At 43.3% G+C, this 288,358-nt stretch overlaps 2 protein-coding genes and 1 pseudogene across 4 annotated transcripts; 2 read left to right on the top strand and 1 right to left on the bottom strand.

Annotated features, from left to right (window-relative positions):
- Positions 1-56,330: 56,330 nt before the first annotated feature.
- Positions 56,331-189,601, bottom strand: ARAP2 (ArfGAP with RhoGAP domain, ankyrin repeat and PH domain 2). 3 transcript variants are annotated; one of them, XM_077934397.1, is made up of 34 exons: positions 189,323-189,599; positions 187,255-187,425; positions 175,546-176,599; positions 167,026-167,096; positions 161,263-161,339; positions 158,617-158,705; positions 154,744-155,082; positions 153,222-153,291; positions 150,443-150,563; positions 145,512-145,690; positions 130,684-130,799; positions 128,497-128,696; positions 126,353-126,438; positions 124,975-125,157; positions 121,144-121,318; positions 119,787-119,915; positions 110,895-111,039; positions 108,963-109,065; positions 106,954-107,152; positions 105,286-105,349; positions 98,724-98,887; positions 95,605-95,817; positions 94,655-94,760; positions 91,909-92,056; positions 84,586-84,654; positions 81,082-81,156; positions 80,020-80,137; positions 75,950-76,078; positions 72,159-72,298; positions 66,607-66,689; positions 63,502-63,537; positions 63,033-63,096; positions 60,589-60,723; positions 56,331-57,662 (listed from the first exon to the last, which is right to left on the bottom strand). In XM_077934397.1, exons 3-34 carry the CDS (start codon positions 176,433-176,435, stop codon positions 57,333-57,335), a joined length of 5,046 nt encoding a protein of 1,681 aa, XP_077790523.1. In that variant the 5' UTR covers positions 176,436-176,599; positions 187,255-187,425; positions 189,323-189,599; the 3' UTR covers positions 56,331-57,332. The 3 variants fall into 3 exon arrangements, with proteins under 3 accessions (XP_077790523.1, XP_077790526.1, XP_028599635.2); XM_077934400.1 differs by lacking the exon at positions 60,589-60,723 and having other exon boundaries at positions 189,323-189,601; XM_028743802.2 differs by lacking the exon at positions 187,255-187,425.
- Positions 189,602-196,371: 6,770 nt separating this feature from the next.
- Positions 196,372-231,304, top strand: DTHD1 (death domain containing 1). The gene is made up of 11 exons (XM_077934606.1): positions 196,372-196,390; positions 200,979-201,251; positions 206,169-206,961; positions 207,437-207,761; positions 210,167-210,346; positions 218,245-218,489; positions 222,287-222,451; positions 223,734-224,023; positions 224,630-224,874; positions 227,571-227,628; positions 229,710-231,304. The coding sequence occupies exons 1-11, from the start codon at positions 196,372-196,374 to the stop codon at positions 230,057-230,059; spliced, it is 2,943 nt and encodes a 980-aa protein (XP_077790732.1). The 3' UTR covers positions 230,060-231,304.
- Positions 231,305-255,058: 23,754 nt separating this feature from the next.
- Positions 255,059-255,500, top strand: LOC114604426 (cytochrome b5 pseudogene; annotated as a pseudogene).
- Positions 255,501-288,358: the final 32,858 nt, after the last annotated feature.

The raw sequence follows: 288,358 nt of genomic DNA, 5'->3' as shown, positions 1-288,358 counted from the left end.
TTAAAAAATCATTAAATTTTAAATAAACTGCAGCATTAGCTCGTGAGAAAATTGTTTATTTCAAGACATTTCTGCACCCATCAAAGGGCAAGTGGTACTATTTGTTATTCCTGGTGGAAGAAATGTTGAATCACCAGGAAGGCAGTGCTTAATTGCAGAACTTTGGGTTAAAAGTTTGGGTAACGGGAAGGTGACACTAATTGCTACATTGAAACCTGACCTAGGGAGTCAGTGACAAAATGCAGCTGAATAAAAAATCTGGCTCCCAGGTAGGAGGCTTTCAGGGTCTAGCTGGGTGAGGAGGAGAAGTGGAAACTGCCTGACCATAAGCCCGACAAGGAAAGCACAGAGAGAGAGAATTTGGATCCTGGATCTGGTGGTGGGAAACCGGCCACACCCCAGAGGAGGGGAAGAACTGGGAAGTTCTGAAAGTGTCAGGAATGTGGCTCCCCAGGACCCAACAGAAGAGTCAGTATTGGGAAGTGAACAAGAGGTTATGTTAGAATTCCTGCTCTGTGATTGCAGTCATGGGATTGTTGTCTATCACATGATGGTATATGTTTTGACTCCACAAAGTGGGAATGACGGAGACAGGATGTTTGTGTTACTGTGTTCCATGAAGTAGGACTATTGTCCTTTGTTCTTTTTCCTCTTTGTTGCCTGATGCTAGAGAGAGAGGGAGCCATGTTGCAGTGCTCCGTGTGTGTTTATATGTAAATAAGGTAGATTAGCCAAAATGCTGAGTTGCTGAGGTCTGTCACGCGAACTCCTCAAACTCTGCAGATCCCTAAGCGTGCCGATGTCTGTTGGCATTGGTCGCTGTGATGTTCGGGCTGAAGAAAGCTTTTGAAGCTCCTGAACAATAGACCAGGAGGGAGGGAATGTGCCAGTCGGGCATGTGTCTCTGCCAGGGTCCTACTTGAGTGTAGGAAGAGATCCTGACAGCCCACAGCCTTCCCTTCCCATGCCGGATGCTCCTAGCTCAGATAAAGAGGAAGAGTAGGAAGGTGGCCAAGGCGAGGCCAGGCTGCAAACAGATAAGATAGGCTTGGGAACATGTCCACTGACAGTGGGGAAGGGCCATTCCAGACTCTCAGTCCTCAATCTCAGCGTTGGGAATGTCTCAAGAAGGAGCGGAAGGGAAGGGAGAGAAATACGAGGTTCTGGCGTCGTTCCTGTTGGAGGTGGAGCTCTGATTCAGATAAGAGCATCTATCATTGCTAAGAGGGAGTGCGAAGCTCCGCTCTGGATGTTTATTTCTGTAAATAAAACTATCTTAAAATTACGGGAGTCTTCTTACTGCTGGTCAGCCAGCTTGTTACCAGGGATTGTTATAGAAAGCTGGGAGCTTGGAGGAGAGAAAAGGCAGGTGCCCAGCCCAGGACAGAGACAGGAATCAGATTTGGCAGCTCCAACCCAGAGCCACCCTGACAGCTTCTCTGTTGACAGCCTACAAGCACCCCCACCGCTCTCAGAACAAGGTGTCTATTGCATGTGACTGAGGAGAGAACCAGGGAGAAATAGAGAGGGTCCCTGGGGGCTCACCGTAGACAGAGAGAAGGGCCTGACACAGAGGGACAGGGAGTGGAGGGGGAGTTACAAGCCAGTAACTTCATCTAGACAGGAGCATCTCTTAGAAGTCTCTGTGTGTTCTATGTTCTGCTTCCTTAGTAAAGACGCTAATTGTAAGCAGTGGCGAAGCTGCATGCACCAGTACCCGGGGCAGAGAGTAGGCAGGGGCATTGCTGGTGCACGTCCCGGGGTGGTGGTGCATGTCCCGGGGGTGTGGCGCATGTCCTGGGGTGTGGCACACGTCCTGGGAGCATGGCACATCGCCTGCGGGGACGTGGCGTGCGTCCTGGGGGCATAGCGCCTGGCACGGTTGGGGTGTGTGCGGCACATGTCTGGGGGGCGGTTGCAATGGTACCCCCCTCCCTGATGGTGCCGGGGGCGATGCACTCCCCCGCTCCCCGTTCCTCTGCCAGTGACTGCAAGTTATCCAGTGTTTCACTGTTTTTCTCCGATCTGCAGGTGACCAGTTCTCCTTGTTAGCTCCCTGACAGAGGCTCACATATGCAAACTCCACACAATTAAATGTAACTTCTGGTACAGAGGTAGTCAATGTGGTGCCTTCAAGATGTTGTGGACTCCCAACTCTAAGCAGACCCAAGCAACATGGCCAAAGATCAGGGATGATGGGAGTTGTAGTCCACAAAATCTGGAAGGCACCATGTTGGCAACCCCTAATCTAGTTTGTCTTGAGGTATATGGGGTGCTCTGTTTTGAATTAACTAGAGGCGGGTATGAAAGGGTACTGTTGCCCTTCGACATTGTTAAGTAGAATGCCTGAAGATGTATCTGGGCTTCTCAATTTTTTTCTGAGCAGATCCACCAATGGTAGCATTATTATCTAGGCAGGCAACCTCATTCATGTACAGTACATATTTTTTTCCCATATACTACTTGTGCCTCAGAAATTGACACTGTTTTGTAAATCCATTCAAAGCAATGCAATCTTATTTCCCCAATAAGATGACCCTGCCACCACACACAAAAATCATACTCATTTGGAAACAGGAATGTTTGAGGATTTTGATTTGTCTCATTCTGATGCAAACTGACCTGATCTGCAACTTCCAGGCTCAGAATGTAATGATCATTTGGATTTTGTACTTCTCTGAGTTTTTCAAAATATTTCTTGGTTCAGAAAATGTACCAAAAGGCATTTTAAATGCCTTTTAAAATCTCAAATACTATTAGAAATAAAATAGTATTTAAATACATATGTCGTGATAAAATCTGCAATTAAGCAAATGCATATTTAAATATGAATTTTATGCAGAGTATTTTTCCCCAAGTTACAGATAAATGCAGAAACAGACAGAACAGACTTACGACTGAACACATGTAAAATTGAAATGTACCGGAAATAGAATGATCCATCTATCCCTAATTGGAACTCCCAAGTAAGGCTTGTTAAAACAAATGGAGGCTGTGCAGTAATAGCTCTTATTGGATTACATACTAGGACTGAACTGTGTCTTCCCAGCAGTCAAGAGACTAAGTATCTACACAGCTTTCATCACAATCATTTTTAAAAAAAATTGGGCAGATAGATTCAAGACTAGAGAATGCAATGCTGAATCGCAGGGTGGCAGAATATTGTCTCAGAAGTTATACTCCCCTCATCAAACTACATTTACTCCTGATCCATACATGTGGACATGATTTCAGCTATGGATGGGTGAATCATTTTTCCACACTTAAGTTCAGTTCCCCATCAGTTTGCAAATTTAAAAAGAAAAAAAACAAATCCTCATGGAAATCCAGTGGAGTTTTAGTCTGAATTTCTCCTAATGTAAACCTCTTTGTAGACAATTTTGTCTATTTTCCACAAAGCAATTTAACCTTTTACAACACATTTGTGTGTGCTACTTTCACTAATACTGATGCAATTTACTCTGATGTTTGTGTGTATGAATATGTACGCAGTTCTTGCCAATGCAAAATTCAGAGAAGCATGAATTTCAAAGGACAGTTGTGTTTTGGTCCTCATTATTTCAGTTACATTTGCTTGTAAATCTGAACCAAAATGAATGTCTCACCCACCCCTAATCATCTTCTTCCCATGATGGCAGTCTCAGTGCACTGACTTCCAGCCGGTTACCATACAAGTTTATTTGGGGGAGGCAGGGAAAGTAAGTGGGCAGGTAGAAGAGCAGACAGGGATGGGTAGGCATACCAATGGAGCCAATTCAGTGGTCCTGCATCAGCGCAGCTCTGACCCCACCACTGCCCTGCCCCAACTTGTCCCGGTACAATCCAGTAAACAGCAGCAAAACTGCTATCAGGAAGGCAGTGGCGCAGCAGCACCTCACTGCCCCAGCTGCTCCTCTCTCTGTGTATTGATTGACCAAGTTATGAGGGAAAAGGCTTTGGAAAACTAGATCTCTCCTCCCTTCAAGATAGGATGGTCCTTAGGTAGCCCTGAGGTGACACTTGGAGTGGGATGAGAGACCTTGTAAAAATTTCCTCTTCTATCCCCTGTTGAAGACCCAGGAGCCTAGTCTTCTTTTTCACCTGGCCACCTGAATTCCTGGGCTGACCTCAAAGCCAATGGGAGAATGCTTTCTCTAGGGCAGTGATGGCCAAATTGGCCCTCCAGCTGTTTCGGACTACAATTCCCATCATCCCTGACCACCGGTCCTGTTAGCTAGGGATGATGGGAGTTGTAGTCCAAAAACAGCTGGAGGGCCAGGTTTGGCCATCACTGCTCTAGGGTATGCATGGTTGGAAAGAGAACTCTGAGTAGCCCCACATGCTATGTGTGGCAATACAATATTGTGAATTGGTGTTACACACACACACACACACACACTGCTTTTAGTGAAAATATCCTTTAATTCAGCAAAGGAAAACATATTGAAGTAGGTTTTGAGAGAGGAGGGGGGAGAGAGAGAGAGAGAGGGGTATTAGAATAGCTAAGCCTACCTCGTGGAATAGGGGAATTAAATCTAATTTTCAGTATGACCAAGCAGTGCTCTCACCAGCTACATTTTCTATATTCATAATATGCATGGTGTTGCCTTGAAATGCTGTGGGGATTAAAAAGAAATATATATATTTGAGAGAGTCAGCAATCTGCAGGCAAGACCACTATTGTCTAGTTAATAGGTTTAAAAATCAGGAGACATGCAAAATACCAATTTAATGTGCCCACATTTAACCATCTCCTATTCTTCTACTTACGGAAAGGTTACTTTGGAAGAACAATGATTCCTAAATCCTTAACTGTGAGTGATGTACCATCCTGAAGCAGCATAGCTGGTGATTATAAAGAGGACTTATTATTTCTGAGTCCATCAAGATTCAGATAAAACCCCATGACCTTGAAAGACAGACTTTTGCTATGAGCCACAACTCACTTGAGCAGTAGAACATCAGAAATTCAGCTCTGATTTCAGACATGAGGATGGTGTCATTTCTTTCTCACTGTAGCTCTGTCCCATCCCAGTAGCAAATAACCATTTCTACTACAGTTACCTACTCATCAGAGCATCAGCAGCTCCCATGGATATTCCTAGGGAGCTAAAAGAATGTCTAAAAATTATGTTTATGTGGGTTGCTTTAATGATGTAGATGGTAAGCATAAAGGTGAGGCATCACCAGGAAGACTGGGTACCACCTTCATAGTTGCTGACTGTTAAATGATAACTAATCAGAGGCAGCTACAGTTGTAAATGGCCCCCCCCAAAAAAAAAAAATCTGTGAAAGGAAAAGGAAGAGGAGCAGGTTTGCTCAATTGTGTAGAAGGTAGAAATACTCTTTGTAATGAAGTGAGAGCAGTAGTTTATTTGTTCGAATTAACAAATAAGAAAGTTTTGATAATTTAAATTCTAGATTAAAATTGATTACTTAATTGAGAAGGGGATTGTAACAAAAACACTTAGGCCTAATTTGAATAGTAGAGTGCCTGGTATCTGGTGGGCAATCTCATCCTTTATTTCCACACTGTGGCTGCAGACCAAATCACCTGTCAGGAGAGTTTTGAGATTCAGGTGAGGGTCAGCTGCCTTTTCAACCTAAGGAGATATATAAGAGGCCTTCACCCTCCAGGGCCTGCAGGGGCCAAACATCTGTTGTGAATACATGTATTCCTCCTTCACTCCATAGCCCACTTCTAAGAATCTAGCTAAATGGTCCAGTACTGTGTCAACTCTTCCATGTGCAAAGAGGGTGATGGATCTCCCTGAAAGCTGCTTTGTTTGGACAGGAAAGTAGCTCGGATGAAAATATCTGATAGTTCTTAAAATGAACAGCATCTGAGTTAGATGATCCAAAGCCTTCTAACCACACTGAAAGCAATCTCTCTCCCTCCAGGTGTCCGTTTATTGCCAAGTGTTGTCTTTATTATCTCTGTTTACAGCCATAAGTGGAAGAGTAAATAAACTCTTAAATAACACCATGTTGAGGGAACAGAAACAAATATTGACTGAATTAGAGTCAGCCTTTGCAGCACTTTGCTGCAAGAGATAGGACTCGGTGGGCAAATGTAATTAATGAATCTTTTCCCAGGGTGTGTTGGTAGCCTGCGCCTTTAAGCAGGGCCATGCAAGAGCTAGATGTTTTTTATTTCACAGAAAGTAAACTCCACTAAGAGACTACATAGTAAGGCATTCCGGGATTCAAGCAACCAAATCCTAGCACTCTAGTCTCACTCACATGTGTCACCCTGACACCTTACCAGAAAAGGGAACTGTCGACCTTCTCATTGCAGTACTTAAGTAGCCTAAACCACTGAGCATCTTGGGCTTGCCAATCAGAAGGTCGGCGGTTCAAATCCCCACGACGGGGTGAGCTCCAGTTGCTTTGTCCCAGCTCCTGCCAACCTAGCAGTTCGAAAGCACACCAGTGTAAGTAGATAAATAGGTACCGCTGTGGCGGGAAGGTAAATGGCGTTTCTGTGCACTCTGGTTTCTGTCATGGTGTCCTATTGCACCAGAAGCGGTTTAGTCATGCTGGCCACATGACCAGGAAAGCTGTTTGTGGACAAATGCCAGCTCCCTTGGCCTGAAGCGAGATGAGCACTGCAACCCCATAGTCACCTTTGACTGGACTTAACTGTCCAGGGGTCTTTTCCTTTTTCCTTTTTTTTTCTTTTTTACTTCAGTACTGTAGGTACTACCAATCCTGCAACTGGACAGAATGCAGCTGTAGGATATATACAACACAGTCAAACCAAGAATGCATGTTTACTAGATAGACACATGAATGGTGCTGAAGCTCACAGAGTTTTCCTGTAAAATTGCTAGAGAGAAGTCTTGAGAGACACTCCCTGCACTCTGAAAGGGAGAGAGTGTGGCCATATATAATCTATTCACCTGGCAAGGCACTTTTTTGCTCTTTTGCCTCTTTCCAGCAATGTGAGAACATGTGCTAATAATGTCTTTGTTATTGGATTACCATTTTAAGACTGCCTGAAAAAAGCTGCTGTATCTGTTACTCTTCAACGAGTAAGTGTCATTTTTACAAGAGTGTTTGTGTGATTATTGTTTTCAGTTGGAGAAAGGGGGGAAATACCAGTAAAATCCAGTCTGCCTTAAAGCTTCCTGGATTACTTTAACTAAAAGACAAAACTAGCCTATCTAAGCTTTCCTTTTTAAGCTGCAAAGAGATGCACTGGAAAGAGATCTCACAAATGTAAGGAAGGGATGATAATATCTAATAAATATAGCCTCTCCTAGCATCTATTCGGCTCCCTTGGCCAATAAAGCGAGATGAGCGCCGCAACCCCAGAGTCGGTCATGACTGGACCTAATGGTCAGGGGCCCCTTTACCTTTAGCATCTATTCACATTCCTACAACAGCTACGCCATCCACAATGTCAAGTGACACAATAATGTTCCACGTGGACCTAGAAACACGTTTCAGCCTGGCTCTTCTCCTTAATTCAGTCATAATCTAAGGGGGTCTTCAGACTGTTAACATTTGGTGGAATAAAGTGGAACAGAGCTGTAAGTTTGTGCATTAAAGGCGGGTTGAAGTGCTCTGTCACCCTTGCACAACCAGCTTTTTTGGGGGGGGGGGTTAAGGACTTTTGCGGTTTGGAACATGTTAGGGAAGTGCATGCAAATTTTGGGGGTGAATGGATTATTTCTGGCAGTACCAGCCCAGCCATAAGGCAGAAACCCCACCGGGCAGCACACCAGTGGGTGCCCTGCCTACCCCACCAACTCCACCAGAGCCACTGACATCAGCACCGATTTGGGGTAAGAACGCTGCTAAAATTGGTGTGATGTTGCCCGAAATCAGGACTGATTGTGTTGCTGCTTCTCCACCAGCAGCAGATGGGGCAGAGCAGACTATGGCAGGATGTAATGGACTGATGGGATGCAGAGAAATGCTGGGAGGAACCAGCTGGGGAACTCCCAAAGGAAGAAGGCTCAGAGCCTGGGGATTGGTGGTGGGACAATGATGAGTGACCAGAAGGAAAAAGAGGGAGAAGACTGAAGGGGTTGTGCCAGAAACTGGAGAGGCAACAGGGCTTAGTGAGTGGGAGAATCTGTGGCAGAATGCAAATATTAACTGGCATACACAGACCAATTGGAAATGTAATATTTACAAAATGGCCTGGCACTACTTCCATTCCCTTGCTTTATTTTCGTTAAAAAGCAGGCACACGTTCCAACAATTAATAACGATCAGATTATCAAGATAAGATGTGTCCACTACCATACAAAAATATAAGAACTAAATGTAAGAGTTTATTTCTTGTAGGGGGGAATGTTGGGGTGTCATTTGTATGCGAGGTTAGTTAAAAGAATAAGTGTTCCCTTTTTGAAGTGCCTTCAATCACAATTGGACATTTTCCCTACAGGAATTCTGAGTCAAGAAAATATCTCCTGTTTTTCCAAAAGAAACATTTCTGCTGCCAAAGAACCTGTGCTTGGTTACTAGGCTTTGTGAGCCAACAGTGGCATCCAGTGGAGAATCCATTTATCAAAGAAACATATTTACTATTGCTGTGTTTCTTCGCATTTCTCTGTGCTATTGTGCTTTGGGCCTGAAAGGGACAGCTCTCAAGTCTGCTACAGGCATATAGCATTAGCATCTCCCCGTTACCGTTTTATAATGCGGTGTGAACAGTATAACAATGCAGTCTATTGAATAATGGATATCATAAAATTGCAAGAGGATTTTATGCTATATCAGAGCGAGAGCTATTTTGTGCGTGCAGCAAAGTCATTGGAAACATATTGAGAATTGCTGAGTAGATGCTCTAAACCGAGTCCAGTGCATGCCCCCTAAAATTTCAAGAACATTCTTCTGTACCCCAAACATCTTCTGTACCCTCTCACAGATAAAAATTACTGTCTGTGTCCCTCCATCTGAAATGCATTTTAGCCCTATCCAAGTGTTATTGCAAGTACATGAAAATCTATATGTGAGGGTGAGATGGCATTACAAGAATCACAGAATCATACAATCTTAGAGTTGGAAGGGTCCATGAGGGTCATCTAGTCCAACCCCCTGAAATGCAGGAATCTCAGCAAAAGCATCCTCCAAGGAAGGTCAGTCCTCCACCTCTCGTGGAAGTCTGTTCCACTGCCGAACAGCTCAGAAAGTTTTTCTGAATGTTTAGTGGGAATGTCCTTTCTAGTAACTTAAAGCCACTGCCTTGAGTCCTACCCTCCAGAGCAGGAGAAAGCAAGCATGTTCCCTCTTCCATGTGACAGTCCTTAAGATATTTGAAGATGGTTATCATATCTCCCCTCTCAGTCTCCTCTTTTCCAGGCTAAACATATCCAGCACCTTCAAGTGTTCCTCATAGGACTTAGTTTCCAGACCCTTGATCATCTTGATCGCCCACCTCTGTACACGTTCCAGCTTGTCAACATACTTCTTCAATTGTGGTGTCCAGAATTGGACACAGTATTCAAGGTGTGGTCTGACCAAGGCAAAATGGAGTGGTACTATTACTTCCCTTGATCTGGACACCATACTTCTGTTGACTAGACAAATCCTTGGAGGATAAGTCTCTCGGCAGGTGCTAGCCATCAGGGGTGCCAACTTGAAGGTAAGCCCCGCCCCACATAATCAATCACACGACATGGTGCTTTCACACCATTTGTATGGCTATGCCCATCAACTTTGGGGGGACCTGGCCCCCTCAAAGATTTTATTAGGGAGTGCTGAAGCCCCTGCAGCCCCTAGGAGTTGGCTCTTATGCTAGCCTAGATAGCTGTTCTACCTCCACTATCCAAGGCTGTATGCCCCTCAATATCAGTTGCTGGGAATGAAAATTGGGTAGACTGCTGGTGTACTCAGGTCATGCTGATGGGCTTCCCATATGCATCTGGTTGGGCACTGTGGCAACAGGGTTTTGGGCTAGAAGGTCCATTGCCCTAATCCAGTTCTTATGAGACATTTGTATGAGCACATTTTTGCTGCTGCCCTCCTCTCCATCCCTGTTGCTCTGCCCAAGTTATGGGATGGCTTTCTGAAGCAAGGGAGCCTCTCACACTCAAGGCAGTTTCTGTGCGATGTAGAACACTAGAACAACTGGGTTCCACAGTGTACGAGGAAAAGTCAGCTCCCTTCTGCAAACCATTATCCCATGGAGGGTGACGTGGGTAGAAATAATGCCAAGGCTCTGGCAAGGCTTCCGGTTGAGGCAAGAGCAGAAAAAACAAGGTAATGAGTTTTATTCGATCCTAATAGCAAGAGACAAAAGAACGCAACAAACCTTAACAATGGCGTTGCTGCAAACTGGGCTCCTTCTTCCTCCTTTCTAGCATCTTCTCTTACGGTGGCCTTCCATGGTCTAATGTCTCTGATTATATTGTTCCTGCACTCTTAACGAATGCCAAGTCCTCAGAGAAGGGGAATCAGAAACACTTTCCAGTGACAATGTGTCACCTGGCTGCCCTGCCACAGTTTCCCTCCTTCTTCTTCTAACGCTGCCCAACTTCTCTGTCCATTTATCTCTGAGTTATGAGTTTCCTCAAACCGCTGCTGTAAATCAAGGCTTCCTCACTCTTCTCCTGCAGCATCAGGAGAAGAGTGGGGGGTGATCTCCACCATTCCTCCTCCTCCATCTCGCCTTCTTGAGTCCAATCTCTGACAAATAAGGAACAGAGCTCGTGTGAGAGTAGCTGCCCCTCACCTTGTATAGAATTTCTGTGTTACATATTAGCCTCTTGTTGGAGGCTATCCATCTAAAGTAAAAGGTAGAAGGTAAAGGACCCCTGGACGGTTAAGTCAAGTCAAAGGCAACTATGGGGTTATGGTGCTCATCTTGCTTTCAGGCCAAGGGAGCCTGGTTTGTCTACAGCTTTCCAGGTCATGTGGCCAGCATGACTAAACTGCTTCTGGTCCAACGGAACACCTTGACGGAAACCAGAGCGCATGGAAATGCCATTTACCTTCCCGCCACAGTGGTACCTATTTATCTACTTGCACTGGTGTGCTTTCAAACTGCTAGGCTGGCAGGAGCTGGGACAGAGCAGTGGTATCCATCCACACTGCAAGAGCATGTCCTAACCAGCATCACAAGTTCCCTGTTAGCACAGCAGGTGAAATATCTTTTTCCATTTGCTCCTCCTGAAATCCCACACCCCTTCTATGTTGTCCAAACCATATAAAGAAAGGCCCCTGCTCCTACTGGAAACAATTGGTTATTGTTTTGTGCTTTGGGGATTATGTGTATTTCAACTTGCATTTTAATCTGAGAACTGCCCTGAGAAATTTTGATGCAGGGTGTTTTATAAATAAATAAGTAAGTAAAATAAAATTGAAGCCGAAGGGCCAAACTACATGGGATATGAAATGTGCCTTGGCATCGGAGCACACCTTGGTTGTTGGCTTTTAATTGATCAGTCAGAACTGGTATGGGGAGAAGGGGCAGGCAGAGGGCAGGGCTGCCCTGGGTGGGAAGATAGGGGGAGCAGAGAGGAGAGGAGCACAAGGAGTCTTGATTATATATATATATATATATATATATATATATATATATATAATGCTTTGTGCCCCTTTCTAAAATTTATTTATTGGTGTGTGTTTTTCTTTTTGTAAATACAACAAAGCAAAAATTAATTTGAGATTAATTTGTTTTCTCAGGAAGGTGGAGGGTTTGTGTGCTGTGTCCCATTGGTGGAGTGGTGGCGGCACTCACCTCTGGTAAAAAATGCTCTGGGGGTGGGGCAAGGGTTGTTAGAAAAAGTGAGGGTCAATGAGGGTCATTTGTGTGGGAGTGATAACTCCTGGTGGGGTGGCAGAAGCATGGATGCCAAAGGGGTAGCATACCCTCCCTCCAACATTCCTCAGCTGAAAAGGTCCTTACTTTTATCCGAGGAATGTTGGAGGGCATTCCACTCGGGAATTGTAAAAGTGCTTTAAATGTGCATTGTGTACACCGCCCAAGTCACATTGTCTCTCACAATGGCCTATTCTGCCTGCAGAAGCCACTTCAGTCGAGCACTCATACACAGACACTGGGAAAGGCAGCTTGAACTTTTGAAGGCTGACTAGCTCCAGCACACTGTCAGCATTAGATAGGACAAGTTGTCAAGCTGAAAGAAATTCAAATCACAAGGTAAGAGTTTTTCAAGCTAAGTAGTTCTATTCCTGTCCCCCCTCCATCCCCACACACACCAAGTTTCTGAAATGCAACTGATGTTTCTGTGGGGACGAGTCAAGATAGAATAATAGATTTGTGAAGGGAAGATGTATTTAAGAAACAAAAGATTGCAGCTGACTGCACAATTTCTCTCCAAATGACATGGAATACCTTTCCTTATAATGTGATCCCCATAAAAACAGAATGCCCTGCAGCAGGGAAGATGAACGGTGGTCACCATTATGGCACATCTGCCCTGGGAGGAGTCCAAGATAACGACATGGTGTCACTCTAGCGTAAAATTATGGTGCATATATTTATTTTATATAGAGCATTTGTACCCTGCTTTTTAGCCAAAAATCTTCCCAAGGTGGTTGTCATTACAATCAATTTAAACTAGACAACCCCTGCCCACAGGCTCACAATTTTTAAAGAAAATGACTCACAAGGAAATATGAACAGGGAGGGAAGAGGAAAAAATAATCTCAGGCACCAATTCTTATATAGGAGTTATAACAACCAGCTGGTATAGAAATGGTTCAAGAGCAGGAAGTGCCTAATGGAGCTGTTCTTTCAGCACAGCTGATGGAACAATGCGACTATCCATGGCCCTGGTCTACCGAGCTGAGAAGTTTGCACCACTGTGCATTGGATAGTTATGCCACCACAAGGACCATGAGTGCTTGGGTTCTTCCCACATCTTGCCACAATTCCTGATGCCTTTAGGGTGGCATCAGGAACTGTTTTACGGGGAGAATTTGAAGGGTTGTCATGAGTCCTCTACATGAAGCGCTATCTGGTACAATTCCAGTTTGTTAATTTCTTTATTATAGCTGATGAGAATTCTAGGTTAAAGATAAGGAACAATCAAAAGGGAGAGTCGGAGCCTTAAAGTTGCCCATCAACCATTAGCTGCCCTCCCAACACCAGGGTCACTGCTGAGAACCTGGACGAGACTGGGGTGGGGTGGTGGCCAAGTCAGGGCTGTGCAATTTGATGCTCCCATGGGTGCTGCTCTGTAGCTGAGGTCTCCCCATCACTGCACTCCAGCTGTGTTGATGTAAGGAGCAGCAGTGCTGAGGTAATAGGGCAATTCTGTTCCACCCCATGAACTGCTACTGTATACAGGTATACAGGGCCAAGGCTGTTTAGGGCTTTAAAGGTCAGCACCAACACTTCGAATTGTGCTCAGAAACGGGAGCCAATATAGGTCTTTTAGGACTGGTGTTATATGGTCTCGGCAGCCACCCCCAGTCAGGGAGACAAAGCAGCATCTTCTCTTTTTCGATGCAGCAGAAGTGGCAAGATCTCTAAGTCCCTGCTATTTTTTTGTCATAGTTAATGTATCTCAGCACAAATAGGATTTGATTGTATTTGATTATTTTTAAGGCTGTTTAATTCTTGAGGAAAGGTTAGTTGATTCTTAATTAAAATGAGAGGAGATGCACTGGAACAGGAATAAGGAACCATTTCTCTGTAACTTTACATACTTTTAAAGTTACAAATCAGGTCCACACATGGCAACATATATATGTTGTATATGAACAGGCCATGGTAGAACACCTTTCCCAACCAGGTATGAAAACCTGAAGGTGAAACGGAGTCTACCTTACTAAATTCCTTTATAATGAATCTCCTGCTTGTGATCCTTTTCTTTCTCCCTTTCTTTTTCACAATTGTCAGATCACATGAGCAGGGCTTGCTAACAAAAGTTACATCAATAGGCTCTGGTTGACACTCAAAGCTCTGGGCACAGTAGGACAGGTAGGATGAGTGTTCCCATCATGTGTAAAGAAGGCACAGAGTAGACCAATCGTCTCCAACTCTTGGGTCTCTGGGTGTCATCGGAATATAACCACATGAATCTCAGTCAGACTGGCGGTGAATGGGGTCAGGAATAATGGTGGTCGAACTGCAACAGCGTCTATAGAGTCACAGCTGGGGAAGGCTGCTCTACAGCTATGCATGGACCACATTTTTTAAAAAAAACCAACTCACTTATGTCTCACAATTTCCCAGGCACAGATATGGTTGCTACAAAGCTTTGCCTCACTCTAGCCCCTTCTGCAGAAGGTGAAGGTCAGTTTCACCTTTGTCTGCCTGCTTTCTGTTTTCTGTCTGAGGACAGGCCAAACCTATTTCAGAGTTTCCGTCAAATGCCTCAAGTCAGTTGTCAATGATATTTCTTTCACAGCCTCCAAGTCTTCCTTAAATGCTAAGCAACCCATTCTCAGCAGCACGAGGGACACCCAACACATCTCATCTGTCTACGATATGCAAACGCTGACCTTACGAGGGGTGTCAACGCTTCTACTGAACTCTCAATAAACCATTTCTCAATTTGCACATGCCTTGTCTTTGCCACCACTCATCTGGCATGCTTAATTACCTCCCCTGCATGGCAGCAGGAATCTCGCAGCTAATATTAAACATCTCTTAATATTTTCAAAAATGAGATCCACTTAACCATGTCATTCTGACAGAATGTGGTTAACGTAAGAGGGAGGTACACTGATTTAGAACCAAGGGCAGTCAGACAAGGAGCTTAACTTCAAAATATGTTTCTTGAGCTGTAAGAGCCACTTCATACGTTGGAGTAGGTGGAGAAATCATCTTCTGGTACTGGTATGTTCATGGGGTGGGGGGGGGGGAAACAAAACCAAAGCTGGTTTCTCTCGTTTATGGGATGAGGCCCAAACTCTCAAACAACTTCTAGGCTAGTCATGCTGCCTGATCTAAGGGGGAAAGGGAGACTTTTATTGCCACTCTGCCCTACTGTTCCCTCATCATCTCCTCAGCCTCAGTAAAGGTGAAGGTAAAGGACCCCTGGACGGTTAAGTCCAGTCAAAGGCGACTATGGGGTGCGGCGCTCATCTTGCTTCAGGCCAAATGACCCGGCGTTTGTCCACAGACAGCTTTCTGGGTCATGTGGCCAGCATGACTAAACCGCTTCTGGCACAACAGAACACCGTGATGGAAACTAGAGCGCACGGAAACGCTGTTTACCTTCCCGCCACAGTGGTACCTATTTATCTACTTGCACTGGGCATGCTTTCGAACTGCTAGGTTGGTAGAAGCTGGGAGAAAAAAATGGGAGCTCACCCCATTGTGGGGATTCTTTACTTTTTTATTTTACCTTGTGGATCTGGATGGCTACTTGTGGTTGCCTTCTGTAGCCAGAGTTGGGTGGTGGTGCATGGACTGAAAGTGACACCCCTAATTTCACCAATTAAAAGATTTGCAATGGGCTTGAGCTCTGACACCTGCTTATCCAGGACATATCAGTGTGATTCATAACAGTCCATAATTTTAATGACAAATAGATCTCTCTCTCTCCCTCTCTCCCTCTCTCTCTCTGAAATCAAAGGATACATTTCATACAAGTTGAAGTCATATACACAGCTGGCTAGAAGGAAGGTATGTTCCAGGAGAAGGTGCCAGAGAAGTGTTCAGTGTGTGAATGAATGATAAGATCTGTTTATCACATTGCAGGGTGCTGCAACATAATCATTCACAGAAATTATGCGGAGGACTACCCAGCACAGCAGACTGAATATTGAAGAACTTCAGCCACAAAACTGCAGTCTTTTGCCTCGTTAATTGGTAAAAAAAACCCACCAACTTTAAGCTAGCTGCTGATGCCCAAGGATTAGAAGCAATTCACTATCACCCTGTTGACCTGACATAATGTTAGCAAGCAGCGGACAAGGAATGCTCTATGGAGAAATACAGGAGTCCCATGGTGCAAGAATCTGACAACTTTTTTTATTCCCTGCAGAGAAAATATGAGAGCAGCAGGACCTGACATGCAGCAAGGCTCAGTATCAACACTGTATCATCTGGTGTTCCCGTAACAGCCCTAATATAGATAATGACAACAAAGAAACTGCCTAAATGGGAGGTTTTTTCCATAAAGAAACACGTCCATTTCTTGAAGCATTTTTGACAATCTCAGGAGAAGCAGAATTTTCTTTTTGACAGTTGCAGGAACTTTCCTGAGTTTGGATTTCAGGAGATTGCTATACTGCTCACCATGAGTAGGGCTTCAGGACAAAATCCAGCAAAAACAAGTTTTAAGGTTTACATAATTCACCCTTGTGAGTATAGAGTTATGCACAACAAAGTCATTACATCAATGGAATGAATTCTATTCGTGCAATGGGACTTTCCTCTCAACGTGGCATGTCACCCCATGCCCCCAATTTGTTCTGGTGGTTCCCTTGTATTTTAGTGTTTTGTTGGAAGCCGCCCAGAGTGGCTGGGGAAACCCAGCCAGATGGGCAGGGTATTATTATTATTATTATTATTATTATTATTATTATTATTATTATCTGTCCTTCACTCATGCTAGCGTAGCAGAGCAAATTCCCCTCAAAAGCTAGCTTGCAGATTTGTTTGAATCTCCTAGTTAAGCTTATTTCCTGGTGTCCCCTTTAATCCCTCTTAAAATAATAAAGACACAAGAGTCTTTCTGAGTAAAGTAACAAAAAGTTTACTCACATTTCAGTTCACGATATGATCCCCAAAAGACAGGCCTTACTTAGTGGTTACACAAAGAAACTGTGAGTTCATCTCATATGGAGACTGAATTCATGTGCTGCTGGCTGAGAGCCGGCAGACAGCAAAATTACAATAAAAGAACAAAATGGCTGCAGGAGAGCAGCATGGCAGCAAGAGATAGAACAAGACAACACTGGAGCAAGACAACTTCAAGATGAACAAAACTAGACTGAGAAAATGGCTGCATGACTCGGCTCTTTTATAGAGTCAGCCAGAGCCACGCCCATCTCCCAGGTCACATGCAGGGAGAAGAACAGGAAGTTACACTGACTGGATGTTCCCCTGCCTGTGCCCACTCTAGGGAAATAAGGAATGTTGCATTTGACGGCACCAATGGATTACATCCCACAGATTCAACAACTCATTCTGCCCTCATAGGACCTTTCCTGAGTTTGACTCTTAGGAGGTTGCTGTACTGCACCCCATTTACAAGGCTCTGCACCCAGGAAAACATCTAACATAAAGTATCAATGTACATCATTGGTGTATCTATTTTTCTGGTTGGGAGGTCCCTAGGAGTCCAATAAAAGTGGCGTGCTCATGACAATTCTGTTCAGTCCTGTTTAAAAAGCCCTTTTGTTCTTTATGCTGGTAAATAGGGGTGTCAGTAGTCTTTGCGGTTCATCTGTCGCAGCTGCTGTGGTTCGAGGGTCTCTCCTGCCACAATGCAACAGCCAATTCAGGAAGATGGTGAAGGAGACAAGCAGGATAAAAGGAAAATGAAGAGGCTACTGTCTGGATCTACTGAAGTCATGTGAGGCTGTATAGCTAGCTGGGATATGAACAAGTTTTATAAATGCATGCTGCTTTGTATTTTGTTGTTGTTGTTAGCTTTTCCATGCTATCAGTCCTCCCACTACCAGAGAAGATGGAAATATGCAACACCATTATGTACTGCAGAGAGATGTCTTGTAGTACGCAAAAGACTAGCTCTAGGTTTCTGTAGCACCCAGGCAAGAGACCTTCGCTGGCCTTCCTGCAGCCCTGTGCAATTACTACCACCACCAGTCTGGATCATGTCTGTGGGATTACTTTCCCTCTCTTTGTGGGAATGTTGTGGATAGTAGGAGGGGATATATTGATTAAATATTATCCTTCCGCACTCATGCTAGTGAGTCAAGTAGCAGAGCACATTCCCCTTATACAGCTGGAAGGTAGTTTGGCTTGCCCAGATTGGATTATTCCTGGGAAGTCCCCTTTTGATCCCTCTCAAAAGAATAAAGACACAACAGTCTTTCCTTAAAAGTAACAAGAAGTTTACTTACATTCAGTTCACAGTTCCCTGAAGGCTGGCTTTGGTGTAGCCTTATTGGAGTTCACCGATTGGGTCTGTGTTGCTCCCGGACAGGAGGAAGGAAGTCAAATGACACCGAGGGTTGGTTCAGAGAAAGAGTTCTTTACTTCTGCTCTCCGGAACAGCAGAAAGGAACCTGTGTGGTGTGTCCACAGCAAGTCCAAAGAAATGAGAAATTTCATGCAGTATATATATCCTCCAGGCACCCTCTCCCTCCTTCCCCAGGAATCCAACCACATCAGCCTATACACGCAGGTTGACATCACATATGTTCCTGCTCCGGTATTCTTAACCATAAAAGGGTATTTCTTCCTGTACTTCTGACCATAAAAGGATATTCCAGTTCCTACTCTTATCTTAGAGCAAGAGGCCACCATCTCCAAGAACACACTCTGGCGCTGTTCCCAGACTAGGTCTGTGTGTCAGAGTGTGTCCAGGACATAAGATAAGACCTAGACCTGTCATCCCTGTTCTACTGGAACAGTCAAGGCCATCCTTGCCATCATGAACTGATAAAGGAGAGGGCTCTGAGCACTTGTTTATTCAGCCGGGTTTTTGTTTATACGTTGACTCAGAGCTCAAGTTAATGGATTTTAGCTAAGGAAAAATAGGGATTTTTGTGCCTGTTTCAAACTGCCTGCGCAGTCAGTTTTGGGTTTGGGAAACCCATTCCTTCATTGGCTTGTAGTTACAGTTACAGAGATAGCTGTGGATTCATCCCATATGAGAGCCAGCAGTGCAGTCCAAGAGAGTCAACATGAAGAAAAGAACAAAAGAGAAAGATGGCTGCGTGACTGGACCTTTTGTTGGGTCTGCCTGGGTTACGCCCACCTACCTGGTCACATGCAGGGAGAGGATGCTCCTGACCAGGTGTAACAGGAAGTTATACTGGCTGGAGTAACATCCCCCTGTCTGTGTCCACTCTAGGGACACAAGGAATGTTGTATTTGACTGCTCCAATGCATTAAATCCCACGCTCTTCTGCTTCAGCATTCCTAGAACCAGCTTCCACTTCCTCTCAGGGACCTGCCTAGTCCAGTACCAGAGACCCAGGAATGCAGCATAGCTCCTTCCTTCCCCCTCTTTGCCACTGTTTACTATTTGAATGCTGCAGAGCTCGTCTGACTTCTGGTGACTCCTCTACTGTTGACCAGAGGCACCAGGCTCTGGGCTGACTGGAAACCAACCTCTGGGCTATCCTAAACGTTGTTCTGTCTACCATGGTAGGCATCTTCAGTTTGAATCACATTGGATGCCTCTGTATCAGCCACCCCTACCTGGTGCCCTTGCTGGGCTGATGGGAGTCCAAAACACATGGGGGGGTGCCAGATTGGGAGGGGCTGCTCTCTAGCAATGTTGAACAAAGCCACCATCAGCACCTATCACAACTAGGCACCTAGTATGTGTGTGTGTGTGTGTAGATAGACAGATAGATAGATATAGATAGATAGATAGATAGATAGATAGATAGATAGGCAGGCAGGCAGATAGATGATAGATAGAGATTATAGATAGATATAGATATAAATGATAGATAGATGATAGATAGATGATAGATAGATGATAGATGATAGATAGATAGATAGATAGATAGATAGATAGATAGATAGATAGATATAGATAGATGATAGACTAATCAGAATTTTCTGTCTCATCTCTACTGACTACTTATCTGTTTTCCACACTGACATTGTGTGGAAAATATATGCCTTTTGTCCAATTCCATACAGCTTTAATGTTTCCCAGTTTTATTTTCCAATATAGGTGGTATTAAATATTTAGCTGGGACGAGTGAAGGTAGCAGGTAGAATCGAGTATAACTTTAAGCTTGATGAACACCAACATTAGCAAAAGAAGAAAGTTCAAAGAGAGCATTGTGGGTGGGAAAAAGTCAAATAAAACAATCAGAATAATTCTGACTCTGAAGCTGTGTGTTGAGTGGTTGCTGCTTACCAAAATAGGACCCAGTCTGGGGAAAGGTAATCTTGTTTATGTCCTACTCAAATAAATAGACTTCAGTTGGGACTAACTTATCTCGTTGATTTCAGTGAGACTGAAATGTACAACTTTTGATTTGGACTATGGTCTTTAAAGCAGTATTCACCAAAACACATCCAATATATTTTTTCCCCCGCTCTGCAACTGTTCTTATTAAACATTTATGTATTCAGACAATGAAAAAGGTTCTGGAAACCAAGTGTGAATTAGAGGACTCTTCCTGAGCCCTGCTTCTAAAGGACAATGAAATGGCTACATGTTTAGGGAATGCAAATCCAAAGAGAGATTTTGATAACTTTCAAGTTCAAGTCAAAGTCATATCCTTTGCTATCTTTCATAGTAACCCAAAGGCAAAACGGGGGAGGGGATTAAAAAAAAATCATGTGCTGATGTAAAAAAGAGCAACTAAATCCAGCTGTGACCTTCAGGTATATTCCTGCATAAGCTGACAGCAAGATGTCCCACAAAAGATGTCCCAATGGGTACCAATATCAAATAGATTGTCCTTTTCATCTGCGAACTCAGAATTCTTCCACGTGTTTGAGTCTTCTTGCCGCCAGAGTCCCTAATCTTTTGACAGAGTCATTGACAACCTTTTATCTGTTCAAACACGCTTCCCTGATGATCTGAACAGTTAAGGACTATCTTATCTTCTGCAAGAACACATGCAAGAATAACTAATGCTGTAGTCTGTGAGCTGGTTTACACATTACTTTTTGAAAATAGAAGCACATTTACCCAGGCAGGAACAATCTGGGACACTGTGAGGTTGATGAAATAATGGATATAGGACATAGGCATTGGGTGAAATCAGGCAATTATTGATTATGGTGGGAGGGTGGTTGGCATGGCCATGGGGCAAGGATCATTTCCTTTGCCTGCTCAGCCCCTCCTGGTGGAATAGCACTCTATCGGGATTGTCATAATAATAATTTTTTATTTATACCCTGCCCTTCCCAACCAGAGCTGGGCTCAGGGCAGCTAACACCAATAAAATTACAACAAAACATAATAGGGGAAAACAAATAAACAAACAAACAAAAAACCAGTTTATTAAAATACGGGTTAAAATACAATTTAAAATGCAGCCTCATTTTAATAGTAGCCCATAAATCAAAACCATAAGGGGAAGGAAACATAAGGGTCAGACTGAGTCCAAACCAAAGGCCAGGCAGAACAGCTCTGTCTTGCAGGCCCTGCAGAAAGATGTCAAGTCCCGCAGGCCCCTAGTCTCTTGTGACAGAGCATCCCACCAAGTCGGGTACTGAAAAGGCCCTGGCCCTAGTTGAGACCAATCTAACCACCTTGTGACTTGGGACCTCCAAAGTGTTGTTATTTGTGGACCTCAAGGTCCTCCGTGGGGCATACCAGGAGAGGCGGTCCCGTAGGTACCTAACCCCACCTGCATACAAATCAGCCAGCACTGGACCCTGGCATGGTGCAAGCCAAGCACCCAGAATATCACTGGGTGACTGGAGGAGAGATTCTAGCCAAGCAGAGGCACTAACCAGAGCTCAGGGAAGCTCCACCCCACCCTCTACCCATGTCCACAATAACTCTTGCTCTCACTCTTGTCTCTCCTCATGGAACCACCTGCTGCCCACAAAAACTCCCACTCCTGCTCTCGCTCTCTTCCTCCCACCGGACAAATCCTCTTCCTTAAACAGGTTTGAGGAGAGGAATGAGCTTGAACACATGAAAAGGGCATCCCGTTTTTCCAAATAGGATGGGAAGCACTTTTCTCCCAAAAAACCAAACAAACACAGGATGGTTACATTTTTCTAGGGACGGGTGGCAACCCTACTGTTCACACCTGTATTCTACGGTTGTGCCCCAAATTTTTTTATCCTGCTTTGTTTTTATTTTTTATTATTCCACATCAATGAATGAGAAAAGGTTTGGGTTCAAAAATCATCCAAAGAGAGAGATTTCATTGAAATTCTCACGGGTGGGGTGAAGATTTTGATGCAATTACCTTATTTTTAACGGGTCCAAGGGGTGTTTGTGAGTATCCTTTCTTTCTACAAATCACCTTAACAGTGGTCTGTGCCCCGCAACCTTCCAAGGTGCCCTCATTCCAATCATAGCCCAGGGGGAGGCATCACAAGATAACTCGCCCCATGGTGCTTCTTCAGAGCAGTAAATGGAAGCACCCAGGGAGGCTGCAGAGCACTGGGAAGGAAAAATACAATACATACAACACCCTATGACATCTCAGAAAGATAAGATAAGTTTACACTCACTGAAATTCTAAAGAATTTTTTCCCCTTACATTTTTTTATTTGGTTTTTCAGATTACAACTTTACATCCACATAGCAAATGTACAACATAGAAACAAGACTCCAAAGAATATCTAGGTCCTCCCCTTTGGGGATCCTATTGTTAATCATTTCTTCCTGCATCTTTTATGATAATCCACATCTTTTACATCTTCACTGTGTCCAAAATTCACCATTAAACGGCAAGTGATACTCCAATCCTACTAACGATTTTAAGTGTTTAAAATGGTTTTTTAAGATAGGTTATAAATTTTCCCCATTCCTTATTAAAATTTTGGTCTTCCTGTTTTCTGATTCTTCCAGTCATTTTAGTCATTTTGGCATGGTCCATCAACTTGAATGAAATTCTTAAGTGTCTTGAAAATGGGGCAGAAATAATGGAAGCCTCTTTCACAGATAAAGAAAACCTTTTGAGAAGCAGAAGAATGGGTTTCAGCACAGAAATAATCTGTAATCGTCATTCAAATGCCATTTCAAACCATCAGCCACAGGTAGAATTTTAATGCCGTCTGAATACTTTCCACAGGAGTCCGTTCACACATTCAAGGAGTGATCAGGTGTTGAATACATGAATGAGCAAAGCAACTTCATGTTGCAAATTCTTCTCCTGCAATAAGTTGTTTCTGTTTACTTTCCAATATTCGCAGAGGATTGTGAGAACCACAAATAGCAAGACAGCTTCTCTTGATGCAATCTGTGTTTTCACATAATGGCTTTCTCAAATTAAACTGAAATTAGGCACTAATTCTGTCAATTGCCAGAAACTGCAAATACCTAAGAAGTGGGACAGAATAGATGTCCTTACCAATAGGACTGTTAATGTGCCCCAATTCTAATGCAAAGGCCTTTGGATTATAGAATTGTAATTTAAAATGAAATCCAAAATTTCCCAAGTGATTTGATCAGTATTCCATGGCAGCAAATAGGAATCTGTTCCATTTTTAATAAGCAAGTGTCCCCAAAAGGGGGGGGGGAGGCATTGCCTATTAAAAAATAAATAGAATCAAAATTGTCGTGGTTTCTTCATACCGTTATTAGAAGGCAAAACTGTTTTTAATTCATGGGGATAATACTAAGTTTAATGTCCTACCATTTCAACATTTCCCTGCATTTATTATGAGTTTAACAGATTGCTTTTGCTTATCACTACTCTGTATGCATTAGAACTTTCACTTGTAACTTTTGCTAAAGTATTTTAATTAAAATGAGACTGTTTACATTTGTTTATGGCACATTAATATTCCAGTGTGCATAAAATTTTTACTAAATAATATTAAATAATTAAGAAGTCATGCATTATTTATTGGTCCCGAAGAGTTTCCTATAACAATGTAAACCATGGTGCTATTCAGTTATTGCAAAGTCAAGTTGGTGACAGAAAATGAATTTGCCTCATATATGCAGAGCAAATGTAAAATGACTAGGATAAAATAAGATAAAAATGACTAGGTTACATTAGTGTTAAAATCTTCCCTAAAGGTAGCATGGCTTTGAATTCCAGAAAAATAAACGTGGAGTACGGCAAAAAGAAGGAAAGAAAAACTGCACCTGTAAAACACCTGGTTTCTTGTCAGCATTTTATTTCAGAAAGCTGAGAAGTGTTTATTGAAAAGTACCATACCTTCGAGAAGCACCAATCATGCTCACAACTTTCCGCAAGAGCATTTTGATGAGAAACCAGTTTTTGATGGAATCACAATTAGTGGTCATTACGCCATTTTGTTCCAAAGACCTAGTTCATATGTTCAGCTGGAAAACTTGCAAAATCCCATACTGCATAGGGAGGGAGATGTGAGGAATAAAGGGAAGAGTTTGGGGAGGAGCCAGCTAATAAAACCTAGTTTTCTCTCCCCCCTCCCAATGATTGGCTCTTCCATCCACATGGTTTTCTCCAACTCCTTCCTTGGGAAAAAGCCATGCAAAGTCTTCTTCCCAGGGGAGTCGGGGTGCGGCAAAGATTCCCCCAATAAAAGGCGGAAGCAGCAATCTCTAAACCAACGTTACAAACTGTACTGTGCATGTGTGTGTCTATTGGTCAGTTGGACAATCTGTGTGTATTTTGCAATATATATATATATATATATATATATATATATATATATATATATACCACTTAATTGTAAACAATAAACACGTCATTAAGTGAAAGGAAATTGTACCGAGCTTTAAGCAAACGATGCTGGCTTTAAAACTACAATCAATTCAATTCAAGATGTTCCATAGAGTTGATTAGACATTTCTATTACAGTGGTATCTCGGGTTAAGAACTTAATTCGTTCTGGAGGTCTGTTCTTAACCTGAAACTGCTCTTAACCTGAGGTACCACTTTAGCTAATGGGGCCTCCCACTGCCGCTGTGCCACCGCCATGCGATTTCTGTTCTAATCCTGAAGCAAAGTTCTTAACCCAAGGTACTATTTCTGGGTTAGCGGAGTCTGTAACCTGAAGCGTCTGTAACCCGAGGTACCACTGTACTTGCAGATAGAAGCCCAACTTCCCCATCTTTCCATCTGTTGGGCACACTCATTTCATGCTGTGGTCATGAAAATTTGTTTTTTTTTTTTCTTTTCTGGATAGAGGTCACAAGACATGGATTTAATCTGGTAAAGTGATGCCACTTGTTTTCTAGCCCAAATTCTGGAGCATGGAAACATCGAGACAGGGACGGGCAAGAGACAAAATGCTGAATATACACCCTCAACAGAGACATAACTCTTGCAGTTGATAGGCTTCAAATGGGTGAAAGGGTAACTTTTGAAAAAGGGGATACATTTTGAGACTCTGAGGTTCATTTATGGAGGGTTGTGGAGGGAATAAAAGGGTTCTTTTTCTACTTCCATAATTAAGAATATTCTATTTTTATCCATGAAGGTTTTAAAAAGCACATAATTACCAAGTTTTTAACCTTTAAGTGTTTTTATATAACTCTATATGTTTTATTTAAAGGAAGTGTTATTTACTTAGCAAGAGAATATATTTTTTTAAAATAGTTCACTGGGATTAATGGAAAGCAAAACCACACAAACCACTTGTATTAATGTGTATGAAGGGTTATCTTATTTTGGATTACTGTGGGTAAAAGGTTTCTAAACCTCCAATGAAACTTTGAACCATAAAGCCCATTGTATAACTGGCAAGCCATGCACTACATTGCACACACAGCTAGCCCATAGAATAGAGAGCTGTGGCGCTGTGGGTTAAACCTCTGAGCCTAGGGCTTGCCGATCAGAAGATCGGCGGTTCGAATCCCTGTGACAGGATGAGCTCCCATTGCTCGGTCCCTGCTCCTGGCAACCTAGCAGTTCAAAAGCACATCAAAGTGCAAGTAGATAAATAGGTACCACTCCAGCAGGAAGGTAAACGGTGCTTCCGTGTGCTGCTCTGGTTCGCCAGAAGCGGCTTAATCATGTTGGCCACACGACCCGGAAGCTGTACACCGGCTCCCTCGGCCAATAAAGCGAGATGAGTGCCGCAACCCCAGAGTCGGTCACAACTGGATTTAATGGCCAGGGGTCCCTTTACCTTTACTTACCAGCAAAGCAATTGCTGGTGCGATGCATTCTATATCTGCCAAGTAAAACTGCACTTCCTGCAGAAGTCAGTCCATTGATGTGAAGAGTTGTCAAACTCTACACAATAATGGGCTAACTCTCGTGGTCATTTGGGACTCTTACATGGGCAAACACATTACCTGTGGCTATTGTCATATCTGTTTTAGCCCTAGCATATTTATACAGTGGTACCTCGAGTTACAAACGCCTCAGGTTACAAACTCTTCAGGTTACAAACTCCGCTAACCTGGAGGAGTTATCTCGAGCTGAGAACTTTGCCCCAGGATGAGAATGGAAAACATGTGCTGGCGGCGCAGCAGCAGCAAGAGGCCCCATTAGCGAAAGCACGCCTCTAGTTAAGAACAGTTTCAGGTTAAGAATGGACATCCGGAATGAATTAAGTTCGCAACTAGAGGTACCACTGTACAAGGAAGAAACACATGCCACTCCTACAACAGGCTATTTTATAGTATCGGCCCCAGCTGAATATATGAACTTGGAGGGAGGTGTCACAGTAAAAAGTATCTGTGAGCAGATGACAGTGCTCTGGCAGGGCAGTGTGTATGGAGATCCTGGGCTGCCCAGGTGACAAGACCAACCCTCTCAGCCTCACTGATATGGTCTAAGGAAACAGAGTAATATGTTTGGCAGCAACTTGGCTGCAGGAGTTGCTGGAAGGAGGCGTACAAGGTGATACAACCATCTTAGGGACTCCCCTCCAGATTTGTGTAATACTTACTCCTTAGCCTTTTCTTCTCCCGAAGATATCCTGCAAGGCAGTGGAGCTTTGGGATCAGATTTTTCCATCTCCTATATGGACTACCTTCCCAGGTTGACGAGCCCCATTTGCTCCTCATTTCCAACTACAGCACATGCAGAAACCACTTTCTTGACCATTAGATGGGGACCATTAGCAGGGCTTTTTTTCAGTCGGAACTCACCAGAACTCAGGTGGGTGCCATTGTCATTACAGTGGTACCTCGGGTTAAGTACTTAATTCGTTCCGGAGGTCCGTTCTTAACCTGAAACTGTTCTTAACCTGAAGACCACTTTAGCTAATGGGGCCTCCTGCTGCTGCCGCACCGCCGGAGCACAATTTCTGTTCTCATCCTGAAGCAAAGTTCTTAACCCGAGGTACTATTTCTGGGTTAGTGGAGTCTGTAACCTGAAGAGTATGTAACCCGAGGTACCACTGTATAAGAGAACAAGGGAAGTGTTCATGGTGAGTTCCGGCACCTCTTTTTCTAGAAAAAAATAGCACTGCACTTATGGCAAAACTTGCTCTCTGTTCATAGCGAAGTGATGTATCTGTTTCATGGGTTTCTACTTTTTAAAAAAAAATCCACACGGAAATGTGACTCCATCCTTATGCAGCATGAAACACAGGAATGGGACAAAACTATTTTTGAGTTATACATTCATCTGTGTTCCAGACCTTTGACAGTTGCCCTGGATCTGTGCGTTGGCAAATCTGTCAGTTTTGGCTTTCCTCACTTTTTCATTTTATCAGTTCTGCATGCATTTCTCCATATTTTCATTATCAGTTTGTGGGTTGCTGTTGCTGTTGTGTTAAGTCCTTATGAAAATTCATCCAAATTTTAGGGTGAATTTCTCATAATACACATAATTTTGCAAATCAATTCCCCCGATGCAATTCCGTATGTTCTTTTCATTCACATATGCATTCTTATGCACACTTTACTTTAGTCTATGCATTTTTGCACATTCGACTTGCACGGAGAAGTAGATTGAAAAATTCGGAGAAGAGTGAATTTCAAAGGACGGCCCCGTTTCGGTTTGTCTATTCTTTCGGAAAGTGTAGATTTGATGAGCTCACCTTTAAATGTGAACGGAATTGAATTTATCTTGCATCTAAGGGTGCCCCTGCTTTCTTCTTCCCTCCTGGGAAGGGAGTCTTCTGCATATATTTTTTTAAAAAAATTCTTTTTTTAAGGGGGAGGAAATAATTGGAACATGCCTAAACAGCAATTTGTAGTTGCTGGAGATCTCATTATGAACTGCTCTGAAGCAAAATGAGCAAAGGGTTCTTTGCTATCAGATGGCAGAGTGCAAATGCAAGGCGGATGTTGGGGGTGTGACTTCTCTTCTGAAGCAACATTTGCACATTACAAACCTGGCAAGTTAGCTCATTAGGATTCATCTCTATATGAAATGAACATGTTTTGCATAAAGAGGGAAATGAATGAGTAAAAAGAGCTCATTACTGATTTCACAGGAATTGCTATGCAGGATTTCAATGCAACCCACAAAAGCTCTTTATATAGCCTATATGCCTTTGAAATTAATAAAGAGTCCATTCCTTTCATACTTAGGATTGTGAAGTAGTTTGAAGACAAAAGGCCCACTCTCCACCAGACGCCTAATTGAACTTGGGAATAATGTCTGAGTTTCAAAACTTGTGACACATGCAATATGCGTGGCAAGTCGTTATCATGAATAACCTCAAAACAAACATGGGTACCAGTATTAGAAGGGTGAGGTAAGCTTGTATTACTCTCCTTATACTGTAGATGGGTATAATAATTAGCAGTGTGTCTCAAGGATGAAGATTCAGTTTATACCCTATTTCCGTGCTTTGGAAAGTGGTCTGGTTTCGCTGAAATTGCTTCAGAGCAGGGCTGATGTATGCCATGTCAGAAACAGAATATTGCTTCACGAAACTTTGTGTATTCCCATTAAATATCATTAGGAAATGACAGGTGAGGTGGCTACCCACTACCACTGACATTTTGGGCAACTCCTTAAAGGGGGCTTAATCACACCCCAGTCATTTTGAGGGCTGAATGGATGTTTGTCCAACGCAAGCCAAGAATGTTCACATACAATGCATTCGAAAAGTACAGCAACTGTTTTGTGCCTGTGTGCACATGTAACTGAGCTGTAGACTTGCACAGTTATTCACATGCAACGTTTAATGTTTGTATGGTCTGTGTGCACCATAGTTGATCTGTATAAATCAATCAGTGTGCACTTTTTCACATAAACACTTGTACAAGTGTGGAGATAACTTGCGCCTGTCTTCAGTACAGTGTGTGAACAAGCCAACTGAGGTCTCTGGCTTGTTCGAATTGTGGGCAGGGGGCGGGAAAATGACTTAATGGGAGCACAGGACATTGCTTTCAAAATGTCACTCCTTGCACCAAGTGTAATGGCTAGAATTTCACTCCCTACCAGCCATTGCCTCTCCCCAGTAAGTCACTGAGGCATACCTGCCTCACTTGCTCTGGGTAGAAGAAAACCTTTGCATCCCTGAAAAACAGCTGGTGAGGAGAGAGAACGTGCTTCTTCAACAAAGACTGCAACACCAAGCTACTAAACTCTAACCACCATCACCCAGCTGCTATAGCAAGCAGTAAGAAGAACTTGGTGATATTATTTCTTTATTTGCTTAGATGTATATGTGGCTTAATAAATGAATAAATAATGCATCCAAGCAGTTTACATGAATTAGTAAAACTATATATATATTTGAAAATACTGGCGATATTGAAGATTGAGTAGACGCAATAAACATTCTGAAATACAGATAATATCAGCAGAGTTAAAGAACAAATATGCACAACGTAATTACAGGTCTGGATAGGCTTGCCTAAGGAAAAGAACGTTCTTAGCAGGCATCAAAAACAACAGCCTGAGAGAACAAGGGATACTTAAGGCCTGAAGGAAGGCAGAAACCCAGTCCAGCAATCTCAGGCCATCAGCTCCCAAAGGGATGCTCAGCCAGTCTGAGAAAACGGTTGTTCTGAATTTTGTTTGTTCGCTTTCGCAATTTCAAACTGCAAAGTGCCTTAATAGCAGAGGGGTGGTGAAGGCATGCAGTAGGCAAATAGATTTAATCCATTCTCACTGCAACAGAAGTCTCTGCTGGCATCCAATGGGAGCTTCCGTTGAAATGCAAATAGCAGCTTGAAAGTTGGGGTTTTTGTCAGGATTGTAGGCAGGAGGGAAAGGGAAACTTTGCCTCCTCACCCATCCCATGGTCACACAAGGTTTCTCAACTCCCATGGAGCTTCAACAAAAAAGTATGCATGAAATACGGTATTAATTGTGCAAATGCATTAAATCTGTCCCTCTCTGTGATTATTTATCATTGCTGGGATTAAACGTCATACATTATTCACTGCAGAGCTTTCCCGTTAGAATTTTCCTAAATGAAAAGGGAGACGGGCTAGTACCCTTGCAACACGCCTCATACTCACAAGGATCACAGTCTGAGCCCCAGTTCACACACACACACACACACACACACACACACACACACACACACATTGCAGGAGATTATTCTCTATTTTCTGTCTATTTACTGTGAAGAAGAGAAGAGTTTGGATTTGATATCCTGCTTTATCACTACCCTAAGGAGTCTCAAAGCGGCTAACATTCTCCTTTCCCTTCCTCCCCCACAACAAACACTCTGTGAGGTGAGTGGGGCTGAGAGACTTCAGAGAAGTGTGAGTAGCCCAAGGTCACCCAGCAGCTGCATGTGGAGAAGCGGAGACGCGAACCCGGTTCCTCAGATTACGAGACTACCGCTCTTGACCACTACACCACACTGCTGTACACCACACTGTGCTACACCACACTGTGCTAGAACCTGCCTACCTTAGGCTTGCCAAAAAAGGGTATGTTAGCAAACATTGCTCAGTTGTGTTTTTGAGTTGCAGCAGTTCTGTAAGTACATCCAGATCCATTGTAAGATTGAAATATTCTATTAAATATTCATAGTTGTAAGTAAACTGTTGCGATCAGTTTGCTATCTGGATATGCAGTTATGAAAGGATGTAAGAGAAGCAGTGTTCTAGCATCGAGCGTCCAAGTGCTTGCTGGCACATGCATGTATACTCATTCACAGCCATGCCATGCATTGAAAGAACACTTAATGCATGTTTAAAACACATGGTTTCTCCCAGAAAATCCTAAGAGCTCTAGTTTAACTTTCACACAGCTACAGTTCCTGACAGTCTCAATGATTATGGGATGGATGATATGAATGCCACCCTAGAGTCAAGATGTTCACCATTTTGGAAACCTGTGTGTGTGGGTTGGCAGTACAGTATGTGTTGCTAGAGATTCCATGGCCCTTGCTTTTCCTGAAGTTGATACATTGATATCAATGTATCAATGGTTAAGGTGAGGGAGCATGTCAATGGTGGATTGGGAGAAGTATTGGATCTGAAAGATCCCGCCAGACTGGAGAGGGGAATACTGTGGTACCTTGGGGTTAAGAACTTAATTCGTTCTGGAGGTCCGTTCTTAACCTGAAACCATTCTTAACCTGAGGTACCACTTTAGCTATGGGGTCTTCCGCTGCCGCTGCACCGCCGCCATGCGATTTCTGTTCTCATCCTGAAGCAATGTTCTTAACCCGAGGTACTATTTCTGGGTTAGCGGAGTCTGTAACCTGAAGTGCCTGTAACCTGAAGCGTCTGTAACCCGAGGTAACAACTCTGGAGTCTTTCCCAGACCATGACTTTTGAGAAGAGAAGAAGCAGCCGGGAATAGAGGAGCTCAGGGATATTCTTTTTTAAAAAAATTGTATAATCTGTGTGTTCTTGTTTCTCAATTTGATCCATTTATGTGGTTTTGTATGTTTTGTGGTATTTGATTCAATGTGATTTGCAAGGTCCCCTGGCTTTTGTAAACACTCAAAGAGAATGCATACACAACCTTAATCACATCAGTTTTGAGCCTGACATGGAAATGTTTGTGCCTCCTTATGTGTGTTGTTCTAAAAATGCTTCCCATTTTCACTTAAATTCCCAATGGAGTGCTTTGGCAACATTTATGGGATTTTTTTTTGGGGGGAGGGGGGATCAAAGCTCCTGTATCTGTAATTAAAAGTCTAGAACTTGATTTCAGCGGTGTGCTACTCTTCAATGAAACGTTCAGGCAGAATCAATAGGCTCATTATGACCCATCATTCCTCTAGGACTCTCATTTGCCCCTGAGCTTTATATTGCCTTTCACTTCCCTCGTGAGGTCAGCTCATTCGCCATCATACACTTTTGCTCTGCGTACGAGCTGGAAAAGAGCTGTTACTATATATACTGCATGTGCTGTCATTTGTTTGCTCCCAGACTGCCTGTAGTATCCAGGCACCACACAATGGAACCGAGCAAGAAAGTTAGAAGGGATGTTGGGAAGAGAAACGAAGAGACATAGATCACGATTCTGGCTTAAAGGTCAGGAATGATGAACAGAAAAGGTTTTCGCACAATAAGGGACACAGAAAAGTAGAAGAGGTGCAAAGCAGAGCAGTGTAAGCCATTCAGGTACATATCTGTGTGCATTTACACTCACGCGTGCAAAGGCTCATGTCTCGTTATTTAAGAGATGTGTCTACTGCCCTTTGTCAAAAAGACGGCAGGGCAGTTTACAGCATAATAAACATAAACAACATAGTATAAATCCATATTATGTACTAATCTCAGGTGTAACTATAAAACAGAATACATTTTTAACAACAGCAGTGCTATGAAAAATGGGGAGGGGGGAATCAGTGTCAACAATCATATACTTCTCTCCCTGCAAAAGTAGCCCTTAAACATTGTCTTCGGATAAATATTTGATATGTTTTGAAGATCACAGTGGATGCGGGTGGCACTGTGGGTTAAACCACAGAGCCTAGGACTTGCCGATCAGAAGGTTGGCGGTTCGAATCCCTGTGACAGGGTGAGCTCCCGTTGCTCGGTCCCTGCTCCTGCCAACCTAGCAGTTCAAAAGCACATCAAAGTGCAAGTAGATAAATAGGTACCGCTCCGGTGCGAAGGTAAACAGCATTTTCATGAGCTGCTCTGGTTCGCCAGAAGCAGCTTAGTCATGCTGGCCACATGACCCGGAAGCTGTACGCCGGCTCCCTTGGCCAATAAAGCAAGATGAGCGCCGCAACCCCAGAGTCAACCACGACTGGGCCTAATGGTCAGGGGTCCCTTTACCTTTACCTTAGATCGCAGTCTCTTGGAAGTTGGACGTGTCTGATATATTCTACCAAGAATAGGGACAATTAACGATAAGTCAAAAAATATGCAAATATGCAGTCAACAAAGTAATGATGGACCCATATTGAGGATGAGGGAAGTCCCAATATATGGAAGAGTTTTATTTTCTGTGTCAAAAATTCTCTGTATGTGAGGTATTTGTTTTCTTTTTTGTTCTTTTGTGGTGGAGGGATTTAATACCTAAAATCAATACAGATTAAATTTCAAAAAAGAAGAAGCAAAAGTAGCCCTTAATACATACACATACTGTACACTCATTGACAGACCCTCCCAGCACCCATCTGAGAATTTTCCATTCCTCTCCCAAACTCTCAACCTGGGAGATCTCCAGTTCCCTGTCACTCAGTCAAGGTATTTCCATCTCCTATGTGCCACTTTAAGTAGGGTGCTGTCTCTACTTTCCAATGGTGGAAAGAAGGGGAAACAGGAAAGGGATAATTTGTAAGCTGCCTTTTTTGATTGAAGAGTAGGATTAATATTAAGGGGGGAAAACCCAGTAGATAAATAAATAAAACCTTGCAGGTCTTTTGGGGGGGGGGGAGAAATTTATTTCTCACCCTGCTTTCCATGGGGAGTAGCAGAAGTGCAGATAAACAGGCAGTGCCAAATCTACTAGTTTTCCATCTCTGAATCTTTATACATACCTGCCAATTGCTAAGTTTTTAAAATATATATATATACTTTAGTTTGGCTTTAGTTATCGTGCACCCTTTATTCTTCTGAAATAGCCTTTGCTTTCCTCAACCCGGTCAATTCCCATGCCATCAGCTGCATTTTTTCCTGCTGATACAATGATTTTTGTTTAATGTTCCCTGCATTTGAGGGGAGTGATTCATCATACTGCTAGGTAGCCATTAAGCTGGTACACAAGGGGATTCCACTGATCCATGTTGCTCCATAAAAATTTTTTTTTTTAAAAAAAGGGTGTAAAATAGCCAAGGAATCCAGTACAAAAAGGAATTGTCCTGAAAGTATGCAGAGCAATTTGTAAACTATTCTGGGTTGTTATTTTTAAATATCTAAATTACATCCCCCCCCCCCAAGTCATTCAGGCAATATGCAACTTCCTCTGAATTCCACTGATCAAGCTACAGGCTGACTATTGAAAATGCTATTCTCCTTGTGAGTTTAGGCAATAACAGAAGCAATTTTTCTTTGGGTTTGCCTGCTGGTGATGCAATACATATTTCAGGAAATATGTGATTTCTCCCTTATTGAGGTTGTAGAGGTTTCAGAAGGAATTACCTCTGTTTTATTCCTTAGTCTATAAACTAAATGGAAATCTGTCAATTGCTGAATTTGGCTTTTTCCATCCATCATCAGAACAACAAAAGCTTCCCTCACACCCAAATGTATCTACCAAATCCTGTTACCAACAGCAACAGCTGAAAGCCATCATTACTTTTCATTTCAGAAGTGCACTGTTGTTTATTTTAAACAACAGAAAATTACAGCATCTATGACATACATAGAAGATACACAAATAATAGAAACGGATGAATGCAAAAGGTACATCACACCGTTTATGCCACTACCCAAAAATGTACGTGAAATTTCCGTCTCTACCGGCTGAGGGTGTGTTTTTTGGCTGCTAAACTGTCTTATTAAAATGCAAATTTTGACCTTCCACCTAGTATTAACCAGAAGCTTGTCTCCCCTGAAATCCTTTGGGAAAGATATATTTTGAAAGAGAGGAATGATTATCTTGCCGGATTGCAAGTGTTTATTTTAATTTTCTTTCCTCCTGGCCTTTTTGGCATTTGAAGGTACTTCAGCAAAATAAATTGGAGAAACTAGTTTGGAACTGTCATCATTTCAAGAAGGGACGCTTAAAAATAGAAGTCAGAAGTCTAATGAGAACAGAGCAGTGCCCCTTCTCAACTCAGGGAACACAAATCCTAAGGGACGACTCAAAATAGCAGCGAGGGCTTTTCCTCCCCAGGGGGTGGCAAGCTTATTTGAACTGGCTGAAATGCAAGGCAATGGGGGGAGGGACAATGAGAGTGCAGTCTTGTATGTGTGTCCATCATTTGGTGACCACAACATTCAAATATGCAATCACACACTGCTGAAGGAACTTTAGTTCTCACTTCATATTGCTTTGAAATGTAATAGTTTTCAGTTGCCATAGGAAACACCAACAAGGCAATCCGCTTCATGACTGCTCATCTCCACTGAGTTCAGTGGGACTTATTTCCAGGTAAGTCTTTATGGGACTGGACCCTTAAAGTTTTTCATTCTGCCTCTTTCCATAAGTCTGCTGTATGGACAGTGTTCTACTTACAGATGACACTGAAATTCAGCCCGGACACTGAGATCCAGCGCCGAGGGCCTTCTGGCGGTTCCCTCATTGCGAGAAGTGAGGCTACAGGGAACCAGACAGAGGGCCTTCTCGGTAGTGGCGCCCGCCCTGTGGAACGCCCTCCCATTAGATGTCAAAGAGATAAATAATTACCTGATATTCAGAAGACATCTTAAGGCAGCCTTGTTCAGGGAAGTTTTTAATATGTAACGCTGTACTGTTTTTAACACTGATTGGGAGCCGCCCAGAGTGGCTGGGGAAACTCAGCCAGATGGGCGGGGTGTAAATAATAAATTATTATTATTATGATTATTATTATTATGAAATGCTTCATTGTTCATGTCAGGGAACTGCCATCAGTGTCGGAGGGAGAGAGCAAGCTCCAGAGGGATCCCAGAGAGCGTCCCGGGATTGGGAGAAGCAGCCCATCTTCTGGGGAAGGGAATCAGCGTAGCTCCAGTGGAGAAGGGGGGGCAGATGGGGGAATCAGCAAGGGAGTCACATGACTCCTTGCCGGGGACCAGCGGGGAGAGGAAGGATCCTCCGCTGCCCACGTCCTCCTTGCGCAGAAGGCTTCCACGCAGGGAGAGTAGGAGGAGACTGGGCGTCAAAGAGCTTCTTTGCTGGAAGAAGTTTAAGAAACGCCCACTGAGGGATTCTGCCAACGATTGAGACAGCCATGGGCGAGTGGCTGTCCGGACAGGAAAGGTTCACTCAGGCAGCCCAGCACAGGCTTACGCACGAGCAACCCCTAGAACCATTACAGTTCAGTTCAGAGGCTGAATCAGGTCCTCTCGCCTGTGTTTCTCTCTGCCATCACTTTTCACAAGCCTTCAGCTCCACTCAAGCCATATACACAAACACACCTGACTACTGAGACTCTTGCTCTGTGCATCTGATGAAAGGAACTGTAGCTCATGAAATCTTGTGCCATTTAAAGTGCCACAAAGCTCTTGGTTGTATCTGCTGCTGTAGTGCACTAACATGGCTACCCTTCTGGTGGTAACCATTGCAGAGCCTGCAGGCAACAAAATAATTTATAATAATAATTTATTATTTATACCCCAGCCCAGACACTCTGGGCTGCTCCCAACAGAATACAGTGGTACCTTGGGTTACATACGCTTCAGGTTACATACGCTTCAGGTTACAGAATCTGCTAACCCAGAAATAGTACCTCGGGATATGAACTTTGCTTCAGGATGAGAACAGAAATCGTGTTCCGGCGGCACGGCAGCAGCAGGAGGCCCCATTAGCTAAAGTGGTGCTTAAGGTTAAGAACAGTTTCAGGTTAGGAATGGACCTCCGGAACAAATTAAGTACTTAACCTGAGGTACCATTGTATTAAAAATACAATAAAACATTAAGCATCAAAAACTTCCCTAAACAGGGTTGCCTTCAGATGTCTTCTAAAAGTAAGATAGCTGTTTATTTCCTTGACATTTTATGGGAGGGCGTTCCACAGGGTGGGTTCCACTACCGAGAAGGCTCTCTGCCTGGTTCTCTGTAACCTCAATTTTCACAGTGAGGGAACTGCCATTAGGTGGTGGACCTCAAGTGTCTTGGCTGAACAATGGGGGTGGAGACACTCCTTCAGGTATACTGGGCCGAGGCTGTTGAGGGCTTTAAAGGTTAGCACCAACACTTTGAATTGTGCTAGGAAACGTACCAGGAGCCAATGTAGGTCTTTCAGGACCAGTGTTATATGATCTCAACAGCCACTCCCAGTCACCAGTCTATCTGCCAAATTCTGGATTAGTTGCAGTTTCCAGGTCACCTTCAAAGGTACCCACACATAGAGTCCATTGCAGTAGTCCAAGTGGGAGATAACTAGAGCATGCACCACTCTAGTAAGACAAGATAAACACATTTTAATTTGAAATTATATTATATATTGTGACTCCATCTCTCCCTCCCTCCCTCCCTCCCTCCCTTTACATGTTTTTATCCTTTTAAAAACAGGGACAATTAACACCCAATTTCTGACTTATGTTGGCAATATAAGAAAATAGCTTAACTGGGCAGGGGAATGAGTCGTGAAATCAAATGTTGGCAGTACAGCCCCAAAGAAGTCTATGTTTTATGTTCTATAAAGAACTATGGGACATGGCCAAGTGTTTTGAACATTAGAAAAATGTCGACTTTATATGCACTGTTGCCAGTGTTTGGCATTCACAAATGCGTAATTCCAAGAGAAAGCAGAATTTCTTTTGTGCAAATGAAAACTCAACATGGTCATTACTTTAAATGCCATTGGCTATCTGTCAGAGAGTTCATGAGAAGGTCTTCACAGAAAACTATAAAAACAACAGGATGATGATTCATTCACTTATTTATTCATATGCTGCTCTTCTACTAAAAAGGAACTAGAGAGGCATGCAACATAAAAATAAAACCTTATATGGTAATCGATAAAAAGTACAACCATTTTTTAAAGCGACAACAAACTACAACCGACACAAGGAAGCCAAACGTGAATCTGATAGTAGCTGGAAGAAAAGATGTTGCATGTTAAAACTTGAAACCATAAGAAGAGCCTGCTGAATAATAATAATTTTAATATTTGTACCCCACCCATCTAACCGGGTTGCCTCAGCCATTCTTTGCTTCCAACATATACAGAAACATAAGAAAGCATTAAACATTTCCCTATACAGGGCTCCCTACAGATGTCTTCTAAAGGTTGTATAGTTACTTATCTCCTTGACATCTGATGGGAGGGCATTCCACAGAGTGGGCGCCACTACCGAGAAGGCCCTCTGCCTAGATCAGGCCAAATATATTCAGCGTACTTTTCTCACAGTCGTCAAATAGATGCCTCTAGGAAACCTGCAAGGAACACTGAGCACAACAGCACTCTCCCCAGTCTGTGATTCCCAGAAACCATTATTCAGAGGTGTACTGCCTCCGATTGTGGAGACAAACAATAAACTACGTGTTACACATTAAACGCCCATTGACATAAAAGCATCCTCAATTTCTGGTGGAAAACACACACAGAGAGCACTTTATTCTGACATTTCCTTACCTGATAATTTCTACCTTCTGCATGATCATTCACAGGACATGAAAGCCTTTTCTGGAAAAGTAGCACAATCTACCAGAAAGTTAGTGCACATTTCTGTTGTTATGCACTTCCAGTGAAATCTGTTAGCAACCTCCTTAACCTACAGATTACGGGCATTTTGTGTCGTAATTTGACATGGCGAAATTTGGGGTAGTGTTCCAGCGTTCAGTTCTTTCCCACTATTTAAAATGTAGCACAACTATATATATATATATACAGTGGTACCTTGGATTAAGTACTTAATTCATTCCAGAGGTCCGTTCTTAACCTGAAACTGTTCTTAACCTGAAGCACCACTTTAGCTAATGGGGCCTCCCGCTGCTGCCACGCCACCGGAGCACATTTTCTGTTCTCATCCTGAAGCAAAGTTCTTAACCCGAGGTACTATTTCTGGGTTAGCGGAGTCTGTAACCTGAAGCGTATGTAACCTGAAGTGTATGTAACCTGAGGTACCACTGTGTGTATACACACACACACACACACACACACACACACACACACACACATTATATATTATATAGGCATATAATAGGAAAACTTACACAATAATTCCCACATCTGAATGTACCCACAAAGAAGGAGAGGGCATTTTATAGTTGGGGCATTGCCACAGAAAAGGCTGCCCCTCTTATGCTAACCAGCTGAACCTCCCAGTACAGCACTAACATCAAGGCCTTCAACGTTGCTCTTAACTTCCATGCAGTTTTAGATAGGAGCACTCAATCTCTGAAGGGCTTTGAAGGCTGGAACCAGCACTTTGAACTGGGGAATTGACATAAGACTGGGGTTACATGCTCTGACCCACAAGCACCAAACAGAAGTCAGACTGCTGCATTTTGGACCAGCTGAAGTTTCCAGACTTCTCTTCAAAGGCAGCCCCATGTAGAGTACATTACAGTAAGGCGGGATGGATGACTGAAACCAAGTCTATCTTCTCCAGGTTAGGTTCCAAGCTGACACAAGCTGAAGCTGTTAAAAGGCACTGATAGGAACTCGCAATACCAAAGGGTTCACGGGAAGCCATGGATCAAGGCAAATGACACACCTGCTTCTTCATGGGGAGTGCAACCCTACCCAGAACTCCTCCATTTAGATAACCAGTGTTCTCAACTAATAGTATTTGAACAGTATACTGACCTGAACAGAACACTAAATCTTGTGTTAGCCCAGTTAAGTGCATCAGACCAGGTAACATCTGAGATCTGAACCATGAAGACCTGCGCTGCTTCCAACAAAGGACCTTGGCATATACCGTATGTTAAAGTACCCCAACTCCAACGACAGCAGCGCGGATATTATTGGCCCAGAGATGGAAAGAAGCCAAAGTCTCGACCAGAGACGAATGGCTGATAAAGATGGTGGACTACGCTGAAATGGCGAAAACGACTGGAAAGATTGGAAACCAAGAAGGTAGAAATGTTAACAAGGAATGGGAAAAATTTATAAGTTACCTAAGAGAACACTGTAAAGGTAAAGGAACCCCTGACCATTAAGTCCAGTCATGGCCGACTCTGGGGTTGCGGCACTCATCTCGTTTTATTGGCCAAGGGAGCCAGAATACAGCTTCCGGGTCATGTGGCCAGCATGGCTAAGCCACTTCTGGCGAACCAGAGCAGCACACGGAAACGCCGTTTACCTTCCCGCCAGAGCGATACCTATTTATCTACTTACACTTTGACGTGCTTTCGAACTGTTAGGTTGGCAGGAGCAGGGACCGAGCAACGGGAGCTCACCCCGTCGTGGGGATTTGAACTGCCGGCCTTCTGATTGGCAAGTCCTAGGCTCTGTGGTTTAACCTACAGCGCCACCTGCATCCCATAGAATGTTGTAAACAACTAAAAACTTTGGCAGGATTATAACAACATGTGTAATTTAACAAGAACCAAGGTAAAAATGGATTGTTAAGTAAAAATGAAGAAACTATGATGCAGTAGAAAGAGAGTGACAATGGAACCCATGGAGGGGTGGAGGGAAGTCTAAGGATTCAGGGAATCCTATATGTTTTTGTTTATGAATATCCTGGGCTGCTTCCTGATAGGGAACAGCACCGCTTTGCCAGCGGCCTCCCCCCCTTCCCCCTTCCTTACGGTGGCTTGAGGGAGGCTCGGGAGACGCGGTTAGAATGGGAGCCGTTGTCCCGCACCCCCGACGGCCCTTGTGGGCAGCTGATTCAGCAGCAACACCGTAAGGTCATGAATATAAGCCACACTTTAACTTTTCACAATTGGAATTTGGGGGGAGGGGAGTGTGGCTTATATTCGGGCCAATACAGTAATTACTACTGCTGCTGCTACTACTACTACTACTACTACTACTACTACTACAGTCCCACTCATGTTACAGACGGTTATGTCTTTTCAGGTTGCATCCCGTGGCGACCCAGAAGTACCGGAAAGAGTTACTTCCAGGTTTCACCACTCGAGCATGCACAGAAGTGCCAAATCGCGCCATGCACCTGTGCAGATATGGCGCTTCAGGTTGCGCTCTTTTCAGGTTGTGAATGGACCTCCGGAACGGATCCTGTTCGCAACCAGAGGTACCACTGTACTACTACCCAGGTAATAATAATTACCTAGGCCTAACCTAGAGGGACGCGGGTGGCGCTGTGGGTTAAAGCCTCAGCGCCTAGGACTTGCCGATCGAAAGGTCGGCGGTTCGAATCCCCGTGGCGGGGTGCACTCCCGTCGTTCGGTCCCAGCGCCTGCCAACCTAGCAGTTCGAAAGCACCTTCGGGTGCAAGTAGATAAATAGGGACCACTCACTAGCGGGAAGGTAAACGGCGTTTCCGTGTGCGGCTCTGGCTCGCCAGAGCAGCGATGTCACGCTGGCCACATGACCCGGAAGTGTCTGTGGACAGTGCTGGCCCCCGGCCTCTTAAGTGAGATGGGCGCACAACCCCAGAGTCTGTCAAGACTGGCCCGTACGGGCAGGGGTACCTTTACCTTTACCTTTAACCTAGAGGCATTTATAGTTGTTCAAGACCAGGAGGAACTCAATGGGCTCTCTGGGACTGAGATGAACTACAGCTATGAGCATTAAGTGGCTCATTTTGGAATGCACATACCAAGAGACACCTGGTTCAGGAACTATTTCCTCCTTGCACACATATCACTAGCTTTAGCCACACTGTATTCTCCCTGGATTTCTTGGCCTCAGATATTTATGAACCACAGTAAACTACAGGAAGCTTCTCTGTCTATAGTTCTGGGCCCAATAACTGTTGTCATATTCCAACTGCACTTGCCAGTGGAAATCACATGCCATTTATCACTGCTGAGCATCATATGCTATTTCTCAACCATGTCTGAGCTTCTTTCCACCACCAGAAATTCTTTCCCAAAAATGACTCTAGTGGAGTCTTCTCGTTGCCACATCTCTTTAACAGATCATGCACGATTTTAATTAGGTAACCAAGTGTCTAGATGCATAATTTCTACTTAAAGAGAAAATATTGCATTTCGGGTGGCGTCATTCCCTTTCACTCTGAAGTTTTGTGCTCTGTGTACAGTCATACCTTGGATTACAGACACTTCAGGTTGTGTGATTTCAGGTTGCACACCGCGCAGAAACCAGAAGTACCAGAATGGGTTACTTCCGGGTTTTGGTGCTTGCGCATGCGCAGAAACGCCAAATTGCACTTTGTGCATGTGCAGAAGTCCAAATCACAACCCGCGCATGCGCAGAAGCAACACTGTGGGTTGCCGACGCTGTGGGTTGCGAACGTGCTTCCCGCATGGATCACATTTGCAACCCGAGCACCCGCTATAATTTCTTTCATATCAGGGCAATTCTGGATATGTGCCTATTATGGTGCTGGTCAGCAAATAATTTTTAAAGGGGGATCAAGGGCTCCACTGTACCTCAGAAACAAATACTTCTATCTTGTCGGGATTAAACCTCAATCTGTTAACCACCATCCATCCTCCATCTTGGCTAGCAGCCACTGAGACATTGCTCTGAATTTGAAATGCAAGGGGTTGTTTTGTAGACCTCCCATCTGAAAGAGACATGCAAAAACAATTGGCTGGGTCACACATGATGATAAGCCAAACCATGACTTACTGGGACCACGTAAATGTGCATAATTTCAAGGGAAAGCTCCTAGCTGCTATGTCCCCCCCCCCCCGGTGTGCCAGTGTGGTGCAGTGGTTAAGAGCGGTAGTCTTGTAATCTGGGGAACCGGGTTCACTTCCCTGCTCCTCCACATGCAGCTGCTGGGTGACAATTCTCTGAAGTCTCTCAGCCCCACTCACCTCACAGAGTGTTTGTTGTGGGGGAGGAAGGGAAAGGAGAATGCTAGCCGCTTAGAGACTCCTTCGGGTAGTGATAAAGCAGGATATCAAATCCAGACTCTTCTTCTTCTTCTCCTGGTCTCTCTGTCTCTCCTTCTGCAGCACACCTTGTCTTCTGAATCTGGGCTTGTAATTAAGATATCTCCACACTAACCATAATCTGTAGTCCACATTCATACGGTCCTGGGAAGCCATGGCTTCGCTTTCTGTGACCTACAGACCAGATCAATGCGAAAGCCATTTGAGAGCTTGTACAAAATCCTAAAAATAGAGAATGCTGCTAGAGATCTCCAGCATTGTGCAAAAATGTCATGCCAATGTGATGTCAGATCATTGTAAGCGGCTCCAAAGGAAATCTTTTGCCAGATCCAGGAAAAGCAACACAATTTTGCAAAATAGTTACAAAAATATAACTTCTGCGCCAGCAACAGGAGGTGATTCAGCTCACTAGCTGGCAATAAAGGTTGTTTACCAGGTTCTGGACTCCTAATTGGGTTGTTGAGCTTGCTAAGTAGCAGCTGGTCTTTAATTAGTTGAAAAATTATTACCACTAAAAGTTGCCACCGAAAAAAAAGGAAAAGGAAAAGGAGGATATAATTAAAATGTTACAATCCATATGGTGAGACACTTATCTCCACTTGTCAATAGTTCTTGCTTTCCTTTCCCCTCCTCTTATTCAGCATTAACGACAGTTAAAAGAGGCGATTTCGGTTTCTCTCTCTCTCTACGATTTTTTGTCAGAGAAAATATGTAACATCCCCGAGTCCTCCAAAATATTAAATGCATTGAGAGACCAAAGCTCAAATATACTAACTCTCTGACTATGAAATTATCTGTGTTGCTAGCTTCTAAGTATGAAGTGGAATGATTGATGAGTAATCCCTGTTAGCGCATCAAACATAAAGTACTATAATGGAGCATCAGACCCCTTCTTTTCTCTTTTGGAGGGGGGCATTTAACAAAAGTTAAAGAAAAACATAATATAGCCTAGACATTTCTGACTTTGGACAGGAAGACGACATTGTGGATGAGCTGCTTTCAAGAATAAAATAAAACCATTTTTACAACAGCAACCCATGCCTACACTGTCATTAACAACATTAACAAATAAAATCCTATGTGAAACAATTTACAACCATAAACGAACCACGTGAGGACCCAGGTGAGGCTGCAGAATCAGACCTAGAGCAGTTTCTGTCAAACTGATGTCTTCCAAATATTGTTGGAATGCAACTGCCAACAGACAGCACATAGCTCAGTTAGTAGAGAATGAGACTCTTAATCCCTGGGTTGTGGGTTTGAGACCTGTGTTCTGCCAAAAATTCCTGCATTTCAGGGGGTTGGATTAGATCAGGGTTTGCCAAGCTTGGGACTCCAGCTGTTTTTGGACTACAATTCCCTTCATCCTTGACCAATGCTCTTACTAGCTAGGGATGATGGGAATTGCAGTCTGGAGACTCAAGTTTGGGAAACCCTGGACTAGATGGTCTTCATGTTCCCTTCCAACTACAATTCCATGATTCTATGATTCTTCAGACCTAGCCAGCATGGTGGAAGGTTGACCTAACATATGCACATTCTCTAACCCAGAGCCCATGAAGTTTGCTTCTCCAGCTGTAGGTGATAGTGCAGGGATGGGGAACCCTCAACCATCCAGATGTTGTTCTGGCCATATTGAGTGAGGCTAATGGGATCCAACAACTGAAGGGTCATAGGTTCCTAAGCCCTGTTATAGGGGAATCCTCAGCTACAGACATACATTACTTCTCTGTTGATCAGGCGAGGCTGAAGACCAGGCAACCATTATAACGAACAAGAGAGGAATGGAAGCAGCTGCAGAAGAAGGGCCAAACATGAAAAAGGCAAGAAAGAGAATTTCTTTTTCTAGAGAACTTAAAAATACTTGATTATGAAAGTGCATGCTCTAATTAAAATGCTTAATACAATGCTCAACCATTGCATGTGTGAACGCGCACACATACATTTTCACCCTATGAGACGTGGCCCTTATGAAAAGCAATATGGTAATATCACAAAGCCAGTTCTGAGTGAGAGCAGGAACTTAGTTAGAATTGGTGTCCAGGAGTGAGCTGAGTTCCAAATACAGCCCTCTAGACACTCGTTCCAAGTGAGGTCAGCGCTTCTTGCATTCACCCCAAATTGTGATTCCCAATTGGCTGGTATCTAAAATTCCTCAGACTGTCACATGCATTTATGGCACCATTTCATTAAATACTGCTTTGGGGGAAATTGTGAATACAAAACAATATGCAAAAGATGACCACATGAATATTAAGCTGACATTGATAAAATTAAGATTTGGGTGCAGTTAGTTTGTAATTCTTCATTCATTCCGGATCAGTGGCGTAGCGTGGGGGGTGCAGGGGGGGCCGGCCGCACCGGGCACAACATCTGGGGGTTAGGGTTAGGGGGCACAAACCCACAGGTTAGGGGGCGCAAATCCACGGGTTAGGGGGCACAAATTACTTGCCTTGCCCCGGGTGCTGACAACCCATGCTACGCCACTGTTCCGGATAGATGTCATGTGTTTCATCTGTTTCATCACACCCTGTTATGTGTGTTCATCAAAGCCAGTCTAGGAAAAGGGATTTTTCAGGCATTTTATGCCTGGAACCTGGAAGGGATAGAAGTACCGGTAAGTCATGTTTATTAGCATCTTTATTTTATCCAATGCACAGTATAGAATTGGAAAGCCTTTACATGGTTCATTTTTCATGCACATTAATTATGTGAAATTAGAGCCACAGAGAGTGGGCTATTAAGTGCTGATTAGACCATAATATCAAGAACTCTACCAGTGCTGGTAATGATGTACCTAATTTTACTTCCAAAGGGAACAGAGTTCATTACAATTTTAATTTGTTTCCCCACAGTTCAATTATAACATGCTTAATGTGCTACATATTAACCTTCAGGGGCCTGAACATAAGTATAGCCCCAACCAAAATTACCTTTCTCACTTGCTTTATGGGAACAAAACAGACCCGGCTAGAGCCAAATCTTTGTTTTCTATCTCAACCATCAGTCATTTGCCTACATTTTCCACATGGTTAAAGCCACTTACAATTCATAAGGTTAGAAGTTAGATAGAGGGACAAAGGCTTAGTTCTCACTGAGAAAATAAGCCCGTGTTTCACTTGAACCACTTCAGGCTGCAGCTGAGGTCTCTCATGGTGAAATGCTCTCCCGCCAGCCAAAATGATTCCTACACAGAGCAAGCAAAGCATGCCATGAAAAACAACACTAAAGAGAAATCTTGATGTGTTTTTTTATATATGGAGAGAAGTTTCATGGTAGAACAGCATTCAGTCATCTCTGCCACAAGAGACTAGGGCCCTGCGGGACTTGACATCTTTCTGCAGGGCCTGCAAGACAGAGCTGTTCCACCAGGCCTTTGGTCAGGGCACAGCCTGACTCCCTCCTTTGGCAATCTTCACAGAACTCTAGCCCAGTGGTTGCCATCAATTTGATTTGAATTAATTTTATAATTAAATGATTTTATAATGTTGCATTATTTTATTGTTGTTAGCCGCCCTGAGCCCGGCTTTGGCTGGGGAGGGCGGGATATAAATAAAAATCTATCTATCTATCTATCTATCTATCTATCTATCTATCTATCTATCTATCATCTATCTATCTATCATCTATCTATCTATCTATCTATCTATCTATCATCTATCTATCTATCTATCTATCTATCTATCTATCTATCTATCATCTATCTATCTATCTATCTATCTATCATCTATCTATCTATCTATCTGTCTGTCTATCTATCTATCTATCTATCTATCTATCTGATCTCCCACCTGCAGCCTGAAATGATACAGCCCCAAATTCAGGTTTCCTATTTCGATGAAGGATGTAGTACCTCGGGGGGGGGGGGGTGCGCACCGTGGTCCTTCTGGGGTAATAACAATAATAAGTTATTATTTATACCCCACCCATCTGGCTTGGTTTTCCCAGCCACTCTGGGAGGGTCCCAGCAGAATAATAATAACAATAAAAAAGAGATAAAACATCAAACATTAATCTCCTCAGAGGTTTTGAGAAAGGAGGCAGATTGGTGAAGTTTCATGACGCTAAGACTGTTTTGATGTATGGAAGTGATGTTATATGGAAAATGTCTGGATATGGCTACTGGATAAAAAATAATAATATCCACGCAGGATTACAAAATGTTCTAACCAGCTTGTGGAGACTATCAGAGGTCACAAAGAGAAAGGAAAAATATATGAAAATAACAACAAGAGATGTGGAAAAACAGTAAGAAAGGACTGGATAGTACTGTGAACATCATAAGGTTAGATTTGTGGACATTAAAACAGCAGTAAGAAGCAAGAAGTTGATGGGATCCCCTTCGGAACTTGAAATATGGGTACCCCCAACAAAAATTTAAAATTCGGCTGTATAATTTAGAATTTATGTAATTTGGTTTGATTTGATGTGATTGGTCGGTTAATAAAAAAATATTCTTAAAAAAAACATCAAACATTAAAAACTTCCCTAAACAGGGCTGCCTTCAGATGTCTTCTAAAAGTCAGATAGTTGTTTATTTCCTTGACACCTGATGAGAGGGCGTTCCACAGGGTGGGCACCAATGCCGAGAAGGCCCTGTGCCTGGTTCCCTGTAGCCTCACTTCTTGCAGTGAGGGAACCGCCAGAAGGTCCTCAGAGCTGGACCTCAGTGTCTGGGCTGAACAATGGGGGTGGAGACGCTCCTTCAGGTATACTGGGCCAAGGCCGTTTAGAGCTTTAAAGGTCAGCACCAACACTTTGAATTGTGCTCCGAAATGTACTGGGAGTCAGTGTAGGTCTTTTAGGACCTATATTGTCTCGGCGGCCACTCCCAGTCACCAGTGTAGCTGCCGCATTCTGGATTAGTTGTAGTTTCTGGGTCACCTTCAAAGGTAGCCTCACATAGAGCACATTCTAGTTGTCTCGGGGCTGGACCTCAGTGCCTGGGTTGAATGATGGGGGTGGAGATGCTCCTTCAGGTATATTGGGCCGAGGCCATTTAGGGGCCGTTTAAAGGTCAGCTTGGTTACATTAAAGGAGAGCTTGTCCCCTTTTGGTCCCCAGTCTGCACTCAGCTCTCACCTGTGGCTCCTAGAAAATGTCAGCATGTGACAAAAGCTACACCCTGGGAACAGCTTCAACTGGCTGGCTAAGCCAGGTGTGGGTAGCCCATGGGTCTCAAACCCTCAATGAGTTACGGACTTTCCCTACATGCAAAGCCAGGCTCCGGTGGATTGCGTGGATGAGGTCAATAGTGGGTCCAATAGTTAATAAGGCAGTTTCTGCATGTGCTGTAGAGCAGTGTTTCCCAACCGGTGTTCCGCAGCACACTAGTGTGCCGCGAGACGTTGCCTGGTGTGCCGCGGGAAAAATTAAAAAATTCGAAAGATATCCGGAGAGGCGGCCTTCAGGCGAGTTTTAATTTTAATTTTCCCTCTCCCACTTAATGCCCCACGCTCGCCCGAGCAGCTTGCAGTCCTCGGTAACCACGGCGACCCGAGGGAGGGGAGGGAACAGGGAAGTCGAGGGCAGCGGCGAGCCGCGATGACGTCAGTGGGCCGCGCCGCCTCGCCCTGGCACGGTGTGAGAGCCCCGGCTAGTGGCGCGAGCTTCGGAATAAGTGGGATCCGTGTGCGCGAGACCGAGATCGCGGGTAAGGAGCTCAGCCCTGGGCAGGAGGAAGCGGGGCCGCGCGTGCGGGCCACATCCTCACAGAGAGCGAGCCTCCCCCGGCCCACCACTCCGGGCAGGTCCACTCGCATGAGGGGGCGGCGATGGCGACGGCCGGCAGCTTGCCTGCAATGCCATCCCTCGAGCAGGCTACCAGATGCGAGTCCTCTTTCCCACCCTGCTCGGGAGTCCAGAGCACTTGGTCGCATTCAGGATCTAGAGTGGGGAAGCAGGGCTTGTGTCTGGGCTGGACACATTGGGCTGCCTGTGCCGCTCGACCTGCGGGGAGAAATCAGGGTGGGAGTCACGACCGTGAGGCAGGGCTGCCAAGTGTGGCAGAAAAGGACACGGCCGTCGCACCTGTCCTTAGGTAGGAGCTTCTTCCGTGTCGACCTGCTGCCCTAAAGTCTTGGCTTTTTTCTTGGCTTTTTGGTGGTTGGCACAGAAGGAAGGCAAGGGGGAGGGGAAAAAATTGAAACTTACACTTTCGTGCGTCCCTCCCGGCGTGACGCTGCGCACTGACGTCACGGGGCTGTAATGGTGGTGTGCCTCGAGATTTTTTTCATGAAACAAGTGTGCCTTTGCCCAAAAAAGGTTGGGAAACACTGCTGTAGAGGGAAGTGAGGGGCAGATGGGGCTCATCAGTCTGGGAAGGCTTGCACCCCAGGGTGGTCACTTTGGTGCTACTAACACAGCGGTTTAACTTCGCCCCATGGGGGCGCACTCTAGAGTCAGGCAGATGCCGACAACAAATTTCTGCGAGAATTAGACCAACGGTGGAAAGAAGAAAGAGCTAGACCAGTCTTCTAGCAAAACTGCACACAAAGGGCTTGGGTTGGGACGTCTCAGATTGCATCACAGCACAGGGACCCGATGCCACACAAGCTCAAGAGATTTCGGCCACACAGTCAGGCAGCCCCATTCACTTCCACTGGGTTGGTACCTTAGTTTTCGGGCGCCTAAAACCCGGAAGTAACTGCTTCGGTTTCCGGGTGCTTTTCAGAAGCCGAATGTGCCACGCTGCTTCCATATTGAGTTTTCCAGACATAAATGCTTCCGGGAATGCCTGCTTTGGTTTTTGAACATTTCGGAAGTCGACCTTCCAGAACAGATTACGTTTGAAAACCGAGGTTCCGCTGTACTAGTTGAATGGTGCATAAATGGGTAAACATGCACAGTGGCGCCATAAATGTCAGGACAATGACGTCAGCTATACAAAAGGCTCCCTAACACTCTCCAAGGCATGGGTCATAAAGGAAAGGGAATCACATATCCCTCAGCATGGTCAATGCCTAGGTGACTTTGTGAACATGTAATCATCACAGCACAAAGAGTTCAAACAAAGGTTATAGAGGTCAGATCACAACCACACAAGCCATGTCGAGCTATTTATGAAGAGATTTTATAGAGTGATGTGTCAGACCTCCTAGTGACACATTGTACACAGATTTGCATTTCTGATATACAAGTTCTTCTGATGAACATAGGCTGGGCTTGATGTGCTAGCAACCTCTCAAATTTAATGATTTTATGATCAACCCTCAGGCACATCAGTGGCATAGTATAGTTTGCCAAAATTGCTGCTGCACAGTGGGCCAGTCAGGGACTAAACATAGGATAGAACTATTTATTTACTTGGCCATTCATGTGCTGTTTTTATGCCCTCAAGGTAGCTCACAATGTGGATTCATATACTAAGCTCTGCCTCTTGCCTACTGAATCCCTTATTTGGCTTGGAGCATTCTAGATCTTGTGCAATTTGGTTTGAAATCAAATGTTCCTTCTTTAGTTTCATTCTGACAGTTCCGACATCCATTTTAAGCACCACAGAGCTTGACTTTATGTCAATGTCACTTTAACCCAAGACACAATGCACGCCAATTTCATGCCAGTTTTATTCAGAAGAACTCACTCCTTTAGAAAACTCCAGTATCAGTGAACTGAAATTGACATGAAACTGACACATCTAACCATTACAGAGTGACTTCAACAACCTTAGAAGAGTTCTCCCAAGATCCATGTGGACATGATGGAATGCCAGATGCAACACTAAGTGCAATAAATTCTATGCCCCAGTCAATCATGCTAGCTTTCTTTCAGTGGGATTTTCTGAAGGTCTGGAATGCTGTGCTTTCAGGATAAAACCTTCAATGCTGCTACCTAAATACATCCATGCACCTTGTGGATCAGAGGTTGGCAAAGTTGTTGTGGCTTGGGCTGGTTCATGGTTCCGTGGTAGGCCGGAGTGTACATGTGCAAACACTATTTCCGGTGCTCATTCCAGTGCAGAGGAGGCGTGCGCAACTTCCCACTGGCTGCAAGAGCTTCCTGCAGCCAATGAGGAAGCCAACCAGCATCGTAGAAGGCAATCCCCACTCTGCTCAGCGCCGGTTTAGCGTGGCACACGGGAGCCAACCGAGCGGGTGGCAGGGGTCCATGGGCTGGTTAAATGACCCCTATGGGCTGCTTGTGGGCCATGGGCCTTAAGTTGCTGACCCCTGTGTGTCTAAAAGTAATGGAATGCAATGCAAGTGTTTCTGTCTATGCATACTGGGATCTGTGGTCCTTTCCTTGATTTGTCTGGGATTCAGCTTTTCTTCATCAAAGAAATTAAACTGAATATTTCATCCAAAATTTAGCAACCACGGGTTATTGTCTATTCTGCACTTTTGTTCTAAGTTTTAGGAACTATTGTTCCCTTTTTTTGTAAAAAGCCTGAACTAATAGTTTTAAGTAGTTGAAACTACAACCCTGTGCATATTTAGATAGAAGTAAAACACAGGTTAATAATAATAATAATATATCGTACCTCGGAAGTCGAATGGAATCCATTCAGGAAGTCCATTCGACAATCAGCACCTTTGTTTTTCCCCAAACATATAAAAATCCATTTCACCTGTGTAGCCCTTCCAGCCCTCTGTTTCCAGACCTGGTGTGTAGAGATAATTTATTGCCATTGTCCTTTGTCCCACTCCTTTGAAAACATTCCTTCCGTTGTTCAAGGACTTGGTGGGCTATAAATAACTCCAAGATGCCCGCTGCACCATTAAAACTCTGGGGATTATTTTCCTCAGCCTGCACTTAAAGAACAAAGTCACCCCATGGGCATTTTTTGTGGTGGCTCCCCATTTGTGGAATGTTCTCCCCAGGGAGGATGACCTCACGCCTTCATTACATATATTTAGGCACTGGTGCTGGAGGAGACTCTTGAAAGTCTCATGGACTGCAAGAAGATCAAACCTCTCCATTCTGAAGAAAATCAGCCCTGAGTGCTCACTAGAAGGACAGATAGTGAAGCTGAGACTCCAATACTTTGGCCACCTCATGAGAAGAGAAGACTCCCTGGAAAAGACCCTGATGTTGGGAAAGATGGAGGGCACAAGGAGAAGGGGACAACAGAGGACGAGATGGTTGGACAGTGTTCTCAAAGCCACCAGCATGAGTTTGACCAAACTGCGGGAGGCAGTGGAAGACAGGAGTGCCTGGCGTGCTCTGGTCCATGGGGTCACGAAGAGTCGGACACGACTAAACGACTAAACAACAACAGGCGCCTTCAAATGAAGGGGTGCTCTACAAATTAATGATATTGATAATGATGATGATGATCATCATCTGTTTAGTCATTGTGAAAACAGAATGCTGGACTAGATGGACCCTTGGTCTGATCTAGCAGGCTATTTTTATGCTCTTATGAAGCCTGAGGTAGTCACCCATTACTCAGCACATCAGATCCTTATTCTTGACTTGTTCTTTCTTCTTTGTTCAATAAAGAAAAGCTCTGTGAAAATAGGGCCACCCTGTAACAGCCCTGTGACCACAGGGAAGGGGTGGGAGAACCGGCTTCTATTATGTCCACTGTAGCTCTCCCCATGCACAGGTGTCCATCATGGTTGAACTAGATGGAACTTCCAGCATTCAGTATAATTCTTAGTAAGTACATGTAGGAAAGAGTCCCAATAATATTGAGCCAAGCAAATAATAAATACCTAGATTAACAACTCCGAAATAGCTTTCTTACAATAATTGAAATATGTAAATAGAAATAGAAAATACTATTCAACCCTAGCACGATTAGCCCTTAATTGGCACATGTTGGAAATAAAGAAAACAGGTCATTAAAAGTATTCATACACGGAATGAACCAACCCCAATTTACTCCTAATGGGTAGTGTAAAAATTGCAGCTCTTGGTGAATTAATGCTAAGATTTAAAAGCAGGGGAAAGGAATTATATTCTATGTTGCAATTGGTAAAGTATTGTATTAACATAAACAATGCTCATTACCAAAGTCAGAATGACTTAAGGAAGAAGAAAAAAAGATAAATCTCACTTCAGAATAGAAATTGGAATAATTAACAACAGAAGCTCTTTTAAAAGGACGAAGCCTGCATCCAAAGCACTCCGCCACTCAATCTGCACATCAAGGGAGCTTTGGACTGATCACAGGAATCAGTTAAAAAGTGCTAACAAGTGTACTGGGAACACCCAAATCCTTGGCCATGTTGAAAGTAGTTCTTTGGAGTCTAGCCACTGTCTGCTAATAGCTAGGAGGGGGACTTGATCAGATTGTCAGTACTACTGAATTATTTACTTGGCAAGACACCACCATTGCCCTTTCTTCTTCATAGCAGCCACCTTTGCATAGCTACAGAACCCATATTTGAATAACTGGCTAAAAATAGCTAAAGGGTTACTGACATCTGACCAAGTGAGTCAAGGATGCGGGTGGCACTGTGGTCTAAACCACTGAGCCTCTTGGGCTTGCCAATCAGAAGGTCGGTGGTTCGAATCCCTGCAATGGGCTGAGCTCCTGTTGCTCTGTCTCACCTCCTGCCAACCTAGCAGTTTGAAAGTATGCCAGTGCAAGTAGATAAGTAGGTACCACTGCAGCGGGAAGGCAAACGGTGTTTTCATGCACTCTAGTTTCCGTCAAGTTGTTCTGTTGTGACAGAAGCGGTTTAGTCATGCTGGCCACATGAGCCAGAAAGCTGTCTGTGGGCAAACACCAGCTCCCTCAGCCTGAAAGTGAGATGAGTGCCATAACCTCATAGTCACCTTTGACTGGACTTTACCATTCAGGGGTCCTTTACCATTTCCCCTGAACTCAGCTCTCACCTGTGAGTCCTAGAAGCTGTCAGAAACTGCTTCTACTGGTCAGCTAAACCAAGTGAGGCTGGCTGATGTGTCTCAAAGCCTTGAGAAGTTAGAACCTTCCCCTGTGTGTGAAGATAGGCTCTGGTGGAATAAGTGGATGAGACCAATAGTGGGCCCAATGGTCAAGATGGTGGTTTCTGCATGTACTGTAGAGGGAAGTGGGGGAAGATGGGGCTCATTGACCTGGGAAGATAGCCTATCTGGAAGAAGGAAAACTGATCCCAAACCTCCACCACCTTGTGGAATATCTTCAGGAGAAGAAAAGACTAAGGCGCAAACCCTACACAAATTTGGAGTGGAGTCCTTAACCACATCAGCGACGCCATGGGGGGGGGTCTTGTTATCTAGGCAAATACACTGCCCAGGCACCTCCACCCTGGGGAGGTCACTTCAGTGTTGCTAATGCAACAGTTTGCCTTCACCCCTGGAGTCACACTCCATTGTCTCTCGAGACAGACGGATGCCAATAACCACATTATCATGTGATGTACAAAAGGACAAGTGCATCGTGACTATTAGTCCTATGTCACTCTTATCAGAGTTATCAATCCTGTTACCTCAGAGTAACACTCAAAACAGAGGTGTGGCACTAAAATTAGAAGTGTAACACTCAAAACGGAGCATGCTCGGCTTCCCAAAAAAGATGGCAAACCAGGGTTTGCAGTGTTTGGGTTCCAAGTTGTTTGAGTGCCAAGGTGTTTGAGAACCAAGGGACCACTGTAGAGAGGAAGAAGATTGTCTTCCCGGGCAGTTACTTGAATGTTTTTAAAAATATTATTGGTTAGGTCAGAATTAGATGATAAAAAAGATCTGTGGCTGCTGCATATTATTTTCAGCCCGACCCAAATTCTTGTCAGCAAAGCAAGTGGACTTTCAACAAAATGTTGCAGCATGATGAGCTCCTGTTTGAGAGATTCATTTGAAGCTTCCATTCAGTTTTCCATGCCCACTGAGCATCCATAGTAGTCATTGAGATTTATTTTTTTTGGGAAGGGGAATCTTCTTGGGACTTCTCTATCCTACACAATTTAACCTACACAATAAACATTAGGAACAGAAGGATGTGTAGACATTATTATTACAAAAGGCAATAAAAAGGATAAAAAGCATACAACCAAAATAAAACAGTATAAAATACAGGTCGAACTTCACAGTTGACCCATCAGATACAATAAAATACATGACAGCAGCTACTCCAGCAAGGCCAGGATGAAAAAGTGAGAGGAGTCTTTAGGGTGTGCTGAAAATATAAGATTGTCGGTGCATTCCTTTCTTTGAGGGGAAGAGTGTTCCACATGGCAGATGCCTTTATACTAAAGGCACAAAATAGTATTTGAGATTCAAATTCATCCTCTAAAATAAGTGGTATCAATGAATTTGCAACGGAATGGGAGCTATGAGGGCAATGGAATCACATCACTGCCTCGACAGCATGGTGGAGAAAGATGTGGCATTGCTTCTTTTTGGCACAGCCATGCATGTCTTGAAATGTCTATTTCTGCTCCAACAGACTGTGCAACTTTACTTCTGCAATTCAACAACCAGATAGGTTGATGGGTAAAATAGGGAGGAACAAGGAACTTTCTGAACTTTTTGCTCTTAAACTAGACAAAACCTTCCTGCAGACATTTTAAAAGCTAAAGATATTTTTAAATAAAATTTAAAAAATCCCTGGGGGAAAATAACTCACTCCCTCTCCCAAGAAACTCTACCATAATATGCAGATTTTGTTTATATAAATGCCAGCTTTCATTTTTCACAATGAATTGATTCAGTGCTAACCAGCATGAGAAACAAGTGGAATAATAGTGATGGTAGAACAGTTGGCTTATCAGAAATTAAATATAAGTACAGTAGATTGATTTTTATTTATTTTTACTCACTGAGCTATTGAAAAGAGAGAGAAAATGCAGCAGCAATTCACCATTGGCTGCAGTCTGAACCTCTGCAGGGATTGGATGTGCACGCAGAGCTCCTTTTGAGAATGTTTTTCACCAGCACTGGGGAGAGTGGGATCAAAATTTGTATGTGCGCCACAGATGCTGAATCACACCAATAATCCTATATGCCCTTAGCTGGCCCTGCACATGATATATATTTTTCCATGAAGATTGAGGCAATTTGGGGCATTGCTGCATTACTGAACAGGCCAGCAAGCCCTGGTCTGGGATCCATTACTGTTCTAAAGGTAAAGGTAAAGGGACCCCTGACCATTAAGTCCAGTCGTGACCGACTCTGGGGTTGTGGTGCTCATCTCGCTTTATTGGCTGAGGGAGCTGGCGTACAGCTTCCGGGTCATGTGGCCAGCATGACTAAGCTGCTTCTGGCGAACCAGAGCAGAGCAGTGCACGGAAATGCCGTTTACCTTCCTGCCGGAGCGGTACCTATTTATCTACTTGCACTTTGACGTGCTTTTGAACTGCTAGGTTGGCAGGAGCTGGGACCGAGCAACGGGAGCTCACCCCGTCGCGGGGATCGAACCGCCGACCTTCTGACCGGCAAGCCCTAGGCTCTGTGGTTTAACCCACAGCGCAACCCGTGTCCCTATTACTGTTCTAACAAAGTGCTAATACAGTCCACCATTTGGTTTTCATCCAAAATGTGTTTTGGATGAATTATTTGGTCTGAATGTGATGAATATGGTCTGTATTATTTTCTTAATACTATAATCTAATACAAGTTTGCCACGGCCTTTGTCTAGAACAATAAACTTATGAACTTGAACTAAAAAAAATCAGTTTAAGGTTCATGATACTTTAATGACAACAAAAAAGTTCATTAAATGGACTGTTGAGACACCCAAGAGTTTTCAGGTAGTCTAAGGTGCAGAAATATTTCAGAAGTGCTCCTCTGCTCTTATTATATTTACATCAGTTACATTTAGAACTAAGATGACCCCTTATTCACTGCCAAATCCCATTAATCTTTCCCTTCTTTTCCAATTGCCTATAAAATCTGTTACATGAAATGACACAGCTTGGATTCGCAAGTGAAAAATGATGGCCAGTATCACTTTATTCTTCAGTATCTTAGCAGCAGCAAGTTGTACATAAATAGGTATAAATCCACTTTTAAAAAAAACGACGACGCAGTATATTACATTCAAGAGTTTGGGTAAGGTGACTATAGTATCCTCGTCAAAATACTGGTCTGATCTGCACATACGGCAGAATGTGAGTTCAGAATGAGATTGTTGTAGCCAAATATGATGGACTGGACTGTTACAATTCAGACTGCAGGTGCGGGAGGATTTTAATGCTATTGTTTGTTTAAAAAGTAAAATAAAATAAATTCTCTGCTCCTGGAAAACTAGCACTAGCGGAAATAGTACAAAATCAATGACTTCTGCATTAGGGTCAAACTACATGGTTTGGCCCTCAGTGTATGATTTTTCTTTCAGAAACTGCCAATGTGTTGAGTGGCAAAATTCTGATTGGGAACTTGGTTCGCAATGATAGAGGAATTTAGCCATCTCTCCCTCCTGCTATCTAGATCAGTTCCTCACACACCTCCCAATGTGTAGATGGGAGGAAGCTCCCATTTCTCAAAGAAAGAAAACATGAACTCAGGGGAAAGCTTAATGCTTAAAGTCATGCGACTTGGCTCTTAGTGAAAATTCTGCACTCTGGTGTTCTCAGCCTTGCCTATGGGCAAGTATGCAACCTATGCCATTGATAGGTTTCTAGGTCATCATGTAGTTTCCTTGAATTGACAGATCACATTTCAAACTCCTCAAAGCTTTTTAAAAGAACGCTCTATGCTCTGGGAAGCTCTATACGACATACAACAAGGATAACCATGTAGTTGTGATCAGCGGATGAGTTGTTCATTCTTGTGACCACACAGTCAAGGCCCATGGATTGGTAGTCAACACCCACTTTCTCTTAGATCATCTATAAATACATTTCATAAGTCTGCACACTGTACACGGACAACATATTGTGTTTCCTAGAATATTTTAGTCTCTGATGTGCAAATCTGAAGAACTGATTCTAAGTGTTTTCATGGACAATTCTGTGCTTCTGCAGGACACTGTTGAGTTCCTGAATAACATTTGCTGGAAGCTGCTTATCAGATTCCTGATGGGTTTGGCCAGTCTTGATCTCATTTTTCTTTGGTGACTTGCATTCCTTGTAGGGTCTTTGGGGTAAGTCAAGAACATCTGCCCCCGTGTCATCCAAACAGATGAGGCTCCGGTGTTTTCTCGCACGGGTTCGGGCTTTTTCCTCCTTGCGCTCCAAACACTGAGCTACCAACGTCGCTTTTTGTTTTAAACCTTTCCTGTCTTCGGTTAAGTCGCTTTCAAATTCCAGTTTTGAATTCTGAAGAAAGAGGAGCACAAGTTGAAATGCATGCTCAATACACCCCCGAATAATTATCTGTAGCTCGTTTAGTTTGAAAGCAATTGTGGCCATTGTTTGTGAAGCAGACAAGAATTTTTATATAACTTTCCCTTACAAGCAAGGCTTTCTGCTGCTACCCTGGGATTGCTATATTTCCAAATGTGAAATTCTAGACAAAGTTGTTGACATTTTTTGGCTGAAGTTGTTGAATAAGCTTTTTTTTTTGGGGGGGGGGGTTAAAGCATTAAAAAAAACCCACAACTACCCTAGTTGCCATACGTCCAGGCCTTCCCAAGCATTTTGCTGATTCAGCAAAAATATGCCCGGACGCCATTTTGACAGCCCAATTCCAGGATATGTCTGGGAAAACCAGGATGTATGGCAGCCCTCCTTCTGAGAGAGACGTGGTTTGAGACAACACACAAGACTAATGTTGTCTCCCTCATGGTGCCCTCTCTCTGCAGCTCCCTGTCTCAAGAGGTTTGGTAATCTCTTTTCTGGGTTCCATGGGAATGGAAATCTTTCCTTTTTTTTAAAAAAAAAAGCCATTTTATTTTGTTGCTGCTTAATGTACTGAGTTCTTGACTTCTGTGTTTTTGCTGCTGCTACTGTATTACATTCACTTAATTCCATTTATATTTATTTATTTTACTTTATTTAGTACTGTTTTTTTTAAAAAAAATCATTCAATTCTAACCCACACTTCATAGGGTAATCAGTTTTAATATTTTGTTGGGCGCCGTCCAGAGTGGGTGGGGCAACCCAGTCAGAAGGACAGCATATAATAATAATAATAATAATAATAATAATAATAATAATAATAATATCTCAGGGTGGAGTCCAATACAAGCAAATATGTGTTTTGAGAGCTGGATCACATTATGATGGTTTGTAAGCCATTTTATGGAGAGGAGCAACAGGGTATACTTTAAAAAAAAATAAGCAAATAACTAAGTTCAATACTGAGATGAGCTCCATTGCATGTTACTTCCTATTCTGCCCTACTGAGGCAAAACAGAAACGGAGGTCATTGTATCGTTAGCATTCTGAATTTCTAAAGTGCTTAGAGACGGGATGTCCCTTCAGATGTGATCTAACGACAATTCCTATCATCCCTGACAATTGCCCCAATGTCGGCTAGGGCTGATGAGAGCTGGAGTACAACATCAGGGTTGTGGATTTGAGCTCCATGTTGGGCAAAAGATTCCTGCATTGCAGGAGATTGGACTAGATGATCCTCACAGCCCCTTCCAACTCCACAATTTTATGATTCTAAGATCATCTGTGGGGCCCCAGTATCCCCATCTCTGGAGAAAAAGAAACAAGAAACTACAGTGGTACCTCGGGTTAAGTACTTAATTCGTTCCGGAGGTCCGTTCTTAACCTGAAACTGTTCTTAACCTGAAGCACCACTTTAGCTAATGGGGCCTCCTGCTGCCGCTGCGCCGCCAGAGCACGATTTCTTTCCTTACCCTGAAGCAAAGTTCTTAACCTGAAGCACTATTTCTGGGTTAGCAGAGTCTGTAACCTGAAGCGTATGCAACCTGAAGCGTATGTAACCTGAGGTACTACTGTATAATGTGTACAAAAATAAGAAGAAGCCGCAGACCCTTCTCCCCAAGGCTTGTAACTTGAGAGACTGAACACATTTTTTTAAAAAAAAAAATGTTGAGAGAGAAAGGTCTGCCTGAAGATGCCAGAGTGAAAAATTAATTTTGAGAACAGTAGAATTTGAGCCAGATGAGCATCAGGAGCTCCTGAGTTCTAACGCAGTAAGTGAAACTGGATGCAGTTAAGGAACAGAAGATATAATTTAGGGTTCGTAAAGTAGAAGGACATAAGAACACTGAAGGATTTGAGGAGGGACATGGAGAAAGAAGAAGAGAAATCAGAACAATAAAGTCGTTAGAAAGCCAGTAGAAGATTATCATCATTATCATCCATTGTGTATGGAAAGTTTCTTTTGTATTCCCAAACTGATAACTCAAAAATGAATCATATCCACATAGGCAAATCATCTGTTATGCCCCCATGTGTATATGCAGTGATTTCTAGTCAAGTTGGACGGGTAAGTTAGAGCTATAAATTTTATTTTCTCCCTACCTCACCTAGAAACAGAACTAAACAGTCATACCCAAAAGACATGACTGCACTCCTTGTGGGAGCACACGATTCATCTTGCAAGGCACATATGTTGAAGAAACAAATCCCAACAGACCCTAAATGTCTGCTGCTATACGAGGAGGCCTCAGTTGCTATGGTTCCAGCCAATTTCTTCTTCAAGTTGAACAACATTATAATGGAAATATATGGCTGCTAAGTTCCAGATGAGGCTTAATTTACTATTTCAGCCGTTTAGTGCAATTCTAGATATACATTTTTGAGAACTTCCCTGCTTTGGGGAGAATAAGCCGTGATATGGCACAGGAAAAGAGTGAAATTATTCTTTGATGGATGCATTAGAGCTCTTGAAGTGCAATAATTTTTCATTTAATTCAAATGGATATTTTGTCCCCTAGATAAGACTTCTATTTAATGAAAAATTAATCTGACAGAAAATAAATAAATAGAATTATTTATGAGTGCCAATGCAGTTACATGAATCTCACAAAATGCGCCACAAATCTTTAACATCAACATGTTATTATGACATAAATTCAAATATTTAATATACAGAACTAATTCCATACAAAAGAGAGTGTGTATATTATCCTTTGCCTTCAGTTTATGGATGCCATTTTTTAAACTGTTATATTTCTTTCTTTAATATAGGCCGGAGTGTGCTATGTTTGTGCAACTGCAAAGGTATTAGGCATATCTACTGTTCTAATTATCACTGGACTAGAACACCTACACAAAGTGGAGTAATATAAATGCTAATAACCAGATATATCCAGCAACCCACCTCTGATGCGTTGACTTTGGTTTTGGGCACACTTCTTTCTTGTTGGATTGGTATTAAAGGCAAGCCACCAATTTTTGGATTTTTAGTAACAGACTGCTTTCTTGTCTTCCCATCTGGTGGCCAGATATCACTGTGCTGTGGAAAATTTGTCAAGTCAGAGACGTTATTACTGTGAAGTGCAATCTCTTTAGTATACAAAATTAAAGCAGTATATTTTAGAACTCAGTAGGGTTCTCAAATGTGAAAAAGAGCAATGTGGTGACCTTTGAAGCCTTTCTAAGGCAATTGGTGACCAATGCATTGAAGGACTATTGAGGGTAGGTCAGTCAGCACCCCAGCTACAAATCAGCCAAGCCCCCAGCAAATCTACGCTCATCGCCAGTCTGAAGAAGGCTGCACTCTCCATACAGTGGTACCTCAGGTTACATACGCTTCAGGTTACAGACTCCCCTAATCCAGAAATAGTGCTTCAACTTTGCTTCAGGATGAGAACAGAAATCATGCTCCGGCGGCGCAGCGGCAGCAGAAGGCCCCATTAGCTAAAGTGGTGCTTCAGGTTAAGAACAGTTTCAGGTTAAGAACAGACCTCTGGAACGAATTAAGTACTTAACCTGAGGTACCACTGTATTGCCTTCATGCATCCTCTACTGTTGGCTTGCACTTGATATAAAAAAGACTGCAGAACATCTTTTGAACTGACTCTTGTGGGAAAGTTGTCAGGAGCCGAGGAACATCTAGATCACCCCTGGAAGATGGAAGGCTTCATCTCCTCAGATCATCTAGATCATACCTAGAATGAGCTGAGGAACATCTAGATCATCCCTAAAAACCATCTGATAGTTGGCAGGCTTCATCCCTTCAGAAGGGGGAACCATGTCTGCAATTCACATCCAATTCTGGAAGACTATAAAGAAGTTACAGACTTAAAAATATGTAAACATTCCCAGCATGAAAACTCCTATATGTATTTGCCAAATCGGGGACTGGGGGGCAGGCAGCTTTGCCTGTAAATTCCATTCACCTTTGTAAAAAGGAGTGTGTGTGTGTGTAGATAGGTAAAGGTAAAGGACTCCTGGACAGTTAAGTCCAGTCAAAGGTGACTATGGAGTGCGGCACTCATCTCGCTTCTCAGGCTGAGGGAGCCGGCATTTGTCCACCGAGAGCTTTCCAGGTCACGGGGCCAGCATGACTAAACCACTACTGGCCCACGGAACACAGTGACGGAAGCCAGAGTGCACAGAAATGCCGTTTAACTTCCCACCGCAGAAGTACCTATTTATCTACTTGCACTGGCATGCTTTCGAACTGCTCGGTTGGCAGGAGCTCGAAGAGAGCAATGGGAACTCAACACTGCTGCAGGGAGTCGAACTGCTGACCTTCTGATCGACAAGCCCAAGAGGCTCAGATAGATAGATAAATGATAGATAGATGATAGATGATAGATGATAGATATAGATAGATAGATGATAGATAGATGATAGATAGATAGATAGATAGATAGATAGATAGATAGATAGATAGATGATAGATAGATAGATGATAGATGATAGATGATAGATGATAGATGATAGATGATAGAGATAGATATATAGATGTTAGATAGATGATAGATAGATGATAGATAGATAGATGATAGATAGATAGATAGATAGATAGATAGATAGATAGATAGATAGATGATAGATAGATAGATAGATGATAGATAGATAGATGATAGATATAGATGATAGATAGATGAATAGATGATAGATAGATAGATAGATAGATAGATGAATAGATGATAGATGATAGATAGATAGATAGATAGATAGATAGATAGATAGATAGATAGATGATAGATAGATAGATAGATAGATAGAGATAGAGACATTTTCAGATTGCCCATTAACTAATGGGAATGAAACAGATTTTAGGATAGAATAGATAAGATTTGAACCCGAATATTGATTTGAAGCAGAATGGTGCCAAATAGATCTGAAACAGACCAGACTGCTTCCAAAGGTACTGATTCTTGGGGTTTCTGTGCACCCCTAGGAGTGAGGTGGTGTTGCTCTGTATATCAAAGAGGCCATTAAATGTAATAAATTAGAAATCGCAAATGATGTGAACATCTCTACAGGGTAGCAATAGCAGGCCCTCAAAATAATTCAGTAGTGGGGAGATACACCCCTCCCCCATGACCAAAACGGTGAGAGCAGCCTTGAGATACAGAATGAAATCAGAGAGGTATCTAAAATAAGAAAGGTTTTATTGAGGAAAGATGTCATGTGTAGTTTACAATTTATGTTGATAAGGTAAATTTTTGTGTAATGAGTGTGTGGGTGTGTATGTATGCATATAGACAAATGCGTTAATACATACCTAACACATACATTAAAATGCAAAATTATTTTCAAGAACCCAGAGAGTTGTTCTTTTGAATAATGATATAAAAGAACTAATACCTGTGCAATAAAAATGCTGCTTAGCCAATCCAATTGGGAATCCTGTCCATCACAACACAAATGCCTAGAAGACACACATTAATTAGCGTGAATTCAGTTGCAGTGACATAATATATTACACAAGCAATGCCAGTCAGGTTGGCACTATAATTGTTTGCAATACTTCAGAAAAATCTAAGCAATAATGGAGAAGACATGGATCAAATCTGAAGATACATCACTATGCATACTTAGCGGACAGATTCTGGCATTGGTAGAACTCATACTTTCAGTCCTTTAGTGTCTAGGGAAGAGGCAGTCAGTGTGCTATAGTAAAACAAGTGTTGGTCTTGAATTTGGGGTATCTCGTCTCAAATTCAGGCAAGAATCTCTTTGGGTGAGTCATTCTCCTCATTTAATTAAAAAAAAATAGCCATACCTTTCCAGATGCAATGAAAAATGGGAAATTGTTTCCGTGCCAATTACTTACCACTGATGTTTTTCAGAATACAATGTAAGACCCCAACTGCAAAAAACAACAAAACAATTAACACATTCTTATTGTGTGTGTGTGTATAGAGGGGGGGGAAAGAAGAAGTACACATTGGAGTTTAGGTAAAGGTAAAGGGACCCCTGACCATTAGGTCCAGTTGTGGCCGACTCTGGGGTTGTGACAGTCATCTCGCTTTATTGGCTGAGGGAGCCGGCGTGCAGCTTCCGGGTCATGTGGCCAGCATGACTAAACCGCTTCTGGCAAACCAGAGCAGCACACGGAAACGCCGTTTACCTTCCTGCCAGAGTGGGACCTATTTATCTACTTGCACTTTGAGGTGCTTTCAAACTGCTAGGTGGGCAGGAGCAGGAACCAAGCTACGGGAGCTCACACTGTCACGGGGATTCGAACCATCGGCCTTCTGATCGGCAAGTCCTAGGCTCTGTGGTTTGACCCACAGCACCACCCGCGTCCCATTATGAAAGCGAAAACCCTTCAACTTTGGATACCAAGATGCTGTGGGACCACAATTCTCACCATCCCAGACTATTGGCTAAGAATAATGGGAATTGCAATCCAGCAACATCTGGGTCAGAGACATAGCTATTTGGGGGGCCTAGTTGGGTCCCCCCATGAAGCCTCCAAAAGGGCTCGATTGAGGATCCTGGCCTCTCTGTGTGTGTGTACACATATGCGCATGGGGAGGGTGCCAAACTGGGTCTTTGAGTCAGGTGAAATAAAGCCTAGTTCTGCCCTGAGGTTGACAAAGACTGCAGCATAAGCCATGGGTTGTATCAAACATTGTGGCCCTTCTCCCCTGTAGCCTGCTTTAAAATGCTTCTTCGCAGGGTCGGGAAGACCTACTGAATATTGTGGACACTGTGTAATGGGGCAGTGGGACTGCATGTTTCAGGCAACAAACCCAAGTGGATCATTGGTGGGCCTTGATTCCAGTGGTGCAAAATGCTGATCAATACCACTTCAGGGCAAGGTCCCTCAGAAAAGAATTTTCAGGCAATTTTTTGAGGATTTCTGTGCTGTCTGGCCCCATCCTATTGAATGTACTCTACTCAATGTATTTTAGAGGAATGATCTCACACAACATATACAAAACAACAACAAATGGGGAATCTGTATTTGCGTATCTGCTCTTATTGCTCATGAATGGAAGGGTTTTTGGAAAGATTGATGGGGGACAGTGGAAGACAGGGGCGCATTCTCACTGTATTCATTAGATAGGAGCTAAAGGTAAAGGTACCCCTGCCGGTACAGGCCAGTCTTGACAGACTCTAGGGTTATGCGCTCATCTCACTCTAGAGGCCAGGAGCCAGCGCTGTCCGAAGACACTTCTGGGTCACGTGGCCAGCGTGACAAAGCTGCATCTGGCGAGCCAGCGCAGCACACGGAAACACAGTTTACCTTCCCGCTAGTAAGCGGTCCCTATTTATCTACTTGCATCCGGGGGTGCTTTCGAACTGCTAGGTTGGCAGGCGCTGGGACCGAGCAACGGGAACGCACCCCGCCATGGGGATTCAAACCGCCGACCATGCGATCGGCAAGTCCTAGTCGCTGAGGTTTTACCCACAGCGCCACCCGCGCCCTAAGAGATAGGAGCTACCTTAAGGTAAAAAGGTAAAGGACTCCTGGACGGTTAAGTCCAGTCAAAGGCGATTATGGGGTTGAGGTGCTCATCTTGCTTTCAGGCTAAGGGAGCCAGCATTTGTCCACAGACAGCTGTGCAACGGGACACCGGGACATAAGTCAGAGTGCACAGAAATGCCGTTTACCTTGCCGCCACAGCGGTACCTATTTATCTACTTGCACTGGTGTGCTTTTGAACTGCTAGGTTGCCAGGAGCTGGGACCGAGCAATGGGAGCTCACCTCATTGCGAGGATTCGAACCACCGGCCTTCTGATCGGCAAGCCCAAGAGGCTTAGTGGTTTAGACCACAGCGCCACCCACATCCTAGCACATGCACAGAAGCATGCACCCAGTTCTGGCCAGTATTTATCCCAAGTATGTGGCCTACAGAAAGTTAGCAAAGGGTGATTGTCATCCCTGGGCCAACTATCCTTTAGTCACCCCCAGTTTAAGTTTTTCATCCAGTGCTTTGAAATTTCGTTGAGTTATATGCAATAAACCAATAAAGACAAAATAAGCTACCATTTGCCAGCCTGAGGGAAATTATGGTCAAACTGTGGTTTGATGCTAACTAAGGTTAGTAAAGGGATGCGGGTGGTGCTGTGTGTTAAACCACAAAGCCTAAGACTTGCTGATCAGAAGGTCAGCGGTTTGAATCCCTGCATCGGGGTGAGCTCCCGTTGTTCGGTCCCTGCTCCTGCCAACCTAGCAGTTCGAAAGCACATCAAAGTGCAAGTAGATAAATAGGTATCGCTCTGGCGGGAAGGTAAACGCGTTTCCGTGCACTGCTCTGGTTCGCCAGAAGCGGCTTAGTCATGCTGGCCACATGACCCGGAAGCTGTACGCCGGCTCACTCGGCCAATAAAGCGAGATGACCGTCACAACCCCAGAGTCGGCCACGACTGGACCTAATGGCCAGGGGTCCCTTTACCTTTACCTAAGGTTAGTAAAAATGCCAGTGCTGAGGTAACAATAGCTGTAGTAGTGGCGAGTCTGCAGGATTTGGCAATTGTGCAGTACAGTGCCTGTACTGAGTCAAAGTTGTACCCCAGGGAAGGCAAATGTTTCTTCTCTGGATCTGAGCTTGACACTGAGATGATCAAATTAGTGTGTTTTACTGCCTCCCACATTGAATATCTGCCTATCACTAGAATTCAGGTCAGAGGATCGGAGACAATTTAAGCACATAACCAATACAACCCACAAGAGACAGCATGCTGAGATAGAAAAGGGTGGTCAATAATGCAATTTCTTAGCACAGAAGCATTAGGACCACTTGGGTAAAAGAGCAACTAATATTATGGGGATGCAATTTAAGAGCAGGACAAAACGATGGATATAGATTAGCTTCCTTGTTTTCGTTGGTTGTTAAAAGTTTTGTGTTCCTGTCTTGTCAATAATGCAGCATGCCTGGCTAGAAAGAAACCAACACAGCCTTTTCTTTCATCTTCTTTTCTTACTTTGTTGGGGGCTTCAGTTTCTTCTTCACTCCAAGATACAGTTTCAGTGATTTCACCGGCAGCACTTTCTCAGGCTTGCTGCTCTGTTGAGATCAGAAATGTCTAAATCAATGGAATGGAAATGTACTAACTGGAATGCTGGAAAATAATTATATATCACACACAAAAAAAACAAAACAAAACCCATATATATATCGCCCATTATCAGCTTTTCTTCTGGCTATCCCTTCTTGCCATTTCATTACAGGCCAATTTATTCCAAATCATTCTCCCTTTCAATTAGCATGTAAATGGAAAGCATTCGTCCCTGGGGTGCATTTAAGACGTAATGCAGAAAACTGGTTAATTTTACTTATTTGACTATGCTGTTTATAGAAAGTAACGACCAAAGATAGTGGTGGAGGGGAATACAAAAGGAAAGAAGCGGAAACTCTTGAAATATGAAGAATACTACAGTCCTACCTCAGCTCCCAAACGCCTTGGGAGTCGAACGTTCTAGTTCCCAAACCACAGAAAACCAGAAGTGAGTGTTCCCGTTTTTGAACGTTCTCCGATTTGAGTGCCACACTTCCGTTTTGAGTGTTACGCTGAGGTCTGTCTTTTTTTGCTATTTATCTTGCGTTTCTGTTTTTGTGGCTCTTTTTTTTGCTTCAGTGACTGTGTGGAACCCATTTTAGCTACTGATTGACTGATTGTGTGACTGCAGTACATTGTTGATTGCTTTCATTTTATGGATCACTGGTCTCCTTAGATAGTAAAATTCATGTTAAACTGCTGTTTTAGGGGTTGTTTTTAAAAGTCTGGAACGGATTAATCCATTTTGCATTACTTTCTATGGGAAAGCGTGCTTTGGTTTTGGAATGCTTTGGTTTTGGTACGGACTTCTGGAACGGATTATGTTTGAGAACCAAGGTACCACTGTACTGGGAAAATACCGTTAGAAAAGGAGAAGAGACCTTCACTGACCTATTTCTAAGGATATGACAAGCTAAATCCCCACCATAAATCATTACACATCTCTCTTTTGGGGGATGGATCCACCAGGAATCCAGAAAAGCTGAACCCAGTTTCATGGGAGCCCCTCTACATCCTCTTAACTTCCTCAGGCTCAAGATGGCACACATGTACAGTAGCATCCCATGACTTTCAGGCAAATTCAACTCACTGCTGAGCTCTCTCTTTTCCTTCGTATTTTGTGGCTAATGGGCCTTGCAATGTTTCAAAAATAATTTTTAATCCAATTCTGCCACAGTAATAAAAGCAGCCATTCATGCAAAAGAAATGTACTTATTAATCTAGGTATGCACAAGTGAATAAGTTTTTAAATGATAGCTTAGCAGTGTAACATAACATTTTCAGGCAATTGATTGGTAATATTGCACATAATGAAATAAACATATCTGTGCTGACATCATCTGATTTAGAGGACTTGCAGTGGCATGTTTGAAAAAAGGCATTAATTACAGGGTAAATAAAGAAGCATTAAAACAAAGAAAGGCAGAGGAGGGGAAAGGCAGCAGAAGGGGAAAGGTGGGGCAAAATTGGAAATGGGATAGGGAATTTTTTTGCTGGAGCATTTTAGACACGCTTCTCGTCAATTAATGGTATGTAATATACCATATTTTTCGCTCTATAGGATGCACTTTTCCCCCTCCAAAAATGAAGGGGAAATGTGTGTGCGTCCTATGGAGTGAATGCAGGCTTTCGCTGAAGCCTGGAGAGCGAGAGGGGTCAGTGCGCACCGCTCTCCAGGCTTCAGGAAGTTATCCGCAAGCCTTTGGAGCGCGGCAGGAGTTCCCGCCGGGCTCAGAAGGCTTGCAGATAGCAGCCTGCAGCCCGAAGCCCAGGGAGCACAGAGCTGTGCACCCCGGGCTTCGGGCAGCTATCCGCAAGCCTTCAGAGCCCGGCGGGAGTTCCCGCTGGGCTCAGAAGGCTTACGGATAGCAGCAAGCTCCGGGAGCGAAGGGGAGGTTGCGCACAACCTCTCCGCCACTCCCGGACCTGTCCTGGGGGCTGGGGTCAGGGGAAGCTCGGGCTTCCCCCGCCCCAGCCCTGCGGCTAAAAACGAAGCCAAGACAGCGAGCGGGATCCATCCCACTCGTTGACTTGGCTTCTTTGCTCTTCAGGGCTGGGGGGGAGAAAATAATTTTTTTTTCTTTATCCCCCCCCCCCCTAAAATCTAGATGCACCTTATGGTCCGGTGCGCCCTATAGAGCAAAAAATACGGTACTTGAAATTAAAAACTGCAGAATGACATCCACATTAGACTTCTTAGTGCAGAATCACAAAGAAGTTTGTAATAATAATAATAATAATAATAATAATAATAATAATAATAATAAAAATTTATTTATATCCCGCCCTCCCCAGCCGAAGCCAGGCTCAGGGCAGCTAACAACAATCAAACAATCAAATAATCCAACATTCTAAAAACATTTCATTATAAAAATTAATTAAAATCAAATTGATGGCAACCGTTAAGCAAAGTTCTGTGCAGATTGCCAGAGGAGGGGGTCAGGCTGCGCCCTGACCAAAGGCCTGGTGGAACAGCTCTGTCTTGCAGGCCCTGCAGAAGGATGTCAGGTCCTGCAGGGCCCTGGTCTCTTGTGACAGAGCGTTCCACCAGATTGGAGCCGCAGCCGAGAAAGCCCTGGCTCTAGTTGAGGCCAGCCTAACCTCTCTGTGGCCTGGGACCTTCAGGATGTTTTTATTTGCAGACTGTAGGTTCCTCTGTGGGACATACCAGGAGAGGCGGTCCCGTAGGTAGTGCCAAATAATTCTTTCTTGCAAAGAATTTGGTAGTGACACCACACACAAAAGGTTGCCCAGGATTGAGATGGCTCACCTGTTCTATCAAGTTCAGAACAGACTACTCACTTATCCTGACATCACTACTATACAGCAGTAATGTTGATCAAGAGCACAGAATTATAAAGCAGACTCAACATAAGGACAATGGGGTAAGTTAAAGAAGAGGTGGGGTAGTTAGACACAAGTTCTTTGCAACGTTTTGTCCTGAAAATAAATGATTCAGACATTATATCAAGGGAATATTTTATGCTTCTATTTTTTTATAAAAAAATGTTTCCATTCTTTTATAACAAATAATATGCCTTTCTGCTTTTCTTTTTCTTATGTACACATCACCACGAGAAGTGAAATGTTAAGGGAAAAGTTATGAACGGGAGCAATTTAATGGTATGAAATGCAAAGTTTAAGGCAACTTATTAAATCAACCCAGTGATAAACACTTGCCAAGTGCTAATTAAGACTTCAGTCATGCCCAGTTACATGTGCACAAGTTTTAAAGGTGCCAATTTGTACTCACAAACGTGCCAATTTTAGATTGTAGCCCTAAATAATTAGACATCTTTTTTAAAACACAGCAGCCGTGCCAATTAAAGGACAGTTTAAGGTTTTTAGAAGAAAAAAATCTATGCTTAATACCATCATAATATTAACACATACTTTACTGGTCAGCTAAAAAGAAAAAAAAGTTCCATTTTTCCTTAGGAAGCTGAGAAAGGAATTTCACTTTCTCCCTTAACATTTTATGAAAGGACCATAAATCAAGATGTTCTGATGAAACATTGCTAACCAATTAATTAAAACACTTGAGAAAGCCAAGATAATACTAATAGTATAACTCTATACATATCTACTAAGATGTGGGCCCTTTCAAGTTCAATGGCACTTACTCTCAAGTAGGTGTGTTTAGGATTTCAGCTGTAAATACGTTAATCATCCTCTTGAACAATGGAATGTATAAGGATAAAAAAATGTGATTGGCTAGTAAAAGGAGGCCACAGACCATGTTTAAATACTTTGGAGTCTGCCTTGCCAAGTCAACAGAGCATCCTTAATGCACTCTGATTTGGAGACCAAGCCTAACTTCTAATTTCAGCTCTTGTTTCAACATTAACTATGGGAACCCTGGATTGGTGAGCACCCCATTCTAGGTTCTGACTCATAATTTATGGGAGCCGGTGTTCAATTCACACAATGGAACAGTTGTCCATTCAGGCAACATGTGGTGTTAACTGAAGCCACATTAACAGCCAAAAAACATGGTGACCATGTTCACATCTCCTTTTCTGAGAAGGAAGACACAGGCCTGATTTACCGTATTTTTTGCTCTATAGGTAAAGGTAAAGGTACCCCTGCCCGTACGGGCCAGTCGTGTCCGACTCTAGGGTTGTGCGCCCATCTCACTTAAGAGGCCGGGGGCCAGCGCTGTCCAGAGACACTTCCGGGTCACGTGGCCAGCGTGACGAAGCTGCTCTGGCGAGCCGGCACCAGCGCACCACACGGAAACGCCATTTACCATCCCGCTAGAACGCGGTACCTATTTATCTACTTGCACTTTTTTAAAGGGGTGCTTTCGAACTGCTAGGTGGGCAGGAGCTGGGACCGAAGACAGGAGCTCACCCCGTTGTGGGGATTTGAACCGCCGACCATGCGATCGGCAAGACCTAGGCGCTGAGGTTTTACCCACAGCGCCACCCGCGTCCCTTTTCGCTCTATAAGACTCACTTTTTCCCTCCTAAAAAGTAAGGGGAAATGTATGTGCATCTTATGGAGCGAATGCAGGCTGCGCAGCTATCCCAGAAGCCAGAACAGCAAGAGGGATTGCTGCTTTCACTGCACAGCGATCCCTTTTGCTGTTCTGGATTCTGAGATTCAGAATATTTTTTTTTGTTTTCCTCCTGCAAAAACTAGGTGCGTCTTGTGGTCTGGTGCATCTTATAGAGCGAAAAATACGGTATGTTAGACAGTTGGAAGCTTGTCCAAACCAAGCACCCATCACAATCGGCGCATGTCTGGTTCCGCCATGGCTTCTGCTTGGCCCTGAAAGGTACCAGTCTTAAGTCCATTAAATGGCATGAACAATGTGTGGATATGAAAGGTAAGGTACTTGTGCTTCCCTTTTGGATTTCAAGATTCCCTTTCACAAAAACATCCCATCTTCAAAGAAGAGCGGATCACTAAAGAAAATTTGTCCTTAGAGCCTGTTATTTTACAGCCTTGAACTTCCCCCCTCCTACATTATCCAAAGCACTCTTTCCCAATCTTGACATTCCTCCTGCTATCGTTTTTCCTCTTCACCATCACAATTTACTCAGATTAGGTCCTCTCGCCTGTCTCATGCTTTCGCCTGGACAGACTCACTGATGGTGAGAATACAGAGAGAAGGGAACAAAATAATTTTTCCTTGCCATATGATTCTTTTTTTAAACAGACTACCCAAGCTCCACAAATCAGTGAGGTGCCTATTAAAAGTGTTGGCAACACATTCGACATTCACTCAAGTGTGTTTGAATTAAATGTTACATTAATCTTCACTCTTGTGCAAAGCAGAATAAATTCCTTTTGAAACTCTGACTTTTTGTGTGTGTGTGTTATACTGTATTGTATTGGCAAAACCCAGAATGTTTTCCAACTTTTCACGTCAGCAAGCAGAACAAAAAGCGTCTAATGTCAGTTGTCAAACCCAACGTGAAAAGAAGGATTTTAAGCATAATTGCTCGTGATTTTAAAAGGACTCTTTATACCTTCATATCCTTGTAAAGGAAAAGATTTCCTTCCCGCAAAACAAAATAACGCTCCTGAAACTTATTTCCAGACAGTAATTTGGATGGTTCCTCTTTGTATTTCAGATAGCTGGCTTTTACGGTGCCTTCTGCCTTCTTTTCTGTCAAGATGATAAAAAGAGCACAGTATTTTATTTTATTTTTTAAATAAACACTCTGCAGAGTACCGAATTTCATAAATCCTTAACATTAATCTCCACAAACAGAATACAGAAAAAAATAAAGATCCTTTGACTGCCTCAATTTATTTTAAACACGGTTGCCCTTGGCAGACAGAAGGCTTATGCACAGTTTGATTACTTTAACTATGGTTACGTATTACACCCTGAATACCGGATTTAAAGTATTGGCCAACAAATCATTCAACCAGAGTTAACTGTTCTGCCTGGATCAAGCGAACAAAGGTGAAGATAATTTCCTCTTCAGAACTTGAAATGAGAAACAGGTGTCTTCTTATACCTTACATAACTTTTAAAGGAAACTGACGCATTCATTTTTCAAACAAAAGGCATGGATTAGTTTGACAAGTTAAACCATAGTTTTGCTGGATGCTTGGAATCTTAACCAGGGTAAGGCAACAAATGGTCATCAGCAGGGTTAAGGTAAAGGGACCTCTGACCATTAGGTCCAGTCGTGGCCGCCTCTGGGATTGCGGCGCTCATCTCGCTTTATTGGCCGAGGGAGCTGGCATACAGCTTCCGGGTCATGTGGCCAGAATGACTAAGCCGCTTCTGGTGAACCAGAGCAGCACACGGAAACGCCGTTTACCTTCCCGCCGAAGCGGTACCTATTTATCTACTTGCACTTTGACGTGCTTTCAAACTGCTAGGTTGGCAGGAGCAGGGACTGAGCAACGGGAGCTCACCCCCATTGCGGGGATTCGAACCGCTGACCTTTTGATCGGCAAGTCCTAGGCTCTGTGGTTTAACCCACAGCACCACCCACTACAGCTAATGACCAATATCTGAACACATCAGACCACTTTGCAATAGAAGGTCTAAAGGGAGGAGGCCTTTACAATGAGGTCTATGGGAAATGGGAGGGGTGTTGGAAGGTTTGGCAAGATCCAGGGGGTGGACCATTTGGTGAGGACAATTGCACTGTTCCCACCCACTACTCCCAGCGATTGGGAATTCTCGGTAGTGGGCCTTCTGGGTAATGGCACCCACCCTATGGAACGCCCTTCCATCAGATGTCAAGGAAATAAAAAACTTTCTGACTTTTAGAAGACATCTGAAGGCAACCCTGTTTAGGGATGCTTTTAATGTTTGATGTTTTTAATACAGTGGTGCCTCGCAAGACAAAATTAATTCGTTCCGTGAGTTTTTTTGTCTAGCGAATTTTTCGTCTTGCGAAGCACGGTTTCCCATAGGAATGCATTGAAAATCAATTAATGCGTTCCTATGGTCAAAAAAAGTCCAAACAAAGCCAAATTTGGTACAACAAGAGTTTATTAATTGCTCTTTAAAGTCACACATACTGTAAAGAGCATTTCAAAATTCAAACCCAGAAATTTTTTTAAAAAACAGCAGAGTGCCCCAATGGTCACAGAAAATCATAAAAATGCAGGAAAAAAACACACAAGGTTCCAGATTCTTGCAAACCCCTCCCCAACTGTTCCCCCAGTCACCCAGCACACAGAAATTCAAATCCAGAATTTTTTTAAAAAAAAACAGCAGAGTGGCCCAATGGTCACAGAAAATCATAAAAATGCAGGGGAAAAAACCACAAGCTTCCAGATTCTTGCAAACTCCTCCCCAACTGTTCCCCCAGCCACCCACCACACAGAAATTCAAACCCAGATTTTTTTTCGTCTTGCGAAGCAAGCCCATAGGGAAATTCGTCTTGCGAAGCAGCTCGAAAAACAGAAAACCCTTTTGTCTTGCGAGTTTTTTGTCTTGCGAGGCATTTGTTTTGCGGGGCACCACTGTATTCTGTTGGGAGCCGCCCAGAGTGGCTGGGGAAACCCAGCCAGATGGGCGGGGTATAAATACATCATCATCATCATCATTCAGAAGAATGGTGAAGGTAGAACTTAACCAGCAGAGTTAGCAGCCTTGCCCTCCATGAATGTGTCTAATTCTCTTTTAAAACCTTCCAACATTTCATTTCTGAAGTTTCCAAACCTCTCATTTTCATCAGCCCCTGACTGAAGGAATATAAATATGTCTATGTTAGATGGGAACCAGAATGAATTGGGGGGGAGGGGATGTGTTGAATGAGAAGGGTGAAATGACCTTCAAGGGTACACCCCCACCGAGTTCAGTCCTCCACTTCTTTGAGATTGGGAGTAGCCTCCCTATCTGGACATTGCTATGGATTATAACCAGTTGCTGTATTTGGAGTTGGGGAGAAAATTTTCCCCTCAAGTAAATTGACCAAACTGGAGTTTTTTGCCTGCCTCATGACAACTGTCACAGCTTTGGAGGGTAAGGCATTGGGTGACGCCTTAGTCGTGTTTGGAGGGGAAGCTGTAAGCCTCTGCCTGCACCTCCAAGGAAACGGGGCCTTCTGTTAAAGAGATCTTGGAGGAGCTGCTACTGTCTGAATGACCAGACAGGGGCTAGGGCCACAACTTTCTTCCAAAAGGTCAACCAAGTATGGTAGCACCTATTGGATGTACAGTGGTACCTCGGGTTACATACGCTTCAGGTTACAGACTCTGCTAACCCAGAAATAGTGCTTCAGGATGAGAACAGAAATCGTGCTCCGGCGGCGTAGCAGCAGCAGGAGGCCCCATTAGCTAAAGTGGTGCTTCAGGTTAAGAACAGTTTCAGGTTAAGAAAGGACCTCCGGAACGAATTAAGTACTTAACTTGAGGTACCACTGTACAGTCATAACTTAGAAGCCGAACGGAATCCGTTCCGAAAGTCCGTTCAACTTCCAAAATGTTCGAAAACCAAATCACGGATTCTGATTGGCTGCAGGAAGCTCTTGCAGCCAGTCGGAAGCCTCGGAAGCCCCGTCAGATGTTCGGGTTCCAAAAGAATGTTCGCAAACCAGAACAATCACTTCCAGGTTTGCGGCGTTTGGGAGCCAAAACATCCAAGTTCCAGGGCATTCAGGATCCAAGGTACTGTATGTCATAGGACATCCTGAATGTTGGTTCAACCTCTGGGCAGGCTGGTTTATATAAGTTACACCCAGGGCTTCTTTCTCAGGGGGAACTCACCAGAAGTCAGTTCCGGCACCTCTCAGGTGGGTAACATTGCCATTTTAAGTGAATGAGGGAGGTGTTCATCGGTAGTTCCAGCACCTCTCTTTCTAGAAAAGCAGCACTGGTTATTTCCAATGCCTAAGCCAAAACTCCTTATATCCGCAATCAATAAAGCCGTCGCCTAATTTGAACCAAAGGATTGTTGCCCATAGCAGCCATTCAACTGCACTGCACAGAGTGGGGTGGAAGGATCACATCGTCTGGGCACGCAGTTCCCTTGGTTTATTTTATTCCAATAACATTTGGCTCCTTCCAAGACTGAGACTTATTTTCCTGCTGCCTATGATAGCAAGATAAGTGGCTGCTCTCTTTTTCAAAAGAAACCTTCTGTAAGCACACGGAAGTTAATCTATCAGCCTTGGGAAATTATAGGGCAAGGTGATGGCTGCACTCCAATGGCCCCATACGACACTTATCTCACAGAAACCTCTTTGAAACCTGAAAGCTCAGCCAAGATTAACATATGAAAGTCTTTGTTGGGAAGTGACATGGAACATGACATTCTTTTTTAAAAATGAGTTTCTCTCATACATACCGTTGTATAGCTTCATTGTGTCTGCTGTCAGAAACTTCTTTACGACAAGATATGCACTGCTGGGGTTAGGCAAAGAACTCCAATGGAGAATTTGCTCTAGAACATTCTCAGTATAATGCAAAGGCCGTTCTGGGAGGGGCAGAAAAAAGCCGTAACTAAATAAGATTAAATTCTTATTTCCATTTACCATAGCTTCCGTTGTGGATGTTGCTATATCACGGAAGTCAAATTACGTATTCTGGCCAGCACAACTATGTCAACACAACTCTTACATCTGTCTATACATTGCACCTGAGCTATTTGTACATAAAATATACAGCCCTCTTCTCTGTTTAAATCAGGGGTCAGCAAGGTCTATCTTGCATGAAGTACATTCACTCCTGTCTTCATAGATTACGTAGACCAGCTGTGATAGAGAGAATCACACAGCTACAATGTTGACTTAATAGAGGAAGGGGCATAGGAACTATAGCCTAAAAATCAGGTGTTGACATAAGGGTTGAAGAAAGAAAGAAGGGGGCCATAATATAGCAATAATGTCTCCTTTCCTACTTGCTCCCCCTCCTAGAAATCACTTTTATTTCTTAGATGTGAGGACACGTATGCGTGCAGCTGCCCATGTAATCGAGGACCAGACCTGAAGATGGGATCCTGTTCTACATGCAAAGCCTGCCTGAGTAATTAAGAGGCCTTATTAGAATCAAGTGTTGAGCCTACACAGACTCTTCTCTTCAGGCCTTCTCTCTGTGTGCATGGACAGTGGGGAAGGACACTCGCTGGACCATCACCTTGTCGTGGTGAGAGGTCTTGCACATTCCTATGACCCATGTGAGCAAAGCCACAGGGAGTCTCGTACTCCCAGCAGGGTCACCCAAGGTGGTAAGGTCAAAGGGGAAGAACTAGACAAACAATGATCCAAGAAGTCCTCAACGGCAGAAGAGGCGGAGGATAATAAGTGCTATGTTGCAATGGCTGTGAAGGGGGATGAAGGCTGCAGCAGATAATAATCTACCTGTTGTCCTGATACTCATGCCTTACTGTGAAGACTGTGCGTTGGTCAGTGTGCACTGATCTCCACACATAAAACAAATTCACGCACAGGTGTCTTTGCCTTTACCAAGGGTGTCATGGGCTTTGAAGGTACTCAAACTCGGGAGAATCAATCAAAATGTTTATTCGGCTTTACGCCCATCATGAAACACAAACTCGGGAGAAACGTGCTAAGAGGAAGACACGCTTGGCAAACCCTCACCATTTTCAACTCCTGCCTGGAAACCTATGTCCCCACTGTGGAAGGACATGTGGATCCAGAATTGGCCTCCACAGTTACCTACGGACTCACTGTTAAAGCCGTGTTCATGGAAGACAATCTTACTTGGCTACAAGGGATCGCCAAAGAAGAAGACGACAGCGAATGAGGAGGAGGAGCAGGGGTGCCATCTCCTTTTGGTGCCCCCAATAACATTGGGCCTCCTCCCAATGTTCAAAAGTAGCAGAGAAAGCCAAGGATGGAGCTGAGCATGGCACAGCGTCAGTGGCTGGCTCCTTCTCCTCCTCCTTCTTCCACAGAGGGATAGGAGCAGCGCCTGGCAGGTGGCAGCAGCAGCAGCAGGAGCTATGGCCATTAAAGTCATGTGGCACCACATTCTGCTCCACCTTGAGCTCCTCTGACATCCTGACGTCTCATGTGTGACATCACATGCTGCATGATGTCATCCCCCCTCCCACCCAGCAATTCTCCTTCGGAAGCCAACACGAGGAGGAGTCAGTGGACACAGTCAGGGAATTGTGTGAGCTAAAACACCCCAATAGGCCTTGTGACAATGGCTTGGTTCAAATGCCATGCTAAGCCAAGCCATGGCTTGGCATAAATATGGAAAGAGATTGCAGCCACTCTCTGGTCATTTTGCTGCTACTCTGAGCTAAGCCATGGTTTGGTTTGTCTGATCCTGGGCAAATCACGACAAATCAGACAAATCACGAACTGCAAACCATAGGACAAATCTTGGTTACTTTCGTACCTTGGTTGTCGAACGCCCTGGTACTCGTCCATTTTGGTTCCCGAAAGCCGCGAACCCAGAAGTGAGTGTTCCGGTTTGCAAATGTTCTTTGGAAGCCAAACGTCTGATGTGGTTTCCCCAGCTTCCGACTGAGTGCAGGAAGCTCCTGCAGCCAATCGGAAGCTGTGTCTTGGTTTCCAAATGTTTTCAGAAGTCGTACAGACTTCCAAAATGGATTCCGTTCGACAACTAAGGTACGACTGTATTTGGAGAGAGCCAAACCACGAGTCCAGGTTGGGACAACATGCTAAGCCAAGTCATGCCTTAACTCAGCACAGAGCTCCAACCGGGAAGGAGCAAAGCAGTTGTGATTTTCTTTCCATGAGCCCCCACACTGTGCTAAACCATGGTCTGGCTTAGCATGAAATGTGAACCAGGCTACATCCCAGTCTTGAGCTGGGATGCCACCCAACATGGCAATTCTCCAGCGAGTTCTTCAGTGTTTACAGGTCTTTACAACATAAAACACACACTCCCTTGTTGGCAGGGCAGAAAACTGATTATAGAATGAATTGTTGCATGTTTACACAGTAAAAGCTTCTGAAAAATTATAGCAGTTTTTGGAGGGGGGGTATTGCCTTAGGAGGAGTAAAAAAAAGAAGAAAAGAAGATAAATAAAGGGTTTTGTTTAACCCTTACAGCAGCTGTCTTCCAAAACCAGTTAAACTTAATGACAATTAACCCTCACACAAATATAACATCTTATCTTCAGTTCCACCTTAAAGCAGAAGCTTCAGTAAAAAAAAGCAGCAAAACAAGACACATCCACTAAGAATGTGTGTGCTCCCAGAGCAAACACCTACTGCTTTATTTATAGTTGCGTTGAAGACCATCTGTCATGATGGATTATATGGTACATAAATCATCCTATTGAAATGCATTAGTTATTTTACTGGCAACACACCTCATTTGCAAACTATCCATCATATAGAAATTACTGCAGGAAAAAAATAAAAATAAATTATATACTAGAGATCCCATTTTTACAGCAATCCCTCTGTATAAGACCAGATAATTTTGCCAATTATTTCTGCTGGTATATATGTAAATAATCCAGTTTATCTTTAATATTTCAGTTCCAATATTTCAGACATCTAAGCTGTCAAACTTACATATACCATTATTTTGCTCCCAAGGTCATTATGTGTCTTCCGGTAAACAGCAAGAGAGCTATTTGTTCCAATCCAACAATAAATATCAGACGGAAATTGCTTTCTTGAAAATGTAAGGTTTTAATATACTTCTCTTCTCAGAATTTGGTTTCAGCCAGTTAAACAAATTCTAATTTGAACTGAGATTCTTTTCTATTTTCTGTTTTTAATATTTAACTCCCCACAGAGCTGAATTGCACCTGAAGGTCGTTATCCAAGGTTGGTCCAAGGTCCTACTGAGATGCCTCAAGGTGGTATCACTTCAGAATGCAGATACAGAGGTACCTCGGGTTACATACGCTTCAGGTTACATATGCTTCAGGTTACAGACTCCACTAACCCAGAAATATTACCTCAGGTTAAGAACTTTGCTTCAGGATGAGATCAGAAATTGTGCTCTGGCAGTGCGACAGCAGCGGGAGGCCCCATTAGCTAAAGTGGTGCTTCAGGTTAAGAACAGTTTCAGGTTAAGAACAGACCTCCGGAACGAATTAAGTACTTAGCCCAAGGTACCACTGTAGAGGAATGCTGAGGTCCAAGATTAAATGTATACAGTGGGGTTTTTCTGGACCTCAGCATTCCTCTATCTGCATTCTGAAGTGATACCCTTAAGTACCCCCTGAAAAAAAGCACTGCATGTATATCACAGAAGTCATAAAGAAGTCAAGATGATATGGCTAAGGTAGCCCTCAGCACTGTGCAACAGCTCTGGGCAATCCAATTAGATTTAATATTTGCATTTATTCCAAAAAAATAATGTTCAAAACAAACTACCACAGCCTTTTATACAATGAAAACATCACAGAACGAATAAATACAGATATACAAAGACAACACCAAAAAAAGAGAAGTCACAAACCTAGCTCTCCACTTTCAATCACTTCAAATGTAGCCCACATATCATCTTTATGGGGTGTGATGTTTTTTATTCCCAATATGTCATTTGTCAATTCTTCGGCTTCCATTATTGGCGACACCTGCATGGAAGACCACAAATAGTCCTGAAATCATTAAAATGGGCCCTAAGACCGTAAATTGTGCTGGAGGTTTATGCTCTCAGTCACAGGACAAAGACCTGCCCAACTTCTACAGCAAGGGCAACTGCAAAACAATGTTGATACATTTATCAATGTTTTTAGCCAATTCATCATTAACTGGGTAACAAAATATTGGAAAGGACTCATATTGTTTTAGAAAAACAGAGAGCATTCTTACCATAGCATTCTTACTTAATTAAACATTTCTCAAAGTCTAGAAGAAAAATTCTATCATAGGATTTCTGCTCATTTACTGCGTATTTCTCCTGGCTTTTAAAAGCAATTTCCCTCCTTTATTCTATATGCTTAAAGAATAATGGAAAGCGACAATATTTCATTTGATATAAATAAATGGTTGAATTTTTGTTTTTTAAAAAAATTCCTAGTTGTATGGCTTGGGGAAATGACGTTTGGTTCACCATATGAGAACAAACTGGTATGCTTTTGCTATGTGTGTACATCCACGCATAGAGCACACTAAAGTCAGAAAGGAATAAATTTATTTTGCTTTCCAAAAGAGTAACTGTATTATTATTATTATTATTATTATTATTATTATTATTATTATTATTATAAAAAACACCTCTGTGTTGGGGTTTGAGAGCAACACCAACAAACCCATGGGTCTTGCTTCTGAGTAGATATTAGTAGGCATGGTCATTTTAATTTGACGGTAGCCATGGCGAAAACTGAAGAACGTCAGTCTTTAATCCAGATTAGTCAATCCTGAACAGTTTTCTCTCTGCTCATCATTGGGTCTCACCTGTGCCACACACACACACACACACACACACACAACAGATTACCCATAGGTAAAGCAGTCCTTGGTAGAAAAAGGGTGCCACCCTGGGTTGAAAGAGTATAGAAAAATAAATGATCCAAACCCGTATTATAATGCTGCAGTCTGGCTCCTTTCTTTCCACATAAACTTCAATTAGCATGTCTCCTGCCTGGGAAACCTAGAATAATATGTAAAAAATGGAAATGTTAAAGAGATAATCCAGACTCATGCTTTCCTCTTGCATGCAAATCTGAGGGGGGCACAGGGTATTCCCATACAACCAAACTCCACACCAGTGTTCGAAACTCCCACTGTTCTAGGTGTGTTTTGCGATGGGTAATTTCATTCATGCAAGCAGTTTCTGAGCTCTGGGTGCAGTACTGCGCCTAAGATTTCAGATTAAAACTGCAGAGTGGAAGGAAAGGAGGACCTTTTTCTGCCTCCCCCACTTCCAGCTACTCTCTGAAGACTGGAGAAGAGACCCTCTTAAGAATATTAGGGGGTGGGCAGGGGAAGGACTAGACCATGTGAAAAATGAACATAATATTTTAGCCGCAGTTCATTCATTTTCAGCTTTGTATTGCGAGCCCATGCGCTAACCCCCCCAGCCCAGAATAAGGAGACACGACACAATGATGTATGGGGTAAATTAGACCACAACTTTATTGATTTCAGATGTAGGAAACCTTGGCTTAGGCACTAGAGGGCATCCCTCACATCCCCATTTGGGTCTGAGGATGTGCAGGATGTGAGGGACACTGCAAAACGAGAAATTTACACAGCATGCCTCCCACTTCACCGATATTGGGAGTTCGATCTTACAACACCACTCAGGGCCAGTGACTCCCACAATCACCCTTTAACGGGCCCTGCAAACACCGCCGCATGGGGGTGCATAATAATGCTACCCCCCCATTCCGAAGACAGACTATAGGATACCGCCCAAGGCCTAAAATTGCCACCCAAGACCGCGCATGAGGAGACGGTCGGCAGGAGCCTGCCCTTATCTGGCCCTCGCTCCGCCCCCCAGCCAGCCACCGATTGGTCAACCAGGTGGGGGGGGAGTGATGGACAGCCCAAAGGTGGGCGTATCACCCAAGCTTGGGGAAGCCCACACCAGGTCACAAACCCCGCCCACCACTTGATTGGTGAGCAGTAATTCTTGCTATAAAAAAGTGTGCCTAGACATTCCATTGTTGCACCCATTGCGTGGTGAGTTCCCGCCTCCCCCTGAGGAAATAAAGACACAGGACACAAGAATTCAGATTAATGGGTCGAATTAGGCCACAACTTTATTGATTACAGGAATTGAGCGGTATTGGCTTAGGCATTGGTCCTAGCTACTAACCGGCTTGAAGGCCGGGAGGGTTAATCACCAGTGAGAGGAGTCCTGCTAAGGCACGTCAACTAGGACCTCCCCCCGGTGTCACCGCGTGGTGGCGTGCCGTGGGCCCACACCTCCTTAGGCTTAGGACAAGGCCACGTCCCCCAGAATCCCTTACCGGACTACCTTTTTGTTTAGGGGAAGGTGATGGCACTCCTTCCCCCTTCATTTGCATAACAATAGGACAGTACCCCCACCAATGCCTAACCGCCACTCGAGCCAGGCTCGCTGCCAATACCCTCAAACCTGTAACCAATCCCTAATTCCTGAAATAATATCGCTCAGCCAAACATCATTTCCCGCATCGGAAAGATGCACGCCACCATCTCTGTAGAGCGCCACCTTGGGCAGCTGGAGCAAGGGAAAGAGAAGGAGCCTCAGCTGCAGCAGGTTTAAATAGCCAAGGCCCTGCCCCCGGAGCCAGCCGATTGGCTGGCCCGGGGTATGATGCGGCCGGGGATTCCCTCTGCTATTGCGGGGGCTGGAGCCAGCCCCCGCAAGAGTGGGGGAGGAGCGTGAAGCCCTCAACCCCACCTCCTATGTTATCGTGGAAGTGGCTTAACCTAGGTTTAAGGTGCTATTCAGCTCTGAGCTTTCATATCTCAGTTTCTAACACTGCTCCACACGCAATGTTCCTTTCTTATACATGGTAAACTGAGCACATGTGGCTACATCCGTTGCCACGTTTGGGGCACAGATTTGATATAGGTCTTGGGCACCCTTTCCCCATATGTGGTTTACCCTTAGATGCACTTCCAGAAGATGGGCTGGAGTGGAACAGGAATGGCTCTACCCAATGTCAACGCCAAACCGTTCTCTACTGTAACTAATGACGTTGTGGCCATATTCAAGGCCAGACCACCCAATATACAGTTGTCCTGTGTGGTTATTCAACTCCTTAGGGAACTGTGGGGTCACACAAGCCCCTCATCACCAAAAACCTGAAGGAGGAGGAAGTCTCTTCCTGACAGGATGTAGAATTTCAGGGAGGAAATCAAACTACACATGCAAAAGAATGGAGGAAGACAGGATTTCCTATTAACACCACTATTAGCTTTGACCAGTTCAGATTGCCAGGGGTGCTCCACACATGTAACAAATTGTGGGTGTTGCCCAACATGAGAGTGGGGGATTGTTACAGTGCATGAATTGGGGAGGGTAAATTTCCCATGGGATGGAGAAATATATCTGTGCTTCTAGGATTCTAACTGCATCTATTGGAAACAATGAGACTTTATTTAGAGGAATTTTCTGTAGAAATACTGCATTTTCTGCAGCTAAACCCACAACATCACTATGTTTGAAAGAGTCACATAATGGAGAAATTAGGACTTTAAGGTCACAGTGCCTTCTGAGAATTGAAACTAATGGAATCATTTGCGAGGGGGGGGGAAACATTACAAAGCGACTTTGAAGAAAGCTTCTTAATTATACTGGCAACAATTCAGAAAAAGCCTATTTCCTGGTGAAATTTGCTTTTTAGATGATATTACGGGGGAAAAGGTTGGAGGAAAGAATGAAGTTGACATTTGATTTCCACTGGGCGTATGTAAACAACTGAGCATTCGAGGAAGGGAAAAAATGTGTTGCAAATTACGGCAGCAAACAAAAACAGCTGGCAAAGTGTTTGGTGGGCAGGAAAAAAAATGAAGAACCGTTAACGAAGTGCCAACTGGAACGGAAAACAAGGTCATCATAAGTGACATGAGAAGTAGGAGATTTTTCTTTGAGTTGAAATAGAAGTTTGGGCTAAACGAGTTTTATTTTTAATTTGGCTTTCTATTTTTAATCACTCTGAAGATAGATTTACTGCTCCTACCAGACAAAAAACTGCTGTTAATTTTCGTATTGCCAGCTGCTTTTCACTTCTATACAGATAGGTGCTGTATAAAATGTACTGTAACATCTATATACTTTTATTTTTGACTTTTGAAGGTTAACAGAGAAGGTTGGCTCATGCAACCGACACACAGATGCATCACCTGAATAGTTTGCATAAAACAGCTGGATATTGGCTCCATTCTGACTTTCTTTTTAAAATAGATAATGCCACATACAGAGGCAGATCACTGCTCCATTTAGCTCAGTATTGTTGAAACTGACCATCAGGGTTTGAGGCAAAAGTCAGTCCCACCCCTACCTGCCTTTCCGCTTGCAAAATATTTGCCTTACTGCTGAGTGACCGCTCTTCCCCTGAACAAGGAAGGAAACATCATTACTCACCTGAGTATCCTTCCATTTGGTAATAAAGCTATTTTCAATATCCATTTGTTTCACCTGATCTTCATGCACCTGTTCATAAAAAAATGGCAATATTGGTGCCTCTATTATTTATTACTACTACTACTACTACAATTTGTATGCCAACTTTCAACCCGTGAATTCTGCAGCTAAACCCACAACATCACTATGTTTGAAAGAGTCACATAATGGAGAAATTAGGACTTTAAGGTCACAGTGCCCGTGACAGGGTGAGCTCCCGTTGCTCGGTTCCTGCTCCTGCCCACCTAGCAGTTCGAAAGCACCTCAAAGTGCAAGTAGATAAATAGGTCCCACTCTGGCAGGAAGGTAAACGGCATTTCCGTGTGCTGCTCTGGTTCGCCAGAAGCGGCTTAGTCATGCTGACCACATGACCCGGAAGCTGTACACCGGCTCCCTCAGCCAATAAAGCGAGATGAGCGCCACAACCCCAAAGTTGGCCACGACTGGACCTAATGGTCAGGGTTCCCTTTACCTTTTTATTATTTATTACTACTACTACTACTACTACTACAATTTGTATGCCACCTTTCATCTGTAGATCTCAGGACAGTTCACAACATAAAAATACAATTAAACAAACACACATAATAAAAAGAAGAGCAGAAACAAACCAATAATCCCCCCTCCCAAAACAAATTTAAGGGTATCGGATGCCAAGGCCTGGTTGAAGAAGAATGTTTTCACCTGGTGCCTAAAATTGTATAATGAAGACGCCAGCCAAACCTCGCTGAGGAGAGCATTTCAGAAATGGGGAGCCACTGCCGAAACGGGCTGTTCTCATGTTGCCACCTTCCTCTCCTGGAGGAAGCACACAAAGAAGGGCCTCGGATGGTGGTTGCAGGGTCTGGGTCAGTTCAGATGGGGAGAGGCAGTCCTTGGGGTATTGTGGTACCGAGGTGTTTAAGGTTTAATAGGTCAAAAACAGCACTTTGTATTTGGCTCAGAAACTAATGCGCAGTCAGGGCACTTGGGCCAGGATTGGTATCAGATACTCAGACTTTCTTGCCATAATTCTGCATCAGCTAAGCTTCCTGAACTGCCTTCAGAGGCAGCCTTATATATAATGCATTGCCCACAGACTGTCTCACCAGCGTGGTGCATGCTCTAGTTAACTCCCGCTTGGACTACTGCAATGTGCTCTATGTGGGGCTACCTGTTATGTACTGAAGTTCTCACCCTGGGCCAGCAGGGGGATACTGTAGATAGTTATGCAAATAAGGGATCGAAAGTGACGTTCAGTGATTGGATAGTTTTAGAAAATTGTTACAGTTACATTGTACTGGAGCTCTATATAACCAGGCTGACTGAAGCCTTCAGTTCAGTTCTGTTCTGGCCTGTGAATAAACAAGGGCTGTTTGAAGAATCGCTGTGTCGTCTGATATGTTCACCCAAAACTTAGCACTACCTTTGAAGGTGACCCGGAAACTATAATTGATCCAGAATTCGGCAGCTAGACTGATGACTAGGAGCGGCTGCCCAGACCATATAACACTGGTCCTGAAAGACCTGCATTGGCTCCCGGTACGTTTCCGAGCACAATTCAAAGTGTTGGTGTTGACCTTTAAAGCCCTAAACAGCCTCGGCCCAGTATACCTGAAGGAGCGACTCCACCCTCACTCTTCAGCCCGGACACTGAGGTCCAGCGCCGAAGGCCTTCTGGCGGTTCCCTCACTGTGAAAAGTGAGGTTACAGGGGACCAGGCAGAGGGTCTTTTGGGTAGTGGCGCCCGCCCTGTGGAACGCCCTCCCAACAGATGTCAAGGAAATAAACAACTATCTGACTTTTAGAAGACATCTGAAGGCAGCCTTGTTTAGTGAAGTTTTTAAATGTTTGATGTTTTATTCTGTTTTTAATCTGTTGAGAGCTGCCCAGAGTGGCTGGTGTATAAATAATATATTCTATTATTATTACTATTGTAATCTAACCTTGCACCATTCCTAATACAATAAAACAAAACAATCGAAGTGGCTGTGTCACTGCAAGGCACACCAACTTTAAAAGTGAGGAAGACAGTGCCCTGGCCTACACATAGTGGAGGAGACATAATCTGAAAATAATTCTTCAGGGATGCTTCTTCCATGTTGCTATTATCAGGTGGGGTTCAATCGCATACTGGCCAACCACATTGCACAATTACAGTTGCACAACAAGGCCACCTCTCCCACAGATTGGACATTTGGCAATAAGGAAAGTGATGAGGCCATGTACTGGAAAGTGTGGAATAACACTTGATGCAACTTTATCTAACCTCCCCACAAACAAATCAGAATGAATGCTTATTAATGGCTGACATCATCTAAACTCCCTGCAAAGAAATCAAGATAAATGTTCAATCAACAGGTTGTCTGGAAGTGCCCTTAGGCACAACCAGTGCTTTTTTTCTGGGGGGACACAGGGGTACGCATACCCCTAAACATTTTATGAATTAAGTTTGGCCTCATTGAGGGGCAATATTTCAATATGAGTAGGAAAATGAGAGTACCCCTAAACATTTTTTTAAGGAAAAAAAACACTGGGCACAACCAATGCCAGGGATTGGTCTCCTAATTTTGTCCCCACACCCATCCACTCTCCCTATACTTGGTGCCTTCTTAGTATCCTTTTTCTGTGAAAAGTAAACAACTGTGATAATGGTTGTAACTGAGACTATTCCCTATGCTAGTTTTCTATCTACAATGAGTTTTGATACAAAAATGTGGGTCTGCCACAGAGTTGGGGGAACTTTGGTCCTCCACCTGTTGCCTGAATACAGTCGTACCTTGGATCCCAAATAACTAGGTACTCGGGATGTTTTGGCGCCCGGACACCACAAATCCGAACGTTCGATGGGGCTTCCACGGTTTCTGATTGGCTGCAGGAGCTTCCTGCAGCCAATCAGAAGTCATGCTTAGGTTTCTGAACGTTTTGGAATTCAAACAGACTTCTAGAACAGATTCCATTCGACTTCTGAGGTACCACTGTACAGCTCACACCTTCCATCACATTTGACCACATTGCCTGGTGGGAGATAGCAGCCTTTCATCAGCTAGAGCAGTGTTTCCCAACCTTTTTTGGGCAAAGGCACACTTGATTGATGAAAAAAATCTCGAGGCACACCACCATTACAGCCCCGTGACGTCAGCGCGCAGCGTCACGCCGGGAGGGACACACGAAAGTGTAAGTTTCAATTTTTCCCCCTCCCCCTTGCCGGGGAACCTCCAAGCTTTGGGGGTGGGGGAGGAGGAGGCAGCAAAGCGAGGGACTGAGGGACTCCTCCAACTCCTCCTCCTGCTCGTCCACGGCCGGGTAGAGCCGCTTGAGGTGCCGCTTGAGCTCCTTCTCCTGCTCGTTCAGGGCCGGGTCGCCGCCGTGAGCGGAGGCGGCGTGGGGGACCCCGCAGGTCAGGGCGAGTCGGCTCGTCAGCTGCCACGACAGGAGCAGGGCGGGCGGCAAGGGGGTGGCTGGGTGGGGGAGATCCCCCTCGGATCTGCTCCCTCTCAGGCTCGGTCGGTGCTGTCACGAAGCGAGACGAGGCTGGAAGGCGCCGCTCTCCTCCTCCCTCCGCAGCAAGCGTGGCCTGGCGCGAATCAAATCACCGCTCCTGTCCCGTGCGCTCAGGTGGGCAGCTCCAAAGGGGCGCCCGCGTGCGCCGGCTTGGGGTGGCTGCCCAAGCGCCTTCTCTCTCTCGCCTCCTCCCACGAGTTCGGGGTCAGCCTCCCGCTCCTCCTCCGCTTCCTCCTGCCAGCCGCCGGGGTCTTTGGTCGCCGCAGCCTACCGTCCAAGAAGCACCTTCGCCCAGGCAAGGACGCGCGCGGAGCTGGCGAGCGCCGAGGGGTGGGGCTTTCGCGCCCGCCTCCCGAACCAGGAGGGCCGGGTCGCCGCCGTGAGGGAAGGGCGCCGGGGCGCTGCTGCTGCTGCCGCTCTCAGCAGGCATGGGCCCAGCTGAGGCGGCGGCGGCTGTTGTGGTGGTGGTGGCGATAGCGGGCGGAGGAGGGGGCGGCGGCGGGGCCGAGGTGGCCGGCGGCGGTGGGGGAGGCGGCGGCGGGTGGAGCAGGAGGGCGGCCGAGGCCAGTGAGGGAGTAGGGTTGCCCGGGGCTTGAGGAGCCGTCGCCGGGAGTTGCTGCTGCTGTTGTTGCTGCTGCTGCCCGGACATGCCGGCCTACTCCTCGTCCGCTGTCTCGCGCTCCTCCCTTTTGCGCGTGCTGCCCCGCCGCCGCCCCATTGGCCAGGTCCTGTCAGCTGATCCTGTGTTATTTCCTCTGTGTGTGTGTGTGTGTGAGAGGGGAGAATGGAGAGAGAAACCTCGGCACCACCACCGCGGAGCCGCCCCCGGCTCGACGCGGATCCTCGCCGCCGCCGCCCCGCCTCTCGCCGCCCGACTCGCCCGCCTCCCTCCCACGGCACACCAGGCAAGGTCTCGCGGCACATTAGTGTGCCGCGGAACACCGGTTGGGAAACACTGAGCTAGAGAGCTACCGATTATCCCTACAGCCTGAAGAACAGGCGCAGACCAGGACAACTTGAGGAAGCCAGAACTGAACTTTCTACTGAAACGTTTCACACAGTTTAAATATACATAATTCTAAAACGCACACCTGTGTGTATTCGATAAGTTTAACCACACCACATTAAAAAAATATAATAATGACAATACCTTTCAGGGAGTGAAGAGCCGATCCCAGGTGAGCTAAGGGTTTTCCCCCAGCTGTGAGTGTTTTTACACATTTTGAGCAGAATCTCTACCAGGAAATTTTCAAAAATAAGTCGCATGAAAACAAATGGCAGCTGTGCACGATCATAGCTAATGGTGCTCTTGTACAGCTCTCATTCATTTTCATAGGAATTGCACAAGCAAATATCCTGGTGAATTGCGTGCCCTGTTCTTATGCATTTGATTTTTATTGCTGCCTGTTTTACTGTGATCTTGCGTTCCAATGTTTATATTAGAACATTAATGTGGCCCATAGGTCATCTCGCTGGTGTAATTAAAGTGCAGAGGAAAATCTGCTTATCCCCCCTCCAGGCATTTCAAATTGACGTGCAGGTATTTTAGCTGTTGCCCTTTTTTTTGGTACGGTTTTATCGCTGCTGCTTTTATTGTTGTTTTATGGCATCTATAAGTTATATATCACTTTGAGTACCTTGCCCAGAGGCAGAAAGGGAATTAACAAATTTTCTAAATAATAGATTTTTATTCCTATTTCACAGTGAAACAATTTGAGGGCCCTGTCAGACCCAAATGCAGATGATGATGATTATGATTCGGAAAATAAACAGAGTAAAATTGCTGTTCACGCTAAAGGATTTACAGTGCAATTTTGACCCCCTCCTGAAGCACAGCTGAAGGGAATTCGGGTGGAACATACATGCAACTCCAGCACCTCCACTCCAAAGACTCTGGAAAGCTCTGCAGGTGTCAATCTGCCAACACTAATGTTCCCTTGTTCCCATAGCACATCCACGGACTGGGTCTCTAACCACCATAGGTATTTTAACTTCCTTTGGTGGTGTCAGTGGAAGGAACAGTATTAAAAATGAATTAGTAACTGCTGGGGGTGGGGAGAGTGGAATTAAAAAGCCACCACCCCAACTTCTGCCCTGGCCTATGTAATAAATAAATAGTAATAGTAATAGTATGGGACGCGGGTGGCGCTGTGGGTTAAACCACAGAGCCAAGGACTTGCCAATCAGAAGGTTGGTGGTTCGAATCCCCACGACAGGGTGAGCTCCCATTGCTCGGTCCCTGCTCCTGCCAACCTAGCAGTTTGAAAGCATGTCAAAGTGCAAGTAGATAAATAGGTACTGCTCCAGCGGGAAGGTAAACGGCATTTCCGTGTGCTGCTCTGGTTTGCCAGAAGCGGCTTAGTCATGCTGGCCACATGACCCGGAAGCTGTACGCCGGCTCCCTCAGCCAATAAAGCGAGATGAGCGCCACAACCCCAGAGTCAGTCACGACTGGACCTAATGGTCAGCAGTCCCTTTAACCTTTACCTTAATAGTAATAGTAATAATTGTACCTTGCCCATCTGACTGGCCTGCCCCAGCCACTCTGGGAGGCTTCCAACATACCGTATTGGCCTGAATATAAGCCTCACTTTCCCCCCAAATTCCGACAGTGAAAAGTGCAGCTTATATTCGCAACCTTATGGTATGCAGCCAGGAGCACGGCGAACTGTCGCCCACCCCATGCGTAATCCCCCATCCTCTCCCCCAAGGCCAGAAAGTAAGAGAGCGAGGAAAGGTAAAGGTCACTGGCAACACAACGTTGATTCCCCCCCCCCCCCAATATGCAGCCAGGAGCATCAAGGAATTTGTAATCAGGTATTTTTTTCTTTTCCCTCCACCAATCTTAAAGGTGCGGCTTATATTTGGGTGTGGCTTATATTCGGGCCAATACGGTGTATAAAAACATAATGAAGCATTACACATTCAAAAGCTTCCCTATACAGGTCTGCCTTCAGATGTCTTCCAAGGGTTGTTTATTTACTTATCTTCTTGACATCGGATGGGATGACATTCCACAGGGTGGGCGCCACTACCAAGAAAGCTCTCTGTCTGGTTCTCTGTAGCTTCCCTTCTTGCAGTGATGGAACCACAAGAAGGCCCTTGGAGGAGGACCTCAGTATCCGGGCTGAATGCTGGGAGTGGAGACGCTTCTTCAGGTATACAGGGCTGAGGCCGTTTAGGGCTTTAAAGGTCAGCACCAACACTTTGAATTGTGCTTGGAAACGTACTGGGAGCCACTGTAGGTCTTTCAGGACCGGTGTTATATGGTCCTGGCAGCTGCTCCCAGTCACCAGTCACTGCTGTGAATAATGAACTTTTTTAAAACAAAACAAAACCCTAACCCTCAGTTTTAAGCAGCTGTGGTTTGCTTCTGTCCATGTTCTTTAACTCTCTCTTTCCCTCCTTCTACTGTCTCCACTACTACTGCTTCTAATTTGTATACTCCTTGAGTGCAGGGACCTCTCAGTGTGCTAACTATATCATGGACAAGAAGATATACCTGCATATAGGTAATCTAAGATGACCATCAGATAGATTGCCCCCCTCAAGGTAGGACACTGGGTGCAACCCATAAGTTTAGGTTTAGCTGCTCTGAGTCAGTCTAACTTCAAAAAGAAAATGCTAAAGTCGAAATTCTTCAGATTGAAAATCAAAGAGAGAGATAACAGTGTTTTTCAGGCCTGCTGAAAGCATTTCTGAACAAGAGACAAAATGCTGTATAAGATGCCCCATTGCTGTTTTCAGCCATTTGCTAAATTATATTATTGGAGAAATCTGATAAATGTGCTGGTTACTTACATCAAAGAGATGCACATAATTTATAATCAGGTCTTCGATCACATCGACTTCTTCGCTGGTTTGCCCTTTGGTCTGAAACAAGCACGACGAAAACACCATGGCTAGATTGTGTGGATCCATGTGATTGATTTCCGAACACTTTTGTACCCTGCGCAAAGTTAATAAATCCATTTAGAAGGCTTCAGTAGGCATTGGCTTGTGTAAGGGAAGAATCCCACAACCCAAACCCACAACACAGCATGCATTTCCAACACAGCAGCTCAACTTAAAAGCAGGCATCCATTAAAATGAAATTATGCATCTCATTTTTTCCTAGATCATTAACTCACCATTCTCTTGCCACCTGTTTTTACACGAACAGATTGTTCTGCCTTTACACAAACAGATTGTTAGAGTATGGTGAAGTTGCTCCCTCCAGCTAGGCCAGGGTACAGGACTGTTTGAAACAGTGAACAAGCCAGCTGCCTTGGGAAGGTCAGAAGCAGAGCAATATTATGGAAAACACCAAAACTAGTTGCTTCTTCTCCCCATCTGGCAATCAGGGATATACTCTGGAGGGACGTAGAGTCCACCTTCTGACCACTGGCTATCTTATTCAGCAAAGGGGACACGGGTGGTTCTGTGGTCTAAACAACTGAGCCTCTTGGGCTTGCCAATCAGAAGGTCGGCGGTTCGCTTCCCTGCGACGGGGTGAGTTCCCATTGCTCTGTCCCAGCTCCTGCCAACCTAGCAGTTTGAAAGCACGCCAGTGCAAGTGGATAAATAGGTACCGCTGCGGCGGGTAGGAAAATGGCGTTTCTGTGTGCTCCAGCTTACATCACGGTGTCCCGCTGCACCAGAAGTAGTTTAGTCATGCTGGCCGCATGACCCAGAAAGCTGTCTGTGGACAAATGCCGACTCCCTCGGCCTGAAAGCTAGATGAGCGCCGCAACCCCATAGTCGCCTTTGACTAGACCTAACTGTCCAGGGGTCCTTCACCTTTACCTTTTTTTACCTTATTCAGCAAACAAACACTGCCACCACTAAGCTTGTGAGATTTCATACCTGCACAACTAGAAGGGCTAGGAATTTTTGTAAATAAAATCAATGTGGAAATCTCAGAAAGTGGACTTTCTCCCATTCAATAGTATATTTGTATGAAACTACTCCATACATAGTCCTGGACTTGTAGAATATTAATGGTGACACAGATTGAAATTCCCAATTCCCAGACAGCTAACTGATGTGACTCCAATGTCAGCTACCTCCAAATTTGAGAAGCAGTATATGTGGGGCTGCCACCGAAGACAGTTTGGGACATGGCAGTTAATTCAAAATACAGATGTTCAGGTTTTGTGAATAAATACACTTCTGGCAAGATCCATCACCAAGTGAAATGAACTAGCATCTGGAAGTTATCAGTTGCTATGGATTGGATTGTCATGGCTAGCAGTGACAGAGCATAGCGCCGAAGAGCTGCGAACCAGGAAGCCGCCAGGTTAAAATCTTGCCTCACCCATGAGTTCCCTAGATGGCCTTATGCAAAGTACTATTCTCAACCTTCAGGGGTGACTGCCATTGTTTACGTAGCCCAAACATCACCAGCTGTGCACAAGAGAAAGGTGTTGGCAGAAACTGAGGGCCTGACTGACAGAAGTACTGCAACAGCTTATTATTACTTATTACAGTTAATAAAATATTATATTTTATAATATAATAATATGTCATATAATACATTGTGCAATATATTCACACCATTGCCTAAGGGCTGTTATAAGAATTCTAAGGTCTCAAATAGAAATTAAACATTCATAAATGTACAAGGCAAGCACATACAAAAGTATATAAACCACGTGTCTGAAATAGTACAGGAGAACAATCCTGAAGCCATTTTGACTCTCTCTGCAAGGAGGAAGGAAATGCAAAAGCCTCCCCATTGTCCTTTGCTTACAAATCCTGTCTTGTGTATGAATAGAGTGAGCCTGTGACCTGGGTTCAGGAACTAAAGTATTTACCATCACAAAAGAATGACCACGCTGCCCAGGTAAAGCAATCAGTGACCATTTTCAGGTATGCTGGCAGACAGGATTTCTGCTGTAGACCGCCTCTTCCTGTGGTGTATGTATGATGTTTTGGGGTTGTGGTCTTGGGCTACAGGGTGGGCAGTTTCAAAAGTCTATATAAGGGCTTGCACACCTTTGTTCTCCTCCCTCCTGCATGTTTGTGAGTGGGGACCCTGTTGCAACAGTTCTTTGAGTAAAGATCATGCTTACTAGCTGCTTTGCTTCTCAATATACTCTGGTTGGCCTCTGTTATTTTCTCCTACCAAAAGGGAACCCACCTAAGGACTTTATATGGGCTCTTGGATACCCCATCAGAGAAGAGGAGCAGTTTTTTTCTTATAACAGGGCTATCAGCTGCCAACTGGCTTGTGCTGATCCTCATCTTTAGTTGTCATCTGGTGATCCTGATCGCTAGTAATGTTTTGAGATTGCTTCTTGTGATTTTATTAACATATTTTGATGTTACATGGAAGCCCACCTGGAAAGATTTGCGTTCTGCAAGGGAGGGGAAATGTCAACTATGATAATTCCCCCTTAGAGCATTCCAAGGATTCCTGAGATAGTATATAAATAAAATTTTGAACATGATCTGGTAGATCTAACATTCATCTCTCCCCACAGACCTTTGACAAAGTTAAAAGAAGATGTATAAAGAGCTTTCCGTTATAATACCTTCTTTTCAGTAGATTTACCAACACACTGACCTGTAAAGGTGCTCCATTAAAGCTGCCAACGTCGCCCTATTGACTGGTGGAAGTGTTCGAATAAAAGTGCTGTACTTTTTCACTCTCTTTTTCTCATCCAGTGTATCTGATAGAGAAGTGGGGGGGGGGGGATTAAATTACCCAGCATTAACAGCAGTGCAATCCAAAAGAGAAGGATATTGATCCGCCATCTCAGCAGCATCTAGTCATTTAAGATTATTATTCAGCCAATCCACCCCTACTTCACCGACACAATATTGGTAAATTCTCTTTTGACGTGCTATGTTTGAAGGAAAACAATTTTGAGAACAAGGAGGTTACGCCTTGCAACTTTTGTATTCTTGTACCGCCTGCAATGAGTTGCAGGCTAAGTATCCATAAAGCAGATTCTTCTGTTTGCTCATGGATGCACTTAATGGGCAGAGCTGATTAAAATACAAATGGGCAAGACATACAAATAGGTAGAATGGAAAACTGAGTCTTTCATTGCTGGGAGCAGGTTACTTGGAGGTCACAATATTGATTGGAATACATCCCTCTTGAATGACACCATTAACAACTCAGATGGTCTAGTCCACAGTCTGAAAAATATGTTTTTTCCTCCTCAGCTCGGTGTTTTCCCCCACTGTGCTTCTTTCAACAACCTGTTGTTCTAAAATGTGTTATACCCACTCGTCCCCATATTCTGTTTCCTGATAACCATATTTAATTAGAACCCATCCTTCTCCAGAGCTTAGAGAGGGGCAAAGGCACTTATAAACCCTGTGATGACTTGGAAATGAATGAGACATCTCATTGCTTTTTGAGTCTTGCTGAGGCTCAGCACAACATCAGAGAGAGCTCCAAAATAAAAAAAATAAAAAAAAATTCAGGCTTGGAAGGAGGGCAGGGAGGCTCAGAAAACAGATGCAATGTCTCTACAGCTTCATCGAAAACATGCAGCACATTACCTAATGCAGAAATCCAAAATGGATAGAGTTCTTTGGTAAGCAGTGCATCATCTATTTCGGACAGAAAGCATTTCAGCGCATCAGTGACATCTTCCAGCTGATTTGTCCCAGCCCTCAGCTTAACACTTCTCGCATCTTTTTTGAAGCACTCCAGAAGTTCATTCACACGAGAAGGATCCCCTCCTTTCAGGTAGATGTGTTTGCTACCCAGACCTTAGAGAAAGGAACACAAAATCACTTTCCAAAAAAATAATAATTATGCCTTAAATCAGGGGTTGTCCACCTGGTCCCTACTGCCCACTAGTGGGCGTTTCAGGATTCTAGGTGGGCGGTAGGAGGTTCTACAGCACAAGCTGAATCCTTCTTCCATCGAGAACTGGTGGGCGGTATGGAAATTTCACCATCAAGAAAGATGCATTAGTGGGCGGTAGGTATAAAAAGGTTGACTACCCCTGTCTTAAATAGACCAATACTTCAATATAAAAATATTGTACAGTTAGAGGGGGGAAACACAATTTGAACAAATGGCAATACTTCAGGTTGCTGTGTATAATCATGATTTTAACACTGTATCACAGATTCAGTTAAGAGGCAGCAACACAGAAGAACCAGCTTTGGCTGCATGTATAACCAGTGGTAAGAAAGGGGGGAAGCAGGAATCCTAGGCTAACTGAGAGATTCTCCTTGCACTAGTGGGGGGGGGGGAGTCTGTCACTTTCTGTCTCTCATTTTCCCACCACCTTGGATCCCGAACGCCTTGGCTCCCAAACAAATCGGCTCCCAAATAATCAAAACCCGCAAGTGAGCGTTCTGGATTTTTCAGGACGCTCCTGCAGCCAATCAGAAGCTGTGCCTTGGTTTTTGAACAGTTCCAGAAGTCAAATGGACTGCTGGAATGCATTCTGTTCAAGAACCAAGGTACGACTGTACATGGTATCTCAACTTTTCTCAGATGTTTTGCCATTCCAGCTCCATCCAGCACTGCTTGCAATCCTTTAAAGTTTCAGATTACTCTCTGTACATCTGCTTGTATGCCACAGTACCCTAATGGTACAGACATTTATTTGTTTCTTACATATCTTTTATGCAAAAACATTGCCAGGGTTTGGGCTAATTAAACAATCTATGATCTTTTGAATTGTATTGTTTTTTCTTTGCTTCTATGGTATGTAGTTTTTGTGTTTTTATATGGTAAACTGCCCTGTGATTCTTGGATGAAACCTGGTATAGAAATTTAAGTACCATATTTTTTGCTCTATAAGACGCACCAGACCACAAGACGCACCTAGTTTTTGGAGGAGGAAAACAAGAAAAAAAATATTCTGAATCTCAGAAGCCAGAACAAGAGGGATCGCTGCACAGTAAAAGCAGCAGCCCCTCTTGCTATGCTGGCTTCTGGGATAGCTGCGCTGCCTGCATTTGCTCCATAAGACGCACACACATTTCCCCTTACTTTTTAGGAGGGAAAAACTGAGTCTTATAGAGCAAAAAATATGGTAATCGATATTTCAAGGACCACTTCTCCCCACATAAACTGTCCCAGACACTGCGTTCAGCATCTGAAGGCCTTCTTTGTGTGCCTCCGCCATGTGAGGTGCAGAGGGTGGCTACACAAGAATGGGCCTTCTCTGTAGTAGCTCTCTGTTTGTGGAATGATCTCCCCAGAAAGGCTCGTCTGGTGTCATCGTTATACACCTTTAGGTGCCAGGTGAAATCATTCCTCTTCAGCCAGGCCTTTGGCTGATTAATAGTCTACAGCCTTCCCCTGTGGGAAGGGCGGGGGCTGTTTTGCTGTTCTTGCTTTAATTATTTACTTGTGTTTTTATCTTGTCTTTTGTTCTGTGACCCACCCCGAGATCTTGTGGTGAAGGGCAGTATTCAAATTTAATAAATAAAAATAAAATAAATAATTTCCATGGAAGCAACTCTTACACAGCTAGGAGACCGTTTAAATGATCCAACTTGAATGAGAGCCATTCAAGTGGGCGTGTCCCACACAACTGGAACTCCACCACCACTCATGCGTTTGGATCATTCAAATGTTCTTGCTGGAGCTGATCACAGACTAGCGGCTCGGAGACATGCATGGCGCAAAGGGTTCTGGGTGATAGCCTGGAGCACACCTTCAAACCTTGTAGAGCACTGGCAGAGCTTCTTAGGTCTCCCTGTTGTCCATAAGATCAGAGATTGTATATTACAACACATCCAATGTTATTTTGTGGCTGAACAGTGCAGTGGGAGATCAGCAGAGCAACCTTCCTCAACATGGCAGGTTCTAGCAGTCTTAGCCTTCTGGCTTTCAAACACCTTTTGAAAGCCACGGCCTGATAAGCTGTTGGCTTCACAGCATGGCAGCAGTTCTTAAACTAGGTACCAAAACAACATACGCTACTTTTTGGCCACATAGATCTTCATCTTTCAGTGAATAAGATCCTGCACCCAACAAAAATAAATGGACCTCGAATACTACTGGCCCAGAGATGGAAAGAAGACAGAGTTCCGACCAGAGACGAATGACTGATGAAGATGATGGACTATGCCGAAATGGCGAAATTGACCAGGAAAATCAGAAACCAGGAAGAGAAGAACTTTAAGACAGAATGGGAAAAATTTTCAATGTATTTAAGAGAACACTGTAAACAACTGGAAACTTTGGCAGGATTTGATTAATGCTTGTAATGTACAAAAAATATGGTAAAAATGGATGGTGATTATTTTTAAAAATAGAGAAAATAAGAGAAGCAGCTGGGAAAAAGATTGATAATGGCAACCATGGAAAGGTGGAGCGGTGTCAAAGGATTTAGAGAATCCTAAATGACGATGTTGAATGTTTGAATTCAAATTTGTTATGTAAAACTTTACACACACACACACAGGACCTCAAGAAGCTTCTTGTAAGGAGATGCTCTCTGCCTTCACTTGTACATTTTAGACACACACAGCCACACACAGCCATGCAAATAACACGGTGCAACAGTGTGAACCTGTGACAAAGTGTGGTCTTTGCAAATAGCAGTTCAAGCCCAGCTAATGTAATCTGATATAGATGCTTCTTAAGTACTCTATCCGGATGCATCTCCAATTTTCAGGAACTTGAACAAATGCTCTGCTCCACTTACCATACTGCGTAACAAATGCAATACAGCTGTTCACTATAATCGGGACGTCATTTCTGCTGAGCTGCTGATCTTCTAACACGTTGCCATCTGTACCTGCTGCTTTTTCAATTGCGCTGTGCCAGACTGTGAAATCCAACTTTGTGTGGCCGTGGATGTATAATGTTCTGCAAAAAAAAAAAGTTTTGGGAAAATATTTTGAAAGGAGCAATAAGAGGGTGAGTGGAGAAAGCAATTCTTATTTTAGTGAAAAAGAGCAAGATGGATATCGTATGGATAGGTGAACACAGACCAACTGAGCAGCTGGCAATAACCTAAGGCTGAAAACAGCCACAATGCTGCTTCTCTTGAAACACTCTCACTTTTGAGAGAATATTCAAAGAGAACATGAATATTTCTCCTCAGGGTTGAACTCAGATCATGGGGAGGGTGGAGTGAAACCACATATAGTTTGATCCTCTTCAAAATTTGTCAGCTTCTTTGTGCAAACTTCTCCCAATAAACACATAAGCAGTGTTGATTAATAGGCATATTGCTGTAAGCAGTTCCCCCTATTGTAATGCATTTTGGAAGGTTGTTTTCACAAACGTATGCATTTTTATGGAGATTTTCCTCTAATATATGCATTGTGTACATACTGTTTGGATTTTAAAGGTTAACAGTTTGGTTCACGTATCGGTTTGAGGATTGTGAAAAAGGTAGTCTCCAAAGTGCTGGAGGTGTGGAGATAAATCAGGCACATGTGGCTATGTAAAAAAAATCCAGGCATTTTGGGAGCGTATCCACTTAGAAATACAAAAAATAATAAAGACTTCCTTTAAGAGAAAACCAGAAGCTTATCTTCGGGGGATCACAGATTCGGATATCCCGCAAAAAATGAAGAGTATATTTTTATACGCCACAGTGGCAGCAAGAGTTCTTATCGCTACAAAGTGGAAGAGTGATGAAATCCCCTCTACCCATGAATGGATCCAAAAGTTAACAGATTATGCGGAGCTAGATAGTTTATCAGAAAAAATAAAGAACAAACCAAAACAGGAATTTATTTCAAAATGCTAAGTCTTCAAAGTTTATTTGAAAAACAACTACAGTAGTTTAAACTCGGTCGCAGCATTTGAATAACTTTAGTAGTAGATTTAAGAAAGATGTGAAATTTAAGATAAATCAATGATGAGTTAATTTAAGACAAAAATGTGTTTTGGCAACAAATAATAGATAATTGAAACAAAGAATGGGCGGAAGGTTGGGCCTATAGTCCAAGGACTGCTTTTTACTTTATTGATTTGTAATTAATATTGTCGTTATCACTGTTTTGTTTGTATTCTTGTCTTGATTTTCCTTTCTTGAGTATCAAGAAAAGAAAAGAAAAGAAAAGAAAAGAAAAGAAAAGAAAAGAAAAGAAAAGAAAAAGGTAGTCTCCCATGAAAAGACAAAATAATTTTGATTTTTCCCTCCAACCCTACTTGACACGGAATTTTGCATGAATGACAAAATGCAGTTTGGACAACAAAAGCTCTAAAAATCCATGCTTTTGATAAATTTACTCAATACTCCTCTTGGATATATAAGCTTTTAAAATGTATTATTTCCACATCATCTGCATTTGGGGGCTATTTTAAGCCTTTTGAATCATAGTACCCCTTGTAATCTTGCTGAATTTCACAATATCTACAGAGGCACAAAAATGAATCAACGGTTGAGAAGATTTAAGATGCTACATCCCATAAGATAGTATGACATTGTGCAGAATAGATACACTCAGGAATAACTAAGTGAGATCATGAGCAAAAGTAAAGTATAATAAATATCCATCAAACAACTGAGGAAGTGAACACATGAAATTTTCTTTTCTTTTTCTTTTTACTCTGCCAATGTGTTTTCTGAGGAAATTCACCACTTAGGGTCAGGAAATGGAATCAACAATGGATTTAGTCCTGTGAGAGGGTGGGTGGGTGTGTAAGAGAGAGGGGGTTATTCAAGATGTATGTGGTTATTTATAAAGCTCTTGTATCCAACTTACAATGTGATTCCAGCAACCGGTATAACTCTCTTCAACTGAACAATGCCTCAAGCTGCTTTGAATTCTGACAAGAAGTGTCAGGTGTCAGAAACAGTATAACCTCTGGAGAGCCTCTATCTGCTGTAACTCCAATCCCCTCTGTGAAGTCTCCCCTCAGATTCTCTACCCCAGTCAAACTGGTTCATTGAAAAAGTATTTCTCAGTACAACCAGCCAAGAGATGTGCTCAGTTCTAGATATGTGAGTCCTTTTCTCTACATGCACATCAATCTGGAAAGGGTACAGAAAACCTGTCCAAGCTACCACATGAACCCCAATGGGACTCTTTCCAAAGCACTCATGTGTTGTAGTCAAACAGCTTCTACAGTCAAACCTCAGTTCTCGAACGGCTCCGTTTTTGAACTTTTCGGTTCCTGAATGCCGAAAACCCGGAAGCAAAATGCTCCGGTTTTCGAACGTTCCTCAGAACTCGAATGTCCAATGAGGCTTCCACTTGAGTGCAATAAGCTCTTGCAACCAATCGGAAGCCGCGCCTCGGTTGCTGAACGTTTCAGAAGTCGAACGGTTTTCCGGAACGCATTATGTTCGACAACTGAGGTTTGACTATATAGAAGAAGAAGAGGAGTTTGGATTTGATATCCCGCTTTATCACTACCCGAAGGAGTCTCAAAGCGGCTAACATTCTCCTTTCCCTTCCTCCCCCACAACAAACACTCTGTGAGGTGAGTGGGGCTGAGAGACTTCAGAGAAGTGTGAGTAGCCCAAGGTCACCCAGCAGCTGCATGTGGAGGAGTGGAGACGCGAACCCGGTTCCCCAGATTACAAGTCTATCGCTCTTAACCACTATACCACACTACACCACACTAGCTCAGTGAATAGCACTCTTGAACTTTATGAGAAACTGTTAGGCTGGCTAGTCACACAGTGGACGTAGGGAAAGGGAAAGCTTTTCAGTGGGGGGGGGGAATACAGTTAGACTCCCAAGGCAGCCGCTGAAGTCAGATAGCACTGATTTCTTTGCAAGGCTTTCCTTGCAAAGGGTTTCAGAAGGTTACTGAAGTGATAGAGGAGCTTCTCTCTGATTTTCCGACATAATGCGCTGTTCCTCTCTTTCAAAGTCAAGCATATGCAGTGTGAAAAGAAAAAAATGCAGAAAAACAGGAGGATTTATCTTATGGGCTAAGAAAGAACTGAACAGAAACCTCAGATTACACTTTTCAGATGTCCAACATTCACAGGAAATGGAAGGTCAGAAGAATTTCATTTTCTGACCAGAAAACTGCTACGTATATGAAGAGAACAATGGAAGTTCACTTTTTGCAGTAAGAGATTTAGGCTGCATACATAATGTAGACTTCTATCACATATGCACCCAACAAATCCTAGGAGATGAGCTTTGCTAGGTTACTGGGAATTGTAGCTCTGTCAGGGATATGCTTCAGTTCCCAGGACAGGAAGATGTGCTTTAAATGTAGGATGTGCATTCAACCTTTTAGGTGTGGGAAGGATTTAAAGTGCTGAAGAAAGGATTATATTAATCTAATGTTTATATTCCACCTTTCCTTCAAGGAACTCAATATAGCATATATTTCTCTCCGTGCCACACACACACACACGACAGATATTCTCACAGCAACCTTGTGTTAGATTGAGAGATGTCAGCTAGTGAACTTCATGGATACTTGGGGATTTGAACCAGTTTCTCTACCAGACATATTAGCTACACATCAACAACGGCTCTCAAGAAGCCATTTCGTAGCAATAAAGCAATCTGGTCCGCCTTTTATTCAAAGTTATCCAAAATATAATTCAAAAGCAAAAGCTTTTGACTTATGGTGCTGGAGGAGACTCTTGAGAGTCCCATGGACTGTAAGAAGATCAAACCTATCCATTCTGAAGGAAATCAGCCCTGAGTGCTCACTGGAAGGACAGATCCTGAAGCTGAGGCTCTAATACTTTGGCCACCTCATGAGAAGAGAAGACTCCCTGGAAAAGACCCTGATGTTGGGAAGGATTGAGGGCACAAGGAGAAGGGGACGACAGAGGACGAGATTGTTGGATAGTGTTCTCGAAGCTACCAGCATGAGTTTGACCAAACTGCAGGAGGCAGTGGAAGACAGGTGTGACTGGCGTGCTCTGGTCCATGGGGTCACGAAGAGTCAGACACAACTAAACGACTAAACAACAACAACACCCAAAATATATACCTCAGCCAATACACGTTCAATGCATTATACCCACTGAGTTTAATACCCATTCCAGCAACACCTTCCTAGTTCCAAAACAAGAAGCTATAAAGCCTCCATATATAGATAGATACACACACCCCTCCTAATAATTAGACTGGCTGCAGCAGTGAGAAGGTGGTTTTCATTTTGCTAGGCTCACAAAAACAGACATTGCAATTTGCATAGCAAAAAAGTGCAGCTGAACACAAGGCAAATCTCAGCAATGTCTACCTCAGGGCAGCATTTTAGAACTTCTCTGTTGCCTGCCCCAATGGGACTCATTAACATCAGGCATGCTCCTGCTCTAGGTTTACCATGCTCTGTCCTTGAGCAGAAAATACCAGGACACCTGTAAAGTAGCTACATATGTTCACATGAAAGGGCTGCACGGGATATCTTCAAAAGAGGGATGGAGAACCTCTAGCCCTGCCTCCTTCAACATTGTTGGACTCCAGCTCTCATCATCTCCCACAATTGGTGAGGCTGGGTAGGCCTGGTGGGAGTTGAAGTCCAACCATTTCTGGATGGTCTCAGGTTCCCATTCCTACCTTAGAGGCCGAAAACCCAGAAGGAGAGCACCTAAGTTGGCATGCAAAAGGTCCAGACTTCAATCTCTGCCATTTCCGGTTCAATGGAGCTCGAGGAGCAAGGCTGAGACCTTGGAGAGTTGCTATCACACAGTTGGAGCAGACCATGCTGGCTAGATCAAGGGCCTGACTGCGCTTGATTATTTCTTTCTTAAAAAAAAAAGACTCTAGAAACTTGAAATCCAGAATGTTTATTTTGTTAAGCTGTATTTTAATGCAGTATTTACATAGTGTGGATAAGCATTACGGTATCTTTCTTTGTATTCCCAACACATTTACATAGTTGATTACTTCAGAACTGCCTGGCCAACAAGCAAGGCAAATCTAAGAAACTAGCTGCACCTCAAAGACTAACAAAATTATAATGAGATAAGCTTTTGTAGACTATCTCTACAATTTTGTGCACTTCATCAGAAGAAGGAAGTATTATTGTGAGTTGCAGGGCTCTCTCTCTCTCTCTCTCTCTCTCTCTCTGTGTGTGTGTGTGTGTGTGTGTGTGTGTGAGAGAGAGAGAGAGAGAGAGAGAGAGAGGTGATAGATAGATGATAGAAGATTAGATAGATAGATATAGATAGATGATAGATAGATAGATAGATAGATAGATAGATAGATAGATAGATAGATGATAGATGATAGATGATAGATAGATAGATGATAGATAGATGGTACATAGATGATACATAGATAGATAGATGACAGACATTGGTATCAGAAAGAAAGAGGGAGGATAGATGATAGATGATAGATAGATAGATAGATAGATAGATAGATAGATAGATAGATAGATATAGATAGATAGATAGATGATAGATGATAGATGATACATACATAGGTAGATGACAGACAGACATTGGTATGAGAAAGAGAGAGGAAGGATAGATGATAGATAGATAGATAGATAGATAGATAGATAGATAGATAGATAATAGATAGATAGATAGATGATAGATAGATGATAGATAGATGATAGATATAGATAGATAGATAGATAGATAGATAGATAGATATAGATAGATGATAGATATAGATAGATAGATGATAGATAGATGATAGATAGATAGATAGATAGATAGATAGATAGATAGATAGATATAGATAGATAGATGATAGATAGATGATAGATAGATAGATAGATGATAGATGATAGATGATAGATGATAGATGATAGATAGATAGATAGATAGATAGATGATAGATAGATAGATAGATAGATGATAGATAGATAGATAGATAGATAGATAGATAGATAGAGATAGATGATAGATGATAGATAGATAGATAGATAGATAGATGATAGATAGATAGATAGATAGATAGATAGATAGATAGATAGATAGATGATAGATAGTTATAGATATAGATGATAGACAGACAGACAGATGATAGATAATAGATGATATAGATAGATGATAGATAGATAGATGATAGATGATAGATGATAGATGATGATAGATAGATAGATAGATAGATATAGATAGATAGATAGATAGATAGATAGATAGATGATAGATAGATGATAGATAGATAGATAGATGATAGATAGATAGATAGATATCGATAGATATAGATGGATAAATAGATGATAGATGGTGATAGATAGATAGACATATAGATGATAGATAGATAGACAGACAGACAGACAGACAGACAGAGATGATAGAAAAGCAATTCTGAATCTGCAATAAGATTTTGGATATAGGAGATACGCATTTTTGCCTAACCATCCCTTACCTTCCTTTCTCAACCAAAAGCAGGACATCTATTTTTTCTCCGTTTTGGATTATGCTGCTGATTGCTGAAAAATGGACAAAGAAACCAAACCATTTACAATTGCCTAATGGAAGTTTAAAACAGACACATAGCATTTAAAAAAGCAGAATCAATCTTTTGGAAGTTATACTGCAAAACAGCAACTGCAGCTGAGCCTGGAAATCTACTTTAATAATCATTAGTCTCTGGGTAAGCATTAAATGGAAGCTGGCATCTAGTAAAGGTGAAACAGGCAGCCCTCTCTGTGAGTAATAATGAAGACAAGTAAAGCAATGAATATGTTTCCTATTAAGGACAGTCAAGTGAAGTCAACAGAAATATTTCAGCTCTTAGGTTGGGAACTATATACAAAGGGGAGAGGGGTACATAAAGGTTGGGGTTCTATGGCAGTGGAATTCAAAAAGTACCGTATTTTTTGCTCTATAAGACTCACTTTTTCCCTCCTAAAAAGTAAGGGGAAATGTGTGTATGTCTTATGGAGTGAATGCAGGCTACGCGGCTATCCCAGAAGCCAGAACAGCAAGAGGGATTGCTGCTTTCACTGCGCAGTGATCCCTCTTGCTGTTCTGACTTCTGAGATTCAAAATATTTTTTTTCTTGTTTTCCTCCTCCAAAAACTAGGTGCGTCTGGTGGTCTGGTGCGTCTTATAGAGCGAAAAATATGGTACACACTGCGGCAATTCAGTTGGATCCCAAATGTATGGAAACTTCCTTTTCCTAGCAGGAACAATTGGTGATAATGCAATCATTTAGACCAGCTGAATAAATTAACATTTCTATAGTGGGACAAGAAACCGTTAAGACCCTTGGAATTTGGTGAACTCTCCTTCGTTGGAGGTTTTTAAGCAGAGGTTTGTGGGTTATCTGTCACGGATGCTTTAGTTGAGATTTGTGCAGTGCAGGGAGTTGGACTAGATGAAATAATGCCTCTTCATTCATGATACCAAAATCTCTCTGTGTGTGTGTGTTTATCTATCTATTCATATACCGTATTTTTCGCTCTATAACACGCACCCGACCATAACACGCACGTAGTTTTTAGAGGAGGAAAATCCGTAGGCATGCCACCCGTATGCATTCCCTCCATAACACGCACAGACATTTCCCCTTACTTTTTAGGAGGAAAAAAGTGAGTGTTATGGTGCAAAAAATACGGTATCTACTATATCTATCTATCTATCTATCTATCTATCACCTATCTATCTATCATCATCATCTATCTATCATCTATCTATTTATCTATCTATCTATCTATCTATCTATCTATCTATCTATCTATCTATCTATCATCATCTATCTAATTAACTCACACAGTTCACCCATTACCATATCAGTGTGGGAGTCACTTTGTCATAGTTTGGAAATTTGGGTATTATTGTAATCAGTTCCTTCTCATGTGAATGAGAATGACATCATGCAGGAAGAAGCTATGTCATTGGCCTTGCCCACATTTCCTTTATCCATGCATTGCTCAAGAGAAGTGACTCCCATACCACTGGATACACAGTTATGGAAGTTTATTACGCCAACACACACAGAGACATACACAGCATCTCTGTGTGCCTTGCCCTTCAAGCAAGCAAAGTTCTATGAACTAGCTCTTAACCCATGATGTTTCCAAAGTCTTACTTAACTCCTGGAGCCTCCGTAGATACATGGAATCCTCCTGAGAGTTTTCCGGTTCCAGGCAAAAATACAGGCTTGACTTCTCTACGGCAAACCAGCCTTTCTTCCAGTTATCAAGGTTCTGGCAGTCTTTGTAGTACAGCTGGCCAATCAGATCGTAGTCCCTTTCCAAAAGACATTTGCCAACGATGGGTACAAAGTGCTATTCCAAATGAAAATAAAGAAAATAAGTGAACATAAAAATCAATACTAGAAACTAAATCAGTGCCGGATTTATGTATAAGCTAAACAAGCTATAGCTTAGGGCCCCACTCTCTTGCCGCACCCACCAAAAATATACTTCTTAATTGTATTTCAGTTCAACAATTACTTTGATAAAATACATACCGTATTTTGCGCCCCATAGGACGCTCTGGCCCATAGGACGCACCTAGTTTTTTTGGGGGGGGGGGAAATAAAGGGGGAAAAATTCTTTCCCCCCCAGGTGCGGGGCTGGAAGAACCAGGTTGGGGAACAGCGGGAAGGCGCGCTCTGCCTCCCCACTGTCCCCCGAGCTTGTGGGGCTGGCGATGGGGAGAGGTGCGCTGATCCCGGGACTGCAGGCAGCTCTGCGCGGCCATCGGGAGCGGGGCGGGACTTCGCGCCCGGCTCCCGGTGGCCGCGCAGAGCTGCGCTGAGCCCGGGACTGCAGGCAGCTCTGCGCGGCCATCCGGAGCGGGGCGGGACTTCACGCCCGGCTCCCAGTGGCCGCGCAGAGCTGCGCTGAGCCTGGGACTGCAGGCAGCTCTGCGCGGCCATCCGGAGCGGGGCGGGACTTCACGCCCGGCTCCCAGTGGCCGCGCAGAGCTGCGCTGAGCCCGGGACAGCAGGCAGGTCTGCGCAGCCATTGGGAGCGGGGCAGGACTTCGCGCCCGGCTCCCGGTGGCCGCGCAGAGCTGCGCTGAGCCCGAGACTGCAGGCAGCTCTGCGCAACCCTCGGAGCCGGTCTCCCGAGGGTTGCGCAGAGCTTCCTGAAGCCTGGAGAGCGAGAGGGGTCGGTGCGCACCGACCCCTCTCGCTCTCCAGGCTTCAGTGAAAGCCTGCATTCGCCCCATAGGACGCACACACATTTCCCCTTCATTTTTGGAGGGGAAAAAGTGTGTCCTATAGGGCAAAAAATACTGTATTTTGTTATGTGCAAATGGCTTCAGATACCTATTAGGTCCATAAATTACCATATAGCATATATTCAACACAAAAAACAGCGGCAATTTGTTGTTGACAAAGGACAGCTGGACGTATAAAGGGTGCCATTACCTTCAGTAGCTTAGGGCCTCATCAAACCTAAATCCGGCCCTGCACTAAATGCCGCATGACCTGTTGAGTTTTAAGTAAAATTCAGATTGACTTTACTTCCCAAATATTGAAATGGTCCATGGCCTGTTTCTTAACTTTAAAATAATTATAGCTTGACTTTACATCACATATATCAGAGGCTCAAGGTCGCTTAAAAATAAAAATGACACACAACAGAATTTTTTAACGCACAGTAAAAACCAGCATAGAAAAACAATTAGCAGAACTATAGTGATGATACTGCAACTCAGTCTTTAGATGACCTCGACCAGAGGACTTGGGCATTTGTTAAACAGCAGGGTTTGTTTGTTTTCAAGCAATGAGGCTTGGAGGAAATCAATATTTTGAGATATCAGAAATCAGTGCCTCCTCCACCTGATTCCCCTTAATGTGTTCAACCAGTGCTATTGAATACAGTTATTACCTTAAAATTCAAGATTGGTTTGGGTTTTTTTTAAAAAAAGCTTGAATTCTGATCTATGTTTTACGCCTGCTTCAGAAGCAATTGTAACAACAGATATTTTCCATTAAGAAGTTGTGGGCGGAAACACATTTCCACATTCTCAAAATCTAAATTCACTTGTATTGAAACCTGGTTTCTCCCAAGTTTCTAAGCTAATAGCGCCAACTTCACACGCGGTGCAAACGCTCTTGACTTATCTGGAATGGATAATTACCTTAGCAATTGCCCGAGTCCATTTTCTTTGAGTATGCGCAGCTTCAGCACAGAAGAGAAACACACGTTCTGACAGTAAGTAGATTTCAAAGGCAAATATAGCTCTAAAACCACCAAGGACAAGGAGAGTCAATGCTATTTAGTATAATCCTCATAAAAGCGAAGTAACAAACGTTTCAATTATTCCCCCAGATTTCCCTGCGTTGTTCTCATAATTGAAAAAGGGGGAAGGAGGTTGTAAAAGTGACACCAACGAAAAGGTTTTATTTATGGTTTATGTGTTTTCAAACAATATAAAATTAATCGCTCATCTGACTGTTTAACGAAGAGGGAATGGATGACAGGTAAGTGGTAGGAGGATATGCAAGTTTAAAAGAGAAGAAGATGGGACTAATGGGTTGTGGGTGGGTGAAGTTGAGTATTCAGTATATTCGCTAATTTTACTGCCACTCAGGTTATTTCAAGTTGAAGGTAGATCAAAAGTGATTGAATCCCCTGGGGTAGCTCAGTTGATAGAGCATGGGTAGAGCATGAGGCTCTCAGGGTTGCAGGATGAAGCCCCATGTTGGGCAAAAATATTCCTGCATTTGGAATATTGGACTAGGTGACCCTTCCAACTCTACATTTCTGATTCTGAATCGTAAAGGGGCATGTCAAGGCACTGCCAAGGCTTTGGGAAGCTATTCCTCCCCCAGTTGCAGCAAGAGCAGAGAAAACAAGGAGAGGCCTTTTTTTAATGAGTTTTATTCAGTCCTAATAAGGTAAAGGTAAAGGGACCCCTGACCATTGGGTCCAGTCGTGACCGACTCTGGGGTTGCGGTGCTCATCTCACTTTATTGGCCGAGGGAGCCAGCGTACAGCTTCCGGGTCATGTGGCCAGCATGACTAAACCGCTTCTGGCGAACCAGAGCAGCCCACAGAAACGCTGTTTGCCCTCCCGCCGGAGCGGTACCTATTTATCTACTTTGATGTGCTTTCAAACTGCTAGGTTGGCAGGAGCAGGGACCGAGCAACGGGAGCTCACCCCGCCAAGGGGATTCGAACCGCCGACCTTCTGATCGGCAAGTCCTAGGCTCTGTGGTTTAACCCACAGCGCCACCTGCCCAAACTGGGCTCCTCCTCCCTCTTTCCTAGCAACAGCACCTTCCCTGACGGTGGCTCCTCGTGGTCAAATGCCTTTGAGCCCTTTGTTTCTGTACTCTTAAACAAACGCCGCCTTCTGGGAGAAGGGGGATCAGAAATACTTTCCAGTGACAACGTGCCAGCTGGCTGCCCTACCACAGCTCCCTCCCCCCTTCTTCTAACACTGCCCAACTCCTTTGTTCGCCTATCTCTGAGCTGGGACTTCCCTCAGGCTCTTTAAACCCCTGCTATAAATCAAATCTGCATTCCTCTTCTCCTGCAGCATTATTCTGAGTATTATTCTGCTTGCCCCTTCTCTTCCGTAAACATTCCCCAGACCGCTTTATTTCTCCAGCTAAGTTCCGAAAGCTGAATTAAGCGAGAAAGGGTGGAGGGATTTTGCAGGTGGCAAATCAGTCAGTGCAGGAAGAGTTAAATAACCCTTGCCAATTCTTCTCTGTAACTGTCCCTCCATGCCGCCCCAACAAACACATTATCTTCTATGTTTTGGAATAGGTGTCTGCATCATAGCTCTGCATTCTGCTTCCCCATCTGGAGAGAGCAGCGTTAGGCTATCTCAGCTGCCAGTTCTGGTTTTAAAAGGCCTGGAGGGATCTCGGGAAAAGCAAAGGAGAATGTAGTCACAGCAGCTCTTGAAGCCAGCAGCTATAGATGGGAGAGGAGCAGCACATGCAACAAGAGCAAGGGATAAATATTTGTTTTCCAAGTCCCCAAACCGACCGTGCTTTGGGGAGAATATATTTCAAATAAGATTATTTAAGAGGGTTTTTGGGGATGATCCAGAACTTACCCCATGTGTGAAAAGGAGTTTGCTTTGTGAATGACCAGGCAGATGACTTCATTAAGGTCAATCATCCCATTGGGGGAGGCGGTCTTCTCATTTTCATAGTAGCTCAAATAGCGACTTTCCAAAGCACACCATCTCTTATTGCATTCTGCATTTATGTTAAAAAGGAAAAGGGGGAGATGCATGAGTCTACAGATCAAGGAAATAGTGCATAGCAAAGGTTCCATATTTTTCCGTTTATAACACTAGGTTATCGTCATGAAAAAATTATTCCAAAAACTGGGGCTCGTCTTATACATGGGAGAGGTGGGAATTGTGATTGTTTATCAGCAGAGTTTTTGTGGGTGAATGGTGGATGCGTCAAGGTCCGCCAGCTATTGGCTGCTGTGGCAATTGGGTGGGTGATTTGTGTTTGCTTTCTGTGATCGTGCAGATGATTGGCGGTTTGTTTGCTGTCCGTGTGATCGGCGTCTGTGGTTCTGCAGGTGAGCGATTTTCGGCACCTTCCTCCAAATAAAGCTCCACAAGTGTGGGCAATCTTCCCCCCAGAAAGCTCAAAACTCTTGGCAATCTCCCCCCATTTTCTCAATTTTGAGTCCCAAAAAGGAGGGGCATCTTATACATGGGGGTGTCTTATAGACGGAAAAGTACGGTAATACTGAAAAAAGACTCTTGCAAAACTTAAGGCTTTCATTTTCTTTTGCCAACTAATATCTGTGATATTAGTTCAATAAAAGGTAGTTTTCAAAGGAGGAGGAGACACACTTTAAGAAACACAATTTGGGAAACATAATTTGGTTTTCTTTGCAGAGAGTATCTCTCAAAGTAGAATTAAATAAAGCAACAGCAAATGTGCTGGCAGAGTTTTATCTTCTTAATAACAGGTAAAAGTACCATGTAGAGATACTCAAATGTTATTCAACGTATCTCCACTCTGGTATACATGCAGATAGTTCAATGTACACACAGGTCTAGTCCACATATGCAGCAGAATGATGTGAGAATGAGGTGGAAGAACAACCTCCCCTAATTAGTATCTGTCAGGGCTGCCTCAGGTCCCAGCTCACAAGAGACCAACGCCAAGTCCAGTTTATATACAAAGATGTTTATTGCAGTGTATTGTACGCTCCACAGCCGAGGCGCGCAGCCCCACGTCTGTTACGCTTAGACCGCTGAAGTCCCCTCTGAGTCAGTCCCGCCTCTGCACCACTTTAAGAGGCTTGTGCTGCTCCACCTCTTCCTTTCTTTCCTTTTCCGCAGGGTCTTCCTGCCCCCTGGGATTTCGCCTCTCCTGGATTCCCCTGACGCGGAATCCCCAGACAGCTCTTCCCCCCTCCTGCGTGCTTTGGGACCTGGCTCCTCCTCCGGGCTCCCTGTACTTCCGCGCGCCTCCACATTTGAACTTGGCGCACGTTCGCAACCTCTAACCTTCCTCTTGACAGTTATACTACTCCCTGCACTACTCTCCTCCCCTTCCGGGAGGATGTCTTGCTCCGATCTCCCCTCCCTCTCTGCTTTCGGACTTGCTTCCCCTGTCACTCTGGAATCTCCACCCCCTTCACTGCGCTCTGGCGGAGAAGCCGGTCCCGACTCCCAGCTCCCACTCTGGGTTCCCCCGCTGGTCCCCTGCTCCTGACGAGTCCCCCCTGTGACTCCCCTTGGCCTGACCACAGGCGCCCCCTTCTGGGAATCCTCCGACTCACTCGAAAGACTCATGGAATCCCTCAAGTCATTGTCATCCTCTTCCTCGCTGCCCTGGGATTCTTCCCCCTCGCTCTCCACCTCCTCCCTCACCTGTGCCTCTGTCCCTGAACCCCTGACAGTATCCTTCAGATTTTTTCAGACTACAACTCCCATCAGCCCCAGCCAACATGGCTAATGGTCAGGGATGCTGGGAATTGGAGTCCAATGACTTCTGGAAGGCCCCAGGTTGAAGAAGTCTGTGGAAGAGCTGGTAGATTTGACCAGGCCAATTCAGACACCAGAAGAGGACTACATTTTTTAATGCTCTGTGTCATAAGAGGATGTCTGCAAATACAAACTAGTACAAGACAGGGCTGGCTAGGCTGGAGCATTTCTACTGTATTTGTAGTTATTACTTGAAAAGTAGTTTATTTTTATGAGGAGTTTCAACCAGCTCCCATCGTCACTCCTGCACATCACAAAAGGGAGAGGAAAAACGCATCTGACGTGGTGTGTATTCAGTTCCACTCCGATATAATTCATATCAGCTCTCAGATAAATTCTGTCCATGTCAACTTTCAATATACTATAAAGGGCTTAAATTGTTTTCCTCTTACCAAAATGACAGTAAAATGTAAAGGGACCCCTGTCCATTAGGTCCAGTCGTGGCCGACTCTGGGGATGTGGCGCTCATCTCGCTTTATTGGCCGAGGAACCCGGCGTACAGCTTCCGGGTCATGTGGCCAGCATGACTAAGCCGCTTCTGGTGAACCAGAGAAGCGCACAGAAACGCCGTTTACCTTCCCGCTGGAGTGGTACCTATTTATCTACTTGCACTTTGACATGCTTTTGAACTACTAGGTTGGCAGGAGCAGGGATCGAGCAATGGGAGCTCACCCCGTCGTGGGGATTCGAGCCACCGAACTTTTAATCGGCAAGTCCTAGGCTCTGTGGTTTAACCCACAGCGCCACCCGCGTGACATTATGCTGCTACAAAATGACATTATGCTGCTACAAAATGACATTATGCTGCTACAAAATGACATTATGCTGCTACAAAATGACATTATGCTGCTACAAAAGAGGGGGTCTTTTCTATTGTGGCACCCATTTGGCTTGCCCTCCCAAGGAGACATGCCTGGTGCTAGCATTACAATTAAGACTTTCCTATATTTAATACAGGAGGGTTGTCGTGTGTCCTCTTTTTTTCCAGGACACGCCCTCTTTTTCATCATAGTGATCCATAGCTAAAAGTAGCAGTAGGCAAATGTGTCCTCTTTTTGGCTCTTCAAAATATGGCAACCCTACGTATAGTCCCAAGCATTTTATATATGGTTTTAGCCAGAACTGTGCTGTTCTTTAAGCTTTATGTTTTTAACTAGCTCTTTGTTTTATTGCTTGTTGTGTTTGCTAGTGAAGGGGTTCATTGTTTTGGTTTCTTACTATGTTAGGTATTTTTGTGTTTTTATATTGTAAACCGCCCTGTGCTCCTCAGATGCAAGACGGTATAGAAATTTAATAAATAAAATAATAAATAAATATGCAAAATACAGGTGGAAATCTTTGGAAAATAAGTTGTATTTTCTGCACTCTGCAGCCTTTGAGAAGGGTATGATTCAGACTTGGGATTTAAAAAATTACTGGGAATTGTGAGGGCTTCAATAGTACCAAAAGCTTGAAACAAAAGCAAAAATCCACAAAATGCATTAAATAAAACACTAATGTGGTTCCCATTTGCACAAGCACACACAGAGAGAAGTCAACAAAATGCAACTGAGCTTCCTAGACATGCATCCTTTTTTTTTAGTAAACCGCTTCAAAGTCTGGTCTTGCCACAATCTCGTTGCACATTAGAACTAAATAAGGATGTCTCGGCAAACAGACTTATGTAGACTGCTTGTTACATTTAGGCCTTTAGCAAATAAATATTACAGCTTTAAAGGACAAAGTAGCTGCACACAGTAGTAAAATGCCCTCGCAATTCTTCAAGAGAACATAAAAGTAACATTCATTTATGTTTGTGCCGCATGTAGTACACCATTTCTTGCTTTAACCATCACCCAGGTAACAAAACATTATGGTTTTTAAGGACTCATTTGAACTGCACCTCGTATTTAAAAAGTGTGTAGCTTCTCAAATAGCCATGAATAATTTCCAATAGGTGCTGGTTCGCTTGCTGAAAAGCTAATGGTCTTTATAGGAGTGCGATTTGGATAAGCCCCCGACACATGTATAAGAAATGGAAATTCCATTTCCCCCCCAGTCCTCTCTGCACCCCCCCCCCAAAATGGCACCCCTGGACCCCTGGTATTGTGGGTGCATGGGAGGCTGCACAGAGGAAAATAGGAACAGGAAGTCCCACCATGTGAGACATCCACCCAGTAAGTAAGCTGATATTATGATTGACATCCAACCATCCCTGCTGACTCCACCCCCAATGTCCATGCAATTCCCCAATCTACTTTATGGAACTGAATGTCAAGTGAAGAAGGGAGGCAGCTTAAACTTTTGTGGCCACAGGAGGGGGAAAGGCAAGCTGATGTTCAGATGATCTTGTGGCCACACCTTGCTGTTTTCCAATAAAAACAGTGGCGGATTCAAAAAGATGAATTCAAGTAATCATGAGCTAACCCTTTTCCAATTGAGGAATTTAAGTACACAGGCTGTCCTCCTGGTTCTGCGGCTTCTCCCATGATAGAACAAAAGTGTAGGCAACAAATGCACAGTGTTGGGAAAGGTCAGAGTTATGAAACAGGATTGGGGGAAAGCTAAGAGCAAAGTGTAGTGATGTATGGAAGTGAGAGCTGGGCCATAAAGAAGGCTGATCGCCGAAGAATTGATGCTTTTGAATTATGGTCTGGAGGAGACTCTTGAGAGTCCCATGGACTGCAAGAAGATCAAACCTATCCATTCCGATGGAAATCAGCCCTGAGTGCTCACTGGAAGGACAGATGGTGAAGCTGAGGCTCCAATACTTTGGCCACCTCATGAGAAGAGAAGACTCCATGGAAAAGACCCTGATGTTGGGAAAGATTGAGGGCACAAGGAGAAGGGGACGACAGAGGACGAGATGATTGGACAGTGTTCTCAAAGCTACCAGCATGAGTTTGACCAAACTGCGGGAGGCAGTGGAAGACAGGAGTGCCTGGCGTGCTCTGGTCCATGGAGTCACGAAGAGTCGGACACGACTAAACGACTAAACAACAACAACAAACATGGCTGCCTTCAGATGTCTTTATTATTCATTCATTCATTCATTCATTCATTCATTCATTCCTGCCCATCTGCCTGGGTTTCCCCAGACAATCTGGGCGGCTCCCAACAGAATATTAAAAAACACAACAAAACATCAACCATTCAAAAGTTCCTTCAGATGTCTTCTAAAGGTTGTTTAGTTACTTATCGGTTTGACATCTGATGGGAGAGTATTCCACAGGGCGGGCACCACTACCAAGAAGGCCCTCTGCCTGGTTCCCTGTAACCTCACTTCCCACAGGGAGGGAACCACCAGAAGGCTCTCAGCGCTGGACCTCAGTATCTGGGCTGAACAATGGGGGTGGAGACACTCCTTCAGGTATACTGGGCCGAGGCTGTTTAGGGCTTGAAAGGTCAGCACCAACACTTTGAATTGTGCTCGGAAACGTACTGGGAGCCAATGTAGGTCTTTCAGGACTGGTGTTATATGGTCTCAGCAGCCACTCCCAGTCATCAGTCTAGATCAATTGTAGTTTCCGGGTCACCTTCAAAGGTATCCCCATGTAGAGCGCATTGCAGTAGTCCATCATAGAAAGGACAGACGGCTCTGAAGTTCGTCTAAGTGGAACCAGCCTGACATCAGCCTCCATACGCTTCTATAAATAGTGGCTGCAGGAAGGCAGGCACTAAGGAAACACAGGTATTCCCAGGTGCACTGGCATTCCAAAGCAGGGAGATGCCTTATGGGAAATTCAAAGTTGCATCTTGTGAAAATGGCATAGGCTCCCGCAATGCTTTTGTTCCCATCTAGGGCTGTGGAAATATGTAGAAATATGTGCCTTGTCTTCAAATACAGACAGATGCAAGCCTCCACTCCCATCAGGGATCTACAGATTTGCAACAAATTGCCTTGCTCTCATCTCCCGGATCATCTGGATATTCAAGTCCAATCGGTGTCTATTTTGACCAAGGCTTCCGATAAATCGATGGGTTTACACAGCTTGTTTATAGATCAAAAGCAGACAGAGGAATGTTTTCTGAAACAGCCCCCTTTTAACACTTGCCACAACCTCGCTGGGTTTCCAAATAAGAAGATCTTTTTAAAGCAGAATATCATATTTTGACAATTTCAGGTTTACCAAAACTATACAGACACAGATAGAAGAAAGAAAAACCTAAGTGGCAAAGCAAAAAAACACCTCTGAACTTAGAAGAATTGAAAGCTGCAGGAAAAACATGTAGCCTGACAGGAGCTGATTGCAAAATGAACAGTTGAATCATAGCATGCAGTAGCTAAAAGGTGGTGCTCTTGTTTTCCATGAACATTGGAAATAGAGGCCAAGACAGAGTCAATCTATTTTACGCTGGCAGAGGTGATGGTAGAAAGCCGACTCAGTATTGTGGGGCTATAGCTTTCACAAAAACACAAACACACACACAAAATATCAGGCTTTACCTGAAGATATATGCGTAAAAGATTTGTAACAAATAGGAGAAAAAGCCAAGGAACACTATAATATTTTAAAGCTTACCAATGCTATTCTTCCAAGAAACCACTACATGTCAAGATTTGAGAGCCCATCCTATGAAAATATATACCTAGCATTGTCATGTACAACTATTATGGTGCCCGTTTTATATTAAGATGAGCAGTGGAGGAAAACAGAGGGCTCTTGATTCTTTCTTCCTTCACCCCACAACACCACAGGTCCTTCACCTCTTTTCCCTTGGCCTTCCAACCAACTCTTCCCTTTCCCCACTGTGAAATCCTTTGTCCAAGCCTCAGTCATCAACACTACAAAATGACTGAGAGGGTCATTTGCGTAACTCTCCTTGTCTCTTTGTTACAAGGGAATGTGACCAAGACATCATCTGTATTAATAGAAGGTACACAGAACTGTTTTGGTTTGGCATTTTAGTGACCAAGCACCTCCTTAAAGCAATGTGTTATGACCTTGCAACATCAAGAAGCAATTCTGTGGTAACTGTTGTCCTGTGGGATGATTAAATAGGACAATGGTTTCATATACAGTGGTGCCCCGCAAGACGAATGCCTCGCAAGACGAAAAACTCGCTAGACGAAAGGGTTTTCCGTTTTTCAAGCTGCTTCGCAAGACGAATTTCCCTATGGGCTTGCTTCGCAAGATGAAAAAAAATCTGGGTTTGAATTTCTGTGTGGTGGGTGGCTGGGGGAACAGTTGGGAAGGGGTTTGCAAGAATCTGGAAGCTTGTGTGGTTTTTTCCTGCATTTTTATGATTTTCTGTGACCATTGGGCCGCTCTGCTGTTTTTTTAAAAAAAAATCTGGGTTTGAATTTTGAAATGCTCTTTACAGTATGTGTGACTTTAAAGAGCACTTAATAAACTCTTGTTGTACCAAATTTGGCTTTGTTTGGACTTTGTTTGACCATAGGAACGCATTAATTGATTTTCAATGCATTCCTATGGGAAACCGTGCTTCGCAAGACGAAAAATTCGCTAGACGAAAAAACTCGCGGAACGAATTAATTTCATCTTGCGAGGCACCACTGTACAGTGGTACATCTACTTATGGATGCGATCTGTTCCAGGGTGCGGTTCGCACCCCAAAAAGTCCGTAAGTAGAGCACCGCTTCTGTGCATGCATGTGATGCGATAGAGCACTCCTGTGCATGCGCAAAGAAGCAAACCCAGAAGTAAACACTTTTGGGTTTGCCACGTTTGTAACCTGAAAAAATGCAACGTGAAGCAAACGCAACTCGAGGTATGACTGTAGTGGTGAATTACTCATCATTCCTGAATCAAGCTTTCATGTTAGCGGCACACATCCTAGGCAGTGTTTCGAAAGGGTGTGAGCTATCTCCACTCTATGGGGCAGAGAGAAGTAATCCTTGCAGCAGGGCAACACATTTCATTCTACCCCTGAAAACTGCAAGCCTCTATGTTGTGTAAAAGCAATGAAACTCCTCTCCATTTTGCCATGTGGTAATCTGCTGTTCAAGAACTACAAATCTCCTGTGGGCATATGAAATTAATCCCACAATATATTTAAACTCAGGCTCTAATAAAAGTCATAGGACCCAACTCCAAACGCTACCACTTTTTGTTACACTATTTGGTGCCCTTGCAATAGAGGTTCCCATAAAAGGCTTTCAGAAAAACATATCTTTACAACCCAATTTTCCTTCTCTAAGAACCACAAAGAAGTGAATAAGTACGACTGAATTATAAATACAGTGGTACCTCGGGTTACATACGCTTCAGGTTACATACGCTTCAGGTTACAGACTCCGCTAACCCAGAAATAGTGCTTCAGGTTAAGAACTTTGCTTCAGGATGAGAACAGAAATCGTGCTCCGGCGGTGCGGCAGCAGCAGGAGGCCCCATTAGCTAAAGTGGTGCTTCAGGTTAAGAACAGTTTCAGGTTAAGTACGGACCCCCGGAACGAATTAAGTACTTAACCCGAGGTACCACTGTACAAATGTTTGGAATTAAGTAATTTCAAGAGGGGTATACTTTGTTTTGACTTAACTGAACTGCATCTTTAATCCTAAGGAACTTTTTTTTTATTCCCAGAAAGCAAGCTTGAATATGATCCCTATTAACTATCAAACTAATTTGTCATAATTTAGGCATTTTTTTAAAATGGGGTGGGGAATCTTTTTATTTATTTATTCTCCTTTGGAACTATTGGACAACTAAAACCTAATGGATCTCTTATAATGCACACACGGAATTCATTAGGGCAAGCAATATTTTAAAAGAAATCAAGTGTGTAGGAACCATAATACCTGCTATACATATTACCGAATCATTCCCTCTCCTTCTATTCTTCGTTATGAACTTGTGATCAGAGAATCTTATTTCATTTAAGGGAACATTTCTGTCTCTTTGCATACACATCATTTCAGAAAAACATCCCCCCCTTGTATTACTTTTAACGTTCTAAAATAAAACGGGAAAGAGCTGCAATCTGACCAACGTTCTAAAAAGCAAGTCAAGCATTGGGGTGAGCAGGATGGGAAAGAGACTGTAATACCTTCTTTTAGTTTCTTCTCTGTAAACGGCTTTGTAGCATTGAAGGAAACCTTGTATAAATAGTCGCAAAGGAAGGAAGAAGAATCTCGACAGGAAACATTGTCTGAATGAACTTCATAGTTAGGGAAATCTGTAAAAGTCACAAAAAAGTATAATGAAAAGAGCCTGTTTCAGTGGCTATGAAACACGTAACGATAAAACAATAGAAAATTTATTAGCTATTGGAATTTTATGTGAAATTTGTGGGAATTTTAATAAAATATTAATAAAATATTTTAAAAGGTGTATACCTCAATTTATTTCTACATCCAGGCCCTCTGCCCCTTCCTTTTCTCTCTTTCTTCCTCTCTCCCTCCCCTCCTCTCTCTCTCACACACACAAACACACACACACACACACACACACAATGTCCCAAGGCAGCAAGGTGCCAAAACCAGGAAAGTACAGTCATACTTGGAAGTTGAATGGAATCTGTTCTGGAAGTCCTATCGACTTCCAAAATGTTTGAAAACCAAAGCAGGGCTTCTGTTTTTGCTTTGTTTTTCCAAATAATTTTTATTAACAGGCCAATCAAATCACATTAATTCCGAATCACATTGATTCCAAATTACACAGCCAAATTTTTAAATTTTTGTTGGGGGTACCCATGCTTCGAGCTCAGAAAGGGATCCAAACATCTCTCTTGCTGCTGCTGCTTTAATGTACACAGTTCTGTCCAAATAATATTCACAGTTCTGTTCAATTTTCTCTTTGTTATTTTCCTCATCTTCTTGTTGTTATCCAGTGGCGTAGCGTGGGGGGTGCAGGGGGGGGCCCGGCCGCACCGGGCGCAACATCTGGGGTTAGGGCAAATCCACAGGTTAGGGGGCGCAAATCCATGGGTTAGGGGGCACAAATTACTTGCCTTGCCCCGGGTGCTGACAATCCACGCTACGCCAGTGTTGTTATCATATACAAAGCAGGGCTTCTGATTGGCTGCAGGAAGCTCCTGCAGCCAATTGGAAGCAACAGAAGCCCCATCGGACGTTCGGCTTCCAAAAATAGTTCGCAAACTGGAACAGTCACTTCCGGGTTTGCGGCGTTCAGGAGCCAAAATGTTCAGGAACTAAACTGTTCGAAAACCAAGGTACGACTGTAAAAGGGAATTTACCTGCAAGCATACAGGATTCATGATTTTTATCTAGCTTACAAAAATCCAGTCGCAGCATCCAATATACATCAAAGAGTTTTGCAAGTGGGACTTTGGACTTAGTGCTGCCACATTCTCTCCGTTTTGTCTTTATTTGATCTTTTTAAATCCATATTAACTTAAAATACATTGCACCACGCAGTTACACACACACACTTCAAGTCTGTACCTGAAAACTTATTGTGGTGGAGGAATTCCATCTGCAGCCTTTGTCCGGATTTCTTGGCTAACAAGTATGGGGTACTGTAGACAGGATCTCCGGTAGCGCACATCACATCTGCTCCGCTAAACAACAACATCATTGTTTCCAATACGTCCTGCTTAACTACCGCAGCACACAGGGCCTGATCATAAAGATAAAAAGCATGAGCTACAAGTAGAACACCAAACAGGAAGGAATTAATGACTCTTAATGCAATGGGCATTAATGGTAGGGACGCGGGTGGCGCTGTGGGTAAAAGCCTCAGCGCCTAGGGCTTGCCGATCGAAAGGTCGGCGGTTCGAATCCCCGCGGCGGGGTGCACTCCCGCTGCTCAGTCCCAGCGCCTGCCAACCTAGCAGTTCGAAAGCACCCCCGGGTGCAAGTAGATAAATAGGGACCGCTTACCAGCGGGAAGGTAAACGGCGTCTCCGTGTGCTGCGCTGGCTCGCCAGATGCAGCTTTGTCACGCTGGCCACGTGACCCGGAAGTGTCTCCGGACAGCGCTGGCCCCCGGCCTCTTGAGTGAGATGGGCGCACAACCCCAGAGTCTGGCAAGACTGGCCCGTACGGGCAGGGGTACCTTTACCTTTACCTTTAATGCAATGGGCAATCTCAGCGGTCTCGTCACACTGTAGCCGATGCATTCAGCTGAAATTCACGCAGCAAGGTCAAAGCTCGCCACATTTCACAGGCAACTATCATAAGGCTATTAAATCACAATGTGCTACAATTATTGGGGGATTCGTAGGTCTGGACCAACATCCATTATTTAAGACAGCTTACCTTGTACAGGAACTATTACTAGCCCTGTTCAGTAGGAGAATGGGTTATAAAAGGTAAAGGTAAAGGACCCCTGGATGGTTAAGTCCAGTCAAAGCCGACTATGGGGTTGCAGCGCTCATCTCGCTTTCAGGCCAAGGGAGCTGGCATTTGTCCACAGACAGCTTTCCGGGTCATGTGGCCAGCATGACTAAACCACTTCTTGCACAGTGGAACACCGTGACGGAACCACAGTGCAGAGAGACGCCATTTACCTTCCCGCCGCAGTGGTACCTATTTATCTACTTGCACTTTGACGTGCTTTCGAACTGCTAGGTTGGCAGGAGCTGGGACAGAGCAACGGGAGCTCAACCCATTGCGGGGATTCAAACCGCCGACCTTCTGATCAGCAAACCCAAGAGGTTCAGTGGTTTAAACCACATCCATTATACTGAATGCATATGTACATGTACAAACCTAAATAATAATAATAATAATAATAATAATAATAATAATAATAATAATAATAATATTTTTATACTGCCCCATACCCGCAGGTCTCAGGGCGGTTCACAACATAACATCACAATATAAAACCACAAAATGTGTAATAAAAATGGAAACAAGAACCATCCAATAAACCACCCACTCCCCAACGTAATTTAAAAGGGCATTAGATGTCAATCAGCCAAAGGTACTTGTTTGCCTGGTGCCTAAACATGCATAATGAAGACTCCAGAATCAAACCACAATTTTCACACATTCAGCCAGACTGCTGAGCAGAGCACATGTTGTACAATTTGTATGTGCACAGGGTCTCTCTCTCTTTTTAAGTGTCCCTGATCATGCATGCAAGATGCACATGTGTAGGCATTCTACAGGGAATTTGAGCTAGTATGTGGATGACAACAAGGCATCATAATACCACCTCTTCTCTGTACAGGCATATATTTGCCATCTGAGCAGGGCTTCTATGTATGGAGGAAAATGCATGACACTTGGGTTTAGCCAGAAATTTCGTACACAAATTTATGGGGTTATGCAAATACAGATTTTTCTTTTTTCTCTTTTCGAGCAACATCAACCGGGCTCTGACTTCTCAAGGCAGACACAGTAAGAAAACCTTATAAGGCATTATTAAAAAATGCTACACAGGAAGCACAGTCATTTTACTATTTGTTTCAGCAATACTGGTGACACATCTATGCCTATAGAGGATACTCTAGCTCAACTGATTATTTTGCTGGTCCTTGTCTACCTCTGCAGATCAAAACAAAATCCTTTCTGAACACTTACATTTAGAAGTCACAGAACAGATGGAACAAACTGAAATATCTTCATTTAACCCTAGTAGTGTAACTACTGTCACTTGGCATTCCGGAATAAAATTGTAATAGGGCTGCATGCCCTACATATAAAATACAGAGCTCTCTTAGGTGAAGCCAAGGTCTTCCTTGAAGTTCTAACGTTCCTCCCCTCTTTGAACAACAGACCTTCATGCCATATAACAAGCTATCTTTAAATCGCTGCACCATTTCAAAAGCAATTTGTTATACAGAGCATGAAGACCACTGGAAAATTACAAGTTCAAAGCTCCCCTTGGAGGTATAGTACTAGCTATGTGATTCTCTAGATTCTGGCCTTCATAGATTGCATACAATAAAATTAATGATTAATTGAACTATTAATGTGAGTTCATCAACATATCTAACAAAAGTCAGAAATAATTGAGTGGGGGGGGGGGGAGTGATTGTATCTAATGTTAGTCCTGGTCTGATCCTCTGGCTCTGCAATGCTTCTGCCTGTGGGATTTGTTGGAGGGGGTGGGTTGGCCACTGGAATCATGACATGTTTAATCAGAGATGTTTCTTAGGATTTGGGGTCCACCCAGGGACAGCTGTGAGCCAAGGCTTCCTGCATTGCAGGGGTTGGACTAGATGACCCTTGGCATCCCTACCAACTCTAAAATTCTATGAGTCTATGAGCTGTGGTCTATATATGGGCTATACACCCAAACGCCATTTGGCATCAGTTGAAGTTTGGAAGGGCATGGTGTATCTATTTGCTCACTTTGGCAATAAAGCAAACTAGGTTTCGGCCAGTCCTTTTTATTGCACGTCTGTTTGGCTGTGCCTTTTTTTTTTTTTAAACACCTTCTTGTAATCTTTCTTCTCCTGGCTGTGTCAGTTGAGTTGTGACAGAGAGCGTCAACAGAGGACATCAACAGAGGACAGTCCAGTTGTGCGTTCAATTAGTTTGGGCTACTTATTCCTTTCTTTACATAGAAATGACCATTTAATAAAGTTGTGGCCTATTTAACCCCACAATTCCTCTAATCTTTTCGCAGACTGGGCTCTAATCTACAAAAGCACAATGTCATCCAGATGTTTTGAACTACAGGCAGCATGGCCAATAGTGACGGGTGATGGGAGTTATGGTCCAAAACAAAATTGGTGTTAGTCTTTAGTCTTTATTATGCCCAGATTCTTTGAGATAGATGATGATAGATAGATAGATAGATGATAGATAGATAGATAGATAGATAGATAGATAGATAGATGATAGATAGATGATATAGATATAGATATAGATATAGATATAGATAGATAGATAGATAGATAGATAGATAGACAGATAGATGATAGATAGATATATATATAGATAGATAGATAGATAGATGATAGATAGATAGATAGATAGATGATAGATAGATAGATAGATAGATAGATAGATGATAGATAGATAGATATAGATAGATAGATGATAGATAGATGATAGATGATAGATAGATAGATAGATAGATAGATAGATAGACAGATAGATGATAGATGATAGATAGATGATAGATAGATGATAGATGATATAGATAGATAGATGATAGATAGATAGATGATAGATAGATGATAGATAGATAGATGATAGATAGATAGATAGATGATAGATAGATGATAGATATCAAACAACAAAAAGAGACATACAGTTCACAGCCTCAAAAAAAGACTAACTAGTCCCATATCCCAACATTTCTTCCAGATTTACCTGGTTTAATTCTTCTTTGGTTTTGTACAGCAAAGTGCTTTTTCTGAATCTTCCCTCTTTATATTTCTGTGTAATAAAAGTTAACCTCCGGTCTGTTGGGGCATCCATACGCAACTCCTCATCGGGCTGAATGTTTCCTTCCCAAAAGCTATTTGCCCTCTTATTCCCTATCACAATAAAAAGCTGGAGAAGGAAGAAAGCAAACTTAGTAAACATCTAACACTTTGCTGCCTTTCCATGACACCCAAAATCAGCTGCATGAGGTGGCTGTTTCACTCTGTCTAAACATGGGACTTGCTCTGCTGCTTCTCCTAGCCAAAGAGACTGTAATGGAGCCAAACCTCATCCTTGAGGATGGGGAAAGGGTTGTAGTTGAGTGGTAGAGCATGCAGAAAGTCCCAGGTAAATTTGCAACATCTCCAAGTGGGGCTATGGGAGAATCCCACCTGAAATTCTGGAGAACCACTACCAGACATTGTAGACAACCCAGAGCTATATGGAACAGTGTTCTGGCTCTGTGTAAAGGCAGCTTTCCCATGCTTTCTTAGCATCTTATTCAACAAAATCTTGTTCAGCAGTTCATGTGACTTCAGCAGGCACTCTCTGCACACATCATCAAGCACATCAGCAGAGCCATATGGCCTAGATATACACTTTTTTAAAATGAAACTCTCAGGAAGCTGAATTCTGTGCTGTGCCATGCATTCTGCAGCTTTCCTGTGCTCCTATCGAATCACATCATACGCATAGCCCTAGCAATATCCCAATACAGGATCCAAGGAAAATGATGAAATACTTAGAAGGTACAGATGAATTAAGGGGCATCTGTAGAAAGCCAATTATGTACCCCAACATTCCTTACAGACTGACATTTTGCCATTCTGGAAACTGGAAAATGTGTTGAAATAAATTAAAGTATTATGTCAGTGAAGTTCTTTAGAAAACAACAGCAAGCTCTAATAGCTTGGCATTAAGGAGAACTTTTCAAAGTACTGAAATCACTTAAGAAAATAAAAAGAACATGTTTTATTTAATACGTGGTGACAATGAGCTTCTATTTCCACAGTAAAACGTAAAACAGCCTTCCTTTTTATGTTAATATATTTATCCCCCACACTTTCTATTCTAAGAAATCTGGCCCAACACGGAAAAAAAATCCTCACTACCATGGATCAATAAAAAGCAATAAAAAATTTTAAAAATCAGCACAGAACTATGAAGCACAGCAGCATTTGTATCAAGTGGGAAGGGATTTCAAATTAATAGACAAATTCCTCAGGAGCATCATTACATGCCACGAAACTTCACAGTAAATGTTTACTTTTCCCACTGATAAGGCTCGTCTCTCCTATTCCCCTTCCACCCGACTGTTTCCTACCTCGATGAGTTCATTACTCCAAATGCTGGCATCCATTTTGAGGCTTCGGACCTTCGAATCTCTGGGTCCTAAGGATCTGTGTTGCCCTGAGTCAAAATAACAAGATGTAGCACGTTTCAGGGTTAGAAATTAGGGACAGGACTTTGATAAACAGATAAAAGAAAAGAAAGGAGTGCGCCTACATCATGTGGCTTACAATATATGGCTGGTGGGCAAGATCCTGAACTCCTTCACCTGTGGATCATTTTGACAAGCAGGTTGGATCATCTGCCTGTCTATTACCTGACTTCACCATGTCATCAAGTAACCTATTTTTCCTTCACAATCTAGCTTGCAATCAAGCCATGCTGCAAAGGAACATTTGTCCTCAGCAAGGTGGATCAATTCAAGCTGGGATGTGAAGGAAAAATGGTCCTTTGAAGGGATCGATTGGATTAAGAAAAACCTCAGCAGTGGCTTCAAGCTCCATTTTCACCAGGGGTCGGCCACACTCTATAGAGTTCCCAATGAGGAAGTCCAGAATAGCCAATCCTAGGTGTTAAGTTGTGGGTGAACATATCAGACGACACAGCAATTCTTCAAACAGCTCTTCTTTATTCAGAGGCCAGAACAGAACTGAGCTGAAGAGCTCAGTCAGCCTGCTTATATAGAGCTCCAGAACAACATAACTGTAGCAACTTTCTAAAACTATCCAATTACTGAACGACACTTTCGATCCTTCATTTGCATAACTATCTACAGTATCCCCTGCTGGCCCAGGGTGAGAACTTCAGTACATAACACTAGGGAGTGCCCAAATTTAAAGGTGCTGAATACAAGACCTGCTTGCAAGGGAAAAATCAAGAGCACACCTTCCTTTGCAGCCACATCTTCACCTGTTTCACACCTGGTGTCAAATTTGACTTTAGGTGTAGGGCAGGTGGGCTTCATAAAATCATAGAGTTGGGAGGGACCTTATGGGAAATCTCAACTAAAGCATCCATGACAAATGGCCTTGACTTTGAAAAACAGTTTTATGGGCCAAACTACGATCCCTACTGGATGTAATTTTGCCCCTGGGCTGGAATTTCCCTATGCCTGATTCAACTGGTCTGTAGCTAAAAAGATAAAGAACCCCTGGAGTGTTAAGTCCAGTCAAAGGGGACTATGGGCTTGTGGCACTCATCTTGCTTCAGGCCAAGGGAGCCGGTGTTTGTCCTCAGACAGGTTTTCAGGTCATGTGGACAGCATGACTAAACCACTTCTGGCACAACGGGACACCGTGATGGAAACCAAAGCACATGGAAACACTGTTTACCTTCCCACCGCAGCGGTACCTATTTATTTACTTGCACTGGTGTGCTTTCAAATTGCTAGGTTGGCAGGAACTGTGACAGAGCAACGGGAGCTCACTTCATCACGGGGATTTGAAACTTTTGATGAGCAAGCCCAAGAGGTTCAGTGGTTTAGACCACCTGCATCCCTGCTTTGATCTGTAAAACCCTTTAGGACTTTGGGAGTCATTACAGATCCCACATACTATCCCTGCAAAGCTGTACAATAATTTCCTGTCAGGGAACTGCCATCGGAAGGACAGGAGGTGGAAGGGCTCACAGAGGTTGAGAGAGACTTAGCAGCTGAAGTGGGAACCAGCAGGGGGAGAGAAGAAGCTCCGAGGGAAAGTGAGTCGGAGGGATGGCTCAGAGACACTTCCAGCGAAAACAGTGGGGAGGTTTCAGGACCTCCTATAGGGACACCCACTCCTCGCCGGAAACTGTCGCGCCGAGAGTCCAGAAGACGCGTTTCCGTTAAGGAGCTTTTATGCTGGAAGAGATTCCGTAAGCGCCCACTGTCGGATTCTGCTAGCGACTGATGGAGCCATGCTTAAGGGGCTCCGTTATAGGCAGAGGTTTGCGGACTTAACCAAACTCTGAGGGACTAGGATTTTACGCACAAGCAGCTCATCATCCCATCACATTTCCCATATCATTTCATATGCTACACTTAAAAGGGATTTATCAAATATATCACAATTTTGAAAAATTAAACTGGGCTCTTGAAGCTATAAAAGCCTTTGCACTAAATCAGAAATAAATATGGCTGAGACACACCATGCCCTTTAAGGTAGGAATGTTGTCTGATGGAACACTCAGTTTCTTAATTACCTGCACACTTCTTACAAATGACAACACAGAGATTGATGGATGCCCAGTCAGGATCCGGTTCCTTGCAGTCAGCACAGGACCTGTTTGAGTCATTGAACCAGATCTTCTCAGCTACTTCATAGTCAGAGAGAGTTTCCGCAATAGACTGCTGTAGTGCTTCGATCCACTCCTGCTTCTCTTTTTCAGACTCTGCCGTAAAGCTGAAACCCATTGACAAAGGGTCTTCCAATTAAATACAAAATAGATCAGGCCTATTTGTTTTACCAGCTATTAAGAGAAGTTAGCTGCATGAAGATGAGAGCTGAGCATCAAGATAATCAAATTAATGCACATTAAATGAATCTTAAAATAAAAACCCTGATTTGCTTTCTTACCTCAGTTAGTATTTGCCAACTTATACTCATCACCCTTATATATCATGCTTATGACAATATTTTATTCCCTTGTTAATTATGCTGTTTTAAATGTGCATTTTATATTTGACTTCACTTAGCAATGGTTTTTTTAAAAAAATGTTTAAGTTTGTGTTAAATATGTATTCTGTAGTTGACCTCCTTTGTAATGTTTTGTTTTGAAATCTTTAAGATATTTAAATTTTCTGTTAATTATGTTGCTTTGACTGTATACTCTATATTTGACTTTCTTCAGATTGTTTTGTTGATGTTTGGTTGATGTTTTAATATTCTGTAAACCGCTTTGAGATTTTTCTTAAAAATAGAAACAGTACAGAAATGAAATAAATAATAATAATATACAAAGGGTGTGCATTGGGTCTGTGAGGAAACCAAATAATGAGGCAAACTGGGGTGATTTGGAGTGCCTGCCCCACTCATGAAATCAAACTGTGATGTCAGGAAGCCTCCTCAATGCAGATCTAGGTTTCACAAAGCCTCATATGTTCCTGTGTTGTTTCTGTCCTTTCTGTCTTGTATACAGTCGTACCTTGAAGTGGTACCTTGAAGTCGAACGGAATCCGTTCCGGAAGTCCGTTCAACTTCCAAAATGTCCAGAAGCCGCGTCAAACATTCAGATTCCAAAGAATGTTTGCAAACCAGAACACTCACTTCTGGGTGCAGGACCTCCGCTTGGCACACCTACTCTGCGCAGAAGGCTTCCGCACAGAGAAGCTAGGAGGAGACTTGCGGTCAAGGAATTTTTATGTTGGAAGAAGTTTAGGAAACGCCCACTAACGGATTCTGCCAGCGACTGAAGCAGCCGCGCATGAGGGCTGTCCAGCCAGGGAAAGGTTTAACCACCCAAGCAGCTTGGAGCAGTTGGTGGCTTACACACAAGCAACTACAATTCCCATTACACCATACATCCTGGAATTCCTGGGCATGTCCTCTTTTGGGGCTACTACATGCCCATCTAGGGGGAATTAAACATTTTAAAGCAAACGTCCTGGATTTGGGGTTTAATAAAAATAATTGTGTGCATGGGCAGCTCTGGTTCAGGATTGAACTCTGCCGTGGAGGACCCGGGCTCTGGTTCAGGCGACCCGGGTTCTGGCGTGGCGGCTTCAGCTTGGCGGTAGGGGGCTATCAGGCGACTGCCCTAAAAAAGCTCAACGACTTTTTGTGTCCAGGTTTTTACCCTCTTGAAATATGGCAACCCTATGCGACAACAGCTGCACAGATGTTACTAGCCCAGAGATGGAAGGAAGAAACAACGCGGGAGAGGGAAGAATGGCAAACCAAGTTGATGGACCACGCTGAAATGGCAAAATTAACTGGTAAGCTCAGAATCCAAGAGGACAAGAACTTTAAAAAAGAATGGGGGAAAATTGAAAAAGATCTACGAGACCATTGTAAACAGATGAAAACATTAGCAGGATTTTAACCACATTTGTAAAGTAACAAAAACTAGGGCTAATTTAGAGGGACAAAATATTTGGATAATGAATTGATATGCAGGTGTAAATATTAGCATTAGGACCCATGGAGGGGGTGGGAGGAAGTCGTGAGATTCAGAGTAATCTCTGTATATGGACTTAAAAATGATTTTGTTATATTTTGTTTATTTTTAAAAAGCAAACAAAAAATATTATTATTATTTTTTAAAAGAAATATGGCAACCCTACTACAGAATAATAATAATACTTCATGTAGGTGGTTTCAAAGGTTCTCAATAATAGTTTCCACAATTATTTACGTTTGCATTATCAAAACAAGTGTTCCAGGGACTTACCTAAAGCTCTTGTAAGGTGTGATTATTTCGAAAGATTGTTTGGCTGTGCGGTCTACCTGTCTGACATTGGCAACATTCATGGGGATTATAGTGATGCCATATCCAAGTTTAAAATCCTAGAAATGGGTGTGGAGAAGAAACACATAATTATGAAACGGCATATAATAGCTTTTAACAACAGTGATTTACAAAGAATGAGGGAAGACAGTATTTGCCCATTCAGCTCCAGGGGACCTTGCTTGTCTTCCTGGGAAACACCTGTATCAAAGATCAATTCATTGGGAAGACAAGGAGGAAGCTGTTGTGATTCCCTTCAGGACTGGATCCATTGAGCTATAAAACTAGGGTTGCCATACATCCAGAATTTCGTGGAAATTCATCCTTCGCAAAGAGCCTCCGGGTGGAAATCGCTGGAATGTCTGGGGAAATCGGGTCACAGCCCATGTCAGTAGTGTAGATTTTGGTGATTTTTGTTTAAAATAGCTCAGAAACTTTTTTTTTTTGCTCAACAACTTTGCCAAAAACAAAGTCAAAAATGTTTGTGTCCACATTTTCACTTTTTGAAATATGGCAACCCAAATAAAACACCCAGCTCAGATAGTGTGCCGGGCCAACATGGGCGAGCCAATCTCAGTTTGTTGACCCTGAAAGATTACATCAAGTCTCGCCTCTGGAGTCACCATGAGGGTGCCACCTTCTTCTTTGAGCTTAATTTGAGTACCATTTATTTAATATATTCATACACTGTGTAATATTTAAGGTGGCCTGTAGCTGGTTTACAAATAACAGAGGCAATATGTACAATATAACAAGGAATGAAACAGTGAAACTCTAATATAATATACTGCAATAAAACAATAACCCCCCCCCCCCAAAAAAATAGCAGCACATTCTGAAACATATTTTGAATCGGGGACTTTTTGCTGTCTTAGTTCTTAAAAAGAAAAAGGGGAGAAAGCCACGGTCTTATGTCGGGAGGTGGGGTAGCCTGATTGATGGTTGGTTTTGCTCAGGCATAGGCAAATTTGGCCCTCCAGATGTTTTGGGACTACAACTCCCATCATCCCTAGCTAACAGGACCAGTGGTCAGGGACAATGGGAACTGTAGTCCCAAAACATCTGGAGGGCTGAGTTTGCCTACGCCTGATTTTGCTATTGCTTTGATGCATTTATTGTACTTTTACTGAATGCTTCATTTCGTATTAGGAAGCATTTTCATTTGTTAATGGCTTGTTATTGACATGAGGTGCTTTGAGTTCAACTTGATTGCTGGGGAAGCTGCATATAAATATTAAATCAACTCAGATGTATCACAGTTGGCAAGCTATCCTTGTCTATGTATGACTGCAGCTACCAGCCACGGAGGCCACCTGGGCCTCATGTGTCAATGCAGAATTAAAAAGTACCCTCATATTAAACACTTGATCCTTCAAGGATAGTGTTGCCCCATCTAGAACAGAATGTCTACCCACATCTTGTAAAAGTAAAGGGACCCCTGACCATTAGGTCCAGTCATGACCGACTCTGGGGTTGCGGTGCTCATCTCGCTTTATTGGCCGAGGGAGCCACGACTAAGCCGCTTCTGGCAAACCAGAGCAGCACACGGAAATGCCATTTACCTTCCCGCTGGAGTGGTACCTATTTATCTACTTGCATTCTGACGTGCTTTTGAACTCCTAGGTTGGCAGGAGCAGGGACTGAGCAACGGGAGCTCACCCTGTCAAGGGGATTCAAACCGCTGACCTTCTGATCAGCAAGTTCTAGGCTCTGTGGTTTAACTCACAGCGCCACCCGTGTCCCACCCACATCTTACACACCCCTATAAATCTTTTGTACTCAAAGGAAATTCAGAGAATTAAGCACACAGCATCCTTGGAAGCTTATGTAAACTAGGTCTCAGACCATAAGACTCCTAAGGCTGGTGTTCTTCAACCCCCAACAATTGTTGCAAAGTAGGTATGCAAAATTTTCAGTCTGGGAATCCTCTTCATTACTTCCATTCATCACTTTGGGTCATTTTTCCATTTCCTTTTCTCTGTTGCTAGTCCTCACTCACTTTTATGACTCCAATAAAACTCTCTCCTTTTGCCTTCATTTATTTCTTAAATCAATGGCGATCTACCTGATGTATCTGCTCTGGTACAACGCAACGATTTCTCTGGAGACTCCATAGAGGCTTATTAATCCACTCCTATCAGTCGTATGGGTGGAGAATCAGCAGTATAATCACCTGTCAGCTTGGGCTTGGCAGCACATTATGTAGCAATGATGTGTACGCTAAGAGGAGGGTAAACCAGACGTAATATATAGACTCGGTCAAACTAGAAACTATGAAGAAAGGCAGAAAGTTCCTGGGATATTTAACCACAATCTAAGCCCATCATCCCTAGCTAACAAGACCAGATTTCCATCTTCCAAGCCAGAAAAGCAAATGGTTTGGGGTGATGGGAGATGTAGTCTGAAGGGCCACATTATTGCACAGGTAAGATAAGACAGGCAAAAGTAAACTACCGTATTTTTTGTTCTATAAGACTCACTTTTTCCCTCCTAAAAAGTAAGGGAAAATGTTTGTGCGTCTTATGGAGTGAATGCAGACTGTGCAGCTATCCCAGAAGCCAGAACAGCAACAGGGATTGCTGCTTTCACTGTGCAGCGATCCCTCTTGCTGTTCTGGCTTCTGAGATTCAGAATATTTTTTTTCTTGTTTTCCTCCTCCAAAAACTAGGTGCGTCTTGTGGTCTGGTGCGTCTTATAGAGCGAAAAATACGGTATATAAGATAGCTGAATACATTAGCTGGAGATCACTAGAAGACTTCTAACAATCAAAGGAATAGGAAATTGTTAAGTTATAGCATCACTTATTTCCTCTGCTTTTCTGGCACACTGCAACATGAATGATCTCAGGATTTTATCCCTTTGCATTTATGATCTGGCACAGGGATGACCTACTGGTTCCCTGTAGACCAGAACCAGCCTCCACAGTAATCTTATCCAGTCCCTGCAACTCACTCCAAGCTTGGCTCAATATACACAGTAAACATCTCTCCACAATTTGCCAAGAACTGTCAGTCACTGTCTCTGGCTCCGTTTACCATTGGCCTCTTTGCCTTCTGCCCTGCCAGACTCAATGGGGACCAGCCACCATGGTGGACCAATTGTCAGAATCAATGTAAGACGTTTCCTAATAAGCTATTAGAAGCAATTCCAGTTGTCTTTAAGCAACATCTTTATATAACTATCATTATGCAATTATTCCACAGACTACTGTGAACGCTACTAGATTATCTACAAGATTAAACTGTATTCAGAGCATGGGACTTGAAAACACAGTTGTGGGGGCATTCCAAGAAAACAACACCCACCCTGTGATGAAAAATATGTATTTCATAGGCTCAGTGTTCTTTTTTTCCTTGTTTTTTCCCAATATACAGCAAGAAAACATCACATTTTATCTCACTACTCACATTTCAGGGTGCAGAGAGCTGCAAACTTTGGCTTTAAAAAGCCAAATCTATAGCATATTTTCTGTAATTCCTTTTTTTAAAAAATACATGTTAACTTTGCAGTTTATACTTTTAGCCAGGGCTTTTTATTTAGCTGGAACTCACCATAACTCAGTTCCAGCACCTCTCAGGTGGGCACCATTGCCATTATAAGAGAACAAGGGAGGCATTTGTGGTGTGTTCCAGAACCTTTGTTTCTAGAAAAATAGCACTGCTTTTAGCTCTCTCACTGCAGTATCTTTTAGATTTTGACCACCAGTAGTAACCATTGCACAAATCTCATGCAACTCTGAGATCAAATTGGAACTAGAGGTTTTCCAGTACACAGGTCACGCATTTAAACAGTACCCTATACCAGCTATCAGGCACAAGCCAGAAGTTAAAGTTAAAAGTGAACAGAATTCTCTGGAGTGTTGAGGACACCAAACAATAACAGAGGAAACACAAACATACAGAACATAGTACAGTGGTACCTCGGGTTAAGTACTTAATTCGTTCCGGAGGTCCGTTCTTAACCTGAAACTGTTCTTAACCTGAAGCACCACTTTAGATAATGGGGCCTCCTGCTGCTGCCACGCTGCCGGAGCACAATTTCTGTTCTCATCCTGAAGCAAAGTTCTTAACCCGAGGTACTATTTCTGGGTTAGCGGAGTCTGTAATCTGAAGCGTATGTAACCTGAAGCGTATGTAACCCGAGTTACCACTGTAATCATGTTTACTTCAAAAATAACAGAGTACAGTTGCAGCCTGCAGCTCCTGCAGCCAATCAGAAGCCCCGTCAGACGTTTGGCATCCAAAAGAACATTCAAAAGCCGGAACACTCACTTCCGGGTTTTGATCGGGAGCCGGTTTGTTTGGGAGCCAAGGCATTTGAGATCCAAGGTACAACTGTATTTCAAGAAGTTTGTTTCAAGGAAGACGGAAGACAGTACGTTAAGAGGCACACTTGACACTCCACAGATCAAGTACATAGTACGCAAATCAGTTGTCTTGCAAACATCCCAAATAATCTCACATAAGCAACATAAGCAGAAGAGGATAACAACAGCCAAACTAGATAGCACACAGCAAGAAGGGCAACATACCGATGCAATCGAACAATCCCCATTTGCACAACAAGAGTGCAATTCCCTCTCAGCTGGGCCTCTCTAGTACAGGAGCTGAACACCATAATAATTAAATGGAGCTTATTCAGAATTTCACACCCTGGTGACTAATGGACTCCAGCAATTGTGATCACATTACGTCCCCAGCTCTGTTCATTTATATTCAGATGTCTGAAGAGTCAATATCAATGACTGGCATTTGCTTAACAGCTAGCAATAATGAAAAGATTACAGAATCAAAGACCCATGAAAAGAGCCATTCCGTCCAGCCCTGTCATTTTGACAAACCCCAAGATGTTCATCCCACCGGGCATTCATGCTGGTTGTTTAGAACAACCTCAATCATGGTCATGATCTCTTTGGGTATGTCAGGGGGAAAGGGGAAATAAGCTCTCTGACACTCCTGTGAAATTTTCATGGATAACCGCAACCAGCGCTGCAGCAAATTTGTTTTATGTCTGAGCTGCATTTAGCCATTTCATTATTCCAGTCGCATAGGGCATTTCAGCTCCCTCCTTCCAGAAGCACCCCGGAAAATCACCCCAGGATTCAGGGGAAATACAAGGGGATGGCAACAGAAGAGGAAATTTGCACCCTTTTCTCGGTGCTTCTGTAGAAAAGCTGTGTGTCCTGCTCCTCCTTGGATCCTTGGCAGACTCCAGCAGCCTTGCTCGTCTGTTTACCAATTAGCATTCCCTTAACAAAACTATTATATCTGTCTCATAGCAACATGAGTCATGAAATCAGTTCCTTCAGGCCTCATTTGCTTGGTTCCTCTGCATCAAAACTCCTCAAATTTCTCTTAATCATCTGCTAATGTTGTCCTCAAAAACAAGCCCAAGGTCTAAAACTGGACCAAACAGAATGGGACTTGCCACTTCTGAAAATGTATCAAACTCCATCGCTTCCCTTCCACTTGTCCTTCCTCCTCCCAGGATTGTAACCCTCAAAATGCATGTGGCTAAACTGTCATTTTGATTATTCCATGCATCTCCTGTCTGGCCTCCATCCTTGTTGCTTCTCTAGTCGATCAAGTACACAGCTGCTAATGGCAAGTCCCTGTCCTCCTCTCCCCATTCACTTGCTCCCTGCTTCTTTTTCCTGCTGCCAATCAAATGGAGGCTTCTCACTCTCAAGAACCTCTTGCGGGGAGAGGAAGGGAGAGTTTTAAGATGGCAATGCTTTATTTTTAAAAAGAAACGTTTGTCACTATTTGAACATGAAGAGAACTTTCTCAGTCAGCTTAATCAACAAGCATAAATTGGACAAAATCTTGTGGCACTTTAAAGAAGGGAAGCTGTGGACCTTCAGAGGTTGTTGGACTCCATCTCCCATGAGCCCCAGCCAACACTCAAGAGATGTTGGGGCCACTGAAGTCCAACAACATATGCAGGGCCATCCATAGGTACCTCATCCCACAGATCAATTGTGACATATGGCTTTATGGGTCAGAGCTCACCTAAGTAGTGGCCAAAGACAAGAAACACTTGGCATAATATTACGAGGCATTACTTTTTAGCATGAGAACCCTTTAACAACATCATGCACATGTTTGCAAATCCTCAGTAGACAGTAAAAGCCAAAGTGAAAATCTCAGTGAATGGTTAGGCCTATATGGGAAAACATAGTCACTTAGGTAAGTCAGTCCCATGTTGTTCAGGGCTATATATGTCAGCAACATCACTTTGAACTTGACCCAGTAGGAAGTTGACAGCCAGTGAAATGCTTTAAGCAGCAGCATCACATGTTTGTGGTTGTCTGATCCAATCAGCGGCCACACAACTGGGTTCTGCACCACCATTCTGGATCAACACCAAGGAAAGCCCCCCATGAGCAGCTTGTTGTAATCCAGTCTTGAGGTTGGCAATGCCCAAGTCACAGTGGAAAGCCTTTCCTGGTCTAGGAAAGGCTGTATCTGGTGCAGCAGGTGAAAAGGCTGCTTGCCACTGGGGGCATTGGGGTCTTCAGTGACAAGGATGAAACATGGATCACCCCCGGAGTACATACTTCATCCTTTGGAAGGAGTGCAGCCCCATCCAGAAAAGACAATTTGCCTAACTCCCAGGCCCAGGAATCACCCGTGCACAAGACCTCCTTCTTGTCAGGATTAGGTTTCATATTATTGACTCTTGTCCAAGTCACCACTGAATCCAGGAACTCATCCAAGGCCACACCCAATTCAAACATAACTGAGAAACAGAGCTAGGTGTCAGCATGCAAATGAACAAGTGCTCCAAATCTCTTGGTGCCTGTTCACTGACCCCATTAATAACATGCCTAATATGATTTTCAAGCACAGAACCTTTTAAAAAAATTAAAGCTTATATTTTAAACCCTTATGCTAATTAGTAATTAACCTAGAACTGATTATCTCCAAATCTGGAAGAGCTGTGTATAGCTATTAACCAAATGAAAAACAACAAAGCCAGCAGACCTGATGGGATACCTGCCAAAGTCTTCAAAGTGGGCGGAATTGAACTTACACAACAACTTCACAAGCTCATTGGGGGGGAAATCTGGGAGAGAGAGGAGATCCCAGTAGACTTTAGGGATGCCAAAATTATCAATCTCTTTTTTTAAAAAAAAAAGTGACTGTGTAAACTATCAAGACATCGATTTACTAGCTGCAGCCAGAAAAATTCTTACAAGGATCTTAGCTAACCATCTCCTAACAATATCCGAGGCTACCCTTCCTGAATCCCAAAATGGTTTTCGACCTTCTAGGGGGGCAGTGGACATGATTTTCACCACTCGACAGCTTCAGGAAAAATGCAGAGAGCAAAACCAATCCCTATATATGGCGTTTGACGTGACTAAGGCCTTCAACGCTGTAAATCGTAATGCCCTGTGGACTGTCCTTCTGAAAATTGGCTGCCCAGATAAATCTTTGAACATCCTTCGGCTCCTCCATAATATTACAGCAACAATCGCGGATAACAATGGATTTCAATATGAACCATTCACAGTGGAATCAGGTGTTAAACAGAGTTGTGTTATCGCCCCAACTCTATCTATTATTTTCATTGCCATGATCCTACACTTTGTCGAAGAGAAACTTCCCACTGGAGTAGAAATCATATACTGGACAGATGGAAAGCTCTTCAATCTGAGCAGGCTGAAAGCAAAGAGTTAGATTACCATAACTTCCGTCACAGAGTTTCAGTATGCTGATGACAACGGAGTGTGTGCACAATCAGAGGATGCCCTTCAAACCATCCTAAATATCTTTCACAGAAGCTTACGAAAGCTTGGCCTATCGCTCAACATCCAAAAAACCAAAGTGCTGCACCAACAAGCACAAAACAACCCCTCTGCAATGCCACATATCCAACTCAATGGTGTAACATTGGAAAGTGTCAATTACTTTTCCTACCTGGGCAGTTATCTTTCCACAAGGGCTGACATTGATGCCGAAATCCAGCATCACCTGAGCTCTGCAAGTGCAGCTTTCTCCCGATTGAAGTGCAGAGTGTTTGAGGACTGGGACATTTGCAGGGAAACCAAAATACTTGGTTACAAAGCTATTGTACTACCAACATTACTGTAAATGCCATCTCCAACTCCTTGAAAGATTCCATCAATGGTGTCTCCGAAAAAAATTACACATCACTTGGGAAGACCAGCGAACAAATGCCAATGTACTGGAAGAAGCAAAGATCACCAGTGTCGAAGCAATGATTCTTCAACATCAACTTGTTTTCTGCTGCTCCAGAGAAGCGGACACGGAGCAATGGATCCAAACTACAAGAAAGAAGATTCCACCTAAACATTAGGAAGAACTTCCTGACAGTAAGAGCTGTTTGACAGTGGAATTTGCTGCCAAGGAGTGTGGTGGAGTCTCCTTCTTTGGAGGTCTTTAAGCAGAGGTTTGACAACCATATGTCAGGAGTGCTCTGATGGTGTTTCCTGCTTGGCAGGGGGTTGGACTCGATGGCCCTTGTGGTCTCTTCCACTCTATGATTCTATGATTCTATGAACTTCGTTGGATTGGTCATGTTGTTCGGATGCCTGATTATCATCTTCTAAAGCAACTACTCTATTCTGAACTTAAAAATGAAAAGCGTAATGCTGGTGGTAAACAAAGGAGGTTTAAAGACTTTCTCCAGGCAAATCTTTAAAAATGTAGTATAAACACTGACAACTGGGAAACACTGGCCTGCGAGCGCTCCAATTGGAGAACAGCCTTTACCAAAGGTGTCATGGACTTTGAAGACACTTGAACTCAGGACGAAAGAGAGAAACGAGCTAAGAGGAAGGCACATTTGACAAACCATGATTAACTCCTGCCCAGAAACCTATGTCCCCACTGTGGAAGGACGTGTGGATCCAGAACTGGCCTTCACAGTCACTTACAGACTCACTGTTAAGACTGTGTTCATGGAAGACAATCTTACTCAGCTACGAGTGAGCGCCAAAGAAGAAGATTTCTGATGTTGCCAATTTTCAAGTCCAGATATCAGAACAGCTAAGAGTGGGAAAACGCACACACAGGATATTATGTGTTCCTAACACATTGAGAATATATGGGTCAGTTTGTTCTGCCTGAGATAATTGGTCAAAGTGACTTCCCAGGGGAGGTAAGTGTCCTCTTGCAAAGTAAGCAACACCCTCACCTAGTCAGCTGTGACAAGCACTCCAGGCCTTGTGGGGCTTCCTTGCTGTGGGAATTAATGGCTATATATATCCAGGCCATGCTTTTGAAGAGACTTGGAAGGGACCTTAAAGCTAGGACAGTGCCCTCTGCAAACTGCCTCCACTCAGAGGAAAGTCAGTTAGGCCATGCTGCCAGTGAAAATTTGGTCTAAGGGGACTCCAAGTTATCTTGTCATTTTAGCTTATGTGCTTCCACTTGGCATTTTCTTCTTCTTTTAAAGAGGAATTCATCTCGGTTTGATGGAAAATTTTCATTTAGGGCAGTGCTACCAGAATAGGATGTGCACCCAAATTTCCCCACTGTTGACGTGTTTACTACTGAAGAAAAAGACTAGTCCCCATCCACAAAGCTAAATATTGGTTTGTCATGAAAGTTATATACGGCTTAACTCCAGAGAAGTGTACTCACATCTGAATCCCAAAATCAACAGTTAGGCAACACCTTCATTAGGACCAACTAAAAGGGCACAATATTTTGAGAAAAACTGAGTTCTCCAAAAAAATTCTGTCAGGCTTGATGTTTTCCAAAGCAGTGAGGAAAGGGGAGGCATCAAAAGAAGAATAAATTGCTTTGATTGATAGCCATAAGGTTCCAAATCTAGATTCAGTCACAAAATGGAGATTGCATAAATTCCTATGGGTGTTGCAGTTTTGTTATACATAGGATTCAGAGAAAAAGAGTGATGGGTGATCCCCGTTTTTGGAAGCAAATCTCAGAGGTTCTTAATAATAATAATAATAATAATAATAATAATAATAATAATAATAATAATTTAAAAATTAGTTTACAAAAGTACATGCACTGTCTCTTTTTCAGGTTGTATTTTCTACAGATCTATTACATTTGTTGTGAGACATTAGTGTTATATGCAGTATAAGATCTGGAAGAAAACGAGTGGGGGGGAGGTTCTTTGCTAGGCAGAAAGCAAGCATGATGCTCCCTCCTTTATTTCTTACCTTCCCATGCCAGGAATAGAAACTTTTGATCTCAGTATGTAGCAAGCCATAGCTGTCCGCTTTGTCCAAACTCAACAAAGGATGATTCCCACAAACCCACTGTATGCTCACAAACCAGAAGGGCAAATCACAAACCATGGATTGCATTACTGCTGCTATAAAGTTACACAAACCATAGACTGCCTGTTTTGGACAAAACAATTAGGTTTGGCTGCAAATGAAGATTAGAAGTTTCTGACCTTAGCTTACAAGGACAGGGGGAAAGCTTGAGAGTTCAGTGTTTTGCAGTACATGTGAATAGCCTTAAACACATATTGTATACCTTTGTTCACGTAATATAGCATGAGAAGGTAAAAGCGGCTTTTATTTGCCCCTGATTGGGAAGAGGATCCAAAATAATGGTGCTTCCTCTGGACAACACAGAATAAAGGGTAAATTGCTCTGTGATTTTTAGATTATCTTGCTTTGGCATCAGTGAGATAAGTTTAATTTATCTCTTATAGATTGAATGTGGCTAAAATCAAAACCTCTTTAACGCCGTTTGATATATATTTAAGTTACATAAGCATTTTCGATATATTCATGTGATTTTACTTGCCTCAACTCATCTACTTTCAGAGCTTGATATGAAATAACCTTGCTTCCTTCTATGCTAAGCATGGAGGGGTTACAGTCATGTGATCCATTTGCTTTATCATTTATGTTTATGAAAACATAAATTCTATATCTGGCCTGCTCACACAGATAAGAACTTCACTAAGCATGCTGGTTTAGCTACATCGCAATATAAAAATTATTTTAATGTACATATATGATTTTAATAGAGCATTTTGCTTTCTTTTCTTATATAATGTGGACTGTTGTTTTTGTGTCAGTTCCATTTTTAGCTCTGAAAAGCGACTAATGAATTCATACGGTACTTAACAGACTGTGCTCAGATTAGAAATCTCTCTGTGTCAGAAGATTTTACCCTATCAAAAACTTTGAAGTTTGAAATTAACCTCAGACATGAAGTTGCACTATCAATAAACTTTGGAATGGACATCGGATTATGTTTAGCTTCATACTTTTTTTTTTTAAAAATGCTGCAATATACTTTTGGACTTTTACCTATCAAATTTAAAAGCCATCAGTATATCAACTTGACCTCTTCTGCTTTCAAACACTGTTATTAGTCTAGACAGATGTCTTAACGCTACCATTAAAATAAACCTATGGGAGACACCATGGGAATAGTTCCCGGATAGATGAGGATTTCAACACTCTCACAACACTCCGTGTACTTGCCCAAGTATCAATCAACAGAATATACTACCTCTTTCTAGGAGAAAAAATAAATAAAAATCCTAGATACCTCTAATGGCATCTAAGATATATTCCAGGGATGGGAGTCTTTGGTTCTATGTTGTATGGATACAACTCCAATCATCCCTGGCTATGGGCCATGCTAGCTGGGGCTGATGGGAGTTTAGAGAAGAAGAAGAAGAAGAAGAAGAAGAAGAAGAAGAAGAAGAAGAAGAAGAAATGTTTCTATTTCCAAACTGATGAGATGTTGATGAACTCAACATTATGAGGAACGGCTAAGGGACCTGGGCATGTTTAGCCTGGAGAAGAGGAGGTTAAGGGGTGATATGATAGCCATGTTCAAATATATAAAAGGATGTCATATAGAGGAGGGAGAAAGGTTGTTTTCTGCTGCTCCAGAGAAGCGGACACGGAGCAATGGATCCAAACTACAAGAAAGAAGATTCCACCTAAACATTAGGAAGAACTTCCTGACAGTAAGAGCTGTCCGACAGTGGAATTTGCTGCCAAGGAGTGTGGTGGAGTCTCCTTCTTTGGAGGTCTTTAAGCGGAGGCTTGACAACCATATGTCGGGAGTGCTCTGATGGTGTTTCCTGCTTGGCAGGGGGTTGGACTCGATGGCCCTTGTGGTCTATTCCAACTCTATGATTCTATGATTCTATGATTCTAACTCCATTCTACCTCTCCAACATGGGCAATGGTCAGGGATAATGGAAGTTGCAGCCCAGCATCAAAGAGAGATCACAGGTTCCCCATCCCTGCCTCAGAATTTGGCCAAGGAAGCATTTGGCCAATATTTAGTGATGTATGGAAAGCAAAAAATCAGAGAACAGGCTAGGATGAAGCTTACCTTACTAAGTTACCAACTCCTCTTATGTGAATCTGCTCTTTTGTGGGTGACTGCGTTCTGAGGCAAGGTTGATGGCAGCGCATGAGAGGGCTTTCTCTGTTGCGATGCCCCTTAATGAGGAACTCCTTGTCACAAGAGGTTAAATTCCTCTTTACATGTGTTACACCAGAAAATATTGAACATTTTCCTTCTTAAATCAAGCTTTGGATTCAGTTGCTGCTTAGCATAGTAAGTGAGAGCACTCAGAGTGTTGCTCTTTTTGGCCTTGTTTCTATGCCGCTGTTTTTAGTCTGATAATCTGTCTTTTAATGTCTGTTTTAAAAATAAGCCATTTCGAGGTACACCTTTGTGGAGGGGGACAGCGGGACATTGATTTAAGTACAGTGGTACCTCTGGTTATGAACTTAATTCATTCCGGAGGTCCGTTCTTAACCTGAAACCGTTCTTAACCTGAGGTACTACTTTAGCTAATGGGGCCTCCCACTGCCGCCGCGCGATTTCTGTTCTCATCCTGAGGTAAATTCTTAACCCAAGGTACTACTTCCGAGTCTGTAACCCGAAGTGTTTGTAAGCCAAGGTGTTTGTAACCTGAGGTACCACTGTAATAAATAAATAAATAAATAAATAAATAAATAAATAAAGGCCTCACTCATAATGCTATCAGTGGGAAGAAAGCAATGTTAAAAAGGCCCTTACTGAATGTAACCCACCTAGCAGCTGTATGCCATTACTTTAGGACTGCAAAGCCTACATTATACCAAGTCAGACCAATAGTGTCTATGATGACTGGGAGGGACTCTCCAGGGTCTTAGGCTGTGATCTTCCCTAACCTCTCTGTATGGGGTTTTTCCCCCTGGGCATGCTGGAGATTGAATCTACGACCTTCTGTGTTCAAAGCATATGCTCCGCCACAAAGGTGAGTGCCTTCCTCCAGATATATATAATGGGTGCTGCTGTGGTCTAAACCACTGAGCCTCTTGGGCTTGCCCAAGGTCGGTGGTTTGAATCTCCATGACAAGGTGAGCTCCCATTGCTCCGTCCCAGCTCCTGCCAACCTAGCAGTTCGAAAACCCGCCAGTGCAAGTAGATAAATAGGTACCGCTGCGGCGGGAAGGTAAACGGCATTTCCGTATGCCCTGGTTTCCGTCTCAGTGTTCTGTCGTGCCAGAAGCAGTTTAGTCCTGCTGGCCACATGAAAGTTGTCTGTGAATCAACACCAGTTCCCTTGGCCTGAAAGCCAGATGAGCGCCACAACCCCATAGTCGCCTTTGACTGGACTTAACCGTCCAGGGGTCCTTTACCTTTTTACATCGAGATTTATATATACACACAGCACTTCTAATATTTCAGTTGCATTTGAATTCTTATCTCCTTCATCCATCAAAAATACATTGCTGCAAACCTTTCCTGGCCTTATCAGAATTATCCTCATTCTAAGGTGTGGTGGTGTTGCAGGCTGGCGGCACCTCGCCCTGGTCCTCCCCAGCAGGAACTGCCTAGCTGGTGGAATTCCTGGCTGGAAGGCCACACAGCCCTCCCAATGGCCGGGGAAGTTTGAATTCTGCCCAATTGCTGAATTGGCCAATGGCAGGCAGGCATAGGGGTGGGAACCTGGGAGAGGGATGGACCTGACTGGGCTTGAGGGCTTCACTCAGGGCCACTCATCCTGTATTTAAACAGGCCGCCTCTTCTGCTGGCACACAGTTCTTTGCCGGATTATCGTAGTTTCACATATGGAGTAGTGGAAAACAGGTTTATCTAAGACATCACCTTGCCAACAAAGGTCCGTATAGTTAAAGCCATGGTTTTCCCGGTAGTGATGTATGGAAGTGAGAACTGGACCATAAAGAAGGCTAATCGCAGAAGAATTGATGCTTTTGAATTATGGTGCTGGAGGAGACTCTTGAGAGTCCCATGGACTGCAAGAAGATCAAACCTATCCATTCTTAAGGAAATCAGCCCTGAGTGCTCACTGAAAGGACAGATCATGAAGCTGAGGCTCCAATACTTTGGCCACCTCATGAAAAGAGAAGACTCCCTGGAAAAGACCCTATGTTGGGAAAGATGGAGGGCACAAGGAGAAGGGGACGACAGAGGACGAGATGGTTGGACAGTGTTCTCGAAGCTACAAACATGAGTCTGACCAAACTGTGGGAGGCAGTGGAAGACAGGAGTGCCTGGCGTGCTCTGGTCCATGGGGTCACGAAGAGTTGGACACGACTAAATGACTAAATGACAACAACAAGACTATCAGATGAAAATCCATGGATGCAAGTGAGATTTAATGCAGGGCCTGTTCACCCGCAAACCATGTTTTCTCATAAGAAGCACAATGCCACTGTCATTCTGCATGTAAAGTTTGAGAAATAATATACATCATTTTCATCTGAAGCACTAATACGATTACTGATTACAATTCAGGTTGGGGGGGGGGAGAAAAGCCAGATATTTTACCTGATCGTTTTTGCAGATCCACACATTGTTTCCTTGCAGCAAGGTGAAGATTTTGGCTTTGTATCCTTTCAGTTCCAGATACCCGCTTTTCTCAGGAGGGACACCGGTTCTCACTTGAGAGATTTCAGGTTGCGACTGCATAGCTCTGAGTATTGTAGCAATCCAGTCATTTCTTTCATCTAAAAAAAGAAAAGGGAAGAAAATGGCTCAAAAACTACTCATTGCAAGCAACTATTCAACACGATTTTAATGCTGAATTTTTAAAATGTTTTGCTTATGACATTGTTTCACAACACCGACATAAGCTTTGGGGACACAATGTTGAAAGGCAGGACATTCGTCTGGAAATAAGGTGGAAAAATGAACTTGAAACATAAGTAATCCTGCAGATGTATTGTGTCCTTTGAACTAGGCATGTGAGACACAATTCATTCCATAATATACTGGTATGTTGCAATAAATGCCACTTAGACGAGTAAGTATCTCCTCTCCTGAAATATCTTTTCATAGTAGTGGTCTACTTGTGTGACCAACACAATGTCAGAGGGGAAGATTTATGAATAAGGACTTTGTCTTCCATGAATAGAGCCATATTGTGTGTGTGTTTTTCTCCTAATCACAGGAGATATGTGCTTCTGAGTCCCCTTTCTCTATGTTTCTATTGACCATATCAATAGAGCACTTTCGCAGTTGCAATTTTCATAGATCATCTGGTTGCAGCAAAGAAGGATAGGGAAATAAGGTCTGCACTGACTCCAGCTACAAAAGCTGAGGCTGCTGAAGAGGCCAGAGATCCGTCTTGGCTGTCTCTTAGTGCAGACTCAGATCATCAGTCCTGAGCTTCCACAGCCACCATTGGCAGGATCGACAGCAACAGCAGCCTATGATAATATTTTAATATCTTGCTAATGATGCTGTTTTAAATGTACACTCTTTATTAGACTTCACTTAGTAATGTTTTCTTCTGAAAGGTTTAAGATAAAAAATTAACTTTGCTGAGTTAAATGTGCATTCTGTGTCCGACTGCCCTCTTTTTAATGTTTTACGTTGAAATCTTTAGCATAATACTTTACTTTCCCATTAATTATGCTGCTTTGAATGTATACTTTATATTTGACTTTCTTGACTGATGTTTTATTCTAGATAGCTTAGTTTGATGTTTTCATGTAGGTTGCAAACCACTTTGATATCTTTTCTGAAGTATAAAGCAGTGTAGAAATTAAATGAAGAAGGAGAAGGAGAAGGAGAAGGAGCGGAAGAGGAAGAGGAGGAGGAGGAGGAGGAGGAGGAGGAGGAGGAAGAAGAAGAAGAAGAAGAAGAAGAAGAAGAAGAAGAAGAAGAAGAAGAAGAAGAAGAAGAAGAAGAAGCAGCAGCAGCAGCAGCAGCAGCAGCTGCTTTAACAGATTTGTGGGTACTATAATAAACATTAGCCAATTGTGATTCTTTGGTTTTAATGGCATATTTAAATATAAATCTTTTGGCTTAAATGGCTATAAACACTAATGAAATTATGTCCACCTTTAACAAACAAACAAGTGCCAGCACATATTAGCTACTTTGGGCAGCAAAACAACAACAACAAAGACTAACTGCAACTATCATTGCAAAAAGGCCACAGCACACAACACATCTTAATGAGGAAGGCAGACAACACTCCAATTCTATAGCTAACTTAATGGGGAAAGGAAAAATTCTGCATGCATCCAATCAACGAGAAGAAACGCCTTCTGGAAAAGCTGGGTTTATACTTGACAATGGAAGTCCTCAGCCAGGGGCCAGGCAAACTCAAAAGGAAGGCATTCAGTAATGTTGGGTTGTAAGATTGCCTTCTCCCCCAGTGGCACTGCCAGGTATCAGTAGAATGGAAACCTCTATGAGAAGACTTCTTCAAAGAAAAGGTTGCAAAAAAAGACAACAGTCCCTTCCTCATTGCCTGCCTGGTCAGCCATCCAGTTTCCTTTCTCCAACTCACCAGGCAAACCACTACAGCAGCAATTCTCATCAAGGAGGGAGCATGCTTGTTTCCTCCTCCTGGAGGGTAGGACTCAAACCAATGGCTTCAAGTTGCAAGAAAGGGGATTCTGACTAAGCATTCAGAATAACTTTCTGACTGTAAGAGCTGTCCAGCAGCGGAACAGACTCCTACTAGAGATGGTGGACTCTCCTTCCTTGGAGGTTTTTAAGAAGAGGTTGGATGGTCATCTGTCATGAATGCTTTAGCTGAGATTCCTGCATTGCAGGGACTTGGACTATATGACCCCTGGGGTCCCTTCCAACTCTAAGATTCTATGATTCTATGATTCATAGGGCCTTTGTGCATTGCTATAAACATAAAGGTAAAGGGACCCCTGACCGTTAGGTCCAGTCATGACCGACTCTGGGGTTGCGCGCTCATCTCGCTCTATAGGCCAAGGGAGCCGGCGCTTGTCCGTAGACAGCGTCTGGGTCATATGGCCAGCATGACTAAGCCGCTTCTGGCAAACCAGAGCAGCACACGGAAACACCGATTACCTTCCCGCCGGAGTGATACCTATTTATCTACTTGCACTTTGATGTGCTTTCGAACTGCTAGGTTGGCAGGAGCTGGGACCGAGCAACGGGAGCTCACCCTGTTGCGGGGATTCGAACCGCTGACCTTCTGATCAGCAAGTTTAACCCACAGCGCCACCCACGTCCCTGAGTGCTATAAACATAGCAAAGCCCCAGTCAGTCACACCCAGCCTCCTCAGTTCTCTGGACCCAAGTGGTACTCCAGTACGCTGACCTTACATGTTATTTCCATGAATGAATTCACATCCAAGTAGTGCTTAGGTTAACGGCTCCTCCATCTTCCTGTGTGATTCACCTTTTGCCAGTAGAATGTTCAAGAGGTAACTAGCTGAAATGTTTCAACTCTTGTTCCCCTCTTAATACTCTATGGCCATCAGATTTCGCGCGCGCACACTCCATAAATAATTCAACCTGTACAATCATCTTCCATATTGATTCTGCGTCACACACGCGAAAGGTTAATAAATGAACAGAGAAGAAATTGCTCGGCGCTCCTTTGCTGAGCTTAAGCCCTGCTTTCGGTATCTAAAAAAAAGTGGCTGGAAACACTGCCAAAAAATGACAACGTATTATCTGTATTTATCTATCTATATGTGTGTAAGTCACAAGAAAACCTAAACCAGATTTTCTTCAATCTTCACACCCGAGCCATCAACTTCATATTGCTCTTTGTCAGTGCTGTACTGAACGGTGACTCACACCAGATGGCAGAAAGCACAGCTTTTAAGGGGTGTTAATACGTGCTAAAAAAGGTCCCAAGAAACTAAAACCATTTCATAAAAAGTCTTGAAAGTGCTACTTTACTTTTCTATCATGGCTATACACTAGAGTTTTGCACATTGTTAGTCCTCTCATGTATATTGTTCCTTGTTCCTCGTTCTTATATTGTAGTCAAAAATTATTATTCAGACTTTACATGACCAGAGATTATTATTTGCACTATCCAGACTCTCTTTTTCCCAGCCCTGGAGGGGCCAAAGACTATAAAATAAGGCAAGGACCCTTTACCAGCCAACCAGCTCCTATGGAGAGACATATATGGAGCGAACATATACAGTGGTACCTTGGTTCTCAAATGCCTTGGTTCCCAAACACAGAAAACACAGAAGTAAGTGTTCCGGTTTTTGAACGTTTTTCAGAAGCTGAACGTCCGATGCGGCGGTTGGCTATTGTTTCCAGGGCGCCTTCATCAATCAGAAGCCGCCCCTTGGTTTTCAAACATTTCAGAAGTCAAACCGATTTCTGGAACAGATTAAGTTCGAGAACCAAGGTACGACTGTATTTGGCGCTTTTGATTTTGCTATTTATTTTGCATTTTTTTTTGTTTTCGAGGCTTTTTCAGTCAATTTGTTTTTGTGACTGTGTGGAACCCAGTTCAGCTACTGACTGATTGATTGTGTGACTGCGGAAATGGATAAAAGCCCCCCATCCAAACAATGACTATCATCAGTGCAGGTAAGAATAGCTGCTTCAGCAGAAGCCTGTATAGCTGCTTCAGCAGAAGCCTGTGAACTGTCCAAGGTCCTGAAAGTGCTCCTGACTCAGAGGACCCATTTGACCTCTTGGCTACTGCCAGCTTTGACCTCTCACAGAAAAGGACAGTGAACAGACAGGAAGGTGTACTACCAAAAGGATTTGGGAGCTCTGGGACTTGGCAATGGGCCTCATCAGATGTCCAACGACAAGCCCTAACACTATTTTTACCATCTTCATTTCCCTTGCTTTGGAACATGTTATCAAGAGAGATGAGGAGGAGATGTAAAGTTGCTGTTTTCAGTTACAGCCATATGTTTCAGGTAGCGCCTGGTTATTGCAATATTATGAGAACCATTGCAGTACAGCACTTACTAAAGGACCATCTGAGTTCACCAATGTTCCTTTGATCTTTATCCAACCCAAGTTAGAATGCTGACGACTGCCAAATTTATAAAGATGTCTTAAAATAACTGTTGGGCTATGGAAAAATCCCTCAAAGACAGAGGTCAACTGTACAGTAGCTGTACAGTAGATCTAGACATTATCTGTTGGTCTCATAAGACCATAATGACTCATAAGACGAGCTACTCAAGGGCTTGGTGACAAATTGCATGTGTCTTTTCCTGAAAGATACAAAACTCAATATGACCAGAACCTCTTGAGTTCATTACAGGAATAAATGTTAGACTTATACAGAGCAAGCATCTCAAAGGAAATCACCAATCGACTGTTCCCATTTTGTTCTGGACTTCGGATAAAGTTGTAATCCTTGAACTGGAATAAAAGCCTCCTTAGCTTCTTAAGAAATATCATCCACAAAATATGCAACCCGGCACATGGAACACTTGGAACCAAACAGAAAAACAGAATGAACCAGCTATGGCCCTTAAATACATCCATCTTACCTTCCTTTTCAGCCCTGAAGACAAATACCCTGTGCGCTGTAACAACTTCAAGTTTGTTGTCCCCATGGGCTCTGACTGTAGACATAGCAGAGAGGAGGATTATTCCCTTAGAGTACACTTCCTGTATCAAATGCAACAAAAAGAGTCTATGAAGGTACAAGTTAGTCTCACTTGAAAAGCCCTATTTGAACTAATGGCACCAATGGCAAAGCGTAATTTTTGATACGGCCTGCAAAAAGGAGAGTCTCCAATCACAATCAGCCTAGCCCCTTTCAGGGTGTTGCTCATGTGCCGTACCTACACATGAGTAGGCCACACCAACAGGTTCTACCAGCTGATGTTGTCACATACAGCGTAAATGTCTGCAGAGAGGGAATCTTTGTGTACAGAAGGACACACACTAAGTCTCCCTCCTTGGAGATGTTCACACTGTATGTGTGGGTGCCAGGGGCTTGGACTAATTGACCTTACCCTACTCATTCATGCTACAATGTGCATGGAAAACTTCTGAAGGGCCTTTTCACCACTGGCCCCGGCCTGGTGGAACTCTCTGCCTCATGAGACCAGGGCCCTGCAGGATCTGATTTCTTTCCGCAGGGCCTGTAAAACAGAGTTCTTCCGCCTGACCTTTGGCTTGGAGCCAATTTGATTCCCTCCCCCTCTTTCTTTTTCCTTTCTCCTCCTGTGATGAAGCTGCATTTTAATATTTTAATGTTTCAATATTTTAATGTTGTATTTTAATCTTGTTTTTAAGTTGTATTCATTCAACTTGTTTTTATTATTGCTTGTTAGCCGCCCTGAGCCCGGCCTTGGCTGGGGAGGGCGGGGTATAAATAAAAAATTATTATTATTATGTGTTTAAAAGGTCCAAAAAATGTTGTACAGCAGAAGAGATGAGCTCAAAGTGCAATGGAAAAATTGCAGCAGAATGGCTGTTTTGTCTTACAGCGAAAGTAGTTGCATGAGCAGAACTACCAGCTTGAACTCAGCATTTCCTACCAGCAATAACAACAACCGCTATGTATGTGGGGGTTATTGTACACTACATTTACTTTGTTATTTTTCTCAGGGTAAAACTGGTTGCCATACACGAAGCATCATTGCTGTGTATTTCAGCATAGTGGACTCGCTTGATTATAAAATTTCTGGCAGCTCTCCTGCCAGAAATTATGTACTGGTGTCTGCAGGCATCTACTGTCTGAATTTGGTACTGCTGCTGCATTACAGTCACAGTGAAAATATCCAGCACAGGTAAGTGTAAGCTACTGAGGATTCCACAATCTCTCCCCTTCCCAGTTTTGAAATGCATCCTTTAATCAAAATTTTAAACAATTGCCACACACACACACTTAAAATCACATCAGTGTCTCAACTGCTACAGAACAATGCTTTCAACTAGTCTTTAAAATGAAACCATAAGAGAGGTTCCTTTTCCAACATGTGAACAAAGAATGAGACTGTTACAATTATTAAAGGTAAAGGGACCCCTGACCGTTAGGTCCAGTCGCGGACGACTCTGGGGTTGCGGCGCTCATCTCGCTTTACTGGCTGAGGGAGCCGGTGTTTGTCCGCAGACAGCTTCCGGGTCATGTGGCCAGCATGACTAAGCTGCTTCTGGCGAACCAGAGCAGCGCACGGAAACACCGTTTACCTTCCTGCCTATTTATCTACTCACACTGCGTGCTTTCGAATTGCTAGGTTGGCAGGAGCAGGGACCAAGCAACAGGAGCTCACCCCGTCACGGGGATTCGAACCCTCAACCTTCTGATTGGCAAGCCCTAGGCTCTGTGGTTTAACCCACAGCGCCACCCGCGTCCCAGTTACAATTATTAGTAGGGCATAAAATCCTACAGCCCAGGATTGTATTTTAGTGCTGTTTTTACAGTATTTTTCTGAATAACCATGTGTGTGATTTTGCAATTGTAAGCTAGCATCTGGAGTCTCCTCAAGCGGATGGGTATAAATGTTTTTAACGAACAAAAAACGTAGGTTTATAGGGCTGCCACCCACTATGGCAGAGGTGGAGAACCTCAAGCCCAAGAGCAAAGTCGCTCAAGTCCAGACCTCTCTAGTCAGTCCTCTAAACTTTCCCCAGCCCTGATCCTTGACTTGCTTGAGTGCTTTGGCTGAAAAATGCCCTTAAACTATGCTTCTTGATAGTGCTTCTTGCCTGCTTGGACAGAGGGAGGTGTGTGTAGAAGCCTCTGTCCTTTGCGTGGCTGGAGTATGGCCTAGTCTACTGAAGTTGAAAGTCATCTCTTTGGCTGCATCCACTTTGGCCAGTGCTCACACACCACTGGAATACAGCTGCCGCAAAGTTGCCCATTAGGAAGTGCATCCCTTGGGCTGAAAAAGGTTTCCCACCGCTGTGTTATGGCAACTGCTTCTTTCGTCCTTCAATGCATATTTAGCAGAATTGAAAGGTGTGCAATATTCCCCCAAGTTTGTACAACCAGTAAGCTGCAACTAAGTACAGTCGTACCTTGGATCTCAAACACTACTTGGCTCCCGAACAAATCGGCTCCCGAACGATCAAAACCTGGAAGTGAGTGTTCTAGTTTTCAAACACTCTTTTGGAAGCCAAATGTCTGACGGGGCTTCCACAGCTTCTGATTGGCTGCAGGAGCTTCCTGCAGCCAATCAGAAGCTGCGCTTTGGTTTCCAACTGTTTTGGAAGTCAAACGGACTTCCAGAACGGATTCTGTTTGACTTCCAAGGTACGACTGTACACACTAACAGGTTTAACCAAGTACATATTATCTGACCAGTGCAAACTTACCTTGTCATTATTGTAATAAGAAATGCTTTCACCGTCAAATTTTACCCAGCGCTTCTGAAACACATGTTTTCTGTGTACAAATCAAGAAAAAGAAAAAAAAAGTTATTTGGGAAGGTGGAACACCAATGGTTCCGATGAATCATCATCATCATCATTTTATTTGTATGCCGCCTTTCCATCATTAAAACCATGTTCAAGGAGGCTTACAACATTAAAAGGTTTACATAATTACAAACATAAAAATGCAAAAAAATAAAACACATCAGAAAGTACACAACCAAATTGAAACAATTTCCACGTAAATCATAAGAAGATCTAAAAATAAAGACACAAGAATTGTTTTTAAAAGGGCTATCTAAGGTATCTAACTGTTGGAGATGCAACAGGGATAATGCTCCTCTAAAACATGTTTTTTCATTGTCCTATATTGAAAGAGTTTTTGGCAGAAGGTACCTGAAACCATCAGCAGAACTGTATGGAACAACATTACCTTTACAGAGCAAAATATCCTCTTGAATTATATACCCAGTACATGGAACCTTACAAAAGGACAATACGAGTGGACTCTCTGTGCCCTTACCACAGCAAAAAGACTGATACTGATGAATTGGAAAAATTAAAATGTATCTCCCTTCTACAATTGGATTGAAGACTTATACAAACTCACAACATACAGACAACTTGCATATTAGCAGAGACTTGCCATGGGCAAATTCAATGATATTTGGAATCCATTCTTACAAATACTGTAATAGGTTACGATCTGGTGAAGTACAATAACAACCTTGTAAAATATACAGTTTGGGGTTTTTCCCCCCCTCCCCCCTTTGTTTTTCCTTCTGCACGGGTTCTGTTTCTCTTTTTCCTTTTCTCTTTTTTGTTTGCATCTCACCATGTTTGGTGCATATATAGTTATGCACTTTCAATAAAGATGTTACAAAAAAGAGAATTAATATCAATAACAGCAATCAGCTGCAATCCTTTGCACACTACTGCCCACTGACCACAGAGGGGCGTATTTCTGAGTAAGCACGAAGTGGAGTCTGCTGATAGGCTGCAATCCTATCCCCAGTTACTTGGGATCATACCCCATTGGATTCAATTGGATTTATTTCTGAGGAGACATGGTTAGGATTGTGCTGTTTGTCTACCATTTCTTACAAAGCTATCGCTGCCCATTAACCTCACAGGCTTTTCAGAAGACAAAAAGAAGAAGAAGAAGAGAAGAGTTTGGATTTGATATCCCGCCTTTCACTCCCCTTCAGGAGTCTCAAAGCGGCTAACAATCTCCTTTCCCTTCCTCCCCCACAACAAACACTCTGTGAGGTGAGTGGGGCTGAGAGACTTCTAAGAAGTGTGACTGGCCCAAGGTCACCCAGCAGCTGCATGTGGAGGAGCGGAGACGCGAACCCGGTTACCCAGATTACCCAAAAAGGAGAGCAAACAGAACCAGTCACCTACTGTTTACATGTTACAAAGTCCCATTAAGAAAGTAACAGTCTCAGAGTTGAAGATGACATACCCCTGAGGAGACAACTTATCCAGCCATCCTTCTTTAGCCTTCTTTCCTGAAGGACCATAAAAGCAAGCATAGGGTGATATTGAGTCTCTGGGGCTACTGGCCAATTCATCATGGTGGGAAGAATATGTCTGCTCCTTAGCACTGAGGTCGAGCTTCCCACGTCTGAACCTCTTTGATGTTTTATATTTCCCTTTCCGTGTATATTGAGCATGTTCTTTCACTGAAGAGTATTCTGATTCCCCAGCAAATCTGTTTGGCGGTACAAACGTATCCTCCTGGGTTACTAATTCATTGTTCGCCACATCTTCAGCGGTTTTCTGCTTCTGATTATTAAGAGTACTGAAAGCAAACACACAAAGTAACGCTACTTCAATCAATCCTCCTCTTTTGCCACAGGGCGTTGCAATTTAATTCGGAACAACAAGCATATGAAAACTACAAAACATCCCACATAAATGTCGTAAAGAGACCTGCTGAAGTCCGCCGTGCTTTTGAAAGATAAGAGAACCCTTTTTCCAGGCTGAGGGCTAAACTCCAGAGCCAGAGGCACAAGTGACCACAGCAAAAAATGTAAATTTTACCTTTCCTCAGTGGGCTGGTTTCTACACACACCCACGCAGACACACACATATATGCTTCTATCCAGGCAAACAATGTCACATTTCCAAGAAACATTCCAGCTAGGCAAAAACACTCAAAGGGGGTGCAAAGCAGAAATGGCAAGGGGTGTCAACTGGGGAATTGTGGTTCGAGAAGTAGGTTAGCCTGGGAAGACTCCACGTCACAACTGTTATGGATGCTGCCTCCAGCTGAAACATATAGGCTGTGCCATGCAAATATGTTTCCTCCTGCAGGTAAAAAGATAAAGGTAAAGGACCTCTGGAGTGTTAAGACTAGTCAAAGGCGACTATGAGGTTGTGGAGCTTGTCTCACTTTCAGGCCAAGGGAGCCAGCGTTTGTCCAGTGACAGCTTTCTGGGTCATGTGGCCAGCATGACTAAACCACTTCTGGTGCAACAGAACACCGTGATGGAAACCAGAGCGCATGGAAATGCTGTTTACCTTCCTGCCACAGCAGTACCTATTTATCTACTTTCACTGGCATGCTTTTGAACTGCTAGGTTGGCAGGAGCTGGGACAGAGCAACAGGATCTCACCCCCAATGCAAGGATTTGAACAGCCGACCTTCCAATTGGCAAGCCCAAGAGGCTCAGTGGTTTAGACCACAGCGCCACTCATGTCCTGTAGGAGGAGCCACCCACCACCACCCAGACCAAACTGGAAGTAGTAGACAAGCCTTGAAGCCCAACTAGAGCTATAAAACAAACCCCAGGCTACTCTGAGATACCTACAGGGTTGTACAATCAATTTCAGGCAAAAATAAGAACTGGGATGACAGTAAAAAAAAAGGGGGGGAGACAGGGTGGGCAGGGCAATATTTTTGCTCATGTCTATGATTCTACATCCCTGCTATGTCTTGTATTTAGAACTTTGTCAACCAATTGTTGGTCTCTGCTGTCTAATATAATGTCCAATGTTTTAAGATTACATAAGGTTTTTATTTTTATATCGTTTTATATATTGTTGCTTTTCAAATGAAGATCAGTCTAGAAAGAAACCACTACGAATACAGTGGTACCGCGGGTTACATACGCTTCAGGTTACAGACTCCGCTAACCCAGAAATAGTACCTTGGGTTAAGAACTTTGCTTCAGGATGAGAATAGAAATCATGCAGCAGCTCCGGCAGCGTGGCGACAGCATGAGGCCCCATTAGCCAAAGTGGTGCTTCAGGTTAAGAACAGACCTCTGGAACGAATTAAGTACTTAACCAGAGGTACCACTTCTACTAAACAGTTCCACTAGCACAAGTACTTTTGGCTGCGCAGTGGAACTTCTTCTCCCTCTTCCCTTTCTGTGAACCCCCTAACTATGTTCTGGGGGGTTCTCCCAACCCTCTGGAGCAGATTTAGGGGGCACATAAGGAGAAGATAAGTTCCTTTGCAGAGTGAAAAGTGCTTGAGCTAGCAGAATTGCTTAGTTGGATATCGCCCAATGATAATAAATACAGGGCCTATTTTATGGGTGGTCGTACCAGTGACTGCGATCATGGATTATCAGCATGCATTTTCCCTATTTACTACTATTTTGAAACAAAAAAAATGATGAAAGCAATAACGCCAAGTGAATGTTACTTTTCTCCAGTTTTCATCTTGTAAACACTTAGATCTGCTCCTAAGCATATTTACTGTAACGCAAGCCCCACCAAATTTGGTGGAAATTACATCCTAGTAAGTGTGCTCGGGAGGACAGGCACTTTGTACAGGGACGTGGGTGGCACTGTGGGTAAAAGCCTCAGCGCCTAGGACTTGCCGATCGAAAGGTCGGCGGTTCGAATCCCCGCGGCGGGGTGCGCTCCCGTCGTTCGGTCCCAGCGCCTGCCAACCTAGCAGTTCGAAAGCACCCCTGGGTGCAAGTAGATAAATAGGGACCGCTTACAAGCGGGAAGGTAAACGGCGTTTCTGTGTGTGGCTCTGGCTCGCCAGAGCAGCGATGTCACACTGGCCACGTGACCCGGAAGTGTCTCCGGACAGCGCTGGCCCCCGGCCTCTTGAGTGAGATGGGCGCACAACCCTAGAGTCTGGCAAGACTGGCCCGTACGGGCAGGGGTACCTTTACCTTTACCTTAAGTGTGCTCAGGTGGACAGGCACTTTGTACAGGGAAGCGGGGGAAAGACACTCCAAGATATTAGTATTTGCAATGGGAGGATATTAGTCTGAAATATACAACTAGCAGAGTTCTGGAGAGCCAGTCTTTCTCGCGGCACAATTTCCCTCTGACCATTCCATTATTAAAGATGTGTGCCTTGGGCCATTTTATCCCTGCTTCGCTAGGCATATCTTAAAGAGGCAAACAGAAAAAAATAAAAATATTTGAAATAGCCCTGATGCTTACTTCCACACCAGGTTTACCAGCTCAGAGGTGCCTCCCTTGGTTGGCAGTGATTCCCTAGAGCAGTGTTTCCCAAAGTGGGTGATATTGCCCTCGGGGGGCACTGCAATGATCGGGGGGGGGGGGGAGCGGTAGTATCCTCAGGTGCAATTGGCATTGAATAAAAATAAGGGGCTGGTGGAAGTAAAAAGAAAGTAAGAAAATGGACTTCACTCAGGCCCAGGAAGTGGATTGCAGCTTGCCTGTGCACCAGGCTCAGCCTTCTCATTGGGATTATTTTTAATGTTATCCTTCGTTATCTTAATTTTTTGTATGTAATGCAAATGTTGCTACAGTTGAGCTTAATAAATAATTTTATGACTTCAAGCTTCAAGGTGTCTTATTTACAATGACATCTTTCTTTACTATGGAAATATAGCTACATAAAATGACACAAATTTGTCACCGCGTCTTTCTGTTTCCAGGGGGCGCTGAGTAATTATTATTATTTCTGAAAAGGGAGCAGTAGGCCAAATCAAGTTGGAGCACCTATGCAGCTGAACACTTTTGATCATTGTCAGCTTCTTATGAAACATCAGGCCTCCACTTTAGCACAAAGAATGAGGAAAAACTGAGATTTCTGAAAGAAGAAGAGAGCAGAAGCAGCACAGGGGTGTGCGAGAACCAGACCACATTGCTTTCCTGTGGTTATTCCCATACAAGGCAAAAAGAAATCCATTGAAATGAATAATAATAATAATAATAATAATAATAATAATAATAATAATAATAATAATGTATACAGGTTGTAAACATGATGCAATTTCTCAGTATTAAAACCCCCCCCCCACGAAATCCTGATTCTGTTACACATCTTCTAATTCCAAGCATTTAAATCAAGAGAGGTATGTGTGATGTTTGACCAAAAGTTATAATCCAATACCGTGTTTTGTTCAGAAGGCTCTCCCCGAGAGTGTTTTCGTCGTCTCTGTTCTCTTCTGGTGTGCTTGAAAGTTCTTTGACGTAGTTTTCCTGCAAATAGAGATTCCAAAGCTGAATAATTAAATGGGTAATTTTTGGAGAGCTAAAAGGCTGTCAGAGATGTCCATGCACAAGCAGAAGAGACTTCCAGTAATGCAACAGGATTTCTATCCCTCAAGTTTCTATCCCATGAAACACAAACAGGAGGTGGGCAGATGTGAGGGACTCCCTGGTCTTGAATGGGGTAAGTGTGCCCCTGAAGGACCAGGTGCACAGCCTAGGAGTCATTTTGGACTTACAGCTGTCCATGAAGGTGAAGGCCAATTCTGTGTCCAGGGCAGCTGTCTACCAGCTCCATTTGTTATGCAGGCTGAGACCCTATCTGCTGGCAGACTGTCTCGCCAGAGTGGTGCATGCTCTAGTTATCTCCCACTTGGACAACTACAATGCACTCTATGTGGGGCTACCTTTGAAGGTGACCCAGAAACTACAAGTAATCCAGAATGCGGCAGCTAGACTGGTGACTGGGAGTGGCCACCGAGACAATATAACACTGGTCCTGAAAGACCTACATTGATTCCCAGTACATTTCCGAGCACAATTCAAAGTGTTGGTGCTGACCTTTAAAGCTCTAAACAGCCTCAGCCCAGTATACCTGAAGGAGCTTCTCCAACCCCATCGTTCAGCTTGGACACTGAGGTCCAGCTCCGAGGGCCTTCTCGGTAGTGGCGCCTGCCTTGTGGAATGCTCTCCCATCAGATGTCATGGAAATAATCAACTACCTGATCAACTCTCCAATGGTTTGACTTTACCCCCAAGGCACACTCTTCCATTGTCTCCTGGGACAGACGGATGCCAACAACAACAATATATATAACTGCTAAACTAGTTCTACACATCCAAGTGCAGGGATTTTGAGATTGCGTCAGACGAGGCAGCAAACCTCTGAGGGACATTTCCAAAACCAGTCTGTAATAAAGCCAACATGATGCCCTCCAGATGTTGATGAACTACAACTCCCATCATCTCTGACCACGGGCAATGCCAGCTAATGGGAACTGTAGTCCAACAAGATCTGGAAGGAACCACATTGGCTAAAAAAAGGGTAAGAGGGTTTGCACTTCCGAATAGAGGGTGGGGGAACTAAAAAAACCAAACTGGGCAAATCCTATCTCAAGTAATGCTTCAGGACACGTAAATATACCACTTTAAAGGGCGGCATGTTAAACAAGAGGCTTTTTGTGACTGTCAACCTTGAGGTGGGGAGAATCATTGCTCACTGATGACTTCTTTCTTGGTTGAAATCACAGCCCAGTATCGCTAACATCCTAGCTCATTTTTCAGCACAGACAAATGCCTTAAGTTCCAACTGATGCACCTTCCTCCTCCAATTCCCCAGTGTCTCATTAATATGTTTCTCCAGGCATCCCTCCGATAAACTAAAACCTTCTGTTCTTCATGTCTGGCCCAATATCCTTCTTCAGTCTTACATCTAACCACATGGAAAACCTGTCTGTGAATAGTGCTGTCTCTTGTCTGCAACTCCATCTTAGTTTCATATCATTTTCCCTGTCATTAATCCTGCAAATGAAACTTGCATAAAGCGATGACTGTGTGGGATCTGGGTTTTATGCAAACTCAACAAGGCATCCATTTATTCTGAATATATGTTTAGGAATACAGTAGAAAACATCAACCTTCAGTGGATATCTTTATCCTTGCTGGGCTGAAACAAGAAGTGAAGGCTAGCCCCAAGAGCAACATGGACCCAGACTGACAAGACAGTAGCTCTTCAGAAGCAAATGAAACCCTATGTCACCTGGTCCCTACTGAAGTAGTTGCTGCCATGCCACCCTCTGACCACCCACAACGCTGGCATCACAACACAGCAAAGAGCAGCTTCCTTCCCCAGTTCAAAAACCCTGGCACCCTAAACGCATGCATCATTTCTTAGCTGAATTAAACAGAGTACAAATCGCCCATTTCGACCATAGCTAATTTTCTGTTATCTTCTTCTTCCCCTGTCTTAATGAGTCCAGTCTTCTAGATTGTGCCATATAAACAAAGTCAGTCTCTTTTAACTTTGTGGGCCTCCTAATAAGTAACGCAATTTATAAGTCAACTCCTAGTGTTCCACTCCTTTCTCCCAATATTTTGTCACACTCTTATGTGACCAAGAAAAAGAACACAGGCCGAGACTATTGGATGTTTGGTAAACAGCCTCACCCAGTATACCTGAAGGAGTGTCTCCACCCCCATTGTTCTGCCCGGACACTGAGGTCCAGCGCCGAGGGCCTTCTGGTGGTTCCCTCCCTGTGAGAAGTGAGGTTACAGGAAACCAGGCAGAAGGCCTTCTTGGTAGTGGCACCTGCCAAAAATGAAGTTCTGCACTTGAGAAAATCTCTTCTGCAGTCTGGCACTGGGTGCCCCAGATGATGATGATAATTTTATTATTTTATGAATGTATATGCTGTCCTATACCCAGAGGTATTAGGGCAGTTCACAGATCTCGCTAACAGGAGTTCCTACAGGGCCTATAATGTGCTTTTATCATCTCCACCGCACCCCATTAGAACAAAAGAAATTTTGCTAGTAAACGACAACTCACTGTGTCTTCTGGGCAGCTGACAAGGAAGGTTTCCCCATATGGAGAGATGGGAGGTGGCTTTTCTTCCTCGGAGTCTCCTTTAAAAGAAAATAGGGGTTGTTTCAAATAGGCACACAGAATTGCTCAATTTCTCTAACATGATAACCTGCACACGCTCTCCCAAGATAAATGCATGTACTCTATGAAGAGAAGAGCAGTGAGTTGCAATGAAGTGGTACCTGTGATGGCTAGTTCACGCAAAAAGTCTCTACTTGATGATACAATCCAAGAATAGCTCATGTGGTGCCTTTCAGATGCTGTAGACCAGTGTTTCCCAACCTTGGGCCTCCAGCTGTTTTTGAACTACAATTCCCATCATCCCTGACCACTGGTCTTGCTAGCTAGGGATGATGGGAGTTGTAGTCCAAAAACAGCTGGAGGCCCAAGGTTGGGAAACACTGCTGTAGACTACAAGCATCATCACCACTGACCATTGGACATGCTGGCTGGGTCTGATGAATAATGTGACACAAAACATCTGGAAGGCAACACATTGGCTAGGCCAAAGGCAACCAATAAATTGATGCATGCATGCAACTCCTAAAAAGATTGTCATACAAATCTGTTCAGATCTTTTACATTTCCTATTATTAACCACCAACTCTTTATTTAAAGCGGACTGAAACACCATCAGTGTACCAACGATACCAATTTAAGCAGATGGTACTTCAAGCCCTTGATCCAAGTATTAAGCTATACAAGTCCCCTTCAATATACATGTTTCAGAAAATAATATGGGTACTCTAAGCTAATCCCATTTACCTTATTTAACATTCATTTCACCAGAACCTGCTTCTAAGTAAGCCTCAGGGCTGCTGACAATATTAATTAAAACTTCTGCAAAGGTTCATGTGCCTCCACTTTCTCAGAAACCTGTTTGTACTATTCAGCACATTTTTATTACATTCTAGCGAGGCACATAGCAGTCTAAGGTTGTCTTTTTTTTTCTTCAAAAAAAGAGTATCACAATGTGGTATCAAGGAATTGTTCCCCAGATTACCGCTGTATAGGCTGGGAATACTGTTGCTAATGTAGCCAATATGACACACCACACAAGTGAGGTATCAACAGGTTTGGGAGAAGCACACAGTTTGGAAAAGTACAAAAAATAGAGGGGGAAATCTAAAAAGGGAGAAGAACACCCAAATAGCACAATGCTATTTGGGTGGACATGGCAGAAAGACATGGAAGTCCAAGTGGGAATGGAATGGAATGGAGTAATGTAGAGGAAGATTTGGGTAGCTGAATTAAACACCAGTAAGGGGGCATGTGATGAACTACTATATTCTGATTTAGACTGGGCGTATGGGAATTGGGACCCCCAAAGAGGAATCCTATGTGGAATCAGCAGTCTTTATTTTATTTCCAATCCATTTTCCAAGTTAAATATTGAAATATACTCAGAGTCGAGAGTGGATTTCAGGCTTTTTATTCAGCTCATAGTGGTGAGGAGGAATGAAAGTCCCCTCAAAGTATCTGCTTTATATACATGATTTACACAATGGGCTGCACATGATTAGCTAATTCCGGAATTCTCCTGTAGGCCAATCAGGTTGTGGATTCACTTCCACCTGGAGCTGGATTGGGTGGCTCCTGCGGACCAATTATACTGCTGCATTGTACTAGGACCAATCAGACTGCTGTATTCTGAATCCTATTGTTCTGGGACCAATCAGACTGCTGCATTTTGGATCCTATTGTTCTAGGACCAATCAGACTGCTGCATTTTGTATCCTATTCAACTCAGTACATAACAAATATCTTATTTTGCAGTAGCCAACTGGCTAGCTCTCTTGCAAAGGAAATGCAAACCCATCATAAAGGTGAAACCGTTGTGAAAGAAAGTATATTTATGATTAGTTTCCTTGACTTTTCACATCACTGATGGAGCTTCTTGCTTGTTTGGTCCAAGCTACACTCTTTACTTAGAAAAGAAACCTGCTTCAACTCATGATAGATTCCATAAATGTGGGCTAGAGCGCCGGTACCTTTGCTTCTTTGAAATCATGCAAGTAAGGTGATCAGAGATGCTATGCAAAGGACTAAGATCATCTTTTCTGAAAGGAACTCTACATCTGCTCTGAAATCCAAGACTCCACAGTACAACAGACCATGAGTTTATCAGCTCTAAAGCCCACATCTCCAAAGGGTCCATTTGTGGGTCATTGAAACAAGAACGCAGTACAGTGGTACCTCGGATTAAGTACTTAATTCGTTCTGGAGGTCTGTACTTAACCTGAAACTGTTCTTAACCTGAAGCACCACTTTAGCTAATGGGGCCTCCTGCTGCTGCTGCAACACTGCTGGAGCATGATTTCTGTTCTCAACCTGAAGCAAAGTTCTTAACCTGAAGCACTATTTCTGGGTTAGCAGAATATGTAACCTGAAGCGTATGTAACCTGAAGCGTATGTAACCTGAGGTACCACTGTAATGGCTTCACAGTGGTACGGTGCCATAACTTGAACCTGTTGACCTAGGATTCCAAAGATGTGCTACGTTGCTGTGAGCATGTAATGAAAATGCACCCTTTGTATTTAAATCTCTATTTAATCAAGAGTTCCATTACAAACTTTTCTTCTCAACATCTTCTTAACATCTGCAGAATCTCAGGGCTGTGAGTTGAAGCCCCATGTTGGACCAGATGATCCTTGTGGTCCCTTCCAGTTTCTACAATTCTATGATTTTATGATTCTGTGATTCTTCCTAACATCGTGTTGACTGAATGAAGCTGAAGCTTTCCAGTCATTACTATTTCCAGCCCAAAAACTGTGGATGTAAACTTTAAAAAGAATCAAAAGGAAGATCAAAAAACGAAACAAAACAATATCCGCTGCCTTCAAAGTCGTCTCATCGTTTCCAGGGTGCAAAGGGGTGGGAGGGGAGGGGAAATTGTTTGGTGGTTTTTAAATGCCTACAGCTGACAGCAGGGTTATTTTGCAGAGCACAAAATGTGCCTGAACATGTCCAGGTTAAGTCTTAAATATGAGCAGGCAGAAGTTGACTTCAAGCAGTTGTTTAGCCATCTTCACAGGAGGGAAAAAGTGGGAACGCTATTAACTCTCCTTAATCCTTTGCCCTCGGGGAGAGTGTCAGCTATTCAATTAGACACCAGAGCAAGGATTCAAACAGCCATGTGACTACTTCTGCACACCCAAGAGAGATTCAGGCTTCCCTTTGAAAACCAGGAAGAGTCTCAAAACAAAAACAAAAAACAGAGTGTCCTATGGAATAGGAAGGTTAAAGAATAAATGTTTGCAGGGGTGTGAGAGGGTGAACGAGGTGGGGGGCCTTTGATCCTATGGGAGGGCCCACCGTGTCAATCATTCTCTCGGTCTGGGCTCAGAAACCCTCTCGACTTTAAACAGCATTTTCCAATTGATGAGAATATATGCCTGCTGCTCTTCTTGTTTTGTCATTTTCCACTGTGAAATTTAGCTTTGATCTTGTGTTATTTGGATAGCTGGTTTAACACTGGAACATTTTGTAGGGGCAGTCCTCTGTGCACCTTGGACTGAGGAGCAGGGAAATGAGCCAAAAGAAAACCCTATTTCTCTCTGTCTCCTTTCATTCACACACACATACCAATTGAAACACATCTCAGTTTTTCCTCTGTTAAACACACGTCCTTTTGTCCCATCTAGTCGCAGTCCAAAAGGTTCTTTTTTATATATAACAGATTCTCATTCAGTTTTGAAAACCTCAACACATTAACTTCAAATTCAATATTCTTGCAAAATGAACAAGGTGATACCACCCTTACCTCTGTGGTGTTTTTTCCACCCATATTCTGCTGCTTTACATGTCAAACTATATCGAATACCTATTTCCTCTATTACATTTATTGTCATCCTCAATCCACTGCTTATAATTCAAACCCTGCTTGTGATTTCATTTAACTACACAAATTATTCCTCTCTCTTTTTTTGTCCCGTCGCTTTGCACAGGAAAAGCCACTGTTTACAAGTGTTCATCAGATTTTCTGCAGGTAAACAACGGGTTTCCCCAGAGAAAGTTGTGGGATAATTATTATTTTTAAGACCTCTTGGATCTGTGACTACAAATCAGGGGACAAACAGAAGAAATCAGGGAACGAACAGAATGAGCCCCAAGTTTGCTCCTACGCTCTGCCCTGCCTATACAGTGGTACCTCGGGTTACATATGCTTCAGGTTACATACACTTCAGGTTACAGACTCTGCTAACCCAGAAATAGTGCTTCACGTTAAGAACTTTGCTTCAGGATAAGAACAGAAATCGTGCTCTGGCGGCGCAGCGGCAGCAGGAGGCCCCATTAGCTAAAGTGGTGCTTCAGGTTAAGAACAGTTTCAGGTTAAGTACGGACCTCCGGAACGAATTAAGTACTTAACCCGAGGTACCACTGTATTACACTTTACTTAAGCATCTGATTTGTGGTGACAACATTATGACCTGCATGTTTAAAATGTCAGCTGCTTAGAAGAAGTTTGAAGCAAAGTTTTTCTCCTGAAACTAGTTCCAGAAGCAAGCCCTGACTGGAGAAAAGTAGGATGAAGAAGAAGCTTTGAGAAGAAAAACTTAGGAACAGAACAGTTTGGCACCACCCCCTCTTTGTATGAATTATCCCCAACTACCTGCCTATGTGCAGGACGCGGGTGGCGCTGTGGGTAAAAGCCTCAGCACCTAGGGGTTGCCGATCGAAAGGTCAGCGGTTCGAATTCCCCGCGGCGGGGTGCGCTCCCGCTGCTCGGTCCCAGCGCCTGCCAACCTAGCAGTTCAAAAGCACCCCCGGGTGCAAGTAGATAAATAGGGACCGCTTACTGGTGGGAAGGTAAACGGTGTTTCCGTGTGCTGTGCTGGCTCGCCAGATGCAGCTTGTCACGCTGGCCACGTGACCCGGAAGTGTCTGCGGACAGCGCTGGCCCTCGGCCTCTTGAGTGAGATGGGCGCACAACCCTAGAGTCTGTCAAGACTGGCCCGTACGGGCAGGGGTACCTTTACCTTTACCTGCCTATATCTGTCTGGTGGCACACATTTTTCTGAAAACAGATTCTGCTACCGTCACACATACTTAGACTATACATACACTCCCCTAGCATATATCAAAGAAGGAAGAGATCAAAGGTTACTGATAAGTGCATAGGGTGAAAAATACATTGCAAGTGGCTTTGTGAAGTGCAATGAGAAGGCAGCATCAAAGAATTCACATGTGACTCACACATCCTGTTTCTGTGCTTCTTGGGTTTCACACCTGAAACAAACCTTGCACATGTCCTCCACAGAAGAACAGTAACAGTGAGCACATTTCTCCCTGGGGGAGATACCAAGACATTTGAGCTATGCTCCAGCACTTTTCCTTCATTGCAATCGAAGCAAACCTACGCTATCCGGAAAAAACAGATATTAAGTAAAGCTAGCATATTTTCTTTATTTGAAAGAAATAAGTAATTCAAGAAATGTAAAATGTGCCAAATTATCATCTATAAATATATTTTATTTATTAAGATGGCCTTCTCAATGTTATCATGCTATATTTCCCAAATAATAATAAATAATAATAATTTTTTATTTAAACCCTGCCCTCCCCGGCCAGAACCAGGCTCAGGGCGGCTAACACCAATAAAATTACAATAATGGGGGGACAAACAAACAAACAAAAACCAATTTATTAAGAAATCCAATCATCACCTTTCTTTCTTCTTACATTTTCCAATAACTCAGAATAATTTGCTGCAAAGTTCAACTTACTTCTTTGTGAAATATGAATCTCGGAACAAAGGATACTTAAACCATTCACGTTTCTTCTTTCCTGAAGGGAGCTGGAAAAAACACCAACGTGAAGAGGTAAATATAAGGCAGAACATGCTTCTAATTACTCTGATGGAAATATAGACTTTAAATCACCAGATTAAAAAGACCAGTCATGTTTATTCACAAAATGCTAGCACTAATGTTATGTGCCACTTTTCAGTTTTCAGCACAGTTAATATTTTGCCATAGGGCTTGTCCACACTTCATAGGTCCATCAGTAGAGCATGATACCCTTAATCTCAGGGTTGTGAGTCTGAGCTCCATGTTGGGCAAAAGATTCCTGCATTGCAGGGGTTGGACTAGATGACCCTTGTGATCCCTTCCAACTCTACAATTCTGTGATTCTATTATTCTGCTTGCCCTAGGCAAAGGTCTGAGCAGTTTTGCCTTTGTCCCACTGCTTTTTGCTAGATTCAGGTAGGTAGCCGTGTTGGTCTGACACAGTCGGGAAAAAATTTTAGATTTTAAAATTGTCCAGTAGCACCTTAGAGAACAGGACGCGGGTGGCGCTGTGGGTTAAACCACAGAGCCTAGGACTTGCCGATCAGAAGGTTGGCGGTTCGAATCCCCACGACAGGGTGAGCTCCTGTTGCTCAGTCCCAGCTCCTGCCAACCTAGCAGTTCGAAAGCGTACCAGTACAAGTAGATAAATAGGTACAGCTCCGGTGGGAAAGTAAGCAGCATTTCCGTGCGCTGCTCTGGCTCACCAGAAGCAGCTTAGTCATGCTGGCCTCAGGGAAACTGTCTGCGGACAGCTGTCTGTCTCCTCGGCCTATAGAGCAAGATGAGCTCCACAGCCCCAGAGTCGTCCACGACTGGACCTAATGGTCAGAGGTCCCTTTACCTTTCCCTTAGAGACCAACGAAGTTCGTTCTGGGTATAAGCTTTCGTGTGCATGCACACTTCTTCGGATAGTGCTCAATTGGAGCAAATCCTGAGAAAACCCAACTGAAGTTCTCTCCTATTTAGCAGTAAATATCAGGTTTTTCTAGTGTTAGAGTAGGTGGAAGTGTAGATGTGCCCCCAACTTTTCTATTGCAGCACCTAATCTAAAGGCAGCTCTGAACTTTTGAAGCAAATAACTAGAATTCAATGAATATCCATGATACTTTTGTTTCAAAAGGACACGTTTGCACTTCACACTAAATCAAGGTTTAATAGGAAGTTCACAAGCTTCAATGGAAGCTGGGTTTGTGTGCTGCCATTTCCTCTCCTTCCCCCATACAGCTGGGAAGAGAAATATGTTTCCGAGCACAATTCAAAGTGTTGGTGCTGACCTTTAAAGCCCTAAACAGCCTTGGTCCAGTATACCAGAAGGAGCGTCTCCACCTCCATCGTTCTGCCCGGACACTGAGGTCCAGTTCCGAGGGCCTTCTGGTGGTTCTCTTGCTGTGAGAAACCAAGTTACAGGGAACCAGGCAGAGGGCCTTCTCGGTAGTGGCACCCTCCCTGTGGAACACCCTCCCACCAGATGTCAAAGAGAAAAATAACTACCAGACTTTTAGAAGACATCTAAAGGCAGCCTTGCTTAGGGAAGCTTTTAATGTTTAATAGGTTATTTTATTTTAGTGTTTTGTTGGAAGCCGCCCAGAGTGGCTGGGGGGACCCAGCCAGATGGGCGGGGTATAAATGATGATGATGATGATGATGATGATTATTATTATTATTATTATTGGCACTTCTGCATTTAATTAAGCACAGCTTATCATACTGTCTCCAGCCAGAACTGTGGTCAATACCAACTATAGTTGGGTTTTTAAAAAAAGCGCTTACTAACCCATTGTTTGAAGTTTGTTTGTTTGAAATTGACCATACTGTTAGTACTGGTTAAAATATGTCACTCGGGGCAACAGGACAAACCATGGCTAGCCAAAAGAAAAAGCTTCTGAACTCCTACTGGCTATATGGCAGAAGTAACAACAGCAGCAACAACAACAACAACAACAACAACAACAACAACAACAACAACAACAACAATTTATTATTTATACCCCACCCATCTGGGTGGGTTTCCCCTACCACTCTGGGCAGCTTCCAACAGAATATTAAAAACACAATAAAACATCAAACATTAAAAACTTCCCTAAACAGGAAGGAGGGAAGGAGTGTTCATGGTACCTTATTCCTCCAGCATGTCATGCTATGGTTTAGCATGATATGCAAAGTGACAATAGAATATTAACAGCTATTGATACATGTGCTGAACAAGGGATAAGGGCTGCATCTAGACATGTCAAAGACGTGTTAAACGCGTTGTAAACTTCGTATGAGAAATCGGGTTGGCAAAAACAGGACTCCACAGCGCCATCTGGTGTCAAAGGGTTATAATGCACATACAACGCACATAAAGCGTTTTTTCTTTGCCAGTGTCTCTGAGTCCAAGGTCTCCAAACACTTGCCACACATCCACTAAAAAGCAAATGTTTTGCTACATAGTTAAGTCTATGGCAGAGAATGAATAACAATGTAGAATAAAATAGTCTTATTCAACGGCTCATGACTGTGCACAGAAATCAGCCAGTCGCTTTGACAGGAAGCATGATAAGCATCATCTCAACATCAAATGCAACGGCAAACTGATCAGCACTTCGGATGCAGAACAATGTATTTATGCAAAGTTGCAAACCAAGCATTTCGAAAATCCGTCTGGTTTTTTACACACACACACACACACACACACACACACACACACACACACACACATATATATATCCCAAACATGCTATGTTAATTTTCAGGTGGAAGTACATTCTGAATAATGGAAGCAGCATTATTCCTCAGCAATACATATTGAAAACAGAGATCCATGCCAAGAATACAGAAAGATAGACAAGGATAAATCTTCTCAAAAAGGCAGAATAAAATCTGTGATAAAATAAAAAAGCTGGTTTCCCAGAAAAGTCTTCACGTAAAACTTGTGGACTTGTTTATATCCCCCCAAAATAGTATGATTCTCCAGAATTACACTGATAAAAGTCCACACAGAGTGGGCATTGCAGTGGTGCCCTGCAAGACGAATGCCTCGCAAGATGAAAAACCCGCTAGACGAAAGGGTTTTCCGTTTTTCGATGCGCTTCGCAAGACGATTTTCCCTATGGGCTTGCTTCGCAAGACAGAAACGTCTTGTGTGTCTTGTGATTTTTTTCGCTTCCCCCCCTTTTTCTAAGCCGCTAAGCCGCTAATAGCCTTTTAGCCGCTAAGCCGCTAAGCCTTTAATAGCCACTAAGCCGCTAATAGCGCTAATCCGCTAATCCGCTAATAGGGTTGCTTCGCAAGACGAAAAAACCGCTAGACGAAGAGACTCGCGGAACAGATTATTTTCGTCTTGTGAGCCACCACTGTAATTAATTCACTTTTAGCTTGCCCTTTCTTCCAAAAGGTGCCAAGGTATCTTAACTTATCCCCTTGTGGAAAGGGGAGACTTAATGGACTCAAAAATATGTGTATCCCTAGTTTCAAACTATAATTCCCATCAGCCTCATCAGGCTGACTGGAGTGGATGGCAATTGCTGTCCCAAACATGTGGATGTTGGGGAAGGCTAACTATGGAGTTTAGAGTATAAATTTGGCCATATTCACAGCTGTTGTGCAAGTGAATCAACTGTGGGCCTTCTCTGTTCCCATAAACTGAAAGGCTTTTTAAAAAGTCTTCAAAAATTGCAAAATAAGTGTCATCATGTAGGCAGCATGTCACTTTGATATTATCTCAATTAGGTTTCTCAGACAAGGAAACTGTGACTCATTACTTTTATTAAAATTACAAAACAAAGTCTCTCTGAATCTTGTTAGGAAACAAAGGCAACACTCACATCATGTCAAACCACTCATGTCTTGTAACATAACCGAATACAACATGACACTCTTGAAATTCTGAGAGCTAGTGCTATTAATTTGCTCTTTTCAAAATAGCGCATTAGAGTTTCTGAAAGATTTAAAATTAAGAAGTGATGTAATGCAGAAATGAGAGAGGATCTCTTTACAAAAGCACCAATGGAAGGTTGTCTAGCATTGGGCAATGTTTCCGGTCTCAAGTTCCTGTAATCCACCCAGTGGCATAGCATGGGGATCCTGGCCCCGGGTGCAGATTTTTGAAGGGTGCAATGGGGTGCAACCAAGCGCCAGTATGACAGGCTTCCTCATCAAGGCCAGAGTCGCGAGGAGGCAAGGCAAGCCACGTCTGGGACAGCTAAACTGGTGTGCAACAAATACACATTCATCACATTCACAGGTCTTAAGGTTCCTTCTGCAAGTATAAATTTGGCCATATTCACAGCTGTTGTGCAAGTGAATCAACTGTGGGCCTTCTCTGTTCCCATAAACTAAAAGGCTTTTTTAAAAGTCTTCAAAAATTGCAAAATAAGTGTCATCATGTAGGCAGCATGTCACTTTGATATTATCTCAATTAGGTTTCTCAGACAAGGAAACTGTCTGAGAGCAACAAATACAAATTCATCACATTCTCAGGTCTTAAGGTTCCTTCTGCAAAAGGGGGTGGGGAGCACATGAACTGAAGCACCGTATTGATCCAAATACAAGCAGCACTTTCCCCCCCCCCCAAATTCCTATTGTGAAAAGTTAAAGTGTGGCTCATATTAGCAACCTTACGTTATCGCTGCTGAAACAGCTGCCCACAAGGGCCATTGGGGGTGGAGGACAATGGCGCCCCTCCTGACCACATCTTCCAAGCCTCCCCCGAGCCACTGTAAGGAAGGGGGAAGGGGGGGGAGGCCACCATCATCCCTAGCTAACAGGATCAGTGGTCAGGGATGATGGGAGTTGTAGTCCCAAAACATCTGGAGGGCCAAGTTTGCCTATGCCTGTGCTAGACTATCCAGTCCAGCATCCTGTTTTCACAGAGGCCTATGGGAAGCAAAAACTGAGCACCACAGCAACTCTGGTGTGAGTTGCTGTGAAGAAGTACTTTGTTTTGTCTGTCTTTCAACATCCAGGATGTCCCTCAAATTCTAGTATTAAGAGACAAGAAGAAATACTTTTTTATCTCTCTTGATCCACTTTCTCCATAAATATTTTTATACACCTGTTTCATTTCGCCTTTTCTCTAACCTAAAAATCCCCAAATGCTGTAACCTTCCCAAGGCATCCAAGCTACAAAGTAACAGTCAGCTGGAATGCAGCATTGCAAGTAACATATTTTGTTAAGTAATAAGACACCAATTAAACAATGCAATCCCGGACCTAGAATAGAAGTGGGAGTGGGGAACACAGAGTTATTTGCTCAGTTCGGCTACTCTGCGTGACAGATTTGGTATTGAAATTTCAATGAGGGCATTTATTTTTATTTTTTTAAACAAAATCTCTGCAGCACACTTTAAATAAGAGGGGACAAAACATGAGCTCTCTGTAGAATTCACAGCCATGCTGCTAGCACCGCTGCGCTGTTCCATATCCCCCAAAGTTCCTTTACATTTCTAAGGACACAGAGACTTCTATAATCTGTGCTTAACAAGCTGGAGGCAATTTTCAAAGACAGGTAAAGGTCTCAGGGAAGTGGGGAGAGAATCTGTCCCTTAGCCATATGTAAGGAGAATAATAATATAAAAATTTTCTTTTAAAAATCGAGGCATGAAAGAACACTAGATAAGTGCACTACACAAGGACACTAAACTTTTTCAGAGCTTGGGGAGGAATCTAAGCACTAACAGACAAGCAGCAGCGTTAACTATAAAGACCTTAGCTTCAAATTCAGCAGTCTGCATCACTTAACAGATCTCAGTGTCTGTGCATGGCATTTAATGCAATTAATTGAAAAAGAAAGGGTGACCACAGTTCTGTGGCTTGTGCATCATGACCACAAAATTGAGGGCTGCCTATTACAGGGCAGAGGTGAATAGAGCGGCTGACAAAAATGGTTTGAATGCAGTTCTGGTTTTCCCCTCTGAAATGTCAAGTTCAACATCTCCCATATCCTGAAGTTATTGCAATGAGCATTGCCCATTCCCCCACTTCATGCCCCTGGCAGCTGCTGAATGGGCATGGAAACATATCTGAGATGATGTCAGAGCACATCATCTCTTTGAAGGTGACCCAGAAACTACAACTAATCCAAAATGCGGCAGCTAGACTGCTGACTGGGAGTGGCTGCCGAGAGCATATAACACCTGTCCTGAAAGACCTACATTGGATCCCAGTACGTTTCCGAGCACAATTCAAAGTGTGTGTGCTGACCTTTAAAGCCCTAAACAGCCTCGGCTCAGTATACTTAAAGGAGCGTCTCCACCCCCATCATTCAGCAAAGACACTGAGGTCCAGCTCTGAGGGCCTTCTGTCGGTTCCCTACCTGTAAAAAGTGAGGATACAGAGGGCCTTCTTGGTAGTGGCACCCACCCTGTGGAACAACCTATGTCAGGTGGTGGTGTGGTTGCTCGAGAGCAAACAGGCAAGACTCCGACCTGTCTTTTCCAGGCTTTATTATTAGTGCAAACTATTTACAGTGAAGAGTGTCACAAGTTCATGTCTGACTCACTCGCCAGCATAACAGCTGCGTGGCCCCCAGCCTTCTCCTCCTTTCCTTGCGCCGAAACCTACTGCGCAGACTGGGCGCTGGCAAAGGGGTACTTCCCTCCTTTCCAGCCTGCTCAGTCTCTGCGATGAAGCTCTCCCTTGCATCCCCTGGTCCCACCACCTCCTCCCCACTGGAGGTGGGGCTTTCCTCCTTGCCAGAGGAGGAGCTGCTTCACAAGATCTTCGGAGGTTCCCTATAACACAACTGCCCTTCCCCCCCTCTCGCCTCTGACCTGATGGCAGTTCCCTGACAACCTCTGATGTCAAGGAAATAATCAACTACCTGACTTTTAGAAGACATCTGAAGGCAGTCCTGTTTAGGGAAGTTTTTAATGTTTGATGTTTTGTTGTGTTTTTAATATTCTCTTGGGAGCCGCCCAGAGTGTCTGGGGAAACCCAGCCAGATGGGTAATCTATTATTATTATTATTATTATTATTATTATTATTATTATTATACTAGAAGTTACAGTGAACAGGACTCAGGACATGTCTACAGTTTTCAATACCAAGCCCACATGTCTCGTAACATGGAGTTATGTGTTGAAGTGTACTACTTTGTGATAGTTTTTTGTTTTTTGTTTTTTAAAGGAAGCCGGTCATTTTTAAATTATGTGATGACTCTCTGCAGAACACCTGCCACTCCTTCCGAGATTGACTTTGGACATCACATGCTTCATTGTAAGGAGGCAAACTTGGATGTTACATCAGAAGAGTGATCATAAGTGGTCACAGAGGAGACACTATACTGTTACTGGTCGAGTTACACTATACTGTTACCCCAATCTCTGCGGAACGGTAGCAAGATATTCCAGGGTTTGGGGCACTTAACCAGGGCTTGTGTTTCCTTGGGATAAACAACAACAACAATGTCCGACATCTGAGGTGCGGCTTCCGATTGGTTGCAAGAGATTCCTTCACTCAAGCGGAAGCCACGTCAGATGTTCGGCTTCTGAAAAACGTTCAAAAACCGGATCATTTACTTCAAGTTTTTTGGAGTTTTGGAGCCAAAACGTTCAAAAACAAAGCTGTTCAGGGGCCAAGGTTTGACTGTACACTTAAAGCAGTACCGTGCCATTTAAACAGTCATGGTTTCCTCCAGAGAATCCTGAAAACTGTAGTTGTTAGCAGACACCTATTCCCCTCATAGAACCACTATGCCCAGCATTCCCTGGGAAGAGGAATTGGTTCTGGGAAATGTAGCTCAGAAAAGACACAGAGGCTGGCAGTCACTGATGCAGGAGGCAACCCAGTTTGGAGGGCACCTTCGAGCCTGAAAGCGCAATGGAATGAGAAAGGCTACCCCTGCTAACACTCCAGGTTCTCTAACCGCACATATTAATAGTTACAGAAGCCTCCCTTCCCTTATACCTAGGCTTGCCATACGTCAGGAAAACTCCTGACATGTCCTGGTCTTCGGACGAAAGAATGGCGTCAGCAGCGGAAATAGCTCCACAAGCTTAAAACTATTTAGGGTGAAGCTCAATAGTTTTGGGGTCTTCCTGAAAAAAGGTCAACAACTTTGCAGGTGTCAGAAATATGGCAACCCTACTTATGTTCTCACAAGTTTATCCACATTTGTGCAATAAGCCACACTGGCCCCATCACCATCCCTGTTCTTCAACTCAAGAGCTCAGTCAAGAGACTGAGTTGCAAAGCAAGAAATTCCTGGTTCAAATATTGAATCAGCCATGGACTCACTGGATGACCCTAGGCCTCAGCCTCCCTGTCTGGAAATACACAGATTAATAAATAATAATAATAATAATAATAATAATAATAATAATACCCCGCCCATCTGGCTAGATTTCCCCACCCACTCTGGGGAATAAAACTGACTAACCTTTAAGAATTGTAAGGATTATTGAAATAGTATACACAAAGCACATTGAGCACTCCAAAAGCACCACAAAACATAGAAATTTATTAAAGTTTACCTCATCAAAGCCTTCACCGCTGAGGAAGAGCCAGGTATTTTGGGAACAGGACGGTGCCTGAGCATGAAGGAGCGCGTCGGCCTAGGAGTTCCCTTTGTACTCTGAGTACAAGTGCGGTACAAATCGTTCTCTACCATTTCACCTTTAAACTCGAAGAGCGGGGAGTCTGGTGGAGTATCGGACAAGCTTTCCGGCTCCGAAGACTTCAAGCGCTCATCTCTGCCAGACTTCATTTCAGATGAAGAAAAACCAGAGGACAGAAATGATGTTTCTTCCGGTGTGTTACCTGGCTGAAAATCGATGGCTTCTGAGTGCACTTTTTCGCTGAGTGAAAGGGGTATCTTTTTGGACATCACATTTTTCACTGCATTCCTCGGAACAGAGGCAACATCTGTTGAGCATTTCAAGTCCTGACATGATGAGCTAGGAGAATCCAAACCTGAAGACACGTTGTCTTTGACTTCTAATGACTCATGGTCTGAAAGTTTGCTATTATCTTCATACGTGTAATTACTGCCACAAGCTTTATCTGCCCATTCACTGGGTATCCAGCTTGTTTCACCGCCGTTTGGATTTAGGATGTGTGTGCTGGAACTGCAGCAAAATGGCTGCGAACAGCTATTTCCCAACTCTTCGGCATCATCAGTTTTCTGGCTTTCAACAGGCACAGATTTTTCGAGCAATTTTGCAAACATGACCTCCAACTGCTTGAGAACCCTTCTGCGGTGCCCAGTAGGAGTTATTCCAATTTGTTGAAGCACACTGTTGTTTATCCCCACGCAGTCTCGCAAAGCATTATAGCCGAAGTCTTGGAAGTTCTGAAAGTATTGCCCCAGGTTGATGCTCACCAGGAATTCTTTTATATCCACATCAGTGTCTCTGAATGACATACTGGCAACTTCATTCCTCACTTTCAGAGCTCCAAAACAGCATACAGGGCTATCCACACATATTCAGAAGTGAGACAAAATGCTTCTTTAAGCCCCCTGGACAGAACGAAATGTCTTCCACGAGCAGGAACAGCATATATAAATTCAGCACACACCTTCAAATCCTACAGTGCGTGGGGAGGAAAAGAATATATGTATTAGAAAGGTACTTCATAGTCCAAGTTCAGCACTTTTTTATTGCTATAAATAAAGAACTTGAAGCCCTTTGAATGCTTTGGTTGTGGAGTACGTATCATCACAGAGCAAATAAGCATCTGGGCTTTTATTTTGTGCCAGAAGATTTTACAAACAGATATCGGATATGTGCTACTTTTCCTCTTAACGTTGGCTCCCTAAAGCTTGCACAATTATAGAAAACAACAAGAATGGACTGAACACAAGCTTGCAATTAACCATTCGCCTGGTTGCCTGGGGTGAGGAGGCAGCCTCTCCAAGGATTTCTGAATTGGAAGAAACTGAGTTCTCTTTTTCTTCCGACAGGCCGAGTCTTAAACAAATATATATTAAGGAGGGAGGGCAAGATGCTTAGGGATGTGGGGAGGGAGTCTTTCGGAGATTTCATAGAAGGTTTCAACTAAGGAAAAGCTCACGAAACCAAAAGAGCTGTATATGGCTGTCCTGTTCCCCTTGACTCCACTTCCTCTTAACATTATTATGAATTTATGGGTGCCAGGCCAGTTTGTGGGTTGTGGGGGGAGGAAGTAAGCTGTATGTTCACAGATTCCATTGCTGTAATAGCCAGGCCAGCTGGAGTGATGGGCCATTAAGAGAACAGAGAAAAAGGGGCTCTGTGCCAGGTGGTAAATGGGTGAGGGACCTCTTCCAGCTCTCAGTTAGTTAGAAAGAAAACAGCTAGACTGTGGCAGCTAGACTGCTGACTGAGAGTGGCTGCCGAGACCACATAACACTGGTCTTGAAAGACCTACATTGGCTCCCAGTATGTTTCCAAGCACAATTCAAAGTGTTGGTGCTGACCTTTAAAGCCCTAAACAGCCTCGGCCCAGTATACCTGAAGGAGAGTCTCCACCCCCATCGTTCATCCCAGACACTGAGGTCCAGCTCTGAGGGCCTTCTGGCGGTTCCCTCACTGTGAGAAGTGAGGTTACAGGGAACCAGGCAGAGGGCCTTCTTGGTAGTGGTGCCCACCCTGTGGAACGCCCTCCCATCAGATGTCAAGGAAATAAGCAACTATCTGACTTTTAGAAGACATCAGAAGGAAGCCCTGTTTAGGGAAGTTTTCAATGTTTGGTGTTTTATTGTATTTTTAATATTTTGTTGGAAGCCAAGGTCAGAGAAAGACTAGGTTGGTGATATCCGTGTCCCACATTGATCACCCCAGGCCTCCTCCAAACTCTCTACCACTTCATCCAACACGTCCCAATCCTGGCAAGTGGTAGAGACACTGATACATAGAAGGTGCTGCTGCTCCTGCCTGCCTGCCTCTTCGCCACACCCACATGGCTGGCAGTGCGCAGCTTCGCTCCCCCCCCCCCCCACTATCCATGGTAATTTGGGGGAGCTGAGCAGATATTTGCACCCCGACGTTGCATCTGCTAAAAACGGCCCTGCTCAAGTGTCCCTATTTTCTGGGGACAGTTGCCAATTTACAGAAGCCCTCCCAGTTTCTGTTTGATCCTGCAATGTCCTGCTTTTCCTTAAAGGATAAAGGGGACCCCTGATCATTAGGTCCAGGCGTTACCGACTCTGAGGTTGCGGCGCTCATCTCGCTTTATTGGCCAAGGGAGCTGGCGTACAGCTTCTGGGTCATGTGGCCAGCATGACTAAGCCGCTTCTGGCGAACCAGAGCAGCGCACGGAAACGCCGTTTACCTTCCCACCGGAGTGGTACCTATTTATCTACTTGCACTTGGACGTGCTTTCGAACTGCTAGGTTGGCAGGAGCAGGGACCAAGCAACGGGTGCTCACCCCGTCGCGGGGATTTGAACCGCCGACCTTCTGATCGGCAAGTCCTAGGCTCTGTGGTTTAACCCACAGCGCCACCTGCTTTTCCTTAGGGCATCCCTATTTTCATCAGAGAAATATTGGAGGCTACGCAAACCTTGGTGAAGTCATAACACTGCACCGTGGCTACCACCAAGAATGGAAGAAAATGCACAAGGGAGAGAGGATGGGGAAAGAATGTGAGTGACCTCAGTCTATGGGGCATTTTTGGTCTTTAACTATTATGTCTGCAACCAGCCACAGACTCATAGAATCGCAGAATTGTAGAGTTGGAAGGGACCGTGAGGATCATCTAGTCCAACCCCCTGCAATGCAGGAATGGTTCTGTGATTCTTTGAAAAAAGGATCGTTTGCAGCAATCACAGCCAATCCAACATTTGCAGGTCCCTGATCATCAGAAAAATTTATTTCATGGGAAAGATCCAGTTACGATCTTAGTCTTGGGAATCATGGGTGCAAGCACATGTTTTGATTACAGGTACAATGTGGACTGCAAAAACAATACACTAAGTTTCTTGCTAACTCAGTACAGCTTCCCCAGTAATGACCAACTTCTTTAATGCCCTATTGTGCATCGCTTCCCTCTTTTATGGAAAAGAGGCAGGTCCTAACCTGTAGCAGTTTGCAGAAGGGTAGGTAGTAATTGAAGCAATATAATCATAAGTCTTTAGGAAGTACCTGAAATACTCGCCTCTGCCCCCCCCATATATATTATTTAAACCATGGGTAGGCAAACTAAGGCCCGGGGGCCGGATCCAGCCCAATCGCCTTCCAAATCCAGACTGCAAACAGTCCAGGAATCAGCATGCTTTTACATGAGTAGAATGTGTGCTTTTATTTAAAATGCATCTCTGGGTTATTTGTGGGGCACAGGAATTTGTTCATTTATTATTATTTTTCAAAATATAGTCCGGCCCCCCACAAGGTCTGAGGGACAGTGGACCGGCCCTCTGCTGAAAAAGTTTGCTGACCCCTGAATTTCAAGCTCTTGATTGAGGGTTCAAACAGCAGTCACACAGCACTGCTTCCGAAGATCACAGTCACAGAGACCAGCCTAGCTATCTAGTTTAGCTGCCTAAGAGAGAAAGTGCTGCTCAAAGGGGGAGATTCTATGGCTTCCACTTGCTGCATCTCAGCTCCCAATGGCTAGAATTATATTCTTCATTGCCTTGGCAATGTTGGCAGCCATATTTGTAGGCTCCTGATAAGGATGCAAGAAGGCAAAGGTTTCCATTTTGCCCTGTGTTCATTGCACACAGTGCTGTTTGTATTCCACTACAGTGCACCTTCGGGCATAACCTACATTATTTGTGGCAGAGTTTTACATAGATGATTGCATTATGAACATGTTATTCCACACCATTCATTTCCCAGTGTAACGGAAATGGAATTCATGGGGTGGGTGTGGGGAACCATAATCAATTTCAAATAATTTGAAGAACTGAAAACAACAAAAGCGAATACCGATTGAAATCATTGAATTAATTTCTCCAGAAGCATTTTTACTTGGTATTATAGGTCAGGACATTAATAGGCAAGATGCTAAATTGTTTTTATATGCAACAACTGTGGCAAGAGTATTGTTAGCCCAGAAATGGAAACAAGAAGAAATTCCAATGAAAGAAGAATGGCAGACGAAATTAATGGACTATGCAGAATTGGACAAAATGACAGGAAGGATTCGAAACCTGCGGGACCAGAGATTTACAGAAGATTGGAAGAAGTATGTGAATTATTTGAAGAGCAAATGCAATCAACAAATTATGCTAGCAGGACTACAAGACGTTTTGTAAGGAGAAATATATGAAGTGCTACAAAGAGAAAAAGATAGAAATATTGGTTATGAGTTTGAAATGCAATAGGGAAGATAAGAAATGCATACTGAGAGATTAGATTGGAAAATTTTCAGACAGGATTGATGGAAGTCAAAAATTTGAATAAGATGTAAAAGTATGTTTAATTACTGTTGAAAATGATATGTTAAACACACACACACACACACACACACACACACACATATATATACGAATTAATTTATGCTCTGGACATTAAACGAATAAGTGAACATTGACCATTTTCCACTAGAATTCTCTGACATCTCTAACTCCCCAGAGAGGCTTACCTGGCACCTTAATTACACATCTTTAGGTACCAGGTGAAAACATTCCTCTTCTCCCCAGACCTTTGGCTGATTAAACAATCTATGGGCTTTTAAACTACAGGTGGGGATATTATTTTGTTTGTTGTTACCGTATTTTTAGCCCCATAGGGCGCATCAGCCCATAGGGCGCACCTACTTTTTTGGGGGGGAATAAAGGGGGGGATTATTATTTTTTCCCAGGTGTGGGGCCAGAACAGGCTGCTATCCACAAGCCTAGGGAGCCCGGCGGGAACTTTAAATTAAATTAAATAGACAGATAGATGATGATGATGATGATGATGATAGATGAAAGATGAAAGATGAAAGATAGATAGATGATAGATAGATAGATAGATGGATAGATAGATAGATAGATAGATAGATAGATAGATGATATAGATAGATAGATGATAGATAGATGATAGATAGATAGATAGATAGATAGATATAGATAGATAGATATAGATAGATAATAGATAGATAGATGATAGGAAGATAGATAGATAGATAGATGATAGATAGATAGATAGATGATAGATAGATAGATAGATAGATAGATAGATAGATAGATAGATAGATGATAGATGATAGATAGATCCTGAAGGCATGGCTGCACATAGAAGGTTGTATATGTTTTATATGAACCCAACTGTACCTGCACAGCTCTTCTTCCTCAATTTTTTTTTTTAAAAACTAGGAATCGCGCAAAGAGGCCTTGCACAAGACATTATCATATGTGTCTGATGAAGTTGCACACTGCCAGGGTGAAGAGTTTATGTAGCCTAGGAAAGTTTATCAACTGGTTTGAAATTATCAGCTGATGATGGGTAGCTAACAACATCAAAGCATCCTAGTTTATCATCACTAGGTTGTGCAACAGTGCTTCTCTACCAGTCGTGTTTGCATAGAGCTCTGATTGTTCAAGTTATTTTTAATGGTTTACTGCATTTTCATTGCATTCCTCAACAGCATCTATATATCCGGTTATTAGGATACAGAAAAAGCAAGCAAAATATAAAACACTGTTTCCTTGAAACATAGCTTTAATATATCCAAGAGTATGCTTCTGAACTTTGCAAGGAATCTTATCCCAAGACTGAAATGGCATCACTAGTTTAATATGAGATGTATATAATAAAAACCAAAGCTATTTATTATGTTTATATCTTGGCTTTCCGCTAAGGAATTCAAGGTGGTGTTATTTTATTCTCCTATTTCATACCCTCCAACATTTCTCCAATGAAAAGAAGCAGTATCTTTTTTCTATTTAAAAAACAAAAATGTTTAGGGGTACTCTCTTTTTGACTCAAGAAAATCACCATTTTATAGTTCAAATTGGGGAAAATAAAAACAATAAATGGACAAAAGTACAAAAATTCACAAAATGTTTAGGGGTATGCATACCCTGGCACACACACCCCCACAAAAAAGCACTGAAAATAGGAATGTCCTATTCAACAACAAGAAGAATTTTATTATTTATACCCCGCCCATCTGACTGGGTTGCCCCAGCCACTCTGGGAGGCTTCCAACAGATATAAAAACATAATAAAACATTAAACATTTTATGTAAAAAACCCTTCCCTAGTATATAAGGCTGCCTTCAGATGTCTTCTAAAGGTTGCATAGTTATTTATCTCGTTTAGAAGAAATCTGAAGGCAGCCTTGTACAGTGGTGCCTCGCAAGACGAAATTAATTCGTTCCGCGAGTTTTGCCGTCTTGCGATTTTTTTCGTCTTGCGAAGCACGGTGTCGGGAAAGTTTTGGAAAAGCTTCAAAAATCACCAAAGTCTTTAAAAACCTCAAAAAAGGCTACCACACCGCGTTCTATGAGTTGCTCCTCGAAGTCAAGTCGCAACTGTATTGACGGTGTTAAGAAAAAGGAAACAAACTTGCAAGACATTTCCGTCTTGCGAAGCAAGCCCATAGGGAAAATCGTCTTGCGAAGCAGCTCAAAAAACAAAAAACCCTTTCGTCTAGCGAGTTTTTTGTCTTGCGAGGCATTCGTCTTGCGAGGTACCACTGTATAGCAAAGGGGGGTTTTATGTTTAATGTTTCATTATAACTCTATACCCTCCAGCATTTCTCTGCTGAAAATAGGAATGTCATAAGGAAAAGCAGGACATTCCAGGATCAAATCAGAAACCGGGATGGCTTCTATAAATCCGGGACTTTTCCTGGAAAATAGGGACATTTGGAAGGTCTGCTATTTTATCCTCACAGCAACCCTGGGAGGGGTAGATTAGGCAGACAGAGGCTCAAGAATAGCCAGTGAGCTTCACTGCAGAGTGAGCATGTGAAGCTGGGCATATATACATAGTCCTAGTCTAACATGCTGGCCTCTGATGACAGTCATGTGAAGCAACTTAGGCAGCACATACACATGCTATCAAGGACCGACATGTATGTGCAAATGAGCTATCATGAATCTAACACACCAGGCAGAACATGCTCTGAATTCACCTTCCACACAATGCCCCGTAAGGAGGGAGCAGCTCTGAGTCACCAAATATTGTACGTGCATGTGTGAACCAGCTCTGCGTCTCCACTGAGGATGAGGCATAGGTGCCAGAGACTGCCATACACCCACCTAAGAAACATTAAAAATATTACTCAGCAAGATTGCTGCTCCACCCCTCTAACACACACACACACAGAGGCGTTTAGAGTTTCTGGCACTAGTGCAGGAAAGGAATGACTTTATCAGCCCTACTGGCAAACTCAATTTCACACCATCCCACCCATGTAACTGAAGAGCCTTTTATTCCCCTGACAACATTTAGGACATTGCTTGCAGAACGTATTTGCCAGCTCTGATAATCGGAGTCATTTGATTGGTAACCATGACACCCGCCTTCTTTTCATCTCAGCCCCTCCCTAAGAAGAAAGCAAGTATTCAGCCTGCACTAATTCTCCTTCCCACGTTTTCAAGCTCAGCAAACCGGCATCTTACTCATTACTTTTTATAATAGATTTTAGAAAGTCGTGGAAAGAAGGCTGCTGATTGAAATTAACCCAGCTACACAGCTCTCGGCACGGCTTGCAGAGTTTCTAATGGCGCCGTCTCGTCTTAGGCTTCGAAGAAAAGTTCAATGGTCCTTGAAAACACAGGGAAATGTGCTTCTCCAGTTGTGGGGTTCCCACAATATTTAGGAACTCCCATTATACACAGGCAGGCAAACAAAGTGCAAGTAGATAAATAGGTACCGCTCCGGCGGGAAGGTAAACGGCGCTCCATGCGCTGCTGGTTTTCCAGAAGCGGCTTAGTCATGCGGGCCACATGACTCAGAAGCTGTACGCAGGCTCCCTCGGCCAATAAAGCGAGATGAGCGCCGCAACCCCAGAGTCGGCCACGACTGGACCTAATGGTCAGGGGTCCCTTTACCTTTACCTTTAACTAGTAATATAATGTTTATCAGTGACAGGCGATGCAGCATGAGATAAGGAAATCCAACAGTCATGAGAAGAAGAAAAAGGGAAATGTAAAGTCTTATACAGTGGTACCTCGGATTACATATGCTTCAGGTTACATACGCTTCAGGTTACAGACTCTGCTAACCCAGAAATAGTACCTCAGGTTAAGAACTTTACTTCAGGATGAGAACAGAAATCGTGCTCTGGCGGCGCGGCAGCAGCAGGAGGTCCCATTAGCTAAAGTGGTGCTTCAGGTTAAGAACAGTTTCAGGTTAAGAACGGACCTCTGGAAAGAATTAAGTACTTAACCCAAGGTACCACTGTAAAGTAAAGACGTCTTTCAACACAGATGAAAGCTAGATTTCATTTAAATGCGCTCAGGGGCCCTCAAACACAACAATACAGTTTTGGAGCTTTCAAAGCTGCAATTTATGTTCCTGCACCTATTCACATGAACAGGTTGGGGCCTGCTTCCAAGAGGTGCTAAAACCTGCCTGTCGAAAGGTGACTGCCAATTAGGTGAAGTTAGCAATCAAAAACTTTTTTTAAAAAAGAAAAGAAACAGCGTCAGTTATGCTTTGGAATGTGTGGTCCATTGGCAAGCACATTTGAATGCAGAAGATGCTCCCAGATGACGTCAGGTAGAAACTCCTGCTATACCCCTGCGAGTCTGATTCCTTGGTGATTGTGCATTATCTAGTTCTCATGTTGAGAAAAACAAGAGGAACACAGTGCTCTCTATGCCAGCAGCACCACCACACATTATCTCCGACCACCACCATTTTCGTAAAATAAAAGCAAGAGGGAAAGGATAGGAAGGTCTTCCATTTCAGCCCATTCCCTGGAGCAGAGCAAGTACATACAGTATTATGTTTTTGTATATGCTGGAAGCGGCCCAGAGTGGCTGGGGCAACCCAATCAGATGGGCAGGGTACAAAGAATAAAAAATATTATTATTATTATTATTATTATTATTATTATTATTATTATTATTATTAAACTTCTGTCAGCCACACAAGGGCAATGACTTAAGACTCCACCATTCTTTCCATGTTATATTAAAGTAAGGTAGATGTCTCTATGATCATCTGCAATGTGCAGATGACATCTGAAGGCAGCCCTCGTTTAGGGAGGTTTATAATGTTTGATGTTTTATTGTGTTTTTAATATTTTGTTGGGAGCCACCCAGAGTGGCTGGGGAAACCTAGCCAGATGGGTTGGGTACAAATAATAAATTAATTATTATTATTACTATTATGGATGAGGCAGCTTTATATTGCTTTGCTTAACTCTCAGAGAAAGGCCCTTGCTTCCACGGTTTCCCAAACTTGGGTCCCCAGCTCTCTTTTTGGACTACAATGCCTAACATCCCTATCTAGCAGGGCCAGTGGTCAGGGATGGTGGGATCTGTAGTTCAAAAACAGCTGGAGAGCCAAGTTTGGGAAACCCTGCTTTAGCCTAACAGAGCTGCTCCACTGCCCTTAGACCACCCAACAAAACACCCTCCACCACCCATCGCAAGTCCTTGGGCCAACAGTTATCAGTGAGTGAAGCAACACTTGGGCTTCTATCAGTCCTCGCTTGGTCACAGTGTTGGCAACTATCTGGGAACGTGTTAGTCATGCAGGTGACATTCAAATGCTGGCAATGACTAACTCCCATGTCCATGTGACAAGTACATGAAGTAGAAAAGGAGTTAGGCAATCAGTCGAGAGAGTGACCCAAGCAGATGTGTTGACTGAGGAGTCTAGTAGATTTTAGAGTTGCATACCATGCCATTGCAATCAGCTCTCCAAAATCACCCGGTTAGCACTATCCTATGTACAGGTGTTCAAAATTAGGACTGCTCAGTAAAACATACAGCCACCAGGACCATGTAACACTGGTCCTGAAAGTCTTACATTCGCTCCCAGTACGTTTCCGAGCACAATTCAATGTGTTGGTGCTGAACTTTAAAGCTCTAAATGGCCTTGGCCAAGTATACCTGAAGGAGCAGGTAAGTAAAAACAGTAAAGGACCCCTGGATAGCTAAGTCCAGTCAAAGGGGACTATGGGGTTGCGGTGCTCATCTTGTTTTCAGGCCAAGGGAGCCAGCGTTCATCCACAGACAGCTTTCCCGGTCATGTGGCCAGCATGACTAAACCGCTTCTGGTGCAACGGAACACCGTGACAGAAACCAGAGCACACGGAAATGCCATTTACCTTCCCACCACAGCAATACCTATTTATCTACTTGCACTGGTGTGCTTTTGAACTGCTAGGTTGGCAGGAGCTGGGACAGAGCAACGGGAGCTCACTCCATCATGGGGATTCGAACCACCAACCTTCCAATCGTCAAGCCCAAGAGGCTCAGTGGTTTAGACCACAGTAGGACCCGCATCCTCTATACCTGAAGGAGCATCTCCACCCTGTCATTCAACCCAGACACCGTGATCCAGCACTGAGGGTCTCCTGGCAGTTCCTTCACTGCGAGAAGTGAAGTTACAGGGAACCAGGCAGAGGGCCTTCTCAGTGGTGGCACCCACCCTGTGGAATGTCCTCCCATCAGATGCCAACAGAGATGAGTAACTATATAACTTTTAGAAGACATCTGAAGGCAGCTCTGTATAGGGAAGCCTTTTAACGTGTAGTGTTTTATTATGTTTTTTATATGTGTTAGAAGCTGCCCAGAGTGGTTGGAGCAACCCAGTCAGATGGGTGGGGGTACAAATAATAAATTATGATTATACTCTGGATGAGGAGTTCCCATTTCACATGTGTGGCCCCAATAGCGAGGAGAAGAAAATGGCTGAATTCTTGGTTCAAACACCACTGAGACATCTATAGCATGGAATGATGCAGCCAGGAAAAGAGACACAAACTTACGGGTTACCTCCGCTTAATGCCTTAAAACATGGGCAGCAAAACTTTATATGCTGGCCACATGACCCAGAAAGCTGTCTGTGGACAAATGCCGGTTCCCTCAGCCTGAAGCAAGATGAGCATCACAACCCCATAGTCACCTTTGACTGGACTTAACCCTAGAGGAACATCTGCAAAGGGATTGCTCTATTGTCTCAGGCCTGTCAGCAACCCAAAATATACCACCCACATCCTGATTCAAGGTGTTTATTAATAAAGGTCTTATCTGTCCCATGAGAAAGAGCTTACAACAACCACATGTTGATGCAAGCTAAATACGGAGATGTATTTCTCAATGAACAGGGTGCCTACGACAATGATATGGGAGTTTTATCTACTTACCTGGGAATAAGCCTCATTCAGCTCAATAGGACTTTATTCAGAGTAGACCTGCCATGTGTACGACTGCACTGTTAAGCCTTTCCTCTGACTTTCAAAACATGTCGAGGGGGCTGATATTTGTGGCCTCTGAGCAGGGCAACATGTTGAAAGAAATCCCAGGGAAACTAATCCCTGAAGAGGAACAAACAAGAATTAAAGAGACGGCACCCTGTGAACAAGCAGCAACTCATCTCAAGAGCAGAGATTGCTTAAGTGCTGCCACAGTGTGCAGCAAAACTGTAGGCTGAGCTCTCTGTACCTATATCTCTTATGAATGGTACTGCTCAGTACAACAGGTTCACATACAAATAAATAACGTTTTGAGAATACAGCCTCCACTCCCCAAAGATAGTATGTAGAAACAGCAATGCGGAGACTCAATAAAAATATCACTCTGCACATCCTCAAGAACACTTTCATATATCCATACTGTATTCTCGTACCTACAGGACTGCCTCTCCTGGTATGTCCCACAGAGGAACTTACGGTCTTCAAATAAAAACATATTGAAGGTCCCAGGCCACAGAGAGGTTAGGCTGGCCTCAACTAGAGCCAGCGCTTTTTTGGCTGTGGCTCTGATCTGGTGGAACGCTCTGTCACAAGAGACCAGGGCCCTGAGGGACTTGACATCTTTCCGCAGAGCCTGCAAGACAGAGCTGTTCCGCCAAGCCTTTGGCCAGGGCACAGCCTGACTCCCTCCTCTGGCAATCTTCACAGAATCTCTAGCCCAATGGTTGCCATCAATTTGATTTGAATTAATTTTATAATGAATCATTTTAGAATTTTGTACTATTTTATTGTTGTTAGCCATCCTGAGCCCGGCTTCGGCTGGGGAGGGTGGGATATAAATAAAAATTATTATTATTATTATTATTATTATGATGATGATGATGATGATGATGATGATGATGATGATGGCAGTGCCATAAGCAGATGCCATGGATGAGCCCTGGAGAACCACAAAATAAATTAAGCCCAGGCCGCCATCAGCCCGTCAGAGCAGAACTGTGTTCAGTTTTCAGATACACCAATTGCAACAAGTCTCCAAGATGGTTGGAGAGACATGCTGCGACTTGCAAATCCTATTTGTTGTTACCTCACTGCCCAACGTGCAAATACCAGAAGCAGGAGCCGCCAACTTATTTTAATTGCCCCGTTCCTCTATCTTTCCCTTCACATAAGGAAAAGCTTCATCTGTTAGATTTCCAAAAGTAGGGTGGAAAATTCTACACATGAAGGGGCTCAATAAAAGTATATTTCAAAAAGGTAGCAGCTCTAGAAATCATTGTAAAATCTTGCTTTAGAGTGCCTTTAAACTAAGCCATGAACTCTCAGGCTGCTTTCTTAACCTTCAGCTTTTCCCTACAGTTTAGGGATAATCACAGCATCTTTCCTACCTCACAGGCTTGTTGTAAAAGGTACTGATATTAGGTATGCAAAGAGCTTGAACGCTCTAAATCAAGCAGCTATACTCCAAGCACAGTTAATAAAAGTAAACAGAGGACTCATTAGTGCGTGCAAATTTTGAGGGGGAAATCCAGATTTTTATGTAGAAATCTAAATTTCCTATATTGCCCAATGGCTGCTAATCTATGGCTCATTTAACACTAATAGTTTTGCAATTCCGCACCGCAAAGTTGACTGAATCCCTCAGCCGTGCCCTAAATGAGACCATCTGCAACATCACTGTAAACAAGCTGCCGCTTCTCATTAATTGTGGCATTCGTCTCGTTAAAGTGAGCGACTTTTCAGACCCTCCAATGGAAACGTAAGAATGTAAACGCGAAACGGAGGGATTAAGTGTATGTTTCCCTCTGCGGCAATCCCACGGGTTAAACGCAAGTCAGCGTTTCCCGGGACAGAGGTTAAGGAAGTAGGTCGGATTCCAAGAAAACTCCCCAAACATTGGGGGGGACGGGGACGGACGACTCGCTGCCAGAACAACCTGGCGGTGGTTTTTTGTTTTTCATTTCCCCTTTTTTCTTTCTTTTTAACCCAAGTCCACCCGCCCCCTTTCTTGCAAACTTACCCCAAGAATTCGGATCCGGCAGGAAACGAGGAGCTGAACTTTACGCTCGCTTTCTCTTTTCTTTTCCTTCTCTCCGCCACTCCTTCCTTCTGATTTGCTAGCTGGGCTTGGAGAGGCGCTCCTGCAAAGGGCTAGCTGGCCAGGCACGCAGGTAGGCAGGCAGGTGAAGGCGGAAGAAGCACCTGGAGCAGCCGGACTGGAAGCGCAAAGGCTGCAAGCGTCGCCCGGGCGCTCTCCTGCGCGCAGGGCCCGGAGAGGCGGCGGCTCCTCCGTGGGGCGGTCTCGGAGGGAGGAAGCAGGGGGAAGCGGAGGTTTTGCAAGCCGCAGAAAGTGTGCTTGTCCTGCCGCTTTCTTGCTGGCCCTGCTTCTGTTGTTCCAGCAGAATTTCTGCCTAGAATACCAGGCGGAAATTCAACAGGTGAAGTTTTTCCCCCTCCTTTAAGGTGAAGGGAGAAACTTTCTAACGCGTAGGTGAACTTGACTAAATTATTATTATTTTCAATTTAATCTTTATTGGTTTATAAACAATACATCCAAACCACTTGCAACACCAAAATACCAAAGCATTACTGTACAAGCAGACCACCACCAATAGCAAAAAGGACAATGTATCTCGAAAAGGAAACAATAAAGTTAGTTTCTTCTCTGCCTGATGACTTCCGACCTCCTCTGCCTGGGTCCTTTATTTCCTTGTTAACTGCATCTGTTTTTCAATAAACTTAACCAATATTGCATGTTGTTTATATTCTTTTTAACTTGAGTTATTACAAGAGGTAATCAAAGCATATTAAAGATTTGACGTGGGGACAATGTTCTTTTAGATATAGGAACTTTTTTTCTGGGAGGGACGCAGGGGGACGCGTACCCCTAAATATTTTGTGAATCTAAGTTTGGCCTCATTGGGGGGCACTATTTCAATATGAGTAGGAAAATAAGAGGGACGCGGGTGGCGCTGTGGGTTAAAGCCTCAGCGCCTAGGACTTGCCGATTGTCAGGTCGGTGGTTCGAATCCCCGCGGCAGGGTGCGCTCCCGTCGCTCGGTCCCAGCACCTGCCAACCTAGCAGTTTGAAAGCACCCCCAGGTGCAAGTAGAAAAATAGGTACCGCTTTATAGTGGGAAGGTAAACGGCGTTTCTGTGTGCTGCGCTGGCTCGCCAGATGCAGCTTGTCACGCTGGCCACGTGACCCGGAAGTGTCTGCGGACAGCGCTGGCTCCCGGCCTATAGAGTGAGATGAGCGCACAACCCTAGAGTCTGGCAAGACTGGCCCGTACGGGCAGGGGTACCTTTACCTAGGAAAATAAGAGTTCCCCTAAACATTTTTTTTAAAGAAAAAAAGCACTGGTTATGACCCCCTCAGGGTCCCTTTCAACCCTACAGTTCTGTGAATACCCTCCTTTACTTCTTGGATTTTGGTGTGCCAGAAGCCGCTGATTAAAACAGCAATCCTAAATCATGCTCAGTTTAGGCTGTGGTTGTCACTTTACAAACCTAGGAGTAAGCTCCATTGAATTTAATAGGGTTTTGCTTCTGAGTAGACGTTAGGATTCTGCTGATAGTAATGTGGTTGGGTAAGTTTACACCAGGCATCCCCAACCTTTGGCCCTCCAGATGTTTTGGCCTACAACTCCCATGATCCCTAGCTAACAGGACCAGTGGTCAGGGATGATGGGAATTGTAGTCCAAAACATCTGGAGGGCCGAAGGTTGGGGGTGCCAGGTTTAGACGCGGGGCTAAATGGTCCTCACGGGCCTCCTTTCTCTTTAGATGGTGATGTGTATTAGTCCACTTGCTTCAAAATATGATATGTAACCCCTGCTGTGTTTTGAATTGAAATAAAAAAATTAAGGTCTTATATATATAATAAATGTTCATAAATGTACCAAGCAAACACATACATAAATATATAAACCGCATGTCTGAAGCAGCACAGGAAAACAGCCCTGAAACCATTTTGACTCCCAAACTGCCCAAATGATTTCTCTGCAAGGTCAAGGAAAATGGAAAAGCCTCCCCATTGTCTTTTCATTCACAAATCCTGTCTTAAGGGTATGTCTGTGTATGAACAGGGTGAGCCTGTGACCTGGCTCAGGAACTAAGTATTTATCATTACAAAAGACTGGCCAGGTTCCCCAGGGTATCCAATCAAGTAAGCATTAGCAGGTAACCTGCCAGACAGGAGGTAAACAATGCACTCAGATTTCTGTTGTAGACCGCCCTTTCTGTGATGTAGGTATGATGTATCTGGGGGTGGTCTTGAACTCCAGGGTGGGCAATTTAAAATGTCTATATAAGGGTGGGGTGGGCACACCTTTGTTCGGGGTCCTCTTCCTTCTCCTGAGTGTGAAGGGGGCACCCTGTTGCAACAGTTCAAATAAGATCGAGCTTACTAGCTGCTTTGCTTCTCAATATTCTCTGGTTGGCCTCTGTTATTTTCTCCGACCGATGGAGAACCTGCAAAGGACTCTATAAGGGCTCTTGTGTCCCCCATAAGGGAAGAAGGGCAGATTTTCGTTTATTACTGAACCCTCTTGCTCATTCTGCTCAGTGGGACCTGGGACATCTTCCCCAAAGTCCTTCCAACATTAAGTCAAGGTTTCCAGCTTTTCAATGGGACACTGCCTTTATAATTGTAGATATTGTCAAGGTAGCATTATTAATCTCTATGCTGTCAAAAAGTCAGGTTGAATTGCATTATCATCAACAACAACAGTGTGGTGCAGTGGTTAGAGTGTCAGGCAAGGACCTGGGAGTAAAAGGTAAAGGTACCCCTGCCCGTACGGGCCAGTCTTGCCAGACTCTAGGGTTGTGTGCTCATCTCACTCTATAGGCCAGGAGCCAGCGCTGTCCGCAGACACTTCCGGGTCACGTGGCCAGCATGACAAGCTGCATCTGGCGAGCCAGCGCAGCACACGGAACGCCGTTTACCTTCCCGCTAGTAAGCGGTCCCTATTTATCTACTTGCACCTGAAGGTGCTTTCGAACTGCTAGGTTGGCAGGCGCTGGGACCGAACGATGGGAGCGCACCCCGCCGCGGGGATTCGAACCGCCGACCATGCGATCGGCAAGTCCTAGGCACTGAGGTTTTACCCACAGCACCACCTGCATCCCTAGGGATTAGGGTTCAAATCCCTACTCCAGCATGAAGTCCACTGGGTGACCGTGAACCAGTCACAGTTTCTCAGTCTAACCTAATTCACAGGGTTGTTGTGGGGGTGATAGGAACGGAAAACTATGGATGCCACCTTGAGGTCTTGGGTGGAATATAAATGAAATAAAAAATAAAATATGTATTTCAGGGCATACTGGGCAGGTCTAAAGTATGTACCACTGAAGTCAGGGATACTTGCTTCCAACTAACAATACACAGACTGTGTTGGCTGTAGTTACTTGGGACTGAGAGGCCTTGGACTCATTGGGATTCACTATTAAACAGATATAGGATTGCACTTGCTGTATAGCTCAAGTGGGATTCAACATGTGCTTGCTTGGGACTAAAAAACCCTTTCAATCTTACCCAAAAATGGAAAACGAGGTCCCAACTAAAGAAGAATGGCAACTTAAACTGATGGAATATGCGCAGCTTGCGGACCTAGCATATAGAATAAGAGAACAAGAAGAACATACGTTTAAAGAAGATGGGAAAATGTTTATCGAATATATGAGGGGAATTGTGTACGCCTGAAAACGTTGGCAGCATTGAGATAGATCCAACAGTTTTGTTGGATGTAATAATGGAATACTGAAGGGTTTGGTTTATGTAAAATGTGCAGGGATTTATGATATGCAAAATGAACCATGGGAAGAGAAGAAGGGACGTCATTGCCATGTTAAGGTTGTTTAAATGCATATTCTAAAGTGTAAAACAGAAAATTTAATAAAAATTATATTAAAAAAAATAAAAACCCTTTCAATCTTTGAGATTTACTATTAAATAAACATGCATAGGATCAAATTGGAAGAGGGTCAGAAACCTATATTATTTGATAAAATATATGTACTTTCCCTTTCTTTGGGTAAACCCAAATCAGATACATCATGTACTTAAAAATTATCCATACCACATTTTCTAATGAGTGCAATGAGACTATATGACCCTGGCAGGACCCCTAACGTGGCCTGCTCTTACACTGTTAGTTTGAACAGCAGAAATTATCAGGCAAGGTTACACTTCAAGGCCTTGAGATAAGCTTTATCAGCAGCCAAGAGTGGTGATCACACAACTATGGGGGAATCTCAGAAGCTGGCAATTCTAAATGCAATCTCCGAGTGAAAGCAATAAAGCAAAATCTGGGACACAGGAATGTGCGGACAGCAAAACCCATAAAACACCTATGGGTCATAGGATTGTAGAGTCGGAAAGAATTGCAGGCGCCATCTAGTCCACCCCACTGCAATGTGAGGCACAAACCCACAACCCTGGGATTAAGCGTTCCGTGTGTATATTAAAATAGAGGAAGTTTCACCAAGCAAGCCTATACTCATGTTGAGACCAGGTCCAGCATGGCCATTGTTGCAGGAATTTGCCTCTCCAGCAGATATCATGCAGATGCAGTCCACTACCAAAACCAGCTCAATTGCTTTTGTGACTTTTGTGATTTGTCCCCACAAAACACTTCATCACAGTTTCTTCCTATCTATTCAAAGGGCCTTTACTGCATGATACCAAATGTAACAATTTACTGATAAATGTATCTATGTACTGGCTCACTGGGAAAACTGGGAATTCAGAAATTCACATAGACATGTGAGCTCAGCTACTCAGCAAGCCCCTCTGCCTGAATGATAATTCCTGGCATCCTGATGCCAGGAGAGGTAGCCATTCCAGAAATAACAAACCCAGATGAAAACAAAAGGGTGTGATTAACTTGGCTGGGAAACAGGGAAATGTAAATATCTTTTTTGTTACACTTGATGGGTGTCTGGTGGAGGGCAAGGAGAACCAGGGGGCAGGGCCCAGGATGCTCAGATTACTGCCACCAGACCTCCCCTTTCATGATGTAACCGTGATGTGGTTTGCGGGGGGTGTAACATGGGGATTAGCAGCTAATAAAAGTTTGGGGGCTCTTTTGTTCGGGGCTTCCATCTTGTTCCAGCTTGTGACAGGTGGGAGTCCTGTCGCAACAGTCTTCAATAAAGACCAAGCCTACTGGCTGCTGTTTTGCTCTGGTATTCCTGGCTGGTGTCCTTGTTTTTTTGTCCAAGGGAGCCCTCAAATTTCTCTGTTAACACCATTAATTCAACATAGGATGCAGTTTACATAGAACAAGAAAAGACTTAAGGGAGAGGAGGATGGCAAGACTATCAATATCTGCTAAATAATTGCAAACAGCACAGCCAAACAGGGGCTCCACCAGTGACAATGATCACATGCCACACACAGATAAAAGTGGCTAGCAAGCTCACAATGAATTTATACAAAGCCCTACACTTAATGAAGTTTTGGAGGAAAGTACTAGATTGTATAAATATTACTTTGGGGAAAAGCTAGTATTGTCAGAGGATAATATTATTTTAAATTATCTACCTGCCAGATGGAATTTGACAACTGGTCAATGTCAATGGATTCTCCATGCCCTCATTACGGCTAAAAGACTGATATTGATCCCCTGGAAAGAAAAATCTATGGATCCCTTTATTCAATGGATGGAAGATATAACAACTCTTGCAACATACAAATGGATAGCTTATAGACATAAATTGTGTAGGGACAAATATATTGACATTTGGAGTGCATTTATAAAAAAAACCTGAGTAGGTTATAAGTAAACAAACGTATTTATATTAGAATAATAATTTCACTTCCATACCTTTGTATTAGACAAGTATGTACGGAATTATTATGATTTTTTGCCTTCCTTTTCTTCCTTCCTTTTTTTGTATTTTTAAGCACTTTAGGTGTTTAGGCACATACGCTTCAGGTTACATACACTTCAGGTTACAAACTCTGCTAACCCAGAAATATTACCTCGGGTTAAGAACACATTTTCTCATATAGCCAAACTCATTTGTGAAGGAAGTTGTCTGCGGAAGGTTATTTTATAGTTTGGCTCCCTGCACAATAGTTTATATGTATTTCCTTCCATTTTATAGAAATGAGAAAGCACGGTTTATCAGATTCTATAAGACATCATTCCTTGTTGTAACTGAACGAAAGTTTCAGCACCCTGAAAATTCACTTACATTGCAGTAAAGCCGAGTCAAAAAGAACCTTACAAAAATCAGAAAGGAAATTGCATTCTGTGAACCTGATGCAATGCTTATATTGTATTGCAAGGAGGACAAGACAACATTATTCTAGGAGCTAACAATGTTCGCAGCCTACTGTGGGTTTGCAAATGTCAGCTGACAGATTTGAACACGCCAGAGATTTTATTATCTGATATTGTCCTTTTTTTTCTGCGCTTCCCCGTTAGCATCATTGGGAAGATTTTTCTTTCTCTCTCTCTTTTAAAGAAAATACAATTGCCCATTTGAAAAGTGATTTGAAATGGTGCTTGGAAATTCTCTGCAAGGAGCATTTTATTTAGCATTTGACAATCTGGAAATGTTGTATGCTGAACAAATAAAACAGACGAAGCACAATTATGGAAGGAACCGTTGGTCTGTTTGAGCATTGTCTCCAAATGTCTGCTTAATCATAATGGTTTGCACATCAATCCCATATACTGACACAACTTAAAGGTACAGTGGTACCTTGGTTCTCAAACGCCTTGGTTCCCAAACGCCAAAAACCTGGAAGTAAGTGTTCCAGTTTTCGAACGTTTTTCAGAAGGCGAACATCCGATGCAGCTGTCAGCTATTGTTTCCTGTGCGCCTGCACCAATCAGAAACTGGTTTTCAAATATTTCAGAAGTCAAACAAACTTCTGGAATGGATTAAGTTTGGCACTTTTGTTTTTGCTATTTATTTTGCGTTTTTGTTTTGGAGGCTTTTTTGGTTAATTTCTTTTTGTGACTGTGTGGAACCCAGTTAAGATACTGATTGATTGATTGATTGATTGATTGATTGTGTGACGGCGGAAATGGATAAAAGTCCCTCATCCAAACAATGACTATAATCAGAGCAGGTAAGAAAAAGAATTAATTTTAACTTTTATTATCTACAATACTGTCTTATATATTTTACAGTACAGTACATTGATTATTGATTTCATTTCATGGCTCAATGGTCTCGTTAGATGCTAAAATTCATGTTAAATTGCTGTTTTAGGGGTTGTTATTAAAAGTCTGAAATGGATTAAGCTGTTTTGCATTACTTTCTATGGGAAAGTGTGCCTTGGTTTTTGAACGCTTTGGTTTTGGAACGGACTTCCAGAACTGATTAAGTTTGAGAACCAAGGTACCACTGTAGACGAAAGATCTTAAATATTTATATAACACTGACGATGGGCTAACTTCAACTCTGTGGTAGATACATTCATCACTGCCCTTAAGACAGGCTTCCTCAGCCTCGGCCCTCCAGATGTTTTGAGACTTCAATTCCCATCATCCCTGACCACTGGTCCTGCTACCTTGGGATCATGGGAGTTGTAGGCCAAAAACATCTGGAGGGCCGAGGTTGTGGAAGCCTGCCTTAAGATATTTGAAGATGGCTATCATATCTCCTCTCACTCTCCTCTTTACCAGGCTAAACATGCCCAGCTTCTTCAACCATCCTTAATAAGTAAGGGTTGGTTTCCATACCCTTTACTATCTGGGTCACCCTCCTGTATTCAAGGTGAAACAACTTTTGTGGCTAGGTGAATAGTCCAAAGAATCAGTAAAAACACTAACAAGCATGAGAAGAACCAAAAGAGACTTGGCTTTTGTTGTGTGCTTCTGTAACTGATTGACACCTGTTGCCCTTTTAAAATGTGCTGTGGAAGGGGGGATTATTCGGTTGTCTTTGTTTTTTTCATTATGTATGTTGTGTTTTTGATATTGCGATTTTATGTTGTGAACGGCCCTGAGATCTACGAGTATGGGGCAGTATAATGAATTTAATGAATTAAATTTAATTAATAAGTTAATTAATTAATTTAATTAATTTAATTTAATTAATAATAATAATTGAAGTGACATGGACCTGTGCTTGAAACACAACGGACAGCATTTGTCACCAGCCTCAGAAGAAGATCCCTGTTGAATCAGGCCCAAGGGCCATGTTGTCCAACATGCTGTTCTCACGGTTGGCTCAACCAGAGGCTCATGGGAAATCTATAAGCAGAAACTGAGTGCAGCAGCACTCTCTGTGCCTGATATTCCCAGTGTAGCACCCTGCTTGTGGTTAACGCTTAGCTGGAATGAAATATTCAACGCAGCAATAGAGAAATTAAAATAATAATTTATTTGTCAGACAAATAAATGAGAGGCACAGTGGTATATGGTTACCAAGCTCTGGCCTGCCTTCCTGCCATTATGGCCAGCATTTATATTCCCTTAATCCAGCCCCCTTTGCTCCTCCTTGGGCTGCCTCTGTCCAATCAGCCTGGTTGGATTTCCTATTGGCTGTTTGCTAGAACCAATCACAATAGATACACCCATTTCCTTCTATCCTTATAAGGGAGACAAAGAGCTATATATAAATGACAAATAAGTAATAATATATCTTACATGGAATCTTAATTACCAGCTCACCTCTTGCCCTCCTTGCCCTATTGCCTTCTAAAACAAATGGTTAATCTTAAATTTTTATCTTAAACATATGTCAAGGATCTTGAGTTTCACATCAACATTGAAAGATCTCCTTCATTTGAAGGTTTCTAAACAAATGCCTGACAACTATATATCAGGACTGCTTGTATGGCGTCTTCTTGTCTGGCAGGGGGGCTAGGCTGGTGGCTGACTTAATTTCAGGATAAATACAACTCTTACAACTATATGAAATAAGAATCTAGCATTTCTTAAATCCTTTGCATAATTACATTTAAGCCAATATATTTAAGCTAATATATTTCATACATTATCATAGGTAACCTTTTAAAAGAATAAAGCTTCTCAAAGTAGAAAGGAAGGAACTCAGTAAAAAAAACAGTTTTTGAAGAAGCCTCTTTAGTTTACACCTCCCCCTTTCACCCTCCTTTCCAGCCTCAAAATAAAATAGGAAGAAGCTTCTTCTTCCCCAGCCAAGCCAGTTGCCTTTCCCAACATTTATTGCCCTTTTTAACTCTCTCAGTTTAAAAAAGAAACTGCTTTTAGAAGATTTCCTAAAAATGCTCTCTTTTTCTGTCAGCTAGATGTTTTTTTTTCTCCATTTGCCTCTGGCCTTAGAAAATACAGCTCAAGGTTTAAGAGAGGCCCATGGTATCATTTTACTATTTGCCCACTCCTAATTATGTTGGGTCTGTGTAACCTTGCTCTTAACCTGTAATTCCCTTTTTACGACTTTGAGAATTGTTTTCTGCTATAAATCAAGGGGGGCCCCTTGTCTTAGGAGAATGGCCAAGGTTTTCTCTGCCTGGCATGAAACATTTGAAAATCTAAGCCCATTTAATTTAGGAACCTGATCAAGATATAAGCCAATATAAGTCTTGATTAAAAATGCAGTCTATATTCAGATGCCACACCAGTAACTAGTATTCAAAGTATAGTGCCTCTTGACAATGAAGATAGAACATAGCCATCTATCTCCAGTAGTAGCTAGTGTATCCTTAATATATCCTTAATATATCCTTAATATAATGTACGTTTCCGAGCACAATTCAAAGTGTTGGTGCTGACCTTTAAAGCCCTAAATGCCCTTGGTCCAGTATATCTGAAGGAGCGTCTCCACCCCCATTGTTCTACCCGGACACTGAGGTCCAGCACCAAGGGCCTTCTGGCAGTTCCCTCACTGCGAGAAGCCAAGTTACAGGGAACCAGGCAGAGGGCCTTCTCGGTAGTGGCACCTTCCCTGTGGAACACCCTCCCACCAGATGTCAAAGAGAACAACAACTACCAGGCTTTTAGAAGACATCTGAAGGCAGCCCTGTTTCGGGAAGCTTTTAATGTTTGATGTATTATAGTATTTTAATATTCTTTTGGAAGCCTCCCAGAGTGGCTGGGTAGGCCCAGCCAGATGGGCGGGGTATAAATAAAAAATTATTATTATTATTATTATTATTATTATTATTATTATTATTATTATTATTATTATTAGACTTATCCTCCATGAATTTGTCTAAAATCCTTTTTTTCTGAAATTTTTATTAAATTTTCTGTTTTACATTTTCGAATATTCATTTAAAAAAACCTTAAAATATCAATGGCTGCCCTTCTTCTCTTTCTATGGTTCCTTTTGCATAACATAAATCCCTGCATATTTTACATAAACCAAACCTTTCAGTATTCCATTATTACATCCATCAAAACTTATTTACACTGTTGAATTTATCTTAATGCTGCCAACTTTTTCAAGTGTACACAATTTCCCCCATATGCTCAATAAACATTTTCCAATCTTCTTTAAACGTTATGTTCTTCTTGTTCTCTTATTCTATATGTTAGGTCCGCAAGCTACGCATAGTCCGTCAGTTTAAGTTGCCATTCTTCTTTAGTTGGGACCTTGCTCATTTTCCATTTAGGGCCCTTTTGTAAGCTGTACAAGTTGGTGACCAGCACTCCAACTTGTGATATCAAATTCCACAGTTTTACCTCACACTATGTGAATAAATACTTCTTTTTGCCTGTCCTGAATCTTCAAACATCCACCTACCTTGGATAACCCTGGGCTCTAGAATGATGGGTGTAGAAGGAAAAAAATTCTCTATTCACTCTCCCTATACCATGCATAGTCTTTTACACCTTATTCAACTTTTTTTATAAACTAAAAAGCCCCAAATGTTCTCATTTTTCACCCTCAGAGGAGTTCTTCCCTCCCCTTGATAATTTTGGTTGTCCTTATCTGAACCTTCTCCAACTCTGCAATACCCTTTTTGAGGTGAATCAACCACAATACTGTACACAGTATTCAAAATGTGGTTGCACCATTTGTTGTTGTTTAGTTGTTTAGTCGTGTCCGACTCTTCATGACCCCATGGACCAGAGCACGCCAGGCACCTCTGTCCTCCACTACCTCCCGCAGTTTGGTCAAACTCATGCTGGTAACCTCGAAAACACTATCCAACCATCTTGTCCTCTGTCGCCCCCTTCTCCTTGTGCCCTCCATCTTTCCCAGCATCAGTGTCTTCTCCAGGGAGTCTTCTCTTCTCATGAGGTGGCCAAAGTACTGGAGCCTCAGCTTCAGGATCTGTCCTTCCAGTGAGCACTCAGGGCTGATTTCCTTAAGAATGGATGCGTTTGATCTTCTTGCAGTCCATGGGACTCTCAAGAGTCTTCTCCAGCACCATAATTCAAAAGCATCAATTCTTCGGCGATCAGCCTTCTTTATGGTCCAGCTCTCACTTCCATGGTTGCACCATAGATTTGTGTAATGAAGTTATGATATTTGCTCTTAACCCATTAGATTTCTAATCATGTATTAGCCTTTTGTACGCCAGTTCTCTTTATTCCAGGAAGGCCACACCTATTTGTCACCTAGTAACTCCTTTTTCATTGTCAACAGTAAGTTCATGTTAGCTTGCCAGGTGCTTATTTTGCTATAGGACAAGTGTACACTGTTTCTTAGGCTTAGCAATAAATACTAGAGGACAAACTCTCTTCAAAAAACTGTTCTACTGGGAAATCTTTTGCTTTTAGTTTACAAGCTGGCCATGGAAGCTGTTACTGATAATCTAGGTCAAATACTGGAAGAGATTGGGCACCAAAACTTCAGTTTAGGAGAGCTTCTTAAAGGTGACAGTAAGGACAATGAGAAGATAGCGGAATTCCTTCCAAAACTGACTCCTCTCCTTCTGGGGCTCATGAAAGCCTTCAGCCGGCAACTGGAAGACACTTCTAAGATTCTTCAAAATACCTATCAGCTGCTGGATGTTGTTCACGAGAAAGGCTGGGAACAAGCTTCAATTAAAGGCAAGTAAAGCTAAATATGTAAATCAAGGACTATGTAGCAGTCAGTTGCTCAAATGCAAGACTCAGCATACATAGTTGTATGCATTTTTAGAAATTGGTTTTCTATTACAAAAGTTCTAGAGAAAGCAGCAAACGGTTACAATTTAGCTTCAGTCAGGCCCGTAGGTGAGTAGAGCTTAAGGAATTCACAGAGAGCATCATAAATAAATATGAAATGGCAAAAAACCACTAAAAATAAGCAGTCTTTTTAAAAAAATAAGAAGTCTTAAAAGGTAAAGGTACCCCTGCCCGTACGGGCCAGTCTTGACAGACTCTAGGGTTGTGCGCCCATCTCACTCAAGAGACACTTCCGGGTCACGTGGCCAGTGTGACATCGCTGCTCTGGCGAGCCACAGCCGCACACGGAAACGCCGTTTACCTTCCCGCCAGTAAGCGGTCCCTATTTATCTACTTGCACCCGAGGGTGCTTTCGAACTGCTAGGTTGGCAGGCGCTGGGACCGAACAACAGGAGCGCACCCCGCCGCAGGGATTCGAACCGCCGACCTTTCGATCGGCAGGCCCTAGGCGCTGAGGCTTTTACCCACAGCGCCACCCGCATCCCTAAGTCTTAAAGTTGTTTAATTTTAATAACATTATATTCAAAAATTGAAAACATGTCAAGCGAGTTTGCCAACTTTAGAAACACACTCTGCTCTTGTTGCTTTAACAACCCCTCAGTCTGAAGAGATTAGGAGGTGAACACGATTGTCTCTATTCTATGACAAGCATTCATTCCTGCAGCTCATAAAGGCACCCCCTAGGGGTGGCTTATAATCACTTAAACATATATAGACAACAATAAAAAGATTTTTTTAAAAATGTCCCTTGCATGTAAGCCTAAACACAAAAAGAAAATTCACATAAGGGATCTGTGCCTCCTTCTCTATTTTGGGTACTAGTGTGTTGCCAAGAAGTAACAGGGGATGCGGGTGGTGCTGTGGTCTAAACCACTGAGCCTCTTGAGCTTGCCGACCAGAAGGTTGTTGGTTCGAATACCTACAATGGAGTGAGCTCCCATTGCTTGGTCCCAGCTCCTGCCAACCTAGCAGCTCAAAAGCACACCAGTGCAAGTAGATAAATAGGTACTACTGCAGTAGGAAAGAAAATGGTGTTTCCGTGCACTCTGGTTTCCCTCACAATGTTCTGTTGTGCCAGAAGCGATTTAGTTATGCTAGCCACATGACCCGGAAAACTGTTTGTGGACAAACGCCAGCTCCCTTGGCCCAAAAATGAGATGAGCACTGCAACCCCATAGTCACCTTTGACTGGACTCAACCATCCAGGGGTCCTTTACATTTACCAAGAAGTATCCAGAGAGCTTGAATCTGATACATATTAAATACTTGAGCAAAGTGTTAGTATGCTTGCTCCAACCCTTTGGAGTTCCTTTTACTGTCTCACAGAAGGAATCTCCAGAAGGCTCTTGGATCCGGACTTCAGTGTCCAGGCTGAACGATGGGGGTGGAAATGCTCCTTCAGGTATACTGGGCCAGGGCCATTTAGGGATTTAAAGTTCAGCACCAACACTTTGAAATTTTGTCTAAAACGTACCGAGAGCCAGAGTAGATCATTTTGGACCGGTGTTATGGGGTCCAGGCAGCAGCTCCCAGTCACTAGTCTGGCAGCCACATTCTGGATTAGTTGTAGTTTCTGAGTCACCTTCAAAGGTAGCCCTGTGTAGAGTGCATTGCAGTAGTCCAAGCGAGAGATAACTAGAGCATGCAGCACTCTGGTGAGACAGCGCTCAGGCTGATAGGTCTCAGCCTGCGTACCAGATGGAGCTGGTAGACAGCTGCCCTGGACACAGAATTGACCTGCACCTTCATGGTTAGTTGTGAGTCCAAAATGACCCCCAGGCTGTACACCTGGTCCTTCGGGGGTACAGTTACCCCATTCAGGATCAGGGAGTTCCTCACACTTGCTCGCCCCCTATCCCCCAGAGACAGTACTTCTGTCTTTTCAGGATTCAACCTCAATCCGTTAGCTGCCATCCATCCTCCAACCACCTCCTGACACTCACACAGGACATTCACTGCCTTCACTGGTTCGATTTGAAAGAGAGATAGAGCTGGGTATCAGCCACATACTGATGAACACCCAGCCCAAACCCCCTGATGATCTCTCCCAGAGGCATCATATAGATGTTAAAAAGCAGGGGGAGAAGATGGAGCCCTGAGGCACCCTACAAGTGAGGGCCCAGAGGTCCAAACACTCACTCCAGAACGCCACTTTCTGGACGCAGCCCAGGAGGAAGGAACTGAACCACTGCATAACAGTGCTTCCAGCTCCCAACCCCTCTAGACAGTTCAGAAAGATACTATGGTCAATGGTATCAAAAGCCACAGAGAGATCCAGCAGAACAAGGAAACAGCTTTCACCTTTGTCCCTAGCCCACCAGAGATCATCAACGAGCACGACCAAGGCAGTTTCAATCCCATGATGTGGCTTAATCCTGTCTGGAAGGGATCCAAATTGTCTGGATTGAGTTTATTAATCATGTGAAATCAGTTCCAGAATTTTGCACATCAAATAATATTTAGGCTTACATTCAAATTGCAATAGGCTTTTGAAGTAAAGGTTAAGTAAACTGGACTGTAATGCATAGACGACCGGGCTGTAAAAATGTGTTGCTTTTGCTGCAACCAGACAAACAGCATTGCCCCTCTAGAAGTTGGGCAAAAAGAAAATGACAAAGCAGCTGTAAAATATAAATGAAAAGCTATTGTTTCATTGTCCCCACTTCCACAAATTACAGGAAGTTGTAGGTGTGGACATTGCAAGGTCAGATTCTTTCTGAGAGCACAAGGGGGTGGGATAGGCAACTTGTAATAAATTGGCTGTTTGAAAATACACAGGTTGAGAAAGACAGAAGCAATACGCATGCACACAAGCTAAGTTCCTGAATGACATCAATTCAGCTTGCCAGTATCTTGAAAGATGCTTTGAGAAGTCAGGGACTGTTATGTACTGAGTTGAATAGGATCCAAAATGCAGCAGTCTGATTGGTCCTAGAACAATGCAGCAGTATGATTGGTCTGCAGGAGCCACCCAATCTAGCGCCAGTTGGAAGTGAATCCACAACCTGATTGGCCTACAGGATAATTCCGGAATTAGCCAATCACATGCAGCCCATTGTGTAAATAATGTATATAAAGCAGATACTTTGGGGGGGACTTTCATTCCTCCTCACCACTATGAGCTGAATAAAGAGCATGAAATCCACTCTCGATTCTGAGTATATTTCAGGGACCTTCACTATTTTGCCTCCCTCCTCCACCCAGAGCTAAATCCAAACTGAGACTGCTTTGTCTTCTTCCCTTTATCTATCTGCAATGTTTTTTCCCATCTCCATTCAGACAGGTGAGATCATGTTCCAGTTGGGATAGCAAGGGACCATCAAGCATGCATATATATATATACATACATATATATATATATATATATATATATATATATATATTGTTTACAACCTGATATCCATAATTTAATAGACAAAAATGTTTTACCTAACTCAAAAGTTCGTTTACGCCTCGGCTTCTGAGTCATGAGCCTAAAGAACGCAACAAAAGGAGCTTTCTTTTGAGAAAATGGTGACTTAGATTCACCTTAATGTAGGTGTTTGATCTGCATCAGTTCCTTTTTAGATTCTTCTCCAAGAAAGTACTCTCCTTCTCCAGGAAAGTACTCGTGGACAAAAGCCCCTGTCCTCCTTTCTTCCCTCCCTCCCTGCCTCTCTTTTGTATAAAATACTCCACAAGAAAAGAGGAGATGAGAGATGAGAACAGAGTCTGCAATTGTGTTGTTACAAAACTGGGCAATCAAGGTCGGAGAGGAAAGAAAGCAGCAGCCTCAATGGAGTCTGCATGATTCTGAAGAATAAAAAGTACTTTACTTGCTTAACTCTATAAAGAGCGACATATTGAAAGTACTGCTATGTTGGCAGACGGAAGCGACAGGGAAAGGTCTGATTGAAAAGGCCTCACTTGGACATACATTCTGTAAAACTTAGCTTTTCAAAACGTGTGGAAACATCCTTGGGAAAGGCTGTCATTACTACCAATTACAGTGGTACCTGGGTTCTCAAACGCCTTGGTACTCAAACAACTTGGAACCCAAACACTGCAAACCTGGAAGTAAGTGTTCCAGTTTGCGAACTTTTTTTGGAAGCCGAACGTGCTCCGTTTTGAGTCTTACGCTGAGGTCTGTCTGCCTGTTTTTGCCATTTATTTTCCGTTTTTGTTTTTGTGGGGTGTTTTTGTGTGTGTGTGACTGTGTGGAACCCAGTTCAGTTACGGATTTGTTGGTTGTGTGACTGCAGTGCATTGTTTATTGCTTTCATTTTATGGATCAATGGTCTCGTTAGATGGTAAAATTCATGTTAAACTGCTGTTTTAGGGGTTGTTTTCAAAAGTCTAGAATGGATTAATCCACTTTGCATTAATTTCTATGGGAAAGTGTGCCTCGGTTTTGAAACGCTTTGGTTTTGGAATGGACTTAAAGAATGGATTAAGTTTGAGAACCAAGGTGCCGCCGTATTTGCAAATTGTCAACATTCACTCTCCTGTACTCTTCTAAACTGCCCAAGAAACAGAATGGGGGATGGCTTTGCAGATTAAGAAAAAGTTAGGGGACTGAAGCAATCTTGCTGAGCAATCTTCTGTTAATTACAGGTAAAGGTGGGGTTGCTTGAATAAATCCACCTTTTCTGCAGCCTCCTAAAAAAAAAAAAAGCCAAAGGGCTGTAGAAAATAGATAAGGGAACCAAGTTGGGCAATGATAACAGTGTATAAAAATGGAAGGACATGCTTAACCTTTTCACCCGAACAAATCACAAATAATGTATTACCCGTCACGTATATTTCTGTTTGCTTCTTCAGAGGGGAGCAGCCTTGCAGACTGGCTTCAGAAATTAAACAAGCTCATCTTACATGTTGCCAAATACTTTGGAGACTTACAAAACAAACTGCTTGAAATGAGCTGCAGAAAATCGGATGACGTGCCGTTTGTTCCATGTATCCCTCGGAAATCTGTGCGTGATGCTGATAAAGAGAAAGCAAATGGCACGCAGTTATTGGCAGGTGTCAATCAACCACTTCATGAACCTTCATCTGTATGCAGAGGGGGGAACGAAACCCAGACGACAGAAGACAAAACGGTGGAAACTGAAACAGGTTCATCCTCAAATGAAAATATAGCTGGCAAAGAACAGGAATTTCCAGTACTTGTGAAAAATGAAGATCAGCAACAAAAATCCATTCCAGTGCCAAATCAGGACAATGGAATAGGTTCTCAATCAGTGCTTTCTTCCACTCAGAAAATTTCAGAAAACAGAGATTTGGAAGACAGTTCAGGAAACAATGGGAGAAATGTAACTGTGTCCAGAAAGCTGGAAAACAGCAGTGTAACGCATCTGCAGACACGTCCTAATCAGGAAAAACAGACAGAGATAAAGGAAGCCCTGAAGCAGATGGGAAATGGGAATTACAGGCTGATAGCCAAGCCAGGCAGGAGTGACAAAGATGTCAATCAAAAGGAGACAAGTAATGAAATTGCCCAAAGCTACCAAGAAAATTGTACAAGGTCAGGAGACTTGCATAAAAACAGTCCCATGCATCTGTCTTCCGGTGAGCTGGAAGGAAAGGACAATGAAAGTGGCTGGATGACTAAAGAGTAAGAGCAAGTGGTATTTTGGGGGAGACTCAACAGTAGCCTTCGGGACATTGTTAGTCTGTTGCAGTAAAAGTAGGTAATAATAATAATAATAATAATAATAATAATAATAATAATAATAATTTATTTCTACTCCACCCATCTGGCTTGCTTTCCCCAGCCACTCTGGGCAGCTCCCAACAGAATATTAAAAATACAATAAAACATCAAATATCAAAAATATTTCGGCCTTGGGAGCCGAACATTCCAGCTCCCGAACGATCAAAAACCGGAAGTGATTGTTCTGGTTTTTGAACTTTCTTTGGAAGCCGAACATTTGGTGCGGCATCTGCAGCTTCCAACTGGCTGCAGGAAGCTCCAATTGGAAGCCGCGCCTTGGTTCCTGAACTGTTTCGGGAGTTCAGCAGCTGCAAATCGATTCTAGCTATAGGTCTTCTTTATAGATAATATGTGTACTGTTGTATTTTGTCTGCAGGTTTCTTGTGAAAGCGAATGATCTGACTGAACCTGAAATAGCCTGCTGCATTAGAGCCCCTCTCAGTGTGCTGGAAAATCTAGTCATCCGAGCTGTCAATGATTTGAGTTCATTGGTGGTGGATGGATCAGAAGAACTTGTCAGCAACGTCATCCATGCTGAGTGCTGCTCTTCCATTGGCCCACCAGCCCTTCATTCCATCACCATTGCGATCCCATTTATTTCACGTTACAGAGGAATGTACAAAGATATTATGGTGAAGGTGACTGATGTCAACTTTCGGTCAAGTTATTTGACTCCTGTCTCCTTGGAAGGGAACCAGAAGGTTAGTGAATTATTGTCAAGTTTTGGTGCTCAATCGATCAATCAAATCTTTATTACGGTCACAGACCAGGGTGGGGTACAATCATTTACACTCTGTAAAACATTTTGGAAAGCTAAAATTATTAAAACAGAAGGTGTATATATAAACGACTATAAGAATCTAAAAGAGCTAAAAGAATCTAAAAGAAGGCTTAGGAGCATTAAACGGATGTGGAAGAGCATAAAAGGTTGGTATATAAAAGGCTATGACTATCAATTTACAAAGCACTCTGATATGGGTGGTCATTAAATCTAGTTTGTAGTGCAGGACATCAACTGAAGGATTTTGAATGCTGCTATGCGGAACCTAGTAACACTGTATGTTGTAGCAGGGTTGGTATCTGAAAGCAGCAGGGGGGTATAGAATTGTCCTGTGCGCCCTGGGTACTTATGGAGTAGTGGGGAGATGAGGCTAATATGGATGTTTCTATAATATAGGCACTCTATAATATAAGCACATGCTCTATTGTTTCTATTTGTCCAGAACCACAGGGCATTGTCTCTCCGAGTAAGCAATCTTCCTATATCAACCTTCAAAGGTTTGGTGCTAAAGTTGAGGGACATCAGAAGGCTTTAGATAAAATCACTTCCCGTTTTTAATTCATTGGAAGAAAGCAGAGCTATCACACACCCTGAACCACAAGCAATGGAGCTCACCCAAAACAGGGAATTTGTGGAGGTCCTCCACCCCCTCTGGCCACATGTAGCTTATTTTATCACAAAGGTCTTCTAGACGAGCATGCACAGAGTATCGGGGCCGTCACTGAACAAGCAGTTAGTCATGCTCCAAATTACAGCAGCAGAGTGGGGAAAGGCCACAAAGGTGCTATTTAAGGTAGTAGGGCATGTGGGTGGCGCTGTGGTCTAAACCACTGAGCCTCTTGGGCTTGCTGATCAGAAGGTCGGTGGTTCGAATCCCTGCGATGGGGTGAGCTCCTGTTGCTCTTTCCCAGTTCCTGCCAAGCTAGCAGTTCGAAAGCACGCCAGTGAAAATAGATAAATAGGTACTGCTGTGGTGGGAAGATAAACGGTGCTGGGGCTGCACATAACAAGGAGGGTGGGTTCAGAGGGAGCCCACTGCCCCTAGCTGGGTGGGAGAATGTTGCATCATCAGTATCCTTGCCAGCGTTGCCCAGCCAAGGAGGGGGGTGGCAACACTGCCGTGACTCTCCTCCCCCCGGGTCAGACCTGACCTAGGAACAGAGCTGTGGCTTGGTGTGCGCACCCCTGTACAGGAAAGAGGCAGTGCTGCGGCAACACAGCTGCCGTCTATTATTATTATTATTATTATTATTATTATTATTATTATTATTTGAATTTATATACTGTCCCACACCACAAAACATGTAGGCATGCTGTGCACAGCCATGGGCACCCACGGTCCCAGGGCAAGTCGGCTGGCCTGGTCCCCAGATCTTGTTGGACTACAACTCCCATCATCCCTGATCACCGGTGCTAGGAATGATGGGACTTCTAGTCCAGCAACATCAGGGGACTCAAGTTTGAGAAAGGCTGATCTAGAATAAGGTAAAGGGTAAAAGGACCCTGACCATTAGGTCCAGTCGTGGCCGACTCTGGGGTTGCGGCGCTCATCTCGCTTTATTGGCCGAGGGAGCCAGCGTACAGCTTCCGGGTCATGTGGCCAGCATGACTAAGCCGCTTCTGGCGAACCAGAGCAGCTCAAGGAAATGCCGCTTACCTTCCCGCCAGAGCTGTACCTATTTATCTACTTGCACTTTGACGTGCTTTCGAACTGCTAGGTTGGCAGGAGCAGGGACCGAGCAACAGGAGCTCAGCCTGTTGTGGGGATTCGAACCACCGACCTTCTGACCGGCAAGTCCTAGGCTCTGTGGTTTAACCCACAGCGCCACCCACGTCCCTGATCTAGAATAAGAGATAACATTAAATAATGTAAATATTGACCAACCAGGGGCTGCCATTAGTGTCACTTCAAAGCACTGGGGAAATTAGAATGGAGGTTCACAGACCCCACTAGCAGGGCAGAGATCTGCACTCGTGACCATACTGAGTCTCAAACAACTGCCCCAGGATTCCAGGTGCTGCTGCCGAGTCTGGGCAGACCCCATCAGAATTGCTCCTTATTTGATATATTACCGAAGCAGTGAGGGAAGAGACCACAGGAAGTGATACTCGTATCTCTGCGGTAGCTAAAACTGCAAAGCAGCTACATTTCTGTGGCTGTCAGATAAAGTTGCCCGGAAACAGAACAGAGAAAGCAATCTTTCACTGTGGTTGTTAACTCTCAAGTTACTTTCCTTTTATACCTCTGATTCATGCTGGCTTCCCAGGTTAGAATTCGTTTATCATTATCCACTTTAACATCTTTCACTCATTTCTATCACGCAGGGGACTTTTGCGGAGGTGAAAACCAGCCAGCTTGGCCTTTTTTCGGTGGTTTCATGCTTAAAGACGGAAACAGTCACCATTCCAAAGAAAGGACTTTCACGAAAGCTAAGTATGGATCCCAGAATTTCATTTTGCTGGCCTCCGTCAACTTTTAGTTCTCGAGTAACAATGCACCTAAAGGTATGCTTTAAAAAAAAAATTCGCTGGGGGCAAAAGGGTGTAAACACCTTGCTTTTTTATTTTTTTGAATATTTTATTAGTTGAATATAAGAACAGCATATAATCAAATACAAGCAATCAGACACAGTTTTCTCCTAACACCCCCCCCCCCAAAAGAGCCCCAACTACATCCAGGTAATTACATTAGTAATATAATCAAATAAAAATTTATTTCTACAGTTGCTGGTTTAAGAAATATCATTCCACATGCTCCCATGTGTCTTAGGTGGTTTAAATGCATGTTCTTTCTTTGATGCATATGTAATAAAGGAGGACCACGTCATGTAAAAGTTATGTAGTTTCTCACGTTGTTTTCGTCCACGTACCCTTTCTGTTAACTTTTCCATCAAAATTAATTCCCAGACATAAGCATATCAAATTTTATATAGGTTCACATTTAATGTCCTCCAGGGTCTAGCAACAGCAAGACGTGCTGCAGCTATAAGATGCACAATGAAGTCTTTGTCTCTAAGAAACACCTTGCTTTATTAGCAGAGATCAGGGAATGGCTATAGGAGAAGCTGGGCCAAAGCCCAAAATGAGTAGGAGTAGCTCATGGGCAAAATGGTTCCAACGGTGGAATGGCTCTTGGCTGCTCTGTCCACCTAAAGCCCTCATGAGATCCCTCATCCTCCTCTGGGTTCTTGTGAGAGCCAGCTGGGAGGGTCAAACCCCCTATTTCCACCCTCCAGAGTAGAAAAATGGTGCCCCACACTCAGGGCTCACAGAGCTGTGGCTGTTCAGAACATAGCGAAGGCCTACAGTAACCTGATACCCAAGAAAAGATTTGTTTCTGCATGGCCATGTTGGTGAAGTTTAGGTGAGGAATGGAGCACAGTTTAGTGCATGGGCCATGACTGAGAGGTCCAGTAGATGGAACCTGCCATATAACTTCCATATAACTTTTTTTTTAAAAAAAAAATCATTTTCAGGGAATTGAGTTTGGGCATTCCCCTTACAACCCAGGTGTAGGAAGAAAGTATGGCATGGTTTCTACTCCATATGACTCCATATGACTTTAGACACCTAAGGTTAGCTATCAGTGAAGGAAAGAGTCTGCAAAGTTTTGTTTTTCCCCCCTTCTTTAATATTAATATTAATATTATAATTTATTATTTATACCCCGCCCATCTGGCTGGGTTTGCCCAGCCACTCTGAGTGGCTCCCAACAGAATATTAAAAAAAAGACAAAACAGCAAACATTAAAAACTTCCCTAAACAGGACTGCCTTCAGATGTACAGGTTAAGAACAGTTTCAGGTTAAGAATGGAGCTCCGGAACGAATTAAGTTCTTAACCAGAGGTAGCACTGTATTCTAAAAGTCAGCTGTTTATTTCCTTGACATGTGAGGGGAGGGCATTCCACAGGGCAGGCACCACTACCAAGAAGGCCCTCTGCCTGGTTCCCTGTAACCTCACTTCTCACAGCGAGGGAACTGCCAGAAGCCCCTCAGTGCTGGACCTCAGTCTCCGGGCAGAATGATGGGGGTGAAGACGCTCCTTCAGGTATACTTGGCCGAGGCCGTTTAGGACTTTCAAGGTCAGCACCAACACTTTGACTTGTGCTCAGAAACGTACTGGGAGCCAATGTAGGTCTTAAAACAAGTGACCTCTGTGCCATATAACAAACTGCTTTTGAAAGGCCTTTCAGGACCAAATTAGACTTTATTTTTATTGCCTTGTGCATGTGCGCGTGCTTTAAAAATGTAAAACCAGGCATGGCTTTGCGGGTGCAATTAACACTGAGACCACATCATGGGTGCAAGTGAGATTCAACCTGCCATTATCCTGATCCCAACTTGCATAATAATGAATCTTGGGGGGTTTCTATTAATACTAATGGGAGCTTTTCCCAACCCCAAAGATAGATTTTCTTTTTTGGTATGAGAATCATTCCCGGGGAGGAATGATCATCATACAAAAACCTCCCTGTATGTTGTGATCCCTAACCCCCCTCCCCAGTCAACCATGACTGGTTATTGCTTTTTAATTAATGGCTGGTATTAATTAAAAAGGACGCAGGTGGCGCTGTGGGTAAAAGCTTCAGCGCCTAGGGCTTGCCGATCGAAAGGTCGGCGGTTCGAATCCCCGTGGCGGGGTGCGCTCCCGTTGCTCGGTCCCAGCGCCTGCCAACCTAGCAGTTCGAAAGCACTCCTGGGTGCAAGTAGATAAATAGGGACCGCTTACTGGCGGGAAGGTAAACGGTGTTTCCATGTGCGGCTCTGGCTCGCCAGAGCAGCGATGTCACGCTGGCCACGTGACCCGGATGTGTCTCTGGACAGCGCTGGCCCCCGGCCTCTTGAGTGAGATGGGCGCACAACCCTAGAGTCTGTCAAGACTGGCCCGTACGGGCAGGGGTACCTTTACCTTTACTATTAATTAAAAAGCAACAACCAGTCATGGTTGCTAACAGCACAATAAGAATGGATTTTGGCCCTTGGTTTCAAAAGGGTATTGCTATGTGGCATAGCAGGCTACCATTCAAGAAACAAACTCAAACAGTGTAGAACTAATTGTGCATTTCTTTAGACTTCGGGCAAGATCTCAAGCAATTCATAAATGCAACTGCCAAGATGTTGCTCATCTTCCTTTTAGTACAGTGGCTAGGAGCCGATGTTGTTGCTGTTCCTGTTAAGGGATTCTTGATATTGAGAAATAGAGGCTGTCATTCAATTCATCCCTGGGTGGCAGTAAAAGCTTGGGAAAGAACTGCTAGACATTTACCATTGCGTATTTATCCTGCAATGTTAACTATACAGTTCGTTGTTCAGCTCCTGCGTGGCTGCATTTTTCCTGGGAGGTATTTTGGGTTTGTCTGTCGTCTTTATCATTCAATCACAGAGCCAGTGTGGTGTAGTGGTTAAGAGCGGTAGTCTCGTAATCTGGGGAACCAGGTTCGCTTCCCCACTCCTCCACATGCAGCTGCTGGGTGACCTTGGGCTAGTCACACTTCTTTGAAGTCTCTCAGCCCCACTCTCTTCACAGAGTGTTTGCTGTGGGGGAGGAAGGGAAAGGAGAATGTTAGCCGCTTTGAGACTTCTTAAAGGGAGTGAAAGGCGGGATATCAAATCCAAATTCTTCTTCTTCCATCATGCCCTACAATTCTCGGAGCCTGTCTGTGTGCTTGAGTTCTCCTCCTGAGACACTTTGCTGATGTTGGTTGGACAGGTACCGCCAGAACGGGCAAGCAGCATGATGTACTGTGTTTGGATAACCTACAGGCGAAATAGCTCTTCATGTCCATTGTTCCCTAAGGACTCGTACTTGGAAAGAGCTCTGACAAGTGTGTGTCGAGGTCCCCAAGCCACCCCAAATAACTCACACATCACACAGAAACTTTGTTTAAGGTTTTTGGCATAACTTTGGCCACAACTTTATTAAAATACAAAAATGTGAGTGGTTGCTTAGGCATTGGTTGCAACTATCTGCCCCCAGTGGGGACATACTGACATTTCGCAAGCTTGCGAAAACCAGAAAAGGGGAATACATTTTGGGGATAGCGACAAAGCAGGTAACCTGCCCTCAGCCCTCCCCAAATGCAACCAGGGGCTCTTGCGTGGCCCTAGCCCCTTGACAGGGTTTGGACAAAAGCAATGGTGAGCCCCTGTATTCCTTTAATGGAATACCCTTGTAGCAGCAGCATTAGAGGGGCAGGCACAGCCAATCCATGCCCCTCAACCAACCAAACAAAAAAACCAATGCCTAACCGTAACCTTAGCAGTTGTGACGATTTGTTACGCAGTAGGCAAAAAACCAAATGGCCCCAGCCAATCAGCCAAATGGACAAAAATTCCTACCGGGCCCCTGCCCCAAGAGCAGATGACCCCATGTCAGGCATAGCAAGGTCAATGCGAACAACCCTAAATATAAGGGGGGGGGAGATGGGCAATCCGATGCACGGAGCAAAAAGAGGAAGCTCTACGCTTCGTGCAGGGAGTTTTAACGTTTCTAGCTGTCAATCACAAATGGCAACATTAACTTCTTCCCAACAACAATGGAAGCCCAATCGCAATCGTGGCCAATGAACAATCAGCCCGCCCCACAGTTTTGGAGTGTCTTGTCAGCCCCCACCGCAACCCGTGCTCTCCATTAAGGAGAACATGCTATAGCAATGTTGCTCCCTGTTCCAGGGAGCCATCAATTGCACCAACAGTTGCCGCACCGACCCACACCCTCCTATCATACCTATTTCCATGTCTGCCCAGCAACTCTAACTAAACAAAGTGAGGAAAGATTGCCAGGCAGGGCCGGCCCAATATATTTTGGCGCCTGAGGCAGACCCCAAAATGGCACCTCTCCTTCCCACCGGGGAAGAATGGGTGAGGAAAGAACTATATCAGGAACAAATCTATACTGAGCTGTGCTGCTCCTGTGGATTCTGCCGCCTGAGGCAGTTGCCTAACCTTGCCTCATAGATGGGCCAGGCCTGCTGCCATGCTTAACAGAACTGGAACAAAGGGTCAATAATTATTATAAGGAAGGGAGCGACAGCTAGCACAGCTGCTCTGCAGATATTCCAACCATTTGGTGTGCATTTAATTAGTAAACCAATAAGAGATAATTTGACTCAAACGAATTCTCTATATTCCACGTGCTTTGGCAGTTGGTTGTTCTCTGTTGCCTGTTTTAATCTACATTTCGCTTTACAGTAGGCAGCAAAACAAGAGCAGAAGTTGTTGCTCATTCCATTCGGCAGATGCCCTCAGGAACTCAGTCCCATCTGCCAGAAGTATAAAGGGAAGTTCTCCATGGAGAGAAAGGGGATTCCCCTCTGTGCAGTCAGGCCATTCATTAGCTTATAGAAAAGGGAAGTCCTTGCATGTACGTGAGAGCATTGGGTCATGGCCTGTGGCCATTGTTCTGTTCAGTCAGGGAGGTTTTGTCATGCGTAACGGGAGAACAGCCGCATGCGTTGCTTCACAGTGGTCTTAAATCAGAGGAAAGGATGGATTTGGTAAAAATGGCAAATTTCTGGGCCGTTATTTTTAGTGAAATGATGCATCTCAAAATGGAGAACTTGAAAACAGGCCAAGGGCTGGGGATTGGCACAACCTTCCCGTGACCTTCTGAAAGTGCCCTCCCACTGCCAACAAAATGAGCTACTGAACAGGACTTCGGATTGCAGTTGTCTGTGGGACAAGGAGTACCATTTTGCTGGTGTTATTCTCTATTATTAGATTTCAATTTGATCCTGACTTTTTTTTTAGGAGGGAATTTAATTATTGTTTGATTTTATGTCAATGTTATATATTTGATGTTAGCCGCCCTGAGTCTGGTTTCAGCCGGGGAGGGCGGGATACAAATAAAAGTTGTTTTTTATTATTATTATTATTATTATTATTATTATTATTATTATTATTATTATAGCAGTGGCGTTCAAAGGGTGTGGTGCATCACACTGGTGTGGCAGGAGAGGAATGCAAGTGGAGCAGGAAGATTCAAGGACAGTCAAACAAACATTTGAACATTTCATTGTACAGTCAAACCTCGGTTGTCAAACATAATTCATTCCGGAAGACCATTCGACTTCCGAAATGTTCGATAACTGAAAACTGAAAGTGGAAGTCTCAATACAATAGGGAAACTCAAAATGGAAGCTGCATAGCACGTTCGGCTTCAGAAAATTGTTCAAAAACCAGAGCAGTTACTTCTGGGTTTTCAGCGTTTGGGAGCTGAAACGTTCCAAAACGGAGGAGTTCGGAAACCAAGGTTTGACTGTAATATAGTGCAGTGGTACCTCGGGTTAAGAACTTAATTCATTCTGGAGGTCCGTTCTTAACCTGAAACTGTTCTTAAGCTGAAGCACCACTTTAGCTAATGGGGCCCACCGCGCCGTGCCACTGCTGCGCGATTTCTGTTCTCATCCTGAAGCAAAGTTCTTAACCTGAGGTAATATTTCTGGGTTAGCGGAGTCTGTAACCTGAAATGTCTGTCACCTGAAGCGTCTATAACCTGAGGTACCACTGTATAGTATAGTATAGTATAGTATAGTATAGTATAGTATAGTATAGTACGGTACGGTACGGTACAGTACAGTACAGTATCAAAATGAGAGCAATAGCATTAAGTGATACTGAGGACAATCCTGGTGTTTTTCAATGTATTTCTTATTAATAAGAAATTTCTTATTAATAAGAAATTCAATGTGGTGCGAGCAAATGTTTATTCTGAAAGTGTGGCCCAGAGAAAAAAGTTTGCGAACCACTGTTCTAAAGCATCATACTCATACAGCAGTATGGTGTAGCGGTTAAAGTGCTAGACTAGGACCTGGGAGACATGGGTTCAAATCCCAACTCCCAGACCCTCCAAGTGTCCCTGTTTTGCAGGGACAGTCCTGGATTTACAGTTTCTGATCTGTCCCAGTTTCTGATCTGATTCCAAAATGTTCTTTTCTTTACGGCATCACTATTTTCATTGGAGGAATGTTTAGGGATATGGTAGGACGTCCCCATTTTCACCAGAGAAATGTTGGAGGGTATGGAATAGGACGTCCCTGCTGGCCACATGACCCGGAAGCTGTACGCCGGCTCCCTCGGCCAATAAAGCGAGATGAGCGCCGCAACCCCAGAGTCGGCCACGACTGGACCTAATGGTCAGGGGTCCCTTTACCTTTACCTTTATTTTCATTGGAGAAATATTGGAGGGTACGTCTCTGTTTTCATCAGAGAAATGTTGGAGGCTATGGACTCCGCCACGAAACTCACTAGGGGACCTTGGGCCAGTCACTCACTCTCAGCCTAACCAACCTCACATGGTTGTTGGGAGGATAAAATGTGGAGGAAGAGAAAGATATAGGGCACCTTGAGCTTTCTGGAGGAAAGTTGGGGTATGAATGTAATAAATAATACAGGACTGGTGCTACGTTTGGCAGGATCCTTCGGCATCTCCCCATGGTGAGGGTAGGCTGGTGCTACAACAACACACACACAAGTCAGTCTAGCTGGCCCTGGAGCAACACTGTGCCAGGGCCCCAGAGAAATTGTGGGGGGAGTTAAAATGTAGGATGCCGCCAGGAGTGTTAGACCCAGGAATCTGTAAATCAGCTTGTTGGATTGGTGATGGGAACTCCTGATGGCTTAAGTCATCCCAATGGTTCTGCCCACAGATGTTGGGCCTGCTTGACTGTGAAGAATGATCAATAATAATGGTAATAACATGGACAATTCTCTTATTCTAACTCTGTTACACCAATCAGCGCTTTCTGTTGTACTGCTCTTTTAAGCTAGTTTCCCTAATTCTGGTAGATATTTGTTCCACAAACAGGCTGCAGTCCTGTGTAATCTCAAAAGGATGTTCCACTATGTCCAATGGGGTTTACTTCCTAGTAAGTGTGTTTAGGATTCCAGCTGTAACCTCTTGATACTATGACAGTGCAACTCATTAAAAGCTGCATGGCATCAATAAAGACACATTGTGAAGGTTTTACAGTGGTACCTCAGGTTAAGTACTTAATTCGTCCCGGAGGTCCATTCTTAACCTGAAACTGTTCTTAACCTGAAGCACCACTTTAGCTAATGGGGCCTCCTGCTGCTGCCGTGCCACCGGAGCCCGATTTCTGTTCTTATCCTGAAGCAACTTTCTTAACCTGAAGCACTATTTCTGGGTTAGCGGAGTGTGTAACCTGAAGCGTATGTAACCCGAGGTACCACTGTATTTATTAAAACATGCTTCATGTTGACTAATTAAATATAGAGAGAATGTCATTTAAAGACATCCTGCTAGAAAGAATATTTGTAACAAGGTGAATTAAAGAGGGCGGGGAAGCATTTATATTTCACTGGCATGAAGGCAAATTTCAGAAATGTAGATTTTTCTGGCAACAAGTGATGCTAAAATCATAAAACCACAATATTTATGCAGGTGCAACCAATTGAGCCATCCCTGATTTCCATGTTAAAAACAAAGAACGACATGTATCATTCAGTGGTGTCTACTAGCCCTCTGGTGTATCTGCAACATCCTTCATCGCGGCCATTCAACAAATCCATCACAATTATTCTGCCTTGCCCTCCAAATCAAGAAAAGAAGATGGAAGGGAATGAGAAAGACCAGGGGAGACCTATGAGTGCATCCATACCCAGAGTTACAACTGTGCATCAATTTCGGTGAGACAAAACAGTTCCTTGGAAACTCTGCATTTATATATTTTTATTTTCATTAAATAAACAGACATTAAGTTTCCAAGCTTTTAATGGGTTTTTCATAGTATGGTTATTATTCTTTTCCCATGCTGTTTTTTAAGTGATTCTTTTAAAAACTTCTCTTGCTATCAGTTTTTATTGTATTAAGATGTATGCTCACATCCCAGAGAGCTTTTCCATACCAAAAGCTGGTATATGAATACAGTGGTACCTTGGTTCTCAAACTTAATCCATTCCGGGAGTGTGTTCCAAAACCAAAGCGTTCCAAAACCAAGGCACGCTTTCCCATAGAAAGTAATGCAAAATGGATTAAAAACAACCCCCAAAACAGCAATTGAACATGAATTTTACTATCTAATGAGGCCATTGATCCATGAAATGAAAGCAAGAATCAATGTACTGTACTATAAAATAAATAAGACAGTATTGTAAATGATAAAAATTAAAATTAAAAAAATAATATTACCTGCACTGATGATAGTCATTGTTTGAATGGGGGGCTTTTATCCATTTCCGCAGTCACACAATCAATCAATCAGTAGCTGAACTGGGTTCCACACAGTCACAAAAATAAATTAACTGGAAAAACCCCCAAAACAAAAATGTAAACTAAACAGCAAAAACAAAAGCACCAAACTTTATCCGTTCCGGAAGTCCAAGGTGCAGCTTCTGATTGGTGCAGGTGCCCTGGAAACAATAGCCAACAGCCAAATTGGACGTTCGGCTTCCAAAAAACGTTAGAAAACCAGAACACTTACTTCCAGGTTCTCAGCATTTGAGTACCAAGGCATTTGAGAACCAAGGTACCACTGTATTCTTTTTTTTCCCCATGCTGTTTTTTAAGTGGTGGTTCTCCTGCTGCCAGTTTTTATTGTATTAAGATGTATCCTTACATCCCGGAGACCTTTCCTATGCCGAAAGCTGGTATATGAATATTTTTAAATGAAACATATAAATATTTCAAACCCGTTCCTGTAGGTACTCACTCTGCAGAGAGGGCAACGTTTTGTGCTTGACAAAGCATCAGATATTACTGGACCCCAGAGCCAATAAGGGGTGCATGGAGGGGGAGGGGAGGGGTAGAACCTTTGTTGGGGGGACAAGTCATGCTTCTTCTGGGGGCAGTTTGTCCACTTCTGGTCCCCACCCTGCACTCAGCTCTCACCTGTGGCTCCTGGAGGCTGTCAGCTTGTGACAGCGGTCACACCAAGGGAGTGGTTTTGACTGGCTGGCTAAACCAGGTGAGGGTAGCTGATGGGTCTCAAACCCTGGGTGAGTCAGGGTCTTCCACTCCATGTGAAGACAGGCTCTGGTGGATTGTGTGGAAGGGACCAATGGTCAAGAAGGCGGTTTCTGCACATACTGCAGCGGGAAATGAGAAGGGCTCATCAACATGTGAGTGGAGTTCAACTCTGCTCCTAAACTTCCACTGCCTCCCCCGTGGCAGTAGATAAGCAGAACAAAGGAAAGTCTTCTTACCATTTAGAAACTTTAATAATCACAGCAAGAGAACAAAGAACGCATCTCCTAGAAATGGCAGTGCTCCCACTTAAGGTTCACACCCCCTTCCGTCCCTATTAATCCATGTCACCTCTACATCTTGCAATCTGAGTCTATACCCTCTGTGCTTTGTGTGCTTTCTGTTCTGAGACTTTCTGAGCTCTTCTTGACCTTGAGGAGAGTGGATGAACGCTTTCCAGAGACAGTGAATCTGTTAACCCTCTCTCTCCCAGTGTTTCTGCTCCTAGCTGTCCCCCATCCAGTATTTCCCAGCTTCTGCCTTCTGAACTATGTCCCTCTGCAAACCACTGTTCCAAATCTATACTGTCCTCCTGCTCCTGGGAAGATTCAGGATCCGGAGCAGGAGCAGGGGGAGGGGGAGGGGGAAGGAGAGGCTCCCACCTTTCCTCCTCAGTGCAGCCCTCCTCAGCACAGTCCCTGACAGCAGGACATCTTCAGGAGAAGAAAAGGCTAAGGGGTAGACCCTACACAAATTTGGAGTGTAGCCCATAACATGGTTGGATGGAACCTTGTATGCCTTCTTTTGGCAACACAAGCCAAGCTGGTGCCATATGTATTGCTCTGCTTTCCTTTGGACCATGTCAGCAAGTCTTGTCCTCTGGGCAGCTCAGGACCTCCATACAAAGTTCAGCTCCTCAAGAGCTTCAAAAGCCAGCCTGAAATTTCTCAGCAACCTTTCCTAGCTAGCTTCCGCATTTGATTTGATTTATTTTTCTGTAATCAAATTAGATTTTCCCCCTCTAAAAATAGCATCCAGCCTGCTAAAAGGTGTGGCTTCAGATACATTCCAGAAAGTGGTTTTATTTAAACAAGAGGGTTGTACAACAAAACACTGCAATGTGGAATGCTGCTCTTCTGGATTCTAGTCACTCTGTTCCATTACACTCTGTCCTCTCAGGTTTCCATTTCCCCTGTCAACAGTTGGTCAACAAGGTGAGACTGGAAAGTTCAGTGAATAGGCACAGAAATCGGACAGCGAGAAATATTTGAATATTGCAGGCCTTCAAAATAAGCCCCCTCTGATACAATGCACCATTGACAACATTCGTAGAACTGTTGGAAACCTCTGGAGAAGTCCTCTTTTCATATACTGCTTTCCGTTCCCTCATCACAGCAGTTGGATTTGTAAAATGTTACAGTTTTCAGTTTTGGAAATCCAGTGGGGCCAGATCCGGAGAATATGGAGGGTGGGACAACTCAGTAACCTCTGTTCTGCTCATCGATGGTCTGCCATCTTTGACGGTTTTCCACCCTTCACGGAAATACTTAAACCACTCATATACTGTCTTTCGAGTTACAGCTTCAACTCCGCACACAATTGTGAAGATTTCGTGAGTTTCCAATGTTGATTGTATGTTTGAATATTTCTCGCTGTCTGATTTCCGTGACCATTCACCAAACTTTCTGGTCGCACCTTGTATGTTCACTGAGCACATTCAGTTTCCACTGAGCAATTGTTGTGGGGGGGGGGGTTTTGCAGAGGGGCAAGTCTCTTCCGCTTAGCATTTTTTCAGAAGTGTGGTTTTTTGTTTGGTTTTTTTGGTTTTTTGTGCTGTTGTTTTTTGTACTTATGTAAATCTTGTGATTCCTCCAAGACTCCTGACTCTTGTGCATGGGTGGTACAATTTTGGCTACCCATTGGCACCCAGAACCTGAACACTGGAAATAATGTGAAATGTCAATCTTTGAAAGTCTGTAGAAGTATAATAAGTCTGTAGTTGAAACAAAGTAAGATGCTATCCTGTGGGCTAAGCGGTAAAATATTTTTTAGGCATTCATGGTGCTGAAGTAGTAAGTGAATAACAACGTAGGACAGTGATCCTGGATAATCTGAATGTTTCACTGGAATCTTCTTCAGCACAACTACAAAAGAATTCAAATATGAAACAATGACTTGTGTACATGAAAACTATATAAACTTCACACATTACAACCCATATGCTACAATAAGAAGAACAAAGTTTGACAGACGTGTGTTCATTTGATTTCAAATTTATTAGAGAATTTACAAGTGTACACATTTTGTTTTTGTTGTACTAAATCATGTTTATCATGCAATAAGAATTGCAGTGCTATCTAGTATACTGGTCTCCGTGTTGCTTGTATTGTTTGTTGTTGTATATAGCAGCTTATGCTATTTTACAGAAAGAGATTTTCAGATTCTCACAAGTGTTTTGATTTCCAGAAAGCTGTGGATGCTGTTGTTTTAAAAGTAACTATTGAGTCTTGTGATTCTCCAGAGTGATGAGTGCCTCTCCAAGAAAGCATGTGGAAAATCTCCACGAATCCTTAAAATTACTGGGGTACAGAAGCAGAGAAGAAGAATGGGCCGTGTTGGATGAGATTGCGGTGCAAAATGCACGGAATGGCCTCGTGTCGTTTGAACTGGACGAGCCCTTAGACAGGTGAGACAAAATCAAATCCTTTCCATCTGCAGATGTGGCAGTGGAGTGGATTTGCTGGGAGAAGACATTTGTCCTTGGGAGTGGGGCTAAACCATTGTCACACTGCACCCATCTTCACTCTTGGCTTGGTAATGTCTAAATATGGCTCGGCTTCCATTTGCATAAGAAAGTCACCACTATGAGGCTATAGAAAATGAATGAAGGCATGTGAGAACCAGCCCTGAAATTCCCAGTGTACCATATATTGGACACACTTCAGATTTATTTATTTTTAATAATGTTCTTTAATCGAATGATGTCCCTTCTTAATATATTTAAACACGGAGACGGTAGAATGTACAGAGAAATGTTCTTGATCTATGTATCAGATAATCAAAGTATAGGTTCTAGTTTGTATACGTAGTAGCCTATGAATTAACTCTAAGAATTATAACATGCTGTTTGGAGGTACTGTGTTTGTTTATTGTAAGAATATGTCTAATTTTTAAATGGGATTAAGGGTGTCATTTATAAGTGCACTCCCAACTGAAGTTGCTTTCTTTAATATGAATTTTTGGATCTGATTTACATCCTATGCCCTTTGAAAATGTTTTTTTTTTGGGGGGGCTATTGGGTTTGCTAGAAGGGGCGCAGGTGGCGCTGTGGGTTAAACCACAGAGCCTAGGACTTACCAATCAGAAGGTCAGCGGTTCGAATCCCCGTGACGGGGTAAGCTCCCGTTGCTTGGTCCCTGCTCCTGCCAACCTAGCAGTTCGAAAGCATGTCAAAGTGCAAGTAGATAAATAGGTACCGCTCCAGCGGGAAGGTAAACGGCATGCTCTAGTGCACTGCTCTAGTTCGCCAGAAGCGGCTTAGTCATACTGGCCACGTGACCCGGAAGCTGTACGCCGGCTCCCTCGGCCAATAAAGCGAGATGAGCACCGTAACCCCAGAGTCGGCCACGACTGGACCTAACGGTCAGCGGTCCCTTTACCTTTACCTTTATTGGGTTTGTTGTTTTTTATTTTTATTATGTATTTTGTGGTTGTATATCTTGATTTTATTCTGTGAACTGCCCTGAGACCCCCCCGGGTATAGGGCAGTATATAAATTCAATAACAATAACAATAATAATAATAATATTGCACTAATGAAATGGTTGAACGTAGTGAAATGGTTTTCCTAGTGACGTGACGCAAATGAAAACTGCATCAATCACAACTGACAGTTTGTTTGCTTGCTTCAGCCCAAGAACACACGTTCAGATGCACATATATTTTCTTTCTCTCTTTTTAAAATGCAGCTTCATTATCCTTCGCCTGTCCTCTTCTGTGGATAACACACATTTAGTTCAGCTTGTTAAAGATATGGAGAAAGACATCTACACCACGATGGTGAAAGTGGTGCTCTATCGGAAAAAAGAAGATCCGTACAAGGTCGCTGTCTTACTCGTTCCATCCAAGGAACTGAACTTGGAGCTGCAGGGACTGCGTGAAGAGGGTTTCTCTGGTCCTCCTGATCCATCTCAGCAGTTCAAGCTGAGAGAAGGGGAGCAGGTTTATTTTAGATTTAGCGGAAATATTCACGCTTCAGGTAAATCCTTTTCCTGCTGCACAACTACATTCCATGTAAGTGGCCCATTCTGAAGGGTACAGGAGGGGGTAACCCTGTCCCTGTCACCTCCCACTGTGGCCCTACACGCCTTATTTCTGGGTTGCATGTGAATGGACACAGTGTACTAACAGATGAACACACCTAGGACTCAGCGACATTAGGAAAGAAACAGCGATTTGAATGTGCGATAAACACACAACACCAGATGGCGCCAGAGAGCAGGAAATTAAAAAACCCGGTTTTCCATAGGGATTTTTTTTCTTTGTTAAAACAATCTAATTTCTGCCTGTGTTTACATCCACCCATAGAGGTCCTCTAAAGAAGGGAGGAGCTGTAGGTTCAGACAGCCCCTTCAGAATGTGTGGGTGGTGTTGGAGGAGAGCAGTGGTGGCATTTGGGCATCGAGGAGAGAATGATTGACGGGAGCTACAGCCAATGAGAAAACAAGTAATATTTGGGGTTGGAGGAGGGTTTATTTTGTGTGCTAAAAAATCAAGCATGCAACATTGGTGAATACTGATCCGTTGCGTCTACTTAATCTTTTCTCCTTCCCCCAACTTTCTCTTCCCCATGGCGTATATTCAGATGATGGGGCGGCCTTTGGTAAAAGCTACAAGCTTACTTTTCATGCGCAGAGAAAGCCAAGGCTTGACCTGCAAATCAAGGAGGTGGATGAATTTGGCAATTACAGCTCACCGCATTACAAAGGAACCGCCTTGTTCTACAAAGTGAGCAAAGAAGCCATTGCTAAAAGCTGGGAGCAGCCTCTTTTGCCCGAAGACCAGCAGCAGGAAGACCTTGTCTGCAAATTGGCTCTAACCTTGCCAAAAGTAAGTTGTTTACCCACATTCTCAATTTATTTATTTATTTATTTTCTTTATTGGATTTATATACAGTGGTACCTCAGGTTACATACGCTTCAGGTTACAGACTCCGCTAACCCAGAAATAGTGCTTCAGGTTAAGAACTTTGCTTCATGATGAGAACAGAAATCGTGCTCCGGCAGCACGGCAGCAGCAGGAGGCCCCATTAGCTAAAGTGGTGCTTCAGGTTAAGAACAGTTTCAGGTTAAGTACGGACCTCCGGAATGAATTAAGTACTTAACCTGCGGTACCACTGTACTGCCCTATACCCGCAGGTCTCAGGGCGATTCACAGAATAAAACCAAGATATAAGAACCACAAAAAGCATAATAAAAATAAAAACAACAACCCAATTGCACCCCCCCCCAAAAAAAATCACACATTTTAAAAGGGCATAGGATGTCAAACAGATCAACCAAAGGCCTGGTTAAAAAAGGAATGTTTTTGCCGAGTGCCTAAAGGTGTATAGTGAAGGCACCAGGTGAACTTCCCAGGGGAGAGCATTCCACAGATGGGGAGCCACTGCTGAGAAGGCCCCGTTCTCGTGTTGCCACTCTCCGGACCTCTTGAGGAGGAGGCACACGAAGGAGGGCCTCAGAAGGTTATCTCAGGGTCTGGGTAGGTTCATAAGGAAAGAAGCGGTCCTTGAGGTATTGCGGTCCTGAGCCATTGAAGGCTTTATAGGTCAAAACCAGTGCCTTGAATTGGGCCCAGAAACTAATCGGTAGCCGGTACAGTCAGACCAGGATGGGTATAATATGCTCAAACTGCCTTGCCCCGGTGAGCAACCTGGCTGCTGAATTCTGCACTAGGAAGTTTCCGAACTGTCTTCCGAGGCAGCCCTACATATAACGCATTGCAGTAATCTAACCTTGAGGTTACCAGAGCATAGACAACAGTAGTTAGACTATCCCTGTCCAAAGAGGGGTGAAGCAAGTGTTCATTTTTCATAAAAGGAGGGATAAAACTCTTTCTTTGGGGGGGGGGGGTATGTTGTGCACACTGCAAGTCCGCCACAAAGCAAAACACACTCCATTCATGCAACCCTGCACCGTCTCATACATTTCATGCTTTCCCTCATCCATCAAATTCCTGGATATGATCAGCATCCGTTGGCAGGTGCCTCCTCCTTGCAACTTAAAAGTGGGGAGATGGGCAGTAGGAAGGGGGTGCGGTAGCCAACTTTCCCCTAACCTGCTCCCCCCCCCCAAAAAAATGACAAACATGCACTTTGGGGAAGGTATTGTGGGTGGAGAGATAGCAGGCAGCTGAGGGAAGCCATTCACTGGGCAGCAAATGGCACAAAGGGCCATTTTCTCTTTTTCTCTTTTCCCTCCCTCTTCCTTGGCAAGAAGTGAGCTGCACTGTATCATTTGTAGCTGTAGACAGAGGCCCAAAGGCAACTTTCTTCTAACCACTGTTGGGCAGGAAAAAAAAGATATTTGCACAGCTCACCTGACACATCCACGGGGAAATTAAGGTGAAGAAGACCTTGATTATGCCGTGATGTAAGGGCTTCCTATACAATGGTACCTTCGTTTGTAAACGCCTTGGCACTCAAACGCCTTGGTTCCCAAATTCTGAAAACCCAGAAGTATGCATACCGGTTTTCAAACTTTTTTGGAAGCCAAACATCCGATGCAGCTGTCGGCTATTGTTTCTGGGGCGCCTGCACCAATCAGAAGCTGAGCCTTGGTTTTCGAACGTTTTGCAAGTCAAACGGACTTCCGGAACGGATTAAGTTTGTCACTTTCGTTTATTTATTTTGCTTTTTTGAGGCTTTTTCAGATAATTTGTTTTTGTGACTGTGTGGAACCCACTTCAGCTACTGATTGACTGATTGTGTGACTGCGGAAATGGATAAAAGTCTCCCCCACATCCAAACAATAACTATCATCAGTGCAGGGAAGAAGAAGAAAATTAATTTTAATTTTTATCATCTACAATACTGTCTTATTTATTTTATAGTACAGTCAGTGGCGTAGCGTGGGTTATCAGCACCCGGGGCAAGGCAAGTAATTTGCGCCCCCTAACCCGTGGATTTGCGCCCCCTAACCCGTGGATTTGCCCTAACCCCCAGATGTTGCGCCCAGTGCGGCCGGCCCCCCCTGCACCCCCATGCTACGCCACTGAGTACAGTACATTGATTCTTGCTTTCATTTTATGGATCAATGGTCCTGTGAGATAGTAAAATTCATGTTCAATTGCTGTTGTTTTTAAAAGTCTAGAACAGATTAATCCGTTTTGCATTACTTTCTATGGGAAAGCACGCCTTGATTTTGGGACGCTTTGGTTTTGGAACGGACTTCCAGAACGGATTAAGTTTGAGAACCAGGGTGCCACTGTGGATGAAAAACAGTCTGCTCACACTGGGGGTGGGGGAAAACCTTCCGGCCACCTTTCCCCTCTCAGTTACCAGCATCAGTTACCCATCCATGTTGGGAAGCCAGAAACCAAAACTGCTCCATCCTGCCAGCTGAAATTTAGGAGAAAAAAATGTAATCTACAAGCATATGTATCTTAGCCTATACTTCAACAATTTCATTAGTTTTTTGGTCCCATCTCCTTTGCTAAAGCAACACTGACTATTGTTTGCTTCATGTTTGCTTCTCTGATCCCTCAGTAATTATTCTTTCCCTCTCTGAACACCTTTTCTTGTACAGAGGGAAAAGCTTATCGTTCGTCCACAGAGCACAAAAATAATGTCAACTGATTCATCGGGTAAGAAGACTCCCTACTCCCACCTAGAGATTGAAAGGCCTGGGGAAAAACCAGAAAAAATGGGGGGGGGGGGGGAGAGACCATTCTGTTCTGGAAAAAAATGAAAAAAAGTGTGTGGAATGTTCAAACTATATCAAGCTGTTGTTATTTTTTCAAATTTTGCAGGAAAAAACAGCTTTGGAAAAAACTGGGTTTTTTCCCTATTTTTTCCATTTTTTTTCCAGGCCTTCCCATTTCTACTCCCACCCCAGAGAATGGTATGCCATGTTTTCACACATGTTTCCTCTGAAATTCACACCCTGTGAATTTAAGGACCGTCTGAATCCTAGCCGAGTAGCAACAGGATATGATGAAGGGTGGATCGCAATTACATTCCCAGTGTTCTTAGTGTTTTAATCTCAGGGCTGAATGCCATGTTATTCATTCAGCTTGTCTTCAAGTCCTTGGTGTAATCTAAAGGTAAAGGTAAAGGACCCCTGACAGTTAAGTCCAGTTGCGAATGACTCTGGGGTTGCAGCGCTCATCTCGTTTTACTGGCCGAGGGAGCCGACGTTTGTCCGCAGACAGTTTTCCCAGGTCATGTGGCCAGTATGATTAAGCCGCTTCTGGTGAAACCAGAGCTGCGCACGGAAACGCCGTTTACCTTCCCGCCAGAGTGGTACCTATTTATCTACTTGCACTTTGACGTGCTTTCGAACTGCTAGGTGGGCAGGAGCTGGGACTGAACAACGGGAGCTCACCCTGTCACGGGGATTCGAACCACCAACCTTCCAATCAGCAAGCCCTAGGCTCAGTGGTTTGCACCACAGCGCCGCCCACATCCTTAGGTGGAATCTAGACACACAGAAAAAGCGCTGTGAAAATGCTTTTTTAAATAGCGTTTAAAAATATATACCATATTGGCCCAAATATAAGCTGCACTTTTTTCCAAATTCCTACTGTGAAAAGTTAAAGTGTAACTTACATTCGGAACCAAGCACTGGGTACCCGCCTCCTGGCACTACCGCCCTTAATGGGGGCAGCCGGCGCTGGCATGGGGAGGTAGTGCCTGGAGGCGGGCCACACCCACAAATAAGCCTTGAATTTTAAAGGTGTGGCTTATTTGCGGGTGCATCTTATATTCGGGCCAATACAGTATATTGCATTTGCCGTAAGCTCACAATCGCCATCTAGTGTCACATTTGTATAATGCACTTAAAACGCACCTAAAATGTTTTATTTGCAGCTGTATAGCTGAGTACCTCATTGCTGCTTCTTAGCTGCAAAATAGCTGCCAGAGGAGGGCATGTTTTACAAAGGCAAAATGGCAGGCAGGAGGTTCCTTCCATTATCCCTTGTTTTTCTTTCTTCCTGTGTGACTTCAACAGCACTTTGCACAGGTGGCGCAGCAATGGCCCTGAAAACAGATGTGAAGATTGTGCAACTGGCTATTGTGTGATTGTGGTTTGTTTAGTAAATAGCAGCCACGATAGAGTAGAGGGTGAATATGAATCAGGACTACACTGAGGAGAGAGAGGGGAACAGGTTTTAACCATTTGTTCCCACTGTGGTCCTGATCTAAGTTAGGTCCACCACAGAGCTGCAACCACAGCAAAGCCAAGCAACCGAAAAAGAATTGTGCAAAAATGCCAGTTGTGCGATTGTCGCCATGTCGGTTTTGTATCTCCGCCTGCTCTGCCCTTTCTTTCAAGAAGCAAAGGGTCTTAATTTCCTTCAAATCTTTTATGCTTTTGATTTCTTCAATCCTTTAAAATACGATTCAGTGCCTTTAAAACAAAACCCTTAGCCACAAACTAGATTTAATGAACACTAACATCAGAGTGCTCTCTAAATTGATATAGTCTTTTATATACTAACCTTTTATGCACTTCCACTTCCGTTTAATGCTTCTAACCCTTCTTTTAGACTCTTTTCATTTCTTTCAGATTCTTATAGTCTTTTATATATACCTTCTGTTTTAATACTTTTTAGCCTTCCAAAACATTTTACAGATTCTAAATTATTGTACCCCACCCTACGTATGCTGGTCTATGATTGTAATAAAGATTTGATGATGACTGTCTTAATATTTTTACTTGCAGATGCACTGTGGGACAATTTACTGTACTGGCTGTCACACGAGCTGTCGGAAGATAACGCTTCTTGCCTTGCTCTCTGTCTGCCTCTCCACCGAAGCACTCTTCCGTTTATTAAACTGAAGTGCCCTGATAATCTCACTGAGCAGATCTATGAGTTCCTGTGCTTCTGGAAAAGGAATCTTCCGCGATCTGCTGACAAGCTCCAGCTCCTCTCTCGCTATCTCTATAAAAGCGGCAGAAGCGATCTTGTCGAGGATCTCCGGATCAAATGGGAGAGCAAAGTTTTCTGGAGGAAAACTCATTGTCACCCTGATTTCTTTAGTAGGCCAGTTGGGGATGGGGAGTCTATGTAATTGTCTTTTCCCCCCTACTCTTTCTGAACAATTGCTTCATTTCAGTTGTGAAAAATGGAAACCATTTGGGAGGGAGATGTCAATAGTTAGATACGTATATTTTAACACTGCTTCATTTGCTCGGCAGTACATTTCTCTGCTAGGCCTGTAGAAAGAATATTTTTTTAATAAATATTTTTATTGGTTTTTAATATACAAAATTATAAAACATACCACACAATTTATCACAAATACATTCTTATTGGACTTCCATTAGCACCTCTGATAATCCTCCTTCTTAATCACTTCTTATGCATTTCCTAACTTAATATTGCCTTTACATCTCTTAACATATCATCTCTCCTTCTCCATTTTTACAATATTTCTAATATTATTCCTCACAGAACTTCTTGCAAACCTACAAACGTCGTCTGGTCATCACAGATACTTTTCAAATAATTCATGAAATTTACTGTAGTCTTCGGTAAATTTCTGGTCCCGCCAGTTTCGGATCCTTCCCGTTAGTTTGTCAAGTTCCGCATTGTCCATTAATTTCATCCTCCATTCTTCCATCGTTGGTAATTCTTCTTGCTTCCATTTCTGGGCCAATAGTATTCTTGCTGCTGTTACTGCATATAGAAAAAGCTTACATTCCTTTCTATTTATTTCATTTCCAACAATACCCAAGAGAAATGCTTCTGGTTTCTTTATAAATGTATAAACCACCTATGTGTGGTTTTGATGGGGGCCCAAAAATCCATGGGGGCACTGGGTGCTTGTCAGCAAAGTTTTACTCAGAGCAGACATATTTAAATTAATGGACATTACGCACTTAGGCTTATTAATAGGTCTGAGTAAAACCTAGCTGATTACAGTGGAACCTCGGTTGTCGAACACTTCAGAGGCCAAACAATTCGGAAGCCAAACGCCAACAATCCAGAAGTGAATGCTTCCGTTTTCGAATGCCCCTCGGAAGTTGAATGGCTTCTGAGGCGTGTTTCTCCATTTTTTAAAAGGAATTTGCCGACCGGCCATTGCACCTCAGTTATTGAACGTTTCGGAAATCGAACGGTCTTCCAGAATGGATTACGTTTGACAACCGAGGTTCCACTGTACCACTCATTGCAAGCAACCGTAAAAGCAGCTTAATCTATTTATATTAAGGATTGCATTTGCAATCCTATACCAACTTTCCTGAGTGTAAGCCCCATAGAACTCAGTAAAACTTACTTCTGGACAGTGCTTTTCCTGGGGGGACGCAGCGGTATGCATACCCTAAACATTTTGTGAATCTTTGTACTTTTTTCCATTTACTGTATTTATTTTACCCGATTTGAACTATAAAATGGTGGTTTTCTTGAATCAAAATGAGAGTACTCCTAAACATTTTTTAAAGAAAAAAAGCACTGCTTCTGAATCGCCTCTTTAAACAGTTGTAGCCCCCCGAATCTGGGGGACTGTAGAGTGGTGATAATTCTTAGGGGACCCCTATTCCCTTTAAAAAGGTAAAGGACAGTTAAGTCCAGTTGCAGACGACTCTGGGGTTGCAGCGCTCATCTCGCTTTACAGGCCAAGGGAGCCGGCGCTTGTCCACAGACAATTTCCCCCCTGTCATGTGGCCAGCATGACTAAGCTGCTTCTAAGACAATTCCCAGACTTTCCTGGAAAGAAGGATTGGTTATTAAACCATCCTGGGGATTTTTGCTCTGAGTGGAGAATAAGGACCTCCCAACTATTCTCAGCACCCTTAACGAAGTCCCCAGTATTTGAGCAGGGTTTTTTTTTTTCGGATTTGATATCCCGCTTTATCACTACCCGAAGGAGTCTCAAAGCAGCTAACATTCTCCTTTCCCTTCTTCCCCCACAAGAAACACTCTGTGAGGTGAGTGGGGCTGAGAGACTTCAGAGAAGTGTGACTGGCCCAAGGTTACCCAGCAGCTGCATGTGGAGGAGCGGAGACGCGAACCCAGCTCCCCAGATTACGAGTCTATCGCTCTTAACCACTACACCACAATGGCTCTCTAGTTTGTTCCCCAAGTGCTTTTCCTCAAATACCCTACGTACCTTCCAGTGAGCCGGGGATTCATCTTATCCTGAGCCCCTCAACCCAGCAGATTGGAGCTCAGGATTTCTCCCGTAGATGGTACAGCATGAAGCCAAACCATTCATGAGAAAGGCCATTTAAATGTGGCAAAATACACTTCCAGACCCTATCCGTGAGAATAGAGAAGCCCACAGAAATACAAAAATTGGATTTTAAAATTCAGGTTACCGTATTTTTCGCCCTATAGGATGCACTTTTTCCCCTCCAAAAATGAAGGGGAATTGTGTGTGCGTCCTATGGGGTGAATGCAGGCTTTCACTGAAGCCTGGAGAGCGAGAGGGGTGCGCACCGACCCCTCTCGCTCTCCAGGCTTCGCTCAGCTCTCCGCAACCCTAGGGAGACCGGCCCGAAGCCGCACCGGTCTCCCCAGGGTTGCGCAGAGCTGCCTGCATTCCGAAGCCTGGGGCGTGCTGAAGAGCGCGCCCAGGCTTCGCGCAGCTCACCGCAAGCCTGGGGAGACCGGCGCGGCTCCCTAGGCTTGCAGATAGCAGGCTGTTCTGGGGGCTGGGGTCGGGGGAAGCTCGGGCTTCCCCCGCGCCAGCCCCGTGCCTGGGGGGGGGGGGATATTTTTTTTTTCTTTATTCCCCCCCCCAAAAAAAAACCTAGGTGCGTCCTATGCGGCGGTGCGCCCTATGGTGCGAAAAATACTGTAAGTTTCCAGCTTTCAATTAGAAGCACTCACTGCTTTTTTTCAGGGGGGGGGGAGACACAGGGTGACACATACCCCCAAACATTTTATGAATCCTTGTACTTTTGTCCATTTACTGTATTTATTTTCCCCGATTTGAACTATAAAATGATGATTTTTCTTGAGTCAAAATGAGAGTACCCCTAAACATTATTTTTTAATGGGAAAAAAGGCACTGGAAGTACTTGCGTTTAACCACAAGATGGCCTCGGTGTCTGCTTTTTCAAAGAAAAACATGGTGCAGTGTTGACACAGAAAGCTGAAATAAAAAAAGGACTTTCCTTTAAAGAAGAAGAAAGAAATCCATCAGGATGTTTTCCACAAGTCTTTTGTAAACCAAAAGGTCATTTACACTGACAATGAAACAAGCAGTATAAATGAACTTCGCAATTGTGGTTTCAGGCTTCAAAAGGCTTTTTGTGAGTATTTAAGTGTTTTAGAACTCAACCATGGTGTTCCCATGTGTGCATAGGCTTTTATGACCAGCATTGGGTGCTCCAGAAGCAAAATGTCATAAAAACCTGCGTCTAGCTTCAGTGGATGCATTTAGCATCCCTTCCTAAATGGTCAGATACTCACATGTGCCAAATAGATGCTTTATGTTTAATGCAAATGAAATTGACTTTAAAATCCGCAATAACTATTCCGAAGCTTCGTGATTTAGGGCTTTCTCAGTTGTTTTCTATACTAGGTGGATCTAAGTATTAAGTCATCAGGGTGTGCATTTAACCACTTTGTAAGATGATGTTAAGGGACGTGGGTGGCGCTGTGGGTAAAACCTCAGCGCCTAGGGCTTGCTGATCGCATGGTCGGCGGTTCGAATCCCTGCAGCGGGGTGAGCTCCCGTCTTTCGGTCCCAGCTCCTGCCCACCTAGCAGTTCGAAAGCACCCTTAAGTGCAAGTAGATAAATAGGGGAAAGGTAAACGGCGTTTCCGTGTGCTGCGCTGGTGCAGGCTCGCCAGAGCAGCTTCGTCACGCTGGCCACGTTGTGGGAGTCATAAAGCCATGGCAGAGGTTTGTAAATACTGCAGGGTACCTCCGGACCTCGTGACCAGCACTCTGAGCTTTACAAGGTCTTGGAATGCAATGGCCTTATATGGCATGGGTGCAATAAAAGCTTGACCGGATGAGGTAACGTGAGACATTGGAATGCAGCCATGCGGCTGGACAGAACAAAGGATAATAAAAAGTGATCGGAGGAGAGGAGAAGTCTCAATGAGCTCTCTCTCTTATTATGGAATATTACTCGCTCTCTATGTCTTTATTTTATATTAAACAAGTGCCACTTGTAACGGCTGGCCCGACAAGTGGTGCCCCGTGTGAGGCAAACTTAAAAGTGTGAGGCTGAATAATAAATACGACTGAGGTTTTTAAAAGAGCTAAGAAGCAACTTAAGCAAACAGTCTGAGGCAGACTAAGAGGATTCTAACAGAAACTGTGAGAGGATTTTCGATCCAAGCAGTGGATATCATCGGCCCCCTACGTCCGGCAAGGATTGCAAAGCGCTGAAGCATCTTAAAAAAGATCCCAGGGTGAGTCCGATCCCTTTTCTTCTTTTTTTATCTTATTTTAAAGACATGGGCAGCTCCTTGACTACTCTCCAACAGAAATTTTTAAGAGACTTAAAATTTCTCCTCTCCTCCAACAAATTGGAAGTTCCTGATGGTGATTTGATACAGCTCATTCTGGCTATTGATGAACATTGTCCCTGTTTCCCTTTGAATGGAACATGGGAAATAAAACATTGGGACAAGATTGGTGAACATTTTCATGGGCTCCCCAGCAGTAGTGCTCGGATTTTAAATGCTTGGTGTAAAATTCGATATGCTATGGGTTCTTTATCACCAAAAAATATCTCCATGGCTGTATTGCCAACACAACCTTCAGCTTCTTTAATTCAGCCTGCTGTCCTGCCATGTGTTCCAGCACTTGCTTTGCCAGCACCCCCAGACCCCAAACCTCCAGACTACAGTTCCTCACCAGAGGACCCAATCCTGCAAAAATACCATGGTCTGGCTGGGAATGACCCTGCTCTTTCAGCAGCACAACCAGCTAGCCCTTTTCAACGTGCAGTCCTTGCCTGCTCCTTATCTCAGGATACCATGGCATTCCCTGGTGCTCCAGCAGGAACTCAAGCCCAGCACCAACCTTTTGACTTTAAAATCTTGAAAGAGCTGCAATTGTCAGTAAGGACAAATGGACTGCAAGCTCCATTTAAACAAGCAAGAGGGAATAATCCTAATCTTACCCTCGCAGATGTGATGGATGCTATGATGGGGCATGGCCCCTTTGCTCAGGCTTCAGTACAAGCCACACTGCTGCAGATCTTATTGAGGGATATTGCTCTTGCTGCTCAACAAGCAATGAGAAAAATCCCGGAACCCACCAGTATCCAGTCTAGGTGGGGTTCAATCAGACAAGAACGGTGGCCTCCACCAAAAGAAAAATCCGCAGCACCAGCTTGTTTCTGAACAGCTTATTTCTGAACAATTGACTTTTGGCCACATTGAACCATCTTCATCCCACTGGCACCAGCAGACAGGAACGGTTTGCTTTTATATTGCCAATATAACAATTTGCAGCCCAACCAGCGATGTCAGTGGATTGTCCTGCCTCACAGCATGTGGAACTCCCCTACACTTTGTCAGCATTTTATGGATGAAGCATCGAAACCTTTCCGCATGCGCCACCTAGAGGTGCTGAACAACAGCTGCATCTGGCAGTATTTGCTACACCATTATTGCCAACAGGAATTTGGCAAGAAGAAGACTATCTGCATTATAGAATGGTTACATCTACCACATACCCCTCCAAAAAACATTTATTCCGTAATTGAATCCACATCAGACATTGTGATCAAAGGACGTTCACATGCTATGGCTTTGAGCGGTTTTGATGTTGCATCAATTTATTTGCCTTTTTCACAGACTGAACAGCAGCATTTATTGATCACAAATGCTGCCGTGCAAATTGCTTTGGCTGATTTTATAGGTGTCATCATTTTTAACCCTCCAAAGGATGACCGTTTGACATTTTTGACACAGGTCACCTATGTCTTGGCTATCCCCTTGTCTCTCACACCTCTCCCCTCTGCACTAACCCTCTTCACGGATGGAACGAAAAGTAGGGGGGTGGTGACGTGGGAGGAGGGAGGAAAATGGAAATGTTATTTACCTCTCCACAGTCTTCTGCCCAGCGAGCTGAACTAGAGGCTGTGATTCTTGCCTTTCAATCCTTTCCTACTCAAACTTTCAATCTTATTGTGGATACTCAGTATGTATATCACCTTTTACCAGTATCTTATATATCTCCTTCCTTGGATTCTGACTTGTTTTCCTTGTTTCTTGCCCTGCAAGCTTTACTTCAGCACAGAGAGTTCCCTTATTATGTTGCACATCTTCGCTCCCACACATCACACCCAGGGTATTTAGCAGAAGGCAATGCACGAGCAGATGCAGCATTGAGGGACATTTCTGCCTTTTCTCTCTTTTCTGATCCTGTACTATGTCATAACACCTTTCATCTCCCTGCGAAAGCATTGGCTAAGCAGTTTTCTATTCCTTTGGCCCAAGCTAGGGATATTGTGTCCCAAGGTGCTTCCTGTTCCCAAGGATGGCGTGCGGCCATGGCGAGCATCTTCAACCGCGGAAGTGCCTTCCTAACCATTTGCCTTGCCATCCTTTGCTGCACCGTTATACAAGGAAGAGAAGCAGACGATCTAGTCCAGTTGAAACCACCATATTTCACCTTATCAGCTGGCAAGCCGCTGTCATCAGAATCCTACTCTGGCTGGCAGCATCCACGGCTCAGCCACTCTCTTTTTTTTTTTTTTTATAAATATTTTTTATTGCTTTGTTTTCCAAAGTCAAGTTCCATCATCAATAACCCAACAAAAGCTGTTTTTTACAGAAAAATAAAAGAAAAAGACAGACAGAAACAGAAAAAAAGCTCATTTTTCCAAATCTTTTTTCATTATCCTCAGGACTTCCCCAACTCCTCCGTCCCTGTATTTTTTACAATAAAAGTTAAATAGCAAATTATTACCTTGTTTCGTGTATTTTTATATTTTCATCTAATTATTCACTTCAAAAAATTAAACTTTTCTCAGTCATAAATCAGTCACAATGATATCCGAATTTCAATATTGAGGCATGTTTTTCTCAAAACTTAGCAAATTCTCAACATTCAAATATCTTATAGTGTTTTTGTAAATAGTCCTTAAATTTTCTCCAATCCTCCTCCACTGCGTCCTCTCCCAGGTCTCGAATTCTGCCGGTCATCTCAGCTAATTCCATATAGTCCATCAGTTGCGTATGCCATTCTTCCAGCGTGGGTAGCTCCTGTGCCTTCCAGTATTTGGCTAAAAGGATTCTTGCTGCTGTAGTTGCGTATAAAAAGAAAGTTCTATCTTTCTTCGGCACTCTCTGGCCTACAATGCCCAGGAGGAAGGCCTCTGGTTTCTTCTGAAAGGTATACCTAAATACCTTTTTCAACTCATTATAAATCATTTCCCAAAAGGCCTTCACCCTCGGGCATGTCCACCAGAGGTGAAAGAACGTTCCTTCAGCCTCCTTGCATTTCCAACATTTGTTGTCAGACAAATGGTATATCTTTGCAAGTTTGACTGGGGTCATGTACCACCTGTACATCATTTTCATAATGTTTTCTTTTAAGGCACTGCATGCCGTAAATTTCATACCGGTGGTCCATAACCTTTCCCAGTCTTCAAACATAATGTTGTGTCCAATATCTTGTGCCCATTTTATCATGGCTGATTTAACTATCTCATCTTGGGTATTCCATTTAAGCAACAAGTTATACATTCTTGAAAGCACTTTCGTCTTAGGTTCAAGTAGTTCTGACTCTAATTTTGATTTTTCCACCTGGAAACCAATTTTTTTATCTTTTTTGAAGATCTCTAAAATTTGGGCATAATGAAACCAGTCTCGCACCTTTTCTTTCAATTTTTCAAAACTCTGCAACCTCCAAGTGTCACCCACTCTTTCTATTATTTCACAGTATTTTGCCCAGCCACCCCCCATATTGAGTATTTTTATGGCCTTAGCCTCCACCGGTGATAACCACCTCGGAGTCTTGCTTTCGAGTAAGTCCTTGTATTTAGTCCAGACATTAAACAAAGATTTCCTTACAATATGGTTTTTAAATAACTTATGAACCTTTACCTTGTCGTACCACAAATATGCATGCCACCCGAAAGCATTGTTAAACCCTTCCAGATCTAGGACATCAGTGTTTTCTAACAGAAACCAATCTTTCATCCAGCAGAAGGATGCAGCTTCATAATACAACCTTAGGTCCGGCAGGGCAAATCCCCCTCTTTCCTTTGCATCTGTTAGTATTTTGAGTTTTATTCGGGGCTTTTTGCCCTGCCAGACAAACTTCATAATGTCCCTCTGCCACTTTCCAAAACACTCCACTCTGTCCACGATCTGGAGGGCCTGAAACAGAAACAGCATTCTTGGCAATACATTCATCTTAACTGCTGCAATTCTTCCCAACAAGGAAAGTTTCAATCTTGACCAAATATCTAGATCCTTTTTGATTTCAGACCAACATTTTTCATAATTATCTTTGAACAAATTCAGATTTCTCCCAGTCAGGTTAACCCCCAGGTATCTCACTTTTTTTGCCACATTTAATTCAGTTTCCTTCTGAAACCCATCTATTTCTAAAGGTGTCAAATTTTTTACCAAAACCTTGGTTTTTTGTTTGTTTAACTTGAATCCCGCCACCCGACCAAACTCAGAAATTAATTCCAAGACTCTTTTTGTACTAGGCACTGGCTCCTGTAATGTCAATACCAAATCGTCCGCAAAGGCCTTCAATTTATATTGTTTTCCTCCAACCTGTATTCCTTCTACCTGCTGGTCCTTTCTGATCAAGTTCAGCAAGACCTCCAGGACCGAAATAAATAGCAAGGGTGATAGGGGGCACCCCTGTCGTGTTCCTTTTTCAATTTTGAACTCTTCTGTCACCACATTGTTTACTATCAATTTAGCTTTTTGTTCTGAATAGATTGCTTCAATACCATTTTGAAACGCCCTTCCCACTCCCATCCCTTCTAAATTCTTCTTCATAAATTTCCAAGATATGTTGTCAAAGGCCTTCTCCGCGTCAATGAATATTAAAGCTGCTTTTGTATTTAGATTTGTCTGTAATAGTTCCAAAACATCCACAATGTTTCTAGTGTTATCTGACAAATGCCTGCCAGGGAGAAAGCCTGCTTGATCCTTATGAATTACATCGTTTAAAACTTTTTTCAGTCTATTTGCCAATATGTCAGCGAAGATTTTATAATCCACATTTAGGAGAGAGATAGGGCGATAGTTCTTAAGCTGAGTCTTTTCAGATTCTGATTTTGGTATCAACGTGATGAATGCCTCTTTCCACGATTCTGGTGCTCCCTTCCCTTCCATAATTTGGTTGCATACCTCCAACAATGGATGGATCAGGTATTCCTTCAATGTCTTGTAGTATTTGGAGGTAAGTCCGTCTGGGCCCGGAGATTTGCCTAATTGCATATTCTGAATGGCACTTTCAATTTCTTGTTCTGTTATTTTGTAATTCAGGGTTGTTTGTTTATCATGAGTCAATTTTTGCAGGCCATAGCTTTTTAAGAATTTATTTATCTCATTCTCTTCTTGATGACCTTGTGTATACAGTTTTTTGAAATATCTCTGGAAGCACTTTCTAATTTCCTCCGGTTTCTGAATACATTCACCTTCAACCTCTAGGTTGGTAACAAAGTTCAATTTCTGTCTCTTTTTCAGCTGCCATGACAGTAGCTTTCCACATTTGTTTGCCGATTCGAATGATCTTTGTTTCATCTGTTTAATCTTCCATTCTACTTCTTGATTTATCAATTTCGCATATTGTGCTTGGTAAAATTTTATTTCTCTTAAGATTTCTTTTGATTTTGGGTTCAATCTCAGCCTTTTCTCTCCATCTTTTATCTTCTCCAAGATCTTGTCCTTTTTACCATTCCAGAGTTTTTTCCTAATGGTATTCTGTTGTATCAGAAACCCTCTCATAACGGCTTTACTTGCGTCCCAGATTGTTTTTTTCTCCACCGAAGTGTTCAAATTAATTTCAAAATAATCCTTCATCATTTTTTGGGCCTTCTTCACAATCTCCTGATCTCTAAACAAAGAGTCATTCATTCTCCATCTGAAGGATCCAGTTGGTGTGAGTCTCAAGTCCATTTTCAAAGCGTTGTGGTCGGAACAAGTTTTGGGACAAATCTCTATTTTTTTAGTCTTAGGTGCCAGTCCTCTAGATACCCAGATTTGGTCTATTCGTGACCAAGATAGGTGGGCCTCAGAAAAGAATGTTCCCTCTTTACCTAGAGGGTTCTTTACTCTCCAGATGTCAATCAAATCCATATTGTCTGTAAGTTCGAAAAAAGTCTTTGGTAGTCTGCCATCTTTAGTCAAGTTTTGGTTTTGTGACTTATCCATATGTGTGGAGACAACTCCATTCATATCTCCCATCAAAATGATGTTGTTATAATCAATATAATCCAGCATTATCTCATGCAGCTTCTTGTAGAATTCTGATTTCCCATCATTTGGTGCATAGATTCCTACTATCAGGAATTTTTCTCCTTGTGCTTGTATTTCAATCGCCAAAATTCTTCCTTGTTCATCTTTAAAAACAAATTTTGGTGCTAGGCTCTCCTTTGCATATATCACTACTCCTCTTTTCTTTACTTTGTCTGATGAAATAAATTCTTGGCCTAGTCTCTTGTTAGTTAGTACTCTTCTATGGAGCCTAGTTACATGGGTTTCCTGTAGGCATATAACGTCTAATTGTTCCTTCTTCAATATGTGGAAGATCCTTTTCCTTTTTTCAGGGGAATTTGCACCATGAATGTTCCAACTGAAAAGCTGCAGAGACATCCTGGATCAGTTTGTCAGCCAATGGGTTTGTCTCCCTTGTCGTCTATGTCTGGAGGTGGGTCTTTTACGTCGGGCGTGGGGTGTGCCCAGGCACCTGCTGTTCCTTTTCGAAGGTCCTGCCCGTAGTCACTTAGAAACTTATCTTGCTCCTCTGCTGTTCTGATTCTGACCTTCTTCCCTTTCAAGTTGAAAGATAGTCCTTGCGGGAATTCCCACCTGTAACGGATTGAGTTGTTTCTCAGTAGTCTTGCTAGATCTTTGTATGTAGTTCTTAAATCCAACAACTGTTTTGGTATGTCTCTGAAGATTTCTGCTATCTTTCCCTGTACCACCAATGGATTTTTAAAGTGTAGGCCGAGTATATTATCTTTTTCTTGCTTGTATCTCAAAATGATCAAGCAATCTCTTGGTTTGTCCTTCCTGGCCACACTTCCCAATCTAAAGGCGGTGACAATTTTGAAGTCCTTCTCTTCTGCCAGACCCCAGAATTTGGATATTTCTGCTGTCAAAAAACCAGCCAAATCTTCCTTTTCTTGTTCTGGGATATTTCTAATCCTAAGATTGCTCTCCCGATTTTTCAATTCTGCCATAGACAGATAGGCCTGTTGTTCAGTAATCTGTCTACTCAGTGGTCTTACTTCCCCTCTTAATTCCTCTATCCTTTTTTTATTTTGGTCTGCTTTTGTATTCACTTCCTCGACTAGTCTTCGATTTTCTGTCGCAGTTTTTTCAATATTTCCTATTGCCTGTGTGTTTTGGGCAACTTGGTCTGTCAATTTATTAATTGTAGCTGTCACTTGATCAAATTTAACCGCTTGATCGTCGGCCTTCTTATTTAATGCAGCCAGTTGCTCCAGTATTTCTTTAGAGACAGGGTCAAGCCCTCCTGCAGCCATATCCTCCAGAACTGGCTGTTTAGATTGTTCTTCCTGCAGACCTGTAACAATTGGGACAGATGATCTACGTGCTTGCACAGGCAAAGTTGATTGCAATAGTTCAGTCTGTTTTGCTTTCTTGCCAGCCCTTGTTTTTGCTGCACCACTCATTCCACAGCTGTCAAGGCTTCAAGGTCAAATTGTAAATCCCATGGGAAAAGCAATCCAAAAGGAAAGTAAACATCCAAGCATAAAAGTTCCAAAACAACCAGCAGTTCTCAGAGACTAATATTTCCACAATCCAGCAGGGGGAGCTCCCCAAAAGTTAAGGAAAGATGGAATTTTCCACCAAAAAGTTCCCAAATAAAATAAAATCCAAAATAAAGGGGGGGACCCTCTGAGTTCACTTTAAACTGCAGAGAGTATAAGTTCTTTGTCGGAATATGTGCAACAGTTCCTTTTTTATAACTTGCAGAGTAGCCCAATGAAAGTTTGTATCTCTATATACAGTCACCGCAATCTGATGCTACTTTGTATCCAGGCAGCTCGAGAGCTGGGTCTCGCAACTTTGTAATCCACAACAAATGAAGGGGAATAACACAGTCTCTGTCCACTTATAACACAGTTCTAACTTTTCCTTGACTTTTAATCAATCCAGTCCGAATTTGCAGGGTAAATTCTAACTTCTTTTGAACTCCTTTCAGCGCTTCAACTTTAAAGGGGCTTTGCTCAGTACTTTAAACAGGGACGGAAGACTGACTTCCTTTTTAGCGTCTCCCGTTTTCAGCCAAATTGCAGAGAATTGCTGTTCAAATAGAGTCTCAAGTTTCTTACTCACGAGTATGTAGTCTCAAGCCGATTGATCTTAGAAGAAAGGTCAGCGCTCATCAGCAGCAGCCGCGCGGCTTCACTTCCGCGGAAAGAGCGATGGATTCACAGCACCGCTACCCCCTCCACGTTCCGGAGCCCCTTACGGGGTCCCTTCTTCGTTTCTGGGGTCGCTCTTGGTACCCGCCGAATCCCACGGCCACGGGCTCACTCTACCCGTGGTTTTTCTTGCTGGGTCGTCGCTGTGCCGCAGCGCACGACCCTTTTCCGCGGAGCCCCTCTTCAGCAACTGAAGAGGACCGCCATTGCCGTTTCGCGCCGCCTCCGGAAGCTACGGCTCAGCCACTCTCGAACTAGAAGAACAGTGTTGTTGAATAAGACTTTTAGGGGTGAAAATTATCATAAGATATGGAGGGATAATATTTTTGTACAAGATATGATTATGTTTACCAGTTTATTGCATGCTTCTAAGTGTTGGGTGTTTATGCCTGCCCCCATTTGTTTTCAAATTAAAGAGGGGAAAGAATCATGGGGCATATATCCAAATTGTCAATATACATTGAAATTCATGTTTAATAGCTCTTGTTCTCTTACAGGAACATACAGTGACCAATCTTAGTGCTATAGGAGTGACATCAGTGCATGGTTAAAAACTAGAAAGGAAGCCTACCATGCAGCTTGGAATCAGAATTCTTATATTCTTGGCTTCCGGATGGAAGTTGGCTTTGACATTTATTGATTATAGTGATTATTATAGTAGTTATTTGCATTATTTTGTGTTGCTATATACAATGTATTCCTTCTTTAATTTCTGTATGTACTGCATGGTTCTCCAGTCCGCGGCCCGCTTCCGGTCTCACAAGAGTCGCCTATCGCTCTCGACATAACCATTGGTACTGATATATATGGCTCTGATTAAAATATAAAGAAAGAGGGCATGTGGGAGTCATAAAGCCATGGCAGAGGTTTGTAAATACTGCAGGGTACCTCCGGACCTCGTGACCAGCACTCTGAGCTTTACAAGGTCTTGGAATGCAATGGCCTTATATGGCATGGGTGCAATAAAAGCTTGACCGGATGAGGTAACGTGAGACATTGGAATGCAGCCATGCGGCTGGACAGAACAAAGGATAATAAAAAGTGATCGGAGGAGAGGAGAAGTCTCAATGAGCTCTCTCTCTTATTATGGAATATTACTCGCTCTCTATGTCTTTATTTTATATTAAACAAGTGCCACTTGTAACGGCTGGCCCGACACCACGTGACCCAGAAGTGTCTTCGGACAGCGCTGGCTCCCGGCCTCTTAAGCGAGATGAGCGTGCAACCCCAGAGTCGGACACGACTGGCCCATACGGGCAGGGGTATCTTTACCTTTACCTAAGATGATGTTAGGGATGCAGGTGGCGCTGTGGTCTAAACCACAGAGCCTAGGGCTTGCCGATCAGAAGGCCGGCAGTTCGAATCCCCACGACGGGGTGAGCTCCCGTTGCTCGGTCCCTGCTCCTGCCAACCTAGCAGTTCAAAAGCACGTCAAAGTGCAAGTAGATAAATAGGTACCGCTCTGGCAGGAAGGTAAACGGCATTTCCCTGCGCTGCTCTGGTTTGCCAGAAGCGGCTTAGTCATGCTGGCCACATGACCCATAAAGTTGTCTGTGGACAAACACCGGCTCCCTCAGCCAGTAAAGTTAGATGAGTGCCACAACCCCAGAGTCGTCCGCGACTGGACCTAACGGTCAGGGGTCCCTACCTTTTTAAGATGATGTTAACAAAAATTAATACAGGGTACATAAAATGAAAGAGTATGATGAGCAGAAGGGGGAAAAGTTCTGGAGAAATCAAGATTAAGAGTGTTTCCCAATTATCTGCCATTCATGATAATTCATTCATTCACAGTCATTCCCATGAAGTTACATGTTCCGGCTCTGCTGATATTCAGATTTTCCAAAAATGGATGAGCTGTATTGGTATCTGAAATTAGTCATGCTCCAAACAGCATACATACCTATTGCTAGTTCTACTTGCTTTCAGAATGAATATGTGCAGATTGTATATTAAAAACACGAAGCAACAGGATGCAATGGGCTAATTATTCAGCCTCTCTGTTTGCATCTTTAGGATCATGGTTCACAAAAACATTAGTATCTCCTAGGGATTGGCAAATCTACCCATCTCATTTTCTCTTATTTTTTTTCCAGTCCTAAGTTCAGTTCTCTACATTTCCACATTCAAATATGATTTTGTTGAAAGTATTCATAAAAACTCACCAGCATTTTAATCCAAAATTCTCCTAATACACACATTTATCTAAAATACACAAGCAATCATCCCTAATATAATGCATTTTTGCAGACATTGCTTAACTGGAGAACAGCATTGCAAAAGAGTGGAGAAGAGCAAATTTTGAAGGATGGCTCTGTTTTGGTCCATGTATTATTTCGAAAAGTATAAATTAGGTAGGTTTGCTTTTAAATGCAAACTTAATTAAATTTTGCCCTAGCTCTACCTTCGACTCACAATCAGTGTGACCAGATGTCTACTAATCCTGTCCCAGCAATGATATGCGCTCTGTGGACAACAGTGATTTCAGCGGCCAGGTTGCTCACCGGAGCAAGACAATTTGAGCATATTACACTGATCCTGGTCCAACTGCACTGCCTACCATTTATGGGCAATTCAAAGTTCTGGTTTTGACCTATAAAGCCTTAAATGGCTAAGGATCACAATACCTCAAGGACCGCCTCTTTCCATATGAACCTACCCAGACCCTGATACCATCTTCTGAGGCCCTCCTTCATGTGCTCCATCCTCAAGAGGTCCGGAGGGCGGCAACACGAGAACGGGGCCTTCTCTGCAGTGGCTCCCTATCTGTGGAATGCTCTCCCCAGGAAAGTTCGCCAGATGCCTTCATTAAACACCTTTAGGCACCAGGCAAAAACGTTCCTTTTTAACCAGGGATTGATCTCATTGACATCCAACACCCTTTTATAATGTGGCTTGAGGGGGGGGCAGTTATTGGGTTATTGGTTTTGGTTTGATTTTATATGTTGTGGTCTTGTTCGTGAACCACCCTGATACCCCCAGGTATAGGGCGGTGTATAAATTGAATAAATATTTTATTGTATTTTAGTGTTCTGTTGGGAGCCACCCAGAGTGGCTGGAGAAACCCAGCCAGATGGGCGGGGTATAAATAAATTATTATTATTATTATTATTATTATTATTATTACCATATTTTTTGCCCTATAGGACGCACTTTTCCCCTCCAAAAATGAAGGGGAAATGTGTGTGCGTCCTATGGGGCGAATGCAGGCTTCAGGAAGCTATCCACAAGCCTGCGGAGCCCGGTGGGAGTTCCCGCCAGGCTCCGCAGGCTTGCGAATAGGTGCTTGCAGCCTGAAGTCCAGGGAGCGCGGCACTGTGCACCCCGGGCTTCGGACAGCTATCTGCAAGCCTGCAGAGCCTGGCGGGAGTTCCCGCCGGGCACTGCAGGCTTGCAGATAGCTGCCCTAAGCCCGGGGTGCGCAGCAGGCTACAGCGCCGCGCTCCCTGGGCTTCGGATAGCAGCAAGCTCCGGGAGCGATGGCGAGGTTGAGCGCAACCTCGCCATCACTCCCGGACCCCCAGCCCCGAGACTAAAAACAAAGCCAAGACAGCTCGCTGTCATGGCTTCTTTGCTCTTTGGAGCTCGGGGGGGGGGGGAATAATTTTTTTTCTCTTTATCCCCCCCCCCAAAAAAAATAATAAGTGCGCCCTTAGGGCCGGTGCGCCCTATAGGGCAAAAAATACAGTAAATAAATGAACTAAAAAATAAATTTACTTCCCAGGAAAGACAACATTCGCTGTGAGGAGCACTCAATGGCTTGCCATTTTCTACTCATTCCACTATGGTAAATAGAGGAGGGAGGGATTAGGCAGGCTGCAGGAGTTCCTGCCTGCCAGAGCATATTTCTTTCAGGCCCTGTTTAGCAATCAGAAACTATTACAGGCTTCTCCGTTTCCCAAGTTCCCTCGCCTGTCGATTCACTGGAGGAAGGAGGAAAACAGCCCACGGTGGTTAATGACTGCCACCCCGTGATCAGAAAGGACATGTTGAGCCTACAGTCAGGAAAGGGACGAATCCGTTCGAGGCTTGTGGCTGGACCTGGGAGGTTGTCCCTGTGCCTCTTGCCCTCTCTCAGGCTTCGCCCGAGGCCACCTTTAGGTCTCTGATGCAGATCTAGAGTGGCACGCTATCATTCGCAGCTGCTAGCGGGCAACATTTCCACGCGGGTGCCTCCGCCAACTGACTCACCCAGCGCTCAAGCTTCGCTGCCAAACGCAGAGATGAGATGGAATCCCTTTCTTCAAGGGGCTGTTCTGATGACTCAGAGGACCAAAAATAAGGGAAGAGCTCACTTTGGAATGACTTCCTTCCGCACTCGAGTTCAGACAAATTTGTGTGGCAAACCTGCTCTCTATAGCTCAATGTCAAAAGCAATGGACTCAGGATTTAAAAAACAAACGTGTAATGTTATAGACAATGTTTAGATTTGGAGGTAATTAGAGATAAAGATTTTATTGGCATGCATGACTGAAGATAATACAGGGGAGCCAGGGAAGAGAAGTCAATTCAAGTATTCCCATCATGTGTGTATGCAGTTGTTTTAAATGTTTTCTCTTATGTTTTCCTTTCTTTAACGCAACGATTTTGTTTTTTGTGAAAATTACCGTATTTTTCGCTCTATACGACACACCGGACCACAAGACGCACCTAGTTTTTAGAGGGGGAAATCAAGAAAAAATTATTATCCCCCCCCCCAGCGCCAAAGAGCAGCAGACAGGCTATGCGCAGCCTGTCCGCTTCTCCCAGAGCTTCTTGGGGCTGCAGGGGAAACCCAGGTTTCCCCCCCAGCCCCAAAGAGCAAAGAAGCCAAGACAGCGAATGGGATCCATCCCACTGGCTGTCTTGGCTTCTGCCATAGCCGTGCAACCTCTCCAGCCAGGAGCTAAACCTCTCCAGCGCGGCTAAAGAAGCGCGGCTAAAGAAGCCATGGCAGCGAGTGCAACCCATCCCGCTCACTGCCTTGGCTTCCTCTTTAGCCTTGCGCAACCTCCCCCGGCTGGAGAGGCTGCGCAAGGCTATGGCAATTCCCCCATCTCCCGCAAAAGTCCACAGGAGCCGTGCACCCTTTAAGGAGCGCACGGCTCCTGCGGGCTTTTCTACGAGGAGGGAGAAGGCACTGACTGGCCGCGTCAGTCCCTTCTCCCTCCTGGGGAAAAGCCTGCAAGAGCCGCACAAAGCTTGTTTGCGGCTCTTGGGGGCTTTTCCTGCCTGCCTCCCCCCTGCATTCGCTCTATAGGATGCACAGACTTTCCCCCTTAGTTTTTAAGAGGGGAAAAGTGCGTCCTAAGGAGCGAAAAATATGCTAATAAAAATATTATACCCCCCCCCCCAAAAAAAAAATATGTCAGACTGTTTCTTCCAGGTGAAACAGGTGTGTTGTGTTCTACACACACACACACAAGAAAAGGCTATTTTGAGATTAAATAGGACCCTCTCACACTGGTGCAGGACAATCCTGGATTAAGATGAATCCTCAATCTGAGAGATCCTTATGTCAATCAAGGACCTTCCAAAAGTTTTGGCCAGCAGCTCTCAGCCGGGCTGGGAAAGGCTGTCTTATGCTCTCAACAATGTCCACCTCAATTTTATGAAAACTTCAGGTATAACAAGGTCCTTAGCCCTTTGTGCATCTCCTGATAGCAGATGTGGAGTGACCCACTTCCTTGTGTCAGAGGACCTCAGTGGGAGCTGTTGCCTAGCAACACCAAGTACCAACAAGAGAATATATGCTTCCATCATGGGCTGAACGAGATCCAGCTGCCCCATTGCCTTGGAGAACAACACCAAGGAAGGTCAAAGGTGGACCTGAAAAAACTCGTCACTGTGGGATGTAATCCATTGGTGCAGTCAAATGCAACATTCCTTATTTCCCTAGAGTGGGCACAGGCAGGGGGACATCCAGTCAGTGTAACTTCCTGTTCTTCCCCCTGCATGTGACCTGGGAGATGGGCGTGGCTCTGGCTGACTCCATAAAAGAGCCAAGTCACACAGCCATTTTCTCAGTCTAGTCCAGCAGTCTTGTCTTGCTGTTTTGTTGCTGCTCTCCTGCAGCCATTTTGTTATCTTAATGTAAGCTTTGCTCTCTGCTTGCTCTCAAAAAAACTTAACTAGCACACGTGAAAAACTTAACTAACAAATACTTTCCCCCAATGAATAGTCTTTGGACTATAATGTAACTTAAATAGAATATTATCTTTCCTCTGAAAGCATTTTATTTTAAAAATCTGGTTTAAATTTTTAAAAATCCAATTAAAATCAAAACAATCCGATTAAAATTTAAAAAATTGATATATATATTAAAAACATTTATTTTTATCCACCCTGCTACAACCAGTCTAGAGCTGGTACTGTCTGTTAGCTTCCTCCTCCTAAGTCTCAGTGTTGCTGTTAAATATCTCAGCATGCATGAGTAGGAGGGCAAAATGGATTGGCTCTGCCTGCCATTGGCTTTGGCTCTGCCTACTGTTGGTCTGTATAGTTAAAGCCATGGGTTTCCCAGTAGTGATGTATGGAAGTGAGAGCTGGACCATAAAGAAGGCTGATCGCCAAAGATTTGATGCTTTTGAATTATGGTGCTGGAGGAGACTCTTGAGAGTCCCATGGACTGCAAGAAGATCAAACGCATCCATTCTTAAGGAAATCAGCCCTGAGTGCTCACTGGAAGGACAGATCGTGAAGCTGAGGCTCCAGTACTTTGGCCACCTCATGAGAAGAGAAGACTCCCTGGAGAAGACACTGATGCTGGGAAAGATGGAGGGCACAAGGAGAAGGGGGCGACAGAGGACGAGATGGTTGGATAGTGTTTTCGAGGTTACCAGCATGAGTTTGACCAAACTGCGGGAGGTAGTGGAGGACAGAGGTGCCTGGCGTGCTCTGGTCCATGGGGTCACGAAGAGTCGGACACGACTAAACTGTTGAATGGTTTCTTTAAATGTAAAGGTTCATCATTGTTCCACTCGATGTGTATGTCTTTAAGGGGCCAGAGCAAGATAACGAGACCCAGCTTTACAGCTGTGAAACATAGCAGGTGCTTCTGAGTTGTATTTGATTAAGGTGTGTCAGCATTTGGGTGTAGTATATAAGGAGCAGCACCTAGCTCTCCCATTACCCTGGGGGATGGGTTGGTGGTTGGGTCTGGTTTGTTTGTTAATGTATTTAGTGGAAATGGAGTTTTTGTTTTTCTTATTAAAACCTTGTTTAAGTTATTTTTGAGTCCTTTTCTTTTTAATGCATGATCTCCCCAGCAAGCTCTCTGCAGCGCTACCATACTGCAAATAGCCAACATAAACGACTAAACAACAACTGTTGGTCTCCCTGCCTCCCACCTTACCAGTTCCATGGGATTTCCCTTCCCCCACATGTCTGTGTCCCATTCCTTGGAAGAGGGGAAGGAATTTCTAGAGACAGCAGTGGCCTAAGGCTGCCAGAAATGGATGTCAGAGAGAAGAAGGAAATTCTCCACAGGAATGAGGTCAAAGACAGGAAAGAATCTGGAGGGGATACAGGAAACTAGGGAAAGAGGATGTAGAAGAGATGGGAGAGGAACATGAAGGGTAGGAAAAGAGTGCTTTCTGATTGGCTCCAATTACAACCTTGGTCGCTAGGTAACTGTAGTTATTGTCTCCATTCTTTCCTTGCATCTGCAGAATGACAGGCCTGCTTCGCACAGTCAAACAACTTAGGTGGTGCAATTTGATTCAGGGTTACTGTTAAGTTGTGGGTGAACATATCAGACGACACAGCGATTCTTCAAACAGCTCTTGTTTATTCAGAGGCCAGAAGAGAACTGAACTGAAGGGTTCAGCCAGCCTGCTTATATAGAGCTCCAGTACAACGTAACTGTAACAACTTTCTGTAACTATCCAATCACTGAACGTCACTTTTGATCTCTTATTTGCATATGTGGACCTGAACTATCTACAGTATCCCCCTGCTGGCCCAGGGTGAGAACTTCAGTACATAACAGTTACAGCCATTAAAAATGCAGTGCTATGACCACAGTCTCAGAAAGTCTGCACTTCTGTTGTCACTTGGCAGTGGCAAATGTGAGGAGTATCCTGTCAAACTCTAAGGGAAATATGTCCGTATTCAATGTTTCCCTGTCAAAACCAATGTAGCAGTGCTACATGTGTTTCCATGCAGTATCTTCTGTGTAGCACAAGAGAGAATCCCAGAAAGGGGCAGAAATGAGGAGGTAAGTAAGATACTGCATTCAAATATGTGCAATCAGATCTGTTTATTTCCAGCAGTGGGAGAGGGGCCAAGTCCCTAATTTCCCATGGTAAATAAAAGCTGAATTGGCTGTTGATGAAGACAGGGTGTGGCAGTTGGAATCGACCAAGATAGATCCCATTAGAGTCAGGCTCAACTCAGGACCAGATTGAGATGAAGAGAGGCCCTAGGCTACTCCACTTGTGAGACTCTTTCCCATCTCTTACCCTTACAACTAGAAGAAAATGGGAGTGTTATAAACAAAATTGAGTGAAGCCAAGGATGATGACGGGTATTTAAAGTTCTACAATTCACAATTTCTCCTCTAAAGGACATACCATATTTACACCTGAGGATTCATTTATTCCCATGTCAACATTTCCCCTGCATGGATCATCCACTGTTAGAATGTTTATTTTCCGTACACTTCTGTAGGGTTGGAAACACCAGTCTAATGTGAATGTTCTTTGTGTTCTGCCTTATTGAATCCCTTCATTATGTCGAACACTTCTGTCAGCGTGCGTCGAGAGCCTCCTTGTTCCCATTCAATATATGCTTCATTGTCTCCGCAGAAAAGAACCAACTTAGTGGTGACAGGAGCAGGCATCTAATTTGGCCTTGTATCCTCTTTGTGAGGAGCAAAGCATTTGTCCGTGCTTTACATACTTCATCTCCACTTCGCTAGTTCAAGGTACAGTGTTACTTTTATCGCCACTTTCAGAGGGGGGAAACAGATACAGATGTTGTATAAGAAAACAGATTTCTCTCAGAACCAACACGCCAAGGCAATGTCACCCCTCTTTTCTCAGTAGTGGTATCTCAGATAAAAAGAGACAGCAGACATATTTTATTTCATGCATCGTGAACAAAAAAGGAATACTGTGGGAATTTCTCTTTTGTAACAATCCCTTGCGTTGCTTTTTTAAGAACAATGAACAAGGTACATTTTTGCATCTTTACATCACAGTGGGAGAAATTTTTATTCTCTATGTTAAAACAGATGCACTAGTTCACTTTTACTACTATCTGAACTGGTTCCTTTATTATTCCCCCCCCCCTCCATTTTCCCTTCTATTGTACAATATTTTAAGTACTTTTCTTATCAGATCCCTAATGTTATTTATAGTTTGGTTTAATCAGCATGATAAATGTCGCTAAGAACTTATCAAGATTCTTTTACAATCACACTTAAACTTTACTGCCATGATTGGCAATGATGATGATCATAATTAGGTTCTGACTTTTCCATAAGACTCAGAAAAGACCCATTGAACTCCATTGACTCAACTAACTGATGTTAATTAATTTCATGAAGCCTGTTCTGAGGACCACTTAGATGCAGTGGAACCTTGGTTCTCGAATGTCTCCGTTGACAAACGATTCAGAACCCGAGCACCGAAAACCCAGAAGTAATTGCTTCCATTTTCAAACACACCTCTGAAGTTGAACACCTTCTGATGCATGTTTTTTCATTTTTTCAATGGATTTTGCCAACTGCCCATTGATCCTCAGTTTTCGAATGTTTCAGAAGTCGAACTATCTTCCAGAATGGATTACATTTGAAAACCTAGGTTCCACTGTACAACACAACAATGATAATAATTGGAAGCAGAATTGGACAAAATGACAGGAAGGATTCGAAACCTGCGGGACCAGAGATTTACAGAAGATTGGAAGAAGTATATGAATTATTTGAAGAGCAACTGTAATCAACAAATTACGCTAGTAGGACTACAATAGGTTTTGTAAGGAGAAATATACAAAGTGTTGCAAAGTAGAAAAAGATAGAGATATGGGTTATGAGTTTGAAATGTAACAGGGAAGATAAGAAATGCATACTGAGAGATTAGATTGGAAAATTTTCAGACAGGATTGATGGAAGTCAAAAAATTGAATAAGATGTAAAAGTATGTTTAATTACTGTTGAAAATGATATGTTAAAAAAAACTAATAATTTTTTTAGATAGATAGATAGATAGATAGATAGATAATTGGAAGCAACTTCAGCACAGGCTCTCACTATGCAGACCATCCAAGGACATCAAATGTTTCCATTCTACATTTGATCCCATATCTAGAAGAAGGGGGAAAGGGGGCATCTGAATATATGGTGCCATCTTCCACTGAACGCTGGTGCATCTAGCCCTAAAACATTTAATTTGTCCAGTATTGACTCCCCAGAGACTTAGGCTGAAATCTTTTCTTATATTTTTAAAGTAGAAATATTGAGATTTGAACCTTGAACATTCTCTTCCCTGTTACTAAACTAGGGCTCCTCTGAACCATTAAGGCTTCTTCCCATCAGTCTTTGGCTGTTGGTCTTACTGGGAACCAGAATGTAACCACCTGCCACAGTTATTGTGTTTAGCCTGGATGTGAGAAGTCCAGCTTCCAATTCTCTATTTCGTCTTGAAGCTCACAGGGGGCCTTCTGCAACTGACTATCTCTAATCCAGACCTACAACACATGCTATTGTGAGGTTGAAATGCAGCTATGATCTCCTTGGAAGAAAGCTGGGGTATTTAGAAAAGGAAGCAAATAAACCCAACTGAAAAAGAATACTCAGGAAACAGTTAATGTTCTATTGGATGCCATTTCCACATTTTATTCAAGTCAGGGGAAATTAGTCTGCCGCCTGAATGTTAAATCCCTTACATTACACTGGTCTCCTTCTGATTTTATTATAAATCACGTATAAAATTCAATATCACTTAGCCAAAGAAATGTATGAAATCCAATCTTCCAAATTAAAACTCATGAACATTATTGGAGACAACATTCATCTTATATAGATTGCAGCTCCTCTGTACACAATGCTCAAATAATATGCATTTATGTCTAATTAAAATAAATGAAGCAAGATGGCAGGAAAGGCTATCAGAACTGTGTCCTCAAAATGAAAGAGGATGAGCAGAAGACCCAAAATACTTCAGAACATGGTGTATTGTGTTCATTCATTTGAGGACATATGCTCTCTGAAGGAAAGAATGTAAATAAAACTTGGCCAGATATAATTCTTCCTAGGCATAAAGTTGGTCCTCCAGCTTTTCTCTTAAACTTATGAACTTACTCCCAACATTTCTGCAGAACTTTTTATTCATCATCAAACCTTTTATTGGCATCACATCCAAACATCCAAAACAAATCAATATAGAATTACCACTTCCCCAGTGGCACAAAACATTTGCTAAAAGAAAGGAGGCAGAGCAGTCTATTGTCACATCTCTAGGACTCCTGGGAGTTCCGACGTCTGCAGTGTATTTCGACGACAAAAAACCAAATAGAGATATTTAGCCACTAACTTGGTGAGCTCCTGATCATTCCCCAGTAATAGAAAATGTATGACCTCCAACTCTGGTTTCCATTTGGGATGCAGAGTTGATCTAGAAATTGCTGGCAGAGATCAGCATATAGTTTACAATTCAGAACCATATGTGTAAGGGTTTCCACCAGGTGGTCTTCACATGGGCAAGTTCTTTCTCCTTCCACCCTGCCTGAGAACCTTCCCCAAAGGAGGTTTGATGGATTTGAATTAAACCTGGCCAGCGAAAATGCCCTTTCTTGAGGGTTAAGCAGAAATTCAAGGTAACTGAGGTTAGTTTCATGTGCCAAAGAAAGTTGAAAATAAAGAAGGGAACATGTTTTCTCTGCTGCTAGTTAGTTCCTGGCGCTCAATATCCCACAACCTAGTTTTTATTATAGCCTTGGCAGATGGTAGGGACATTGATTGCAAAAGTTCCACTGACAGTCCGAGTTACTGTTGTAGCCCTCGAGAAAGATAGGGGTCTTTTTATTATTATTTAATTTCAAGGATGGTGGGAGTATGTGTCCCTTAATTAAAGCAACCTAATGCCTATCCAATGGGACATGGGTGGTGCTGTGGGTTAAACCACAGAACCTGGGACTTGCCGATCAGAAGGTCTGCGGTTCAAATCCCTGTGACGGGGTGAGCTCCCGTTGCTTGGTCCCTGCTCCTGCCAACCTAGCAGTTCAAAAGCACGTCAAAGTGCAAGTAGATAAATAGGTACCACTCCGGCAGGAAGGTAAACGGCGTTTCCATGTGCTAGCCACATGACCCGGAAGCTGTACGCCAGCTCCCTTGGCCAATAAAGCGAGATGAGCGCCGCAACCCCAGAGTCGGTCACGACTGGACCTAATGGTCAGGGGTCCCTTTATATCCAATATTTCCCAATGTCTGTATATCTTGGGTCTACAGATGTTGTTAGGCAACAACTTCCACCATCCTTGGCGGAAGCCCAAAAATCCCCTTCGGTCGAGGCGGGTGAGTCTGAATGGTGTCGATGAAGGAGCACAGAAGTGCCAGGGATGCGCCGGAGCCCCACGAAAGGGGGTCTGTCTTCAGCCTGTACGAAGTGGTGAAGCGAAACACGGACAAGGAGACCTGGCTGGTCATCAGCGGATGCATCTATGACATCACCCGCTTCCACAGCGAGCATCCAGGTGGAGAGGAGGTTCTGCTCGAACAAGCTGGTAGAGATGCCACTGAGAACTTTGACGATATTGGCCACTTATCTTGGATGCCCAAGAGATGCTCGACCAATACCTTATAGGAGTGGTTCATCCATGTGACCATAATCCTAATGCCTCCAGGGTTCCAAACAAGTCTCCCTCTAAAGAATCAAGTTCTGGACAGTCTGGCTGATCCCTGTTTTGGGAGCCGTAGTCTTGGGATTGATGTATCACTACTATCTGATGGATGGGAAATCCTCCTGATTTGACCTTGGGGAACCTTTAGGACTGGAAAGCCACTGAAAATGGTGGGCTTTTACTAAATACTAGATTTTGTCCTTCACTTGTATCAGTCAGTCCAGCAGCCCTGGTGTCTGCAAAGCCAAGAGGGAATTTGGTGGGTCCCTCTGTTATCTTTCTTGTAACTGCAGAAACAGCAACTTCCTGCCATTCCATGGCATGGCATTTCTGTCACCATTGACCATGAGTCACTTTTCATCCAGCAGCTTCTGGTTCGTCGTGATGGTGCCTCTGGCCCATGCCAGCCTGTCCCATTAAGTACCAGCAGAAAGAGATGGCATGCTGTCATCATTCCTCTCTAGCAGGAGACCAGCAAGAGAAAAGGCCCCACCAGCACAGCGCAGACTGGGAACGGCCGCACACCCACCTCTTCTTGGGTGTTTTCCTTCAGCATCTTTCTGTACATAAAAAAGAGTCAGTGTGGTGTAGTAGTTAAGAGCGGTAGTCTCGTAATCTGGTGAACTGGGTTCGCTTCCCTGCTCCTCCACATGCAGCTGCTGGGTGACCTTGGGCTAGTCACACTTCTCTGAAGTCTCTCAGCCCCACTCACCTCACAGAGTGTTTGTTGTGGGGGAGGAAGGGAAAGGGGAATGTTAGCCGCTTTGAGACTCCTTCGGGTAGTGATAAAGCGGGATATCAAATCCAAACTCTTCTTCTTCTTCTACATTGTTTTTGAAATGGTCAAATGAGTGCATTTTTGTTTCAGTCTTCTGGTTTACATAGTCCTAACTATTTGCCTTTTTAATCTCCCTGATCTGTAATAAAGGACTTTCCAATTACTCTGGTTAAAAAAGAAAAACTTCCACCATCCTTGACCACTGGACCTTGCTAATGGGAGCTGGATTCCGAAACATCCAGAAAGCCACTAGCTCTGATGCTTCTATGTCATCAGCCCTTGTTGTTTTTTAAAATGTATTTTTATTAAAGATTTTCTTGATTTACAAAGGTATGTGCAATGTCTCTCTCTCGTATTTTTTTCCATGTAACATTTTTTTCTTTTTCTTTTTAAACAAATTGGTTTCATTCGTTGAGACATTAGGAAGAATATGGGGAAAGAGGTTGAGGGGGGGGAAGATGAGTGGGAGTGGGTTTGGGTGGTGATGTTTCTATTTTACTTAATATATGTGAGGTTTTGTGTCAGGTCATCAGCCCTTGTTAAAGCAAAGGGAGTCCATATACGTAGCAGATCCCCTATAAATGGGCTGCAGAGAAGGTTTAGAGATGTTGCAATCTTTGCAATGACTTAAAAGGTAAAGGTATCCTGCCAGTTAAGTCCAGTCGCGAACAACTCGGGGGTTGCGGCACTCATCTCGCTTTACAGGCCGAGGGAGCCAGCGTTTGTCTGCTTCTGCAGACAGTTTTTCCATGTCATGTGGCCAACATGACTAAGCCGCTTCTGGCAAAGCCAGAGCAGCGCACGGAAATGCCGTTTACCGTCCCGCCGGAGCGCTACCTATTTATCTACTTGCACTGGCGTGCTTTCAAACTGCTAGGTTGGCAGGAGCTGGGACTGAACAACGGGAACTCACCCCGTCGTGGGGCCTCGAACCGCCAACCTTCCGATTGACAAGTCCAAGCTGTGCAGTGGCTTAAACCACAGCGCCACCACGTCCCTGCAATGACGTCATTCAGATCAAAATACAAATTTCTTGAGCTCTGATTCTTATGAATGCAATGTATGAGAAGTCCGGTCACCTTTTATCTGGTGTATGGCTTTGCAGCCAATCAGCCAAGCCTCAACAGTTTTCCGGCGTGGGGGGGGGGTATGCTGCCTTCCCCTGCATCACAACCAGCTGCATCATCTGTGCTGGGGACAGCCCAGCCAACCTGCTGCCATAGAGGGTGTGGCCACGGGCCATTTAATTTTGGCATGACCGGCCGGCTCACTCTTCCTTGCCTTTTCATCAGATCACCCTAACCACCCACCCTCTTTTCATGCTTTGCTGTGATATGACCTTGCTCTGGCAGTTGTCATATGTCAGCCTGGTTGTTGGGGACATGTAGGAATTTTCCCACTTGGTAAATTGGCACCGCCATTGGGTTTTTGCCTACCTAGTAGCAATCATCACAACTTTTGTGAGGTTAGGTAAGCCTTTGTTTGGTTGGAGGGGAGGTTGTTGCCTCGCCTGCCCCTCCTCAGTAAGTGTATCCTTTTAAAGGGATCCAAGGTGTGAATACTGTCCAAATCCTGGGCATGGGCTAGGGCCATGTCACAGCCCCTACAGGAACCCCACGGGGTGCCGCTATCTGACGTAAGTTATAGGGCACCCCCTATTGGAGGTTTGCCCTTCCGTGGACTCCCTGAAGATGGACAGGTGTCAATATATAGCCTGGCTTCACCCCAATGCCTAAGCCAAACCACTCACATCTGTAACCAATAAAATTGTGGCCTAGTTGGAACCCATAAACCAAATATTCCGTGTTGGTGTGATTTATTGTTCTCCTGGGAACTTTGGGGCTCGGGTGCCTTGGCATGAAATTAATTCTCTTGAATTCCCCAGAAGTTCTTTTTCAGGGAAATGAGATTATGTGCATGTGTTCAAACTGACTGGGCTACTTTGTAAGTTTTATGCAGTTCCTCACCCAGAGCTAAAACCTTCCCTTTTCACAATTTATTTGAAGGATTGTGGTAGTTGTATGTTTAGGCAGCTCTCCCTTATAGCTGGTGCTTCAGGATGAGTGCAGGGTGAGTGAAATAAGGCTACGCTCCCTGGCTGTCCTGTTTTGGAACCAATAAGAAGCCCATGTGGAATGGCAAGAAGGGTGGGCTGATTTATTCAGCACCAAGGAGAGCTCCTAATGAGCAACTTGCTCTGATGAGGGCTAGAGATGAATTAAGGCATTTTAAGCCACTGTCCCCATTCTTCCTTGCTTATGCTCTGTTGGAGAATGACAGACATTTGAAGGGACAAGGTTCCGGAGTGAAGAAGAAACTTCTTTGATGGAACAATGGCTGCAAATGATGTGAACCCTCATTTTTCATCTCAACTCAAACAAGTATGGCAGGTTTTTTTAGGGATTCATAAACCCTCAAATCCTGTTGAGCAGAGGTGATGGGGGAGGGATGAGTGTGGAAATGTGGTCAAATATTGATGTATCTACAATTGTTGCCTACCTCCAGCATTGAGAATACTGTTTGTGTTGACCATCTTGTACCATGTGCCTTGTAGATTTTTTATTATTATTATTATTATTATTATTATTATTATTATTATTATTATCATCATTATCATTATCATCATTATCATCATTATACTTCACCCATCTGGCTGGGTCTCCCCAGCCACTCTGGGTGGCTCCTTTCTTTTCTATTGTCTCCTTTCCCTTATTGTTCAATGCCCACTAATGTTTTCTCGTTTTAAAAAAGAGAATTAAATCGACTCTGTAGAATTGCTCAAACCAGCACGTATGCACTTAACTCTAGAAAAATCTATGTTTCTCTCTTCAAGTTAATGTGAGATCAGAAGAGAAGAATCGTTCTCACACTAATTATCCGTATCGGAATTTACCTCCATAGGCTGCAACAAAATGGATTTTTTAGTTGGGGTCCAGGTATTATTTTCTAAGGACAATATGAAGAAAACTAAACAGAAGTTATCTTTATAAAGCCATGTCTATCTTTCCTATAGGGACGCGGGTGGCGCTGTGGGTAAAAGCCTCAGCGCCTAGGGCTTGCCGATCAAAAGGTCAGCGGTTCGAATCCCCGCGGCGGGGTGCGCTCCCGTTGCTTGGTCCCAGCGCCTGCCAACCTAACAGTTCAAAAGCACCCCCGGGTGCAAGTAGATAAATAGGGACCGCTTACTGGTGGGAAGGTAAACGGCGTTTCCGTGTGCTGCGCTGGCTCGCCAGATGCAGCTTTGTCACGCTGGCCACGTGACCCGGAAGTGTCTCCGGACAGCGCTGGCCCCCGGCCTCTTAAGTGAGATGGGTGCACAACCCTAGAGTCTGTCAAGACTGGCCCGTACGGGCAGGGGTACCTTTACCTTTACCTTTATCTTTCCTATGCAACATGTGCAGAATTTGTTGAATCTCTGGCAAGATAGCTTTACAAGAAAGCTGCCCGTGTTGCACCTAATAAGATCTCAGCACAATGAATGAGAGCAAATTAAATACCTACAGGCGTCCATTGAGAAAGAAGGGATAATTTACCATTTCCTTCCCCAGAGCATACATTCATTAGAAGAAAATAAGCAAGCAGCACTGCCACAACTGTTTACAACAAATGGGTAGCTTTAGACTCCTGTGCATCTCCACAGTCACTCCCATTGTGGCTTCTTCTCTTATTCTGGATGTTGTCTAGGAAGCTGTAATTTGGAGAAGTTGTCTTCCATCCTGATCCATAAAAACACTGTGAAAAAAAGTGGCTGGGTCCAGACTCACCATGAGTTATGGGATGTTCCTACTGAAGGTAGGTAGGTGGCAGAGGCAATTCCATTAATTCTCTTGTGGCCGTCTAAAAATCTGCTCCCCCTAGAATTGCTGAGGAGTGCAACTGGATGAGGGAACTGGCAAAAATGGCCTCCTATCGTTCCCCTTTTGGGAGAATGCTCTGAATCTCAGTTTGTTTCACAAGTGGGTGGAGCCCAGGATCCAACCAATCAACTGCAATGCACACATAGAAAACCCAGACCCTCCAAGTGTCCCTATTTTCCAGGCATGTTCCTGATTTAGAGAAGCCATCCCAGTTTCTGATTTGATCCTGGAATGTCTCACTTTTCCTTAGGACATCCCTGTGTTGGAGGGTATGGAGTTATCCGACCCCCAAGCCATCTGAAGGCAATCCTGTATAGGGAAGATTTTTAAAAATGTTTACTATTTTATTATGTTTTTATGTATGTTGGGAACTGCCCAGAGTGGCTGGGGCAACCCAGTTAGGTGTGTGGGGTATAAATAATAAAATCAGTAATGTGGAATTTCCATTGGAGAAATGTTGGAGGGTGTGAGAACAATCTTCTATGAAAACTTTGTGATAAACAGGGGGGCATCTGGAATTATTTTTTATCCTCCTGTTTTTATGGTCGCTCAAACAAGACTTTCATATTGTATTATCATTACCAGTTTGTTTGCTTTTTTTTGTTGGTTGGTTGGTTGGTTGGTTGGTTTGTATCCAGCCGCCTTTGACAAATTGTCACAATGACTTATTATCAATGAAATAACATAGTGGAGGTGGTATTCATATAGCGTGAATATATATTGCATTGGGACACGGGTGGCACTGTGGGTTAAACCACAGAGCCTAGGACTTGCCGATCAGAAGGTCGGTGTTTCGAATCCCCAGGACGGGGTGAGCTCCTGTTGCTCGGTCCCTGCTCCTGCCAACCTAGCATTTCGAAAGCACGTCAAAGTGCAAGTAGATAAATAGGTACCGCTCCGGCGGGAAGGTAAACGGCGTTTCCGTGAACTGCTCTGGTTCACCAGAAGCGGCTCAGTTATGCTGTCCACATGACCCAGAAGCTGTACGCCAGCTCCCTCGGCCAATAAAGTGATATGAGCGCCACAACCCCAGAGTAGGCCATGACTGGACCTAAAGGTCAAGGGTCCCTTTACCTTTACCTTTATACTGCATTATCTAAAGCAAGATAGGCCAAAAAAAAAAAAATGAGGTCTCAGTGCCCTCAGTCACAGTTTTTGCCAAAATTCCGATGTTGTCCGATTCACTTTAAAATGGTGTCAAACACCTGCAAATTGCCGTCTGGAAACACCACATTTCCAGGGAGGCGAAAAAATGAGCCCTCAGCGCCATGACCCACGGGTCATGGATTTCACCAAAAAATGAGGTCTCAGCGCCCTGGCCCTCGTGTCACGGTTTTCGCCAAAATTCCTGCATCCTGGCCAAGCCTGGCCTGTGTCTGCAGGGGAAGTTTCACACACACACCCCCACACACACCCTTGTCTACAGCAGTTTCAGGAGGAGAGAGAAAGACATGTTACACCGTTCAAGGAGGAATTACCGAGTTACCAGATAGTGGAGGAGAAAGGGGAGGCGAGAGTGCCGCCGGCAGAGAACTCACTGGAGAGTATGGCAGATCCTCCATCTCCTCAGGCGCATCGGTCCCTCTGCATTTTAGAACAGAGAAGGCAGAGGGGTGGAACTCCAGGAACTTCCTGTTGGCGCCCAGGATGTTGTTGGGGGCGGAAGAGTCGGGGCTCAGAGTAGCAAATGTCTATCTGTGTGTGGAGACATGGATTCTTGTCTTGCAACCAGATAAGGAAATAAAAAGGACGATACAACGCAAAATGCTTGTTATTCCTGCCTTTGACTTTTCCTGGTGAAAAAAATGAGTCCTCGCCGCCCGAACCCGTTGGGCCATGGTTTTCAGCAAAATTCTGACATTGTCCGATTCACTCGGAAATGATGCCAATGACCTGCAGATTGCCCCCTGCAACACTGGGTGGTGCAAAAGCCGCATTTCCAGGTAGGCCAAAAAACGAGCCCTCATCACCCAGACACGTGGGTCACGGTTTTCGCACAAGTTACAACAATCGTTCAATTTACTTAAATTTGAAGATATCCAGTTGACTCAAATGTGGTGCCAAACACTTAAAATTTCTCCCCTACAGTGTTTGATGGGGCAAAAAGCAAATTTTACAATAAGCCAAAAAATAAGTCCTCAGTGACCTAACCCAAAAAAATTAAAAATTTTCGAAAAAAATATCTGACACAATTTCACCAAAAATGTGCCATTATCCAATACAATCAAGAATGGTGAAAAAAGTGTTGCAAATTCACCGCTGAAAGGTTTGGAAGTGGAAAAAGAAGTCTTTTAATCATAGGAGAAGAAATCAGCCCTCAACGACTTAAACTGCGGAGAAACATTTTTCTGAAAAAATCCCTAAGCCCTGGGGTCACAATTTCAGCAAAAATCTGAATTTCTACAATACACTCAAAAATGGTGCCAAACAGTTGCAAATGCTCCCCTGACACGTTTGGAGGTCAAAACAGAAGGCTTTTTATCACAGAACAAAAAATCAGCCCTCCACAATGTAACCTGCGAAAAAAGATTTTTTTGAAAAATTCCCTAAGCCCCGGGGTAACAATTTCAGCAAAAATCTGACTTTTGGCTATTCAATGAAAAATGGTGCCAAACACGTACAAATGCTCCACTGAAATGTTTGCAAATGCTCCCCTGAAAGGTTTGGCAGTCCAAACAGAAGGCTTTTTATCACCGGAAAGAAATCAGCCCTCAACAACTTGACAGGTGGAAACAGATTTTTTTGAAAAAATCCCTCAGCCCTCAGCAAATTAACCGGCAGAAAAAGATTTTTTTGAAAAAATCCCTAAGCCCTGGGGTCACAATTTCAGCAAAAATCTGACTTTTGGCAATTCACTCAAAAATGGTGCCAAACGCTTGCAAATGCTCCCCTGAAAGGTTTGGCAGTCGAAACAGAAGGCTTTTTAACACAGGACAAGAAATCAACCCTCAACAACTCAACCAGCGGGAAAATTTTTTTTTAAAAAAATCCCGAAGCCCCGGGGTCCCAAATTCAGAAAAAATCTGACTTTTGGCAATTGACTCAAAAATGGTGCCAAACGCTTGCAAATGCTCCCCTGAAAGGTTTGGCAGTCGAAACAGAAGGCTTTTTAGCACAGGACAAGAAATCAGCCCTAAAAAACTAAACCGGCGGAAAAACATTTTTTTGAAAAAACCCCTAAGCAATCTCAGCAAAAATCTGACTTTTGGCAATTCACTCAAAAATGGTGCCAAACGCTTGCAAATGCTCCCCTGAAACTTTTGGCAGTCGAAACAGAAGTCTTTTTATCACAGGACAAGAAATCAGCCCTAAAAAACTTAACCGGCGGAAAAAGATGTTTTTTTAAAAAAAACCCTAAGCAATTTCAGCAAAAATCTGACTTTTGGCAATTCACTCAAAAATGGTGCCAAACGCTTCCAAATTCTCCCCTGAAAGGTTTGGCAGTCGAAACAAAAGGCTTTTTATCACAGGACAAGAAATCAGCCCTAAAAAACTTAACCGGTGGAAAAAGATTTTTTTTAAAAAAAAAAACCTAAGCAATTTCAGCAAAAATCTGACTTTTGGCAATTCACTCAAAAATGGTGCCAAACGCTTGCAAATGCTCCCCTGAAAGGTTTGGCAGTCGAAACAGAAGGCTTTTTATCCCAGGACAAGAAATCAACCCTCAACAACTCAACCGGCGGAAAAAGATTTTTTTTGAAAAAATCCCTAAGCCCCGGGGTCACAATTTCAGCAAAAATTTGACTTTTGGCAATTCACTCAAAAATGGTGCCAAACGCTTGCAAATGCTCCCCTGAAAGGTTTGGCAGTCGAAACAGAAGGCTTTTTATCACAGGACAAGAAATCAACCCTCAACAACTCAAACGGCGGAAAATTTTTTTTTTGAAAAAATCCCTAAGCCCCAGGGTCACAAATTCAGCAAAAATCTGACTTTTGGCAATTCACTCAAAAATGGTGCCAAACGCTTGCAAATGCTCCCCTGAAAGTTTTGGCAGTCGAAACAGAAGGCTTTTTAGCACAGGACAAGAAATCAGCCCTAAAAAACTAAACCGGCAGAAAAAGATTTTTTTTAAAAAAAAACCCTAAGCAATTTCAGCAAAAATCTGACTTTTGGCAATTCACTCAAATATGGTGCCAAACGCTTGCAAATGCTCCCCTGAAACTTTTGGCAGTCGAAACAGAAGTCTTTTTATCACAGGACAAGAAATCAGCCCTAAAAAACTTAACCGGTGGAAAAAGATTTTTTTTTAAAAAAAAAACCTAAGCAATTTCAGCAAAAATCTGACTTTTGGCAATTCACTCAAAAATGGTGCCAAACGCTTGCAAATGCTCCCCTGAAAGGTTTGGCAGTCGAAACAGAAGGCTTTTTATCCCAGGACAAGAAATCAACCCTCAACAACTCAACCGGCGGAAAAAGATTTTTTTTGAAAAAATCCCTAAGCCCCGGGGTCACAATTTCAGCAAAAATTTGACTTTTGGCAATTCACTCAAAAATGGTGCCAAACGCTTGCAAATGCTCCCCTGAAAGGTTTGGCAGTCGAAACAGAAGGCTTTTTATCACAGGACAAGAAATCAACCCTCAACAACTCAAACGGCGGAAAATTTTTTTTTTGAAAAAATCCCTAAGCCCCAGGGTCACAAATTCAGCAAAAATCTGACTTTTGGCAATTCACTCAAAAATGGTGCCAAACGCTTGCAAATGCTCCCCTGAAAGTTTTGGCAGTCGAAACAGAAGGCTTTTTAGCACAGGACAAGAAATCAGCCCTAAAAAACTAAACCGGCAGAAAAAGATTTTTTTTTAAAAAAAACCCTAAGCAATTTCAGCAAAAATCTGACTTTTGGCAATTCACTCAAATATGGTGCCAAACGCTTGCAAATGCTCCCCTGAAAGGTTTGGCAGTCGAAACAGAAGGCTTTTTATCACAGGACAAGAATTCAGCCCTCAACAACTAAACCGGCAGAAAAAGAATTTTTTGAAAAAATCCCTAAGCCCCGGGGTCACAATTTCAGCAAAAATCTGACTTTTGGCAATTCACTCAAATATGGTGCCAAACGCTTGCAAATGCTCCCCTGAAAGGTTTGGCAGTCGAAACAGAAGGCTTTTTATGACAGGACAAGAAATCAGCCCTCAACAACTCAACTGACGGGAAAAGATTTTTTTGAAAAAAAAATCCCTAAGCCCCGGGGTCACAATTTCAGCAAAACTCTGACTTTCGGCAATTCACTCAAAAATGGTGCCAAACGCTTCCATATGCTCCCCTGAAAGGTTTGGCAGTCGAAACAGAAGGCTTTTTATGACAGGACAAGAAATCAGCCCTCAACAACTCAACCGGCGGAAAAAGATTTTTTTGAAAAAATCCCTAAGCCCCGGGGTCACGATTTCAGCAAAAATCTGACTTTTGGCAATTCACTCAAAAATGGTGCCAAACGCTTGCAAATGCTCCCCTGAAAGGTTTGGCGGTCGAAACAGAAGGCTTTTTATCACAGGACAAGAAATCAGCCCTCAGCAACTCAACCGGCAGAAAAAGATTTTTTTTAAAAAAATCCCTAAGCCCCGGGGTCACAATTTCAGCAAAAATCTGACTTTTGGCAATTCACTCAAAAATGGTTTCAAACGCTTCCAAATGCTCCCCTGAAAGGTTTGGCAGTCGAAACAGAAGGCTTTTTATCACAGGACAAGAAATCAGCCCTAGAAAACTCAACCGGCGGAAAAAGATTTTTTTGAAAAAATCCCTAAGCCCCGGGGTCACAATTTCAGCAAAAATCTAACATTTGGCAATTCACTCAAAAATGGTGCCAAACACTTGCAAATGCTCCCCTGAAAGGTTTGGCAGTCGAAACAGAAGGCTTTTTATTACAGGACAAGAAATCAGCCCTCAGCAACTCAACCGGCAGAAAAAGATTTTTTTGAAAAAATCCCTAAACCCCGGGGTCACAATTTCAGCAAAAAACTGACTTTTGGCAATTCACTCAAATATGGTGCAAAACGCTTCCAAATGCTCCCCTGAAAGGTTTGGCAGTCGAAACAGAAGGCTTTTTATCACAGGACAAGAAATCAGCCCTCAGCAACTCAACCGGCAGAAAAAGATTTTTTTGAAAAAATCCCTAAACCCCGGGGTCACAATTTCAGCAAAAATCTGACTTTTGGCAATTCAATCAAATATGGTGCAAATCGCTTCCAAATGCTCCCCTGAAATGTTTGTCAATCGAAACAGAAGGCTTTTTATCACAGGTCAAGAAATCAGCCCTCAGCAACTCAACCGGCGGGAAAAGATTTTTTAAAAAAAATCCCTAAGCCCCGGGTCACAATTTCAGCAAAGCTCTGACTTTCGGCAATTCACTCGAAAATGGTGCCAAACGCTTGCAAATGCTCCCCTGAAAGGTTTGGCAGTCGAAACAGAAGCCTTTTTATCACAGGACAAGAAATCAACCCTCAACAACTCAACCGGCGGAAAAAGATTTTTTTTAAAAAAAAAAATCCCTAAGCCCCGGGGTCACAATTTCAGCAAAAATCTGACTTTTGGCAATTCACTCAAAAATGGTGCCAAACGCTTACAAATGCTCCCCTGAAACTTTTGGCAGTCAAAACATAAGGCTTTTTATCACAGGACAAGAAATCAGCCCTAAAAAACTTAACCGGCGGAAAAAGATTTTTTTTGAAAAAATCCCTAAGCCCCGGGGTCACAATTTCAGCAAGAATTTGACTTTTGGCAATTCACTCAAAAATGGTGCCAAACGCTTGCAAATGCTCCCCTGAAAGGTTTGGCAGTCGAAACAGAAGGCTTTTTATCACAGGACAAGAAATCAGCCCTCAGCAACTCAACCGGCAGAAAAAGATTTTTTTGAAAAAATCCCTAAGCCCCGGGGTCACAATTTCAGCAAAAATCTGACTTTCGGCAATTCACTCAAAAATGGTGCCAAACGCTTGCAAATGCTCCCCTGAAAGGTTTGGCAGTCGAAACAGAAGGCTTTTTATCACAGGACAAGAAATCAGCCCTCAGCAACTCAACCGGCAGAAAAAGATTTTTTTTAAAAAAATCCCTAAGCCCCGGGGTCACAATTTCAGCAAAAATCTGACTTTTGGCAATTCACTCAAAAATGGTGCCAAACGCTTACAAATGCTCCCCTGAAACTTTTGGCAGTCGAAACAGAAGTCTTTTTATCACAGGACAAGAAATCAGCCCTAAAAAACTTAACCGGCGGAAAAAGATTTTTTTTGAAAAAATCCCTAAGCCCCGAGGTCACAATTTCAGCAAAAATTTGACTTTTGGGAATTCACTCAAAAATGGTGCCAAACGCTTACAAATGCTCCCCTGAAAGGTTTGGCAGTCGAAAAAGAAGGCTTTTTATCACAGGACAAGAAATCAGCCCTCAGCAACTCAACCGGCAGAAAAAGATTTTTTTGAAAAAATCCCTAAGCCCCGGGGTCACAATTTCAGCAAAAATCTGACTTATGGCAATTCACTCATTTATGGTGCCAAACGCTTGCAAATGCTCCCCTGAAAGGTTTGGCAGTCAAAACAGAAGCCTTTTTATCACAGGACAAGAAATCAACCCTCAACAACTCAACCGGCGGAAAAAGATTTTTTTTTAAAAAATCCCTAAGCCCCAGGGTCACAATTTCAGCAAAAATCTAACATTTGGCAATTCACTCAAAAATGGTGCCAAACGCTTACAAATGCTCCCCTGAAACTTTTGGCAGTCGAAACAGAAGGCTTTTTATCACAGGACAAGAAATCAGCCCTCAGCAACTCAACCGGCGGAAAAAGATTTTTTTTAAAAAAATCCCTAAGCCCCGGGGTCACAATTTCAGCAAAAATTTGACTTTTGGCAATTCACTCAAAAATGATGCCAAACGCTTGCAAATGCTCCCCTGAAAGGTTTGGCAGTCGAAACAGAAGGCTTTTTATCACAGGACAAGAAATCAGCCCTAAAAAACTTAACCGGCAGAAAAAGATTTTTTTTGAAAAAATCCCTAAGCCCCGGGGTCACAATTTCAGCAAAAAACTGACTTTTGGCAACTCACTCAAATATGGTGCAAAACGCTTCCAAATGCTCCCCTGAAATGTTTGCCAATCGAAACAGAAGGCTTTTTATCACAGGACAAGAAATCAGCCCTCAGCAACTCAACCGGCGGGAAAAGATTTTTTTAAAAAAATCCCTAAGCCCCGGGTCACAATTTCAGCAAAAATCTGACTTTTGGCAATTCACTCAAAAATGGTGCCAAACGCTTACAAATGCTCCCCTGAAAGGTTTGGCAGTCGAAACAGAAGGCTTTTTATCACAGGACAAGAAATCAGCCCTCAGCAACTCAACCGGCAGAAAAAGATTTTTTTGAAAAAATCCCTAAGCCCCGGGGTCACAATTTCAGCAAAAATCTGACTTTTGGCAATTCACTCAAAAATGGTGCCAAACACTTGCAAATGCTCCCCTGAAAGGTTTGGCAGTCGAAACAGAAGGCTTTTTATTACAGGACAAGAAATCAGCCCTCAGCAACTCAACCGGCAGAAAAAGATTTTTTTGAAAAAATCCCTAAACCCCGGGGTCACAATTTCAGCAAAAAACTGACTTTTGGCAATTCACTCAAATATGGTGCAAAACGCTTCCAAATGCTCCCCTGAAAGGTTTGGCAGTCGAAACAGAAGGCTTTTTATCACAGGACAAGAAATCAGCCCTCAGCAAATCAACCGGCAGAAAAAGATTTTTTTGAAAAAAATCCCTAAGCCCCGGGGTCACAATTTCAGCAAAAATCTGACTTTTGGCAATTCACTCAAAAATGGTGCCAAACGCTTACAAATGCTCCCCTGAAACTTTTGGCAGTCGAAACAGAAGTCTTTTTATCACAGAACAAGAAATCAGCCCTAAAAAACTTAACCGGCGGAAAAAGATTTTTTTTGAAAAAATCCCTAAGCCCCGGGGTCACAATTTCAGCAAAAATTTGACTTTTGGCAATTCACTCAAAAATGGTGCCAAACGATTAAAAATGCTCCCCTGAAAGGTTTGGCAGTCGAAACAGAAGGCTTTTTATCACAGGACAAGAAATCAGCCCTCAGCAACTCAACCGGCAGAAAAAGATTTTTTTGAAAAAATCCCTAAGCCCCGGGGTCACAATTTCAGCAAAAATCTGACTTATGGCAATTCACTCATTTATGGTGCCAAACGCTTGCAAATGCTCCCCTGAAAGGTTTGGCAGTCAAAACAGAAGCCTTTTTATCACAGGACAAGAAATCAACCCTCAACAACTCAACCGGCGGAAAAAGATTTTTTTTTAAAAAAATCCCTAAGCCCCGGGGTCACAATTTCAGCAAAAATCTAACATTTGGCAATTCACTCAAAAATGGTGCCAAACGCTTACAAATGCTCCCCTGAAACTTTTGGCAGTCGAAACAGAAGGCTTTTTATCACAGGACAAGAAATCAGCCCTCAGCAACTCAACCGGCGGAAAAAGATTTTTTTAAAAAAAATCCCTAAGCCCCGGGGTCACAATTTCAGCAAAAATTTGACTTTTGGCAATTCACTCAAAAATGGTGCCAAACGCTTGCAAATGCTCCCCTGAAAGGTTTGGCAGTCGAAACAGAAGGCTTTTTATCACAGGACAAGAAATCAGCCCTAAAAAACTTAACCGGCAGAAAAAGATTTTTTTTGAAAAAATCCCTAAGCCCCGGGGTCACAATTTCAGCAAAAAACTGACTTTTGGCAACTCACTCAAATATGGTGCAAAACGCTTCCAAATGCTCCCCTGAAATGTTTGCCAATCGAAACAGAAGGCTTTTTATCACAGGACAAGAAATCAGCCCTCAGCAACTCAACCGGCGGGAAAAGATTTTTTTAAAAAAATCCCTAAGCCCCGGGTCACAATTTCAGCAAAGCTCTGACTTTCGGCAATTCACTCAAAAATGGTGCCAAACGCTTGCAAATGCTCCCCTGAAAGGTTTGGCAGTCGAAACAGAAGGCTTTTTATCACAGGACAAGAAATCAGCCCCCAGAAACTCAACAGGCAGAAAAAGATTTTTTTGAAAAAATCCCTAAGCCCCGGGGTCACAATTTCAGCAAAAATCTGACTTTTGGCAATTCACTCAAAAATGGTGCCAAACGCTTCCAAATGCTCCCCTGAAAGGTTTGGCAGTCGAAACAGAAGGCTTTTTATCACAGGACAAGAAATCAGCCCTAAAAAACTTAACCGGCGGAAAAAGATTTTTTTGAAAAAATCCCTAAGCCCCGGGTCACAATTTCAGCAAAGCTCTGACTTTCGGCAATTCACTCAAAAATGGTGCCAAACGCTTGCAAATGCTCCCCTGAAAGGTTTGGCAGTCAAAACAGAAGGCTTTTTATCACAGGACAAGAAATCAGCCCTCAGCAACTCAACCGGCAGAAAAAGATTTTTTTAAAAAAATCCCTAAGCCCCGGGTCACAATTTCAGCAAAAATCTGACTTTTGGCAATACACTCAAAAATGGTGCCAAACGCTTCCAAATGCTCCCCTGAAAGATTTGACAGTCGAAACAGAAGGCTTTTTATCAGAGGACAAGAAATCAGCCCTAAAAAACTTAACCGGCAGAAAAAGATTTTTTTGAAAAAATCCCTAAGCCCCGGGGTCACAATTTCAGCAAAAATTTGACTTTTGGCAATTCACTCAAAAATGGTGCCAAACGCTTGCAAATGCTCCCCTGAAAGGTTTGGCAGTCGAAACAGAAGCCTTTTTATCACAGGACAAGAAATCAGCCCTAAAAAACTTAACCGGCAGAAAAAGATTTTTTTTGAAAAAATCCCTAAGCCCCGGGGTCACAATTTCAGCAAAAATTTGACTTTTGGCAATTCACTCAAAAATGGTGCCAAACGCTTGCAAATGCTCCCCTGAAATGTTTGGCAGTCAAAACAGAAGCCTTTTTATCACAGGACAAGAAATCAACCCTCAACAACTCAACTGGCGGAAAAAGATTTTTTTTAAAAAAAATCCCTAAGCCCCGGGGTCACATTTTCAGCAAAAATCTGACTTTTGGCAATTCACTCAATTATGGTGCCAAACGCTTGCAAATGCTCCCCTGAAAGGTTTGGCAGTCGAAACAGAAGGCTTTTTATGACAGGACAAGAAATCAGCCCTCAGCAACTCAACCGGCGGAAAAAGATTTTTTTGAAAAAATCCCTAAGCCCCGGGGTCACAATTTCAGCAAAAATCTGACTTTTGGCAATTCACTCAATTATGGTGCCAAACGCTTGCAAATGCTCCCCTGAAAGGTTTGGCAGTCAAAACAGAAGCCTTTTTATCACAGGACAAGAAATCAACCCTCAACAACTCAACCGGCAGAAAAAGATTTTTTTGAAAAAATCCCTAAGCCCCGGGGTCACAATTTCAGCAAAAATCTGACTTTTGGCAATTCACTCAAAAATGGTGCCAAACGCTTCCAAATGCTCCCCTGAAAGGTTTGGCAGTCGAAACAGAAGGCTTTTTATGACAGGACAAGAAATCAGCCCTCAGCAACTCAACCGGCGGAAAAAGATTTTTTTGAAAAAATCCCTAAGCCCCGGGGTCACAATTTCAGCAAAAATCTGACTTTTGGCAATTCATTCAATTATCGTGCCAAACGCTTGCAAATGCTCCCCTGAAAGGTTTGGCAGTCAAAACAGAAGGCTTTTTATCACAGGACAAGAAATCAGCCCTCAACAACTCAACCGGCCGAAAAAGATTTTTTTGAAAAAATCCCTAAGCCCCGGGGTCACAATTTCAGCAAAAAACTGACTTTTGGCAAGTCACTCAAATATGGTGCAAAACGCTTCCAAATGCTCCCCTGAAATGTTTGCCAATCGAAACAGAAGGCTTTTTATCACAGGACAAGAAATCAGCCCTAAAAAACTAAACCGGCAGAAAAAGATTTTTTTTAAAAAAAAAACCCTAAGCAATTTCAGCAAAAATCTGACTTTTGGCAATTCACTCAAATATGGTGCCAAACGCTTGCAAATGCTCCCCTGAAACTTTTGGCAGTCGAAACAGAAGTCTTTTTATCACAGGACAAGAAATCAGCCCTAAAAAACTTAACCGGCGGAAAAAGATGTTTTTTTAAAAAAAACCCTAAGCAATTTCAGCAAAAATCTGACTTTTGGCAATTCACTCAAAAATGGTGCCAAACGCTTCCAAATTCTCCCCTGAAAGGTTTGGCAGTCGAAACAAAAGGCTTTTTATCACAGGACAAGAAATCAGCCCTAAAAAACTTAACCGGTGGAAAAAGATTTTTTTTAAAAAAAAAAACCTAAGCAATTTCAGCAAAAATCTGACTTTTGGCAATTCACTCAAAAATGGTGCCAAACGCTTGCAAATGCTCCCCTGAAAGGTTTGGCAGTCGAAACAGAAGGCTTTTTATCCCAGGACAAGAAATCAACCCTCAACAACTCAACCGGCGGAAAAAGATTTTTTTTGAAAAAATCCCTAAGCCCCGGGGTCACAATTTCAGCAAAAATTTGACTTTTGGCAATTCACTCAAAAATGGTGCCAAACGCTTGCAAATGCTCCCCTGAAAGGTTTGGCAGTCGAAACAGAAGGCTTTTTATCACAGGACAAGAAATCAACCCTCAACAACTCAAACGGCGGAAAATTTTTTTTTTGAAAAAATCCCTAAGCCCCAGGGTCACAAATTCAGCAAAAATCTGACTTTTGGCAATTCACTCAAAAATGGTGCCAAACGCTTGCAAATGCTCCCCTGAAAGTTTTGGCAGTCGAAACAGAAGGCTTTTTAGCACAGGACAAGAAATCAGCCCTAAAAAACTAAACCGGCAGAAAAAGATTTTTTTTTAAAAAAAACCCTAAGCAATTTCAGCAAAAATCTGACTTTTGGCAATTCACTCAAATATGGTGCCAAACGCTTGCAAATGCTCCCCTGAAAGGTTTGGCAGTCGAAACAGAAGGCTTTTTATCACAGGACAAGAATTCAGCCCTCAACAACTAAACCGGCAGAAAAAGAATTTTTTGAAAAAATCCCTAAGCCCCGGGGTCACAATTTCAGCAAAAATCTGACTTTTGGCAATTCACTCAAATATGGTGCCAAACGCTTGCAAATGCTCCCCTGAAAGGTTTGGCAGTCGAAACAGAAGGCTTTTTATGACAGGACAAGAAATCAGCCCTCAACAACTCAACTGACGGGAAAAGATTTTTTTGAAAAAAAAATCCCTAAGCCCCGGGGTCACAATTTCAGCAAAACTCTGACTTTCGGCAATTCACTCAAAAATGGTGCCAAACGCTTCCATATGCTCCCCTGAAAGGTTTGGCAGTCGAAACAGAAGGCTTTTTATGACAGGACAAGAAATCAGCCCTCAACAACTCAACCGGCGGAAAAAGATTTTTTTGAAAAAATCCCTAAGCCCCGGGGTCACGATTTCAGCAAAAATCTGACTTTTGGCAATTCACTCAAAAATGGTGCCAAACGCTTGCAAATGCTCCCCTGAAAGGTTTGGCGGTCGAAACAGAAGGCTTTTTATCACAGGACAAGAAATCAGCCCTCAGCAACTCAACCGGCAGAAAAAGATTTTTTTTAAAAAAATCCCTAAGCCCCGGGGTCACAATTTCAGCAAAAATCTGACTTTTGGCAATTCACTCAAAAATGGTTTCAAACGCTTCCAAATGCTCCCCTGAAAGGTTTGGCACTCGAAACAGAAGGCTTTTTATCACAGGACAAGAAATCAGCCCTAGAAAACTCAACCGGCGGAAAAAGATTTTTTTGAAAAAATCCCTAAGCCCCGGGGTCACAATTTCAGCAAAAATCTAACATTTGGCAATTCACTCAAAAATGGTGCCAAACACTTGCAAATGATCCCCTGAAAGGTTTGGCAGTCGAAACAGAAGGCTTTTTATTACAGGACAAGAAATCAGCCCTCAGCAACTCAACCGGCAGAAAAAGATTTTTTTGAAAAAATCCCTAAACCCCGGGGTCACAATTTCAGCAAAAAACTGACTTTTGGCAATTCACTCAAATATGGTGCAAAACGCTTCCAAATGCTCCCCTGAAAGGTTTGGCAGTCGAAACAGAAGGCTTTTTATCACAGGTCAAGAAATCAGCCCTCAGCAACTCAACCGGCGGGAAAAGATTTTTTAAAAAAAATCCCTAAGCCCCGGGTCACAATTTCAGCAAAGCTCTGACTTTCGGCAATTCACTCGAAAATGGTGCCAAACGCTTGCAAATGCTCCCCTGAAAGGTTTGGCAGTCGAAACAGAAGCCTTTTTATCACAGGACAAGAAATCAACCCTCAACAACTCAACCGGCGGAAAAAGATTTTTTTTTTAAAAAAAAATCCCTAAGCCCCGGGGTCACAATTTCAGCAAAAATCTGACTTTTGGCAATTCACTCAAAAATGGTGCCAAACGCTTACAAATGCTCCCCTGAAACTTTTGGCAGTCAAAACATAAGGCTTTTTATCACAGGACAAGAAATCAGCCCTAAAAACTTAACCGGTGGAAAAAGATTTTTTTTGAAAAAATCCCTAAGCCCCGGGGTCACAATTTCAGCAAGAATTTGACTTTTGGCAATTCACTCAAAAATGGTGCCAAACGCTTGCAAATGCTCCCCTGAAAGGTTTGGCAGTCGAAACAGAAGGCTTTTTATCACAGGACAAGAAATCAGCCCTCAGCAACTCAACCGGCAGAAAAAGATTTTTTTGAAAAAATCCCTAAGCCCCGGGGTCACAATTTCAGCAAAAATCTGACTTTCGGCAATTCACTCAAAAATGGTGCCAAACGCTTGCAAATGCTCCCCTGAAAGGTTTGGCAGTCGAAACAGAAGGCTTTTTATCACAGGACAAGAAATCAGCCCTCAGCAACTCAACCGGCAGAAAAAGATTTTTTTTAAAAAAATCCCTAAGCCCCGGGGTCACAATTTCAGCAAAAATCTGACTTTTGGCAATTCACTCAAAAATGGTGCCAAACGCTTACAAATGCTCCCCTGAAACTTTTGGCAGTCGAAACAGAAGTCTTTTTATCACAGGACAAGAAATCAGCCCTAAAAAACTTAACCGGCGGAAAAAGATTTTTTTTGAAAAAATCCCTAAGCCCCGAGGTCACAATTTCAGCAAAAATTTGACTTTTGGCAATTCACTCAAAAATGGTGCCAAACGATTAAAAATGCTCCCCTGAAAGGTTTGGCAGTCGAAACAGAAGGCTTTTTATCACAGGACAAGAAATCAGCCCTCAGCAACTCAACCGGCAGAAAAAGATTTTTTTGAAAAAATCCCTAAGCCCCGGGGTCACAATTTCAGCAAAAATCTGACTTATGGCAATTCACTCATTTATGGTGCCAAACGCTTGCAAATGCTCCCCTGAAAGGTTTGGCAGTCAAAACAGAAGCCTTTTTATCACAGGACAAGAAATCAACCCTCAACAACTCAACCGGCGGAAAAAGATTTTTTTTTAAAAAAATCCCTAAGCCCCGGGGTCACAATTTCAGCAAAAATCTAACATTTGGCAATTCACTCAAAAATGGTGCCAAACGCTTACAAATGCTCCCCTGAAACTTTTGGCAGTCGAAACAGAAGGCTTTTTATCACAGGACAAGAAATCAGCCCTCAGCAACTCAACCGGCGGAAAAAGATTTTTTTAAAAAAAATCCCTAAGCCCCGGGGTCACAATTTCAGCAAAAATTTGACTTTTGGCAATTCACTCAAAAATGGTGCCAAACGCTTGCAAATGCTCCCCTGAAAGGTTTGGCAGTCGAAACAGAAGGCTTTTTATCACAGGACAAGAAATCAGCCCTAAAAAACTTAACCGGCAGAAAAAGATTTTTTTTGAAAAAATCCCTAAGCCCCGGGGTCACAATTTCAGCAAAAAACTGACTTTTGGCAACTCACTCAAATATGGTGCAAAACGCTTCCAAATGCTCCCCTGAAATGTTTGCCAATCGAAACAGAAGGCTTTTTATCACAGGACAAGAAATCAGCCCTCAGCAACTCAACCGGCGGGAAAAGATTTTTTTAAAAAAATCCCTAAGCCCCGGGTCACAATTTCAGCAAAGCTCTGACTTTCGGCAATTCACTCAAAAATGGTGCCAAACGCTTGCAAATGCTCCCCTGAAAGGTTTGGCAGTCGAAACAGAAGGCTTTTTATCACAGGACAAGAAATCAGCCCCCAGAAACTCAACAGGCAGAAAAAGATTTTTTTGAAAAAATCCCTAAGCCCCGGGGTCACAATTTCAGCAAAAATCTGACTTTTGGCAATTCACTCAAAAATGGTGCCAAACGCTTCCAAATGCTCCCCTGAAAGGTTTGGCAGTCGAAACAGAAGGCTTTTTATCACAGGACAAGAAATCAGCCCTAAAAAACTTAACCGGCGGAAAAAGATTTTTTTGAAAAAATCCCTAAGCCCCGGGTCACAATTTCAGCAAAGCTCTGACTTTCGGCAATTCACTCAAAAATGGTGCCAAACGCTTGCAAATGCTCCCCTGAAAGGTTTGGCAGTCAAAACAGAAGGCTTTTTATCACAGGACAAGAAATCAGCCCTCAGCAACTCAACCGGCAGAAAAAGATTTTTTTAAAAAAATCCCTAAGCCCCGGGTCACAATTTCAGCAAAAATCTGACTTTTGGCAATACACTCAAAAATGGTGCCAAACGCTTCCAAATGCTCCCCTGAAAGATTTGACAGTCGAAACAGAAGGCTTTTTATCAGAGGACAAGAAATCAGCCCTAAAAAACTTAACCGGCAGAAAAAGATTTTTTTGAAAAAATCCCTAAGCCCCGGGGTCACAATTTCAGCAAAAATTTGACTTTTGGCAATTCACTCAAAAATGGTGCCAAACGCTTGCAAATGCTCCCCTGAAAGGTTTGGCAGTCGAAACAGAAGCCTTTTTATCACAGGACAAGAAATCAGCCCTAAAAAACTTAACCGGCAGAAAAAGATTTTTTTTGAAAAAATCCCTAAGCCCCGGGGTCACAATTTCAGCAAAAATTTGACTTTTGGCAATTCACTCAAAAATGGTGCCAAACGCTTGCAAATGCTCCCCTGAAATGTTTGGCAGTCAAAACAGAAGCCTTTTTATCACAGGACAAGAAATCAACCCTCAACAACTCAACTGGCGGAAAAAGATTTTTTTAAAAAAAAATCCCTAAGCCCCGGGGTCACATTTTCAGCAAAAATCTGACTTTTGGCAATTCACTCAATTATGGTGCCAAACGCTTGCAAATGCTCCCCTGAAAGGTTTGGCAGTCGAAACAGAAGGCTTTTTATGACAGGACAAGAAATCAGCCCTCAGCAACTCAACCGGCGGAAAAAGATTTTTTTGAAAAAATCCCTAAGCCCCGGGGTCACAATTTCAGCAAAAATCTGACTTTTGGCAATTCACTCAATTATGGTGCGAAACGCTTGCAAATGCTCCCCTGAAAGGTTTGGCAGTCAAAACAGAAGCCTTTTTATCACAGGACAAGAAATCAACCCTCAACAACTCAACCGGCAGAAAAAGATTTTTTTGAAAAAATCCCTAAGCCCCGGGGTCACAATTTCAGCAAAAATCTGACTTTTGGCAATTCACTCAAAAATGGTGCCAAACGCTTCCAAATGCTCCCCTGAAAGGTTTGGCAGTCGAAACAGAAGGCTTTTTATGACAGGACAAGAAATCAGCCCTCAGCAACTCAACCGGCGGAAAAAGATTTTTTTGAAAAAATCCCTAAGCCCCGGGGTCACAATTTCAGCAAAAATCTGACTTTTGGCAATTCATTCAATTATCGTGCCAAACGCTTGCAAATGCTCCCCTGAAAGGTTTGGCAGTCAAAACAGAAGGCTTTTTATCACAGGACAAGAAATCAGCCCTCAACAACTCAACCGGCCGAAAAAGATTTTTTTGAAAAAATCCCTAAGCCCCGGGGTCACAATTTCAGCAAAAAACTGACTTTTGGCAAGTCACTCAAATATGGTGCAAAACGCTTCCAAATGCTCCCCTGAAATGTTTGCCAATCGAAACAGAAGGCTTTTTATCACAGGACAAGAAATCAGCCCTAAAAAACTAAACCGGCAGAAAAAGATTTTTTTTAAAAAAAAACCCTAAGCAATTTCAGCAAAAATCTGACTTTTGGCAATTCACTCAAATATGGTGCCAAACGCTTGCAAATGCTCCCCTGAAACTTTTGGCAGTCGAAACAGAAGTCTTTTTATCACAGGACAAGAAATCAGCCCTAAAAAACTTAACCGGCGGAAAAAGATGTTTTTTTAAAAAAAACCCTAAGCAATTTCAGCAAAAATCTGACTTTTGGCAATTCACTCAAAAATGGTGCCAAACGCTTCCAAATTCTCCCCTGAAAGGTTTGGCAGTCGAAACAAAAGGCTTTTTATCACAGGACAAGAAATCAGCCCTAAAAAACTTAACCGGTGGAAAAAGATTTTTTTTAAAAAAAAAAACCTAAGCAATTTCAGCAAAAATCTGACTTTTGGCAATTCACTCAAAAATGGTGCCAAACGCTTGCAAATGCTCCCCTGAAAGGTTTGGCAGTCGAAACAGAAGGCTTTTTATCCCAGGACAAGAAATCAACCCTCAACAACTCAACCGGCGGAAAAAGATTTTTTTTGAAAAAATCCCTAAGCCCCGGGGTCACAATTTCAGCAAAAATTTGACTTTTGGCAATTCACTCAAAAATGGTGCCAAACGCTTGCAAATGCTCCCCTGAAAGGTTTGGCAGTCGAAACAGAAGGCTTTTTATCACAGGACAAGAAATCAACCCTCAACAACTCAAACGGCGGAAAATTTTTTTTTTGAAAAAATCCCTAAGCCCCAGGGTCACAAATTCAGCAAAAATCTGACTTTTGGCAATTCACTCAAAAATGGTGCCAAACGCTTGCAAATGCTCCCCTGAAAGTTTTGGCAGTCGAAACAGAAGGCTTTTTAGCACAGGACAAGAAATCAGCCCTAAAAAACTAAACCGGCAGAAAAAGATTTTTTTTAAAAAAAAACCCTAAGCAATTTCAGCAAAAATCTGACTTTTGGCAATTCACTCAAATATGGTGCCAAACGCTTGCAAATGCTCCCCTGAAAGGTTTGGCAGTCGAAACAGAAGGCTTTTTATCACAGGACAAGAATTCAGCCCTCAACAACTAAACCGGCAGAAAAAGAATTTTTTGAAAAAATCCCTAAGCCCCGGGGTCACAATTTCAGCAAAAATCTGACTTTTGGCAATTCACTCAAATATGGTGCCAAACGCTTGCAAATGCTCCCCTGAAAGGTTTGGCAGTCGAAACAGAAGGCTTTTTATGACAGGACAAGAAATCAGCCCTCAACAACTCAACTGACGGGAAAAGATTTTTTTGAAAAAAAAATCCCTAAGCCCCGGGGTCACAATTTCAGCAAAACTCTGACTTTCGGCAATTCACTCAAAAATGGTGCCAAACGCTTCCATATGCTCCCCTGAAAGGTTTGGCAGTCGAAACAGAAGGCTTTTTATGACAGGACAAGAAATCAGCCCTCAACAACTCAACCGGCGGAAAAAGATTTTTTTGAAAAAATCCCTAAGCCCCGGGGTCACGATTTCAGCAAAAATCTGACTTTTGGCAATTCACTCAAAAATGGTGCCAAACGCTTGCAAATGCTCCCCTGAAAGGTTTGGCGGTCGAAACAGAAGGCTTTTTATCACAGGACAAGAAATCAGCCCTCAGCAACTCAACCGGCAGAAAAAGATTTTTTTTAAAAAAATCCCTAAGCCCCGGGGTCACAATTTCAGCAAAAATCTGACTTTTGGCAATTCACTCAAAAATGGTTTCAAACGCTTCCAAATGCTCCCCTGAAAGGTTTGGCACTCGAAACAGAAGGCTTTTTATCACAGGACAAGAAATCAGCCCTAGAAAACTCAACCGGCGGAAAAAGATTTTTTTGAAAAAATCCCTAAGCCCCGGGGTCACAATTTCAGCAAAAATCTAACATTTGGCAATTCACTCAAAAATGGTGCCAAACACTTGCAAATGCTCCCCTGAAAGGTTTGGCAGTCGAAACAGAAGGCTTTTTATTACAGGACAAGAAATCAGCCCTCAGCAACTCAACCGGCAGAAAAAGATTTTTTTGAAAAAATCCCTAAACCCCGGGGTCACAATTTCAGCAAAAAACTGACTTTTGGCAATTCACTCAAATATGGTGCAAAACGCTTCCAAATGCTCCCCTGAAAGGTTTGGCAGTCGAAACAGAAGGCTTTTTATCACAGGTCAAGAAATCAGCCCTCAGCAACTCAACCGGCGGGAAAAGATTTTTTAAAAAAAATCCCTAAGCCCCGGGTCACAATTTCAGCAAAGCTCTGACTTTCGGCAATTCACTCGAAAATGGTGCCAAACGCTTGCAAATGCTCCCCTGAAAGGTTTGGCAGTCGAAACAGAAGCCTTTTTATCACAGGACAAGAAATCAACCCTCAACAACTCAACCGGCGGAAAAAGATTTTTTTTTTTAAAAAAAATCCCTAAGCCCCGGGGTCACAATTTCAGCAAAAATCTGACTTTTGGCAATTCACTCAAAAATGGTGCCAAACGCTTACAAATGCTCCCCTGAAACTTTTGGCAGTCAAAACATAAGGCTTTTTATCACAGGACAAGAAATCAGCCCTAAAAACTTAACCGGTGGAAAAAGATTTTTTTTGAAAAAATCCCTAAGCCCCGGGGTCACAATTTCAGCAAGAATTTGACTTTTGGCAATTCACTCAAAAATGGTGCCAAACGCTTGCAAATGCTCCCCTGAAAGGTTTGGCAGTCGAAACAGAAGGCTTTTTATCACAGGACAAGAAATCAGCCCTCAGCAACTCAACCGGCAGAAAAAGATTTTTTTGAAAAAATCCCTAAGCCCCGGGGTCACAATTTCAGCAAAAATCTGACTTTCGGCAATTCACTCAAAAATGGTGCCAAACGCTTGCAAATGCTCCCCTGAAAGGTTTGGCAGTCGAAACAGAAGGCTTTTTATCACAGGACAAGAAATCAGCCCTCAGCAACTCAACCGGCAGAAAAAGATTTTTTTAAAAAAAATCCCTAAGCCCCGGGGTCACAATTTCAGCAAAAATCTGACTTTTGGCAATTCACTCAAAAATGGTGCCAAACGCTTACAAATGCTCCCCTGAAACTTTTGGCAGTCGAAACAGAAGTCTTTTTATCACAGGACAAGAAATCAGCCCTAAAAAACTTAACCGGCGGAAAAAGATTTTTTTTGAAAAAATCCCTAAGCCCCGAGGTCACAATTTCAGCAAAAATTTGACTTTTGGGAATTCACTCAAAAATGGTGCCAAACGCTTACAAATGCTCCCCTGAAAGGTTTGGCAGTCGAAAAAGAAGGCTTTTTATCACAGGACAAGAAATCAGCCCTCAGCAACTCAACCGGCAGAAAAAGATTTTTTTGAAAAAATCCCTAAGCCCCGGGGTCACAATTTCAGCAAAAATCTGACTTATGGCAATTCACTCATTTATGGTGCCAAACGCTTGCAAATGCTCCCCTGAAAGGTTTGGCAGTCAAAACAGAAGCCTTTTTATCACAGGACAAGAAATCAACCCTCAACAACTCAACCGGCGGAAAAAGATTTTTTTTAAAAAAATCCCTAAGCCCCAGGGTCACAATTTCAGCAAAAATCTAACATTTGGCAATTCACTCAAAAATGGTGCCAAACGCTTACAAATGCTCCCCTGAAACTTTTGGCAGTCGAAACAGAAGGCTTTTTATCACAGGACAAGAAATCAGCCCTCAGCAACTCAACCGGCGGAAAAAGATTTTTTTTAAAAAAATCCCTAAGCCCCGGGGTCACAATTTCAGCAAAAATTTGGCTTTTGGCAATTCACTCAAAAATGATGCCAAACGCTTGCAAATGCTCCCCTGAAAGGTTTGGCAGTCGAAACAGAAGGCTTTTTATCACAGGACAAGAAATCAGCCCTAAAAAACTTAACCGGCAGAAAAAGATTTTTTTTGAAAAAATCCCTAAGCCCCGGGGTCACAATTTCAGCAAAAAACTGACTTTTGGCAACTCACTCAAATATGGTGCAAAACGCTTCCAAATGCTCCCCTGAAATGTTTGCCAATCGAAACAGAAGGCTTTTTATCACAGGACAAGAAATCAGCCCTCAGCAACTCAACCGGCGGGAAAAGATTTTTTTAAAAAAATCCCTAAGCCCCGGGTCACAATTTCAGCAAAAATCTGACTTTTGGCAATTCACTCAAAAATGGTGCCAAACGCTTACAAATGCTCCCCTGAAAGGTTTGGCAGTCGAAACAGAAGGCTTTTTATCACAGGACAAGAAATCAGCCCTCAGCAACTCAACCGGCAGAAAAAGATTTTTTTGAAAAAATCCCTAAGCCCCGGGGTCACAATTTCAGCAAAAATCTGACTTTTGGCAATTCACTCAAAAATGGTGCCAAACACTTGCAAATGCTCCCCTGAAAGGTTTGGCAGTCGAAACAGAAGGCTTTTTATTACAGGACAAGAAATCAGCCCTCAGCAACTCAACCGGCAGAAAAAGATTTTTTTGAAAAAATCCCTAAACCCCGGGGTCACAATTTCAGCAAAAAACTGACTTTTGGCAATTCACTCAAATATGGTGCAAAACGCTTCCAAATGCTCCCCTGAAAGGTTTGGCAGTCGAAACAGAAGGCTTTTTATCACAGGACAAGAAATCAGCCCTCAGCAAATCAACCGGCAGAAAAAGATTTTTTTGAAAAAAATCCCTAAGCCCCGGGGTCACAATTTCAGCAAAAATCTGACTTTTGGCAATTCACTCAAAAATGGTGCCAAACGCTTACAAATGCTCCCCTGAAACTTTTGGCAGTCGAAACAGAAGTCTTTTTATCACAGAACAAGAAATCAGCCCTAAAAAACTTAACCGGCGGAAAAAGATTTTTTTTGAAAAAATCCCTAAGCCCCGGGGTCACAATTTCAGCAAAAATTTGACTTTTGGCAATTCACTCAAAAATGGTGCCAAACGATTAAAAATGCTCCCCTGAAAGGTTTGGCAGTCGAAACAGAAGGCTTTTTATCACAGGACAAGAAATCAGCCCTCAGCAACTCAACCGGCAGAAAAAGATTTTTTTGAAAAAATCCCTAAGCCCCGGGGTCACAATTTCAGCAAAAATCTGACTTATGGCAATTCACTCATTTATGGTGCCAAACGCTTGCAAATGCTCCCCTGAAAGGTTTGGCAGTCAAAACAGAAGCCTTTTTATCACAGGACAAGAAATCAACCCTCAACAACTCAACCGGCGGAAAAAGATTTTTTTTTAAAAAAATCCCTAAGCCCCGGGGTCACAATTTCAGCAAAAAACTGACTTTTGGCAACTCACTCAAATATGGTACAAAACGCTTCCAAATGCTCCCCTGAAATGTTTGCCAATCGAAACAGAAGGCTTTTTATCACAGGACAAGAAATCAGCCCTCAGCAACTCAACCGGCGGGAAAAGATTTTTTTAAAAAAATCCCTAAGCCCCGGGTCACAATTTCAGCAAAGCTCTGACTTTCGGCAATTCACTCAAAAATGGTGCCAAACGCTTGCAAATGCTCCCCTGAAAGGTTTGGCAGTCGAAACAGAAGGCTTTTTATCACAGGACAAGAAATCAGCCCCCAGAAACTCAACAGGCAGAAAAAGATTTTTTTGAAAAAATCCCTAAGCCCCGGGGTCACAATTTCAGCAAAAATCTGACTTTTGGCAATTCACTCAAAAATGGTGCCAAACGCTTCCAAATGCTCCCCTGAAAGGTTTGGCAGTCGAAACAGAAGGCTTTTTATCACAGGACAAGAAATCAGCCCTAAAAAACTTAACCGGCGGAAAAAGATTTTTTTGAAAAAATCCCTAAGCCCCGGGTCACAATTTCAGCAAAGCTCTGACTTTCGGCAATTCACTCAAAAATGGTGCCAAACGCTTGCAAATGCTCCCCTGAAAGGTTTGGCAGTCAAAACAGAAGGCTTTTTATCACAGGACAAGAAATCAGCCCTCAGCAACTCAACCGGCAGAAAAAGATTTTTTTAAAAAAATCCCTAAGCCCCGGGTCACAATTTCAGCAAAAATCTGACTTTTGGCAATACACTCAAAAATGGTGCCAAACGCTTCCAAATGCTCCCCTGAAAGATTTGGCAGTCGAAACAGAAGGCTTTTTATCAGAGGACAAGAAATCAGCCCTAAAAAACTTAACCGGCAGAAAAAGATTTTTTTGAAAAAATCCCTAAGCCCCGGGGTCACAATTTCAGCAAAAATTTGACTTTTGGCAATTCACTCAAAAATGGTGCCAAACGCTTGCAAATGCTCCCCTGAAAGGTTTGGCAGTCGAAACAGAAGCCTTTTTATCACAGGACAAGAAATCAGCCCTAAAAAACTTAACCGGCAGAAAAAGATTTTTTTTGAAAAAATCCCTAAGCCCCGGGGTCACAATTTCAGCAAAAATTTGACTTTTGGCAATTCACTCAAAAATGGTGCCAAACGCTTGCAAATGCTCCCCTGAAATGTTTGGCAGTCAAAACAGAAGCCTTTTTATCACAGGACAAGAAATCAACCCTCAACAACTCAACTGGCGGAAAAAGATTTTTTTAAAAAAAAATCCCTAAGCCCCGGGGTCACATTTTCAGCAAAAATCTGACTTTTGGCAATTCACTCAATTATGGTGCCAAACGCTTGCAAATGCTCCCCTGAAAGGTTTGGCAGTCGAAACAGAAGGCTTTTTATGACAGGACAAGAAATCAGCCCTCAGCAACTCAACCGGCGGAAAAAGATTTTTTTGAAAAAATCCCTAAGCCCCGGGGTCACAATTTCAGCAAAAATCTGACTTTTGGCAATTCACTCAATTATGGTGCCAAACGCTTGCAAATGCTCCCCTGAAAGGTTTGGCAGTCAAAACAGAAGCCTTTTTATCACAGGACAAGAAATCAACCCTCAACAACTCAACCGGCAGAAAAAGATTTTTTTGAAAAAATCCCTAAGCCCCGGGGTCACAATTTCAGCAAAAATCTGACTTTTGGCAATTCACTCAAAAATGGTGCCAAACGCTTCCAAATGCTCCCCTGAAAGGTTTGGCAGTCGAAACAGAAGGCTTTTTATGACAGGACAAGAAATCAGCCCTCAGCAACTCAACCGGCGGAAAAAGATTTTTTTGAAAAAATCCCTAAGCCCCGGGGTCACAATTTCAGCAAAAATCTGACTTTTGGCAATTCATTCAATTATCGTGCCAAACGCTTGCAAATGCTCCCCTGAAAGGTTTGGCAGTCAAAACAGAAGGCTTTTTATCACAGGACAAGAAATCAGCCCTCAACAACTCAACCGGCCGAAAAAGATTTTTTTGAAAAAATCCCTAAGCCCCGGGGTCACAATTTCAGCAAAAAACTGACTTTTGGCAAGTCACTCAAATATGGTGCAAAACGCTTCCAAATGCTCCCCTGAAATGTTTGCCAATCGAAACAGAAGGCTTTTTATCACAGGACAAGAAATCAGCCCTCAGCAACTCAACCGGCGGGAAAAGATTTTTTTTAAAAAATCCCTAAGCCCCGGGGTCACAATTTCAGCAAAAATCTGACTTATGGCAATTCACTCATTTATGGTGCCAAACGCTTGCAAATGCTCCCCTGAAAGGTTTGGCAGTCAAAACAGAAGCCTTTTTATCACAGGACAAGAAATCAACCCTCAACAACTCAACCGGCGGAAAAAGATTTTTTTTAAAAAAATCCCTAAGCCCCAGGGTCACAATTTCAGCAAAAATCTAACATTTGGCAATTCACTCAAAAATGGTGCCAAACGCTTACAAATGCTCCCCTGAAACTTTTGGCAGTCGAAACAGAAGGCTTTTTATCACAGGACAAGAAATCAGCCCTCAGCAACTCAACCGGCGGAAAAAGATTTTTTTAAAAAAAATCCCTAAGCCCCGGGGTCACAATTTCAGCAAAAATTTGACTTTTGGCAATTCACTCAAAAATGATGCCAAACGCTTGCAAATGCTCCCCTGAAAGGTTTGGCAGTCGAAACAGAAGGCTTTTTATCACAGGACAAGAAATCAGCCCTAAAAAACTTAACCGGCAGAAAAAGATTTTTTTTGAAAAAATCCCTAAGCCCCGGGGTCACAATTTCAGCAAAAAACTGACTTTTGGCAACTCACTCAAATATGGTGCAAAACGCTTCCAAATGCTCCCCTGAAATGTTTGCCAATCGAAACAGAAGGCTTTTTATCACAGGACAAGAAATCAGCCCTCAGCAACTCAACCGGCGGGAAAAGATTTTTTAAAAAAAATCCCTAAGCCCCGGGTCACAATTTCAGCAAAAATCTGACTTTTGGCAATTCACTCAAAAATGGTGCCAAACGCTTACAAATGCTCCCCTGAAAGGTTTGGCAGTCGAAACAGAAGGCTTTTTATCACAGGACAAGAAATCAGCCCTCAGCAACTCAACCGGCAGAAAAAGATTTTTTTGAAAAAATCCCTAAGCCCCGGGGTCACAATTTCAGCAAAAATCTGACTTTTGGCAATTCACTCAAAAATGGTGCCAAACACTTGCAAATGCTCCCCTGAAAGGTTTGGCAGTCGAAACAGAAGGCTTTTTATTACAGGACAAGAAATCAGCCCTCAGCAACTCAACCGGCAGAAAAAGATTTTTTTCAAAAAATCCCTAAACCCCGGGGTCACAATTTCGGCAAAAAACTGACTTTTGGCAATTCACTCAAATATGGTGCAAAACGCTTCCAAATGCTCCCCTGAAAGGTTTGGCAGTCGAAACAGAAGGCTTTTTATCACAGGACAAGAAATCAGCCCTCAGCAAATCAACCGGCAGAAAAAGATTTTTTTGAAAAAAATCCCTAAGCCCCGGGGTCACAATTTCAGCAAAAATCTGACTTTTGGCAATTCACTCAAAAATGGTGCCAAACGCTTACAAATGCTCCCCTGAAACTTTTGGCAGTCGAAACAGAAGTCTTTTTATCACAGAACAAGAAATCAGCCCTAAAAAACTTAACCGGCGGAAAAAGATTTTTTTTGAAAAAATCCCTAAGCCCCGGGGTCACAATTTCAGCAAAAATTTGACTTTTGGCAATTCACTCAAAAATGGTGCCAAACGATTAAAAATGCTCCCCTGAAAGGTTTGGCAGTCGAAACAGAAGGCTTTTTATCACAGGACAAGAAATCAGCCCTCAGCAACTCAACCGGCAGAAAAAGATTTTTTTGAAAAAATCCCTAAGCCCCGGGGTCACAATTTCAGCAAAAATCTGACTTATGGCAATTCACTCATTTATGGTGCCAAACGCTTGCAAATGCTCCCCTGAAAGGTTTGGCAGTCAAAACAGAAGCCTTTTTATCACAGGACAAGAAATCAACCCTCAACAACTCAACCGGCGGAAAAAGATTTTTTTAAAAAAAAATCCCTAAGCCCCGGGGTCACAATTTCAGCAAAAATCTAACATTTGGCAATTCACTCAAAAATGGTGCCAAACGCTTACAAATGCTCCCCTGAAACTTTTGGCAGTCGAAACAGAAGGCTTTTTATCACAGGACAAGAAATCAGCCCTCAGCAACTCAACCGGCGGAAAAAGATTTTTTTAAAAAAAATCCCTAAGCCCCGGGGTCACAATTTCAGCAAAAATTTGACTTTTGGCAATTCACTCAAAAATGGTGCCAAACGCTTGCAAATGCTCCCCTGAAAGGTTTGGCAGTCGAAACAGAAGGCTTTTTATCACAGGACAAGAAATCAGCCCTAAAAAACTTAACCGGCAGAAAAAGATTTTTTTTGAAAAAATCCCTAAGCCCCGGGGTCACAATTTCAGCAAAAAACTGACTTTTGGCAACTCACTCAAATATGGTGCAAAACGCTTCCAAATGCTCCCCTGAAATGTTTGCCAATCGAAACAGAAGGCTTTTTATCACAGGACAAGAAATCAGCCCTCAGCAACTCAACCGGCGGGAAAAGATTTTTTTAAAAAAATCCCTACGCCCCGGGTCACAATTTCAGCAAAGCTCTGACTTTCGGCAATTCACTCAAAAATGGTGCCAAACGCTTGCAAATGCTCCCCTGAAAGGTTTGGCAGTCGAAACAGAAGGCTTTTTATCACAGGACAAGAAATCAGCCCCCAGAAACTCAACAGGCAGAAAAAGATTTTTTTGAAAAAATCCCTAAGCCCCGGGGTCACAATTTCAGCAAAAATCTGACTTTTGGCAATTCACTCAAAAATGGTGCCAAACGCTTCCAAATGCTCCCCTGAAAGGTTTGGCAGTCGAAACAGAAGGCTTTTTATCACAGGACAAGAAATCAGCCCTAAAAAACTTAACCGGCGGAAAAAGATTTTTTTGAAAAAATCCCTAAGCCCCGGGTCACAATTTCAGCAAAGCTCTGACTTTCGGCAATTCACTCAAAAATGGTGCCAAACGCTTGCAAATGCTCCCCTGAAAGGTTTGGCAGTCAAAACAGAAGGCTTTTTATCACA

This window comes from Podarcis muralis, chromosome 9 (genome assembly GCF_964188315.1).
Source record: "Podarcis muralis chromosome 9, rPodMur119.hap1.1, whole genome shotgun sequence".
Lineage (NCBI taxonomy): Eukaryota > Metazoa > Chordata > Lepidosauria > Squamata > Lacertidae > Podarcis > Podarcis muralis.
This window is presented reverse-complemented; position numbering and strand designations above follow the sequence as displayed.

Excerpts from the sequence above, each read along its gene's own strand:
- ARAP2 (XM_077934397.1), bottom strand. The coding sequence starts at position 176,435 with ATGTCATTCAGAGACACTGATGTGGATATAAAAGAATTCCTGGTGAGC. Across the intron at positions 121,319-124,974 it reads CCAAAGAAGAATTAAACCAG|GCCCTGTGTGCTGCGGTAGT; the intron begins GTAAATCTGGAA and ends CTTTATGATCAG. Across the intron at positions 98,888-105,285 it reads CTTTTGGTTGAGAAAGGAAG|AACATTATACATCCACGGCC; the intron begins GTAAGGGATGGT and ends TTTTTTTTGCAG.
- DTHD1 (XM_077934606.1), top strand. Across the intron at positions 201,252-206,168 it reads GGAACAAGCTTCAATTAAAG|AGGGGAGCAGCCTTGCAGAC; the intron begins GCAAGTAAAGCT and ends TTGCTTCTTCAG. Across the intron at positions 206,962-207,436 it reads AGTGGCTGGATGACTAAAGA|GTTTCTTGTGAAAGCGAATG; the intron begins GTAAGAGCAAGT and ends TTTTGTCTGCAG.